Raw genomic sequence first — 271995 nt, 5'->3', positions numbered from 1 at the left:
AAAATGCAGAAATACCAGCTCCTGGGGGGGGCAGGGACAGGGGACTCGTCCCCGCTGGCTCGGTGGCTGCCTGCAGCCATCCTGGGGCAGCTACAGAATAGATGCTGCATCTCTGTGGGGTTGGGGGGGATTCGGGGTGGTGCGTTGGTGGAGCTGGGTCAGCTGCTGGTTGGGCTTTTGGAAATGTCTGGAGAGTGTCTTCTGGCCGGCTGTGGGTTCCCATGAGGGCATGGTGGGCAGGCAGGGGTAACTGTTCCCATCAGGAGTAACTGGTGTCACCCGTGTAAGTAATGAAGCCATAGGCAGCTGCAGCTGCTAATGGGGATGATGGATAGGTGATTTTTGGAGGCACGGCTGCTCTGCTGAGGGCCAGCATGGTGTAGGGTCTGCTTGCCAGCTCTCTGGGGTGGTAACTGGTGAGAGAGGGGACAGGGGAAGGCTGCAGCCACCCTGGGACCGTGAGTGGCCCCATCACTGGGCAGGGAGTTGGACCACTGAGCTGGCCTGGGAGCGGCAGCACCGGGACAGTGAAAACCAGGATGCAGCAACCCCCGACTCAGGTCCTGGGGGGAGCAGCCCTCGCCTCTCCTGCTTGGCATGGAGGACCTCGAAACGGGGCGATAATACCTGCCCGCAGCCCGGCTCACCCGTGGGCGATGGTCCAGCCGGGGAGCGTGACGTTTCCCGACTCACTCGAGGTAAGGACGGAGGCGGCAGAGTCTCCTGTGAGATGCGCTGAGCGTGGGGGGCCAGATGTGGTGATTCAGCACATCTGGGGGAAGAGATGCTGTGGGGCGGGCAGTGCTGGGGATGTGGGGAGATGCCGGGGTCCCCCGGGCACAGCCCATGGCGAGGGGGCAGCTCTCTCCCTGCCGACCAGGGATGCACATTTCGGAGGTGATGCTTGGACTTGGTACAGGAGAGTCTGGGGTTCAAACCTCATCATTCGCCCTGTAATTCTCTCAAACCAGCCTACAACCAGTTACTTACACCTGTATTAAAGCTCAGATTGAACAGTCAGACCCTTCATACTGGTCCATAGCACTGAAAGCTTCTGGTGTGGCAAGTGTGGCAAGCGTCCCTGTGCGCCGGTGCAGTCCCAGCGTGCTCCGAGGGGTTTCCTCTGCTCCCATCAAACCTCAGTTGCCCCTTTTTCCAGGTGACTGACTCTTTGAATGCTGGACTCATACATCAGCCTGCAAGTGTTTTTGACAGGGATGGGGGTGCAATAGTAAAGCAAAGCATCGTTTCTGTGAGCAGCAGCATCGCTCTCAGGCAGTTCAAGATGCTTTCCATATCGCCATGACCTTTGTCACCGACAAAGAAGAAATGAAATTACAGATGAGATGGCCCAGATGTTTGTTAGAGGCAGTCTTAGAAATCATCAGGTTGCTACCACCCCACACCACGGCAGGCACTCATCCAGAGCCAGGAAGGGTCACGGCCAGGGGAAAAACCCTACAGGCAAAGGAGGAAGAAGAGACACAGTTTTCTGGGAAACTACCCAAAGGTGGGGAGCTGAAAAGCCAGGGCACGTTGTCAAAGATATTAGTTTTTTTCTTCTCAGAAGGGGTCATTAGCCATTGGAAGGGGCTGCCCAGGGAGGTGGTGGAGTCACCATCTCTGGAGGGGTTTAAGAAAAGCCTGGACATGGCACTTAGTGCCCTGGTCTAGTTGCCATGGTGGTGTCAGGGCAATGGTTGGACTCGATGATCCCAGAGGGCTCTTCCAACCTTGTTGATTCTGTGATTCTGTGAGAAGCCTCTCTCCCCACACCGCCAACCCCAACAAGGATGAAGATGGGAAGATCTTGCCCATCCAAACCACTCTCCTATTTCATGCTCCCTTCTCCCCCTCCTCTGGATGCTCGTCAGGACCTTCGTGGCAGCCTGGGGTGCCCGGGCCGATGGCCAGCGCTGGCCCCAGACCTGCGAGGAGCTTTCCTCTGCCCCCCAAGCACCACAGAGCACTGGGGCAGCACCGGGAGTTGCTGAGCATGAATAAATCATCACTAGCGGCCGCATCGTGCCTCCCCCATGATGAAATCTGCTCTTTTTACAAGCTGGGAGAAACCCACTTTGTGGTTGCTCGGAGGCTCAGGCACACTCCAGGGCTGCCGAGCGGTTTCTGGGAAGGAGCTTTAGCAGCTGATTTTCTCCAGTTTTGCAGGGGCTGCGGAGGTATCGATCCTGCAAATGACCCCTGCAGAAATCCATCGATCCCTCTGGAGCAGCAGATCGTTAAATCCTTGACTTCCCGATCTTTCAAACGGTGCCAAAGAGCTGACCTGGCAAAATAATTATTTTATAGTGCGCGTAATTGTCCCTGTGACTTAGTATTTCTGTAACTCTGAACTCGCCTTCATGGGAGCCTGTGACCTAAAATGCTCCCTGTAGAATGGTGCTTCACATCTGCCTTTCCTTTTCTTTCACATGGTTTCCCACAAATATGGGAAAACTAATTGGAAAAACATAACGAAGCTGAGATTTCTCTTTTGGGGCAAGATTGAAAGCCTCACGCGCGGTGAGCAGTGTTTTGCAGCAGGAATAATCCCAGGGATTGATGGAGGAAGGCACAGTTTGGGATGATGATCTGGACTGTAGACAGAAATCAGCTCAAGCCTCGCAGCTTCAATGACATTATAACCTCTAGTAGACCCAAACCTTGCAGCAGTTGAGGCTTTTATAGAAACGATGGTGCAAATCGCCGCTGTGTTGGAGGTGTTAAAGAAAATTGGCAGAGTCCGGGTCTCTGGGTTTGCTGATCCTTTATTGAAGCAACTCAGAGTTGGACCACCACCACAGTGAATGGTACCTGACTCAAATCCACTATCAGTTTATATAGAAACTAATAAGTAATTACATCACAAACTTCTCACCAGCTTCTGTTAAAATTCCACTAACTATTTCAATTCCTCTTTCTCCATTTCACCATCCCTGGAGGTGTTTAAGAAAAGACTGGACATGGCACTTAGTGCCGTGGTCTAGTTGCCATGGTGGTGTCAGGGCAACGACTGGACTCGATGATCCCAGAGGGCTCTTCCAGCCTGGTTGATTCTGTGATTCTGTGATTCTGAGACCGAGGGCTGCCTCGGCGAGCTGGGCACTGCAGCGGCGCTTGCACCAGCAGTGGTCACGCTGTCCGCGTGGCCATCCTCACAAGGGTCTGTCAAAATAAAGAACATGCAGCTCTTAATATTTCTGTAAGAACTGCTAAAGAAGCTCTTAGGAAAGCCCATCGGCAGCGAGCCTGGAGCGCTGCTCAGGGAAAGCTCTGCGTTAAGCTTGAGTTAAACACACAAAGCTGAGATCTGTTGCTTCACGTTTTTCCAGCACATCTGTAACTGCAATAAGGATTGAGAAACAAGAAGATGACTCTGCATATGTAAAAAAAAAGAAAAAAGCCATTACCTCACAGCTCAGAAATCTCTGCTGCCAGCAAATATTTGCTGTTAGACCATTAAAACACAGGGAAAGTGAGAGAGAGAGAGGCTGAAACACTCCTGCGTGACTCTGATTCCTTCCCGGGCTAGGTCAGTTCTTCTGTTAACAATTTTGGATGCTCTCCAGAAATGGAATGTACTTTCTTCCAAGAAATAAAAGGTGGAAATTAGCCATTGGAAGGGGCTGCCCAGGGAGGTGGTGGAGTCACCATCTCTGGAGGTGTTTAAGAAAAGACTGGACATGGCACTTAGTGCCCTGGTCTAGTTGCCATGGTGGTGTCAGGGCAATGGTTGGACTTGATGATTCCAGAGGGCTCTTCCAACCTGATTGACTGTGTGATTCTGTGACATAAATGATTCCAGGATTATAACCTTGATCCAACACCATCCTTAAGCACACATTTAATTTGAAGCCCCCCCCGATGGCAGCGAGACCCCAGGAGAGGGGCCGGTGGCTGCCGGCGGGGAGGAGGCTGGGTGCCCGGCGTGCCGCGGGTGGGTGTATTAGCAGCCGAACACATAAACGCTGAAATGTATTAAAATGCAGGAACAAACGAAAGGCATTAAAGGACAATTTGTCGCAGCTGGAAGGATCGCTGCAGTGGTCTGGAATAACCAAAAAACTATTTTTTTAAAAATTTTACTATTTTTTTACAGGGGGCAACATTTTTCCAAGCCGCGGTCCTCGTTAGTCATGCCGTTTCTCAAGAGGCTGCCCTGGCTTTCTGAGATGATTTCATCTCACTGTTATTTACAACTTAGCCCAAAAAGCTCAGCCTCTTCCTATTATTTGTGGTTAAATATAGCAGCGGATTTTTTTTCCCATTCCTTTTTCTCTCGGGGCGGTTTTTCTGCCACCCCCACGAATCGCATGAGTCAGAAGGCACACGAGGGAGCGGTTCCCAGCTGGCCGGGTCCTCGCCGCCTGCCTTCGCGCATCCCCAGCTCACCCCGAGCACCACGAGGTGAAATCACCTCTGCCTGCCCACGATCGGGGCGCAGAAGGGGTGCTCACCCCCTGCCCTGGGGACGCAGGGGATGTTCCTGCTGGATGTTCCCCTGCGGGGTCACCCTGGCCACATCCCAGCTGCTTTTCTGCCACCCCCACGTGGGAATTTCAGGTGGCCCCAGGTTTCGTGCAACCCACCCCAAGGATCAAGGGTCACTAAGAGCGGGGCACCCTCCTGAAACCCCTCTCCCCTTCCCCTCTCGCTCTTCCCTTCTCTCTGAAGACATCAGGAAGCATTTCTTCTCAGCAAGGGTCATTAGCCATTGGAAGGGGCTGCCCAGGGAGGTGGTGGAGTCACCATCTCTGGAGGGGTTTAAGAAAAGACTGGACATGGCACTTAGTGCCATGGTCTAGTTGCCATGGTGGTGTCAGGGCAATGGTTGGACTCGATGAGCCCAGAGGGCTCTGCCAACCTGATTGATTCTGTGAAGACACTTTACTTTTACTAAACTAAACATTTCCCACCCCGGTTTTGTCAGACACCCTGGGCATGGGCAACACGCTGGGGGTAAACCCAACAGCCACCCCAACTGAGGCCAGGCAGGGCATCGCCTGAGCAGCAGGTCAGCAGCTTGTTAAAGAATTAAAAAAGGGAGAATATTTTGCTGGGAGGGGGGTGATGATAGCTGTTCCAGGTGTGTGTTCGGCAGGGAATCATCCTGCCCTCATGAAGCCATGCAGCCCCGTGCGCATCCCTTAGGAAAAGCCTAAGAGGGAGGGATGAGGACGCTGAGGTTGGGGGGAGCAGCGCGGAGGCGGCAGCCTCGGGGGGAGGACAAAGGGGCAGGGGAGGTTGGACTCGGCTATTTTTAACCGTGGCAAATAACCGTGCCGGCCTCGGAGGCGGCGCAGCAAACAGGAAAGGCCCCGGCCTGGCCCCTCTCCTCGGGCCTGGGGGGTCCTGCCGGCCACCACGCAGACGGGCTTCCACGGGCCCCTTGTCGGCAGCCCACGTACTGGTGGGTCTGGGTGTAAAAGGGCAAGTATTCCGTGTCGGGAAACGAGGTGTGTGGGTCCTGTCAAGCCAAAAGAGCAGATTTGCTGCGTCCTCCCCACCGCTGAGCCAGCCCCGGCTGCTGGCGCAGGCTGGATTTATTAGCTTGGTTAGTTCTGAAAGTCAGGTTAAAAATATGGAAATTGTATCACGGGTTTGCCGTTGAGAGAAGAAAACCCCGCCATGCTGTGCCCCGAGGTGGCTGCTGAGAAGCTCAGCCCCAGCAAGGCTGCGGGATGCTGAGCTCAGGCACGGATGTGGAAGGGGGGGAACAGGGGCTGCAGAGCTGGGCTGGGGGTGGGCGATGGCCTCAGGGCCCCCAATTCCACAGAAATCAAGCAAAACAAAAAAAAAAGTGCAAAAAAATAAATCTGAAGTGACCCTTGGTGGAGCCCAGGGCCGTGGGTACCAGCACCGCTGGGAGGAGACACCAAAGGGTACTGGTGAGATTACATGGCTGGCTAATTCTCCCAGGATTGAATGAGTTAAATTGCTTTTCCTTCTTTCATCGCTTCCACAATAATAAATCACAGAATCACAGAATCATTCAGGTTGGAAGAGCCCTCTGGGATCATCGAGTCCAACCATTGCCCTGACACCACCATGGCAACTAGACCATGGCACTAAGTGCCATGTCCAGTCTTTTCTTAAACCCCTCCAGAGATGGTGACTCCACCACCTCCCTGGGCAGCCCCTTCCAATATCTAATGACCCTTTCTGAGAAGAAAAGCACAGCAGATTTATTTTTTCATGAATGGACAGAAATAGATGTGAGGAACAAGATCTTCAGTGAGGAACAGAGTTTAGCATAAAATGTGTTTGCTGGTCTCAACGCAGGCTGGAATCGCTCTCATGGTTTCGGTGTGGAGGAAGGGGGTTTCTGGCCCTGCTTCGTAGGTTTGGGCCTCACTTGGCAAAGCCACTCACTTTGGATTCCTCCTGTGCTGACAGCTTTGCAGCACTGAGACCTGAATTGTCACCTGCTCAGGTGATGGACCATGGAAAGCTCTAAATTCTGGCCACACTGGGTAACTTTCTGAAATGCCTGTGGTTTAAATCGTTTTGGACAATTAAATGGCATTGATTTCATTTTAACAAAACAAGCCACAGGGTGCTTTGGTGGTCAGGGAGAACAGAGTACTCAGGGGTGCTGGGGTATCCTTTGGGATATGGAAATTATCGTACACCACCCCCAAGGAGTATTTTTCTAAGCAGATGGAAAGCTCAAAGCGCACAGTTCATGCACAGCACGAATAGAGTAAATACAGTAAATATCCAATAAATATGGGTGGAATAATTATGAGACACAGGTGTTCCTCAATTTCTGCGTAGCGGGAACTCCAGCAACACAATTCTGGCCTTTTCACCTCGAAGAAGAAGATGGCTGTTTGTAATTACCCCTCTAAGTGACGACACGACATCACCAGTGGTGATATATGTGTGATGCTTTCATTTACAGCTTCCAGACAAAAGCCTGTCTGCGGGGAAGCTGGTGGAAATTAAAACCAGCTAATGCCTCTATATTTTACAAAGGCCTGTACACAATTATGAAATCAGAAATGAAGCAGGACGCAGATGGAGGCATTGGGATCCATCCCCTCGTGATTGCAGTTGTATTTTTTGAGCTAAAATCCAGGGATATGTGTTGTGGCCGTGACGAATCACCTCTCCTGGGGGTCCCTGGACATCATTTTGAGGGGAAACACTGATTTTCTGACCACCACCTCCTCAAACTGCGTGGTGCCCCTTTATGTGTATTTTTCTGACCAGGCTAACGCGTGTCTGAGGCTAAAACTCCATTTTTCCTCTCTTGATTTTCGTGTCCCACGTGTGCTCAGCTGACCTGCCTTTCCGCCGTGCTTCCCGGACGCAGCCAGAGGTTTTGTCTGTCCTTTCCGCCGCATCCAGCCATTCCCTCTGGTTTCCTTCCTCTCCTTTCCTGGCTCAGAGTCCTCCTCTCTCCTTACTTGTTCTTTTACTGCAAGGAGCAGCCAGTCCCTGCCATTTATTTCAGAAAAAAAACCCCAAACCTACACCAAAAGTAGCAAAAAACTCTCTTAGTGCTTCTGGTTTTATTTCCAGCTGAGGTACCAGTTAACATCTGCTGCCCCAGGAGATGGTGTGAAGACCAGAGCCTGCATCAGCAGCACTGGAGTGACACAGCACTGTGGCACTTTTGTAGCCAGGTCACCAGAATTGTGCTTTTTAACTTAAATATTTTTAATTTTAAAAAACATAGAGGTACTCAAGGTCCAGCTGTCAAAAAAGTGAGCGTGGGATTGAGTTGTCAAATGCTAGGGCATGTATGAGGCTGTGTGTGTTTGATGTACACTGTATGAGATCTGACCAGAGAATCTACTGTAACAGGAAAATTCAGTGTTGGGAACTGAACAAGAGCTGTATCTGCAAACCCCACATATCTCTGCTTTACAATATTGTCCAGGGATAAAATTTATAGACTCCCTTTTCTGTTCCATGTTGCTTCAGTGTGTGCCCAGCTGTGGGCTGGTGATCGAGGCCATCAGCAGTTAAACCCAGGGCAGCTGCCCCGGGCTGGCCCAGGTGTGTGCTGTGACATTAACACCAGGATCACTATAAATGGGAAAGCTTGGGGTCAGGGGAGCTTTTTCTTCTCCCCCTCCTCTTCCTCACCTTTTTTCTCCTTCTCTTCTCAACAGTTACTATCCCTGGAGGGACTTACCACCACTCTATGAGCTAAGTATAATTTTGTGTCTTTTCTATTAGCATTGATGTTGTTTTCCTTATTTTATTAAATCTGTTTAAATTTCAGCCCACCAGTCTCCCTCCTTCCCCCCTTGGGGGGTGACTAAACAGCCCCCACCCCAGTTCGGAGCCAGCCGGGCGCTGACTTCCCCGTAACGCCATCGCCCCCCAGCCAAACAGGCCTTTAATGTGGTTTTTTTATTATTATTTTGAGGAAATGAGCCCTTTCTCCCCCTCCACGAGCTGTTATTCTCGCTGAGGAGCTGCGCGGAGCTGCGCGGGGGCGGAGCGGCGGGGCCGGGGCCGGGGAGCGGCCGCCACCTGCGGGCGGGTCCGCGTCGGTGCGGGCACAGGTCGGTACAACGGCAACCGGAGAGATGCTGGGGGGGAAACCCCGGGGAGGGGGTTTGGGGCCGGGGGCGGCAGCCCTGGGGAGCACCCACCTCGCAGCGGCTGCCCGCCAGCCCAGAGCGGCCCCGCTAATTAATCCTGCTACCCTAATGAGCGGGCAAGGCGGGAGCTCCCTCCTCTCCCTCCTCTCCCTCCTCTCCCTCCTCTCCCTCCTCTCCCTCCTCTCCCTCCTCTCCCTCCTCTCCCTCCTCTCCCTCCTCTCCCTCCTCTCCCTCCTCTCCCTCCTCTCCCTCCTCTCCCTCCTCAACTACTTGAAAGAAGGGTGTAGCCAGGAGGGTGCTGATCTCTTCTCCCAGGTAACAAGCAACAGGACGAGAGGAAATAGCCTCAAGTTGCACCAGGGGAGGTTTAGATTGGAGAACAGGGACAATTTCTTCCTCAAAAGGGTTGTCAAGCACTGGCACAGGCTGCCCAGGGCAGTGGTGGAGTCCCCATCCCTGGAGGGATTTAAAAGCCGTGTAGATGTGGTGCTGAGGGACATGGGTTAGTGGTGGCCTTGGCAGTGCTGGGTTAACGGTTGGACTCGATGATCCTAAAGGTCCTTTCCAACCCAAACTGATTCTATGGTCTCTGTCCCTCTGCCACAGCTGCTGGGGGCTGGCCAGCTGCTTCTGCGGTGGAACAAGGTGCCTGTGACCACGGGGCCTGCTCCTGTCTCTGGTGGGCTCCATTCTTCTTCCTTGCCCCTTACCTGCTACTGCTGGCGCCCTACAGGAACCCATGAGCCTGTTGCCTATGGAAAGGCGACTGCGGGTGTCAGAGAAGTAAATGTAACAGCAACAAGCTGTAGGAAAATACGTAGGGGATAATTTCACCTTGAACCGAGGCGTGATGCTTCAGTGTGTAACAGAACCAAGGAGGAAGCTGTAGCAATTGGAAACTTGCAGTACGAAAATTGATCCCTTCCTTTCAAGGGGAGGACTTAATTCTGCTGCTATCAATAAGTAATGGTCCTGCAGCTGCAGGAAGAGCTTGTTTAACCTGAGGATCGAGCAAGAGCTGGAGAGGAAGAACCTAATTTCATAATAATGAATAATTCTCAGGAGAAGCTGGGGTTGGGGTTGCGAGGAGAGCTCTTCATCAGGGGCAGGAGGGACACGTGGGGACAAGGACAAGTGCCAGGCTTTGGATGCTGCCCCTGCAACTTGAACATGGCTAATTCCCCACTTAAGCTAATTGCAGAGGGATCACGTGTTAAATATGTGACTCGTTTGAATGAAAAGATCTCAATTTCCTGACAAAGGATTGAGCTGCACAGTATAACGTACTGTCCTAAGCTCACAGTTACAGCCCACACTGCAGTTTGGCACAGGGTGCTCTCACAAATTCCTGTATGAATATATGAATAGCTATTCTTTGAATATGTTCAAACAAATTCTCTCGTTTTGCATACGTTTTAATAATTCCATACATGGCTGGAACACATGCACTGTTGTACTGGGATGGTGCGTGGCCAACCGAAACCAGCAAGTACAACTGGTCACTGATCGAGCTTTCCTTAAAAAATATGAGTCCACTGAGCACTGAAAATCCTGCAGCCTTGTGACTTAGTGTTGTCATGGCTGGCTTGGGCAGGAAAATCTCTGGGACCACAAAGTGGACTGTTCAGGAGCATTTATATCAGTTCTCTTTGTCTTTTGTTTTCTCTGAGTATTCTGGTAAATACATTACTTGCTCAAATACTACCCAAAAAGCAAATGTGTAGACTGTTCTAAGTAGTAGTAGTAGTAATAATAATAATAATAAAGCACCATTATCAACTTCTGTGCTGAAAACCCTGCTTCTGAAGCCCCTGGTCAAATCTGTTGAGGGAGGAAGAAGAGGTGGCTTTTCCCCTTGTCTCACTCCTTAAGCAAACTGCCACCCTGCAGCTGTTGGTGCTGTGTGTATGTGACTTGTCCCCACCTGTAACATGGCATAGTCTCTCATGGAAGTGGTGTTGCTCATTCCCTGCCTGATAGCTGGGACAGACCTGGGGACTGGGGGATGTATCTGCAACCAGGGGGACTTGGAGGAGGGTGAGAATGCCCTGGATGGCTTTGGGTGGCTGTGTTCACCATGCCCCACATGAATCACTCAAGCAGAGCCTGATTTTTAGGTGGCAGGAGCCTGGCACCCTTGGAAAAATCTGAAGGCATCTCAGACCCCACACCCTGGATCCTCCGTGGAGGCTTGGGCAGCTGCCTGTGACTGTTTCCCCCAGTAGACCTCTGTGATGGGAACTTACGTGCCTCCTCTCCAAGAGGAGGGGCAGGAAAACCCCGTGGTGCTGCCTGCAAGAACTTGTCCTGGGCTGCAACCAACAGCTCAGCTTTCTGTTTCCACGGGCAGGACGAGCTTATCCTGCCACGGGATCATTTATGAATGCTTTGTGTTGGCATAGTTATCAGGATGTTTATTGCATGAATGTATTTTTTCATTTCAGTGTGAGGATGTTTGGAAAAAGTCAGGAAAATAATGGTTCAAGACAGCCACCCTTGGCAAGCCCTGAGCAGGGGTCAAGGGACAGGACTGGGACACACAAAGCCACCAGCCCAAGCCCTCTGTATCACACAGCCAGCTCCCATTTCTCATTTCTCTTCTGCCTTGCTGCTTTTTTTTTTTTTTCTTATTTACTCTCCATTCTGTCCTATTGTGGGCACTTATTTTCACTTATAAACTCTTGTTGTTGTTCTACAAACTTTTTCCACCTCCTTTAGTTTGTTCTGGCACCTGGCCTGGTGCCAGGGTGCTGTTGCGAGGGGATTTCCTCAGCGACTTCACTGCCCTTTCCATCTCTGCCTGAACTGACTCTTTATGTCGCTTTTCCAGCGTCTCACATTAAATATTTGGGGTTTTTTTTATTTGGTCAGGTTTCAATCACAGTGTTACAAACACCCTTTGCAGCCTGAGCACTATAGCTCGTTCCCACGAGCTCTGCGCATGTATTTTCCTGGGGATATGGATTTTTCTGGAAGCATTTGGCAGGATGGGGCTGGCAGGATGCACCAGAGGGGCAGCGCTGGGGGGGGCTCCTGATGCCACATCCTGCTCGTTCATACCCAGCGCGGGAGGACGTGGGAGCTGAGCACTTCAAAGGCACCTGGAACAGCATTTGGAGACTATGTTTACTTATACACTAAAGCTTGTTTATAGAGCTTATCTTTTTTTTCTGGTGTGTGCGTTGGGCAGACACACAAAGGGTGACCCTGTACCCTGCCTGCACCCAGGAGCCGCTTTGGGGTTGGCGCAAGGGGAGGAGGGTGATGCTGAGATCTGGGCTGGGGCCAGATGGACTCTAGGCATAAGAGGAACAGCTTCAAAACAAACATCTGATACCCCCTCTTCCCAAAGGGCTCAGCTCGTCTGGGCACAAACTGAGATGACTTTGGATGTTTCCAGCCTGGGGTGCTCAGCTGGGAGGCAGCGGGGCAGGGGTGGGGAGCGAGGGTGTGCAAAGGTGTGCAAGGATTTCTTTGCCTGGAGCCCGCCTGGAGGCTTGGAAATCTCCCTGCAGCCCTCGAAGAGGCGTTTAATTGCCCTGCAGAGGTGAGCACCATCCGCTGGCACTCCCAGGGCAGAGGCGCTGCTGGCTCTGGGAGGTTTGCTGCAGCTCTAGGGGTACCTTAGGTGCTCCAGGAGCACTTTACTACCAAAATGCTTCTGGTGGAGGAGCTTATGTTCCCTTCTTTTTAAAAAAAAAAATTACTTTTGTGCTCCTGCAGGTGGAATCCCAGTGGCAAAGGAAGGCAGGTGATGCCAGTGTGGCCCTGGGCACTGGCAGTCCTCGCACCCTGCCTGCCCGCGGGGCTAGCAAAGGGGAAATGGCAGCAGCCCAGGCAGCGCTTTCACAGAATAACATAATCAACTAAGTTGGAAGAGACCTCTGGGATCACCGAGTCCAACCTTTCCCACCCTGCGTCCGATGTCTGGGTTCCCATATGGCACCAGCCGGGAAATCGGTGGCGGTGCCAGCCCATGTGCCACCGTGCCTGAGCTGGGGCACAACCTGCCATCCCCTGGCAGCAGGGACCCCCTCCCTGACACCTCGGTGGGTGAGCCGGCAGCCTTCGTGCCCGGGCTGGCAGCTGGGTGTGAGTAACGACATGTACCTATAGGCACGATGTATCTAGTACGTATATGCGACACCTATTGTATTTCTCTCGTATTTCTCTCGTATTTCTCTCGTATTTCTCTCGTATTTCTCTTATTTTCCTTTTCCTTTTCCTTTTCCTTTTCTTTTTCCTTTTCTTTTTCCTTTTCTTTTTCCTTTTCTTTTTCCTTTTCTTTTTCCTTTTCTTTTTCCTTTTCTTTTTTCTTTTCTTTTTTCTTTACTCTTTTTCTTTTTCTTTTTTCTTTTTCTTTTTCTTTTTTCTTTTTGCTGTCTATTTCTTTTTGCTGTCTATTTCTTTTTGCTGTCTATTTCTTTTTCTTTTCTATTTCCATTCTATTTCCATTCTATTTCTTCTCTATTGGTTCCGGGGGGGGCACAGTCAGCAGGGGCGTGCCCGCGGGGGTGGCCGTGGCCTCTCTGGTCCCCGCCCCCCTCCGGGGCGGTGCTTCCCCCGCCGCGCCGCTCCCGCCTCCCGCCGCGATGTCCCGCCGCGGGCAGGAGCCCGACAGGTGAGCGGGGACCGGGGGGGGGGGGGCCCGGCTGCCCCCAGCGATGCGCTGCCCCGCTTCCACGACCCTCCGCAGCACCCCCGGGACCCCCCGCGCCTGCCCGGCATCCCCTGGCCACCTCCGGCCCTATTATCCCCCTCCCTGCATCCTCCCGCTGCCCCCCCCCCCCAGCCCCTCCCGTTTCCCCCCTGCACCTCCAGCCCCTCCCGTTCCTCCCCTGCACCCCCAGCCCCTCCCGATCCCCCCCTTCGCCCCCAGCCCCTCCCGATCCTCCCCAGCATCCTCCCCATCCCCCGCACCAGCTGCATCCCCCAGCATCCTCCTCTCTCCTCCAGCCCCCCCCCCCTTCCACCCCCCCATCGCTTCCCGTCCCCCCATCTCCCCCCCACCTTGCTGGACCGCACCGAAGTGTCCCTGCCCCGCGCTGGCACAGAGCCCAGCGCCTCCTTCCTCCCCCCCCGCCCCAAAACCACACCGGTTTTGGGGCGCAGCGCCCAGCCACGCACCTGCAGCGGGATCCCCCCGCACCCACCCCGCTGCCCAGCCCGGGAGCCGGCCGTGCAGCCGCCCGGCACCCCCCGGGCCCCGCTCCGCATCCCCTGCTCCGGCAGACAAAAGCGCTGGGCGAGCCAGCGGCGTTCCCGCTCCGCCGGCCCCGCTCCGCCCCGGCCCCGCTCCGCCCCGGGCACCCGGCCCCGCTCCGCCCCGGCCCCGCTGCACCGCGGGTGTTACCACAACAGACGGCAGCTGAGGCCGTTGAGGACCGAGCCTGTTTGTCCTCCCCCTCTGAAGCCCCCCGCGGGGTCACCCCGCTTCGACGTGACTCCAGCGGGGGCTGGGAAACAACCCCAGGGGGGCAGCTGGCAGTGCCCTTCTTCCCTGGTGTAATTAGTTGTGGGCAATAATTTCTTACACTAAGTAGGGCTGGTTTGTTTTTTTTTTCCCCATTTTCCTCCTCCGGAGAGTTTTTTTCAGCTGAGGAGGAGGGAAATGCAGCTGTGAAGGGCACAAGCCCGTATTTAGCGAGCCAGCACTTGGTGGAAGGGTTGCACAAACAGGCTTGGCTCAGGCGCTGTCTCTGGGGTATATTCAAGCTTTGTCCAAATCTTACAGATATTATGTCTTTTTTTTTTTTTTAAGATACAGTTTGGAAGCCCAAACCCCGTTGTGTAATTTCCCATTCACGCCCGCAGTGAAACCCTCGCCCAGTTTCTCCAGCACCCTTTTCCCTGCCCCTCACCACCACGCTCTTACAGCTCCAGGCTGCGTGGGAGCACCCCTGCACAGCCGCCCGCCCCACCACGCTTCACCCAGGACCCCCCCTGCTTGCATCCCTTCACCTAGTGCCTCAGCCATACCTTAGGGGATTTATTTTCCTACCATTATCACCTATTTATTTTTTAAATTTTGTGTTTGAGCCACCCCAGCGTGGCTGTGACCCCCGCGATGATGCCCCCCCGACCCCAGCAGCACCCCTCTGCTGCTGGGTGCACCCTGGGGAGCTGGAGTGGATGGGCTGTGGGTGCACCCCGGGATGGTCAAAATCAGCCCTCCTGAGCTGAGCTGCTGAAGACCAACGGCCACGGCTTGGCTTTGCCATTGCCAGCATCCCTCGGCATCGCCGGGGCGGCACTGAAATGCTCCAAAGACCGAGGGGATGTTTGATCTGTCCCTGCCCATGTGGCATTCGGCTGCCGCTGGGTATTTGCTGGTGCCACTGAAGCGATGGAGAGCTGGATGTCACCTCCTGGTTTGGCGATTCCCTTCCTCAGCAGCAGCTTTTGTGGTGGTTATTTGAGGGGGCTGCAGGGAGGATGTTGTGGAGCTTTGTGGAGCTCCACGGAAAGGTTTCCCCATCTGATCTTTATCTGTAAATGATAAAACCAGCATATTTCCCCTTTTCAAGAGGGCTTGTGCGGAGGTGCAGCGAAGGACTGATGGATCTGCTCATGTATTTCTCGTTTTGCCTTCCAGCGGAGCCGAGTCCCTCTCTTCAGATGAAAAAGGTAAGGTAATTTTGTGAAACACAGCGCTTCAAATGGGTTTGTTATGAGAAATGCCCGTCCTTCAGAATGGAAATGACAGTTCTATAACTGCTGGCTTTAAAAAACACAGTGTAATGCCTTAGTTTAATAGAGAAGGGTTTTTACTTTTTTATACTGACTTTTAAAATTCATATTCCTTTCCTATTTAATCTCCTCCTCTGACCTGCATAGTACCAAAACGCCAAGGGAAGAGTTAAATCTCTTTCAAGCTTCGATCCCCCGACTGCTTTTCTCTTGCAGAGGTGGTGGCCAGCGGTGCGGAGGGAGAGGGCTCGGCCGAGGAGCACCTGGCGGGTGAGCACACGCGTGGCATGGTGGGGCTGGCCTTGCATCCCCCATTTCCCCACAACGTGATAAAACCACGGTGTAGAGACTGCTGCAACTCCTCGAGTTGCTTGCTTTGTGATACTAGTTTCACTTCGACTTATATTTGTCAGAATAATGTATTAAAGCCGTGTATGGCACATCCCCATGTCACTGGTGGGACACACCGGCTCCCACTGATGCTTCTCCCACCTCATGTGCGTGTCACAGAAACCATAATTTGGCTGGGACCTGCTACAGGTGAAGCTCCAGAATAGTCCCAGGTTGTGTAAAACATTAAAATTAAGCCTCTTGAACACCACACCTGACCTGGGCGACCCCAAAGCCTCTTCTGATGCTGGGATTCGATGCTCTGATGCTCCCCTCTGCCTAAGTTATATTCTCTAACTCACTGACGAACGTGATGTATTTAATCTTCTAGATGTATCCTTTCCTTTACCTGTGGCACTGCTTTATTTCATCCTGCCTGTGACTAACGGGGTGTAATTTTGTTCAGGAGAGGACAGTTCCGAGAGCAGCTCCAGCAGTGGCTCGGAAGGGGAGTCAGGTGAGCATCGCGTTGTGATTTATCTATCTTCTCCCTTTTGAAAACGTACGTTCGGGTTAAACCAGCGGCTTTTCATGGGAATATCGTGTAAGATTGTTAATTCCGTGATTGCACGCTGAAAAGAAGAATGATTTCGTGAGCAAGTGATTTGAGGGTCTGACCTACGAGGAATGGCTGAGGGAGGTGGGGTTGTTTAGCCTGGAGAAGAGGAGGCTCAGAGGTGACCTTAGTGCAGTCTACAACTACCTGAAGGGAGGTTGTAGTGGAGTGGGAGTCGGCCTCTTCTCCCAGGCAGCTAGCGATAGGACAAGAGGACACAGCCTCAAGCTTGACCAGGGGAGGTTCAGGTTGGCCATTAGGAAGCATTTCTTCTCAGCAAGGGTCATTAGCCATTGGAAGGGGCTGCCCAGGGAGGTGGTGGAGTCACCATCTCTGGAGGTGTTTGAGAAAAGCCTGGACATGGCACTTAGTGCCCTGGTCTAGTTGCCATGGTGGTGTCAGGGCAATGGTTGGACTCGATGATCCCAGAGGGCTCTTCCAACCTGATTGATTCTGTGATTCTGTGATTTAACTGCTCAGTTTGGAGCAATAATAGAGAAGCAGCAGCTAACGTTGCTTTAGTCCTGTAGACACAATACACGCGGCTGCTTTTGCACCACAGTAGTTGTCTGAAGACCAAGAGGCCATAAATCTGCTTAAAAAGTTGGCAGCGAAAGTGGCAAAACAGGATGGACAGGAAAAGAATGAAAGGAAGCGCTTGCTGGTGATGAAAAGCCTGCGGGTTTGCGTGTGACACGGGTTCCACCACCAGCAGCTTGTTCTGGTTTCACGCAAGATTGATAGTGTTCAGTTAAATAATTACGAAGCTTTTTCTCCTCAGATGCGGAGGAGTCGGATGAAGGAGGGTCGGGTGAGTGCGCTGTTGTTGTGGTCCTTGTATGTGCCGGGCAAGGCGGGAGGAAGCCAACACGGGTCAGGGATGCACGGGGGTGAAGATAGGTGATGGCAAGAGAGGGATTTAGAGCTGGCCCAGCCGCCGCCTCGCCGTCTGTCTGTAAAAGGACTTGCTAGAGAGCGTACCTCGGCGCAGGGGGTGCGTAGCAGGGCCGCAGGCAGGGAGCCAGTGCGCTGGCAGGGCCTGCCTGATGCTCTCCAGGCCGTTCTCCAGCCATACGTGTGCTGCCTCTCCCACATCTGCCTGCCCCGCAGGGTGTCGGTGTCCCGGGGTGACTTTGGGACAGCCTGGCCGCGGTCCCGGCCCGCAGGGTGGTGGAACGGGGAGCGAGCGGCACAGCACCCGTGCCCCCGCGCGCCGGCAGCCAGCCCGGCCTTGTCACAACAGCTCCTGCAAAATCCACCCTCCGGGCTGAAAGCTTTCACTGCTCTGCTTGATTTCTGTGGGGTTGGGGGTCCATGAGGGGGGTTCAGGTGCTTAAAAAACCTTTTGGGGACAAACACACTGCAAACAGCGTGGTTACCTGCGCTGCTGCCAGCTTCCCTGGCGGGTGGGTGAGCTTTGTACTGGGCACGACGAGGCTCATCCTGAGGATGGGTCTTTTTTTTTTAACCCCTGTGAAGATTTCCAGGAGTTTGGGCGAGTGAGGAGCGTTTGATAAAAGTTGCATCCTGACATTCAGCTTCATCCCCGCGCCGTGCGAAGCCTGTGCGTGGGGGTGTGCGTGCGAGAGCTTAGTCTTAGGAGTATTCTCCGTAGGTTTTTATGACTGGGAGCAACTTAGGTGGGTTGTCCTTGCTGAGTGTGGGAGCAGAAACCCGCTGGAGGCTGAGGTGTTTGCTGGAAAAGCTCTTTTTTTTTGTAGATGAAGAACAGGAGGAGAAGGAATCGCTGCCGCGCTGCAACGAACCAGGTAGTAACAGATCTCTCGAGGGCTGTTTTTTTTTTTCCCTGTGTGTTTAATTACTTTGCTTTTAATGAGCTGGTCTTCCTGTTTTCTCACCAGGAGCGAGCTGTCCGGCACCCTGCGAGCGTTGCAGAAATGAAAACGTATGTTTAATAAAAACACCCACGTATTTTGCATGAGATAATCTGCAAATTGTCATTCTGCTCTCTCATCACCTTTAAAAATATGTATTTTTTTAAAATCTGTTTATAGGACCAGAAGGAGCAAGTGACCCCTAGGAGACTTTCTGGAGGACAACATGTGTATGTTTTTTTTTAATATAATGTGTATACGTTTATGTTGTTCTCATCAAGCTACTTCTCTCTTCAGTTCAAGTGGGAAAAAGACTAATTTGCTGCACAAATACATTTGGAGTTATAACAGATACCTCAAAAATCCTTAAAAATAAACAATTTAGAGCAGCTGCCCGTGCTGCCTGCAGGGCCTGGTCCAAGAAAGCTCTCGGGACGCCGTCCTGCCCACCTTGTCTTGCAGTAATTAACATCAGGCATATTTTAGTCCGGGCACACACGAGGGCTCTTGCCCTGCCTCACAGGGATGCTCGCCCTGACCTTGTGTTTGCCGTTGGATCCCAGCCTCGTGCTCCCTCTCTCTGGCTTGGGAGTTGTCATCGGTGTGTGATGTTGATGTTGTCAGTGTTGGCTCCGACATCGATGGGAGCTGGGCTGAGCCCTTTGTGTAAAAGCAGCTGCTTCGTTTGCAGGAAATGTTATGCAAATTGTTATTTTTCATGCACTGGCTGGGTCCTCCCGGCCAGTTTTTAACACTCCAGTGACAGTTTGAATACAGAGACCGGTGAAAAAAAATTATTGTGGCTTCTGTGCTATTCAGATAAGTGCTCTGCACTTGTTGGGAAGGGAGTTTCTCCGTTATCCCTTGCAAACCACATTTTTATGATATTTACTAGGCGGTGGGAACTGAACTAACGGGGTCCCTCTTGCCCATGGCAGGGTGCAGCTGGACGCAGAGGGGACGTACCAGTGCAGCCTCACGGGCTTGATTTTTGAGGTAACGGGGGCTGTGAAGATCACGTACACCCTCTTATCCTGGAGCAAATACGCCAGCCTCGTGGAAAAGCCGTGGATCGTGGGCGGCCCCCTCTTCGACGTGCGCTGCGACTCGGCCCCCGCGCTCACCTCCATCCAGTTCCCCCACTCCCTCTGCCTGGGCGGTGAGTGCCGGCCCCCGGCGCGGCGGGCGCGGGAGGCTGCGGGCCCCGCGGAGGCACTCAGCCCCGTGTCCCCACAGGTCATGGCGCGGGCATGGCCTTCAAGGTGCTGCACATCAAAGGCAAGGGCGCGGCCATCGAGCCCTCCGCCGACTACTCGGCCTCGCACGTGAAGTGGCTGGTGAGCTCGCTGTCGCCCGTGGGGCCGCTCCTCCAGAGCCAGGAGCCCGTGCAGTACCACGGCGCCGTCATCCTCTACAAAGTTGTCGACGAGCATCCCTCCTTGTCCTTCAGGGTCTACGTGGCTACCAACAACGACTCCTTTATAAAGGTATGGCTCGTGTCGGGGGCGTAGGGTGGCGTGATGGAAGTGCTGGCAGGGAGGGTTGTGGTGGTGCTATGTTGAGGATGGGGTGTGGCAAAGAGATGCTCTTCTCTCGTCCCAGCGTTTGCATGCAATAATAGTCTATATATTATATATATATTATATATATAAAAATATAAATTTATATTTTTATATATATTTTTATATATAAAATGAGAGTTCCATACTGAAAAGGTCTGCCAAGTTAGGATACGATATTTAAGGAATTACACTGCCCCACATGCTCACTCACAAGCTGCTATAGAAAAGAAATACAGAATCACGGAATCAGTCAGGTTGGAAGAGCCCTCTGGGATCATCGAGTCCAACCATTGCCCTGACACCACCATGGCAACTAGACCAGGGCACTAAGTGCCATGTCCAGTCTTTTCTTAAACACCTCCAGAGATGGTGACTCCACCACCTCCCTGGGCAGCCCCTTCCAATGGCTAATGACCCTTTCTGAGAAGAAATGCTTCCTAATGTCCAACCTGAACCTCCCCTGGCCAAGCTTGAGGCTGTGTCCTCTTGTCCTGTCGCTGGTTGCCTGGGAGAAGAGGCTGACTCCCACTGCACTACAACCTCCCTTCAGGTAGTTGTAGACTGCACTAAGGTCACCTCTGAGCCTCCTCTTCTCCAGGCTAAACACCCCCAGCTCCCTCAGCTGTTCCTCATAGGTCAGACCCTCCAGACCCTTCACCAGCTTGGTTGCCCTCCTCTGGACTCACTCCAACACCTCAACATCTCTCTTGAAGTGCGGGGCCCAGAACTGGACACAGGATTCAAGGTGCGGCCTCACCAGTGCTGAGTACAGAGGGACGATCCCTTCCCCAGACCGGCTGGCTACACTGTTCCTAATAGAGGCCAGGATGCCACTGGACTTCTTGGCCACCTGGGCACACTGCTGGCTCATGTTTAGCCGGCTGTCGATCAGCACCCCCAGGGCTCTTTCTAACCACTCTTCCCCCAGCCTGTAGTGCTGCAGGGGGTTGTTGTGGCCGAAGTGTAAGACCCAGCACTTATTCTTGTTGAACCTCATGCCGTTGGTCTCGGCCCATCTATCTAACCTGTCCAGATCCCTCTGTAGGGCCTTCCTACCCTCCAGCAGATCGACACTCCCACCCAGCTTGGTGTCATCTGCAAATTTACTGAGAGTGCACTCAGAATACATCAGAACCTTGTTTGCCACCAAAATCCGTGGAGCTCAGGATTTACACCTGAAAGGGCTTCTTGTCCTCTCACCCTACTACAATATGTAGGCAAACACTAGGAGAGGACAGCAACGAAAAACCTTCCTTTTATGTGGGTTGCACACCTCTTCTGTCTAATTTCACCCATGTAGCACGACAGCTGGAGATGTTTGTTTGCTGTGTTTTGAGGATGGTGTTTAGTGCACAGCTGTCTGTGAACTTTGCCATGTGGAACAGTTCATGGCCATTTCACAGAGCTGGGGACAAAGAAAAGCCCAAGGAGCCACATTAGCACAGGTTTTAAATATTAATTCCTTTACTGAGGCGAGTAACCTTTAAATCATATTTTTAAATTTTAGGATATCTCGAGAGCTGTAAAATATTCAAATAAGAAATTCATTAAAATTGACAAGCCCCCTGTCTGCCAGAAATTACTGCAGAAAGGAAAGAGGTACAGATTAGTTTGTGAGCCAGAAGCTGAAATAACTCCAGAGGTAAGTCCCTCACACGACCCTCATTTCGCGCATTGCAGCTGGATTAGAAACGTGATACAAAATGGCTTTTCCTGCCCTAGTATTAAGGGCGTTTGCCTCTTACAGCCCTAAAATTTTGGGATGAAATCCTGATGCCAAAGTCAACAGCCAAACTCTGGGGAGCTTGGAGTCGGGCTCAGATCTGGGCCAACAGCCACATACCTCCTCTGTAGTGTACATTTGGGTAAAGGTTTATTTTTAATGTATTTACATTTTATAGGAAATTGAATTTGTTGATGGATCTCTCTTGAAACTAAAAAGCTACATTGAAGTCTATTTGGAGAAACCCGACGACTTCACCTTGTCTTTGGTCGAGCTGGAGTCTGATGAGACTGTGTGGAAAGCAAAACTAAGAGAGAGTGAGTCTTTGGTCCTCCCATGACTGGGCTGTTCCTCCTGGAAAGATGCAGGAGTTGGGGTATAATTCAACCCTTAGATGCACCAATATTCCTGCTGTTAAAATAGCGAGGTTTGGAGCTGGGAGTGATAAAACACAAAGAGAAGAGCTCTGGGAGGTTACGTAGTGGATGTTACAGAATCAGTCAGGTTGGAAGAGCCCGCTGGGATCATCGAGTCCAACCATTGCCCTGACACCACCATGGCAACTAGACCATGGCACTAAGTGCCATGTCCAGTCTTTTCTTACACACCTCCAGAGATGGTGACTCCACCACCTCCCTGGGCAGCCCCTTCCAATGGCTAATGACCCTTGCTGAGAAGAAATGCTTCCTAATGTCCAACCTGAACCTCCCCTGGCCAAGCTTGAGGCTGTGTCCCCTTGTCCTATCGCTAGTTGCCTGGGAGAAGAGGCCGACTCCCACTCTGCTACAACCTCCCTTCAGGTAGCTGTAGACTGCACTAAGGTCACCTCTGAGCCTCCTCTTCTCCAGGCTCTTCTCACCTTTTGTTTTCTCTGAAAACTGTTTGCCAGGTGACTGGATACACTACGATCAGAACAAAAACGAGCAGAAAAGAAGCACAGTCAGTAAGTCACTTTGAAGATAAGTTGGCGTTGCTTATTTTCTGCGTACCTTGCTTGCTGTTGTAGCTCAAGTGGTGGGAAAGAAGTAACGTCACCTCTCACTTGCTTCTTAGGTGTCAAAAAACGGAAACCAACCCTCAGCATTTTGGAAGAAGACGAGCTCTGTAGCAAAAAGCAAAAGACCAGCAATACTGCAGGTAGAGCAATTGTGTATCACAGGGTTGGGGTTTTTTTGTATCCATCCCATGAATTAAACCTGAGCTTGCTTTTTTAAAGACTTCCACGAGTCTGAGCATGAAATATAGGAAGGGAAAGAGCTGCTTTTGTAGGTGCAGAATTTGTACCTACATTTGTATACTTTAGTACACTGCTTGTCAGTCATTGGGTAAGTAAATGGGGAAAAACCGCTAGGAAATTTGCTTTGTAAGGGTCAGCTAAAATGGTATTGTCTTCTAAGACTGGGAAAGAGTGGCTGTTTTTGACAGAAGTTTCCACTGCATGTCTCAAATTTTGCATTTATGATATCTCCTGAGCCATAACAGGCTGGGTTTTTCTGAAAAACGAGCAGCTCCCGTTTATTGTTGACGTGTGATGTCCTGATGGTCAGAAATGCTTGGTGTCTGGGAGCTCCCACTCAGAAACTGCTCCTTTACTAATAGTTACTTGGAAAAAATACAGAAGAAATAATGTTAGTTCAATAAATAATGGAAAAAAAAATCTCAAAATCTCTGGGTAACCCAACGGACCGTTCGTGCAGTTTTTCTACTAGATGAATAGCTGCTTTTAAATGGGAAAAAAATCCTTTATGGCAGCCAGCATGCAATTGGGTGTTGTCACGTTCATGACCTTCAGGTGTTTTTCTCCAGCGCTTGGCTCTGACCTTGCTGGATAATCTGAATAATAAGATCCCCTTCATCATACATCCCCTGGCCACGCACAGAACTGATAGCATCACTCAGTTACAAGTGTAATGGGAAGAGCAATGTTAAATCTGAGTTCTGTTCTGTGTCTTTTCAGATGGAATTGAAACAAAAAACTTAACTGACCAACAGCTGATGGTGATCGCGAAGTTGTTCGGTCGGCAGTGGAGAGAAATTGCCATTGAGTGTCTTGAGATGGAAATGAAGGACATTGAGCAGATTCAGGCAACGGAGGAAGAAGTTAATATGCAAAAATTCCTGCTGTTGAGCAAGTGGAGAGACAGAGAGCAAAGCAACGGGACGGCAGAAGCTTTGTACAGAAGTCTCCATGAGAAAGCATCCTATGAGATACTGCAAGCCCTGCAAGGTACCACCTTCCCATTCCATTTATTTAATTACATCAGTGTGTTTCAGATGTATTTTAAGAATTCGCATCAGAGAGTTTACCAGATACCTAGTACGTGTTTTACTGCGTAGGTCAAAATTGTCTCCCTTCTGGTATTAGTAATGACTTAATTTCTTGTGGCATTTTTATACTTCCCTTCAGAAACTGATATAAAATGAGTAATATTTTTGCACTGACAGTGTTGAGAGTACTCTCAGCATGACCTACACATCACGGCCAAACCAGTCAGTGTCATATACCCAAACCAATTCTTGGCTTTCTCAGGGAGTCCAGAGAAGAGGTGTTTGGGTCTTTTCTGTATTTTAGGAACAGTTAATTAGCACCTTCCCCTGATGGATGAGTTAGCAGTTCGTTCCCACAGACCCATGTGTGTGTATGTATTTCCTTACTGCCCATGGGTGCTCCCACTCATTTCTTGGGTGACTCCTTACATTCAGTTCACCCTGCGCCTACCCAAGTTGTTCAGTGGGCTGAGAACTCGGCCAGCCAAGGGGAACTTTTCTCAAAACTGAAATATCTTTTCTGAAACAGGCAAAGCTTTGCTCTTCCTGAACTCAGCCTGGCTTCCAAGGGTGGGGAGCTGCTCGTGCTCCCTTGCTCCTCTGACCCTCACAAACCTCTCTGTGCCACAGCCTTGCGCTCTCTCGTAGGCTTTTAATTCTTATTCCACTTGAATATTGCAGGAACTTGCAGAGATCAGATAACCTGTGTGTGTTTGTGCGTGTCCCTTTCCCCAGGGTTCTCGGCTCGGTGCTGAGCTGGTGAAGCCGCAGACAGAAGGAGCGTGGGGGGAACTTCCCCAGCCGCTTCCCTGGGATCTCAGTGAGATTCGGGAAGGAAGATGCAAGGCATCATCGCCCAGCAGGAAGTTCAGGCAGGATCTTCGTGAGAAATGTGAACGAAATTTTGTGTGGATATAGGCACACGTGAGACTCTCGGGAGCAATCGGGTGGATCCCGGCGTCACCACTGGGAGCACTGGGCTTGACCTACGGGGAAACCCAACACTGCCAACACACTGTCTCATTTGAGCCAGTCCTAAAAGACATGAACACTGGGGGAAACCACTTAACCTTGTTCAGGTATACGGTCGTTATCTGGAAACATTTTTATTTACATCAGGGAAAGACAGGGAGAAAAGTTATGCAGAAACTTTCATCCCCTTAAAAAAAATATTGAACTGCCAAAATCATGAGGTACATTGTATTTCTTACAGATACCCAGGATCAGGGAAGAATAATCCTAAACTTGCAGATCAATTCCTTTGCGTAATCACTGTATATATACATAATTACTGTATATACTCGTGTACATTCAGTCCTTGTTAAGCTGTGGTTCTGTTTTCTAAAAACCCGGAGACTGGTTTCACGGGAGCACCACTATGAACTCCAGGCAGCTTTGAATTTTCCCTGGGAATTTCTTCTTCACCTTTCTCTGTACAGTCTGTCTCAGTTTTTATGAGATAATTTTTATGTTGTATAATTTTTTTTTTGTATTATAAACTTTTTATACTTTTTTTTTTTACTTGGTTAATTGTAACTTGAATAGAATTAGGTGCTTAAAAAAAAGGGGAGAAGCCAAAATCTCTGCGAAGGCTGTTACTCTGTAGGCAATGCGGGTACTACAGAATTGGAAAAGATTCTTTTGAGCATCTTCCTCTGCGTATGTTTATGAAAGAAAAAGCATACTTTTAAAAAATAAGGATTAAAAAGGAAACATTTACACTATTTCCATATGATTTTTGATTTTTTTTTTTATTTTAGCTATTGGATGAAACGTTGCAAGGCTGTTGTATGTTGTGGGCCATCTTTCCAAGCCTTGATGCTCCACTGCTACGTACATCCTTAGGGGTGGCCGAGGGCAAGGGCTGTGTGGGTGCCCAGGACCTTCTGCCTGTGGGGCATTTAGAGGGGGAAAAAAGCCATGGGAGGCAGGGAGGCTTGTGCTCTTCTCCCTTGGACAAGTGGGGAGAAATTGCCATCAGGGACCTTTAAGATATCCCATAAAAAAACAAAGCTCTAACAGGACCCTCTGGGCAGAGCAGAAATCAGTAGATCTAAGCTGGAAATAAGATGCTTATTTGTAATAATGAGGGTAACTGGGTAGCGTAGCAGATGGTTGAAAGAGGTTATAAGGTCTTCAACCTCCAGGTTCTTTAAATCAAAATCAAGAAGCTTTTATAAAAAAGATATATTGTATTTCTGTGGTCTTCAGTTTGGCTTTGTCCAGCTCTTGCAGGCAGAAGGGATTAAAGCATCACAGTTGCGTCACACCACCAAAGCACGAGGTTGCTCTTACCTTACAACTTGGTGTACGTTGTGGGTGGTCTGTTGGAGTAGGGACCATGGCTCTAGTTCAGGTGGTGGGAGTTCACAAGATCCCATTTTACGGGCCGGTGTGGTGTGGAGGTAACGCCAGCGCTTGGGGAAGTGGGGAGAGGATGGGGACGGCAGCTAGAAGGGCTGGGGGTCCCACCCAAGACCCACTCTTGTCTTTACACAAGAGGTTGTTTTTAGTCTTAAACCTAGTAATTTCACCTAACTTCCAATTACATTTCACAGAATCAATCAGGTTGGAAGAGCCCTCTGGGCTCATCGAGTCCAACCATTGCCCTGACACCACCATGGCAACTAGACCAGGGCACTAAGTGCCATGTCCAGGCTTTTCTTAAACCCCTCCAGAGATGGTGACTCCACCACCTCCCTGGGCAGCCCCTTCCAATGGCTAATGACCCTTGCTGAGAAGAAATGCTTCCTAATGTCCAACCTGACCCTCCCCTGGTGAAGCTTGAGGCTATTTCACCCCAGAAACTGTGTAACTGGCTGGAAACTCACTGTAAATGAGGGTGAAACCACGTGGGTTGCTTTGAGCTCTGAGTCTGAGAGAAAATCCACCAGAAATATGTCTGATGTAAGTAACAAGACAAACAGGATTTTAAAATATGATACCAGTGCTGAATGTTACTGTGGTGTACAGTCACATGCCAGCAATATTCAAAGTATTTAAAAGTATTCATATTATACCTCAAGGAAGAAAAAAAAGTCACCATATTTTTTATGCAAACTTTAATTTTATTAGGCAATAAATAGAATAAATAAGGAGTATAATCATAAATAAATTGATTATTATAAATACGTTTCAATTTCTGAAAATTGCAGCTGAATAAATACAACAGTTAAATGACAGTTGAGAACATTTTGGTACTATGATGTAGCTTATTTTCTAGAAATTTAGAAGTTTAACGTGGTAGCTTAAAAGGCACTGACAACAGCTCGCTAAAACACGATTTATAAGAAACTCTGGGAAATATGATGTGGTCGGTTCCCAAAAAGCCCCCAACCACCTTGCAGGGTATTGACCCTACTAATTTTTTTTCTTCAAAACATCCTTTGGTCAAATTTACCCCCCAAGGGCTGGAGGGCTGGGCGCTCCCAGCGAGCTCTCCGGAGAGGTCAGGTAGTTCATCATCCTGTTGATGGTGACGGTGCGGATTTGGAAGGCGTGAAGGACGCCGCAGAGCCTCATCCTCTCCTTGAAGGAGGTCAGCCCCGCGCCCGCCGGTGCCTGCGGCACGGTCCCGCTCTTCAGGGCCTGCGAAGAGGTAGGGGCATCACAAACTGTCACCAGAAAGGGGCTAAAACTAAAAGCTCTCTAGATGCCCAGGGAGGTGGTGGAGTCACCATCTCTGGAGGGGTTCAAGAAAAGCCTGGACATGGCACTTAGTGCCCTGGTCTAGTTGCCATGGTGGTGTCAGGGCAATGGTTGGACTCGATGAGCCCAGAGGGCTCTTCCAACCTCATTGATTCTGTGATTCTGTGATTTTTTTCATCCTCTGAGTGATAAATGACAAGCCTGAGAAATAAGAATGTATTCTCATAAATGAAAACTTTGAAATATTTAATGATATCATTAATAGGCTTAGGATAAAATTTGAAATATTTAATGATATAATTAATAGACTTAGGATGCGCAGCTGTGCTTTCCTTGAGGCAAAAACATCCATTCATGCAAAAGGCTCTTTCTGCCCAGGAATAAAGACGCTTTTTTAATACTAAGCCTATGTCCGGCTTTGTCTAGTGACCCCTTAGACTGGGCTTGTCTTCCCGTGGCCAGAATCTCCAGGCTATTGGGAGTTGCTGTGTCAATACAAAGGCAATTAACTTTTTTTTTTTTTTAAAATTAGCTTTTGTTAAACAAACAAGCTTTTAACAGCTATTCCCTCTACTCATGAATAATATTTATCAAAGTTCTGTACACCCTATGTCATATTCAGCGTACCAGGTGTATTATATTTCAGTGTTTGTAAGAGAAATAGAGCTATGTCCCTTTTACTCGCATCTTTTACTCTATTTTTGAGTTCTTGGCAGCTCTGTAGGAAATCTACAGGATTTTTCAGGCAGAAAATCCTGTACCCCATGGCCTTGCGAGAGCGGAGCAGTGTGGAAGGAGGAGGATGTATGGCTGAGGAGCTGCACATCTCAGTCCCCACACGTTGACCATATCAGCAAGGCAAAGACATGAAGTGTGACATAAGCATCAAGTCCCTTCTAGGAAAAACGGTAACAGACAATTTTTTAAATTATCAGATTGAAGGAAAGTCACTGTTTGACTGCAGAATGGATCACATTGGATTAAAAACTGTTTTATGACAGAAATACCAGAAAGGAAGGAGACAGCAATACTTACTTTCATCATTTCATCAATAGTTGCCAGCACCTTTTGATCACTGAAGCTCTTCAGCTCTGCCCTGTAGGCGTGCAGATCCTCGTAGATGCCCTGCAGGCATTTACTCTGCCAAAGTCAGAATTATTAGGAAATGTGGGAATCTGTTGTTAAGTGCTTTAAACATACGCCAAGCAAAAGAAATGGGTTCTTCTGGGAAACTGGCGATTTACCGTATCAAGAGTAGATCTTTCCAGTGCTGGACAGTTTCCAGTCTGCAAATTAAAGAAGAAATGAGACACGGTGATTTTGTGGAAGTGTGAATTATACGGAAAATATGATGCTGGAACTTGATAATTTTTTTTTACCCCTGGATCCTCAGCTGTGCAAGCTTTTATGGTGTTGATTTGATTCTTAGTAATATCTTCAAGATCAACCTCTTCAAGGGTACATTCAAATCCCAGGGTGCCGAGCTCCTGGGGTAAAAAGGGAATGAAAAAGGGTTATTGTCTCAGCTGCACAGTACCATGTATACATGGATATATGTAAATACACACATTTGTAAGGGATGTGTCACAGCTGTCTGTGCTGAATCCTAGGAATGAGGTTGTGTGAGGATTGTGGTTAAATACAAAAGACAGCAAATAGAGTAAGAGACTGAAAGGGGCGGTTGTGCTTAATGGGAATAAGCTCAGGCTTTGCACAGATTTTTTTTATATGCTGTTGCAAGTTGCAGCTTCCGTTACTTTAAATTATCCTCTCAGACGTCAAATCTGTTGAGAACTTTGTGTCACTGTAGTTTCAGATGTAAAGTATTTCTTAGAAAGTGAAAAATAACTACTACCATCCGTGTAGACATTGAACAGCGCTCACTGACCCACTGCAAGCGGGGATCAATGCGCCTATTCAGTGGTGGGGGGTTTTTTGCAGTTCTGTGAGATGAAGCTTGCAACACTAGCAGGGAGTTTTAGCAAAAAGCAAAAAAAATAGCCTCAGCAACCCATTGGCCCCTGCCCAGGTACCATCACCGCCTGCCTGGGTACCATCACTGCCCCATCACTGCCTGGCCAGGTACACTCACCAACCCATCACTGCCCACCTGGGCACCATCACTGCCCTCCTAGGTACCCTCACCAACCCATCACCACCCTCTCAGGTACCCTCACTGCCCTCCCGGGTACCCTCACCAACCTGTCACTGCCCACCTGGGTACCCTCATCAATTCATCACCACCCTCCCAGGTACCATCACCGCCTGCCTGGGTACCATTGCTGCACCATCACTGCCCACCTGGTACCTCCACCAACCCATCACCGCCCACCTGGGCACCATCACTGCCTGCCTGGTACCCTCACCAACCCATCACCACCCCCCCCAGGTACCATCACCACCTGCCTGGGTACCATCGCTGCCCCATCACCTCCCTCCTGGGTACCCCCACCACCCCATCACCACCCTCCCAGGTACTGCCCTCCCGCGTACCCTCACTGTCCCACCGCCACCTGCCCACGTCCCCTCACCATCTCCTCGCCCCCCCCGTCCCCTGTCAGACCTTGACCCGCTGCAGGGAGGCGTTGGCGGCCGCCAGCAGCTCCCGGGAGCGGCTCAGCCCGTCGGCGAGGCGGTGGCGGAGGAGCAGCGGCGGCGGCGGCAGCGCCCGGGCGGGGGGCGGCAGGGCCAGCGCCAGGCAGAGCGCGGGCAGCAGCGCCCGGGGCCCTGCCCGCGGCCTGCACCGCCGGGGCCTGGCGCTACGCGGCGCCGCCCGCCCGCCGCTGCCCGCGGAGCCGTCGCGCTGCGCCATGCCACTGCCCCGGGAGCCGTGCCGGGACCGGCGGGGACGCGCCGGCTCTTATAGGGGCGGTGGGAGCGGGGGTTCCCCCTCTCCTCCTCCCCTTCCCTCTCCGGGGGCCGCGGGGCCGGGGCAGCCCCCGCTCCTCATCCCGAGAGCGGCGGGGCCGGGAATCCCGGCACGTCGGGGCGGGCGGCCCCGGGGTCGGTGCCAGCGCCCGAGGGTGCTGCGGGGGCACTGGGGGAGGGTGGAAGTCCCTGGTCCAGGGCCGTTGGCTTTGCCCACAGCGTGCAGCGAGCTCGTGGGGAGATAAGAGTTACTTAAAGTGTGTTGGGGAGTGTTGGTGTGCGGGAGGGCAGGAGGCTGCAGAGGGGTCTGGGCGGGCTGGGTCCGTGGATCAAGGCCACCGTGAGAGGTTCAACAAGGACTGGAGCATCTCTCTTATGAGGAGAGGCTGAGGGAGCTGGAGAAGAGGCTGTTCAGCTTGGAGAAGAGCAGACTGAGAGGGGATCTTATCAACACTTACAAATACCTTAGGGGTGGGTGTCAAGAGGAGGGGACAAGACTCTTCTCAGTGGTGCCCAGTGACAGGACAAGGGGCAACGGGGACAAGCTGAAACATGGGAAGTTCCATCTGAATATGAGGAAAAACTTCTTTACTTTGAAGGTGCCAGAGCCCTGGCACAGGCTGCCCAGGGAGGGTGGGGAGTCTCCTTCTCTGGAGATATTCAAATCCGCCTGGACGCGACCCTGTGCAACGTGCTCTGAGTGACCCTGCTTTGGCAGGGGGTTGGACTAGATGATCTCCAGAGGTGCCTTCCAACCCTTAACCATTCTGTGATTCTGTGAAGGCCAAGTGCCGGGTCCTGCACTTGGGGCACAATAACCCCACGCACCACTACAGGCTGGGGGAAGAGTGGCTGGAAAGTGCCTGGTGGGAAAGGACCTGGGGGTGGTGGTCGATGGTGGCTGTGTGCCCAGGTGGCCAGCAGTGTGCTCAGGTGGCCAAGAAGGCCACCAGCATCCTGGTTTGTATCAGCACTAGTGTGGCCAGCAGGACTAGGGCAGGGACCATCCCCCTGGACTTGGCACTGGTAAGGCTGCACCTCAAATCCTAGGTACAGTTTTGGGCCCCTCACTACCAGAAAGACATTGAGGTGCTGGAGCGAGTTCAGAGAAGGATAACGAAGATGGTGAAGGGTCTGGAGCACAAGTGTGATGGGGAGCGCCTGAGGGAACTGGGGGTGTTTAGCCTGGAGAAAAGGAGGCTGAGGGGGGAGACCTTATTGCTCTCTACAACTACCTGAAAGGAGGGCGTAGCGAGGTGGGGATCAGTCTCTTCTCCCAGGTAACAAGTGACAGGACGAGAGGAAACAGCCTCAAGTTGCGCCAGGGGAGGTTTAGATTGGAGATCAGGGACAATTTCTTCCCCGAAAGGATTGTCAAGCACTGGCACAGGCTGCCCAGGGCAGTGGTGGAGTCCCCATCCCTGGAGGGATTTAAAAGCCGTGTAGATGTGGTGCTGAGGGACATGGGTTAGTGGTGGCCTTGGCAGTGCTGGGTTAACGGTTGGACTCGATGATCTTAAAAGTCCTTTCCAACCAAAAGGATTCTGTGTGCATGGTACATAGATAAGTCTTTTCCATTTCCATTCTTTATTATTAAAAACTATAATAGTGAGATGTCATTAATGAATATTTATGAAAACCTGCCTGGAAACTTGCTTTTTCCTGATGTATTGGGTATAATTGCCAAATATTTCAATGTTAGTTCATATTGCACGTGGACGATCTTAGCCTGGCCAAAAGGCTGGAGAAAACTTTTTTATCCATCAGCTCTGCCATGAAGTCAGTGGGAGTTTTGCTGTTAACTTGGAAGGGAGCAGGATGAATCAAGAGTTTTATATTGCATTTTCAGATTCTTTTTATTTTAATTGACATCTTGTTTCCCATAAGAAGGTTGTGATGTGTCTAGAGACTGACTTTGCTAGAACACCAGCGCTGCATAATTTTCCAATTCCGCTGTGTGTTTTCCATTGCTGCACCAGTCATTAGGCTGTGGCCTGTGGTTTTAATCTTGTGTAGGAGACTTTTTTGTCTTTCTGACACAGAAGTGAAAGAGATCTTCGGGATATGCTTGCGTGCGTGTTCTTGGAAAGGCACCAGTTCAGCTTTCCAGGTTTCTTTGCCCAGTGCTCAGTCACAGCGTTGCCCTCAGCAGCAGGGCATGAGGGCTCTCTTCAGGTGGGGCGCTGACACACGAGTTGGACAAGCAACTTCTTGTTCATGGCATTCCTGTGCTGCACTGAGGCATATCACAGAATCAACCAGGTTGGAAGAGCCCTCTGGGATCATCGAGTCCAACCATTGCCCTGACACCACCATGTCAACTAAACCATGTCACTAAGTGCCATGTCCAGTCTTTTCTTAAACCCCTCCAGAGATGGTGACTCCACCACCTCCCTGGGCAGCCCCTTCCAATGGCTAATGACCCTTGCTGAGAAGAAATGCTTCCTAATGTCCAACCTGAACCTCCCCTGGCGAAGCTTGAGGCTGTGTCCTCTTGTCCTAGCGCTAGTTGCCTGGGAGAAGAGGCCGACTCCCACTGCGCTACAACCTCCCTTCAGGTAGTTGTAGACTGCACTAAGGTCACCTCGGAGCCTCCTCTTCTCCAGGCTAAACACCCCCAGCTCCCTCAGCCGTTCCTCGTAGGTCAGACCCTCCAGACCCTTCACCAGCTTGGTCGCCCTCCTCTGGACTCACTCCAACTAATATCCTGGGATATTAGTTAGAGTTTTGTCTGAAAGAGGGAATATTTAGTTCAAACACCCCCAGAGGTCTCTGATTGCAGCTGCTATTGGATGGGCATTGTGCACAGAACGGTTATCTCCAGTGAAACTGTGCGTGGAGGTGCCTCTTCTCCATAGTCTCACGGGCCAGGAGAGAGGACTTCCCTTCTTGCTGCTGAGTCCCAGCTCCTGGAGGGATTTCGTTGTGACCCGCGGCAGTGAGGTGGGGGAAAATCTGGGGCTAGAGGGTATCTAGTATGTGCTACTGGAAGCTGGCTGGGATGGCAAGGGCATCTTCCCAGGGGACTTCACCTCCAAAGGGCCCCCAGCAGCCTCAGCGGGGGGGGGACTGAAAAATACAGGATACACAAGTAGGACAGCCACGCAAGGAGGGCACTTCTGATTCCCTTTTATGCAAAACCTTGAGCTATATTTTGCTTTCTTCATGCAACTTCTGTCTCTTATAATATATGGCTCACAGCTAATGTGCAAGGAACGTCCTGTTGTTGGATGGGTGTTTCCAAAGCAGAAATGCTTTCTTGGACATCTAATATTAATATTATTTTGGGGAGTCAGACAATAATATTTTCTATGTCAGCAGCATCCAAAAGTGAACAGCGAGTTCTTCTGAATTTGAAAAATCCATGTCCTTTTTATTGCATCTTGTGTCATGATCTCAGGTACCCATCACATCAGGCAAACGAAGGGTCATACAGGTGGAGTATAATCCACGATGTATTTGTTGTTAAAGCAACAAAGATAGGGATATATCATGTATGCATATGGTGCAGTAATTGCTTACCGTAGTCTGTTAAAACTGTTAGAAGATGTATGATTTTACATGAGAAAATGTAATTCCACTGGCTTTATTTCAACCATAAATTGCTCTTGCTGAAATTAACCTCCAGAGAAAAATAAGAACCATCCTGGGTCTAGCTGTAAAACTGTAACATTATTGTAGTCGAAACTGGGTGAAACTCTGTTCTTGGCTACGCTGCACTCAACTGAAACAATACTTTAAAATCCTATTTGAAAAAGAAAGGAAAAACGATAATAATAAAGAAACCCAATTAGAAAAAACCCAAACCCCCTCAGTCCAGTTTAGTTTTGAGGACTGTATGGGCGAGTGATGACAAATAGGATCTTCTCCAGCCACATTGTTCTAAAAAACTGGGAAGTTCCTGGAAATATGTGCTGACACAAGGCGCTGCGGTGCCAACCCTTTGTTTCAGTCTTGACTGCCTTCTCTCCTCTTACCAATAGCAATGTCACTTTGTCTTCATGCTTGCCCTTTGTCCAAACTAAGAGAAGACCACCTTACTTTCAGAGCAAGCTACATCGGAAGAGCCATGACCATCACACGCCATCCCCTCCATCGTCAGCTCTGCGCAGAAATTGGGGGCTGAAATGGGGGTGAGGGATATTTCCTAACCGGGTCTCTGGTGGTGTGGTGCTACTTCTGGTTACTTGTGGTGTTACTTGTGGTGCTGAGGGACATGGATTAGTGGTGGACTTGGCAGTGCTGGGTTAACAGTTGGACTCGATGATCCTAGAGGTCCTTTCCAACCAAAACAATGCTATGATTCTCCTGTAAACTGTCCAATTACATGGAATTACAGAACTGTGTCCAGTTCTGGGCCCCGCACTTCAAGAAAGATGTTGAGGTGTTGGAGCAAGACCAGAGGAGGGCGACCAAGCTGGTGAAGGGTCTGGAGGGTCTGACCTCCGAGGAACGGCTGAGGGAGCTGGGGGTGTTTAGCCTGGAGAAGAGGAGGCTCAGAGGTGACCTTAGTGCAGTCTACAGCTACCTGAAGGGAGGCTGTAGTGAAGTGGGAGTCGGCCTCTTCTCCCAGGCAACCAGCGATAGGACAAGAGGACACAGCCTCAAGCTTTGCCAGGGGAGGTTCAGGTTGGACATTAGGAAGCATTTCTTCTCAGCAGGGGTCATTAGCCATTGGAAGGGGCTGCCCAGGGAGGTGGTGGAGTCACCATCTCTGGAGGGGTTTAAGAAAAGCCTGGACATGGCACTTAGTGCCCTGGTCTAGTTGCCATGGTGGTGTCAGGGCAATGGTTGGACTCGATGATCCCAGAGGGCTCTTCCAACCTCATTGATTCTGTGATTCTGTGATTCTGTGATCTTCTTCATTAGCAGACCAGCTCCCAAACCCTTCGTGAAGGTCACGTAGCAACTTCTAACGTATCTTCAATGGGAGGAGCTGGGTTATTTGTAGGAGAGTCCTAGTCCCCTTAACTACAATTATATATATTTATGCAATAATTTTTATATATATATAATGATGCAATCATTATATATATAAAAAAATTAAAGCTGCAGTATGATCATATCACAGCTAAGCCAATATTTAATTGTAGATAATTACTACATAAAAAGAACTGCAAAATGTTGTGTGGAATAAGATTTCTGGATGGTTCAGTAAACAAAACTAATTTTTATACTATTTACCTCTCTCAGAACATATGGCGGATCGATCAAGGATCATTTTTTTTGCTCCTGGATAATTTTTGTGGAAGATGCAGGGTCAGACAGCTCACCAAAACAGCCTCACTGACAGACGTGTTGCTTCTGATTTACGTTGGGAACTGACGCCTCCATAAAGCAGAGACTCGAAAGAAACTTGCCTGGTGTTTTTTTGGCTGTTGGTGCTTATTCATTGAGGAATCCCCTGAACTACGTAACCCTAAGCATGTGCTTATGCTGCTGTTTCATTGATATATAATTAAATGTTATTTCTGAGGCCAAGCAGCTTTCCTGGGCGGGCAGCCAGGGCACTGCAGCCCATAAAATCCCGTGTCGATCACCTGCATCCCTTGGCTCTTCTCTCTTCCAGCCACCGCCGGAGTGGCTCCAATCCACGTGCCAGGGCACGGCCTTTTCTGGGAAGGGGATGGAGCTGGTGATGACCCCTGGGTCCCTAAAAAGCACTCGGGTATTTCGAATGGTTGGGTTTTGGGCAGGTGACTTACACTGAAATGGGAGGATTGTTTGAAGAGCATCCTAGAACACAGGGAGAAGGGAAGGCTTTTTTTCTGACTTGTGTATACCACGAGTTATGCTTTTTTTTATCCCAAATCTTTTTCATTTGGATCTAGGAGCTGATTTTTTACCCCATCATCAACTGGCTGCATTTACTGCAAGGTTAACTGCAGAGCTTTCTGTTAAAGGACCATCAACACCAAGCTCAGCGCTGTCACTAAGGGATTGCCCTGCTCAGCTTGGGATGCTTCACAGAAAAATGAGAGAGGTGGGTGAGATCCAAGAGCCCTTACCCACAGAAACAGGGTTGGGGATGTCAGTAAAACCCTCCATCAGCCCTGTAGGTTTCGCTTTAAAGTTTTATGACATTAATAGAAATAAAAACCTCCTGCAAGGACCTTCAGAGGGTTGGATGGTGCTGCAGAGCGGAGGGGCGGGTGCCATAGGTAAGGGCACCATGTCGGTCCCCTGGTCCCTCCATCAGAGCATGGAGCAGTGGTGCCTCTCCTGCCCATCACCCTGGGACCCCCCCGAGATCCTCCTTTGTCTCCGTGTCTCCTCTGCCCCCCACAGCCCTGAAAAGCCCCGTGTGAGTGGTGCCAGCGGTGCCTGTGGTTTCGTGTGCGGGGAGGGAGCCCTGCACAGCTCCCACCACTTTCCATGGCCCCTCTTTCGCTTTCGGGTTCCACCCACTGCAGCATTTCTCATCTTCAGGATGGGTTTGTTTTCCTATTCTTTCGTCCATTCCTTTTACAGTCTGTTTGTGGGTGCAAAAGCTCTCGCGGGTCCAGGTGCTGGGCTCTGACCTGACAGCAGGCAGGAGGTCAGCGCTGATGGAGGAAAGGTCTGGCTGCAGCTTTGCTCTTCTTGCTGCGTTTGCATCCACCGTCAGCACTGGAGATCCACACGAAACCACACAATTCCCTTTTTTCATGCAGTTGTAGCTATTTCACTTTTCTTTTGAAGGGCTGTTTCTTCCCCAAACGTGCTGTCGCCAGGAAGCGGAGGGGTGGGTGGGCACAGTGGTGACCAGGCTCTGCTGCCTGGCTTCCATGGCAATTGCTCTGTCCACAGTAGAGGATCCCAGTTTGGCATCAAATACTGAAAGTTATAAACCAGAAGCCGTGATGGCTCAGAGCCTTTTGCACCACCAAGAACTGGGATCATTTTGCATGGATCCTTTTTTTTCCCCCTCCACAGTCAAGAGGCTTGAAAAATTTTAAATAATATTTTACCACTAAGAAGGAGCTGATGGTTGAGGTAAGTGAAGAGGGAAGGTCTAATCCTACCACGTGGGACCCAGGAAAGCTTTAGCACGAGACGTGGTACTCGCTGGCAAAGCTTCGCTGCCGGTGGCCCTGCCTGGTGTGCAGGATGTCCCCGGTCCCCTCCGGGGCAGCGGGGGAGGACGAAGGGTCCCCCACACCCTTCGTAAAGCTTTGCTTTACGATAAGAAGGAAGAGAAACTGCGGGAGCGGGTGGAGGCTTCTGCAGGGAAGCGAGTGTGGCCCGTAACCCCCCCGCAATGGCTTTTCCTTGGGGATGCCCTCTGCAAAGCTGAGCCTCCCTCGGGGTGCACAAGGACGGGTTGGCTTTAAAGAGGCAAAAACCAGCTCCCTGGGAGGAAGCATCTGGCTCTAGAGCATGCCTCTGGTCCCAAGGGCTGCTGTAACGTCAGTGGGATGTTGTCTCAGACATCAGAATGATATTATTCTTCTTTAATGCAACTTTTCGCGCTTTTCAAGCACAGGTGAGTTTAGAATGGAGAGACAGCCTTTAAAAAAAAAATCAGGAAACATTATTTTGAGAAACCAGGTAAGGAAAAGCAAGCAGATTTTTTTTTTTTTTTTCCCCCCTGATGTCAGGGTCTGGCTCAGGGATGGTGTGTCGAAGGGGAGTGCGATAGGGACCGGCCGTGGCATGCATTTGCAGCCATTTACACCAGCTCTGCAGCCTGCCTTCATTTCCCCCCCATGCTGTCAATTATGTACGTGTTTGCTGAGCATCCACTGACCTCCAGAAGCAGCATCACCACAGGCAGCAGCGAACGTGTTGGAGGGAGTCCAGAGGAGGGCGACCAAGCTGGGGAAGGGTCTGGAGGGTCTGACCTATGAGGAACGGCTGAGGGAGCTGGGGGTGTTTAGCCTGGAGAAGAGGAGGCTCAGAGGTGACCTTAGTGCAGTCTACAACTACCTGAAGGGAGGTTGTAGCGCAGTGGGAGTTGGCCTCTTCTCCCAGGCAACCAGCGATAGGACAAGAGGACACAGCCTCAAGCTTGGCCAGGGGAGGTTCAGGTTGGACATTAGGAAGCATTTCTTCTCAGAAGGGGTCGTTAACATTGGAAGGGGCTGCCCAGGGAGGTGGTGGAGTCACCATCTCTGGAGGGGTTTAAGAAAAGACTGGACATGGCACTTAGTGCCCTGGTCTAGTTGCCATGGTGGTGTCAGGGCAATGGTTGGACTCGATGATCCCAGAGGGCTCTTCCAACCTGATTGATTCTGTGATGATTTGTTCAGTCATAGGTCAGGATTATACAAAGGAGCTTTGAGAACAATATTCATGGATTGTGAAATTCAGATAGACTCACCTGTGTTTATTCAGATAGACTTTTATTAATTATTCTATTAATTCTATTTCATCTCTATTGATTCTTATTTGCTTAATTCATGAGACCTTCTACAACAACTACATGAAAATTTCTACAACAGAAGAAAAAAAACATTACCTCACAGCTCAGAAATCTCTGCTGCCAGCAAATATTTGCTGTTAGACCATTAAAACACAGGGAAAGTGAGAGAGAGAGGGCAAAACACTCCTGCATGACTCTTGATTCCATCCCGGGCTAGGTCAGTTCTTCTGTTAACAATTTTGGATGCTCTCCAGAAATGAAATGTACTTTCTTCAATGAAATAAAAAGGTGGAAATTAGACATTGGAATGGGCTGCCCAGGGAGGTGGTGGAGTCACCATCTCTGGAGGGGTTTAAGAAAAGCCTGGACATGGCACTTAGTGCCCTGGTCTAGTTGCCATGGTGGTGTCAGGGCAATGGTTGGACTCGATGATCTCAGAGGGCTCTTCCAACCTGAGTGATTGATTCTGTGATTCTGTGTTAATGATGTCAATGTTTTCTCCAAATGAACACTTTTTCCCCACAGTTATGGGCAAGGGGAACCAGGCACAGGAGCTGCGTCAGGTACCCAATGGCTGGGTGCCTAATCCTTGTCACCGTGATGGAGCAGTGGCCACTGTCATAACAGAAGCTGCTTATTACTGTCCCTGCTGAGCTCATTCCCCCCTCCCCCCCCCCTCAAAGGAGCCTTCTGACTGAGAGCCCTTTCAGTCACCTGCGGGGAATTCGGCTCCAGGGTTACAGTAACTGATACTGGGAGTCCCAAGTGGAACTGTGTAAATGCCTCATTCATGGAAGAAAAGCATTTAAAAAAAAAAAGGAAAAAAAAAAGGAAAAAAAAGGCAAGGCAGAACAAAAACCCCAAATTCTCCCCAAGGATGGGGCTCCCCATGCTGTGAGAAGCAGCTATTCCCTGTGGATATACAGAATTAGGGACAGCCAAGTACAGAGCTTGTGGGGCCCCCAGCCCCATCGCCCCATGCCTACACACGGTGGGAAGGTGTTTTTCCTGCCTGAATCAGGTATTTTTGGTGACTTCTACTCTCGGGAGGTACTTTTCCCATCACACAGAGTGAGCTGTGGGCAGCCTGTGGAAGGAAAACACTGCAGAGTTTGGCACCCTGTGCAAGAAGGTTTATCTTTGGTGGGGATGAGGAGAGGAGGAACCAAAAACCCACCGCTGAGGATCGAAGCGACTCAAAAAGTGGGACCCAGAAATAGGTGGCAAAATACATATTTCCCATGACAGGGTGGCACCAATGGCTCAAAAATAAATCACACAACACCTTTCTCTTTTAAAAATGTCATTTAATCCATTGATCCACAGCATTGCCATTGTACACCCCAGCACGACACCTCGGTACATGGGACACAGAGCCAAGGAGATGCAGGTACCCAGAAACATGTAGTTTTGGTTTGTTTTTTTTCCCCATTAAAAAAAAAAAATCCCAACTCCCTAAGGATGTAAGGGGGAAAAAAAAATCAGTGGTAGATGACCAGAATAACCACGTTGCACTAGTTCTCTTCAGCAAGTTAAAGGCACTTAGCAAGGGAATGAAACTCCAGCCTGATGCCGGGGTGATGCTGGGGATGATGCAGGGGGTGATGCCGGGGATGATGCTGGGGGTGATGCCAGGGATGATGCTGGGGGTGATGCCAGGGATGATGAAGGGGGTGATGCCAGGGATGATGCGGGTGGTGGCTACAGTGGGCGCCGGGTCACCCCAGGAGCACCCAGGGGCTTTCTTGCTTTTTTATTTCTTTTTTTTTTAAAAAGCTGAGAGCACACTTTTCAGATTTGGGGCTTTTTGCTGTTCATGCTTTAAGTCCAGCAGCAGGCACCTCCTCACCGACACCCGACCAGATCCTCCACACGTGCAGCCAACAGCATCAAGCCAACCAAGAGTTACAGAGAAACTAACACCCCCAATATATATATTTTTTCTGCATAGAGTCAAAAAAAAAAGCAAAATAAGAGGAATTTACATCATCCCTGGTCTGCAGGCGAGGGCTCTCCAGCTTAACCCATCCCAGCATCTCAGCTCGCTGCTTGGGGACACTGGCTGGTGGGGACACTGCCTGGCAGGGACACAGGACATGGCCCCCCATGGGGGCTGTGGGACAGGGACTGTCCACTGGAAACCCCATAGAGCAACTCCTGGGAAAGGAAAAACGACCCTAAGTTAACCCAACCCCCAGCCCCACCAAACCCCACCAAGGTCCATAACTGCACTTTCTGCAAGAAGATGGGGGGGGAGAAGTAATTTTATAAAACATTCTTGCAGGGGATGACATTTTAATGCAGCTCCTGCTTTTCTGAAAACACCCTGAATAACTCATTAGCCAGCCCTTGCGCTAAGATGAATTTGTCCCCGAGGACAAAAGGATTAAAATGTGAAGAGCTGACGTGTGGCTGCTGCTGGCTACGGCCGGAGGATGGGGATGGCCGAGCTGGGCCAGCGTTAAATCAAATAAATGAGGGATGGAGACGGACCCTTTCGTGTCCCTCCTCACACATGCAGCACTCAGCTACGAACGGGGAGCCCAGCCCAAAGGCAGAGAGGGGAGTAATTAATTACCATATATAATACAGATGTATTATATATGTTGCTTAGATTTTTAACATAGACTTTTTTTTTATTTCTGACACTGGTGAGTTTAAATATTTAGCCCAGACAATAAAATATTAAAAAAACCAAACCCATCTATGGTGTGTGCCTGCTGATTCAACAGTCCCACTATCAGGGCCCAGTGATGCTATTACAGAATAATCTCTTAAGTCCATGTCATACATAACATTATGAACTTACAAATAAATAACTCTACAAAAATCCTGTTTTCTCTCCATCACTTCATGTGATTGGCAAAAAAAAAGGCTCTTTGTGGTGATGACAAATCAGGAATTTCACACTTTGCTCGAGGAATGCATCACCAAAGCCAAGCACTAGGCAACAAAAAGACGTTGTCATATGAAACAATTTTTTAAATTTTTATTTTACATATTTATACATAAAACTTTCAAGGTAACTCTTCTGAATCCACCCGAATGTTAATAGCACATCTACAAATGACTGTCAGGTAGTCAACATTCACAAAATGTTGAAAACTGATTAAAATGTACATATTACGGAAAGCTACGACGTCACTACGAGGCAGGCATGTATTTTTTTGACTTGTATAGCACCGTCAAGTACAGTCTCTTTTATTTTAAAACTACAGTGAGGAATAAAAAAGTAGTCAATGGTAAAATATCATCCAACTGAAAATCTCTAACCAAACAAAAATAAAGTTAAGCTACCCTCTCTTCTCACCCATGATTTATAATGTTATAAGTACTGTACATTTTTTTTTTTGTAATAATATTATTAAAATGCCTGATATTTAGTGGCACGAGTAAAAAAATTAAAATAAATTAAGCAGCAGAGGCCAATCACCGGACACGAAGCTTCAGACACGGTCAATGACTAACACGGGGTTTCTCGTGCGCCGCCAGCGCGTGGACACACACACACAGAAGCAAATGACGCCTCGCTCGAGCTCCCGGGCTTCACTTCGCCGGCATCTTCTCTGCCATGTGCTTCTGCTGACTCTCGGCGTGTCTGGGGGGAGGAAAGAAGCGGCGTTATTCGCTGAGGGACCCCGAGGCATGGGCAGGACATTTCATTTACTAAACTGCCGTTACTTGTGCCCAGGCAGTGAAGCGTTCCTGAAGCACCGAAGGACAAAGAGATGCGAGGTGGTGCTGGCATCTGCCTGCTTGTGAGAGCGGCTGAGGGACCTGGGGGTGTTTAGTCTGGAGAGAAGGAGGCTGAGGGGAGACCTTCTCACTCTCTACAACTGAAAGGAGGCTGTAGCGAGGAGGGGTTGGTCTCTTCTTCCAGGTAACAAGCGACAGAACAAGAGGAAATGACCTCAAGTTGTGCCGGGGGAGGTTTAGATTGGAGATCAGGAAAGATTTCTTCCCCGAAAGGGTTGTCAAGCACTGGCACAGGCTGCCCAGGGCAGGGGTGGAGTCGCCATCCCTGGAGGGATTTAAAAGCCGTGTAGATGTGGTGCTGAGGGACATGGGTTAGTGGTGGGCTTGGCAGTGCTGGGTTAACGGTTGGACTCGGTGATCCTAAAGGTCCTTTCCAACCAAACCAATTCTGCGGTTCTGTGGTTCTACTGACCCAGCTCCACCCCCACCCCAAATCCCCCCCTTCCATCACTCGCTCTTCATTAAGGGAAGCAGTGATGGTGTCTCACGAGGCTCAGAAATGACAACCCCCCCACTTGTCCCTGGGGTCACCATCGCCCAGGCAGCAGGAGAACGGTTCCCCACATCCCTCATGGCCACCCCAGCTGGCAGAAACTTTTCCCAGGCAGAGCACCATCAGATCACAACCAGCTGCTACGCACCACCACTGTGTTCTAAAATAGAAACAAATTTAGGTCGTATTTTTTGCCATCTTAATGCTTCAGTTCGGAGACCGCAGCCCTTGTGCGCTGCCAATAACCAATATCATCTTTTTCAGCTTTTTTCCCCAAAGCTTTCAATAATTCTTAGTGTTTCTGCAGTGCATCACAAGAGGACACAGCCTCAAGCTTGGCCAGGGGAGGATCAGGTTGGACATTAGGAAGCATTTCTTCTCAGCAAGGGTCATTAGCCATTGGAAGGGGCTGCCCAGGGAGGTGGTGGAGTCACCATCTCTGGGGGGGTTTAAGAAGAGACTGGACATGGCACTTAGTGCCCTGGTCTAGTTGCCATGGTGGTGTCAGGGCAATGGTTGGACTCGATGATCCCAGAGGGCTCTTCCAACCTGACTGATTTTGTGGTATCTCAAAGGAAAATGCCTCTTAAAATGCTGCTAAAAGGAAACCCCTACGCGCTGCTGACGGCGAGCTGGGACCCGCAAGGAGAGAGCAACACCCCGAGGAGCCTCCTTCACCTGGTCAGGTCCTCGATGTCCACCAGCATGGCGTCCTGCTCCGTGTGCAGCTCGTCCCGGATGAGCAGCAGCTGCACCAGCTCCTCATTCAAGCCTGGCACCGGGGAGAAAGGGGGTGAGTTTGTGATGTCCTGGGGAACCCCGGTCTAGGACCCGTACATCTTCCTTCCCCACTGTGTTACACGTAAGCTGCAGCGTGTTTCTGCCCCAGGGTTGTTCTCCGCACCAGCTTATGTGTAACACTCATGCTCCCGTGCTTGGGTGCTTTCTAAAGTGAGGACAAATAATGAGCATTTTTTTTTTGCCCCTGCAGCATAAAATACCAAATCACAACCCAACAGTGCAGCTCTGCATCCTCAGCTGGGCTGCTCCCCAGCAGGGACGCCAGTCCACCGACGTGGGTAGGGAAGGAGCAGCGCAGCAGCCCCCAACCAACCTTCTTTTTGACCTACAGCCACCAGAGAAGCCTACTCCCCAAACTGTTAATTAATGAATTAATTGGAAAATGGAGATGCCTTGGAGGAAACAAACCCCTGCATCTTTTGGAGAGAGCAAAGACAGGTGAGGTGGTGGCAGGGGAGGTTGGAGCTAGATGAGCTTTGAAGTCCCTTCCAACCCAACCCATTCTATGGTGGGGCACTGTCCCTGCAGGCAAACACAAGGACCCATGAAACACCTTGAAGCCACTGCAAGAGCGGATTTACTCCGGGATGTTTGCTGAACTGGACAGTTTTTCCACTGACAGATGGTTTGATGCCATGGCATAGCGTCACAAGGAGACGCAGCCATAAGGCCACGAAGGGCAGGTGCTTCCAGGACAGGCAGACTTCCCAGGGCTATTTTTACCCGACCAGGTTTTGAGTTAGAAGCGGGGCGTTGGGTGCTGGCACAATGCTACAACCCTCCTCTCCCACGGACCCAGCGAGCGCTTGAGGAGAAACTGAACAAAGGGAAGAAAAAGGCTGAAAGAGCCAAATCTGGAGAGAACTCCAGCTCCATCCCATGGTGTGCCTCTTCCATACATTTATTATACATTTATCAACATTTCTATGTGCATCCTGGAGACCTGTCCTTAATTACGGGACACACCAAAGAATAATGAAAGAACCACCACTTACTTTCTATCTGTGAGTGGAGATCATTGACTATCACTTGTAGCTGCCCAATAGTCATGTCTCGTAGATCAGTGGGTTTTAGACTTCTCTTCATCAGGCATTCACTTATATGAGGCATATGTGGCAGCTGAAAAGAAATTTTCAATTTTTTTACTGTTTTCTTTGAACTATTTGCATTTCTGAGCAGCTGCAGTTTACATTGCTTGCATCCCCCTCTCACACTGATGACTCCACTGAAAACATCTACACAATGGTTGACCCAGGTCTTCAAATCTACCAGCATCAGCAATATACTGGTGTAAAGGGAGGTGAGGGCTATGGCGAGCTGCGTTGTACCAAGGCAGGAGTGCTCCAGGATGGGATGGGATGGGATGGGATGGGATGGGATGGGATGGGATGAGCAGACTATGCCTTAGAGGATGAGCAGCACCATGCCAGTCTCAGGGCAGTAACAACCTTCTCAGTCATCATCTCACTCCCTGCATCCATCCAGAGCATTATCCCGCTCCCATAATGCCCTGATGAGATGACCCATGTAGAACCTTCCACTCCTGATGGTCCCTATCTCCACTGCTCCTCTGCATGTCTACAAGCACCGTGAGCAGGCACCGCTGGCCCCTGTGAGTGTTGGACAAGCCAAAGCAGACAGCAGAAGGGCTGGCGTTACCCCCACGTGCCATCCCACAGCCCCCACTTACAAGATCCGCTACCGGCGATTTCTTCCTGTTCTGTTTTTCCACCTCGACCTGCATTTTGGCCATGGGCTTCGCCATAGCCAAGGCCATTTTGGCTTCAGCTTGGAGTTTCTTTTGCCTGGTGAGGAAATCCATGTCGTCGAGGGACTCCGACTCCTCCTCCGTCGTGTCTCTGTCCGAGTAGGACGAGCTCTGCTTGCTCTAGGGAAGCAGACACGCAGCCGTTACAGCCTCGTCACATGCAAAGAAGTTTCCTGCTGGCTTAACATATTTTTGTGCACTTACAAGTGGCACCATTTCTACAGAAAAGGTGAAGAGCACAGAAATTTTTTTTTATTTTAATTTAATCCACAAGATTATCTTTAAAAATCAGAGTAATTCCCAGATAAGCCCGCAGCAACTCGAGCACTTCAAATGGAAAGAGGAGCTGATGAGATCAATAAGTGTTGAAGGGACAAACTGGTTAAGCTGGAGGAAAACATCTGGGGCCTCCGTGTTATATTCACAAAGGAGAAGAGAGGAGAGGAAAGCTGGTGGGAGCTGATACCACGTTGTATCCATTACGGCCCTGAGAATTATCAGAGCCAAAAAGAAAGGGAGGAAGGAAGGAAGAAGGAACACCTTCACGTGAAGGCATCTGCTCTACAGCAGCTCTGTGCTAGCCAGGGGCAATTTGTTATCTGCCCCTCAGCATCTCGCCTTTCTTTTATTGATGGCTGAAGATGCTGCTCTGGGGTTTAGCGTTGCTATTTTAATGGGATCAGCTCTTTATCAGCTTCCATTACTGGTGGCCTCGTGGTTTCATAGCATCATAGAATCACAGACTGGTTTGGGTTGGAAGGGACCTTAAAGACCATCTAGTTCCAACCCCTTGTCACGGGCAGGGACACCTTCCACCAGACCAGGTTGCTCCAAGCCCCACCCAACACCCCAGAGCCTCTGTGGGGTGGGTTCCCAGACCTACCATGGGCGACAACGGCGTGTCCAGGCTGGTTTCTGTCTTGCTGTCGTCGGCGTCGCTGTCCTTGTCGCTGCCGCTGTCGTTCACGAAGCAAATCTGCAGGTTCATCCCGCTCTGTAACCTGCGGGGGGAACGGGAGAGGTGACACCACAGCCCCGTCAGCAGCGAGGCGCTGGCGTTTCCAAAGGATGCTGGTGGTGTATTGACCTCAGGAAAATACAACCATGTTCACTTTTTTCCCCAAGAAGTTGGTCATCCCCCACCAAAAAGCAGAGCCAGGACCACCAGCTCACGGTGGCAGGGCACGGGCAAGCTCCTGCTGCCGTGTCTGAGCAGCAGCTCAGTGTGGGACTGGGAACTCAGTGGCATGGGAAGGACAATGCTTCTACCACCATCTATTGATGAACTTCAGAACTGCCGAGATGTTGCAGAGCTTCTGTCATCATGGGTGGCGATATTATTACATTAAATAAAATATTACATATAGAGTATATAAAATAATATATATTAATATATAAACCATAAAAATAAATGTTATATTAAAATATATAAGTAATGACTGAAATTATTTACAATGAGGGTGGTGAAACCCTGGCCCAGGTTGCCCAGAGAGGTGGTAGATGCCCCATCCCTGGGAACATTCAAGGTCAGGCTGGATGGGGCCTGGAGCAACCTGGTCTGGTGGAAGGTGTCCCTGCCCGTGGCAGGGGGTTGGACTAGATGATCTTTAAGGTCCCTTCCAACCCAAACCAGTCTGTGATTCTGAGATTTCATATGCGAGCAGACTTTTCAACGAGAGCAACGCTCCCGCAGAGGTTCCTGCAGGCCCTATAACACGCAGCAATACTAATGCTTTGCCTGGACTGTAAATATTAACGGAACGCCAAAGCGTTCAGGTACAGCTGGTAACTCCTCGTGGCACAGCTGCCAAACCCTGCTGTGGAGCGCTAATTAGACCCGAGCTATAATTACAAGGTAGCGGCTCCTGGTTTAGCTGTAACTACACAGAGCAAAACTGTTTTCCCTTTCAAATGACTTGCAGTTCAGTTTAATTTCACCTCTCTGCTGTAACACCAGCATTCCTCCTGGCTTTCTGCCTCTCTAAGGCTTTGTTCTTCTCCTACACCATGGCAACAGGTAGATCTTCACAGAATCAATGAGGTTGGAAGAGCCCTCTGGGATCATCGAGTCCAACCATTGCCCTGACACCACCATGGCAACTAGACCAGGGCACTAAGTGCCATGTCCAGGCTTTTCTTAAACCCCTCCAGAGATGGTGACTCCCCCACCTCCCTGGGCAGCCCCTTCCAATGGCTAATGACCCTTGCTGAGAAGAAATGCTTCCTAATGGCCAACCTGAACCTCCCCTGGCCAAGCTTGAGGCTGTGTCCTCTTGTCCTATCGCTGGTTGCCTGGGAGAAGAGGCCGACTCCCACTGCGCTACAACCTCCCTTCAGGTAGTTGTAGACTGCACTAAGGTCACCTCTGAGTTGTTCTAAAGCAAGGAAAATTCAAGAATGTGACTGCAAGGAAAAACTGAGGGGTCCTCTGAAGGGCAGGGTCTCGGGACGTCCCACTGGAGGCATCTCACACTTTTCAGCCTCCGCAGCGGTTCTGGGCCGCGAGGCCGCCTGGCTTACCGGGACGAGAGGCTCGGCTTGCCGCTCCTGCTGCAGCTCGTGTACAGGCCCGGGCCATCGTCGAAGAAACTGCCCAGAGCCAACTTCTGCCTGATGGACTCCCGCTCATTCTTCTGGGCCTGAAAGGGAAGGGCGACAAGGAAGGGTGAAGGTGCCGGCCACGCCAGCATGCAGGAAGGTGTCCCACCAGCTCCACCGCCACGCTCACGGTGCCTGCAAGCGCCCAAGCTCTCCCACGCTTGGGTGGACCACACGGCCCATCCCAACAGGGAGCCCATCTGCATCTCTCTCTCTCCACATATCGATAGATTTATCTCTATATACACACACCTGATGTATACATCTGATATATACCTAATATACGCATTGATACCCATACCTATAGCCATATACAGCCACCAAGACCACACTTGCACCGTTAGCATCTTCCACTTCCCTGAGAGGCCTCCAAAACTACACCATCCTTCTGCCAACGTCCTTAGAGATGGATTTTTAACCATCGCCATCAATTATCCAGTTTTAAAAGTGTATTTTTATACATACTTTTTTTTTTTTGAATAAGGGCAAGCTACAAAGTGATTTGAAATCAATCACCGATCAACAATGACGGAGATGACTGTAATCTATGTGCAATAAATGAAACCCACAGACCTAGATTCAAAATTAGTACCAGTGCCATCCTGGTGTCTGTCACTAATGGATTATGTGCCAACGCTGACAACAAATTCATACCAGGCGGCAAGTTATTGATAGAAGGAACATTCTGAAGCATTTAATTTTAAAATAACACATAATACCCGATCAAGAATACACAACAAAAGAAAACAGAACAGGCAAGCACGGGCTGCGTCCATGGTGGTAATTAATATAACTGTGCTTCCCACATTTTACCTGTCTAACTAAAATTCAAGCACCTTTTTTTTTGATACAAGGAAGTGAGATATAACAAAATGCAAATTATTAACTTAAAATAGCTAATAATTTAATTCCAGCGCTGACTACATATATTACTTTATGACACTGCCCATTATATTGGCAATCCCTTACCAAAACACACGCGTCATTTGGAACCTAACTCCTTTTATTTACAGAATCACAGAATCAATCAGGTTGGAAGAGCCCTCTGGGATCACCGAGTCCAACCATTGCCCTGACACCACCATGTCAACTAGACCAGGGCACTAAGTGCCATGTCCAGGCTTTTCTTAAACCCCTCCAGAGATGGTGACTCCACCACCTCCCTGGGCAGCCCCTTCCAATGGCCTGGCCCGGCAGTGCCACGGCTGTACGATGCCAGGGTTCAAGTGCAGCAAGGCTGGCGGAGGCTGGATGCCGGGGCCATCCACCGGCACCAAGCAGGGTGACAGCCTGTGCCTGGCCCTGCTCAGGCCACTGAGGCTATTTTTGCCAGGGTCTGTCATTACCAGCCACAGACAATTACTATATTTAACGTTCCAGACCCATGGGCAGCGCCTTGTTTTATCTCTGTAAAGCACAAGGGCTATTATTGGATTTACAAATCATAACCGCAGAACATTTGTTTTTATCTCATTTTTCTTCACAGCAGATTTGCTGGTAAATGCAAAACTAAGTCAAACTGGTGTATCTCGAGCAAGTTGCCTTAAAAACCAGAGGTCTCAAGGTAAAAGAATGCGTTTGGCAACACCTCGTTACATTTTCTTTATCATAAAGTGATACGGAAACGCCGAGGGAGGGAGGTTTGCTGCCCCGTGCCGGTGCATTCAACACCACCGAACGCTTCCCCGCTCCGGCACCCGCAACCCAGCGCCCTGGGAGGGTGGTGGGCAGCGTCGGTGGGTCCCCCCCAACGCCAAGAGGACAACTGTTGGCAGACAGAAGGCTCCTTTTTGTCCCTTACCTTTTTATAACTGCCCTCCGCGCCCGGCGCCGCGGCTTTCCTGATGACGTCACCCATGCCATCACCCTCCCCGCTCATCTCCTTCGCTCCCGGGTCCTCACGTGGCCGCCGAAACGCTCCCGCCGGGGCATCTCAGTCCTTCTTCTCCTCTTTGATGGCCACCATGGGATCAAGCGCTCGCGCCCGGAGCCCAGGCCCGCGGCAGCCCACCGTCCCCCTGCCTGGATGCTCCCCCGGCCCCTCTCGCCTCCCGGCCGCGCCGCTGCACCTTGCTTTTCCCTAATAAAGTCAACGGCAGCGCCGGAGCCTCGGCCAGCTGGTGAGAGGGAGGCGAGGGCTGCGCGGGCCAGGGAAGCCGCGTCCTCCCCCAGCCACTGCCAGCGCCGGATAAAAATAGCTCCGAGCCCTCACCGGCTACACAAGGGCAGGAAAAAACCCGGTGTCTGATGTCAAAATCCTCAGCCCAGCGGCGTAGCCAGGGCCAGAGCAGGCAGGAGGAAGGGGCTTTCTCCTGGGTTTTTCACCTGGACGTTATCCTAAGGAAGCCCGGGCAGTCGGAGGAGCTGGTGGCCCTGGGCAGAGCCGGCGCGGTGCTGAGCCCTCGAGGACGGGCGGGCACGGCAGCGTCAACCACAACGTGAAGTTTTCACTCTTTACACAAAAAAACACCCGAAAGGACGCCAGGGAACTATTTCTTGGCTAAATCAGCTTTTTCAGGTGAAAAAAAGTTTCTAGGGATTAACCAACAGAGCTCAAACAGGCACTCAGCCTTAACCCATCACCCGTCTCGCGGGCTCGCAGAGCCCGGGGACCCCCGCGCCGCCCGGTCCCCGCTCAGGGTGGCCGAGCACCCCAGCCCTGGCTCCCAGGGGGGTCCGCAGCCCCCAACCCTGCACCGCTTACAGCTCCAGCTCGTGCCTCCCGCACTGCTGCCCGGAGAACCAGGCTTCACGCCACGGCTGCCGCTCCCCGACCCCGTCCTGTCGCACCCATCACGGCGGGTGGTGTTTGCTAGTGTATTATTTTAACAGCCCTACAAAGTTTACATGGTTAAACGATACATCCAAGCCCTGCCTACATCATTTCACCCCAAATGCACATTCTCGTTAGATTCCCAGCTCTAACAACACCCAACTTACACATCACAGCATTCATCTACTCTGAAGTTTCAGGAAAAAACAATAATAATAAACAGGATTGTTTAATTCCATTCTTGTCCCAGGGCGCTGCTTTGTAACTATAAATCCCAAAGGAAACAACGTCCTTCTCTGGATAGTTCATTATTTTTAGTTCCCCTCCACCGCTGACTCATTGTGTCCTTTCCTGCCGTTGCTAAATTAACTTCCTCTCTCGGCCATGGGGACGGATCCTGACACAATAAACCCAAAAAAAAAAAATAATCCCATAGCTCAAGAGGAAGGATGTGGTGGCCAGGAGCATCAGGCTATCTGCAAACTGACATCAAAGCCACCCCTAAGGGTAGGAAGTGACATAGTTGACCAAAAATATATTTAGCACTTCTCACCCACAGCTTTTAAAACGTTTTATCCCCCATTCCAGGTTTCAGGCCGGCTCACCTCTGCCCTGCCCTCCGAGCCGGGATGCTCCAGGACCAGCCTCATGGAGAGGCATCCCCTGAGTGGATCCCACAGAGCCCATGTTGGTCTCCAGTGAAAATTCCGCTTCCAGGAGAAAACCAAACAGAATCCCAGAATCAATGAGGTTGGAAGAGCCCTCTGGGATCGAGTCCAACCATTGCCCTGACACCACCATGGCAACTAGACCAGGGCACTAAGTGCCATGTCCAGGCTTTTCTTAAACCCCTCCAGAGATGGTGACTCCACCACCTCCCTGGGCAGCCCCTTCCAATGGCTAATGACCCTTGCTGAGAAGAAATGCTTCCTAATGTCCAACCTGAACCTCCCCTGGCCAAGCTTGAGGCTGTGTCCTCTTGTCCTATCGCTAGTTGCCTGGGAGAAGAGGCCGACTCCCACTGCGCTACAACCTCCCTTCAGGTAGTTGTAGACTGCACTAAGGTCACCTCTGAGCCTCCTCTTCTCCAGGCTAAACACCCCCAGCTCCCTCAGCCGTTCCTCGTAGGTCAGACCCTCCAGACCCTTCACCAGCTTGGTCGCCCTCCTCTGGATTCGCTCCAACACCTCAACATCTTTCTTGAGTGCTTTCCACCGCCTTCGCAGAGCTTTTTTGGTGATCTCTTGTCTAAACAAGGCAGCCTCCAGCCTCAGCTCTCCATAATGCAGGATTTGTTTATTTTATTGTAAGCAGTTTGGGATGCAGGGTCAGCGTGCTCGGCCACACGGACCGAGGTTCCTCTGCTGTCACCCAACGTCGCATCCCTCCAGCGTGGCAGCCACAGGCACAGGCCAGGCCAGCAGCTCCCCAGCTCTGCCAGCGCTCTGTGGTGGCTTTCGTGGCATTTGAGGTTTTCTCCAAGGCCCGTCTCTTGGGGTTATATTATGCCATGAGAAGTTGTATTCACTTTAATGAAAAAGATGATGACAGCCTGGTATTTCTACATGCCACAAAAGCCTACGAAACCCTAAAGATATTAAACAAAAGCAACCTAATAAAATATCTTTCTTTTTTTAAATGAGCACTTCATAGTTTAAGCTTGTGACTTTAATGGACCACTTCTATGGTTCAGTGCTTGGTGAGACCCTGGGAGCAGCAGGTGCCAGCCAGCCTTGCCTGGTCCATCCCTGGGCAGCCAGCCTGACCCACAGCGACACCAGTATCTCCCCACCCACAGGGACACCAGCACCTCCCCACCCACAGGGACACCAGCACCTCCCCACCCACAGGGGTCTTTCTCAAGAAACACACACCAACGTGGCATCACCAGAGAGTCAAGCCTGACGCACACACCCAGACCAGGTCCCAAGCGAACCCAGACCCACCTAAGAAATTATTTCTAAGCAAATAAAATCTCATTTTTTCACATCAGATTTTTTTCTTTTTTCATTTTCTTTGCATGTGTAAAGCCCGGTAACGTCTCCAGAGCGACCCTCCCGCCAGCAGATAGCTCAGACCATGACCGATGCCAGCGTACGGAGCCAAAACCGGTTCCCAGGGGCAACTGCCTGTTTGGAGCCTCCCGCCTCAGGCAGGGGCACCGGGGGTTTCTCTACTTTTAAAAACACATTAGAAATCAACCCAAGGAGACGATGTAAATCTAGACATATTGCCCACTCGTACGGCGCTGCCAAAGAAACACAGACAAAGCCCTGAGTCCCGTTTTGCTCCACACAAAGGTGGACCTGTCGGCCAACGCTGAAAATACACATTTACAAAGCAAAGTGAAGCACTGGCAAAGGCTGCGGGCCAGCCCAGCGCTGCCAACACACACGTCAGAGCACAACCTTTATTGGGTGTGAAGGCCTGGATTTGCGCGCTGGCCTCTCATCCCGCTTGAGCTCACAGAATCCCAGAATCAATCAGGTTGGAAGAGCCCTCTGGGATCATCGAGTCCAACCATTGCCCTGACACCACCATGGCAACTAGACCATGACACTAAGTGCCATGTCCAGGCTTTTCTTAAACCCCTCCAGAGATGGTGACTCCACCACCTCCCTGGGCAGCCCCTTCCAATGGCTAATGACCCTTGCTGAGAAGAAAGGCTTCCTAATGTCCAACCTGAACCTCCCCTGGCAAAGCTTGAGGCTGTGTCCTCTTGTCCTAGCGCTAGTTGCCTGGGAGAAGAGGCCGACTCCCACTGCGCTACAACTTCCCTTCAGGTAGTTGTAGACTGCACTAAGGTCACCTCTGAGCCTCCTCTTCTCCAGGCTAAACACCCCAAGCTCCCTCAGCCGTTCCTCGGAGGTCAGACCCTCCACCAGCTTGGTCGCCCTCCTCTGGACTCGCTCCAACACCTCAACATCTTTCTTGAACCTCCTGACCACAGAGGACCTGACCTAAATTCAAAGCGATGAACCTGACTTAGCCACATCTGAAACCCCAGGAGGACCTACTCCGGCCACCTGAATTTCAGAGAGCAGCAGCGCCAGCTCATTTATGATGTGAAACAGGACTTTCGAGGCATACGACAGCAACACCCTCCTCTTCCTCAGCACCCACCTGCGCTGCGCCCCGTCCCCAGCACCCTCCCTGCCACGGAGCTTATGGCCCAGCCATGACGTGACCATGTCAGAGCTTTTCTGCTGAATTTCTCCAAAACAAACACATTTTCAAGTTTTCCTCATGTGTTGCCTTGTTGCTCTTTGTGGTTTATTTTGAGTTTATTTAGTAGCTTCAAAAAAAGGGGTGCGAGGAGGGAGGAGAGCAGAGTTACACGCTGCCACCCTGCTCCCCTCGGGGGACTTTGGGCAGCCACCAAAATCCTATCACTGCTGGCTTCCAGCCTGAGCCAAAACCAGGGACTGTCGGCTGCAAAAGGATTAAAACTTGGGTTAATGGGTTTGGGAGGGGGCTGGGGTTGTTCCTAATCTTTGCAGCGTCGTAGGAAGGTTTTGAAGCAGATTTCATTTGAAAGACTGTTTCTCTGGACTTTTTTCGGCGATTTGCACGCTTTCTGGCTGCTTTCACTCTAATATTTGTTGGGTTGGAGAAGAGGAACCAATTCATAAACAAGCGAGGAGATTAGAGCAGATAAAAGGCAGCAGCAGTGCCATCGCAGTGAGCCCAGCGCATTAACATGCAGGGATGCTGGCCAGGCCTTACTGCAGCGCTCGCCATCGCTCTCGCCATCGCTCGCCCACCGCCACCGACCAGCTTCCACCCGGGGAACAATGCGCAACCCTTAACCCTTGCGTTCCTACGAGCGTGCTGGGAAAACATCCGCTGCAGCAGAAACAATGGCCCCATTTATTAATGCACCAGAGAGCAACAGGCTCCGAGCTGCATAAAAATCGCATCCCCTAAAACAGAGGCTGAAAAAAAACCAGGATTTGTTTTTTTTTGCAAAGGAGCTAAAAATGGAAATTCATTTCCAGAAGCATTTGCTGGATTGAAAACATTCAGTGAAAAATCTTTTCAACTCTTCTCTCTCTCTATATACGCACGCTTTGGTATCGTTTCCCTTTGTGATACAGTTTGCAATATGAGATATTTCGTCTTAAAACACAGATTGAGGTTTGAATGAAACGCTTTGGTGGGGGAAAAGGAGGCTGAGCCGCTGTCCTGGGCCCAGCTCCGCCGGGGATGCCTGCTGGCTGTTGTGCAGAGCCCACTCCACGGCACGTACGCACACGCAGCTCTCAGCATCGCCGGAGCAGATGAACAGGCGTTTGTGTGTTTAATAATCTGCCTGGACTATCGAGCCCTAAACACACCATTTCCCGTGCAGGTGCACCCAGAAGCACCCACCTCTCTTTAGAAGGCAACGAAGCCACCATAACAGCCCACCCCAAGCTCTCACTCACTAAAATAATCCCGACGTTGCTCAGCAAACACCATTATGGTGCTGCCTCCAGGCCCAGGGCCCCCCCCCAAGGCTGGGGGTGGCTGCGATGGATGCTCAGAGATGTAAACGCTCATCCCCAGACCCAGCACCGGTTCTTGCATGGATTATTTAGCAGGACAGCATTAACCACGACAAGAATGCACCTGAAAATAATCATCCTGCGGGTCAGCTCTCACGCTCCGATAAATCTGGGAAGCGCAAATAAATATTCTAGACTAAAATTTACATCGCTCTCCCACGGCACCTCCAGAAGTGCAACACCGCAGCTCGCTCGAGCACACGGAGCAGTTTCATCCAGGCAGGCAGCGGGGTGCGGGGTGCAGGCAGGGGGGTGCGGGCACCAAACCCACCCTCCAGCCGCTGCGCCTGCGAGCATCCCACGGCGAGCACAAAAGCCCCCGCGGGCACACGCCTTCTCCCCACGGCCCCTGCTCTGAACCCGCTGCCCTGCGAGCCCCGGGGTGCCTCGGGGGCAGGAGCCCACCGTTTAAACCCGAGCAGGCGGACCCGGGCTGCTCGCACCCCCCCCCGCCCCGAGCCCCCGGTGGGGCGGGGGGCTGCGGGGATCGGGGGACTCCGGGGATCGGGGGGGCAGATGGGATCGGGGGGCATCTCGGGTTGGGGTGCCAGGCCGAGCTCGCCCCTTACCTGGTAGGGGCAGTTCTCCTGGTGCACCATCTCCGTGCATCATCCGCCGCCGCCGCCCAGTCGGCAGCGCCCGCAGCCGCCCCGCGGGGGTCTCCGGCCCCGGTTGGGGAGAAGGAGGAGGAGGATGGGCAGGAGGAGGCTGGGAGCCCGGGCCAGCCGCCCGCCGGTAAGATGGATGCTGCCGCGCTGCTCCGCCTGCGCAGCGCCGGCCCCGGCGGAGCACGGCGGGGAGAGGGGGGGGAGGCTGGTCCCGCCCCTGGCGGCACAAAGAGCGGGGGGGCTCCGCGGGGAAAACCAAATACCGCCCCCCAGACACTGCGCTACGGCTGGGAGGGCCCCCCCGAGCCCAGCCCCGGGGCCGTGGTGCGGCGGAGCGGCAGCTGCAGGCCCCCCGCCCCGGCCCCGCAGCTGCACCGGCTGCGGAGGGGGATGGACCGCGGCGACTGCGGCGCCTCCTCGAAAGGCTGCGAGACCCCGAGCCGCTCAGAGCTGCAGGATCCCTCTCTCCTACCCTCTGCCGCACAAATGCAGCACAGTCGTTTCCCTGCCCTACATCGCCAGCTCGCTGTACCCCCCCCGCAGCGAGGGGGGCCGCGGGGCCTCCGCCACCGCACCCCTCGGCCGGGTTTGGGGCGCAGGGGCCAGGCGGAGGCACAACGCTCACCCCAACGCCCCTCTCCCACCGCACCGGGCCCTTCTCTGAACAAGTTCTCCAAAGAAAAGGCCTGTGAAGATCACAGAATCACAGACTGGTTTGGGTTGGAAGGGACCTTAAAGACCATCCAGTTCCAACCCCCCTTCCGACTCCCACTCCACTACAACCTCCCTTCAGGTAGTTGTAGACTGCACTAAGGTCACCTCGGAGCCTCCTCTTCTCCAGGCTAAACACCCCCAGCTCCCTCAGCCGTTCCTCGTAGGTCAGACCCTCCAGACCCTTCCCCAGCTTGGTCGCCCTCCTCTGGACTCGCTCCAACACCTCAACATCTCTCTTGAAGTGCGGGGCCCAGAACTGGACACAGGATTCAAGGTGCGGCCTCACCAGTGCCAAGTACAGAGGGACAATTCCTTCCCTAGACCGTCTCAGCTCAAGCTGGCTCAGTTTGCCTTCACCACTCATTTTCCAGGGGGTAACACATACCCCGAGAGCCTCATTTGCAAGTTCGGGGTCAGGCCAGCCCCAGCTGTAGCTGGGTGCGAGGATGCTGCAATTCTCACGTTCAAGCCCTATTTTTGGCTGGACACGGCCCATCCGAGGGGCACCAAAACACCCAGAGAGCAATGGTGGTGCGTGGGCTGGGCTCGTACCACACGCTGGGCACTCTTACCCAGGCAGGCAATAACGTTTTGGCTTGCAACTACAAGAAACTCTGTGCCTGGCCTTCCTTCCTTCATCAAATAGGGCTTTATCCTGCTCCTGGTCACAGCCAGCTGTGGCTACGTTCAGAACCGCACGTGACACTGAAACCCAGACACACGTGCTCACAGGGCATCTCAGATTCGCTTCCCCGCACCAGATGTGCCTCTAGAAAAAAAAAGGCCTTTGTAGGATCATCGCTCTGCCCCAGCTTTCCCAGCCTCTCGCCCACACAAACAGGCTGGAGCAGCCATGGGCGGATGGAGAGTCCCCCGAGTCCCCGCGCAGCTGGAGAGAAACCCCCAGACCCGCCCCAGCTCCGCTATGGGAGAAGGGCTTTAAAAAACTCCAGCTTTCATTTAAAGAAAACATTATATTCTTTTTATATTATTATATTATATTCTGCATAAGTTTTTAAGGGAGGATGAAGTCGTGCCTGTTTTTAACCAGAGCTGCAAACAATCCCATTCAACGAGGCAGCTATTTCCAAACATCAAAATAAACCGAACCACCTTTCCATATACTGCTTTGGAGAAGTACCTGTGGCAAGCTAAAAGCAGCTCCACACGTTGCATAATCTCCAACGCCATTTATGATGTGCATGACAAGGAAAACTCCTGAAATTACCCCTCCGCTTTGCACGTGCGGGTCTATCTCTAACAGTTTTGACTCAGGTGGAAAGGGCCAGGCATGTCCTCAATCTCTGCATTTGCTCCTCTTCTGTATCTGATTGCGATCACCCGTTCAGAAACGAGGCGGGCAGGCAGGTAAAAATTAAAGCAATGAGTGATTAAATGGAGTGAAAGGCTTCTGGCAGTCGTCTAGGTGGGTCAATGGGAAACGATGCTCCTGGATGAAGGCAGTAGGGAAGTAATGCTGCTGTCTGAGGAGGCACAACAGAATCACACAGAATCAATCAGGTTGGAAGAGCCCTTTGGGATCATCGAGTCCAACCATTGCCCTGACACCACCATGGCAACTAGACCAGGGCACTAAGTGCCATGTCCAGGCTTTTCTTAAACCCCTCCAGAGATGGTGACTCCACCACCTCCCTGGGCAGCCCCTTCCAATGGCTAATGACCCTTGCTGAGAAGAAATGCTTCCTAATGTCCAACCTGAACCTCCCCTGGCCAAGCTTGAGGCTGTGTCCTCTTGTCCTAGCGCTAGTTGCCTGGGAGAAGAGGCCGACTCCCACTGCGCTACAACCTCCCTTCAGGTAGTTGTAGACTGGACTAAGGTCACCTCGGAGCCTCCTCTTCTCCAGGCTAAACACCCCCAGCTCCCTCAGCCGTTCCTCATAGGTCAGACCCTCCAGACCCTTCACTAGCTTGGTCGCCCTCCTCTGAACTCACAACTCTGGCCAACCCATTGGGTTGATACCAAAAGCTAGTCTAAATTAATATGCTTTTTCTTCAAATCTCAAAATAAATACATAGCTGGATCACGTACCAGGTAAAAACGAGGTAGGAGACGAATACCACATCACTTGGGCACAGCGGAGGGAGACGCAGGGAGCCCACCCCGAGTCAAACCCACCAGCATAGTAACCTTGCAGGGAACCAGGAATTATATACGGCATCACGGGATTTCAGCTTTATTTGCTGATGATTTACTGGGAGTGATGGATTTAGCTCCTCTTTAAGCCAAGCTAAAGCTTTTCCAGGGTTTAAATCTAGCAAGAAAAAAAGGAAAAAGATTATTTTTTAATCAGTTAATACTAGACATCTGCTTGGAAAGGGGAGTATTTGTTTGGATTACATTCATATATAATTCTTTAGACTATTAGGTTTTCATTTAAGGAGGATGATGCTGAGGTGTTTTCCATCATTTTGGAAATGTTACTCTGCTCTACAAGGGAATAATCCTCTGTGGTTTAAACATCCCAGGGCCCTTTCCTCTTCCAGCCCCCTTTTACTTCCACAGAGGTTCCTGGAGTCCTTTCCTGGGAGCAGCTTTACAAACCCCTCCTGAAGCACGAGGGCACCAACCGATCGATTTTTAGGATAAAAACCTGTGCGCTGAAATGTTGGAATAAAACTCTTCCTGTTTCTCTGAGGACCAAATATGACTTTATCAGGGAAATGCAGGGGAAAAACCCCACTCTATAGAGTGTTACTGTTATTTTGGAACACCGATGTGACCGGGGAATTAAGGAGCACCAGGCAGGGCACCCGTTGTATTTTTGTTTTGATGCACATCTTGCACTTTTCACGGTCTCGTCCTCCATTTTTAGTGGTAAGAGATTCATCCAAAAATGCCAATTTTCTACACATCCCACAAACGGCATCCTTGCCATCACATCATCAAACCATGATTTTCTCTTCCCTCAAAACATGGAGCAGAAGGTTACAGTGATTTCACATTCTGATACCTCTGATGCACAGGATGTCAAACGCTTTACAGGGAATTGGAGTGAATAATTTAAGTCACCCAAGTATTTATAACTTTCTGGTGATATAAAAGTGGCAAAACATATGGTAAACAACCAGACTTTTCCATGAAACCCACCTAGGAAGACTCACAGAATCCCAGAATCAATCAGGTTGGAAGAGCCCTCTGGGATCATCGAGTCCAACCATTGCCCTGACACCACCATGGCAACTAGACCACGGCACTAAGTGCCATGTCCAGTCTTTTCTTAAACCCCTCCAGAGATGGTGACTCCACCACCTCCCTGGGCAGCCCCTTCCAACGGCTAATGACCCTTGCTGAGAAGAAACGCTTCCTAATGTCTGAAGTGGACTCGCTGATCCCACTGCACAGGCTTAATTTTCAGTTGTACAATTTATAAGCTGGATCACACGTGCTTAATAGAGCGTTTACAAGCGGTCTGATGATGAGCAGGTACGACTGATAGCCCACCGAGTAGCTACTGCTAATGGATGGAGAACCATTTCATCCACCGGCTCCTGAGAAGCGTGGGGAGAGAGCAACAGGAAAGCTACAGCTGCCTCCTTGCAGTGTTATTTATAGTCCTAAGAATAAACTGTTCTTTTGGAACTGCAACACTCATGGTATGCAAAATGCTATGGAGAACATGAGATTTTCAGCAGGACAAGGTAAACCTGGAAGCTTTGGTATTAGCATCAATAAATTAAAACATTACAACCCACCTCGCTCCGTAGCGCTGTTTCTGTCGCATTTGGGAGAGGATTTGTGGAAAATTCCATCAGCTACAAACAACTTTCAGATGGCTGAAACACGGGGGGGACCCGCCGACAGCCCTCACCCCCCGACTTGGGCTCAAAAGCCCATTTTCTGCTCGGGGCTGTGCCTGGGTGAGGGGTTGCTGGCACCCAGCAGCTCCTAAAAAACATCTGAGATCTTACATAAAAGATTCCCCAATCTGCAGCTGTATAAATATTGATAGAGAATCACTTCAAATCATTAAAGCTATTTCTTTTGATGCCTCAGCTCTGAGTAACATCTTCCTCAGATCTCTTTGATAACAAATTTGGTGGAAGGTTTTAACAGAGCTCATAACCCAGTTGTATGTTTTCAAATTCCCCTCGCCACGCAGCACACTGAGGCTCGCTGCGTGCAGCTGGCGGGCAGGCTTTCCCGTCCCCTCCTCCCCCATTTATTTTCCTCATTTTCATTTTTCAAATATAAATTTTTTATGTTCAAAAAAATTAAAAGTTGCATTGGGCCCCTGTTACACCGCCAACAGCAGGCAGGGAGAGAAATCAATGTATTTTCCGACAATGAAGAGAGAAGAGGGAAATAAATGGCATGAGCAGAGGGGGAAGAGAGAGATTTTTCCCCGAGAGGATGAAGGACAGGGTGGCCTTCACCTTCCTCAGCCTGGGGACAGCAGGAGTTACACAGAAATGTTGAGCTGGAAGCACGTACAGCAACCCCACGTCCCACGCTCAACCCTTAGCAACCATTAAGCTACTGGTCTGGGGCCAAAAGCAATCTCTGGATGAACTATTAAGCCCTTTTAATTGTGGCAAAGTCCCTGAAACTCCAGCCTGGCCACGCAGGCAGACAGCAGTGTCACCTGCACACGGGCAATTCATTTGCCCTTAGTGTGGCTCATACAAACAGCTCAGAATCACAGAATCAGTCAGGTTGGAAGAGCCCTCTGGGATCATCGAGTCCAACCATTGCCCTGACACCACCATGGCAACTAGACCAGGGCACTAAGTGCCATGTCCAGGCTTTTCTTCAACACCTCCAGAGATGGTGACTCCACCACCCCCCTGGGCAGCCCCTTCCAATGGCTAATGACCCTTGCTGAGAAGAAATGCTTCCTAATGTCCAACCTGAACCTCCCCTGGCCAAGCTTGAGGCTGTGTCCTCTTGTCCTATCGCTGGTTGCCTGGGAGAAGAGGCCGACTCCCACTTCACTACAACCTCCCTTCAGGTAGTTGTAGACTGCAATAAGGTCACCTCTGAGCCTCCTCTTCTCCAGCTCGCACCTATGTCCATCCAATAACAAAAATTAGGCACCGAGTTACCAATTATAAATGAAGCCACTGACCCCAGAGAAGTCAGAGGGCAACATCTGGGATGGGGACGGGGTTACCCTGCCACCGCTCGCCTCGAGCCCATCTATCCCTTCCCATTTCCCTCGTGCTTTCCCACAGGGAACAGCTGAGAGGGCTTATTGATGGGCTGGTTTTATTTTTCAACTCATTTTAATTGCAAAGTGGACGGTAAAAGCGCAGAAAGGGGACTTACAGGCTGGAGAAGTAAACAAGCCATTCTACAAACTCTCCCTGAAATTGAGTTCAACACCAAACACCATAAATATGAACATACTGATACAACCAGGTAACAGCAGCGTCCTTTAAATGCTTCTGCAATAAAAGCGTGAGTTTATGGAGACAAACCCCCCTCTGAGTCATGGCTGGGATAAAAATAGATGGAAGGGGATTCTTCACGCAGCTCTGAAGTCTGCTGGACATAACTGCAAGCTCCTTTCTCGGGGTCTACTTCTACTACACACACAAACCAAGGAGCCTTTGGAGAGGTTCAGACCCCTCCACTGCCCAGACCAGGGTTTTTTGGAAGGATGCGATTACTGTGTGGGAGCAAACCCGGGTCCAAAGCCTGGCTCTCGCTTTAGGCTTGGTTTATGTTTTCAGCCTTTACGAACATGGATGTAAAGATGATTTTCTGAGTTTGACTCCCAACCCCACTGTCACTTGAGAAAGAAAAAAAACAATAATCCTCTGGCGCTGCAGCAGCTGGTAGGTCGGGAAGCTGCTTACACCAAAGGGACACGGCCCATTCTGCAACGGGTATCAGTTACAAGCTCCAAACCCAACACCAGCCGCGATAAGAAACCCCATCCCTGCCACCGCAGCCCTCCACGGCTGCAAAAGCAGTATTTAAACCGAGACGTGAAGTCAGAGCCCTCGGCAGGGCCGGCACACCGGGCGTGAGGCTGGGAACAGCTAAAAATAACAGGCTCAGCAAGGGTGGATCCCGGCTGAGCCTTATTAGTCACGGAGCGAGGGAGCGCGGGGCTGCTGCCTGGTGCCGCAGCAGCTCCATATATGAGCAAGAGAAGGACTCTCCTCAGTCACATTTTTCCCCGCTCCTGTGCTGCCTCAGGCACCCTTCTCCTCCGAGCAGGGCTGCTCTGGCAGCCCCCAGCTCCTCCTAATAACACGGTGTATTGTTTTCTGAGAGTCTTTTACACAGAATAAAGATTGCTGGTAATTCATTGTAGGGTGTCTGCTGGAATTGGATCGATACTGACAGGCAGGCATGTGAGGGGTTTATTACAGGTTGGGTTTTTTTTTTAACTTACACCATCTCTGTGTCAACATCGAACCTCTGAGCTGAGCGATGACGGAGCCACTGAGGGCAGGAGGGCCCGGCAGCAGCAGCGCTCGCTCCCGGAGGATTAACGTGGATGAGCAGAAGGGGGAAGGTGAGAGGTGCAGCGTTGTACCTGGGATGAAGGCACAGGACGACGGAGGGATCAATAACCACACGCAGCGCAGGCTGGCGGGAGCCCCCTCCAAGGCTGCTCCAGCAGCACTTGGCCTTGCCAGCCCCGAGGTGACTCTGCCCCTCTGCTCCGCTCTTGTGAGACCCCCCTGCAGTGCTGCGTCCAGCTCTGGGGCCCCCAACAGAAGAAGGACATAGAATCACAGAATCAATCAATCAGGTTGGAAGAGACCTCTGGGATCACTGAGTCCAATCATTGCCCTGACACCACCATGTCAACTAGACCATGGAGCTGTTGGAACGAGTCCAGAGGAGGCCATGGAGATGCTCAGAGGGCTGGAGCCCCTCTGCTCTGGAGACAGGCTGAAAGAGCTGGGGCTGTTCAGCCTGGAGAAGAGAAGGCTCCGGGGAGACCTTCTAGCACCTTCCAGTGCCTCAAGGGGCTACAGGAAAGCTTGAGATGGACTTTTTACAAGTAGTGACAGGACAAGGGGGAACAGTTTTAAACTGAAAGAGGGGAGATTTAGATTACATATTAGGAAGAAATTCTTTCCTGTGAGGGTGGTGAGACCCTGGCCCAGGCTCCCAGAGAAGCTGTGGCTGCCCCCTCCCTGGCAGTGTTCAAGGCCAGGTTGGATGGGGCTGGGAGCAACCTGGGCTGGTGGAAGGTGTCCCTGCCCGTGGCAGGGGGTTGGAACTAGATGGGCTTTAAGGTCCCTTCCAACCCAAACCATGCTGTGATTCTGTGATTCTATGACACCCTGGCCCAGCAAAGCGACTGCCTGCAGCTTCCAGCCCCTCCAATGCACAAACCCTGGGGTGTGCTCACCCCATCGTGCCCGAGGGACACCGGGAAGTGGCACATCACCCCTGCACGGCCTGGCTGCATTTGCACACAGCGGCTCCTTGTTCCCCCGGCCAAAGCGCAGAGAATGACCATTTGTTCTCATGACAGGGGCTGTCTTCTGAGCTCCTCTGAGCATCACATCCACCCGAAACAGCATTCAGCTCCCCAAGCCCCTTTTCCAGCAGAACTCAGAATCACAGAATCACAGAATCAATCAGGCTGGAAGAGCCCTCTGGGATCATCGAGTCCAACCATTGCCCTGACACCACCATGGCAACTAGACCAGGGCACTAAGTGCCATGTCCAGTCTTCTCTCCATGCGTTCAGGCTCCACACACTAGTCCAATATAATTTTCAAGTTTAAACAAAAAAATGATAATGAAGCAGTGAAATAAGACTTTAGTTCTTCAACACCCATGAAGACAAACGAGAAGTCAAATATAACAAAGAAAAGTGAGCAGTGATGCAAATAAAACCCCTGCCTTGGCCCGACTTCAGCCCTTGCAGCTGGCCAGAGGAATCGGAGTACTCACCCCATGCCGTGCCCTACCACAGCCTATTTAATAGTATATCAGACTCCTGCATTTAATGTCAGGGACATTAACTCCACCATTACACCTCTGCATCGCCAGGGTACACCGAGGTGGCTCCAGGATTAAGTCCTACCTTCTGTGAACAAGCCTGGTGATGTTTTTCCAAAGCTCCAGGAGCTCCCCAGCCATCAGGTATCGGCACGACCTCTCGATATCCCATTAAGCAGAAGCTGTTTCTGGGCCTCAGACTCCCTCTATAGAGAAATGATGGTTTGTATTTTTGGAGTTTACCGAGCTATCAGTGTGAAAGGAACTGGGGTAAAGCTGCTTGCAGAAAGAAAACGCTCAGAGAAGGTGTTTGCTGTCTGCTGCACAGCTTCTCTCTGCATCCCCTCCGATGGGAGCTGCGAGTGCAGAGCACAAGGATAATAAATACATTTTAACATGAAAGCAGAGCAAGAGCCAGGCAGGAGCCCTGGTTTGTAAACCCAGGAATCGTGTTCAGGGATGTAAAATCTCCACCAGACATGTGCTACGTTACATGTTTACGAGTTTTCCTCCAAATACATTACTTTATCAAGCAAAAAAATTTTTAAATAAAGCTACAGTTACTACACCAAGCTAGTGCAGGGAGGGGGACTGGATAAGCCCTGAGCACTTATGTGCAATTTAAATAGTCTTAAGATATGCAAATAATAGGCATTTTGGTCATTTGAGGCTATGTTTTAAAAGACTTCCGAGAGAAGAGGCTGCACAGAGGTGTGGTTTGTAGGCACACGCCCTCATTTTCACCCACTTCACGCCCTTCCCAGAATCAGACAACTGGAAAAGGTCCCGGCGAGGTTTTTTCAAGGCTACAGGATGTTTCCCTGCTGCTCCCAACAGCTCCCAGGTCAGGCCACAGAAGTGACAAGCTGGGAGTCTTCCTCCTCTTTCATCTTTGCAAGGCCCAGCGAGAGGCTGGCTTTAGGATTTTCAACCTGAGAAATAATAGATGAGAAAGCAGAAGAAAGCAGCTGGATTGTGCCAGGATATATGCTAAGCTATTGGATATTATGCATTAATGCAAATGCGCAGCATAGAGAATTCAGTAAGGAAAAACGATTCACAGATTAATTTATTTTTAAACTCCTAAAAATGGTTTATCATCGACCTCCTATCAGGCAAAGGAGACAAGAAGAGGATGGCCACACATGACTCAGGTACAGAATCCTGATAGTTCCCCGAGTCCCTCTTTAATAAATTCAATATAAGAATTACATTAAATAAAAAGTTTAGATTAAATTTTTAATAACTCACTAAAAGCACTTCAAATTCCCCACGGACCCTACGTACTAGCAGCTTTTGTATGCATAAAGAATTAAGCACTTTAATATAGTTCTCTTCTTTTAGCATTGCCATCTAGCAGCTGGGAGAGGATTAAATCTCAGCCCGGCACTTCCCTTTCCTCCGCTGAACTGCAGCTATTTCCTCCGGCCCAGCTGAATGCTCGGATTTCATTTTAACAAAGCTGAAATAAACGGCCTCGGCGTGACTTTCTCATTTAAAGGAGATCTATAGATCACTGAGCGGGGAAACCCAGGCTGGCGATATTTATATAAATAGGATCTACCCCTGCTGCGACGCAAACGACCCCGTAGGCGCGACGGGGAAAGACAAAGCGTCCCAAAACGACACAAGCACTTGGGAAAGCTGGAAGCCCTCGAAGAAAAGGGCAATTTTGTAGCATCTAAGGCAACAACGGGAGATAATTGCAAGAGGGAAACTCGTTTCCCCCCGCAGCCATCAGCGCTGTGCCTACGGCAGCAGGATCGATGGCAGATCCAGGTTAGCGCGAGAGCTGGGAGAAATATTTTTACACACCCTCACAACGGGCTTTCCCCTCAAAAAGCAGCATAAAAGTCAGTTTTTCCCCAAAAATATGACACGGTGCTCCCTGAAACCCTCCTCTGGGCTGCCCCACCGCATCCCAGCCATGCTGTAACTGCACTGGCACAGCTCAGTGTGTGAGCTTGTTGGTTAGAACAGGTACCACAGAGAAGTCTCCTGACACGAGAAAGGACACGTTTTATTTCACATGGGGAAGTCACACAGCATCTCCGCTCCTGAGCAACTCACACTGGTGCTACACAAACAATACTGAGGAGTTATTTAAAGCATGGAGCAGTCCGGATTGGTTTTGCCTGGAGAATCACTCTCTAGATGCTGTTTACCAGGTTATCACAGGAACGTTGCTTGGCTCAAGCACACCTGCCTCTGCAGGACACAGGCACCAGCTTTATGCCACTGACATTAATTTTACTGATTTATTTTTTTTGCTATAAGGAGTAGGAGAAATGACGCCCCGAATGCAGCCAGAACCCAGTTCTTTCTTTCCAACATAAACTTTAAAAAAATAACAAAGTATTGCAGCTGATTTTCCACCCAGCAGCCAGTTAATGCAAAAATCACCTCAAATCCAGGCAGAGAGAAATAAGGAAATAAATCACAGCAATTCTTGCTGTCCATATCACTGCTAAGCCAATTCTGCTGTTAATATAAACACACTTGGTAAGGTTTTGGGAGTATTTGGAACATTATTTAAAGTATTTAAATAGGGGGTTTCAGCAGACATGACTGAGGTCCCTGTGCAACAACGATGACCATTAGCTTTGGAGTCCTGCATCCTACAGATGCAGAATCATAAGAAGAGCAGAGACTTCCCCATGACAGACCCAGGACCTGCTGCTCTGTGCTTAGCAAATCACCACGTGCCATTCCGGCTCCTCCAGCAATCTCCGCCTGGTCAGACTTCAACCCTATCACCTTCTGCTCGCTGTTATTTATTTTATCACCTTTCCTAAGCGCCCGCGGGAGTTTGAGGACCTGCTGAGTTTAATACTTATTCCTGAAAGGCAATCGCTGCTGGCGTGGAGCTAGCCTGGCTTTCGAGTGCTCCTCGGTAGCTCTGCGACGTGGTTTGAGTTGCACTGAATAAACTTTTCATACGGTTTTAAAATACCCTCTAATTTCTCTCTCCATGTATAGCATTATTTCCCACAGTGCCAGGTGTTAGGGACACCCCATCCCACTGCCCTGCCAGGCAGAGTGCAGCCACAGTCACTGCTGCCCTTCGGTAGGAAAAATAACAGGTTTGACACAGCACAGGTCAATCCTGAGAATTAAAAACCCACCACCTTGCATTTATCACACCCAATATGCAAGAAACAGATGCAGCAGTACATAATTATTATCCTGTCAAGCAAGTGCTCCTGCTGCCCACTGCGATTTCCAGCCCAGATCTGCACTTAGGTTTAAGGGGGAATTTGAAAGTATTAGCGACGGCGCAGCAGGGGAGGGGTACAGGACTGCAGAATCCCTCAATTTCCAGATTACACCAACAAAATGATGTTCTGAGGTGATAAAAATTTTTACTTGCATAAAGGCTCACTTCTCTCTTTGGCAATTTGCTACTTATGACACCCAATACCAAAAATACTCCTTTAAAACACACTCATTGGCCTTATATAGCCAGCACCACGAATGGCACTCTTCAGTACGGCACACAAGTACATCAAAGCGAGATTTACTGTTGCTGCCACGCAATTAGCACTAGAACAACCCAACTTGCTTGGCTTTTTTTGGCGATTTCCACATCCCACCGAATCCCAGAATCAATCAGGTTGGAAGAGCCCTCTGGGATCATCGAGTCCAACCATTGCCCTGACACCACCATGGCAACTAGACCAGGGCACTAAGTGCCATGTCCAGGCTTTTCTTCAACCCCTCCAGAGATGGTGACTCCACCACCTCCCTGGGCAGCCCCTTCCAATGGCTAATGACCCTTGCTGAGAAGAAATGCTTCCTAATGTCCAACCTGAACCTCCCCTGGCCAAGCTTGAGGCTGTGTCCTCTTGTCCTATCGCTGGTTGCCTGGGAGAAGAGGCCAACAGTTCACTTACCAATCGACTGGGAAGCACTGCCAGCTCGCTGGGGTCCATCACACAGAGGAAGTAACATAAAACTCGGATAAAGGAGAATCATTCATCACACAGGAATCCGCATGCTGTCACCCCATGTATTTAGCACTTTCTTTAATGAAAGGCTTTGCAGCAGCAATGGAGATAAAGTTTTTGCTGAGGATTATTAATCACGGGCATTTTGCCTGGCCCAGTTTCCGAAGCAGCAAACATACATCTTTCCAATCTATGTAATTACCAACGCTCCTCAAGCAACAAGCACTTGAGAGTACCTATAGATGTTCTCGTAGCTTAATGACGCTGCACACTTTGGCAGGATCATTAATATCTTGCCAGCCTCATCTAACCTTTGAGCTGGGTGGAAAGTGGCCAAAGTACAGGGCTGCTTCGATTCCTCCACGGCAGCGACGCATCGCCGGCTGCAATACCTCCCGCATGTCCCGCACCCAGGGATGCTGGCACACAGCAAACACAAACCCCTGGCTTCACTGAAATGACAGTATTTTCCACAGCTAAAAGGTTTGTTTTTCATGTCAGCTAAGCCTTAAAACAAATGAATTGCCCTCAAGAACCTCGCTCATCCCGACTTTGACTTTCTTCAGTTGCCTGATGAAGAGTTAAATGGTCAAATCGAACAGGTAACAGAGCTGTCAGGTGGAGGGAGAGCATCTTGCTGGGCCTCTACGCTGTAGGGATGACAGAAATGCAATTTCCTGCGAGCCAGAGGTTTGATTTTGAAAACCACTGTGCCAGAAGTTACTGCACCGACGGTTCTTGTCTGGGGAAGACTGCTTTCAGGCATTAAACTCCTGGCTGTTACTTCCTACTCCCAACACTCGCAGCCAAGACAACATCGAACATCATCTAGGGATGAAGAACCTAACACTTTAAGCAAGCTCAATCAAGCAATTACTACGTATTTTAAGTGAGAACAAACTCACTGCCGATCTTCAAGCAAATATTTGCTCCCTAAATGCTAAGGACAATGTGCCAAGGCTCTGTACTTGATCCCGGCCCACGTTCCCGTGCTACACCGATGCTCTTGTAGGGCTTTACCAAGCGCCCGTTGAGTGCAGAAGAATTGTTGCTCGCTCCATTTCTCTACTCCCTTTTGCCAGCCTGGTCTACACATTTCTTGTTCCACAACGGCTGCTCTGACCCAGGTCTCTCGGCAGAGAAGTCCTGGAGGTTGCAGGGATGAGCTTTTATCGCCGCTGCCTGCAATAAGGCTGCTCCGTGGACAGCAAAATCCCTTCGGTAGTGCCATCCATCTACGGACTGTCACCAGCATCCGAGTCTCTTTACGGGGGTAAGTCGGCTGGCTGAGCCATTTCCTCTCCTGCAAGTGTTTTTCTTAATTGACTATGGAATTTGCAGATATTTTCAGACAATATAACCTATTGATTATAATTACCATCCTCGGAGACGCAATGGAAATAATATTAAAACCATTAACGCTGATTTGGATTTTATTAGAGCCATTAGGGAAACGGCAAGCAGAGCGCCGCTGCTTCCCGAGCACCTTGACAGCTCCTAAGCACCATAAATCATTTCACGGCACATTTGTTACCGCTTTGGATACAGCCAGGAGCTGAGTAAAGGGAAAAAAAAAACGGGGGTGCCAGGCTTCCCGCGCCTGGGTGAGGAGATTGGTCCAAGCATCTTTTTGACAAACCTTCTAAGCATCAACAGCCTTCAGAAAAGATGTCATTTCTTCTCTTAGGTAGAGGTCCAGCAGACTCAGGAGCCATCTAACGCAGCCCATCGGGCTTGTGTGTGTCTGAGCAGGCTTGCAGGCAGCTTGTCTGCCCAACTGCAGCTCCAGAAACAGTCATTTCACCCTCATTTTGGGAGAAATAAGGAAACATCTTCCATTTCTAGACATCGTCTTCCCATAGGTACCTGACCCACGTGAACTCTCCCAGAGCCACCAAATCGAGGCGGCATTTGGGATCTGGGTGGCATTACAGCAAGCCCACATCTTGAGAACAACCTGCCCATGGACACGGCATGGCCAGGACGACAGACCTGCAGCCCAGCACCACCCCACCCAGCTGCTCCTGCAGTTCTCTCACCAGCATCATTTAACGGGGCTGCCAAAGCTCAGCAGAAGTTGCCAGCCTCTTCCCGAATGCTCCTGGTAGGAGCTTCTCAGCCACCATTACCCTGTCTGCGACCTGAGGAACCAGCCTTGGCCCTCATAGCTTGTTTGTGCTGTGTAATTGCATCTGGAAGCTAAACAGCAGCCATTCCCATGTAATTAATATTCACTTTCTCCGATGTTCCCAGCGTCTGGGGCAGATCTCTGCACGTACAGGTCCCTCTTCAGCTTAAACATCTTATTTAGCCCAGCTGCAGCCTTGAGTTTCAGCCCAGATCTTCCTTGCCTAGAAAACCTCCTAGAACCTAAAGTTGAGAGCAGACGGAGCTGTGATAGGTCACTCCTGTCCCAGCGAGGTGGCCTCTGCCCTACCTTCTCCTGGAGCACGACAAAAAGCAACTAAATATAGATATTGACACCAGAAAGAACTCTCTATTCCTCCAATTTCATAGGAGTCGCTCAGGATTTTAATTTTCCTTAATAGATCATCTACGCTTGATCCCTGTTAACATAAACCAGCCCAAGAAACACTTCACTCAAAGCTGCTTTCACACCACGTCCCTGGTGACGAGATCACTTTAGATCACACCAGCCAAGGCCTGTAATACCAAAATCTCCCTTTTTCTAATACATTCGGCTAGCAGTTGGAGCAAGCTAGTCCATCTTCACTGTAGTTGCTTCTTGGCTGGTTTCACTTCATGATTTCCGTGTTTACAAACACTTGGGCTTCCAGCAGGGCAAGGCAAGGTTTTGTTATAAATAGCAAGAGACTGAACCGCAGGAAAATGTCAGGGGCAGGAGGAAAAAGAAATAAAAATAAAAAGAGAGATTTTCTCCTCAATCTGGTTTTAGTTAGCCTTGAAGGCATTGAGTCCCTCGCAGCTCATGGGGCACAGGTCTGGGTGCTGCAGACGCAGCCCAAACTGGGCGGGAGGGGATGGCGGTACCATGGGGGCATCACACACCTCCTTGGGAAATGCCTCTTCCCCACGGGGTGTGGGCTGTGCCTTCACCCTGGGTGGGAAATCCCAGAATCAATGAGGTTGGAAGAGCCCTCTGGGATCATCGAGTCCAACCATTGCCCTGACACCACCATGGCAACGAGACCAGGGCACTAAGGGCCATGTCCAGGCTTTTCTTAAACCCCTCCAGAGATGGTGACTCCACCACCTCCCTGGGCAGCCCCTTCCAATGGCTAATGACCCTTGCTGAGAAGAAATGCTTCCTAATGTCCAACCTGAACCTCCCCGGGCCAAGCTTGAGGCTGTGTCCTCTTGTCCTAGCGCTGGTTGTCTGGGAGAAGAGGCTGACTCCCACTCTGCTACAACCTCCCTTCAGGTAGTTGTAGACTGCAATAGTCTCTCCAGGGCCACATACAGTAAAAAACTCACGTCTGCACAGCGGGAATCTCCAGCTGCTTGTAAGCGTAAGAGGGCTGGCAGCTCAGCCCTACCCACCGGAGATGCTCTCAAGGCGCCAGGCTCCTCCATGCCCAAACCTGGGTGCCCATCACGGTTCAGACCAGCTCCACGTGCTGCCGGCACAACCTGCAAACCCCAACTCTCAGCAGGACAAGCCAGGGCGTGAGGCAGCCGTGAATGCCTTCCAGTGCCGTTGTGCTTGTGGGAGGGAACAGAAAGATGGAGGAGGAAGATCCTTACAGAGGTGAAACAGGCAAAATTCCATAGGTGACACCTCACCTGGTTAAGCACATGCCTGGAGGCAAAGAGTTTCCAGCACTGCCAGCAGCTGGGGCAGGAGTTTATCAGATAACTCTGTAGCAATAAGCTCCCAAACCACAAAAATGAGCTTTTTTTTTTTTTTAAAGCTGAGTTTCTGCACAAATGGCTGTAATAAGGATGTTACCTGTCAGTTCCTCAGGCTACAATACTCAGGCTTTGGAAAAAAAAAAAGCATCCTGCACAGCAGCTGTCCCACTCCTCCATCAGCTTCTTTATGCACCCACCCAGATTTCTCACCAATTAGGTGTCACTCAAGGATTTAGGGGGAAATCCCCACCTTCCTGAGGCAGATGACTTCACAGGAAGGAAGGGGATGGAATGCCTTAAAAAAAAATCATAAAAACACCCCAAGCACGCCAGCGGCGAGGCTGTAGGGCGTGGGTGGTGAGGCACACATCTCATCACGTGTGTCATCACCGCCGAGGGCTCCTGCGGCGGCTTCAGGAGATGCTGTTGGATTCCTTTTTAATTCAGGCGTTATGGAGGAGTCTGGGCCGACGCGGTGCCCCAGGCGCGTGTGCGGGGTTTGTTCAGCTAACCAGCGCGTCGCAGAAGTTACACACGATTTCTAAAACACTCTTGTAGATAACGCGACTGTGTAGCAATTTACAGGGTGTTCTACAAAAACGCGTTTGGGGATTTCATATCTTGGCTGACACCCGGTTCTCATCATCCCTTACCAAAGGAGGACATACACCAGCTGCCCCCAGCCTGCCGCTGCCCCTCGCCAGCAGAAAGGACGCTATTCCTGAGCCCCCCGCAAGGGAAAACCATCCCTGGGGACGGCCCAGCGCTGGCGGAGCCACCTCGCTGCCGCCGGGCACCGGCGCCAGCCGCTGCCCCATCCCCGGAGCCGCGGGGCCGGACCAGCAGCGGGGCAGCCCCCCCGGGAGATGCTCCGGGGAAGTTACCTCCTCCGGTCCCCCGCTGCCCCGGAGGCACGGCCGCCGGGGCTGGGGGGCTCTCATCCCCCGCAACCGCCACCCCACGCCGCCCCAGCCCCACCGGCTGCCGGTCCCGGGGGAGGACATCCCCCAGCCCGGTCCCCCCCGCTCCCCGCCAAGCCCGGCTCGCCCCGGCGCAGCCCCCCACGATCGCAGCCGGGCAGCGAGTCACCGCCGCCCGCCCGCCCCTCCGCCCGCCCGGCCCGACTCACCGAGGCGGGGCTGGCCCGCCGGCCGCGCTCCTGCTCCCGGCACTGCAGCCCGGCCAGGTGCCTCTCCAGGGCCGCCCAGTCCATGGCCGGCGGCTGCGGCTCCCGCGGGGGTTGCGCCCCGCCGCCCCTCCGCGCCCGCCGCCCGCCCGGCCCCGCCGCCCCGCCGCGCCGCCGCTCCTGCGGGGGCAGCGGCGGCGGGCGCTGGTGCGGCCGCGGGCGGGGAGCGGCGGGGCGGCGGGGCGCGGCGGCGGCGGCGGGGGAGCCGCTCCGGCGGGCGGGCGCGGCGCGGCAGCGGGCATCGCCGGCGGGGCAGCGCGGCGGGTCCCGGCGAGCCGGCGGGGAGGGCAGGTAGCCCCCGTCCTCCTCCTCTTCCTCCTCCGAGTCCTCCAGCGCCGCCAGGTCCAGGCTGCTGGGGGACGGCGAGGACTTGCCCTCCGAGCACGGCGTGGCTTTGCTGGAGTTGGACTCCGAGCTGGAGCGGCTGCTGCCGGCGTCGCTCCCTAAATCCATCCCATCCTCCCGGGAGTCCTGCCGGAGAGAAGCGAGAGGCGCCGCGTCAGAGAAACCGGCACCGACCGGCCCTGCCCGCCGGGCACGGGAACCGCCGGCCCGGGGCGGGCCGCCCGCCTCGCCGGGGCCGCCCCCGCGCACCGGAGCCGCTGCCGCCGCGGGGCGGCCCCGGAGGGGGGGGGCGGAGGGAGGGAAGGGGGCGGTGCTCCCCGCTGCGCCGCCGGGGGCACCGGGGCCGGGGGAGCCGCCGCGGCGGCGCCGGTCCCCTCCGCCCCGCTGCCTGCAGGCAGGGCCAGCCCCCGGGCAGGGCCGGGCCGGGCCTCCGGCTCCCGGGGGCGGTGGGGAGGGCTGGTTCGCCGTGCGGACGCGGCTCCTCGGGGGCAGCACCGCGGCGTTTTGGCACGTGGAGCCCTTGGGCATCGGTTCTGCCCTCAGCCGGGGGTGCCCGGGTTTGGGGGGGCCCGAGGTGTCGGTCACCAGGCGAGTGGCACCCTCCGGTACACTCGCCCCGAGGGACGCACCGGGCGCACGTCACAAATCACCGCTTCTCCCACTCTCAATTTCTTCCCTTTTTTTGGTACTAATTTAAAGTAACTCGTCAAGCGTAGCCTATAAATAACTCCGCTCAAAAATCGAATCTAGTTTATATATTCTGGGTCACCGAAGCCAAGTTTTAACGTGCCGACGTTCCCGTTCCCAAATTCATTTAAAGACCTTTTAATGTCGCATGGCCAAACTGGGGAGCATTGATCACGCAGAAAAACACCTTCAACGCGGCGCTTGGGTGACACGGCAGCACCCGGCCGGCCTCTGAGCTTCGGGTGGCTGATACCTACAGACCCAACCCAGCAGATACCGCGGGGGAGAAGAGAGGGGATGGTAAACTTCTCACAGCCTTGGGCTCTGGCAGAGGGAGAGCCAGCAACTAGTCTTAATTATAATTAAATTCAAACATTTAATTGGATTGAGAGGGATTTTTTGGGGCAGAAATAGGGAAAGCTCTGTAAGAAACACATCCTTAAGGCTGCGTGGGGTTTAAAACTGTCCTGTTGTGTAGGCTGGAGAGGGTGATGCCAAGCACCCATGCACACCAGGGCATGTACGTGGCACAGATCTGTCCCCGGGGGTCCCCTGCCTGCACGCCCACGTCCAGCCTGGGTTTGTCACCTCTTCCAAAGGGGGTAAAGGGAGGAGGGGAAGGAGGAAGCATCTGCAGCCCGTTAACTCCTGGGACTCCTGACCTCCTCGCTCTGCAGCTGTTCATCCCGAGGAGCTGACAGACCTGCACCGGGGCGGCGGGGGAGGACGTGCCTCCTCTGCCGCCCTCCAAGTCCTGTTCAACATTCATCTCTTTGGCAGCAGTGACCGAGTGCCACGGAGGGTCACGATTTCAGTCCCAGGAATGCATGCCAAGTACTGAAAAACCAACACCATGAGGCAGAGAGAAGAGAGATCTGCATAACATGTCAGGAGACAGGGGCAGACTTGGGCTGAAATGGTTTTGGGGTCATGGAGATAACTGCTTTTCTCCCATCGAAGCGTGTCCCATGGGGTGGCAAACCCTGGCTCCTAGCCACAGCTCAGGAGGGATAACATGGGACTATGGTATATGGCAAACTCAAGAAGATATTAACCTCTCTGGTTAAGTGTCTCCAGCAAGTGCTCTCCAGGTTACCAGCAAGGATTAACCCAAGTTACTCTCACGTTAACCAAGAGCAACCATGGTCAAGGCTGCTTTCCTCCTCCCCGCACCGTCCCTGCTCGTCCCCCAGGCTGCTGGCACTTGTGGTTGGGACTCATAAAATCAGTAAATGCAAAATGCAGTTTTAAAAATAATTCCAGCAGATCACAGGAGGGAGCAAGAGTTAAGCCTCGGTCCTGGAAGTGGATTGTAGAATCATAGAATCACAGAATGTTAGGGGTTGGAAGGGACCTCTGGAGATCATCGAGTCCAACCCCCCTGCCAGAGCAGGACCAATCTAGGGCAGGTTACACAGGAACGCATCCAGACGGGGCTTGGAAGTCTCCAGAGAAGGAGACTCCACAACCTCTCTAGGGAGCCTGTTCCAGTGCTCTGTAACCCTTACAGCAAAGAAGTTCTTCCTCATGTTGAGGTTGAACTTCCTGTGCTCCAGCTTGCATCCATTGCCCCTTGTCCTATCGCAGGGCACAAGTGACAAGAGGTTGCCCCTTTCCTCTTGACACCCAGCCCTCATCTATTCATACACATTGATCAGATCCCCTCTCAGTCTTCTCTTCTCCAGACTCAAAAGCCCCAGGTCTCTCAACCTTTCCTCCTAAGGCAGGTGTTCCAGTCCCTTCATCATCCTCATAGCCCTCCGTTGGACTCTCTCTAGTAGATCTCTGTCCCTACTGCCAGACCTTGCAAGTGCCTGCCTGCCACCCTGCCTTCAAACGACAGCGTTCTCTCAGGAGGTTAACAAGAATACACGTGTTTGATGATTTTCTAAGTTTCTCCTTTTTTTTTTTTTTAACTCTTTTTTCCATCACAGTCAGATACAATCGTTTTTAATCTTGTCGTAAGCCCTCTACATTTCTAATTATATATGGAGACTGTATTTCCACTCGACCCTTCGCAATAAGAAACCAGATATTGTTATTCAAAACACATATGTAATTTCTCTCTTCTACAAGCCTACATCAAATAGGTTGCTTCTCCAACGCAATGAAAAACTTGAAATTCATATGAATTTTAAAGGGTGAGGAGTGTGAACACAAGCCCTTGTAGATGAAAGAACATGCTTTACAGTTGTTTCATTCAGTGCAGAGGAGATTTTAATACAAACAAGGCCTGTTGAGTTTATTCTGAAACACAAATATCTCATAAAAATAAGATACTTATTACTTTAATTGGATGAGTGCAGGGCCGGTTTAAAAGTTTGCTTATTACCACAAGCTGTTACATTTATTTCATTTGACCATTTTGGCACTACTCTAACCCCACTCTAAAATGCGTTTCATGTGCGCTCGCTCTCTCTTGTGCTAATCAATCAATCAATCAACCAGGTTGGAAGAGCCCTCTGGGATCATCGAGTCCAACCATTGCCCTGACACCACCATGGCAACTAGACCAGGGCACTAAGTGCCATGTCCAGTCTCTTCTTAAGCACCTCCAGAGATGGGGACTCCACCACCTCCCTGGGCAGCCCCTTCCAATGGCTAATGACCCTTGCTGAGAAGAAATGCTTCCTAATGTCCAACCTGAACCTCCCCTGGCCAAGCTTGAGGCTGTGTCCTCTTGTCCTAGCGTTAGTTGCCTGGGAGAAGAGGCCGACTCCCACTGCGCTACAACCTCCCTTCAGGTAGTTGTAGACTGCACTAAGGTCACCTCTGAGCCTCCTCTTCTCCAGCCTAAACACCCCCAGCTCCCTCAGCCATTCCTCATAGGCCAGACCCTCCAGACCCTTCACCAGCTTGGTCACCCTCCTCTGGACTCGCTCCAACACCTCAACATCTTTCTTGAAGTGCGGTGCCCAGAAGGACACAGTACTCAAGGTGCAGCCTCACCAGTGCCAAGTCCAGAGGGACAATCACTTTCCCAGACCAGCTGGCTACACTTGGGTCAGGGAAGGAGGAAGGCAGGGAAGTCACAACCAGCCTGAAGCTGCTTCCTTCTGGCCTTCACAGACATCATCCAAATCCATTGCTCTTTAACTGACTTCCACGCAGAGCCGACCACTGTCCGGACTTGCCAGGGAAATGGTGCTGACCTCTCTGCCCCGAGGTGGTACAGGAGAGCACAGTTTCCTCCGAACACAAAGAAGTTTTGCTTCCCACCACCCCTAAAAAAGAAAAGCACCGCACTGGGATCAATGCACGTTTCCTTTTCCTGCTACAACCCCTCTGTAAGTGTTTCTGGGCTTTGTCATCCCACGGGCAGGAGAAAGACTGTCAGCCTCTGCCCAGAGTCTGCGTTAGACCCCAACACACACACAGAAGTCAGCCTGGGCCTCCAAAAATCAGGTGGCCAAAATATTCCCTGGTCCCTAAACTGGCCATTTTTATTCAGGAGCTTTTTTTTTACCCATTCCTCTTCTTGTATAGAAGTTTTCTGCCACACATTTGGCGGGTCTGTCCTTGCTGAACCCGCTGTGGAGGTATTTTAATCTTTCATTACAAATAATGCATCTGCCAGCTTTTGCACAACGCACACGCCAAGTGCAATAGCTGTGGTTTCTTCTTCCTCAGCCTGCAGGAGCCAGGAGGGTCCCTGGCTTCATTCACGTCACCGCCTTCCTTCTGAGGCATCTTGAAAATATCCACCCTGGTAAATATTCCCCATCCCAGGAACCACAGCCAGCCCCAACGTGCCATGGCACCGCTCCGGCACCGTCTGGGGAGGAGGAGGAGGGAGGAGAGCCCACAAGCTGCCTCCAACCGGGGTGTCCCTTGGCAGCACCATCCCACACACACCCCCAGATTGTCCCCACAGCTCAGGATGGGCGTTACACCATTTCCAAGGGAAAAAAACCCTGCTTTTTTTTGGTGTGGAGAAGAGCCTGGTTCTGTCCTGCCTGCAGCACACAGATACCATGGTGACAGACACCTTCCAACATTACGAAAGCAAACAGGAACTCATGAATTTGTGTTTTAAGGCCAAATTATACATAGGAGCAACACACGCTTGACATCTGTCGCTGTTTCCTATTAGTACCCTGCGCTTGATTAATCCCCCGCAGCCAGCCTAGCCCCCAGCTAGCGCTGGGAGGAACCACTCATGCTGTCTGGGCTCTACTGGAGGGATTTAACAAACTCCTGTGCAAGGCAGCCCTGGTCTGCTGCCCGCCCGAGCCGTGCCGAGCCGTGCCAGCCTCCCACGCACGCCTTGCAGCGCGTGGGAGAGAGCAGGACAAGACTCACCAAGGTCCCACCACCAGCTACCGGAGGGGCCAGGGATGACTGGAGCCACAACCTGGGGACGTTGGAGTATTCTCCTCGTCGTGTTCAGCTGCAGTTGGTGTTATTTAGCTGTTTTCCCAGGTGATGCTGAGTCCCAGATACAACCGAGCTGGCAGATTGGTGCCTCTGAAATAATTTCCGCAGCCATCAGAGTAGGCAGGGGAGTGAAAAAAGGTCAAATTTAAGCTCGAATGCTGCTGGGAAAAGGGATGTGTCACTCATACAGAAGTGAGGACTATAATGTGTTTATAAATATACCCACAAGAGGGGTGCTATTCCCTCCATCAGCCGGCCTTGGTGCCGTGGTACCCGCGCCTCTGCCCTCTCCTGCCCACCGGGGCACCCACGCTGTGGTTTATGTTTCACCTGCCCTAACTTTTCTTATACTGACCACAAGGTCTCACCTGTAAGATTTTTCCCACCTCATGGGATTGCTGCTGCTCTGGGAGCAGCCGTGATCACACCTAACCAGGGCTTCTCACATCGTCTTGTCCCAGATGATGGAGAAGAGGCGGCAGCCAGGCACTGGGATGGGATTTGCTCAGCACTTAGGGCTCAAACGCTCCCTGAAACCAGTTTAAGTGCTGCATGACCCTGGGGCCGGCAGCTTACATCCCCACCCAGTAAATAACACCAGAAAAGAAAGAAAATGAGATTGCTTTGGGAGTTCGAAGCACAAGGATGCTCCATTGCTCCACTGAGACTGGGACTCCAGCAACAAATCCCCAGTTCCCCATACTGGGATTCGATTTTTACAGCCAGAAAAGCTGCTGGGACGGCTCGTCCCCCGCCAGGGCTTCCCAAGCTCCCTCGCCGAGGCTCAGGGGAGCCCAGACCTCCCGCAGGTCTGCCCCACACCGGTGGGTCCCAGCACAGGGACCGCCGGTGCTGCTGGCTACGATGGCCGTGTCAATACTGCTGCAAAAACGGCCATTCCTGGTGTCCTACCACACCTGCAGAGACCACTTTGTCTCCTATCCTTCCTACAAAATGGAGAATAAAAAAAGACAGTCCTGCCCAAACTGGTTTTCCTCTAAATAATTTGCTCCAGGATGGAGGATGAATGAACCAAGCGGATGAAAAAGGGCGAGCGTTTTAAATAACCTCCCTTACATACCTGATTTAGCTCTTTTTATATGCACCTCTGACCAAACTCAACAACAAATTCACATTCTGACTTCTGGGGAATACTCAAACAGATAAAGGTGGGGAAGGAAGAAGAAAGGGCGCACCTCTGTTCCTAGAAGCACTCACCACGCCTTTCTGCTTCGCAGTGGATCATGAAAGAAAAAACAAGGAAGGAAAAAATCCCCTTAAATTAAAATTATTTCTTGACCATTTTAATATGGTGGAACAGAAAAGGGCTGAAATCTCTTGAGATCTGTCATTCAGGAGACCAAAGCGGGCAGCCAGGATAACTAATTTGGTTCCCCAACACTGAAATGTGCTGATACACACACCACAGGGTTTATCGCTGCTCCGGCAAGGCGGGGATTACCACCTGAATGTGTTTAAACTGAAATTATGCTGAAATCAGTAGGAAGCGAATACTGCCTCATTGCTTTAGCAAAGATGCATTAAAGGCAATTACCAAAAAAACCCTTCAAGGAGTAAATGGGTTGCAATGAAGTTGTTAGCGGTTCAGTGCTGGCGTTCCCCAAGGACTGCTTGGGCAGTGGTTGTCTCCAGAGGAAGAGCGTGGTTCTGCTTATCCCTTCTCCTCTGACTCCTCCTGGTGTGGATGTCCACCTCCTCCACCTGCCCCGGCTGTACCCATCACCTCCAACACGACACAGTTTAGCCTGGAGAAGAGGAGGCTCAGAGGTGACCTTAGTGCAGTCTACAACTACCTGAAGGGAGGTTGTAGTGGAGTGGGAGTCGGCCTCTTCTCCCAGGCAACTAGTGATAGGACAAGAGGACACAGCCTCAAGCTTGGCCAGGGGAGGGTCAGGTTGGACATTAGGAAGCATTTCTTCTCAGCAAGGGTCATTAGCCATTGGAAGGGGCTGCCCAGGGAGGTGGTGGAGTCACCATCTCTGGAGGGGTTTAAGACAAGACTGGACATGGCACTTAGTGCCCTGGTCTAGTTGCCATGGTGGTCTCAGGGCAATGGTTGGACTCGATGATCCCAGAGGGCTCTTCCAGCCTGATCGATTCTGTGATTCTGTGACACCACCCAACTGTCCTGCTGTCCCTCGGGGGTGACACGTGGCATCTTGACTGGGAAGCTGGGATAGGTGGATGCAGATGTGCTTGGTAACTTAGAAACCTGATCATCATCCCTTCTCCTCTCAACCAAGCCAGAAATATGGTGTTATCCCATATTTTTCCAACAAGGACACATTGCTGGGGCTGATTGACACTCAGTGGGGCTGTGAATTCCTCTTTCCTTCTGTTCTCCATCCTGCCGGGGCTGCTTTCTGGCAGGCACAGGAGGGCCGGTCAAACACTTAGGGTAAACAAAAAGCAAGGTCAATAGGGATCCTCCTTATCTGTCAAAAGGCCTCTGGAATTTGGTGTAATCATCAAAGCTGTGGAAAAAAAAAAAATGCCCTTTTATAAACTGGTTTTGCAGGCACGTGGGTCAGGAATGCAAGTGGGGAAATAGCTGAAATATTTCAAATGCACGAGTCCACGACAGCGCTGCTGCATCTTAATATCGATGTCGGTTAGTCTGAATGCATCAGGTCACAAACTCAACATGTGCAGAGAAGGTTACGCAGTGTTTCTGCCCAGAAACCGCTGCTGAAACACTGCGGAGATGCAGGGCGAGGGCAGCAGGAGCACGGAGAGGAATCAACCCCTTAATTAAAGCTTCATGGAGGAGAGCGATATCTGCCTCGAGGGCCTCTGGTTCTCGGGGTTTGAAGGTAGCTGTTAACAAACCCAGGGAGGACAGTGCTCAGCTCCATCAGCATCACAGCAGACTTCATCCCGGCTGGCTGAGCTGAAGCTGGTTACGTTTAGAGCAAGAACCAGAGTTGGGGAGTTGCTCCCAACTTTTTGCTGCACCCCAGGCAATCCAGCCCACTGCCTGACTTAGGACTGAGAATTTTTTTCTAGGACCATAAATACCTTACAGCGAATCCTTTTGTGCCCAAACCTATTAAAGGAGAGTCACAGAAAATGGTTTGGAAAATAAAGTTGGGATATTCCTTACCTAGTCGTGCAATCTGCCCAAGCGTGATGTTTCCCAAGGAGATTTACCATCCTTTCGCCACTTGCTAAGCTCAGCTCAGCTCATGGGTGGATTCAGGTTACATATAAATAGGCCCAGCCTAAAGCAGCCAGAGCCAGGGATGCAGAGGGAACCTGTGCCCCGGGAGAGGGGAAGGTGCAATTACTGCTGAAAGAGATATTGCTGCAGGTGCCCTTCAACGGGGGGGATCAGGTTCCATCAATCTGCTCAATTACCATTTAATTTTGAGCCTACAACTGTTGCTGATTCCCAGTTTCCAGTCAAGGGCAATTATCTTTTGTTATTTCTTTGTCTCTGCATCTTTACGAGCCCGTACACATTCAGATGCAGTTCAGGTTCACAGGGGTACCTACTGCTGCTTCGCCTTCCCCTAATGATTTATGATATGCTTAATACAGCCGGTCGCAGCGATGCAGCATTAACGTAACAGCCCAATAAACAGACTAAGAATGAACTATTCTTAGTTTGTTGGGGTTTTTTTTCCTTCTAAATCTCAGGGACGAGACTGAACTACCTGCACCCCCTTCTCCTCCACAGCTTTGCCCATTATTTATTGCGCCAGAGGCAGCACGGTGCTGGGCGCTGTGGGGGTGCCCCCCTTTGCTCTCCTGTCTTTGCAAGGGTATCGCTGAGACCACCGACCCGTTTCTTGTGGCCTGGGGCAGAGCCAGCCGCCTCCCCAAGCATCTCCCTGTGGTTATCCCCGAAACCTGGCCCAGGGTGCTGCTCAGTGTCACAGAAACAATCAGTCAGGTTGGAAGAGCCCTCTGGGATAATCAAGTCCAACCATTGCCCTGACACCACCATGGCAACTAGACCAGGGCACTAAGTGCCATGTCCAGTCTTCTCTTAAACACCTCCAGAGATGGTGACTCCACCACCTCCCTGGGCAGCCCCTTCCTAATGACCCTTGCTGAGAAGAAATGCTTCCTAATGTCCAACCTGAACCTCCCCTGGCCAAGCTTGAGGCTGTGTCCTCTTGTCCTATCGCTGGTTGCCTGGGAGAAGAGGCCGACTCCCACTGCGCTACAACCTCCCTTCAGGTAGTTGTAGACTGCACTAAGGTCACCTCTGAGCCTCCTCTTCTCCAGGCTAAACAACCCCAGGTTCCTCAGCCATTCCTGGTAGGTCAGACCCTCCAGACCCTTCACCAGCTTGGTCGCCCTCCTCTGGACTCGCTCCAACACCTCAGTGGGGCAACCCCATAGCAACAGGGGCAACGTGGGAGCCCAGAGCGTCAGAACCCGCAGCCGCACGGTCACAGGTTCCTTTCAAGCACCGAAGGAGAATCGCTTACCAAAATACACGTGTGTGCGTAACAGCCGCCTGGTAGAGGGCAAATTCCAGTTCGAAAGCGTTCCCTCCGTCACCCCTGGGGCTGCAGAAGGCCGAGCAGATCGCAAACACGGGAAGGCCAGGGAAGCCTTGTCTGTTATCCCACCCAGCAGCTCTGCGCTCGCTCGAAGGTTGAGTGCTGGCTTTTTACCCACTTGGTTTTGCAAAACCCACCAAAGAGCCGATGGCCATAGATTTCTGGTGTACCTCGTCAGGAACCTGGTCACCCATCACTGGGAAGTATTTTGGTATTCATCTGTATTCAAAATAAGAAATGTAACTTCAAAAAACCCCCAAACTCCACATGACATGCAAAACCAGGGAAAAAAAATATGTAACTACAACAAACGTAGCTGTGAGGAAACAAGCCCTCCTCCCTGATGATGAATTATACTTCGCTCGCAGCAGATGCAGCTCTTTCTATTTGTTTTCTGCATAAATCTACATATCAGCCTGAAAGCAACTGTACGTGCTTTGTCTTGCCTTGGTGCCATCACTCACTGCTCTTTTCAGCTGATTGAGTGCACAGCTTCGCTCCGGCAAACAGCCCCGTGTTGTGGCTTTTCCAGCCCCCAAAACACGACGAGAGAGGGGGTGGACATTGCCCACACGTAGTGACTTTGCTGCATGGTGGAGCTTGGGACCTTTCTTCTTCCCCTGGCCAGCGGTTCCTGCTGGTGGGGATGGCATCTCCCCAGCCCCGAGCGATGGGCAGAGCCCTGGGGCTTATAGCACCCAGGAGGGACAAGCCGGGGTGGGTGCCGTGGGACCTAGCGCCAGAGACGGGAGCTGCTGCGAGAGCCACAGGTCTTGTTCTGCAATTTGATTTATATCACCAATAATTCATTGCGTGGTGCCAACCGGACAGAATCACAGAATCAATCAGGTTGGAAGAGCCCTCTGGGATCACCGAGTCCAACCATTGCCCTGACACCACCATGGCAACTAGACCATGGCACTAAGTGCCCCATGTCCAGCCTTTTCTTAAACCCCTCCAGAGATGGTGACTCCACCACCTCCCTGGGCAGCCCCTTCCAATGGCTAATGACCCTTGCTGAGAAGAAATGCTTCCTAATGTCCAACCTCATCCTCCCCTAGTGAAGCTTGAGGCTGTGTCCTCTTGTCCTGTCGCTAGTTGTCTGGGAGAAGAGGCCGACTCCCACTCCACTACAACCTTCCCCACAGGCTTCCCCGGAGCTGGGATGGCCGTCGAGGACGGCTGTTGCCAGCAAACCCCCAGCACGCACAGGCAATGGGTTTGCCCCAGGAGCTTTCTTCCCTAAGAAAAGATGGAAGTGGGAGCGTACGTGGGGTGCAGGGGGTGGGAGGAATATTCTGCAATCTCAGCCAGAAAAGGTGAAAAGGAGAAGTACCGAATATAATTATCTTATTAAACGTCGAGCCCATTTTTTCAGCTTTTCTTAATCTTGTTTAATGCTATTGGTGTCAAGCGAAATTATTTTTAATTGTTTTTTGCAAAATGCATCTGATGAATTTATGGTTTTCTCTATAGGATCATAATTCTCGGGGAGAATTTGTTTTCTTCTCCCCTAAGGGGTCTTATTTAATATCTGTGCGCTGGAAATTGATGCGACGAAGCAAGTGAACAATTACTGCAGTGTGTCGTTAATGGGAGCAGCCTTGTCCTACAGCCACGGGGAGCATCCCTACGCTCCCAGGCAAGAGCCTTGCTCCTTTCCAGGGTCCTATCTGCTCTTGCCAGCCTGAGGAGCTCCTGCTGTCCTGGAGTCTGTCCCCTCCCCTTGGGAAGGCTCGCAGATAATCTCCTTTACTGGTGCTGGTGGGAGGGAAGGCGGCTCCATCCCACTGAGGGCTGGGGAAAAAGCCAGGTGAAGTGAGGGATGGCTTTGAGGCTGAATTTCACAACTGGAACAAACCTCTGCCCATTCTACAGGGTGAAAGCGTCTCCTACAAGCAGCTACGGGTCACAGGAAAGCGTGCAGAGAAGTCGCCAGCACTGGCGACAGCAGAGAGGACACGGGTACCAACAGTCCCTGCTCTCTCTTGTCCTGTAAAGCCATTTTTCATCACAGAGGACAGGTACAGAAACTCTTGCCAAAGGGGGTTTAACTAAGGTCAAGGAACCGTAAGCTCTTGCAGGCGGGGCTGAAGGCTGGGGGGTTTTGGAGGGTCCCAGGCACCCGCAGCTGGGTCACCACCTTCCCGACCTCTCCCCTTGTGTGGGGCATTGGGCCAAAGCCATTGCCATGGCAGAAAGGCCTCCACCATTTGCAGGGACAGAGAAACATGCATTTTTTCCCCCTCAATAAAAAACTGAAAATCAAAAAGCTCTGTTTCTGCAATCTCTGATTAGGGAACAGCAGGTCGGAGGGACAGTGCTGAACTCAGCGCACAAATGCCAGGGTAGGACAGCAGAAAATAGAAAGTAAATTGCCATGACCTATTACTCTGGAGAAAAAGATCTATTTCTGATACCTGCGCTATTTAAACAGAGGTATTGCTCGCTAGCCTCGGGCTGTAACCCACTTAGGCAAAGCTTCAGGCGTAACGCAGCTTTAGATGAGATATTAGGAGGAAATTCTTTGCTGTGAGGGTGGTGAGACCCTGGCCCAGGTTGCCCAGAGCAGCTGTGGCTGCCCCCTCCCTGGCAGTGTTCAAGGCCAGGTTGGATGGGGCTGGGAGCAACCTGGGCTGGTGGAAGGTGTCCCTGCCCATGGCAGGGGGTTGGAACTGGATGAGCTTTAAGGTCCCTTCCAACCCAAACCAGTCTGTGATTCTGCACAGGGTACAGTGACAGGCAATACAGTCCTTCACTCCTTCAATTTCACTGAGTCTGTGGGGCAAGAGAAGGTCTCCTGCCTGCAGCCACGGAGAGGATCATCACTGACACAAGCTCTCAGTATTCCCCAGTCCAAGCCCTGTGATGCAGTGAAGAAGAAAAGCTCTCAGTATGATGGAGAGATGTTATTGCTGAAGGCATCTCCCCCTGGACCTGTTCCCAGCAAGTTTCAAGGTGTGGACTGAAAAGCGAGATCCAGGGGCTGGTATTTTGGCTCTGCACTGGGCATCAGGGTTACGCTGTGTCTACCAGGAGACCCAGACCATGTACAGGGTAGGACAGCGCAGCACATCGCTGCCGTGGATGTTTATGTCCCCATGGCTCGTACTGCAGCCCAGGCTTCAGAAACAACCTTCTGCCACCAGTTTTCTCCCCTGGATCTTGAAGTCGGTGAAACAGAAAGTGAATAATCCTCTTAGCGGGGCTGGCGCCGGCTGCCATCGCCCGCACTGCGCTCCAATTAGCACCAGCAGCTGAGCCTTGCCGGAGGTTTTGTTGTTAATTACGGGAAGGAAAGAGAGTTGACCATGCTTAGGGCACGGCTGCTTGGGCTGGGAGAAAGGAGATGTCCTAAAATAACTCAGAGGGAAAAAAATATTGATGCCTTGAAAGTGGCAATGAATCAGCACCGTCCTCGTGATGAAGGACGGACCCCTCTGGCCACCCCAGCATGGTGGGGACCAGTCAATCAGTCAGGTTGGAAGAGCCCTCTGGGATCATCGAGCCCAACCATTGCCCTGACACCACCATGGCAACCAGACCAGGGCACTAAGTGCCATGTCCAGTCTTGTCTTAAACCCCTCCAGAGATGGTGACTCCACCACCTCCCTGGGCAGCCCTTTCCAATGGCTAATGACCCTTGCTGAGAAGAAATGCTTCCTAAAATCACGTCCCTCAAAACAAAAAATGTGTAATTCTTACGTTGCCACACAACTGGAAAGAGATTAGCCTCAGAATGAGATTAGGGGAGCTGTTAATTGAATGGGAATTAATAAGTGTGCAGCTCTCAGATGCTGGGGGCTGGAGAAAATTAACTCTTGTGGGGTTGGGAGGAAAAGCCCCTTCAAAGCTGAGGCAGGACGGACAGACAGACAGCACATGACACCAGGCTCTTCCCATTTCAAGAGTATAAGCTTCTTAGCGTGGTTGTATGCTCGGTGCTCCTCAGGATGCCGTCTCAGGAGGTCAGAGGCAGAGGTGGGCAGCGATAGCTGCCTACACATCCAATTAGGAGTGACTTTCACAACTGGCTCCTTTGCATTTTTGCCGTGGTTATTAATGCCTACGGCCAGACGTGGTCTGCAGGGCTGGGGTGGACGGACCATTTTCCCTGTGAGTGGGATCAGAGCCATGTTTTCCAACCATGACTTTTGCTCAAAATGCTCCAGCTGTTCCCGAGAGCGTGGTGATGTGACCGTGTCTTGTCTGAGTCATTAACAGGAATTAAACATCCCTCCTGTGGCTCTTGGCAGCGTGGCCAGCAGTACCCATACACCGCGTTTTCCCACGGGACCTCAGCTGCTCCGAAGCTGTGGCCCCTCTGAAACATTAAAGACTTGATTTACTTATTTTTATTTTTAAGAGCCCTGAGCATTAATACCCTGACGAAAGGACAAAATTGCACCTTGTCAAAACCCTGTTTAAAGCAGACCCAAAGGAGAGCAGGCGGGGGGGCAAAAGGTCCCAAAAGGCTCCCGTGAGGCGATTAGATGCTTGCAGGGTCTCACTTACACCCATAAACAACCACAGCTTAAAAATGCTCCTGGAATAATTCCCTTTAAAATGCACAAGCTAGCTTAAGGTCACGCCAAGAGACCTGCCAACTGCCCTTATCGACTCTTTAAGAACAGTCCATGTGAAATTCATCAAATAAATCAAGTCCAGGCTAAAACCACTGACATGGGATGAATTAGGATCCCTCTCAAGGACCCAGTAGGTTTGTTGTTAATATAAGGTGCACCCACAAACACTTCAAGCTGCTGAAGGGCAGACTGGGAGCTGCGATACCTTTGATTATGCCAAGCACTCGCCAATACATTTTGCTGCGTAGCCCCGAACGTCTCTGCGAGCTGCCCAAAAGCCACAAGAGATGGGCTCAGGCTGAGCCGGGGCTCTGAAACCAGAAACACCGAGTTCTTTGCTACCCTTTAGCTTTCTCCCCAGTGCCTACAGAAATCCTGAGCTCGGTCACACAAGCTACGGGATTTTTTCCACTGGTACCCTCAGTACATCAAAAGGTCTCAAGTCACGATTTTCCTGCTGAGCGGTGCACTCTCAGGCACTCGGATTGGGCATTACTTAAAGGAACTGTGTTTCTACAGAGGTGGTTAATGAAAAAAAAAAAAGAGACGAGCCAGCGTGAAAGCAGAGCACAGCTTGAAAGCATCCCATGTGCAGCATACTCACATCCATCGTCCACCCCGGGCTCCTCTTTCAGGCCATTCTGTGGGAGATCCCAGCGGCTGTCGGGCCAGGTAGGGCCCCGGCCGGCTGCCTACGGCTCCGCTCCCTCCTTGCCCTGCCCGCCGGGGGCCATTCCTCCAGGACTTGCCAGTCGAGTTGGAAAATAGACTTTTAATTCATTTGGCATCAACGATTCTGGCTTAACTCCTGTCGTGTCCCAGCGAAGGCGCCGCGGTGCCAATCCCTTCCCATATAATCTCCTTTCCGAACGACTGGACGATGCTCGAACCTGTCTTAACCCTCCACATGGACAGAGATCTCTTGGCAATGCCAGGAGAATACGATGCTGCTCTTTCCCAAAGCCTTCCCTTTCACATGCCTCGACCTTGCAAGGGAAATCCTGTCTCATTTGAATTATTCATTATCCTTTCTGTTCTGCCAGCTCCAGCATACATTTTTAATCATTAATACGTCATGACTTTTTATCTTTTGGACTTTTATCTTTTCTCCTACACGACTCATTGCTTTTAAAACGACACAATTGTGGCTTTATTAATTATCATTCATAGAATCACAGCATGGTTTGGGTTGGAAGGGACCTTAAAGCCCATCTAGTTCCAACCCCCTGCCATGGGCAGGGACACCTTCCACTAGACCAGGTTGCTCAAAGCCCCGTCCAACCTGGCCTCATCTCATTTACTAAATAAGAAAAAAGGTCTCCATCCTAACGCACACCCTTCCTGGTGGGAAACACCACTCTAACAGCTCCGGGAACGGGGAGAGCACCGGCTGGTTCTGGCTGAAGCAGCGCAAACCGTGTTTGGAGCTCACGCTTTTGGCAGCGTTTCCCAGCCTACAAGCCCGTCTGGTGACGGAAGGCAGGGTAGGTGTCCAGCATCATCAGAGAAAAACCCCTGAGGAAGGTAAGCGTGCTGTGAACTCTGTAGAAGAGCTTGTTTTCATCCTTTTTAAGCAAAGCTGATGGCAAATAGTGGCGTTCCTGATGCTGGTGGCCGGGCCAGGCTCTGCTCAGAATCACAGAATCAATTAGGTTGGAAGAGCCCTCTGGGATCATCGAGTCCAACCGTTGCCCTGACACCACCATGGCAACTAGACCATGGCACTAAGTGCCATGTCCAGGCTTTTCTTAAACCCCTCCAGAGATGGTGACTCCACCACCTCCCTGGGCAGCCCCTTCCAATGACTAATGACCCCCTTGCTGAGAAGAAATGCTTCCTAATGTCCAACCTGAACCTCCCCTGGCCAAGCTTGAGGCTGTGTCCTCTTGTCCTATCGCTAGTTGCTCGGGAGAAGAGTCTGATTCTCACTCCACTACAACCTCCCTTCAGGTAGTTGTAGACTGCACTAAGGTCACCTCTGAGCCTCCTCTTCTCCAGGCTAAACAACCCCAGCTCCCTCGGCCGTTCCTCATAGGTCAGCTCCTTGTGATGCTGCCTGGTGGGTGCATCCCTCCAGCTCACAGCAGGATCTGTCCCCGGAGCTGTGCCCAGGGGTGCAGTTTGTGGCCATCCCACACCTGCCTTGGACTCTGGAGATGAATGACACTGCCTGGAGGATCCTCAGCCCTTCTGCAAGGAGCCCAGCTGGGACCACGGACAACACCTATTAACTGAAGCAATTAGCTGGTCACTTCCCTTGGCTCTCGCTGCTCGCCTCAAGGCTGGACGAGCTGAAATCTCTGTCCCATTATCTGAAGAGGGAAATGACATTTCAGCAGAGGGGAACCCCTGCCAATAAAGTTGCAGCCTGAACTCATTGCTTTCATTATGCCTGAAATTATCTTCTGCACTTGAGGTGGGCTCATTGCAAAGGCTGGGCTGCTATATGAAAGGAGAAGGGTGAAGAGCACCCGGCTGCTGCCCCGACCCCAGGCAGCCCTGGCATCCCGGGTGTGAGATGCACACACTGCTGCAGCTCCAATCTCCCTGAAATAGGAGCAGAGATAAACCACCAACTTCACCAGGCCAACACCAGCATTTCACATGTCCCTTAAGCTACACAAGCATCAGCTGCCTGCTCCAGCCCATAATTATACACCAAATTACCGCACATTTCCCAGCAGATAAATTATTGTGGGTTTTTTTTTTGCAAAGTGACTATTCAACAAATGCTCACAACAAGTTAGTGACCCACAAGTCAAGTAGTAGCAAGGTCCTTCCCTGGGCTGGCAGCTGCCACCACAGCACAGAGAGGCAGGAGGGGGGCACAAACCAGCGCTGCCTGGGCAACGGGCATGGCCAGCCCCAACGGCAGCGATTCTTTGGGTCGCTTAATCCCCCCTCTCCAATACAGGATTAGGACTTTCTCTAATAGGTTTCTGCTAATTCCTTAAGAGAGTGGAGCACAAACAAATGCATCTCTGCAGCTAAGAAGTTTTTCTTGGCGCTGGTGCTGTCATCCTCTTCCCGTGCCCATCCTTTGAAGGCATCTCAGCAAGGAGAGCTACGAGGATGATAAAGGGACTGGAACACGTGCCTGATGAGGAAAGGTTGAGAGACCTGGGGCTTTTGAGTCTGGAGAAGAGAAGACTGAGAGGGGATCTGATCAATGTGTATAAATATATGAGGGCTGGGTGTCAAGAGGAAAGGGGCAACCTCTTGTCACTTGTGCCCTGCGATAGGACAAGGGGCAATGGATGCAAGCTGGAGCACAGGAAGTTCAACCTCAACATGAGGAAGAACTTCTTTGCTGTAAGGGTTACAGAGCACTGGAACAGGCTCCCCAGAGAGGTTGTGGAGTCTCCTTCTCTGGAGACTTTCAAGCCCCGTCTGGATGCGTTCCTGTGTAACCTGCCCTAGGTTGGTCCTGCTCTGGCAGGGGGGTTGGACTCAATGATCTCCAGAGGTCCCTTCCAACCCCTAACGTTCTATGATTCTATGAAGTACTCACGTTCCCCAAAATAATCGCTCTGAAGCAGCTACGAGCATGTTGCTTTCCTTGCTGCCTGCACACACCACAAAGCCTGTGCTGCCTGCGAGCCCATCGCGGTGCCTAAAGCAGGGAGGGAGCGATGGGCTGGGCGTGGGTCGCGGGCAGCAGAGCTGTAGCTGGGGGAAGAGGCTGTACAAAAGCCCAGCTCTGGTACGCTTCTACCCTCACCACAGAGGATGAGCACCCTGCATCCCTCCCGGGCTGGTGCTGGGTGCAGCACTCCTTGGGTCCAAAATACTGCACCCTCCTCCTCTGGGATGCTGCGGGCTCCTGAGCTAATCTCATAATGCAAATAACACACAACTGGCTTGTGGGAGACCACAAATTATCTTCATAGCCTGAGTCCTGAAGTAGCTATGGAGCATGGCCGGGGAGCTGCCATGCTGGAGAGCAGCGGTAGCAATTCCCCCCTGCAGAGCGGAGAGCTGGTGGGTAGACTGGGGGCTAAGGAGATACTCAAGGTAATGAATAATAATAATAAAATAATCAAGTAATAATCGCATGGATTCAGCAGCGTGAAGACCCCTGGACCCCTCGTTTCCCCCTCGGGTGCCAGGGGAGCTCCCGTGTCTGCCGGGCTCCACGTAGCAGGGCCTGCAAACCCCGACACTGCTGTGCTCAGGGTATAAACCTATTTTGGGCAATAACTACAACCCCAAAAAAGTCTCCCTGCCGCTGGCAGGCGCAGGGCTGCACCGGGACTGGGACGGGGCACACGAGGCCGGCGCGTGAGCCCGGCTCCTTTGTGTACCGCAATTTCACCCTTGTGTTGTTGGATTTGCATCTGAAGCTGCTATTAACCGTCAGGGTAATGAGGAGCCTGTGGAAAATCCAGAATAGCAAAAGAGGATGAAAGTAACCCAAAGAAAGGCTGTGAATGCGCTGATTGCGCCCGCCTGGGAAGCGCCGCGTTCGGAGCTGGTGCCGCTTCCCGGGAGCGAGGCAATGCTGTACCAACACAATCCCCCATCAGCAAAATGTTCAGGTGTGGAGATAATTTCGGGCTGGGAGAGCTGCAACTTGGGCAAGATGCGTTGGGGAAAAGCCAGCAGCATCCTTTGCCTGAGCACCGGCACATGCCTGGGGCTGGAGAGGTGCAGGGACGTGGGGAACGGCGCAAGGGAGAGGTGGGAAGCTCCTCAGAGAGCTAGAGGATGATGTACGGTCACTCCTGCAGTTCTAACACAATCATTTCACCCCAAGGCTCCTGTGTTAAAGCAGCAGGGTGGGTCAGACACCGGAATGCTGCGCCCCATGCACAGCAAGGTGCTGCTTCACCTCCATGTGGTCCCCTCTCCCTGCCGTGGTCCTCACCATCTCACCCAGGATGTTCTCCTCCCTGGGCCCCACACCAGCAGTTCTTCCTATTTCTCTTCCTTCTTTGTGCCAGCTCAAACACAACCCAAAACTCCCCTATCTCCCCTCACCCCGTGGTCCCAGCCCCTGATGCTGTGGTCCTCACTCTCACCCATCCCCAGGCCTTCAGAGAAAGGCAAAGAAAAAAAAAAAGGTCTGGTTGTCATCTAGAAGACACCTGGGCAATACGTTTGGCCTGGCCTCTGCAAGAAGCTGCTTGTCTCTGCAATGTGGTGTTTGGGGTGGTTATGCCTCTTGCACCTCTGTGCTTGCTGCTCTTCACCAAAGAGGAGGTGGATTTCCTGAGGTTAGCTTGGAAGGACATGAAGCCACATGCAGACCACCAGCTCCCCAGAGCCCTTCCATCTCCTGTGCTGTCCATCCCTCACCTTTCATGTGCCAAAAGGGGGGAAAAAAGCCTGGCAGAGGTGCAGGAGGCAGCAGAAAGGAGTGGGCTGCTAAGCCATCACCAGGACCAGGCTCTGCGAATCCAGGGCCACCCACACCTACCACCGCATAAGCACAGGCACCTCTGGCAACATACACCCAAACCCCACGTCATCGTTCAGGGGATGACCACCGAAGGAAACCTGATTAAAGAAATCTGAAATACAGTGCAAAGTGCTGCGCTAAGTCGACCTGGCATAAACTGATAGCTCGGGCGGTGCAAACCTGTCCATAAAGGGTCTGTCACCTGCAAGTAAGTCATGAGTTTTGCTATGAACCATTTGAGCCGCTCTTGTCCCCGTCCGAGTGGGGGGACACTGGCTGTCTTCCCTTCCTGCAGTGCCACCAAGTTAAAGGCAGGTGGGTGAAGCCACAGTATCTCACAGAATCACAGAATCAATCAGGTTGGAAGAGACCTCTGGGATCATTGAGTCCAACCATTGCCCTGACACCACCATGGCAACTAGACCAGGGCACTAAGTGCCATGTCCAGTCTTCTCTTAAACACCTCCAGAGATGGTGACTCCACCACCTCCCTGGGCAGCCCCTTCCAATGGCTAATGACCCTTGCTGAGAAGAAATGCTTCCTCATGTCCAACCTGAACCTCCCCTGGCCAAGCTTGAGGCTGTGTCCTCTTGTCCTATCGCTGGTTGCCTGGGAGAAGAGGCCGACTGTCCGCTACAACCTCCCTTCAGGTAGTTGTAGACTGCACTAAGGTCACCTCGGAGCCTCCTCTTCTCCAGGCTAAACACCCCCAGCTCCCTCAGCCGTTCCTCGTAGGTCAGACCCTCCAGACCCTTCACCAGCTTGGTCGCCCTCCTCTGGGCTTGCTCCAACACCTCAACATCTTTCTTGATCATCTCCAGCAGCATCGTCTGCTCCTGTCCCACTGCCAAGGACCCGGGTCCCAGCAGCCTCCCCTGTCCTGTAAGACAGAGCAGACCCCGCTGTCACCACCTGAAATCGCTGCTCGTGTCTGAGGGAAGGGGGGACAGAAGACAGACAAAAACTCCGCTCTTGCTATCGCTGCTTTCCCAGCCTCTCTCCGTCACACGTGGTGTTGGCAAGAACCAGCAGCTACAGAAAGTTCACAGGTTTCACGCAGTTCCTTCTGCTTTAATTAAATCCCACTGTCATTTTTATTTACTTAAAATTTCGCCTTCTCAGTCTGCTCGCTCAGCTCATGTTGTAACTATATAATTACCAGCAGTTGTTATGCAGCTCCCCAGAGTTTTCAAAGTTGGCAGATTTTTTTTTTCATCCATTTTAGGCTTTTAGAGCCCAGTAATAATAATTTTGTAATTAAAAATATATAATTTGCCCAGAAGGTTTAGTTCAGCACGGCTGTCTCCTTGCCCAGCCATGGGCTCAACCCTGTTAAACCTCCACATTCTTCCCACACCTCCGTCTGCCAGACATTCAAGGGTTAACTCTGCTGTATACTTTTATTGCCATGTTTTATTTCATTATTACAAGTGTATTGTGAAATTTAATTGGCAGGTAGGTGGTAGAGCAGATTAAACTGCATTAACATTTATTGCAAGCTCTGTTTATACGCTCCCATTTATTTCTGGGTGACTGTGGTTCGCAGCAGCACGTTGGTTTTGGCGCGGCAGCCTTTTAAATACGTCACTGTAACGGCACTTTGTTTATTCCCTTGATGTATATTTGAAAGAGAGAATTACTTAAGAGGCCTCATCTGAAATAAAACCCGCTGAATTCAGAGAGATGAGGGTAGCGTTAGGGCCAGATCCTTTATGGACAGGCTTGCAGTGTTAAGATGAGGTTATGCAAACAGGACCAGACACTGGCCGGGTCTAACTGGCCCATTCCTGTAACGCTTCTCTGTTTTGGTAAGATGGTTTTCCCATGGAAATGGACCCTGCTTGAGGTTTCTAGCTTCACAGAATCAACCAGGTTGGAAGAGCCCTCTGGGATCATCGAGTCCAACCATTGCCCTGACACCACCATGGCAACTAGACCAGGGCACTAAGTGCCATGTCCAGGCTTTTCTTAAACCCCTCCAGAGATGGTGACTCCACCACCTCCCTGGGCAGCCCCTTCCAATGGCTAATGACCCTTGCTGAGAAGAAATGCTTCCTAATGTCCAACCTGAACCTCCCCTGGCCAAGCTTGAGGCTGTGTCCTCTTGTCCTAGTGCTGGTCGCCTAGGAGAAGAGGCCGGTATACCACGGCATCCCAAGATGCCTGGAGAAAAGCTCCTTAAAAGACAGATCAATTATTTGCTCAAGTTATTAGCTGGCAATAATGGCTTGTTATGAAAACTAATATTTTTGCCCTGATAGAGTAATGGCTCCTTTACAAATCCTCTTGGTGGTTCATTAACCTGACAGACGGTGCCAGTTGCTACGCACGCAGAATTGTGTGGTGTTTGAAGCGGGCTGCTCAGCCTCTTGTGCTGCCTCCTCCTCCTCCTCCTCCTCCTCCTTGGCTGACCAGCCCTGGGCATGTCCCCCCGGTACCAGTAAGCGCCTTTCAGTGCTTGTCCCATTCCCTGGCCCCAAGTCCATGAAACAGCAGAGACTGGGATAAAGCAATTCCAGAAGAGTTCAGCGTCAGCATAACTACCCAGGCAATATCAGCTCAATCATTCATTTTAATTAAACTCCAGCAGGTTGATAGACAGCAGTCACCTCTGACGGATGGGTATCGCTTCATAACCCCTCTTTCAAATTGCCTTCCCCGAGGTTACACTCAAAGAGATCAGTCTAATTCCTCAAGCATAAAATATTTTAGGAATCTATTCAAACCTTGACATGCCAGGCTGAGATTAATCAGAAATTTGATTTTAAATGTCTTCTCAGAAAGAAATATAATTGTGTGAAACCCCGTTTCTTCTGCCAAGCAAGTGGAAAAGCCAAAGCGATGGTGTGGCAGAGCCCAGACCAGAGCTGCGGGCTGGAGGTGCCCCAAGCCCACCTGTGGGCTGTGGTGGGAGGACACCCTCCAGCCCAGAGCACTGAAAACTCAATATTTTAATTGGTTTATTCAGGAGCTGGTGAGGTTTTTGTGTTTCCCCACCGTGCTATATCAAGTAATCATACCGGAGTAGCTCCAGGTGAAGTGCCAGCCCTGCAGGGACTGGGGTGGAAAGCGTGGCTGGAGTGAATGAAACAGAATCACAGAATCAATGAGGTTGGAAGAGCCCTCTGGGATCATCAAGTCCAACCATTGCCCTGACACCACCATGGCAACTAGGCCACGGCACTAAGTGCCATGTCCAGGCTTTTCTTAAACCCCTCCAGAGATGGTGACTCCACCACCTCCCTGGGCAGCCCCTTCCAATGGCTAATGACCCTTGCTGAGAAGAAATGCTTCCTAATGGCCAACCTGAACCTCCCCTGGCCAAGCTTGAGGCTGTGTCCCCTTGTCCTATCGCTAGTTGCCTGGGAGAAGAGGCCGACTCCCACTGCGCTACAACCTCCCTTCAGGTAGTTGTAGACTGCACTAAGGTCACCTCTGAGCCTCCTCTTCTCCAAACCCACAAGACCCTGTGCGTGGTGTTGATGAATCAGACGCTCTTGAATCAGCTTAATTGCCAGCTTTAAAATTTGTGCCACAGCTTAGCACTACTGATCGGTAAGGCCAAGGAGTGAAGCCATGGATGTGAATACACACATGGAAACACGGCTCAGGCAGCAGTGCCGGTGCTGCAGCAGGGAGCCCAGGCCCTAAATTATACTCATCCCCTTTATTTTCATGTTATCTCCAGTGAGCAGGAGACTACGGCCTGGTGACCACGCCTGACACGCAGGGCCGCAGCATCGCCTGCCCCGAGAGCGGGGTCGCTCCAAGCACACACACTAAATCACTCCTGGTCACTTCGAAAGGTGAAGCCAGGCTCTCTGCTAAAACACTGATAAAGAACAACCCCAAACTCATGTAATCCTCTACCAGCAAAACCCCACCTGCCTGTCTGATGGCGAGCGAAGTGCCAGCAGCACCCAGGGATGCTGAACACCAGCGGCCTGGGGTTAAGTGTTTCCAAGGCCATGGGAGATGTAACTTATAAAGCCATGTTTTATTTCTCTGAGCTATTCTCAAGCTGTTTTCAAAACGCACGTGTCACTTCATTTTCACGTCTTTGTATTGCTTTGGGCTTTGAAATATCTGCTTTGCCAGCTCAAGCTGAGCTTACAGTAAGCCATCAATATCAGCCGTTCAGAATTAATGCCAAGAACTCCCAGCTAATATTTTCTTCATCAAAAGAGGTTGTTGGAGAAAGATCCTAATAATTCTTTGTCCTTTGTAACAGCATTAGGATGTAAAAGTATTAAACAGCAATTACACGTTATCTGGGAAGTAAATGGCTATAATTTGAATTTATGAATAAAATATACTTCTAATACGGCTAAAGCGTGCAGCCCGCTCCATTGTGCGGGTATTACAGAGCGCCGGTTTATCCCAGTCAGTTTAATGTTTGCATTACAGCAGGGACTGCCTTCGTGGGTTACGTTTTCCAGGAGCCCCCAGGGCTCCCGGGGGTGTAGCCAGGGTGGGAAGGGGCTGACGGGGCTGGTGGTCCCTAATAAGACCTCCCCGGGTCGCCCCCTCTCCTCCCACGCTGCTGCCACTAGTTGTGCCCCAGCAGTGCTGGGGTACACGGGCTATAAAACCAGATGGGAAAACTGGTTCTCAGTGGCAAAATTGCCCTTTGAATACGTTGCAGGCAAGATTTGTAAGGAGCTTGCTAGGATCATGGCTTTTTCTTCTTCCACAGCCCGTATGGGGTCTGAATTATTTGTGTTCACACCAAGATACTTCTCTATAATGCTACAATTTGGCCAAGAAAAAAAAAAAGAAAACCTAAACCAAACGAAACCAACAAAAATCCCCAGCTCGACCTCGTTCACTGCTGGTCCCTCCTGTGCCACCTGAATGAGCCCAGGCATGGCCACGGGGAGTGGGGACCCGCCAGCCACGCTGCACCCTCACCCCATGGCACAGGTCACCCCCCACACTATAAATCATCTGAGGGAAAAAATCTCAAATATTTCTAGCAATGAGCAAATTGAAGAAGGTGCAGAAACGGGGATTAATTGAACAGCACCGATACTGGGTGGAGTTTGTACATCAATCTCTCCCCATCTCTACAGGCTCCGTAGACATGGGGGGCAGGAAAGGGTCTCCCCTTTTCCAGGCCAACCCACTACTAAAGCGTTCAAAGATTAATTAGCTTCCAACCCCTAACACGATGCTGCCTGTCACCCTTTTACATTTTGAGTTGTCATGATCTGCTTCTTCCTTAACGAAGCTTGGGAAGCTCACCCCGCATCGGGGGAAACACTTAGATAATGATAAACCTCTTCTGAATGCTAAAATCCTCTCTCTTAATGGACTAAAAGGAAGCTTTAAAGTTTTAAGCGCAGACGTTGGGATCCTCTGCCTCCTTACAGGAAATTCAGGCTGACACGCAGAGATGGGGCATCCCAGGAGAGGTGTCCTCAGCGCCCTGCTTCGAGTCTTTCACGTAGGTATATGCAAAATATGGTGTTAGATGAGCGTCTGAGAACTGTGTACAAACCACTACCTGCAAGTCTCCTTCAGGAAAAAAAATGTTAAATTAAAAGATATTTGCTCTACGTTATCCTTTGGCATTGCAGTTGCTGAGGGATGTGCTAAAGCCTCAGAGGATTCTTTCTCTGGGAAGAGATACAGGGCAAGAAATTCCTTAAAGGTTTTAAAAAAGGTTCAGGGAATGTCATTCAAGAGAGAATTTTTCATTTTCAAGGATCAAATTATACCCTGATCAAACAAAAATAAGCTACACTGAAGAAAAGGAAACAAAACCCAGAATTTGGCATTCTAGGTCCATCTGCTGTTGAAAATATGGAAATATCATGAAAATATACTGGCTGCAAAGTATCTCCAGCATGGCTAACTAGTGGGAAACACCACCGAGCAAAGGATGAGTGAAAACTGTACTGAAAGAGTGGAGTGAGCAGTAAAAAATGGGGTGAAAGGGTCTTAAAAACAGAAAAAAGAAAAAAAAAATAGGGAAAAATCAGTGTAGGGGGGTGGTGGTAGAGAAGAGGAACAGTAGGAGAGAGAAGCCCAAAAAAATAAAGGGAAGAAATTGGACCAAGAGAAAAAAGGAGTGGGAAAGGTCCATGCAGCATCAGAGTGAGCAGAAAACCCACACCAGGAGGGTAAAAAAAAAGTTATTTTACAGCAGAGGGGACACCTGCACCAGGGGCAGGATGAGACCAAGAGCTGCGGGGTGCTGGGCTACCACATCACCCACTCCCCTGTCCCTGAGGCCTCTCTCTAAGCACTGCTTGGAAAAACATATTAAAGAGAAAGGTAGTCCATTAATTATTGAATAGTGAAGGAGAATTAAAAATTGAAAGAAACGTTAGATAATTTAAAAAAATAAAATAGAGCTGTGCTGCAGAGGGGGATGCTGGGCTCTGAAAAAGCAGGAGCAGACGCTTCAGATTGGTAAATAATTAATATTGCATTTAATTTATTCATGTTTCTTTACTTTACTAATGTACCAGAGAGAAAAGAAGGGCTTAAAGGATGGAGCTGCATAACTGCAGTCACAGGGAGAGGGGAGGGAGGGCAGGGAGCCCAGGAGAGCCCAGCAAAGCTCTGGCCACCAGCAGCACGGCTGCTTTTTCTCCCCTGTGCTGCCAGCATTACAAGACACGTACGTTTCACTACAGTTTTCACATTAAAAGCGTATTTTCATCTCCATTTATATCAATGAGGTGTCTAAAAATCAGTCATCGTTAATTAAGCTGCTCCTTGCACGTACGGGGACAGACGAGATGTGCCTGTCACAGTGTCTCCGGCGTGAACAGGAGGTGTTCCCACGCCCCTGCTCCGGGCTCTGGACCATCATGGAGAGAGGTGTGATGAAGAGCTCTGGGCTCTTGCTCTTTCAGAGGGGATACAGGAGCGCAGCGGGTCCCCAGGATGGGGATGGGGCATCCCCAGTGCTGCTGGGTACCGTTACACCGAGGACACCAACCAGATACTTCTCCTTTTTTTCAGTGATTAAGAGGGTGTGAATTAGCCTGGGGTATTGTTTGCCCCTGGTTTCAAGGAGCTCTCACGCCCAGGCCCTGCCACACATGAGGTCTCAGCGAGCTGTTTGTTGGGGTGTGAGCACCAAACCCCCTGCCCTGAGGGTCACAGAATCAACCAGGTTGGAAGAGCCCTCTGGGATCATCGAGTCTAACCATTGCCCTGACACCACCATGGCAACTAGACCAGGGCACTAAGTGCCATGTCCAGGCTTTTCTTAAACCCCTCCAGAGATGGTGACTCCACCACCTCCCTGGGCAGCCCACGGGATGGCACAGGGCCCCCTCCTGCTCCCATGGCTGAGGGGATGCGCCAGCAATCACCCTTCCCCTCCCTGGCTTTATCTTCAGACAAAACCAAGGAAAGACGGCCATCACCAACCACCCATTGTTGATTTTCTCCCTGAACTTTGCCTGACTGTCTAAACGGAGTTTGGGGAGTAAAGGATTTTCCTCAGACACACATAATCGGCACAATCAGCAAAGCCCCGTCTTTCGGCCCCTAATTTGCGGTGTGATATGATGGCACTTTTTGGCCATAACTGAAGTGATCTACAGCCATGAGGAGAGAGTCCCCGGGTAGGGGGGAGATTTATGGCTCTGGCTGTAACAGATATTTCACTCCTCAGCAGCAATAAAGGCATGGCTGAAAGCTGTACAAAATCAAAATAAATGCAGAGAATGAGGAAGTTTGTCAGGTAATAAAGGAAGTTCTTTAAATCAATGGGGAGTTTAAGGGAAAGGTGACTGGAGTTTTGGAGCAAGTGTTGCACAAGCCCAATAATGCTGCGTGATTACTTCCAGCAATGCCAGCTTTTACCCTGTCTGTGGTTAATGCTCTATGTTATAAGAGGTCTAAGGTTAATTAAAATGTTTTTATAGGTTACATCATACAGTTTTGCAGATCTTTTATTTACTCCACGGCAAACAAATACCAACTACTAAGTCATATATGTTGGGTGAGTACCAAAAGCATCCGGAGCAAAGGCTGCTTTTGTAAAAAGAGCCCACAATTGGGTTACAATAAAACAAGGCAGAGAATCACGACTGTAGAAGCCTGGGGTGATGCCTTGGGAGTGGTGTTTCCTATGCTGGTGGTCCATCCACATGGAGCCTCTTCTCACCAGCTTCTGTACAAACTTAGGAGCCCTGGCTTAAGCATTTGAAGGCCTGAGGTGACTTGGCAAGAAAAAGCTACGAAAACTAATGTGTTCATCAAAACGAGAGAAAACAGAGAAATAAAATACAACACTAAACTCCTGAACCAACTTTTATCAGCGAGTAATCACAGAATCAACCACGTTGGAAGAGCCCTCTGGGATCATCGAGTCCAACCATTGCCCTGACACCACCATGTCAACTAGACCAGGGCACTAAGTGGTGTCTGTGCCATGTCCAGTCTTTTCTTAAACCCCTCCAGAGATGGTGACTCCACCACCTCCCTGGGCAGCCCCTTCCAATGGCTAATGACCCTTGCTGAGAAGAAAATAACCCTTTATGAGAAGAAAAAGGTTAATGAAGATGTTCTCACTATTACCCTTAATACAGCCATTAATGACTGGTCTAAGCCAGTCACCTGGGTTCCTTTGGTGGTCAACCACAGGGCAGACAACCTGGTCTCACAGAGCTAAACCTCAGGGGGAGAAAGTCCAACCTCAGGGTCAAACCAGCCATTTCCCATCTGTTAGAGGAAACGGTCCAGAGTAATCTTCTGTAACAGATTTCACTGCAAAGTTTCTAATTTCACATGATAACCTCGAATTGCAGAACAATATGTATTAATATGTCAGAAAGTGATGAAACTCAAACTGTAGTTGTTATAATTTGTCCCTCTGTGTATAAAGTTAAACCCTTTGCTCATTTGTGGAACCTAAATCACAGACAAAATGCAAACTTTTACACTGCCCTCCAGTGATTTCTTAGCATCCACCCCTACAAAAAGCAGGTGCTGGTGTATGAGCTACACCTAAAATACACCATTATTGTATATTAGAATAAATATGATATATTCTTGTGTTCTGGGCAAGTGCAAATTGGCTGTCATTCATGCAGTACCAAATCACTGACATCGAATTCTTTTTCATAATACAGAAAAGGCTGTTTGAACCTCTTATAACGACTTTTTCCACTGGCAGCATGTAAGAAAATGGTATAAATGCGTTGGATTGTGTTCCACAAAGTCCCTGGGTTCAGCAGCCAGCAGCCCCCCGCCCCACTCCCCATCACGCTGGGGTACCGTGGCCAGGTAAGTCACTGCAGGGCAAAAATTGCAGCAAAAATCAGTGTGTATGACTCAGGGCAGCTCACGATCCTCTGTCTTGTCAGTGATACATAAGCTAATTAATCCCTTAAGGGACCGCAACATCAAGGTAATTTTTCCTGTCTGTTAATTTAGCCTCATCTGGTTGCTCGATGCCACCCTAAATAAATGGGTTTGAGCCCTCCTGTCAGCAGAGACTGGCATCAAGCAGAGCTAAGGCTCCCTAGCTCAAGGCCAGGTTGGATGGGGCTGGGAGCAACCTGGTCTGGTGGAAGGTGTCCCTGCCCGTGGCAGGGGGTTGGAACTGGATGATCTTTAAGGTCCCTTCCAACCCAAACCAGTCTGTGATTCTATGAATCCCTGGGATTAACCTTCATTTCCGAATCGCTGCGAGTCCCGCTCAGGATCAGGTGCTCCTCTGTACACTCAGCTAATGAGTTCCTAGGCAGTATTTTATCAAAGAAACATGTCAGGGCCTTTCTGTTATTGCTGCTTGTTTTGCAGTGTTAGTTATTAAAGCAAAGCATGTATATTTTTTCCCCCCCTTGACAGGAACCGTTGAGGGCTGTCAGTAATGGGAACCAGGGTAGGAACAGCTGGCGCAGGTTTAATGATGCATCGTTGCGTTGATAACACAAAGCTGTTACACGCCTTGATAAACACATAACAGGCCTCGCGAAATTAAAAGAAAATTAAAATGCAAATGTTTACACAAGATATATTTCCCCTCCTTTTTTTTTTTTTTAAACACTCATTCACCTGCATCGCAGGTGTGAGTAAGACAGCAGCTCGTGTGATAAACCACAGCTTGCAGGGTCGTGATGGTCGTGCCACCAGCTCACGGCTGGGCACGGTAGATGGGAGATGAAGGGACACCCGTATGGTCCTGCTCCTTCATTAAATCTACACTAATTGCATCAGCTTGAGCCCTTGAGGCAGCAATAAACCTTGGGAAGGGCCCATCCCAGACAGGGAAGCCCAAGGGTCTTGGGGAAAGATGGGGGTAACAATATCTGGGTCCGGGGATGCCTTCAGTCCTACAGCACGTGGCTTGTGGGGACCACCTGACCTGCAGGACTATTTAAGGAACCAACAGCACTCAGTCCGAGTCAAATATGGGACAGGACTCTGGCTCCTGCAGATCTGCCCTGTTACTATAGTTGTTATCTCTGCCTTTGGGAACATTTTTAGGTTTTTTAGGAGCTGTTTCCACCATCTGATGGGCAACCAGAGCCCAGGGAATCAGGAGAAACAGTTTCCACCAGCATTTGTTCAAATGCATAAGCTTCAACTAAGGATTTAATGCCATTTGCATTTAATTGCTGATTTTTGTGGGGTTTTTTTTTAATTTTTGTTTTGATAACACAAAAAGAAGGCAAACAGGTCCACCTGGGTCACACGAGTGAGTCCCAGGACAGAGATTGTTTGGAACCACCTCCCTTTTGGTAAGCAGAAAGCATCTCAAATGGATAATGCAAACACTTTAATTCTCTTATCAGGATAAAATCTGATGTTTTAAACTAATACTGGGAGACTAATTTGTCTAGACCAGAACTATATTACTGACCAGGGCCAGAGGTTGCTCCACTGATACGTTCACACAACAAGACCCCAAGAGCACATGCAGGAAAGCGGCAGACGGTGCCGTACTCTATGTTCCCACGGTAATTCCCGATATAACCAAGTGTGGAGTTGTTAAATGCATCATCGCTCCCTTGTCAGTGCTGCACGTACAGCCCAATAAATTGTGGCTTCCAGAGATGAAACGGCGTCGGTGTGTGGTACAGTAACTCCCAGGTACAGTAACTCCCAGGTACAGTAACTCCCAGGTACAGCTTCCAAACAGGTCTATTTTCTACACTATTGAGCAAGAGCCAATAAAAGGAGCCACTTAACGGGAGGTAGACCAAGCCAAGAGCTGGGAGAAGCTGTGGTCAACACAAACCCACCCACAGCAGCTCTGCCCATACCTGGCTGTGGTCACCCATCTCGGGGATTACACAAATGAAAAAAAATCTTGATCTTTCATTCCCCGCAAAACCTGAGCCTGGCCTGAATTCCTCTTGGTAAAGCCATTGTCCTGTTACACAGAATCCCAGAATCAATGAGGTTGGAAGAGCCCTCTGGGATCATCGAGTCCAACCATTGCCCTGACACCACCATGGCAACTAGACCAGGGCACTAAGTGCCATGTCCAGGCTTTTCTTAAACCCCTCCAGAGATGGTGACTCCACCACCTCCCTGGGCAGCCCCTTCCAATGGCTAATGACCCTTGCTGAGAAGAAATGCTTCCTAATGTCCAACCTGAACCTCCCCTGGCCAAGCTTGAGGCTGTGTCCTCTTGTCCTATCGCTGGTTGCCTGGGAGAAGAGGCCAACTCCCACTCCACTACAACCTCCCTTCAGGTAGTTGTAGACTGCACTAAGGTCACCTCTGAGCCTCCTCTTCTCCAGGCTAAACACCCCCAGCTCCCTCAGCCGTTCCTCATAGGTCAGACCCTCCAGACCCTTCCCCAGCTTGGTTACCCTCCTCTGCACTCGCTCCAACACCTCAACATCTTTCTTGAAGTGCAGGGCCCAGAACTGGACACAGTATTCAAGGTGTGGCCTCACACCCGAGAGCAAACTAATTGCCTCTGGTTTGCTTTCCCTGTTATTTTGGAATAATTATCTGAACAAAATTAAGACGCAAGTGAGAAAATGCCAGCATCAGAGAAGCTGCAGGCAAAGCTAATTGCGTGATCTGCTTATGTAGATCTAATTTAAAACAGGAGTTGAACTTCTGGAACCGCTGCTTATTTCCTCGGAGGCATATCCAGCAGTGTGATGTGAGTCATTTCAACGTGTAGAGACATTTTTACCCTTGTCTGTAGGTAGAATTCTGTTCATGCAGGTGAGCGGGTGCTTCTGGGCATGCAGGAGAGACCGCAGCCTCAATGGTGAAGTAGCAAATAAGTAAAGTTGTAGTATGCCCCCCGCAAATGCTTTGTTGGGATTCAGTTTTTTCAGAGATATTAAAAACCCTGTTGAAACTGTCATGTGTCACCCCAGGGTCCCCTGGAGCTGGGGGTTGTTGCTCCACTACCTTGCTGCTCCCCATAGCAGAGCATCATGTACCACAGCCATAGCTGTTTTTGCAAAGAAAGAGGAAAATAGTTAAAAATGTGCTTTTCAAGAAGATTCCTTAATTACTATGGGTTCTGCAAACCTGATGTGCACACACCTAATCCCTCAGCCTGGGCTTTCTCATCCCAGGCAGCTACACCTGCTCCCAGCCAGGGCCCCAAAGCCTCAGAGGCATGAATCGATCCTGGCACCATCCAGGAGTGAGATGCAGGGAGGTGGCTACCTCCCGTGGCCCACAACTGGCCTCAGTGCACACTGCCTAACACCCATGGAATGAATTATAGCATGTATTCTTTAGAGGACAATCAATAATGACAATTTTACGACACTACCCTTCTGATTGTAGCTACCCTTCTACTCCCTCCCTTCCCACCGCCTTTAAGACCACTTGGATCACAAGGATAAAGCCTCCAAAGCCATTTTCATGTTGGGTTTTCACTGAAATCCCACTGCAAGGTCCACGTGAACGTATGGAAATATCTGTGCAGCGTGATTAAAATAAAAATGTTGCATTTTCACAGTTTAATCAGGCTGTAAAATTAATCAGTGCTATGGCTTATTCTACACTTCTGCTTACAGAGAAGTGAATGCAATTAAAGCGTTGCCCAAATTTGTAATTGTTGAGCTCGTGTAACAAGGGTGTGCAAAAAGGGACCCTTGAGACACACAGCTGAGCCCCAAATTGCTTTTTTTTTTAATTCAAGATGAGCCCTAGCATCCTGGGAGCACAGAACACCAGCAGAGCTATCACAGGCAGGCTAATTACTTTCACAAGACCTGCGCTATTTAAAAATAAATTTAAAAATAAAGCAAAGAAAAGCAGGTGTTAAGATCAGCCCTTGTGGCAATGTTTATCCTTCGACTGGCAGTCCCTCACCAAGAGCTTTGCAGAGGACTGCATGTGTTAGTCCCATGAAATGAGCGGGGACAGGGCTTTGCCCTAATAAAATCCCAGTGCAACTGAGGTGTTAAAAAAAAAAAATAGCTGTGATCGTTATTTTTCCTCTAGAGATATTAATAATAAAGAACAACAAAAATAAGCTAAGTGTGTCATTAATAGGATTGAACAGTTACAGAGAGATTTCAGCTTGAGTGAGCAGTTCTGGGCAGCACGGGCACTCGCTGGCATTTCATACAACCCTTTCTCGTTCATACTTCTCCTGAACACTGAAGGCTCTGAAGAATGACAGTAAAGAGCTTTAATCCATGGGAGATACCCAACATTCCCACATTCTGGGGACACAAAAAGCTAGGTGAGCTAGTATTGAGTACAGGCAGAGTTAAAGAACTGGAGTCCTACAGCCCTCAAAAGAGGCCACGTTTGGTGTCTAGACCCGATACCACAACACACGTGTACAAGGTAGGGATAAGACTGGCCAAAGAAGCCAGGAAAAGCCCCAAAGCACAATTGCTGTGTAGAAAGAGCAGTTGTAGCTCAGCGTGACTAAGGCTACTTTTATTCAATTTCTGCCTTTCCATATCCCTTTATTGCAGGGAAATGTAATACCCAAAGCGTGTTTTTCTGTGAGTACACCCCACAATAAGAGCACGGAGCAGGAAAGGCCAATTTTTCTGGTGCCTTCTGCCAAGTGTATTTTGGCTAGCACTTCGCCCGTTCCTGGTGATGCCAGCCCAGCTCGCAGCACCACGTTTGATGCCAGCAGGTCACCACCACTCTCTGGTTGGAGAGCGCAATATCTTGCTTTGATCATAGTTTTGTTTTTTTGAAGCAACAAAAAGTACTTTGCATTTGGGTTATTGCCTGCGTTTCAGGCCAGTGAGTCAAAGTGCTGAGCTGGTGGAGACCAGGGATGCAGAGCGCACAGAATGGTTAAGGGTTGGAAGGTTTTGAATATCTCCAGAGAAGGAGACTCCCCACCCTCCCTGGGCAGCCTGTGCCAGGGCTCTGCCACCCTCAAAGTAAAGAAGTTCCTCCTCATATTCAGATGGAACTTCCCATGTTTCACTTGTGCCCGTTGCCCCTTGTCCTGTCACTGGGCACCACTGAGAAGAGTCTGGCCCCATCCTCTTGACACCCGCCCCTAAGGTGATGGTGTCAGCTTTGATGCCAGCAGAACCAGACAAACCCACAGCATTAAGAGCTCCAAATTAAACTCACAAGTTCTTAACTGGGGTGACACATTATTTTTACTTGTTTTTTTCCTTCCAAAACTATAGAACTGTTTTGGCTTTCATTTCCATCACATACACATTGCTAACACCTGGGCACGGTCGCAAGCCTCTGCCATATACGCTTTAAACATGCACTAGTCCCATACCTGGACACAGAATAAACAGATGGGTTTGGATAAATGAAAAAATCAATGAGCTGGCAAAGGCTCCTCGTGTTCGATTGATCCGAGCCCCAGGGCAGCAGGCACAGCAGCATGTTAACGTAGCACAAGTATAAATTTCATTCACAGGAAATACAGTAACAAAAACTAACAGCAGCACAAATGCAGTCCAGAGCGTCATTGATCCCAAAACATTAGATGACAGCATCAGATAATTTAATGAACAGTAAAGATCTTTTAAGAGCAGCAGCAGCCTGTTTAGTATTGCTTATTTTATCTCTGTACCATTCGAAACTGCACGGTGCTGTACATCTTGTTCAGCACGTACGTAACAACCATCATTTAAACACTGATCTACATTCACAGAATCACAGAATCACCCAGGTTGGAAGAGCCCTCTGGGATCATCAAGTCCAACCATTGCCCTGACACCACCATGGCAACTAGACCACAGCACTAAGTGCCATGTCCAGGCTTTTCTTAAACCCCTCCAGAGATGGTGACTCCACCACCTCCCTGGGCAGCCCCTTCCAATGGCTAATGACTCTTGCTGAGAAGAAATGCTTCCTAATGTCTAACCTGACAGATAAAATATTAGACATCTACTGTAACACAAAAATAAGGAGATTTCTCCCCAAAATATCTTCTTTTCTAAAGATTGCATCCTTCTGCCTCTGAAACCAATGGTTGATTTTTCATTGACTTCAATAAGAACAACACCCAGCCTAGATACTCCTGCGCATTTGTACTGTAAGGAACTTCCACACCATCACCCAGCGATGTGTCAGAGATGCTGGATTTCAAAATAACATTGATCTGCTCCAGAGATTTACAGTCATCATTAAAATACATCTTTGAGGTATACACAGTAAGAGCACTAACAACTTAACGTGTTAGAAAATTTATAGGAGCGTGTGACAGCCAGCGACAAGGTTTTCAAAAATTATCTGAAGTTTTCATTTGCATCCCTGGGAGAAATTCCTGGTACAGAGGAACGTGAGCTTGAAGTCATGATAAACCTCAGGCAAAAAAAAATCACAGATCAGCTCCTGGCAGTTCTACTCGAGGCCAAATGTTGACAATAGGCTAAAGAAAAACTCCTGCAGTCAGTTTTTCCAAAGTTTGTTAATAGTTCCAGAGGAACCTACTCAAGAGCTGCATGCAGATTGGCTTCTGTGCCCACCAAAGTGCTTAGCCACCAGCTTAGCCACCATGGGGCAACGTCCCATGGCCCTCCAGGGAAGGCACAGGGACGGTGCTCAGGCTGGTGGGACACAGTGCTAGGTCAAATGGGAAAGTCAGACTGCAGATCTCCATCTTTAAGCCCAAAATGCCACGTTTACCTTTCTCTGCCCCATCTTTCCCCATGCATCACCACCCATCTCCACCCACCACACTACGGCGCTTGCCTGTTTAAATCCCAGCACTTGGTCACAGCAGTTCGGAGCACAGCCCACTGTTTGACAGAGGACAGCCTATTTCCCAGTGAAAAATTGCAGTTGTCCGTGGCAGTGAATACACAAACACATTTTCTCTGCAGCTGAACTTTGGGAAATGAAGAATTAATGTTCTCATCTGCATGTCAGGCCCAGACATGTCTACAGGTCTCACTTCTAAAATACAGTGATTTCTATTTCAAAATATTGCTGACTTGCACCCTTCTTTTCCCAAAGGATCCCCTCTCAGGGATCAGGGGTTATACAGATTTTATTTCCTCATCCTAGCTCCTGTGCCTCTTAAAATTGCAATAATTATTTGTAGGCAAAGCCTCATTTCTTTCAAGAAAACATGGGAACAGTGAAGAGATTCACACTGCGCTGATACAACACAATAAGGAGCCAAAAATGGTAAAAAGGGCAAAAACGAACATGCATTTCATTACCATTTTTTGATTAGCAGTTCTGAGCCATAACCTCTAATAGCAGTAATTAAATCACTGAGCTCTGATCGAGGCATTATAAAGCCCCAGTGCACGCCTGAGACCCAACACCCAGGGCAGCCGCATCGCTGCGCAGCTGCGAGTTTTAAGATGTTGTAAAGAATGTCAGGGAACAATAAACATGATTGAAGAGCTTGTGTGCGGGAACCCTTCAAACACTCTCGCCACACTGTGAGCAACAACAAAAAAAAGGAGAAAACAGGCTTAATTGTCTTCATTATGCCTATCAGAAAGACAAGCGACTCGGGAAAGCAACACACAGGCTCGCATCGCCCCAAGACTTCACTAAAACACTAAACCTTGTTTGCTTTCGTTTCTAGTTGCCACTGTGAGAAAAGGCATTTTCAGAGTATAGACAAATGGAATTTGGTCTGTGCCTCTTGGATGCACAAATATAATCCCTATGTTATCAATTAAAATTGCTCCGGTAAAATCTCTTCCCCAAGGACTTAATCTTTCAGGTTAAAGACAGGTTTGCTGCTTGTCACTACTTCTTTTACCCCCAAATTGCATGAAGTCAGGACTTGTGCTGTTACACTTGAAGTTTTAAAGCCTTTTAGAGAGATCCCTCTTTTTCAAAAGAGCAATACAGATATGCTCTGCTGCACCAGAGGGAACTCCAGGATTTCCACAGAAACCTCACGAATTGTTACTACGAGAGTATTTCCTTAACAGCAGCGTTGCACACATGAAAATAGAAAAAGTCACAGAATCAATCGGGTTGGAAGAGCCCTCTGGGATCATCGAGTCCAACCATTGCCCTGACACCACCCTGGCAACTAGACCATTGCACTAAGTGCCACGTCCAGTCTTCTCTTAAACACATCCAGTTATCATTTTTTCCAGTCCCCTCCAGTGCACCAGATCCCCCAAGAGCACACGTGTGCTCACCTGGGGCTGGAGGGCAGTCGTACAGCTTGGCCCCATCACATCCCAGTTACAAGTGCGGATTGGGAAGGCTCTTTCACAGTTCATCTCGCACAAGACACGCAGCCTGCAAAGTTGCAAACTGTCTCAACTAAGTGCTTTAGGCAAGGCTGGACAGGCAGGATCTGCCTACACACAGCTGTGACCCTAAGCAGGGTGGCCTTAGGGGTGCCCTGGCTGAAGGTCACAACCCACCTGCCCTGCCAGGAGCCCAAAGGGGAAAGGGAGTCCCATGACCACCATCACAGACCAGCAAGGTCTTTTCTTTACCGAGGGGGAAGGGTGCAAGCAAGGCAGTATTTCTTTCCAAAGCCTTTTCTGGAGCTCCACAGGGGTTACAGATAGTCATGCCATCCTCCCCCAGACTCCTTCCTTCCCCCTCTGACCAAGGAGGGTGTTTGGTAAGGACAGTGCACGAGCTGGTACACCCACTGCTACCAGCACCTTCTGCACCATCCATTACTTAGGTCCCGTGCCCAGAGGCTGGGGGATTTCCTCAGCTGCTGCACTGCCAGCAGCTCCCACCTCCACTACAGAGGCAGAGACCTTCCTCCCTTTGCCTCCAGTCCTTCTCATCAGAGAGAAAACACAGCCCTGAACAGGAAGGTTAATTTACACACAGGAACACAAAGCCATACCTGAGACTTCCAGAGACTCACTCTTAGTCCCCAGGGTGAAGACTGCAACCTCCCCCAGCCATGCCAGTGTTGGGAGGGAGCCTCTCCCCCTCACCAGGAGCACTTTTAATCAGCTCCAGCACTTTCACCATCCCAGTACCAATCAGCACCTCCATCACCGACACTCCCAACCAGGTGGGGATGTCTCTGCTCCAGCTGAGGAGCAGCTCATTAAACCCCCACCACTACCCTGCCAGAAGACAATTGCCTTTAAATGCCTTATAAATCCAAGAGGTTCCCCTATTAAAGCTGGTGTTCCACTAAATCCTTTCACCACTTAATAGCTCAAGGTTCAATCTGCACTTGACTTCTCTATTTACTATTTTCATGCTTTCTGTTACCCCTGCCAGCCCTGCATCCCAACAATCCAGCCAGTGTCTCCATCTACTGCCTTTACCCCCACTTTTTGTGAGGGTAATGCTCCATCCAAGCAGCTAGAAATATTTGCTGCAAACCTTGAATGAGTTAATCTTTTCCAGGAAAAAAAATATCCCGTTAAATATGTACTTGGAAGGAAGTTTTCTGAAAGCACTGAAATCAGTAAAGTAAAAATCCTGGCAAAACTCAGCTGTCAGCTCCCAGGCAGGGTCTCCAGGTCCTGCAGCTCCATGATGCAGCAGCCTGGAAACCCAGCAGCTGCTTCATTTCATTGGAAATGGGAGAGTTTGGAGGAGTAAGGAAAGGAGCAGCAGTCTTGAAGGGGCTCCGATGGGGAAGGAAAGCTCTGAGAAATACCTCTGAACAGTTAAACCTACCAGCCATCCCACTGAAGTGAAAATATGGTATTGATTTAGTTTTTTTAATGACTAATAGCATAGGAATGGAGCAGTCTATTTTTAATTAATGTAAATTACAGTAAAACAGTCTATAACTTTTTAATTGACCTGCGGGCTAAGTCAAATGTAAAATGGCAGAGTAAATACCGACAGACAGACACGCAGTCTTGTGGACATGGCAGAGAGGAGCAGCAACGTGGAGCGAACACATCAGCCCTTCATCCCACTCCTCCTGCCCCTTCTTCCTCCCAGCCAGGGAGATGCTCGCGAGCGGGTCCTACCTGCCAGCAGGTCCATGCTGCCTCCCCATGCACGGGTGCCTGGAAGCTCAAGATAATAAATATTTCATATTTATCAGGAGCCTTTTTTATTCCAGGCGTGGTATGCAGCTCATTAATGGTGTGTGTATGAGCAGAGTGTGTTGATTTATAGATTATTCCCTTAAGGAGAGTTAATAATTTTGTACCCAAAGTACAAAAGTACAAAGTACATCCAGCTCTTGTTTAGGTTGAGGGGGACATCTCAGGTGAATGAGGTAGGTATTGATAAGCTGTGTCCAGGTATTGATATATCTGAGCATCAGCATGAGCTGACTGCACGGGGAATTCCCTGAAGAAATTCCTGAGTGGCATTTTTATGGCCCACCATTAAAAGTGTTGATTGAAAACATTGTCATAGGCCATGGTAATTTAATAACGTGTGGTAAACATAAAAGTTGTGGCTGGAAAATATTTTTGAATTCTTCTTAAGATCTTCAGTGTAAGTCCTGAAAATAAATAAGTAACACTATTTGCTACGGAAACTACAGAACACTTCATTCATGGATTTTTTTTGAGTTACTTCACAAATATTCAACCAATTTGACTTGGGCTTTGGAGGCGTTTGGTAATATTGCCCAATTTCCACATTCTTTCTACAGTAACTCTGCTGAGCACCGTCCCTCTGCAGGAACAAAGGGGAAATTAAATTTCAGTCATTTCTGTCCCTCCTCTGTCAGAACAGAGGTAGATTTGGAGACCTGATGGTACTGCTGCCTTCTGCCGTTGCAACAGCCACTGCAAACTCGCTTATGGCAAGGATAAGGAAGATTCACCATCCTTCTGATTTGTGATGCTTATGCCTGTGTTCTGTACTCAAAATATGTCTTGCTACACTCGAGCGACTAAAAAGAAGTAATGTGAAGATGGTCCAATGCCTTTAAAAATTTCCCAGGAAGGCTACACTCCATCAAAACCTTCTCTCAGCACCACTTTCCTCACATCAAGTTATTTTTCTCAGTGAAGAACTGCGGCCATAGCCCTCACCTGGGTGTTTTAGTGCAGCTGCAGACGGTCAGCACATCTGTGCTAATAAATACTCCTTTGACAGATACTAGAAATTATTTACATGGCAGAATAGATGAAGTATTAAGAAGAGAAAAAGGAAAGCAATTCACTGATACCGTGTAAAATCAAATTAAATGAACCCCCCACCATCCTTCATCCGTGTTGGACCATGCTGCCAGGACACGTCTGGGCTTAGACTGGTAACTGTGCTGCCTGGAGCTCACGCTTACAGCTGACACGTGTTCCTTGTACTAAAGCATCTAAAAAGATGTCCAAGATTACTGCTAGATCACGTTATGGGGCCCAGAAACACCAGTAACATCTCCAAAATAATCATTTAGGTTGGAAAAGACCTTTAAGATCATCGAGTCCAACTGTTAACCCAGCACTACCAAGTCCACCACTAAACCACGTCCCTAAGCACTACATCTACTCGTCTTTGAACGGTGGTTTCACAGCGGAGCTGTTCTGAGTGCTGTACCCTGTTGTTAAAATAAGGAGAGAAGTCAGCTGGGCGAGCGTGATGCTCTGGTGGCACCTTATTATTTGAGCTTTCGGTAGAGGAAACCGGTTTCAGGTCTGCAACGAACGGCTTCAGGAAAATGCTCAATATCGTTTAAGCGATACTAAAAGGAGATAGCAGAGCATCTGAGGACAGCCCCGAGTGCCACAGCCTTGCCTGGGAAACTTATGTGAAAAGAAACTCAACAAACAATACCATATCTGTTCAGAAAGATAAGTGGTCTTCATGGTAATGACTTCTTTATCACTGGAGGGGAAAAAAAGAACAATTTACTTTGCTGGTTTCCATTTCTCCATCTACCCTCAGACAAAATAGCGGGCAGACACAGAACCTTTTGAAATGAGATTCATGGGAAAGTATTTTTAATATATTTGAGTCCAACACACTCTATATTATTCAGGGTAAGTGTGATTTGCAGCTCTCACAGTGTCAATTTTTTCTATTAATTGTTAATGAAGCAGCCAGATCTCCTGGGGGCAGAGGGAGGTGTTGTTTTCTAATTTTTCAAATCAAGAATATTGTAATAATCCCTCGTTAATTCAATCATCTTTCTGTCAGATAACTGCTGTATAATTTAAGGAGTAAGGTTTTAAATAAAGATCCCGGCAAAACCATGAGGTTGATTTAATACATATCCTCCATCTAAGTGAAACTAATAACCCTTGGAAACAAACCCTTGAAAATCAAAGGTAGATGGCAATGGAAATGTCATCACTCTTCATATATATCTTCTTTTCTCTCTCTTTTTTTTTCCTTTTTTGTTTAGGTTTATTTTTTTTTTTAAATACTGGATTCTGTCAGCAACTGCTTTAATCTGTTTTCATATCTTAATAAGTGGTAATTGGAAATATCAACTGTTTTTCTTTCCTGTTCTCTTTTATCAAAATACGTATTGCAACGATGAGTTCAAACAGACTCCATAGCTATTTCCCAGCTGTCATTTAATAAGCAATCTGGAAGATTTTAGGTCCTCTGGAGAACATGGTGAGTCTCTGGCATCAGTCGTGCTTCAGAGTCCCACAAGTATTATCTGTTGCAATCAGTCTAGCTTTAGACTTTCGTAGAGATATTTTTCAGGTATTAATATTTTTTAGGATCACATAACTTATTGTAAGAGGTTTTTAATATTTCAACTTATATTTAAATTTCTCTTAAATTAAGTCTAAGCAGGACTGAATACTACAAGCATTAAATGTCCTGCCTCTTCCTGCTGGTGAAGGGTCTGGAGGGTCTGACCTACGAGGAACGGCTGAGGGAGCTGGGGGTGTTTAGCCTGGAGAAGAGGAGGCTCAGAGGTGACCTTAGTGCAGTCTACAACTACCTGAAGGGAGGTTGTAGCGAAGTGGGAGTCGGCCTCTTCTCCCAGGCAACCAGCGATAGGACAAGAGGACACAGCCTCAAGCTTCGCCAGGGGAGGTTCAGGTTGGACATCAGGAAGCATTTCTTCTCAGCAAGAGTCATTAGCCATTGGAAGGGGCTGCCCAGGGAGGTGGTGGAGTCACCATCTCTGGAGGGGTTGAAGAAAAGCCTGGACATGGCACTTAGTGCCATGGTCTAGTTGACATGGTGGTGTCAGGGCAATGGTTGGACTCGATGATCCCAGAGGGCTCTTCCAACCTCATTGATTCTGTGATTCCTATTTCATCTCTTGTTACTATCATATACGGACAAAAGCCTTTGCAGGAAAATGTTGTGTACCCCACCTCTATTTTTCAACACTCACAATAGTTACTTGCGTTCTTGTGACTGCTGCTGGCTGGTAGAGAGCAATGAAAGGCAGGTAATCAAGAAGTCTGGATCCATACAGTGCCTGAAGGGCCTGATCAGGTTTACTGCTAACTCATTTATTCAGTAAATCTGTAATAATAGATAATAACATCACATGGCAATAGCAGAAAATAAATGTATGGCCACAAAGGTTAAACTGAAGGCTGCTTCATTTGTATAAAATCATTGTTTTCATAAAACAAGTAGCCAATTAAACTTTGAAATAGCAAAAATAATTCCTTGAAGGGCCTACATTGCTCTCTTAAGACTGATATTTATTGGCAGAGAGGAGAACACGTCCACTCTAATGGAACAATTTAAATGCATAACGGTTAAAATAAACTCCTTAGAGTATGTCTCCACATTCCTTATGTTGACTAGTGAGACATCGCTTTTTCATAAAATACTGTATAACTGAGAGACATTTAAAGCAGAAAAAAAAAATTACGCTGTTTATCTCAGGCTGGTCTATAACCATTTCTACACTTAGAGGCATGATTGATTCTGTGAAAGGTAAAACTAAAACGCACTGCACACAGCTTTGCAGATTTAAGCTGCGTTTCTGGTTTTCCTTATGCATATGGAGCATTCTCTAGGAATATACTGTGGGGAAGGATAAAGCAGCAGGGAATATGACAGAAGAGCAAAAATTAAAAATAAAAAAAAAAACCCAAACAAAAAATCCAATCTCCAAAAAACCCCACCACGGTAAACCAAACCTCAGTACTGTATGTGCTGCCCATCCAAGATCCCCGCCCTGCCCAGCCCAGGCTGGTGAATGGAGGGACAGGACAGTAAGAGCAACTCTTCCCATACCACTCTTTGAGTCCCTGGGGCCCACGGGCTGACCCTGCAGAGCTCGGCAGATGTGTTGGTGTCACCGCCACCCCAACGTGATGTCACCTCGCGGCGGCTCCCGGGGGAGCAGAGCTCGGTGACTTGCACTTTTCCTCCTTAGGGTTATCAGCAAGCTCAGAGTTGATGATTCATGTCAGAATAAATCAATTCTGGGTACTTTTCTTTGGGTTTCGTTTTAAGAAGGTTAAATAAATAAATCTACATTTAAGCATTTATTATCTGGCTAATGTATTGCAATCTTACTCAGACAGAAAGCTAGAGCGATCAAATCAAAGTCACAGATAGCCTGGAAACAAATCAACGGATTAGAATGATCAGATCTTCTTCAGCAGCCATAAAACAGACCTAAGGATGAGTTTGTGATGACAAAGAATTACCTTCTGTCGGGAGAACTGATGGAGGCTTCACCTTTCTTCCAGCATAGGGCCCTGACTTAAATTGAGAAGGTGTCAGGCTGAAAACACCTAAAAATTTTTCTTCAAATACAAGGGAAGAAGACTTCCTGGGGAAGACTGGAGATGAAAGATTTGACCAGTGGAAAAAAGAAGAGCGAGGTTCTTCCCCATCCCTGCAGACAGGAAAGCCAGTACCTGTCTGGGTGGAAGGGGACCAGCTTGCTGCCATGCCTTCCACAAAGGAAGGGACAAGATCTTTCCCCTGCACTGTGTTTTTGGTGCACTGAGACCCCAGTAAGGACACCGGTGCTCCAGTCGCTGTGCACAGACACAGAAAAGCCAACAACAACAGGGGGTTTATTTGCACTCGTGACTTTTCCTTAAAAAGCCAACGACCAGCTCTTGAATTTTCAACAGGAAGTAGAAAATACACATCGAAACCAGCTTGCCTGGTAAGAACCTTATTTTTTTATTAAAAATCAACCCCTCCACCCCATTTCCAGGGACAGCTAGTAAATCCTGAGCGCTCAGCTTCAGACCTTTGTGTGCAATGAGATGCAGCCACTCCTCCCCAAGACGCTTCTCTAAATTTGAGTAACGCCCTGAGCTCAGCCTTTTGTGTTGTGCAATGCCATCGGCTGCCCCATGACATACACCCATTGCCATCATGAATAGCTATCAACTGCTGTGCCACCAGGTGACCCAAACTCTGCTTCTCCCTCCTGCCATGCCCTGGGACCCCGCTGCAGTCCTGCTCTCCCACCCCTTCTGCAGCAACATGAACATCCTTACGTGTTTGCACGCTCTTTCTGGCTTCTTCCAGCTGCGTGGGCTTGGTGTTTGCAGGCAAGGGCTTAGTGTTAGGAGATGGGTCTCCTCCTTGCCCACTCTCACGCTCAGGATCGTGCCCGGGTTAATGCAGCACTGAGCAGTGGTGTCAGAGCCCAGTGAGATCCCAGATAGAACGTTAAATATCAGTTGGAAGAATTAAGAGTAGTTATTGCCAGCAATTACAAGTGATATCAGTCAATTTTATGCATGGCTGGTTAAGACATCGAAGGCTATAAAATCATATGATAATGAAAAGAACAATCCTAACAGCTTTTATTTATTGCCTTTTCTATTGCTGGAGACCACAACACTGCTGCAAATGTGTAAACAATACCAGTGAAGGTTTTAATGCATTTTATCCCTGATTTCCATTGTCTGGAGGCCAATGAGACAAGGCTTTGTGCTCCATGTATTGTGTAATTAAGATCCTTTTAATGAAAAGCAAAGCTAAGATAGTTATCAGCCAGTTTATGTAGGAAATGGGAGGTATCTAGCACAAAAATACACAACATGGAGATAAGACTTCTGTAGATATTAGACACTTAGTTGTATCTATCAGATAGTTAATTGTACCAGGGGCACGTAGGCAGAGCCCACCCCAGGCTGCTGCTCACACTTGTGGTCAGGGGATGGCAAATCCCACTAAAAACCAGCAAAAATAGGTGGGAAATGCACGCAGTCCATGTGGCACAAGTGGAGTCAGCCTCCTCCTTTGCCTCTACCACACAAAAAAATACACAGCAAAGTACACCTGGGTGGTGCCCCATTCCCTTGGGCTATCTTGGAGGGTGCACCCTGGGAACTTGGGTTTGGTTGTGGGGGTTTTTTTAGGTCATTCTGCTCAGATTAGTCAAGCTACAGATAGCATTCTTTCTAAAAAAGTTACGCAAAGAAAACACATTTCACACGTTTTCTCAATGCTGTCAGATGCCTTCAGGCTAAACATTCTTGAGTTAATTCTGTTACATCTTTCCTGGCTGAACTGTAATTATTGCAGCAGTGGGGATGAGTCATCTCAAGTTTATCTGCTGGAATATAGCGTGTACTGTACCTAATACTGGAACTAAATCAGCTACTTACTCCAATATCTCTATTATAAAAAAGAGCCAAGGACAGGATCTAGCTGTCACTCACACGCAATGCGTAGCACAAGCCCTTAATTTGCACCTTTCCTACAAGAATCGTAATAAGAGATTTGATCTTACATTTAACTATCTCTGTGTGCCATGTGTACAAATAAAGAGCAACGATCTCGGGAGAAGAAACTCAGAAGCTGGTGAGAAAAAGGTGGAAATGAAGGAGGAAACCTTGCTCTGGGTATCTGCCCTTTTCCTTTGGATGCCCTCTTGGGCGTGGGGAGGCTCCGGGTGGCCTCACAGCAAGCCATGCCCCTTGGGGTCACCATCCCCACGTCCTTCTGGAGGAAACCTCTGGGAACTGGGTGTTGGTGAGAAAGCACAGCCTCAGCAATAATACGCTTTTTGTACATTCTCAGAAGGAGTTCAAGTTTCCTCATTTCATCTCTAGTTGAAACACCTTAATTTAAGCTTCCCCCACTTTGTTAAATTAGCTTCCACATCCTAATTAACAGCTTGTGCACTTGAGAAACGTAGCCTCCTGTTTTAAGAGTAATGACTCTTTCCTATTCTAGGTTCCCACCTAATTTGTTCTCTGCCAAAGACTTTAGAGATAGCAGCTTTTAATTACACGAAAAGGTAAGCCATCAATTTGTCTGTACCACCCTTGTTAAAGGTTTCCTTCACAGAAGTTATCGTCGTGGCTTATTGCACCAAAGCACTCAGAGATCTGCTGCTGCTCTGAATGGGATAACCAAGGGGCCGTGTCTACTTGTAGCTTTAATTTTCTCATTAAAACCATCTTCAAAATGGATCAAAAATTAATCTTCTCTTCAACAGCAGGACTGCAAAAAAGTCCCTGTTACAAACGAACACGTCACTCCCAAAGAAAACCAGGAATATTTCTACGACCGCATCAGCTCCCCCCAAAATCAAGTGACAGCTAACAAGTCAAACACCGTGATGATGGGCAAACATGCAAAGCTTGAGAGACCACGTGTGCGAGCTTAACACTAGGAAAAGGCATGGATTTCCTCTTCTTAGAGACAAACTCCCTGAGAACAGCCCTTATTTCTCTGCTAGCTTGAAGGACACCCAAAAGCACCAACACCACAAGTGCCCAGGCTCCTTTGAATGCCAGCAGCAACTCCCTGGGGCCAACTCATCAGGTTATAGATACGGTGAAATTTGGCCACCCTCCCCGTGGGGCTTGTGCCGCTGGGAAGATCCAACGAGGTTTATGGGCATGCTACAAAACTGCCTCATTAATGCAGACTTCTGGGTGGTTGGTTGCTCTTCTGCGTGGTCCTGGTGTACTGTATTTTATAGGATCATTTTTTCCTAATCAGATTGTCCAAAAAAATTTGCCTGAGTGGTGTAATGCTCAACTTACATCTGTTGGGTCGATTAAGCAGTTCATGCTTGGAGTCCACAGGGCTCTGTTTTTATTTATTTATGTATTTATTTTTCTCTAGCATCTGTGTTTAGGTAACAATTATTTTAGATATAATCCACTTTCCAGTATTTGGCCACAGTTAGATTTATCTTTCCATGCTCAGATTTTGCTACTATGGTACCTATAAACGTGGGCAGTTAGAAAGCCATGGCTGAAACGACCAGCTTTCTCCTCTAAAATTAAAAAGTAGGCTCTGGCTTTCAGCAGCAGCATGACTTGAGGTAAATTAACTTTCACTTTGGCTTGTGATGGATGTGTAATGAGCTCTGCATTGTTCAGCTGGAAGTCTTGGAGCTATTTTTCATTCCAAATGTCTTCTGAGCAGCACATTTGACAGGTTATTAAGATTTTAGTATCACTGTGGAAACATTTTTCTAGGCTTCTTGGCTGGGATCAGGAGAGGTTCACTGCACCTTCTCTATCTCCACACCAGCCTTCTGATATCCTGAACCAGCTGGTTTTCAAAATTCAGCTTTTTTTAGATTATTATGTGTAGGAAATATTTAATAAGCAATGATAAGCAGTTTGGGTTTCTTTGTCCTAATCACCAAGCTGCACTGAGCAAGGCTTTCACATCATTTAATTTAGTACTTAAGGGTAGGAAGTTTAGCTATTAGTCAGTGGGAAAGGTCAGGTTTCTCTAAAGCATCACCGAATTCCTGAGCCAGGGAGATGCTGCCTGGAGAGCACCTCCGGGAGCTCATTTAGAGACCTGGACCCCGCAGCATCCCTCTGCCAGGGCTGTGCGGGAGCCGGTGGGCAGGAGCAAGGGCAAGTGGTGAGACAGCAGATGGATGCTGGATGCTCCTGACTGCAGCTCTCTGGCCTATAAGGAGAGATTTTTATTATCTGAATTACTCAAACCTCTTCTGCTTGTGCGCTGTTTCCATTAATCTCACTTTTATGAAGATTTTCACCATTTGCAATTTTCCAAGCAATTTACAGAACACATTTCAGCTTTCTACTGAAAGCAGGCAAACGTTTTGCTTTTTTCCATGTACTGACTTTAGTTCTTATGTCCTAAAGACAAAATTTTCAACTTGGAAATTATCAATCACAATAAAAACAGTGAAATATTTTGTGAACAGAAACTAAAGAAAAGGTTAAAATCTTCATATAATCAGCATATTTGAGCAGATTAAAATCCCAGCCTCCCTGAAGTCCATGCAACCATCAATTTCTGCTTCTCCCACGTACTTTAATTTTGATTTCCAAACTGACTTTCAGCTGAGAGTAGGTGAGGGAAGAAATACCTGTGGAGAGGTATAGGACAAGGTGAGCCCCAAGGGAGACAGGCAAGAGAGGGGCAGGTACTGGATGAGACATGGGCTCCAAAGGCAGTTTCCGAGTTTCCAAAGCCTGCACCTGGCAAACGAATTTCTGAGTTCTTCAGAAAGCGCAATCTGATGACACGTAATGCCACTTTCCTGAGTAAAAATGGCAAGACGGATTCCTTTTGCTCCCTCCATTCTCATATAACTATTTCTTGCTGCCTGAGTCATCTCATGAGCCTGCTCAACTGCAGAGAGATGTTATTGGTGTGTAATGTCACTGACTCATGTCCTGTACTTCAGAACTTTATGAAAGAGAGGAAAAAGGGGTCCAATATTTTTATGAAAAAACAGCATTTGGCCAAATTAGAAATTCTTGATTAGCATCAACCACAAAGCTAAAATGAAATTAGTGCTCAGAAATTTCTCAGTGTCTAAGCTCCCGCCCTAACAGCCTTACCTCAATATTAGTCAGTGTTATCATTTCTGAAGTCAGCAGCTTGAATTAAACTGGTATGGTTGGGTGTACTTCTAAGCCCCAGGACAGGGACGAGTAAAAAGCGCCACATATTAAGAAATTTAACTCGCAATTTCTGTCTTGCAAAATCTCCGCTATGAAAGGCCACATGGAACTCTTTATTCCAGGGTTAGATGTATTTATTTTTTTATTAACACTGAAAAAATGCCTTAAAACCAGAAGCGATGAAGTAAGTTGAGTAAGTTTCTCATGAGTGTTTGAATATTTTGGTAGTTTGAAGGTCCAAAGTGACGAATTAGAAAGCGTTTTCAGACAGAGAATATTTCTAAAATCATTCCTGCTCAATTTTTATATTAACTTTTCCCTCCTGAAATGGGAACAAGAAATACTATTCACACAAGAGGAAAAACAGGGAAGGTGTCTGAGATCCGAGGCTCATCTGAATACACATAACTCCACATTCAAACCTTGCCAGCTATGGGGATGAGCATTAAACTATGATAGCTTTGCTTTTAACAACCCTAATTCCCTGCTCTCTCACCAGTAGATCTGTTGTTTGCACCAAGATACTTGAAGGATGAACTGTATTTCCAGAATTTTCTGACATTTTTTCCAAGTGCTATAAATCAGTATTTTACGAACGAATAAATCCCATCTGCCAGCTGTTAAAAATCTGCTTCAAGGCTAGAACATCTAGGTCATTTTATTTCATGACCCTGGTGCCACCACCAATAAATAAAGTTGTTACTGCACAACTAAAGATATTTTAGTCTTTCTCAAAATGAACTGTTAAAATAAGCTGGTAATTGTTTAAAGCACTGACAGCAAGTGGGCAGCCCCCCTTCCCCATCAGCCTTGGCCTGTCTTTTGAGTTGTACATCACTAATTAACACTGCGATGACCACAGCCCAGCAAACTTGGGAAAAGAGCAATTGGCCAACTGAGATAAAGATGAACCATGGCACGTTTGAAAGTGTACTTGTGCTGCTCGAGTCTGGCTGCCTTTACCAAAGCTCAGAGGACAATATTACATGAGCCTTGGCATGACTCAGACCCTCATGGATTGTCAGTCACAAAACACACGTACGTGAAAATTTGGATGAGATGAGATCACTCTTTTACGGCTTGTTGAAGAATAATTTACACGTAAGTGGAAGGTATATTTCTACTGTGTGTAAAAACAGATGCACGCACTTATGTGCTTCCCCTACAACGGATGGGGAGCGTCCTGTGCCAGCCAGAGATGGGCAGCTGGTTGCAAAGCTTCAGACCTAAGAGAACAGATTTTCTGAAAATTGTGCACACCAGAATACACATTTATCTCTCTGCCTAATTTACATGTACAGTTATTATTTGTGCGGGCAGCAGCAGTCACTGTGCATGTGGATGATTAATGAAACATGTAAAAAAACCCACATTTGGTTGCTATAAATGTCACACAATCTTAATTTTGTGCATAATTTGTGTCCAAAGCACATTTCCCCCCCCCCCCCCACGCAGCTACTCCCTTCAAAAGCCAGTCTGAGTACTGGGAATCCATCCCCATCACTTTTAGCCTCGTGCAGTCTTGAGATCAAGATCACAAAACATAAAAGTACAATTTCTTACTAATAATATCCCTAATGCTCTGTTTAGTTTGGGTTCTGGTAAATGGTCACTGATTATATTACGTATTTTGCTAATGAAGCGTAAGATGCTGTTTCCATGCTTATCCTGAGCTGGCACAGTATTACCCCAGAGAAAAGACAGAGATCCTTTCCTGGTGCATATGTCCCTCCAACACTGGAAATTGTTGTCACTAAAATAATTGATGCACAACACTTCTTGACACGTCTGGTTTTAATTAAAGCATATTTCAATTAAAAAGGGAGAACAACTTTAAGGGAATCTTTCTGCCAGATGGTGATCCCTAATTTACCTCAAATGTGTTGGATGCAGCGTGAGTCATTCCTGATTAGCTGAGGTTGATCAGATGTGTAAAACAACACTGTGAAAAATGAGTTGAAATGACTCCACGAAATGACTGTGTGGGTCTTTTCTTCCATTGATATCTGAGCTATTTAAGAATTAATGGGAATTCTGGCTTTGTCCTAAGACTATGATTGTGGAAAAAACCCACTACTGATGCAGCAATCAGGGATGCTGCGAATACTCCACGAGTGCTGTGGCTGCAGGTAGATGTTGAGTCCCTAAATCAGCTCCCTACCCTCTCCTTACCTGCAGACTGGCAGCAAACACACCAATTATCTTCCATAAAAAAGAAAATATTTTCAATAATCATCTTAAATGCAACTTCAGCTTTTTCTACTGTTAAGATTCCTAATAAAAAACAAATACAGAACATATTTTGTAATGGATCATGTTTCTACATTGAAGCAGTTTGTACAAATTCTGCATCTGGCCTGTGGGGTTCACAACTTCACTCCAGCAAAACAATTCTCAAGGCCTAATTGGAAAATCTGTGCTGCAATAGGGGTGAATACGACGTGGCTCCTTTCACTTTTACATACTTTCATTTCTGTCAGCTCTTAATTTGGCGTGCTCATTGATGGTGAATGAATTGACTGCACCACACTGAAACAGCAAATGATGCACACAATGAACATTAATATTTCCAGCGTGTAAAGTACCCCTTAGATATCAGTGAAATACATGTTTTATAAATTAAACCGAGAATGCAACCATGATTTGGCACTGTATTAGCAGATTATGAATTGCAATTTATTGCAGTGGCTGAATGCCAATCCAAAACCCCCCAAGTCTTGGATCACCTTCAGCATCCTTCAGACCTTTACTGCTCTGCTGGGTGCTATGTCTAGATTTCCACTTTTGGGATTATAATGACTTTTTTTTTTAAACACTGGAGATCTAAGCTTATTCTTGTGCCAGAACTGGTGGTGGTGCTGCAGCAAGGGGCCAGGATACCATGAATGCTGGAGAGGCTACAAATCCCTTAGCTGCTCTGGTAAACCTGGACCTGAGAATTGGGCAGGATCAAGGACCATTAGGTTACATGGAAACTCGCTGCAGTCACTGTATAAACTGCTGCTAATTTGAGTTTTTATGTCAGGGTGTAAATAATCCTAAACCAGATCTGACCGCATTAGTATTTTACGAGTGGAGAACGGAGAGACATGGAAACGGGACTGAGCTCTGAGTGGTTAAAGTGTTGTTGCCTTTTAGCTTTCCTGCAGTTATTTCTTTCTATAACTATCAATAAAACTTTACCTTAGCAGTAACTCACAGGAGATGTAACTGGTAGAGTCTCTGATATCTTGATATTTGCCGCCACGATATGATACGAAAGGTTAGCCAGTATCTGAGACCACAATCCCACCCGCTGGGTCGCTGCGAGTAGACCCATGGAGGCAGTTTTATGATCAGGGCATTGCTAACTACCCGACACATTAATTCCATGGTATTTACAACGACCCTCAGAGCCTTAATATTTCACCAGCCCCACTGGAAAGAAATGACTTTTTTCCAAAGCTCAATTCGATGGCACTTGCCCTGCAAAGCAGAAGGTCCCTGCAGGACAGGCGGCATTTTAAGATTTCCAGCTCACATTTGGTGGTGTAAAGATCATCCTCTTACACACTATCCACAGCACTACTTGGGAGCTAACATAGCTAAATACTTCTTTGCATACTACTGTATTTCTTAGAGGGCAAGGTTTTCAGTTTCGAAACCTTTTTTAATTTGCATTTCAAAGTAGCTATAAAATATGAATTCCGGTGCAAAGCATTAGCATAAAGCCATTCAGTATTATATATTCTGTCAAAAGTGCCAGGAAAAATTCCACAACTATTGCATTTCCATCTGGCAACATCTTCCTACCCTGAATATTTGCATAAAATATTTCTGCAATAAAGAAAAATTATGAAACATAAACTCTTTAGATTATTTCCAAATAGATAACTTCTTCACAATTGTATATGCCAAGGAACCCTGCTATTTCAAACTAATTCCCTCTTTTCCAACTATTTCAGAACAGTTTCAGAAAAACTCTCCCTACTCTGTCTTTCACTTCAATGTCTACATAGATTTTTAAATCTATAAGATTTCTGGGCTTTAAACCAGTAAGAAATCACTGAAGAGAGGCCGAACAAGGTGCTCCTGTTCACTGCTGTTTGTGTGCTCAGTTCTACCTCCCTTTGCAACTTTGGCTTGCCAAATTATTGGAGCACAGCATCATTTCCACACACCCCCCCAGTACTTCATCTATTGAATTAGCCCTAAATTTTCATAGGTACATCTTTGCAAGTTAACATTTAACCTGGCATCACCCTATCGCACAGAATTAGACTTTAAATACTGTATTTCCAGGGTTCTTCCAGATCTTGGGCAGCAGAGAAGAAAGTGATCGTGGAGCTGCAGCAAAACATCGAATAAAATAAAGAAGGAAAATAGATGGGACTAAATTAGGGTTAGATCTTTGATCGAGCTGGGAATAAAAGTTGGACACTGAGCTATATTCTGCGTCTGGACTACGGTGAGGCTCACAGGGAGAGTGGGCGAGAAGAGCAGCGTGCATTAGGTGCCCATTTGTCACCATGGCTTTCACATGGATTTGGATACATCTGCGAAACTCTCCTCCACACATGATAAATCAGTTTATAAAGAAGTATTGCTGAAAGGAGAGGGTGCTCCAAGTATTTGAGTATTAAAACTCTTGACACAACATTTCACATGGAGATTGTATAGCTCTGTTTGCCACCATCGTCTATTAAAATCATAAAAGACACCACCATATTATACTCTGTAATAACTCTTTAGCCCAACAGTGGTATGGGTATGATGTTTGCAATAGTGGAGAAGAAACCCACATTAAAACAAGGTAAATAACTTAGGCGTGCCTTTTTTTTTCTTCACTTCACTGCCTGGGAGCATTATTCACACCAGTTCTGTTCAGAGCTTATTTCTGCAAAAAGGTCATGTGTGTTCCAGTCACAGAAACGAGGAATTTTAGTGCAAAGAATACTTTCTTTCTTTAAACATGCACATTTGTCTAATCCTTTCCATGATTATGCATCAATTTTCTAAGAAAGGGAGGAAGAAAATGCAAAAAAATAAAAATATGTTTGTATTTGCACATGTCCATGCAGGTTCTACGGGACAGGCGAACAACTTGCTCACGTAGTTATCAATTACTTCTCAGTTATAAATACTTCTATTAAAATATAGCTAAATTTCCTAATCATTCATATCAAGGTCAATTCTCCAAAGCTCATGTACTTTTCATGCTTTAAATGAAATTCAACAGAAATTAAACTTTGGACATGGCACTTAGTGCCCTGGTCTAGTTGACAGGGTGGTGTCAGGGCAACGGTTGGACTCGATGATCCCAGAGGGCTCTTCCAACCTGGTTGATTCTGTGATTCTGTGTGATTCTGTGATTTAACCAAGTAAATAAACAACACCCCATAACACCCTCCCCAGCTCCCTAATGGGTGCCCTGGCCAACACCAAGGACCTGAGCTCAGGGTAGGGTGGCAGCCTGGGTCTGCCAGGGACACCATATGTTTAAAACATCCAGGAGGAGCAAAAAAAACCCAACACAGGAAGGGTTCACTTTTAGACAGTAATCAATCCAGAATCCCCACCCAACCACACCGCAGCAAAAACACTGGGGGAATTTGAAACACAGCTTGTCCCCACTGATTTTGCTGCTCAGTGACTAGGGGACACGCTGAACTACACCTTACACAGAGTAAAACAACAGCTGTAATATCAAATTTATACTCAAGTTGCTTTTTGGTCCTAATTAAGGGGAAAAAATAATAAAAACATTAGGTTATGACAAAAATTACTTTTAACCCAACCATATATAGAGTCTAGACTTGCACTGAATAATAATTAAAAAAAAAAAATAAAAAATCCCTCTTTGAAAAGCCACAGTTTGAGAATAAACCAAGACGCACAGGCTGAAATAAACCTGCCCAGACGTGATTCAGTCTGACACGTTTTAAGTGAATGCTTTCTGTAACTCTGCCTCTCTTTTAACACAGCTTTATGCTCACGTTGATGTAAGAAAGCATTATTTCGAGTGAGGCTCGTGTGTCCAGAAAGATTCCACAAATTCTCAGGACCTTTTACACGTTGGCATCAACCATTCCATCACACAAGAGTCACACTGTGCGGCGAAGGCTTAAGACAAACGACAGTGATGCTCTAGAACACCCAAATAATGCCCTTCAGTGATGCTGGAAAATATATTCATTGAAAGCCAGAGGCACTGGCATTCTTTTTTTCATAGTGAGAGGGATTCAGTAACAGCCTCTCATTTCTTTGGCATGGTTATACAGAATCTCATGTTGTGCGTGCCCTCTAATGCATGAAATAATGCTTTTCTGTTTGAGTCTGGTCTAAAACAGAGGCATGGCAGAAACATACCCCCAAAGACAAGGGCAGTTGAAAGGCCATCTATACCACATCGAGTGTTCAGGAGCAAAGGTCTGTGCTCATGCTAAAGGCTATAAGGGAAATGAAGTATGAGCATTTAAAATTAAAATCTCCCTTCACTGACAAAATGTGAATATTCTTAATTTTTTGGATCATTAAACCTATTCCTGGAAAGCGAGTCAAGAAACTTCAGGATATTTTTACAGCATCACATTGGGTTTGAGGAAGTCTAACAGTGTAGTGATTCAAGCTCACATTTGGAGATCAAAACCTAAGCTCTTCTGAGCCTCACTGATTCTTGCCATGCAGTCTTAGAGAAGATTTATGTTGTATTTTTTTGCAGAAATTCAGAAAGCTCAAAAATGGGAAGGGGCAGACAGATGTCCAGAGCTGCCCAGCAACAATCAATGTAACTCCACCCCATGAAGTTAATTTAAAAATTATTTCATAAGAAAATCTAGAAAATATCTTACCATCAGGAAGAGAAACATCAAAATGGGCACCAAGTGGGCAAGAAGCCATGCCAGGATTTCCAGTGGTGGTGTCTGCAGCACTTTGCCACTCTTTGGTAGAGAAGAAGCCATGGTCATAATTTTAACTGCTTTGCATACCAACAAATACAGCTCCAGACTAAACCCACCGAATTCTCCATAGCACCTCCATGTTGCATTTCAATTTCCTTTGAGGTAGGAAGTCTGGTTCTGAAATTTGGCTTCGAGATTTCATCTTTGGGTTTTCATTCCAAGTTTGCAAAATTAAGCACAAGAGACAATATAAATCACAAGCACTCTGGGCTGCTCAGGAATGTGTGCAGCAGGTTTTTACAGGCTTGGGTAAACAGCACTGTGGTGTACAGAAATACCATGAAGTCAGTACGTAAAATATTGTGACACGCTAATCTATTTCCATTTCATCATTGCACTTACTTTGCATAAAAGTAAAATTACTGGGAAGGATTTTAATCCTGCATGCAAAACCTGCTCTTCCTTTCCATCCCCAAACTGCTCTTTAGAACAAGCTGCTCCTTTTGCTCCTCACTAAGAGAGTAACATTTTATCCAACAGGCAGTACAATATCTAAGACTTCAGGACACTCTCATAATCAAATACAATAATAATATGATATTCTTCTTAGCTCCTCAGAGTACCAAAGTCATTTTATTATTTTGAAGATGGTTTGAAAACATCTTAACTACATCTTTATTGAAGCAACATAAATGTCTTTAAAGCTATCTTGGTGCAAATATATCAAGAATACTCTTGAAATTCCTTGTTATACCTTGTACCTGAAAATCTATTTGAAACATATTTTACTGTATTGAATTTCTGTCTGAAACAGCTGATTTAGGCAGCTGATAGAGTATGGCAGGTGCCCCATTCATTGCGTTATCATTTTATACAGTCTGCCCATAAAACCCTCAAGAGAAGGATGCACTGTCTGTCCATAAAAAATAATCCACTGTCTATGGCTTACGGGAACAGCAACAGAATTTTAAATACCTTGGAAAGACCAAAGCTTGGCCATTTACATTATTCTAGCAGCATTTTTCTAGCTGAATGGCCATATTCCATCTCATAATGAGAGGAGTAATGCAATTAAACCAGCACCATAATGAGGAGCTGGAAACATGGGGTTTAGTTTGAGAAACAAAAGCTTCTAAATTTTAAAATAATGAAGCAACATGACTGTTGCACACAATGTGAAGAATGCATTATTGGACACAGCAGTAAAATGTCAAATATAATATACCACAGCAGTATTCTACAGTTCATCTATGGCTCTTTTGATACCCTGTACTCATCTATTTCCTGACGTTAACTGCTCAGACCCCCATCATTTTTGCTCCCCCCAACAATTGCCCTGTCCAACAGAAGGAAAAATGTTTTATTAAATGTCCCCTGACAAGGGGCAGTTAGAGAAATCCAGGCATGCCCTAAGTAAGGCTGTCTCACAAGGTGGGCTGAAAGCTGTGATGCAAGTGAAGGGGTAAGATGTCAAAAAGGATAAAACCATCCCAAATATAAATAAAGTCTAGAATTTCAGAAGCCACCACTGAAGAACAGTTTAAACCACAGTCAGGTGGGATAAGGACACGACTGGTGCATTGGCAAAACTCTGGCCACAGCTCAGCTCCTCAGGGAGGAAACCACAGGAGTTTGTGCCATCAGTCTGAATGTGGTAGTAATCATGGAAGCAATTCATAATACAGAATAAAAACCAAAGGTCTCCTGCCATCCTTAGATCTCTTGAAGGCATCTGATAAAGCAGGATGGCCTTGCTAAAAAATACTGTTACCAGAGATGAGGTTTGGAGAAAATATGAGGACCTGAATAAATACAACACATGAATCTCCATCCATTAGAATAAAAGTTAATTAGACATGCTCCAAAAGATGTCAACTACAAGAATAGGTTGTTCTTTATGTCCTGTGTTGTTCTTTTTTATTGAGGTCCTGGAACAGTCACATGAACGCAGCTAATCCAAAGAAGCCCCAACAGATTACCATAATAGTAATGAGTTGTATTCATAAATACAGAATAAAAGTGCTGTCTCTGGATAGTGCAATGTTACTGGCTGCCACCTCACCCATATTTTTAAAGAAATCCTGTGAATTCAAGGCTGTAACATTAATTATGTTAAATCCACCCAAGAATCCATGATTAGTGGCACGCAGAAATAATATATGATAATTTTTGATGGAAAAACTGACAGACAGTCTGGATCAAGCTGATTTTATGAAGTCATTTGTTCTTGGAATTTGACCCAAGTAAAAATCGATAGATAACATTAAGAGGTCAACCAACCAAATAGTAATTTACACTTAACGAATTCAAGTTATGACTAAGATTTGATAATTCCTGTATGGAAAGCTCATGTATCATCTCAACGTTAAAATTAAGACCTTTGCAGAAGTACTCACGGCTTCTAAGCTGCTGTTCATAGAAAGTTAATTTGGGTTTAGTTACGCTGTGCTGGGGACAGCTGATCACATCAGCTTCCTCACGCTGCTGCTCTGTGTGGTGTTTATTCTGTTTGTTGAGGAGGGTGCTGGAGGGATGCTGAGCTGCTGGGCAGCAGGCAGAGCTGCCAAACCTCCCTCTCAAAAAGCAGTGCCCGTGTGGTCTGGGCTCACCTCCGCGACGCGCAGAGCAGATGGGAAATGAATCACTAACGAGGCACTTCTCTGCTGCTCTAAGTTTGGGCTCTTCACTAAAATTATAATGGCTTTTTTTTTTTCCAGTGTGAAATAATTCACTACTTGGAGAGAAATTGCCTAAGAAAATAAAGGCTTTTGCCTTAAACATTTTCCTTTGGCAGAACTGTTCAGCACGTTCTCCCTCCTAAAATGTCATATAGATCTTGCTAATGAACTTTAACTGACCCTAAGAAGTCATTTCATATGCGTAAGCAGTCAGGCTGGCTCAAAAATGTAGTTATTGAAATAGATTTAACGTCACCTGAAGACTAGGACAATGTTTCCTATTTGGTTGTTTAAATTCATAGCAGTGAGAGAAATAGCCAAAACAGTTCAGGTAAAAATACACTTTTTCCAGTATATTTAATCTAAACATTTATTTTATGAGCAGAAATAAATACTTTCCACTTTGGGAGGATATAAACTGAATATATTTGGAAAGATACACTGTTGTGTAACAGACACCATTAAAGTGATGCTGCCACATTTGAGTGTCGATACAGCCACTAACAGAATTTGATGGATCGGCTCTGGCTATTTCAGTAGGGTTTTCCCTATGTACTAATAAGTTTCTATTACATATATTCATATATTTAGTTCCTTCTGGTCCTACTAATCATGACTGTATTGTCTGTTACTTAGATTTTCTACATTTTTTCCCCTTTTTTGGTAACATCCACATATAATTGATTCCAGTGAGCGAAGTTAATTGCCTCAGGGAAAACCTGCGGCTGGAAATCTCCTGGTCTCAAATAACTTAGACTTGGAAACATGCCACCAGGTACTTCTCCCACACAACTGATAGATGGAAAAATTAAACAGCAACAGCAGTTGCTGGAAAGAAAAACAGTTCTGCAATCTTATCTTCTCTGTAGTAATTTGTACCCATCACTGGAGGAATGCCAGAGCAGACCCCATGCACGAGATGAGAAAAGCAGTTGTGGCCAAGGGGATGGTAGGGATAAATGGACGTGTTACCTGCAAGATGCTGCCAGATCAGAGCAAACTGCAGAGAACCTCTGCTCAGCTTTTGGGTTTTCTTCTCTTTTCCATTCAAAAGCCGTTCTCATTTTCTGCACTGCTTGAATATTTGTGAGTTTACCATCTGACCTCTGTCTTCTGCTGCACTGTCCCCACGCATGGCGGGGGATGATGACAACAGATCTCTGTATTTTGGATTTGCCAACGCCTGTTCTGCCCCAACACATCCTAGGAACCAGGATTAGTGTGCTCTACTGGATTCCGTCTTCATCCATGCTCTCAAACTGTCACCAACACCCATGGTAGGAAGCTGGGATTCCAGAGAGCCTCATTAGTAACTCTACATATTTTAGTGCCATGGTCTAGTTGACATGGTGGTGTCAGGGCAAGGGTTGGACTCGATGAGCCCAGAGGTCTCTTCCAACCTGATTGATTCTGATTCTGATTTTAGCTGCACACCATAAAAAGCAGGAAAAGACCCAGTCTTTTCAGGCCTAAAGAAAAAAAACAGGCCATTTTCAAGTGGAGAGGGATCACTCCCTAAAGAAGTTGCAAATACCATCATCAAGACTCACTGGTCACAGAGCATTTGCAGACGGTGTGCTGCCCCAGCTGCCAGCTCCTGCCAGCACATGGGCCTGTTGGCAAATAACCATAGAGCAATGCACCCTCCCACACCCCAGCTCTAGCCCCATTCTACGTGAGAAAAATGGCATTGAGAAATAAAAGAACAGATGTATAGAACATCTTATAAAATGGTGGAATGTGAATTTGGGGGATGTTCCTCAGACACAGGAAATTCTGGATTTTCAGGATGTTACCACAGGGCTGGAGAGAAACCCTCCAAGAACTTTCTGTAATGGTCTGATTCTGCTCTGCACCCACCTGCTTGATTAACCATTAAAAGTCTTCATTATTACTATTTTCCTTTTTGGAGCCTGGCTTTGTAAAAGGCAGGGTGTGGAATTTCCATGGCATGAGAATAAATGAGATATTGTAGATAAAATTGTCTTAGAAAACTTTTATGAAGTATTCAGCCTAATTTTCTGAAGTGAAGCATGTGAAGTTCTAAAATAAATCTACTATTTTTAAAACCCATCATCAGTACCAAAGAGGGTAATCCCGCTGCGAGCCATCACACCAAAGCCAGCCCCTGTCCAGAAGTACCACAGAATTGCTTTCGGTTCTCTGAAGAAGCACGTCCCCACTAAATATTCCCACAGAAGCATAGTTCAGAAATGTCTTGTTAGATATTTTGCCATCAACTGAGATAATTTTTGAATTGATTTTGCTGCTACAAAACTGCAATGTATCAAACTGACTAACCACACAGATACTCAACATTCAATATACACAACACAAAGAAATCTATTGGCGTTCTGCTACCAACAGCAGAAAGAAACTGAGATGGGCCTTTTGTATCCCAGCAGTTAAAAGCCCCGTGGGATAGTACTGGTAAGAGAGTTAAACACTCACATTCATTCCAGATTATTATGTGTACGTACACATGCACACACAAACTCACCCCAAGAACCATTTCTACATCAAATCCCCATTCAAAACATAAATGTCGTATTAGGCCAGAAGGATTCTCTATTCTCTGCTTACATTTAGAGCTGAAATTATCTGAAGCAAATTAAAGGGACTGAAAATAACATGTGTTTCCATGTTCACTTCATTTCAAATGTTATCTTATAGCCCACACCAGCGCTAATGTTTCTCACAAAATCATCAAGTATTTGATTTCTAATTAAGCCCTTCTCATCCCAATGCTGGATTTGTCTTCCTTATCTTTAATTATGTTTCCATCTACGTTATCCAAGAGCAAATGCAAAGATTTGCATTTTTACATTATATAGAAATCACACTGTAAATATTTATCAGATAGCTCCCTCTCTCCTTTGCTGTTCACAGATTCACAGCACCAGCCTTATAGAAAAGAGAAAGCGTCCCCCATACCAACACTTCACTTACTTTTAGGCACAGCTTTGTAAACACAAGAGAGTGCTTGTTAGGATTGCACTGCCTTAAATAATTTGGTATCCCCTTCTTCTCAGCTTCTTCTCCTGAAGGTGCAAAACACACCTGAGGAATGTCACTGACATCGGCATAAGCACAGGTGTCACTTGCAGCTGTGGGGACCTGTAAACAGATCTTGTTCTGCTTTTAGAACCAAATCTTAATACATCACTGGGTAAAACGAACACGGCTTTGGAGGTACCACACAGGGGAGGAAGGACAGGAAAGTAAACTGGCTTTTGGTGGCAGAGGGAGTTCAACACTTGGTCTTCTCCCAAGTTGGACTTTTCCCAACTGGACCTGCCCATCCCACCTTACTACCTTTATATCATGTAAAATCTGCTCTTATTTCATAAACCTCTTAGTTTTGGATTAATTTGGCCACGAGGGCTCTACTAATCCATCCCAGACAATCAGAAATAATAACAATTCTTCACTTGACCTTCCAGAACAAAATTATGAGATTTTCTGGCACAGGCCTCACTATTTTGCTAGAGAGCACTTTGGTTTGCAAATATATAAAATGTTATTATAATTAAGAACATTAATACATTTATCACAATTAATGTCTCTGAGATTCTTTGTCACATTAAGTCACAGATTCAGAAGCAGTGAATCAAGTCATGCTTTCTGTTTAGCACTGGACCTCATCCTGCTCATCATCACAAATTACTTGAGCTGGTGGAAGTTGCACCTAAACAAACCACCACCCTCCTGCTCATACTGCCTTGCTTACTGCCAGAGGTAAAAATCTATTTTACAGTCCCAGCTCATACTGTGTACTACCTTAATCCACGTCTATTTAAAGCTACACAGGATTACTGGTGCATATTTGAACAATTTCTGCTAACAGTTTAATATTTACTCTCGGTAACAAACCAGCCATAGAGAAAACCAAGGGAAATAATATTTAGCTTGAGTGAGGGCAAAGCAACGGGACTTAGTATTACTAATCATTATAAAACCATGCTTACAATTCCTGTTCTACTTTTCAGAACGCTATTTTTCTCAAACTTGTCCCTCCCACCAGAGCTGTCCTGGGCTCAGTCTCAGACAAGGTAGGATTTCTGTTTAGAAAGTTGAAGCTATTTTTGTTTACCCAAATGTGGAACCCTAATTTTGTCAGTGTATTTTTTTAATGCGTTACAGTGTACTCCCTTATTTATTTTAAGCAGGACATAAGGGCAGGATTGCTGTGTAGGGCTGAAGCAGATGGAACCAAGGAACAGAAGAAAAAAGACTCTATGGGGGGAAAAAAAACAGAATTAGGGGGAAAGCATTAGATGAGGGTTGTCATTTCAACCAAGAGGGATAACTAGCAGAGGCAGGACTATTACTGTACCTACGCTGAGCTCAAATTAAGACACATTCCCAGTTTCCCACAGCAGGAGGGTGTGAGCAAGGGATACTGCAGGGATGTAGGAAGCAGAAGGGGAGGTGGAAAATAATAGAAAGGGAGAAAAAATAGGGGTGGGGGAATGCACAAGTGCTGTGGTGAAGTAAAAGAAGTTTCTTTCTGTCAGTGTGGAGAAATGTCCCAAAGACCAGGTCTGATTAACCTGGCCTCCTTCCTAGGTGTACCGACTTCGGTCGGTTATCAGAGCCGAGCTTCAGAGTGTCCAAGGGAAACCAAGCCCAGGAGCAGGCACTGATGTAGTCTAATAAGAACTAAAAATCCCCATGTTTTGTGTCATTATGTCAGAAGTCCTGCGTCAAAGCAGCAATTACAGTTCAGGATGGCACTAAGGTGCAGAAAACCACAGCCACAGTTTTACTGGATACCTTAAGGTGTCAGTGCTAGAGAAGAGAGGAGAGGAAACCCTACCCTTCACCTTGTGCACCATCTGGCACAGAGTTCGGGCAGCAAAACACTCTTGATGGCATCTGGTTTTGCCTTCTACCACTTCCCCTTTTTATACCAATGTTTTAACTTCAGTATGTTGTGAAATCCTTTGAGACAGGATATCACAAGAAATAGAAAACTCTCACAGTTCTAATACATAGAATTTTTTTTAGCCTCCAAAATGAGTAAAATGAACACACACACACACAATCCACACTACAAATGGGAACAATGAGACAATCTGCCTACAAGCCACAGGGTCCAAGCCCCATCAGAACATTTAGGGGGGAGATATCACTATCACAAGTCCCTTCTTTTGAATCTTGAAGGCAGTATTTTGATTGAAGGCAGGTTTCTTTTTGGAAATGTCTTATTTTAAATTGTCAGGCAGGATGATGTATGATTTTCCATCAATATGAGAAAAAAGGATGAATTAATGGACTGAAAGAACCTCTTTAATCTTGTGTGTTAAATTTCACATTTTTTTAAAAAAATGAAGCTTTGATAATAATGCAAAAAAAATCCCAATGCCCAGCCCCCAGATACAGGCCGTGGAGGGGTGGGCTCTGGCTACATCAAGTCAAGAGGAGTTACAAACCTGCCATGATGGAGCCTAGGTTTTATCCTAGACCTTTTGCTTGCTTCTAAATAGCACTGCATTGCAGCACACAAAGCCCAGATCACTTTAGCTGAAGGTGACAAGATTTATAAATAGATGATGTCAGAAAGCATTCAGGACATTTTTTCCTAAGCCATAAGGATGACAACTTCTGGTAGAGCAAATCAAATATGAAAACACATGATATTGTCCAAAAGTCCTTTTTAGAAACCTCCCCGTTTCTCAACTCTCAGGCTACACTGCAGTCCCAGATCACCAAAGGTAACCAGTACTAAAACAAAGGAAGATACTTCATCCAAACAAGACAGTGTTTAAAAATAACATCTATTAAAGGGCTGTGAATAGCTAAAAAGAAATTTAACTGCTATCAAAGAGTTAAACAATTCTCAGTGAGCAGCATGTGGTAACAGCGTGGCTATTTTTTTTCCTTTGTTCCATCTACAGAAGTTTGCAAGTTACGAAGGAAATGTTCTGAACTGTTGATTTTCAGCAGAGATACCCGCCCACACATTATGAGTACTTGCACATTGTAAATGTTATGATTTAATGAAAAATAGTCAGTAAAACTCTGCCCACAGTAAGTAGTTATGGATTTCAGTAGTAAATCTGCATAAAAAGGTTACTATTTCAAATTTGTAGCGTAGAAAATTATATACACACAGGATAAGTGGTGGAAGCCTAGCACAGCTGTATATGCATCACTATTAAAGTATACAAAAAAATTACTTCTATAAAGAAATCAAACACCTTGCATCTTTTTATTTTCCTGCTTTACAAAGGATCCCTCCCTCCCCAACAGCAAACTTAGTAAATTATGTGCTAATTCTTACCAATTAAAAATGCTGGTTTTTTATTGCAGCGCAAATTCCCCACGGTACAAGACAAGAACTCCAGCCAGATAAGAGGTTTAATTATGAGCAGAATGAGCTGCAAATGTTTCTTTGCAGTTGTTTATACTATCTTTGAGCCGATATTATGCTCCGTGTCCAACCATTTCACTCCAATTACTACTTATTACTTTACAGAATCACAGAACGTCTGAGGTTGGAAGGCACCTCTGGAGGTCACGTGGTCCAACACCCCTGCTCAAGCAAGACCACGTCCAGATAACTTTTGAATATGTCCAAGGATGGAGACTCCACAGTCTCTCTGGGCAACGTGTGCCAGTGCTCAGTCACCCTCACAGTAAAAAAAAAAAAAAAAGTATTTCCTGATGTTCAGATGGAACCTCTTGTCTTTCAGTTTGTGCTCACTGCTCTTGTCCTGAACATTAGGACTGTCCTTTAGGACAAGAGGACATAGCCTCAAGCCTGGCCAGGGGAGGTTCAGGTTGGACGTTAGGAAGAATTTCTTCTCAGCAAGGGTCATTAGCCATTGGAAAGGGCTGCCCAGGGAGGTGGTGGAGTCACCATCTCTGGAGGGGTTTAAGAAAAGACTGGACATGGCACTTAGTGCCATGGTCTAGTTGACTTGGTGGTGTCAGGGCAATGGTTGGACTCGATGATCCCAGAGGTCTCTTCCAACCTCATTGATTCTGTGATTCTGTGATTAGGGAATGAATATCAGGTAGTTGACTCTGTAATTAGCTTGAGGTAACATTTCTTTTGTTGTCACTAGTATCCTTATGAGACAAAGTAGGAATCTGGTGTTTAATGTGCGTTTGGTTTACGCTGTATTTGCAGCTAATCCAGCTTGGGGGGAGGAGGGAAGATCTTGGAAACTACTTTCTGTGACATCAACCAGTGGAGAAAGGGTAGAAAAATAACCATATGGTCACATTCGGAAAAGCGTGTTTCACATGTTTATAGCTCTAACAAGAGTATTTCTTAGTAGAAAGCAGCCTCGGACAGGGGTGAAACAGAGGCAGAGCCGCCCCAAGAGGCGGCGAGCACAGCCCGGCTGGCGGAACGTGCGGGGCCGCCGCTGTCCGCGGTGCTGAAGGGCCCGGGGCGGTGCCGCTGTCCGCGGTGCTGAAGGGCCCGGGAGGGAGCGCAGCCTCCGCAGCCCCGGCTGAGAGCAGACCCCAAGGGGCTGCGGCGGGGCTCCGGCAGCGATTTGCCATTCTCTCCTCGGAAGCTGGCTGCTGGGGGAAACACATCCTCCCGGACACGTAATTTCAAATCACGCACAGTGGAAGCCACTTTTGCCCAGAGCAGAACACATTAATTTGGTTTCTATGCCAATGTTTCAGATTAAAGTAAAAAGAGAAAAAATCAAGATCCCACTCCAATTCTATAAGAACTCTGGATGCAGGTATGTCTCGCACCAGCTTTTGCTGGTCTGTTGAGGATTATCAGGTTTTCTGTGGCTTTCACAGATTATGTCTTTGCAACTGAACCATTTAAAGAGACACAATGATGTCATCATGAAAACAGGTCATAACCACAACAACCACACGCTAGTGGGACATATCTGGCATCATATTTTTTTCTTAGTAACTATAGATACAGTTGTTTATTTCTGCTTTTTTTTTTTTTCCCCAGAAATAGTCACGCCACATAGGAAGTTAAGTCTGGACACCTTTCTACACAATAACAAGAAATAAAGTGTTTATAAGGAAGAACATTATTTTCAAATCTATTATTTGTCTTGCTCCTCATTTTTTGATTAAAAATAAACATGCAAAAGGGAAACAAAAGCAATTAAAGACGGTACAGGTACTGCTTGTGTGCTCCTAATATAATAATCTGATAAGTGATTGACAGCAGATCTTTTCCAATAGTTAGGAAACTGCCTGCACTACACACACATGGCTGGGAAAGCCTTTCTTTGCTAACCTACACAAAGCAGTAGCTGAGCAAGAAAAGTCCATTTCCCATCTCATCACTCAAGCTATGTCCTTTCTCTGTCATTCTGCTGTGTTCTACTGGGAGGCAGGCCCAAGGGAACGTTGTATACTATAGCACAAACACTTTGAGATAGCCTCATCACTTTTTTTCCCCCCAATGTCAAGATGATATTTCTGTCTGTAAACAGAAAGCACGACCCATTACGTGATAATTTGATCTACCCGAAAGGTTCTTGGATTAGGAGGGTAGTAAGCACTCTGGCAGGAGCCTAGGGAACTAACAGTGCTTTCACTGAGCACACCTACACATCTTAAGACCTGGACAGAGACAACCTTTGTGAGAGTCCTTCTAGGACTGGCTGGTGTAGTTTATGACAAAGAAGAAAGCCAAATGACAAGAAAAGAGGATTTGTTCTTGTTTCAGGTGGGACATTATTAGTTATGGGTCAGAGTCAAATCCACATAAAAACAGTGCAGCAGAGCAGACAATTTGGCCTGACATTTTGAAAGAAAATCCATTTGTTTAAAACATGAGATGAAATCTCATTGCAAATGTTCACAGACCGTTATCCTCTTAAGTTTACCTTCAAAATACTAAGAAGTTAAATTCTGGACTTCAACAAAATATTATGTATATAATATTTTGGGATTAGTATAGTTTTTTCTGGTTGTGAGCTTCTGATTGCCAAGTGCACTGCTTTATTTCCTCCATCTACATATCTGATAGGGGATTTTTATTGCTTTTTATTGTGCCCAATTTTATTTTATACCTTGTGTTATGTCTCAGAGTCATGGCAGATGAATTCATGCTGTTTTAACAGAAATACATGTTGATCAGATGTGAATCTCGAAGAAGAATACTTTCAGTGACAAATATTCAGAACAAATTGAGCGTACTTTATTAAGCATAGAAGTATGCCTTAAAACCAGAAAACTTTTCCAAGAGATGCATATGTTACTCTCCAAGGAATTTTCCAGAACAGTAATCACTCATCTTGCTATTTCAGTCACTGCATCCCAGACAAGGCTTACCGATCTTTCTGTTTTTCTTAAACTATATTATCTGCAAATATGTTTATTTTAAAAAGTTTAGTAACAGAGCAACTGATTTCCAACTGCCTAGAACTGCTCAAGGTACTTGCGACCAATCGTTATGAGTTTGAATTAAATTATCTATTTTCCTCAGTTGCCATTCTGACCAACCCTTAAGCCAGAAGGAGAAAGACAAAGGTGATGCCAGTCAAAAAAAAAATTAACTGTGGCCTTGTTTACCATCTGGTACCTTTGAGCCAGCTAATGAAAGGACAAGCACAACTGCAATTAAATGCTATTGAGATGAGATGCTCAGGCTTCAAGGACAAGACACATATAAACAAAGCCTGAAGGAAGAGTCTTTTCCCTTTAATACACAAGGATTTGGTGTCCCACATTCCAGAAGACACAGTTCCTCTGCTATAAAATTAAGACAAAATTTCACACAGAAGAGCTGCAGGAAATTATCAAGAGCTGGAGAGAGCAGCAAAAATAAGGAATTATTTCAGTTGTGAGGCTTTTTTCTCCTTAATCTAGTAGTTCCTTTTCTATTTGATGAATTTTTCATCAGTATTTCAAGAGCAACAGTTTTCTGCAGTCATGAAGGCAGCCAGCTGATCCAAAACAAGTTCAAACACTTGATTCAAAGGTATCATAATTAATGATTTACCAAGCTTCTGAGTCTCCGAATCACACAATTAGGTTGTTTCTCTGAACTGAAATACGGTAACCACAGCCAGCAGGGCTAAACTACAGCTCTTTGAAGCCACATACATAAAAGACATACATGATCTTCAGCAAGTCAAGGAGAGCTGACATCACCATGTATCAGTGAACCAGTGATGAACTGATTGATTACGTGGCCGGTGTCTCACACTGGCCAGAGGCAAAGCCTATTTGCCTAGCCACCCCCATCTCATGGGAACCAAAGGGCTTTTAAAAGGTCATATGAAAACTGCTAACTATGAAAGTTGTGGTCTGGCTGACCAGAAAGCATCCCTGCTGCTGCCGAGCAGAGTAAGAACAGTTCCTGGTATCTCCACTTCTCTAAAGCTACTCTAAAATTGTTGATTTGTGTTTCTGTAGTTATTTTCTTGGCTGGAACAACAAGGAAATGTCACATATGATGAATTCATAAAGTTTTAGTGATTACAAATGAGTAAGTGCCTGCACACTGGGAATGCACAGCTACTGCCAAGGCTCAGGCCATCACTGCTAACTCCTCCCAGGGTTAGTGCTCGTGCCCTGCCCTGCCCTCCCACCTTGCACACAAGCTGTGCATGTGCTGACAAAAGGCCCCACACCTTTGATTCTGGGCATTTTTTACTTTGAGTGTACAGGTTTGTAACTGGATTTCAGTTTCCTATGGATTTAATTACTTTTTCTACTTCCTGTTTGCATGTTTTGTCTTATTTTTTAAGAATGCAGAAGTTTCAAGGGCAAGAGAAGAAAAATGCATTTAAAACTCTGACTTCACTCAGTCCAATTAATTCCCCTTTTCCCTTAAAATTGCCTCAGGAGGTTTGTAGTAATAGTGGAAATGAGCTCAGAGATCTTCTCTTTCAACTATAAATGACCAAACATTATTCTTAACTCTCCAGCTACAGACCTGCACATGCTGATGCTCTCTATTGTCCCCAACAGTCTGAATAAACCTTGGGTTTAGGTATTATTCAGCCAATGAAGAGTTTCAAAATTCTACCTCACCACAACCACTGGGTCCCACGTACTGGTATAAAAATACTCAGTGTACATGGTTTAATACCCATCCTGCTGCAGTGGTATGCATTCATTACCCTACAGGCTCTCATTTCTTTTTTGGGCATGAGATCCTTTCTGTCTCTCATTATACAAGTAGCCAACTACTCTTTTGCCCCCAGGAGTGTGTAAGATCCAGCTGAGGATCCAGCAAAGCTGAACACTGGGAGGCTTGTGCCGAGAAAGGAAAGTGAAAACCAAGATTAGATTTTCAGCTGAATTAAGTGGCTGTGTTGTGGCAGTGGTTTCTCAAAATACTCCATAAATTTCTCTCTCCTGTCTGTGTCAGTGCTTACTGCTAAGATATTTTGACATGTTAGTTGCTTTCTACCTCTTTGAAAAAAGAAATGGGAAAACATCCAGAGAGTCCAAATTTCAGTCTGTCTTTCTCCCTCCTCCAAATTTTTCAGGGGAAGATTGCCAGATAGCAAGAGAAATTTGGGAGACTCCATACTGCTCAGCACAGCATATTTTTCCACAAAGACTACACAGAGGCGCATTTCTCAGGGCACCAGCAACACTGTTAATGCAAAAGGAGTGGCATTATAATGAATGTGCCCCATTTTTCAAAGGTCTTTTTCTGACATGTCGGCCAAATTGAGGACTTGGCAAATGGATGTGCTTGACTGCTTGGTTATTCCCATCTCGGATCCCCTGCCTCTAGCTTGGGTCTTAGAAGACTTCGAGAGAGTACAAAATTACAGATGGGCGCAGCAGCAGTTTCTCTGGTCTCTGATGTTTTTTCTCCTACTTTAAGTTTACCTTATCCTAGAGCAGAAAACATGGCTCACAGTCAAAATGGTGCATTTAATTCTGCCTGAGTCTTTATTTGGTTAAGACAGTCAATCACTCTCCCGTTCACATGTCAACAGTTCAAGGTTAATTGTTCCTGTTTTGTTCTGGCCTTGTCCCTGCCCTGCCCCAAACCTGACAGTATCAGTTCCAAACCAAAAATATGTGACATTTGCCATCAGGAAAGCACATGTGTGTCAGACAGAAATATACTCGCTCCTGCATTAGATCAGAGTCCATCCTTAGCATATGTGTCCCAGGACTAGCAAGGATGACCCAGCCCAGCTCCGAGAGGCACACGCACTGCTGGCATTTCTGTGCACACACCTATGACATCCCCCTGCCAGATCTCACACCTTCAAACCACCTCCCTCTTAGGGCATCTGCTGTGCTCCCACACTAAAGGCTTCTCCTCACCTCCTTCATCTGCTCTCTACTTTCAAGATGCCCGCAGCACACTGATGAAGACAGAAAAACACCTTAAATCACTAAGTTTGGTTTTAAATGGTTTGTGAGGACCTTGAGAAGCACAACAGCACTTGCCTGGAGTCACAGTGCCTCATCCCAGAACTGAGGACCATCCTGCACTGACAGCGTGGGTCCCTCACAGCCTCAGGTATTGCAATAATGAAGGACACACTACATAGGGGTTCCTTTGCCCTCAGAAATGTCCCCTGATTTTTCAAAGGTTACTGACAGGCTTGGCACTAGAAAAGTGTAAGAAAATATTCCGATCTTCCTTTGCATTAAACAAGTAGGATGAGAAGTGAGATGCGTGGGTTTTGCATTAATACAAATTACGCAGCAATTCTAGTATCCAAGCTTCATTTTCCCACAAATACATAACTCCCAGACACACTCATTTTACCCTTAAAGACCCGAAAGCTTGAAAATGCATCATTTTCCCATCAGGTTACTGATGGAGAACCTCAGAGAGCATCCAGGAGCCTCTCCCTGCGCAGCGTGCGAGGGACCTCGTGTGGCGGCCGCGGGCTGGCCCAGCGCTCCCGCACAGCAGCCAGGCCACATAAAAACGGGATCCACATTTATATCTCTCATTAGAGGAACTCGTTTAATACGTGAGACATTAGTGTATAACTCAATATTGCAACCTAGGTTATCATCGTGGTCTCTGGCTACAAACACAAGGCATCTAAAAATAAACCAGTGCACTGTCAGTAATATTTTATTAAATGCTGCCAAATCTAACGCAGCCTGCCCAACCACGGTGTCACAAAAACAAGAGCTGCTGGAAACAGCTCACCCAGCTTCAGTTTGAACTTGGTTCAATGGAGGAAAGAGTCCAATTGTCCCTGTAAGTCCAAGAGCAGGCTTCCCAGCTTGGAAAAGCTTTGTTGGCTCTGTGAGACTGCCCTGTGTTTTACATTTCTCCAACCGAGCAGCTGAAGGCAGAGTTGAACGTCTCTTCCTTGCACAGGGGCTCCGTCTACTTTAAGAACCCCACTAACAACAATTTCTAGATTTTCGTAGTGAACTCAGAAGCCACCAAATGCTGTCCTGTGACTGGCAACAAAGCTTCATCCAGCAGACAAACATGCCCTCCTAACAAGGGTCCAACCAACCTCTTCACCCCTATCCTGCACACCTCAGTCGAACAGCGGGACTCATCCTGCTTTTATTCAGCTGGTCCAACACACATCATGGCAATTTCTATCACCTCCTATATTTTTTTTTAAATTATTGAATTATTTCATGCACTCTAGTCTACATTTTCCTCAAAACTGATGTATTCTGTCACAAAGCTGAAAACAATATTTATAGGCACTATATCTGTCTGCTCATTTATTGCCCTAAAAGATCCTGCTCCAAAGACAGTCACAAAGCCACTTGTTTTCAAAAAAATGGGCCCTATATTTGGGTTTCTAGTTTAGAGTCACCTCAAAAAGAGAAGTACCGCCTCCAGCTGTACAGTCACCCAGTCGGCAAGGTGGCGTGAACATTTCTTCAAAAATCAAGTTTAATTTTTAACCCTTAGATCAACTTCTCTAAGTCACTTTTAGGAAAAAAAAAACACAATACCTTACAAACAACATCTATTTGCAGGAAAAACACCACAATTTGGGTTTTTTTGGAGAACACGGAGTGTTAAACACATGTGTTTTCTGCAGAAGAACACAACGCCATTTGGAAACACCTTTTCCCATCACAAGCACTGCTAATCTCTGCTGTGTCCAACACACAATACTGCTGAGATCCACATCTAACACACACAGTCCCACGTTCAACTGCACCTACAAGAGGCACATCTGCTTGCAGGTTCTTTTGAGACACTACTACTCCCTTAGAAGTCCCTGTTTCATGAATAGCCCATAATTCAGCTTTAATTAGAAAGGAACCCAACAAAAAGGGAAAAAAAACATGACAAATAGGAAAATGGGCCCCAGAGCTGTGCTCACCGGTGTGCTGCTGTCGGAAAAGGTGTTCATGCTGATGGATCTGCTCATCTTGTCCGAGGAGAGGGACGGTGGGGAGGGACTGCGCTTGTCCAGCTGCTCGTGGTGCGGCAGGTCCTGGCGCTGCAGGTACTCACGCCATGCTCGCTGGATGCTGAGGCAAACACCAAGGCACAGGGTTGGGAGGGGAATGCAGGAACAAAAAAGATTTCAAATAGATATTCTTGACTGAAGAGGTGGGTTTTGGTGGTTTTCTCTTTTTTTGTGCACTTTGTTTTCAGATTTGAATAATCATCACCTATAACTACCCTCTTTAGGTCTTATATTAGCCACTACTAGTATAACTTGAGGTATCTTAACAGTAGAAGCAATTCTTTATTTCAAATCCCTAAACCTACAGAAGTGATTGAAATCTGAGACTGTACCTAACTCAGCAATTCCCTTACAACTTGCAAACAAAATGAAATTATCTTTTCATTTTAAAATATCCTTTAAAATCTCCTCCGTCCTGGGGACTTAAAACCTCCTCCAAAGCAACGTCAGGGGATTTCAGTAGCAGCTCTGCCTCCAAACTCTACATTCTGACCAAGTTTCTAAAACCTGATGTGAAATTCTGTACAGAAATTCCAGTTTCTGTCCAAGCTGGTGGCTGGGGAGCTGGAGGCCGGGGTGGCTTTCACCAGGTGGCAGTGCCAGACCGCTTGTGCCTTCCCGAAGGTGCCGCGGAGGCCGGTGAGAGCTGCTGGGTAGTGGAAAGATGTTGGGAATTCAAACTGTGTTTACAGTAGTAATGGCATTAACACAAAGTATGTGGGTGTTTGCACACAGGATGATCTGTGAACTCCACAGAAAAGCGGAGCTAAGTTCTGACCAGAGGCTCAGCAGTGTTGCTGCAGTGCAACGAACTAGAAAGAGCTCCTTGTAGGATTTTTAAGCAACTGGGAGTTTATTCATGGGGATATCAAGGCAGTAAAACCTTCAGCGTGCCTGTTAATGAGTTAGAGTACCCTGACTTGTGCTTAAGCTGTTCTCAGTGGTGCAAAGCTCTAGTGCTGCTCTGCCCAGGCAGCTGTGGGGGCAGCGGGTGGGAGTCGGCACCCCTCCGCCCTGCCTGCTCCCGAAGGGCTTGGCACGCTCAGCACCCAGCCCTGCTGCTGGTGTGCTCCCCGGGAGGGGTCCCACACCAATGCTCCTTCCTGAAAGGACCTTACCGTGTGCTTTATGGTTCAAACCAAAGGGTCCAGAGCCTTTGGCATGGATTTACTTTATCCTAGGAATAGTTTTTTTAACCTTGCCTTTTTAACAGTTAAGATGTGAGCGCCAATGGAGGAGCTTTCAGTAAATGCGTTTCACTTTTAAAAACCCCCACATCTTCACACCTCAAGCATTTACACTTTGCATTGTTTCAGTTTCCAGTTTTACTGCATAATATATACAAGTAGTATTTACATATTTATATTTACATGTACTTTCTATTTTAAAGCTTGAGAATAGACTGAGGTTAAGTCCTAACTACCCTTCTAGCAAGCTCTCTGAAAATTTATTCCTTCATCTGGCTTATATTTGCATGACTAAAAGACTCTGGCTGGATTTTAATTTGAAAGTTCATGTCCTTTTAATATTTTAATATAGCATTAATATTTTAATGTCCTGTATAGCGAGTTAGCTGTAGCTTTTCAACTGAGAGGGAAATTCAATATGCAATGCATTTAGCTCTGTGTGAAGCTACACCCCATGCTGGGTGCCACAGATCTTTGCCATGAAGTAGTTGGGGGCTTCACCATAAAGATGTTCCTATTTTTTGATGCAAGTGGAGCCATGTTAAACTTCCATTGTCTACTGGGAAGTCCAGTGGCACCACATTAGTGCAGAGTTGGTGCCAGCTGGATGGAGCTAATGCCTGCACCAGGGCTGGAGGAACAACGCTGGAAGAGGCACAAAGAGGAGCCCTCTGCTCTGATAGAGACGTGGGTAAGTTTTAAGTTATATGCCCAGTATTACCATGTGTATTACACCACAATCAAGCGTTTTAGAATCACTGACTCTGTGGTAAACTACACAACATGAGGGAAATGTATTACAAAGGCTAAAATCATTGCATTTGGAAGTTGGGGAGGTCATTTCCAGAGCACAGTGATGCTTACTTCTTCCTTCCAGGTGGTGCAGCTAGGTGTCATCTATGTGCTTTAGCTGAGTGCTAGCAACTGCTGCGCTTCCCAATAAAATCAGCTTTCTGTATAGCTGTGCTGCACCCCTCAGCCCAGGAAGCCTGGTCCCCTCCACCTGCATCTCCATCCCCATGCAAACCCAAGGACTGCTCCTTGCAGAGGAGTCCCATGAGCTGCCTGAGGAGCTTTAGCCAGGCTTCATGTTAGATGTGAAAAATACCACTGAAGAGATTTCTGCTTGCTCTATACTGTACTTCCCTGCTCGAGGATACTCTCTGTATCTATGAAAAAAGCTAGAGATTCTCAAATATTCTATAGTTCCACAGAGGAAATTACAAAATTAGCACAACATTGAAGTTTAGCATTTGAAACTCAATTCAAAAAGAATGTTCACGTGCTTAAAGGTAGAGAAGAGCTTAGCTACCTGGCACAATTGAGGCTTTTATATACTCAAAGTTACACAGAAATCCAAGATGGATACAGTCTGGGTTCTGTGGTTCAGCAACTGGACAAACTCAGCTGCATTTAAAGGCAGAAATTATATTCTTTGTTACTTACATTTTCACTTTTGATTCCAAGGGCTGTAAGCTGATATGATATTTTTCAATATTATTTTCTTCATCCATGGTAAGCTGATGGCTATGAAAAAGAAAAGAAAATGGGTTTAATGTGTCTCAGCATGATGCTTTTGCAACCACTGTGAATTAATTCTGAAATTTTGACAAGAACATACAAGAGCTGCTCATTATAAGGTGTTGCTGTCTTTGGAGGAAGGCATCTGGGTCCCCATCTCCAGCCCCATTTGACTGTTAACAAAAAGTACCAATCTGGATCCAGTTTCCAGGTTGGAGCCTGCCTGAGTCCTTGCACTAAACCTTCCAGATGCCACAGTTCCAGAGACAGGCACACCCAGCAAAGAAGCCACTGCAAATAAAAAGACACTGGCAAATATAATAGATATTCTTGCTAAATTAACTTTCATCCCTGGGGCTACGTTTGAAAAGCTGGAGAGTAAAATGGAAAGTAACAATGGTAATGCCAGTAGCAAATGAATTACATCAGCAAAAGCCATACAGGAATATAAAGAAAAAATTCTTTGTAATAAAAGATGACCAAGGAATTGGTGCTGCAAACTGATCATTCTGAGAAAGCAGTTTTAAAATGCTAGAAGATAAAAATCAAACATCTCGGGACGCTGCTTTGGATGGGACTAGCAACATGAATGAAAGGTCTTCGCATGAAAACTTTTAAGATTTGACCCCAACCTGTGGAATTATTTTGAGACTTTACTGGACACGTAATTACATCATTCAATCAGCAGCAGTTTTCAGAAATTATCCTCCTGTAACTAAAGATAAGAATCTTTTATGGGAGAGTTGCAAAATCTTGACTATTTAGTATATTGCCAAACGAAGAACGTAGTCTACAACAAAGAGACTGTCCCTCAGAAAGGGCTTGTTGCCTTATAAAAGTCATTTCACTTTACCACATGTGAGACACCGCAGAAATCACACATTTACCTTTGAAGCAAGTCTTTGCCATCATTGACCTGTTCCAAGGTGTGCTGGAGCCTTCTGAGTTCTTCCTACAAGGAGAGAAAAAACATTTCAATGTGCTTATGGGAAGCTCTTGGTTGACACTGGAGATTCCCCCTCAACCTCAAGATGTTGTGAACGGTCCCTAGAGTAATGTCTATGGGGTTGTTTTCAAATTCAGATATCCAAAATAACTACAAAGAAACCAATATATTTATCAATACGTCCAGCACAAGTTTGAAAGAAAATATCAGACCTGCAGAAATAATAGGCAGAGCAAAAGAGGAAAGTATTCTTTCATGTCTTAGGTGTGTGGCTGCTTTGATTCGAGAGGAGATGGTCTTGGTAAGAGGCAAGTGAGCATCGGCTCATACTTTCAGGCCCTTCTCTTTGTTCTGCAATCAAACAGTATTCAGTCTCGTAATTAAGAGTCATAGGCTGAGATTTACAGCCTGACACCTTTACCAGGGCATTTGCATCAGAGCCTGTTTCAACAGCAGCGATGTCACAAATGTAACTGCAGATGCATAGCTGGGGCTCCCTGCATCCATGCTAATATCCTGGAAAAAAACCTACCCATGATGTTCAGCACAGAGATATGGCTTTAAAAACTACATTGTATCTGGCTGGCAGGTTTTGTTGTTCAGAAGGACATGCCCAGTCTCCTTAAAGCTGGGCTGACAAGCAAACACTGAACCCCCAGAGTGCACCCCTGTGAGGCAAGGCAAAGAGCATCACCATCCCGAGACGCAGGGATGTGCCTTCAGGTTTGTGTTTATGCATCAACAGTTTGATAATTAAGCAACACTGGAAAATCAGAAGTCTATGCAAAACACAAAGATGTTAACTCATGACTTCTTTTAGCTCATTAAGTTGGGAATCAAACACAAAAGCTACTCAGAGTAAGGAAGGAGAGTAATTTACTTCACACCTACCTGGCATACAGATACAGGATTCCCAGGAAGGTTAAGAACATTAAAAAGGCAAAGCAAGGATATTTTGATCTTGTATATCCTATCTGACCTGGGGATGAAACAAAGCCTTTTGTTTCCAACAAGACTGTCGCAATCTCCATGAGCAAAACAGATCAGCCACCTCTACCTTCTGCTTTCCCAAACAAAGCTGATTTTGTGAAACAGAGAAATTTTACATGGCGCTTTTTAATCTTGTACAAGATTCTGCCCTGTTCCACATGAAACGAGATCACAGTTTGTAACTGATTTACTGCTAATACAGCTTTCATTCCCTGCCAGCCTTGGAAGGACTATTACTGCAAAATATGTTTTATGCATAAACTAGATTTGTCAAGACGATAAGTTAGATGTTTCCCCCGTCTTTGCCCCAGTCTTTACCCCTCTGGGTCTCTAATTGTAACACCATTTTGTGGGCACGCTGCAGCTGATAAAGCTCTGTGTGTGATTCGGGAGGCCTGGCTGCTGCCTACCGCTCAGCAGCCGCTGGGAATAATCCAGTCGTGAAACTTCTTTTTATTTTTGCCTGCCTTTTTTTTTGGCCTGCTCTGAGGAACATCCTTTTCTGGCATATTGAAAACAAGCAACTTCCAAAATTGTTCTCTTGGAAGCACAGTTCAGTTCAGAAGATAACCTTTTCTTCTCCCATATTATTCTGCTGGTCATTTTCTCAGCGTACCCCAGAGCTATGTACAGCAATTTGGAATGTGAAAACAATTTGCAATTGACTTTATCTATAGCTCTGGGTGACAAAACCTGCATGACTTATATAAATCATTTCTTGTGTTTGACATCATTTTCTATTAACCTCAGGGTGAAGACTGAACAAAAAAAAAGTAAAAACCAAAATTGGTTGTGACATTTTTGACTATTCAGTCTTTCAATTAAACATCACCGGACAGTCTTTATAAAAGCCGTAATATAAGGCAACTACAGAAGGGGCACAGCAATGTTTGCATAATTGGGAAGAGAAGGAGACATAAAATCTATACTAATTTCAGTTTTGCGTCATTAGCCATGAAGTATTGATTATTGCTCCTTGCAACAAAATTTATGAAGCTAGCTATGCTGCTGCGCCCACAGAAAGCGAATCGGATGCTTCGCCCTCCGCCCCCGGCGCGGTAACTGATGGGTCGCAGCGACAGCCGGGATGCTGCTCTGCCAACCCACGGCCTTAGGAGATGCATCTCCCACGTTACACCAGGAGTGACCCAGCTGCAAGCTCGAACTTCAGAAAATTAAATTGGAAGAGATCCATACTTCTGTTGGAATACGTGATGAATTACGCTGCCTCTATAAACCTGGTCATAATGTAAACATATTGTAAAATTTACTGCTGTTTCTGTTTTCCTACATCAGCTGAACACAGACATTAACAGCAATTGGGTACCTACAGACATATATAGACACCTAAGGGAGCAAAAGCAATGAAAGCTTGAAGCCCAAGACCGGTGTTAAGAGCAAACTAAAGTGTCTTTTTCTAGTCTTTAACATGTACATTCTGCTTATGCATTAATCATTCTCCAGCCTGTAGATCTGTACTTTTAGGAAACTCGGCTTAGTTATTGCCAGGAAAACCTGCAAACTTACGGGGCAGAAAAGACCAACGACTTTTAGACACTTGCCTATAGACTTGTCTATAGACTCCTGCCTATAGACTTGTCTATAGGCTCTTGCCAGGGAGAAGCCTGTGTAAAAGAGCCATTGCAAGCTGCACTCCCAGCACAGTCCGTGCGTTATAAAATCACAGAATCACAGAATGTTAGGGATTGGAAGGGACCTCGAAAGATCATCTAGTCCAATCCCCCTGCCGGAGCAGGATTGCCTAGACCATATCACACAGGAACGCGTCCAGGCGGGTTTTGAATGTCTCCAGAGAAGGAGATTCCACACCCTCTCTGGGCAGCCTGTTCCAGTGTTCGGTCACCCTCACCGTAAAGAAGTTTTTTCTCATATTTATGTGGAACCTCCTGTGTTCCAGCTTGCACCCATTGCCCCTTGTCCTGTCAAGGGATGGCACTGAGAAGAGCCTGGCTCCATCCTCTTGACACTTGCCCTTTACATATTTATAAACATTAATGAGGTCACCCCTCAGTCTCCTCTTCTCTAAGCTGAAGAGACCCAGCTCCCTCAGCCTCTCCTCATAAGGGAAACGTTCCACCCCCTTAATCATCTTCGTGGCTCTGCGCTGGACTCTCTCTAGCAGTTCCCTGTCCTTCTTGAACTGAGGGGCCCAGAACTGGACACAATATTCCAGATGCGGCCTCACCAGGGCAGAGTAGAGGGGGAGGAGAACCTCTCTTGACCTGCTGACCACACCCCTTCTGATACACCCCAGGATGCCATTGGCCTTCTTGGCCACAAGGACACACTGCTGGCTCATGGTCATCCTGTTGTCCACTAGGACCCCCAGGTCCCTTTCCCCTACGCTGGTCTCCAACAGGTCTGCCCCCAACTTGTACTGGTATATGGGGTTGTTCTTGCCCAGATGCAGGACTCTACACTTGCCCTTGTTATATTTCATTAAATTTCTCCCCGCCCAACTCTCCAGCCTGTCCAGGTCTCTCTGAATGGCTGCGCAGCCTTCCGGCGCGTCAGCCACTCCTCCCAGTTTTGTGTCATCAGCGAACTTGCTGACAGCGCACTCTATTCCCTCATCCAAGTCATTAATGAATATATTGAATAGTACTGGTCCCAGTACCGACCCTTGAGGGACTCCGCTTTGCTGTCAGTATTCAGTTACAGCAAAAACATTCTGGGTCCCTCTGCCTTTTTCCCTGCGAATCAGCTGTGGTTGGCTCCACGCTGCCCAAGGACAGGCTCCGTGTGTGCATGTCCAGTGAGATGACTTAGCAACCTCACCCAGCTGCCTTCAGCAGTTTTCAGGGTCTTTTTTTAATGGAGGGACCCAGAGATTGCCGTAGACTTTGGTCATCGTTTGGGCTTGCGTAGAAATGTCACCTCTCGTTTGACCACCCGTGGAGATGACGGCAGCCAGCAGATATGGGTCATGGAGGCAGGCTCAGACGCAGAGGAGCAGAAATCTAAAACAATCTAAATGCACTAGTCCCTAAATTCCTTTGAAGCTGCTTGTTTTAAAAAAACAGTTATTAGTACAAATTCTAAGAAAGAAAAGAAATCTGCAGATGTTAAATCATACCTAGATAAATATTTACCTCCAATAGCAATGATTTTTTTTGTCGCTGTACCCAAAAGTATCCATTCAGGTCAGTGGAGCTATTTATACCTGTGGGTTTAGACTAGCACAGAGAAATCAGGGCAGAGACCACATATGAAAAATTAATTTTCAAAACCCTTTTTGGACACGTGTGCTATTGAGTAGCTCTGCCTAAGAGGTCTGTTGCTTGCTGCCAAATAAATATACAACAGTGTTTCCCGAGAGGTCAGAGAGATGGAGACTGGAAGAGAAATCAGAGATTTCAGTAAACCACAGCCCAAAAATAGCAGTAAAAAAAGGTTTTCTTTCCATTTTGTAATTAAGAGTATAGCAGTTATTCAGACAGCTTTGGGTAGTTCTCTATTTCATTGATATTCTTCCAAATTCTAATAGAATTTTTTTTTGAATAGTGATTTTCTATTATGCAGGAAAACTTCCACTTATGTGCATTTCACAGAATCACAGAATCAATCAGGCTGGAAGAGCCCTCTGGGATCATCGAGTCCAACCATTGCCCTCACACCACCATGGCAACTAGACCAGGGCACTAAGTGCCATGTCCAGGCTTTTCTTAAACCCCTCCAGAGATGGTGACTCCACCACCTCCCTGGGCAGCCCCTTCCAGTGTCTAATGACCCTTTCTGAGAAGAAATGCTTCCTAATGTCTAACCTGAACCTTCCTCTCCTTACTTGCAAGTCACTTGATGAAAGACCATGGTGCCCGTTTGAGATCCTCCTGACAGAGAAAGTCCCCAGCGACTGGAGAACCCCCACACTGGAGTGGCACAGTGCTGCTGCGCAGGATCCATCCTCTGATCAAAGCCACCTGATGCCTCTTTCTGTCACCTATTAGGAAGCAATTTAAAGGCTTAAACACCCTGACCTCCTGCTGCTTTCCAATCCTGCGGTCATCAGAGGTGGATACAAGATAATGAAGCTCTCCCTGCTGCTGCTCACCTCTCCCAGTCCATCGCACCAGTCTGGGGATGGTACACGCAGTGCTAAAGCACCGTTCTGAGCTGCTTACACCCATGGCTGCTGTTAGCTGTATTTTTAAGACTTTATTTCCCATTTAACAAAGAATTCCACCCCATGCTCTTTCTGTGTCCAGGAAGCATCTTGGGTTTTATTCATTTTACATTTTTTCATTTTTCTTTTCATTTACATTTTGCCCTGTTTTCCCAGGGAAGACCATGGCCCCTGTATTAAATGCTGTAGAGTCCGTGTTTCAGTCTGACAAGGCTGTCAAGCAGTGTGTTAATTAAGCCTCTTAGCAGGATACAATGAGCCTAAAGAGGATAGAAAGATCAGGATCCTTTGCGGTGAAGGCTTTTACTCGCTACTATTTTGGGCACTCATTCATGCTGACATGGAGGGGCTGCTCCCATGGGCATTACACAAGCAGCCCCCGAAAGCTCCTGTTCCCTCTCAGTACACAACAGAGGGGGGTGTCCCCAAAGCAGCATCTCTGGTGGCACCTGTGTGCCCAGTATGGGGGTACATCAGAGGCACAAGGAGCCCCAGTTTGGGTAGACATGAGACCATCTGCATTAATTCCCATTTCAGGGACGTGTAGAGCGTTCTGCATCCCATTCTGGGGGCTGCAACATGAAAGCTAACACTGTGCCCTGAATCCACTGAGCATTCCATAAAGTTGGTAATTAAATGTCAGATGGTGACAACTGCTTCATATCTCGGAACTAAAAGACATGTCAGATGATAGCGGCTTTTGTATATTGGGGGTGGGAGGGGGAAGGTCCTATTTTGTTTGCTCTGGCAACCCAACAGGGACCTTGAACACTTCAGTGATGAACATTCAAGAGAAGTACATGAACTGCACAAGATTACCAGAGCTACAGGGGCTCAGCGATCCACAGCTGTCAGAGCGATGTCCCAGATGGCTTTACAAAAATTGTGCCATCAATAGAGTTACCTAAACCTACTGAAACAAGTTTCACATTCAGATTTAAAAACAAAACATGAATTATCCTTGCTGAAATGGGTTAGTTACTGCAAGGAGACACAGCATGGACATTCAGGTTGGATCCTGTATCCTACCCTGCCACTGACCTCCAATGGCATCTTAGTCTTTCCACCTGCTTTCTTGCGTGCACCTTGTCCATTTGGGTCACAATACCTTCAAGGAAGTGAAAAGTTCATTTTTCGCTTGTGCATCAGGGCTCTGATCTTGATTAGATAAAATAGAATGTGGTTATTAACCACTAATAAATAGCAAACAGCTTGAGGCTGTTCCATTGCTCTTCCATCAAATACTGCCTGTATTTCCCTTCCATGGCTCGCCTTCACGGCAGGGGACCACAGTCCCTCTGCAACAAACGCTGCTCCTGGTGAGCACAGGGGGAGCATGTGAGGCTCTGTCCACGCACTCGTCTTTCCAAACAAGCCAAAGAAGGTGTCAACCCAAACCTGAGGACTGCTCAAGGAAAGAGTGTGTCACACCAAAGAGAAAACGAGGCCAAGAGTAGGAAACAAAGGGCAGGCATCACTGAAACATTTCAGGCTGGAAAGAGGTTACCACTAATTAGAGCGCCACTGGGATGAGTGTTAAGCATGACGGTCGTTCAGCACAAATGAGCGTGTGCCGGTGCTGCAGCAAGGTTTCTGAGGGTCTAGCTGATAAATGGAGCACAAATAGGAACATTAGGCAATTAACTCTCACAGTTTATTGCTAATGTTTCCATTATTCTGGATACTTAAGAGATACTTACTCAATATGCATTTTCTTAGTTTATTGAAAAATCAAAGTTATGCCTGTAGAGCCCAATCGCTCCAATTTAGGTTATTCTCTGACAAGAAGGACAATGTTGCTTTCCTGTGATTTCCATAACAGGTCAACTCTCAGGGAATTTTTTGAAAAACAAGTTTCCTAGCTAATATCTTTACAGAATATGGTCTAATTTTCCAAAGGTCCCTTTGGGTCCTCCTTAGAATGTGACTCAGTTGACGAGTCTTTTGTTGGTTGACCAGCTTCTTACTTGCTCGGTTTGGTGTGTTTACAAATCTGTTGTACCATTGTTTTTTTCTGTTGTACCATCATTTTTTCCCCCATCCTTCATATATAATGCATATCTGTCACGTCCCCACACATACAGCAGTGGAGCATCACCTACAATGCTAGCATTGAGAAGTCCCTTCTGGCTAAGGGACTTCTCGTCCAAGTACTCTGAAATCTCCGCGCTGATTTGGACTGCTTTCAGATTGACTGCTGAGGCTCTCCACAGGAGTTCAGGATGGAGGTAGAGGGGCAAGTTTGGGATCATTTGAATCAGGCTTTCCTGTAACACTGTCACAGAATCAATCAGGTTGGAAGAGACCTCAGTGATCATCGAGTCCAACCGTTGCCCTGACACCACCCTGTCAACTAGATCATGGCACTAAGTGCCATGTCCAGGCTTTTCTTAAACACCTCCAGAGATGGTGACTCCACCACCTCCCTGGGCAGCCCCTTCCAATGGCTAATAACCCTTTCTGAAAAGAAATTCTTCCTAATGTCCAACCTGAACCTCCCCTGGCCAAGCTTGAGGCTGTGTCCTCTTGTCCTATCACTAGTTGCCCGGGAGAAGAGGCTGGCTCCCACTCCACTACAACCTCCCTTCAGGTAGTTGTAGACTGCACTAAGGTCACCTCTGAGCCTCCTCTTCTCCAGGCTAAACACCCCCAGCTCCCTCAGCTGTTCCTCGTAGGTCAGACCCTCCAGACCCTTCACCAGCTTGGTCGCCCTCCTCTGGACTCGCTCCAACACCTCAACATCTTTCTTGAAGTGCAAAAGAAAGATTCCACAGGGGGAAAAAAAACCCAAACACAACACATTCTCCAGCACTTGATAGTTTCCAGACTGCCTTCTGCCTTCTGCACCCTGTGCTGTTCGGCACACGGTGTGACCCAACACAACAAGTTGAGTCCCCCACCTTGCTCCTGCCTGCTAACCCAGCAGCAGCACAGCCCTACCAGACGCCCGGGGCTGGCTTGGGTTTCAGATGCTGGAACCCAGTGTTGGGTTGTAGGTACATCCCTTGGTCCTTTCACCGAAAACCTAACGAGGCAGAGAAGGAAAAGCATTATTAGAGCAGAGAGTTTGCTGTTCTGCCAAAGATAAACGCCTCGCTGCATCATTTCTCAGAGTTTCGCTCATTACTGTTTAAAACTCCCAGGGGATGCGTTTGCCTCCTTTTTCACAGGACACTTCCATCACTTAATAGATGAATTGGTAATATTTTCATTTTCTTCATGTAAAGCCCTTCCTCCCTTTTTATACCCTGTGGACATAATATCTAATTGTTTCTTTTCCCAATCTCGTGAATCATGACATTGCTCTCTCCTCACTCATCATTAATCAAAATAAGACTCAATACAAAACTTCACCAACTGTAAGCCCAGCACAGGGACCAAAAGCAGAAAGTCTTGGCCTTTATATGTTTGAACTGAGCTCGTGCGTAACCCTTTTGCTAGGATCCTGGCTACATATGGATGCCCAGGACAGTTGATAAATTAATTCCTCTCATAAGTGGGTGTAAACGGCTGGAAGGGAAACGCAGCAATGCTGGTGATATCTCCCAGGGGCCGGGAGCACTCACAGGATGACCTGTTGAGCTCTTCTCCGCTTTCTGTGATATCAATAAATTGTTTTCTTTTCCTTCCTTCAGCTCTGCCCTCAGGAAGAGTAATCTATCGCACCATGGCTACAGAACATTATTTCATAGCTATAGCAGCTCTGGAAACCTTGCACAAGGATGAATACCATTAAAAAGCCAAGTTAGATTTCTTTTAAAAAGCCTCTTCTTTCTGATGCTGTCACTGCGGTCAGGGCTTTCAACAGCACCGCTCCTGCCTCGGAACACACAAGCTTTTAACTTTTGCCAAGGGAACCAGCTAGAGAGAATTCAGCCTCTTGACATCCTGGCTTCTCTTCCACCAAAGTGCTTCTGAAACTACAGCCAGTTTGAACACTGAGGAAAGGTCTGGAACAACACGAGTGCTATAGGAGACTTGGCAAAGGAGGCATTTCACAGGTTTTAGTTCAAGGGGAAAAAAAAAGTATACACACATATATATATATCCACACTGGGATTCAAGTCCATGGCAAGAAAGCCAATTTCTCACTGAAATCTAGAAAGTTTTGGAGTCAGATATGACAGCTACCCTACAAGTGGCAGCAGGCACTAAATGATCCACTTATGGGATAAGGAGATGCTACGACCATAGCTAGGATTTTAATGCCATTTGTATGGGACCTGATGTGGCAGTGCAAAACCTGGTATGAATCACCAGACCTTCACTGAAGCAGAGAATGGGTGTTACATGTTGTCCATTATACGTTGCCTTTACTACAGCGATAGCCTATGCCAGAGCTAGAGCTGGTCAAGACAGCAGCCAGCATGCTGTAGGAAATGCTGATTTTTTTTCTTCAAAAGCAAGTTTCCATTTGGAACAAAACCCAATAATTCTGACATGCCAAATGCCACCACTCACACTGTTAGAGCAACCAGCCTTCCCTGCAAGCCCTGGATATCAAAAGGCAGCCCCAAAATCCCAACGGGGCATGTCCAATGCTGGAGGAGCCACGTAGGTGAGGCCAAAGCCCACCAGGGCTGACCAGCCATGAACACTGTACTGCAGAGAGGGTAGCAAAGCCTAATAACAACACATTTCAGAAGACATGAAGCTTTCCAACCTGGTATTGATTTACGTGGAATAGTACTCTAATCTTCAAGAAATGAAAGGAAATGGCAACCCTAGTGTTGTGTTTTACTTTATGGCACAAAAGCTGCACCTTGGAGAGAACAGCATCAGCCAAATTACGTGGGGAATGGTAGGTGAGTGGTTTTATGAAGAAGACACACGTCCGTCCTTAAGTGTCACCAACAGTCCAAGTTTCTTCATCTTTACCATTACGTTACCCTTCCTCTGAAGGGCTGCAGCATTATGCCTGCTAAAAAGACACCAGTGGTTTAGACTAAGTTATGTTACAAAGAACACAAATCTGCACCCAACTCACTCTACTGGAAGAAACCCACATCTTCCATCTCCCTCTAAGGTTTACAGTTGAGTCCAGGTTAATTTTGAGAGAAATATGACAAGCTTCCAACCAAGCCAGTGTGAATTTCAGCATGCCAGGAAGGGGAAGGCAGGGGGAAAATCTGACATGACAGATCCATCTTCTGAACTCTCAAGTGGAGGTTTTTTTTCCCCCCAGAAAAAGTAAGCAGCTCTTTTTATAGCTCATGAGCCTATTACTTCTAATGACAACAACAGATGACTGTTAAAACTGAAAAGAAATATATTAATCCAATTTTCAGCTTTTCAGCATGTGGTACTGTCTACTAATTTTCACAAAAGAGAAGACTGATGAACTAGTTTAGGAATCAGGTGGTGACTGTAAAAAAATTAAAATCACACATTTATTACAGAAATGCTTTTCTACACTTCTCTCATTTCTGAAAGTCCCATTTAGGCGAAGCAGTACATATTTGGTCCATAACCAGAAGAGTTTCTTTGTGGAAAGCATACACAAATGTTCATTACTTTGCATTGTAGCAGCACTTACAAAATGGTCCCCAAGCCCTCAACCTCACAGCGACTGCCTTTGCTTGGACAATGCAAGGATTTAATGCCAGGAAGCTTTGTCCTCCCACACTGCACGCATGGGAACACTCATCCCTGGGCAGGACAGGCATTCCTGTGCCAGGGTGGTGAGGACAGAGGGGAGTCAGAAGCATTAAGCATCTCCAAGCCATGATGAGCATGGATGGGCATGCATGGAGGAGGCTTCCAAGGAAGACAGTCCCAGCATGGCCTGGCTCATCAAGCCTTCCCATGGCATGTAGCTGCTGTTTACATGGCGGCTTTGTTCTCAGCCGCAGCATCAAGGAGCAATGCTGGCTCCCAGAAGGGGACATCACATCCCAGGCAGCCCAAATGCACAGGCCACTGTGCTTTGCTCCTGTTTTCAGGTGTTTGAGACATCGTCAGTAACACGGTCCCTCTCCTGCAAGGCGCACGAGTGAGAGGTGCCAGCACAGTCGGCAGCCACATGAAATCTCTGGTCAAGGATCTTAGAGAAGAGCAGTCACATCTACAGGTTTTAGGTTCATGGAAGAATATGTACATTCCAGAAACACTATTTTCTCTGTTATGATGAACTACATACTGAGCAGTTTTGATTAGGGTCTTAATCTTTATGTATATTGTCATTTCCACCAAACACCCTTGTGTTTGTCTTCAACATGAGAAATAGCTTTTCCATGCTGATAATAATGAAACTACTCATTCATTCTGATGCTTATAACTATACAAGCACACCAAGAAACCAGCAATCCCCTTATTAATGTGCCAGCTAAGCTATACTTGCTGGAGACAGTAAGCACAAGTTATGTCAGTCTCCATTCCTGCGCTGCCTTCCCTTCCATCCCCACCATCTCTTGATCATACAATGCGATATTTTCTAATGTAAGTGGAAAATATTTTACATTTAGCAGCCAGCAACTACTTCACCGTAAAGATCTTTACAGCTGCAGAAACAGAGAAACAGCCCTCTGAAGCCAGCAGGACAGCACCCTGCATCCAGCCCAGCCGTCATCCCTCATCATCCACTCCAGACATCACATCCCAGCCATTAGGCAGTAACAATCTGTGCAGATCTAACTTCCATAAAGCTCCCTCAGCACTCTCAAGAGGTAAATCTGCATCATACCTATTTTCAGGGTGGCAAAATGATGCTAAGAGGCATGCACAGGCCAATTAAATCAGTAGGGAGATTAGCAAAAGGGCTACCTAGGCTAAAGCAAATTCCATGGCCCTTACTCGGGTCTCAAGCGTTTTAGGGTTGAGCTAAGAGCACCCCGTGTCCATATATCCTAACCACCTGAATTGTAAGCCAGGGAGCCAACAAGGGCTCCTGATCAGCTACTGTTCTTGCAAGAGCCACCAGCTCCAACTAACAATCCCTCACAAAACTCATCAGTTTAATTTAGCAGAATTTTTCCTTTCTTCTTCTCTTCAGTCCCCAGTTTTCTGCATGCAAACTGTGTAGCAAATTTATCAGGGCAGGGACCCCGTGTTGGCAGAATGTCACCACACGTACAAGGTTTCATATACACACGGCACCTTGCTAAGCGACTTTTTTTTAAGCTCCTTCAAAAAGAGATTGTTTATGCCCTGGCATTTCACCCCAACGCAACTGGAAGTGGCCGCAGTGCGCCTTAAGAGGGGGATCACAGCAGAAATTCCTCTCACTTCTGTAGCACTGCTGGGGACCACTATAAAATGGTACTGAGCTAATTAGACAAGTCATAAAGATGTTCCCTTGGCAATCTCACAGGTGAAATAATCTAATCTTCTACACCCTGCCTTCCTAGTTAATCTCTTGATAAGAGTCATTAACACAATTGTTCAGTCTACTGTAGTCCCTTTTAAAGTGCATATAATTTACAATCCCATTAAAAAGATGGCCACAGATTAGTCTCAGAGGCAAATTACAAAACTATTCAGTTGCGGTTTTAGCACATTAGCTATAGCTATATGAATCCTGGAGAAAATATAATCCTGTAACATAGTAGGTTTCAGAGCAAGTACACCCGTCAAAATCCACCTATCTAATTTTCTGCGTAAAAATTAAATATAATTGCAAAGTGTGGCATACTCTGTTTAGCAGCTGAGCAACCGTGCGGACTTTTTTCTTTTGTGAATAGCAAAAAAAAAAAAACAAGTACTAAAAGATTGCAAAAGGTATACAAAGTTCTTTCATTTGAAAAGCTAGGATTTAGTTACTCCACAGCTTATGCTAAATTTCTGCTGCTATTCAGTATTCAAGTTATTTCTGTTATGTAATTTGAGGTGCTGGAGGATGCTAAGCACTGGGTGTTTCAACAGAGCAGAAAGAACGAAGGCACTGAACCTTGTAAAAATATAATGAAACAGATGTTTGCTGCTTTTCTGTATTTATGCTTCTTAGTATCAACTTCTAGAATCCAACATGTAGAAGTTTGCAATACTATCGCCTTCAGGAGGCTCACTTTCATCCAGGAAAGTGGTTAAGAGATTGTTTCAAAATATTCAGAATATTCTGGCTTTGTTCAGGCTTCTCTAAAAGCTACACAGGTCCTAAACAAAATGCTTGAGGTAGGCTCCGAATGCACAAATACCGTGAAACATCTCACACCAGAGAACCATGGTCCTGCCTGGGATCTCAGGACAGAAGCAGCCCAGGTGTGATTTTTCATAAGATACCAGAAAAAGCACTCAGATCCTCTTAGTTTTCAAGAAAATTTCAGTATATGAGCACTTGGAGATTAGAAAACATCAGTTTTGGAGTTTATTATTGAACTTCCCAATGTAAAAGGCCTTTCAGTCAGGTGTTTCCAGTCCCTCCTCATCCTTCAGCAGCACTTTACCTTCCCAAGTGCTCCCCATTTGTTTTCTTATGTTTCAAAAAGAACAAACCAGATGGGGAATTTAGGACATCACAAAATCGGGCAGCAAATATTTCTAATTTGCAAAAGAACCCCCCTCATATTTCTACTCCAGCTGTCAGGAGGCTTGAAAACAGCATGCTAAAAGTGACAGCACTGCCCAATAAACATCTTTTAGGAGGAAACCCAAGGAGTCCGTGCTGTGTAGGAAGCAAAGACTGTTTCCAGGCTTTTACAGGAAGGTGTGCGCCACTGAGTTGGAGCATGAAAACAGCCTATCCATGCTGGAGTCCTTCGGAGCTAGAGGAAGGGACTAGCTACGACCACCATGGACCAGGGCAGATGGAGCAGAGACAGGTAATAGACAGAAGTGGCAAACTCCTTTCAAAGTCTAGGCTTGAATCCAATTTGAAAAGTTCATCTATTCAGAGCTTATTTTCAGCGAGCACTCTTCCAGCACTTAGATCTGAGCTCTGTTTTGAGGCTAAGGTTGAGCCATTTGAATTTCTATGCTTCCCAGGCTAGAAGTCCAAAAATCCTGAGGTCAGAGGTTGGTTCAAGCCTCACTCCCTCTTCAGAGTGATCTGACGTCAGCAAGATGCCTGCAACTCTGAAAATATTTAATGACAAGCACGTGCAGGAGTCACATCGCTAACCTGCAGAGAAATAACACCCCCAAGCTTTATAGTACAGGCAAAGTGACAGCAACCGCTGAGGTAAGGGAGGAGGGATCTATGGCAGTATCTGCTAGGTTCAGAGGTTGCTCTCCTTTGAGCTCCTGAGGAGTTAAATCTAATTTCTCATATACCGCAGATATCTAAGAAGATGTTTTAATTGAAGGCAGTTGCTTAGCAACTGCATCCCGTGTGCTGCAGCGATGCTTTTCACCTGGAGCAGATAAACATCAGGATGGCACTTTACAAATCTGATTAGCGGCAATGAAATAGCTGGCTACCACGAGCTGCAAGTGCTTTTCCAGAAGTTATGCTTCTAGCCTGATACCCATCAGCAGGGAAAACCCAATGAAACTCATTTGCAGGTGAGAAAAGCTCTCTTCTCCTCTTGCCCAGCAAACGTTTTGGTCTGCTTCTCACAACCGGAGCTTATCAAGAGGGAGATAACATTGGCAGGATTTTTCTTACTCGAAAGATTTCACTGCAGTTGTACACATAATGATAAAATACTAGAGCACTTGCAATCATGCACAGATGGTTTTCTGAACAGGCCTACGGTTCTTTGAAAAGCATTGGAAAAAGCACGTTTCCAGACGACAGAGAAAAAGATTTCCTTATAACTTTTGGAACTGGCTGTTAGTGTTTAAAGACTGCTACTATACCAGCCTTTACAAGCTGTTTAAGAGCTGGTTATTGGTGCTACTACTGCGTTTCTAACAAAGAACATTAAGCAGTTGAACAGCTCACCTTCAACATCTTTGCATTAGAATGTTAGTATAAATGTTAACATTTATTCCTTACTCCTATCCTGTTCTTCTATGATATTGTGTCAGGGTCTAACACACAGTGACCAATTAAGCAATTAAGGTTCAGGAAATATCGTATGGATTTTCCCATCCACTGCAAGTCAGCTACATGTCCCAGCCATGACCAGAACACACTCTGCTGGAGTCAAGGCTATTCTTGTTGTCTTAATTGTGTTCCAAAACCCCCTAATACCAAATGCTGACTAACAGGCTACAAGTGCCCAAAGAACTATTTCTTTGAATGCTCAGAGACATCCATGAGACTCACTTCTCAGGTCTCCAGATACCTTCAGAGGGTGGTTCACCAGCACACTCCAGTTTATGGGCAGGGGAACAGCCTGGCTTGGTACCCACAGGGCCAAGAGCTAGCAAGGTGGGCTGGAGGGAGTGCAAGTTGGTAATCCAGGTGGCTGGATTGAGGAGCAGGGAACATTCTTCATCAGCCTTGACACGCCAAATACAAAACCAATTGCAAAAAGATCTCCCAGAAAGGTCAGTCAATCCTGGAAAGATACAGAAGAACTACACCATGGGAAAGCCCCAGAAGAGGGTATGCTGGGAGCATTTTTAAGGCAAGTTTAACCTACCCAGCTTGGTTTTGAACACCTAACCATCACAAAAGTCCCAGTTCAAAAAATCCCCATCTGCTCCAGCTGGCACTTGAGCACCTGCTTCGATTTTTCATGTTAAATAGGACTTGGAAAAACATGTTAATTTGCTGTCTAGGATTAGGATGAACTTCAGCATGTGCTAGAGGCCTTTCTCAGTGTTACACACACCAAGCTTCAGCCTTCGCTATGAGAAGTAAAGCTTGGGCTTTTGACTCTCCCAGGGTGAGTCGCACCAACTTTCAGCTGGTGTTGCAGGAGCAGACTACAAAATGTGCTTTCTCTTGGCAAGCACTCTTGAGACTGCCTTTGATGTAGCATCTCCATGTCACAGTACAACCACGAGGATACACAGCAGGGCCCTGTCACATCTTCTCACTCCGAAGTATGGAGCCAAAGACATCTCTATCACAGCTTGGCTGCAGTTACTGAGCTATTTGCTGAAGTCCAGCTTCTGGAGGGCTGTTACTGTAATGTAGACAAAGTACTAATTAGCTTGGGCCACAGAGATTTTGTCCCAGATGTATTCTTTATCTGCAGGATGAATCATGTTGAATCATTGGTTGTAAATGACATGAATCGATTAAACTGTAAGCCAGAGTTTCCTCTTTTCCATTTAATCTCCTGTAACCTCTTAGGTATATCTTCATTCTTTGTTATTATTCCTTGGTTTAGATCTTCATTCTCATCTCAACAACTGGTAGAGTGAGTAAAGAGTTGAAAGTTGAGAGACAGGACAGTTTTCTTTATGCCTGACACTAGGCAAAGGAAGCACAGAGGAGTAGCTTAAGCTGGTCACCAGTTTTGAATGGTGCTCAACTCATGATATATTCTATATAAGGACACTGCTATTTTATGGTTAAAAGGAAGTTAAAGCAGTCTTTGGAAAATTCTGAGGAGAAAATAAAGATAGCCAAAGGAAATTCTTTCCCTCCTCAAAAATAAGATCCCATAGAGCCACCTTGTTTTTGACCAGAATATTGCTAGCAAGATATTCGGGCACTGACATTTTCAGTCCTATTTAGAAAAACTAGAAGAAAGTCATCCACCTAACATATGGCCCAGAAGCAAAATTTCAAGCCTTATGTAGTCATCCAGCCACACCCAAAATTCGTCCTTCTAATTACAAAGAGAGCAATCAACACCTGTATTTCAGGATCTAAGGAGCTCCGATAAGGCCAAGATGTTCCTTTCCCTCTTTGCCATCTTCAGACTGGATTAGCCACAGGCAGGGGGAAGAAAGTTAAACCACTGCACTTCCCTGTAGCATCATCACAAGTTTCTTGTGGGGAGGTTGAAGACGTGGTGTGACTTCTTGGTGTGACCTATGGCAATGTCTACGTTAACAAGCAGTGGGATGGAACAGGAGCAGATCTGCATGGCAAGACCCACGTTCTGATAAGCAGTTGGGGATATCAACAACCTGGTCCTTGGGCAAACACCCATTAGTGCCTCTCAGCTTAACTCCAGCCACAACACACACAGTTTATGCAATACAAGATGTTCCGAGTCCAAGTACAGTGAGGGAGCAAAATTGGGAAATTTGTTCCAAAGACACTCTCCTGATCCAAACTCAAATGCTAATACAGAGGCACTGGTGTCAATCTAATGCCCTGTCAGTCTTACATAGGTCCGGGGCATTGGGATGCAGAAGATTCTTAAAATCAACACATACATTTGGAGCTAAAATCATAAATACTTTTTCCTCGGTGGTAGCACTCCAAAGCCAAAGCAGAACCATGGCATTATTTCCAAGGTTTATTAGCTCTTCAGTTATTACATTCCCTTGTTTCCTTGGCTCACCCTCCCACCAGCTGCCTTATTTGCTGTGTGAAACCCTCAGTATTAACCACAATACAGGTTCTTAATGTTTAATGTGTGGCTGATGGAATCCTGCAGCATCCAGCAGAGCCTTTGAATAAAGGGCACCCTCTAAAAAGCTTAAATGCAAACCAAAAAGCAGCATGTGAAACCATACGATAGAAGCTGGTTGCATTCAATCTCTGAAAGCAAAGAGCTACAGTTTATATGAATAATTCAAAAACAGCCTCAGACAAATGATCCCGGGTCTATAAGGAAATGGTAAAACCTCTGGAGTCTGCAGCTCTTTTTATTACAGCCTGGTTCATGCTGAATGTTGTTTTCTCTGGGGTTATTTTTTACTCATATATATATATATATAAAAAAACGAACAGCCAGATAGGATGTTCACATAACATGTACAGCAGACCCCAGAGAAATATTTTAATGTTATATTCATTTCTGACTTGTAAATTATTCATTAACAGAGACCATGCAATTTGGTAAAAAGTAAAAATTGGCAAATTAGTTTTCATTTGTTTATGTTAATTATTTAGCGTCCTTCCTTTTTATTAGAAAAAAACATAGAGGGAGATTAGTCTTGTTCTGATGATCTGTGTTTGCTCCCTAGACAACACATAAATTAGCATTGCTATGGCTACTTTTATGCAACATCTACAGAAATATGCCTCCACTGCCCAGATCTGTTGCTCAGACCTTGTGGCATATGCTGGATTTCTAAATTGCAGATATGCCTTTGGATATTTTTCAACAACGCTCTGAAAAATAGGTTGTTGGGTCTTTATTTACAGATGATGATGTCAATGATTGCTTCCATGACCCTTCCATGAATTGAGCTGCGGCTCCCCAGCCCTCGCCAGCACCCGTAACCTCCTCCACCACCCCAAGGAAACTCCAGCCAGTGGGAGTTTTACCTACAAATTAAGACACGGTCATTCTACATTGAAATCTAACATCAAAGATAGGGGGTCATCTCTGTTTTAATATCTGTTGATGGATTTAACTACATAGAGAAAAATCTAAGCACTAAGTGCCACCACAGCACACGTAGCAAGAACCCACTGGATAAACTGCTGTGGGTTTCCTAGGCAATGCACATCAATGGTATTTGTGTATTCAGAAACACTTTTCCATTATGGTTTTTGAAATGTTTGTTAATTTTTCTTTAAGATATCTCTCCTTAGAAAGTGAGGACTGACTACTCTCTACACAAGAGCAGCGGGACCGACATTTTGCAGCTAACTATGGGTCTGGCCATGCATTGGGTTCAAGTTTAAGTATCACTGTGACAAGGGGCTTGGGCTGCTCACCCTCCTCCATCCACATCCCCACACTACTATGGCTTGGGCTGCCAACCAGGTTTATTCCGCTCATTGAGCTGCATTTTGCTGTCAACCCCAGATCCTGGAGGGGAAAGCCAAACATACTCTCCCCAAGAAATTTTTCCACAATATGTTATCTACTCACAATATATTCACCCTGTCCTGGGTGATTTGGCTAGACACCAACTAGAAAAAGCCCGGTTCATCATGTTCAGTCACCACCTCCTCAGTCGCTCAGACACTTCCCACCCAACCCACAGATCTTTCTTCCATCGAACCCATCGGCAGTTGCCAACCAGACCGTTGCGCTCAGCTCAGAGGAAGCACGAAGAGACAACGCATCTGCTTCAAAATGCTTTTGGATACTGAGGAACACATCCTTCACGGTCAGACTTCAGCTTTGCTGTTTGCTACATGGCAAGTCTTTAACACAAAATCAAACATAGAAAATGTTAAAAAACCATTTAGTCTGCCAAGGAAAGTGAGTAACCGTGAAGATGGTACAATTCCAGTAGCTAAAAGGTCACCTTAGGTTAGAGAAGGAATCCAAAACATTCCCACGCACGTTCCTAGTTACTTTGGATGTAAGAAATCAGTGCTGTAGGCTGTATAACTGCTAGAGAGGGCTGCAGATCAATTAGTGATATCAGCAAATTAAAAAGGAAATACAGCAAATGGAAACCCTGACATGTTTATAATGCCAGTCTTTCTCTTCCCAAACATTCATAGCTCTTTACAAGATAGCTTCTCCTAAGGAATTAGGATGAGAACAAAGACAGATGAGAAAACCCCCAAAGCCCAAAACATAACAGAGAAAGATATATCAAAAAGCACTTCTAGCATTTAATTTGAACATGACATATAAGAATATTGATTAAAAACATTTTTCTGAGCCTTTAATTCCATTATTTCTAGGAATTGTCCCTGACATCTGTACAAGCTCCATCTTAATGCAGTTACTGCGGGTGGATCCTCAAGGTAAACAATATTGCTGCTGCTATTCAAAAGAAGAAATACAGCATGTTCCTTCCTCTGGCTGCGTTAGCAAGGTTGGATTTGGAGAAATGAAGAGCAATGAAGACTCCCTAAGTCATTTCAATAGCCTCTGCCACCCGAATGCACAGGTACCTGGGAGGAGACGGCTCGGTGCTGTATCAGCAGAGGAGGTTTCTTGGAGTTGAGATTCACTCCCTCCCCCAAGGTGAAAGAATTGGCCCTCACATTAAGGATACTTATGAGAAAAGAAGACATTCTAATTCTGTCTATTTATCTGAGTTAGTTTTGCTGCATAGCAAGTATTAATATAAATAGCCCTGCAAAAGGCACCGCAATTCTGAATTAAAATTTTCTTTATGGCGAAAAGCAGACGCCCATTTTTATTAAGCGATTCATTAAAAACAAGTTTCCTCCCTTGACCTACACTTTACAAAAACACAGCAGATTTAAATTACGATCAGAAACAACACCAAAGCATGAGTTGAAGCCAATTATTTATGCTTCACTTTACACAGAGAGTCACAGTGATTAAGTTGTGCCTGTCCATGGGACTCCAGGGCCGTCCTCCTCGTGTTAAAAATTAGGGCTGCTCACACGTGCTCTCCCAAGAGGCTGGGAGGGCTCTGCCCAGAAGTCAGTCCTGAATTTTATGTTATGCATTTATAACAAATAGCGAATTCTCCTCTGAACCCTTAATAAAGTGAAAAGAGAAAAGGCCAAAAAAAACCCCACTCATTTTCAAGCACAATTTTGTAGGTAGTGTGTACATATGTAGAAATTCCATGTATTTAAAATTACGTATGAAAAGCAACTGCTGAGCAATCATTCATTTTAGCAGAAACGCTAACACCTCTTCCAGGTCCTTAATCCTGGTGGGTTGAGAAAAGCAGTTGTTGCAGAGGAACTGGGATTTACATCAGCCACACAGTAATGAGCTCCTTCTCCGCAGCACCGTGCTGTCCTCCTGGAGCAAGGAGCTGTGCAGATCCTTGCAAATACTGCAAATCTCCGCATTTCGCCCGCTGTAATTACACCATCAGCACTTCCACCCAAGTGTGCTTGTCGACAGGCTGGAGGCTTTCAAACTTGTCACAAGTCTTGCACCAGCATAATTATCAGCATACAAGCTCTCAGAGGAGCAAAGTTATTTTATTTCAGTGATGTTCCTTAAAAAATCCCATCATCTGTGTTCATGCACCTGCACATCAGTCCACCCCATAGCATCATAGAACGTTAGGGGTTGGAAGGGACCTCTGGAGATGATCGAGTCCAACCCCCCTACCAGAGCAGGACCAATCTAGGGCAGGTTACACAGGAACACATCCAGACGGGGCTTGAAAGTCTCCAGAGAAGGAGACTCCACAACCTCTCTGGGCAGCCTCTTCCAGTGCTCTGTAACCCTTACAGGAAAGAAGTTCTTCCTCACATTGAGGTTGAACTTCCTGGGCTCCAGCTTGCATCCATTGCCCCTTGTCCTATCGCAGGGCACAAGTGACAAGAGGTTGCCCCTTTCCTCTTGACACCCAGCCCTCATATATTTATACACATTAATCAGATCCCCTCTCAGTCTTCTCTTCTCCAGACTCAAAAGCCCCAGGTCTCTCAACCTTTCCTCATCAGGCACGTGTTCCAGTCCCCTAATCATCCTCGTAGCCCTTCATTGGACTCTCTCTAGTAGATCTCTGTCCCTCTTGAACTGGGGAACCCAGAACTGAACGCAATACTCCAGGTGAGGTCTCACCAGGGTAGAGGGGGAGGAGGACCTCCCTCAATCTGCTGGACACACTCTTCCACACACATCCCTACAACTCCTGAACCCCCTGGCCAAACACTAAGTGGCAGACTTGCACATCCAGCAAAGTCAGGGCAATTTGGTCACGAGCCAAAGAGCCCACAAGCACCCTTCCAGCTGGAAACTACCATCACTTTCAGATGCAGCCCATCTCTGTCCTCTTCAAAACTAATCAAGTTCCAAAACACTTTTAATGGAAAAAAGGATATGTCACATACAACAAAAAACAAACCCAAGAACATTTATGGCCAGGACACTGCAAATGCCTTCAGAGCAGATCTGAAAATAATTTTTCCTCCCTCTCTTTTTTTTTTTTTTTTTTTTGCATCCTAATGAGGAAGGTGAACTTCCATCTAACTAGAAATATCTTTACACAAATTAAGTTTTGTGCTAATTTAGATTTCTCCACCAGGAAGCAGATGCATTCAGAAGACAGACGTAATTTATGAACTCTAGCAGCCGTCATTGCAAAGTGAAAAAAATACGGATTTAAATAGTTTCAAGCATCATTTTGGCTGCACATGGCTTGCTTTCACTCTGGACCTGTGTGAATACAATAGCTTAATGAAAATTAATGGGGAAAGACTGTTTTCATGGACAAGAGTCCCAAATGCAGGTAACTTATTAACAGAACTTCACCTTTAGAGAAAATAGTTACCAAGTTCTGTTCTTTTTAATACTACGGAAAAAGGAAGATTCCTCTAAACTTAATTGCTTTGTGGTTCTTGGATCAGATCTTGGCAAATAAAATTTCTATTAATTACAATGGCAGTTTACCCTGCTAGAAGTGACACTTGGGCAGTGCCAGCAGAAACCCTTCACTTCTGTCAGAGGGCATAACTGGTACTTTGTAAGATCAAGCGACAAATAGCTTTAGCATCATCATTCTGTAGAAAATTATTTACATATTTGAGCCCCATACTCAAATTATTATAATCAACACTAATTCCCAAAATGAATTCACAGTTTCTTGTAACTCTAGAAACTGGGTTGTCATGGTGAATATTTATGAGGTTGATAAAACAACCTTATGGGATGTGTTCCCATTCAGACGCATATGATGCACAACAGGAATTTCTGGGTTTTCATACAAACTGGTCTGTTGAAAATAAAGGTTCCCAAAGGTCCAACAGTTCCTGTGCAGGTCCACACCCTCTACGTGCCCACAGTAACAATTCACCATAGTTTCACCTCTTTTTTCTGGCCATTGCTGCCTTTCCCAGAAATCAGCCCAGCTACTCGTCCAGCTTTTTCCTTTAGGCTTTTGCTGGAGGAGTGTCTGCACTTCAGGGGGAATTAAAAAATATTCACAAGTAGCTGCAAGCCTCCCAACAGTCAAATTCACTAATTGGGACGAGCACCATCAGAGGCGACAGTTGCTTGTACCATGGCTGTGAACTTGAAGGACCTTGGCTTCAAGAGTTTGGTTGACTTTCCTTTCCTTAACATACGCCCGAGATGGCATCACTGCAATAAAGGAGGTTTTACTAATGGAGTTTCCCCAGCACACTAGTGTAACTCCAAATATTAGCTCCATGTTTTTAATGGGAATTTTAATAATTTATCATTTGGATTACTAGAGCTGCCTTATCTATGCTTCCCTGTTAATAAGTCTGAATGCTGAGCAAACTGACACTGAACAAGTCATCTAAACAATTTCATTCTTTATATTTACAGTTGTAATTGCCAACAGGAAAAGCTCATTCTTGTTCTTTGAACGCTCTATTGATTTCACTTATTTAAATTAACATTTTCACACATACCCAAAGTGTCTCACTTTTAAAAACCTGAACCTTACTCCCTGCCTAGAGAAAGAGTCATGTTTCAGTTATGGCACTGATTGCCTCTATTTTTTATTAATTTCTGTGAAATTGGCCTTAAAAAAAGTGGTGGGCATGCACACAATACCTTTGGTTGAAAACTATTCTTTATTAATTTGGAGGAAGATTAATGTGCTCACCTTCACATTTTAAACATAATTCTAGCTGCATACATCATGGCTTAATAACTTTATTTTTGACTCTTACTGGTTTCTTTTCCCTAAATGAGATGCCCAAGTAACTGTCCTGCTGGGATGCAGGGGCACCACTGCCTACAGTAACATCAGGATAACATCATGACCTTCTTCTCTGTTATTTTCCTAATAATGACTAGGATTGTATTTCCTTTTCTTACTCCTCCTAAGCATTGAGTTGACATTTTCATCAAGACATCTATTACAGTGCTAATGCCTCATTCCCTTGTGGTAACGATCAGCTCAGAGCCCATTATTTTATATTTGAAGTACAGATTTCTCCTCACACATGCTTCAATTTACATTCTCCATAGTGAACTTCGTCTGCAAATGTAATACTTGCTCACAAGCTCGTTTAGCCACTCTTCACAGCCAACCACCTTCACTAACCCGAATGATGTAGCATCCTCAGGAAACTTTTTCACTGCCCTAGTCACCCCTTTTTTCAGAAAGACATGGAAGGACAAAAATTTCAGATAAAATATGTAGCACATTGACCAGTGATTTGGCAGTAAATAAATCTTCAAATAACAGCAACTTAATTTTCAAAGCTTACTGCCACTGTATCATCCAAAGATAAAACTTCAAAGTGGTAATTAGGTGTATTTAGTGACCTAATCTGGAAATAAAAGTCCATTTCTCAGGACAGACTTACCAAGACATTAGATTCTAGTAAGTCATCTACATTTTTATGAGAGTGGTTCAAAGGAAAGAAGAATATCTAGTTTGTCACCTGATGCCATTTCATACACTGATACTTTCTAACAGCAGGTTTACAACTAGTTAACCATGCTTACTCTAATTCAGGACTCCAAAGGGAGAAAGGATATCTTGCTTCATTATTCATCAATCTGAGCAAAGGTATCTGTTCCACTCAGCATTTAAGAGAAATGTTTTAATATTAACAGAAACGTAGACGTCAAACACCTGATAAAAAGTATTCCTTAATCATCCAGACCTTAAATAGTAAATATATTCCGGTTTTCTATATTCCACTTCAAGCCTTGTAAAAAAAAAAAAAAAAGCAGAAAACCTCCCACAACCTTCCCCAAGAGTGGTGTGAATTGGATTTTGCTTATGAAAACAGATATTCTGTACAGTCAGAAGACGAGAGCTATGTAAAGCAAATGGAAAGGAAAGCTACACACTAGATCCCGGTGTCATAACTCAAGATTCAAGACCAGTTTAAGTGTGATGGGAGAACGCAGCCTGTCATTTATCACCAGATCTGTATCAGTCTGGTTGATCCACTACCACAATAGAATTCCTACTGGTATTATCACATAGTACTGCAGGGTTATTTTTCTCCCCTCAGAGAGGGAAAGGGACCGATAAGAAACATCTTGTAATTGCCTTTTGATTCTTGGATTTTATGTCCAAGCACAACACATATTTATTCTTTATCCGTGCATGTGTGTGTACTATGCATATATCCATACATGCACACACATCTGTACATACAGGCCAAAAAGCTCACCAAAAAATTCTTTGTTCAGGTCTGAATTATCTTTTCTTGTTTTTTTTTTTTTTTCCCCACCTACACATGAATTATTCTTTTTCATGTTGCAATAAACTGTTTGTCACAGTTTAAAGCTGGGCCGGCTGTTAAACCTGTGGCAGACGCTCTCTGTTAACCCTCCCCGCCCCGAAAGGAAAGGGAAAAGGGAGAGAGATTTACGGGTTGGAAAGTTAGAACAGTTTTAGTAAACTATAATAATGAAAAAGAGTATAATAATAATATTGGAATAATCAAATACATACAAATATATACAAAACCAGGATCAAGCTCCCCCGATGTCAGCCATGTCACCACCAGCACTGCAGGGCAGGCTCCGGGAAGGCCCAGGCTGGGCCTAGCGACGGTCGAGAGCTGGATTCAGGGACGCACGGATCGGGATCAGGGGCAGCAGGAAAACAGACAGAGTCCTCCTTGGTCACTGGCTGAAGGCTCAAGCCGCAGAAGCGGCCTGAAGCAGCCCAAGCAGCCCAAGCAGGCTGAGGTCCCCCAAAAGAGCAGGCCGAGGCCCCCCAAAAGAGCAGGCCGAGGCCCTCGTGATCCCCCCGCTTTACACTGAGAATGACGTGTATGGGATGGAATACCTTCGATGGTCAATTTTGGGTCACCTGCCCTGTCCGCTCCTCCCTGCAGCTGCGACCCCCCTTCGGCTCTTCACTCGTAAGCAGTGAGGAATTTAGCAGTGACCTTGGTTTCTCTATGAATAAGTACAGCAAGAGCCTTTCTGCCCAACATCCCTACCGGTGCCTCAGTGATAACTACAAACTTCGAGCATTATCAGTCCCAGAAGCAGAGACTGTCTGCAAAACATGCAGTTAGTTTCAGAAAGTGCAGTTACTTAGAAGAGACTGAGCTGAAAGTAAAAATCACTGAAAGGAAAATTGGCCTGGTTTAGGCCAAACCAGGACACTGTTCTAGAAACTTAAAAGGCTGTCTAAGGATTTAGATTTTTCCTATAGTTCTGTCATTAGGAAACAGATTTGCACCAACAGATTAGCCCTGAAAGGAAGAAAATAAGAATATTTAAAAACAAATTTAGAGCTTAACCTTGCAGCTTGCTTGAGGCAGAAGTTGAAGTGCCCTCAGAAGTTTTTGGTATCTTGCAGTGTGATTCTTCATTTGGTCTTGATCTTTTACCCTGATTTATTAGACCAACAACGATTTTTTGTTTCACATTCTTTCTAATACCCTGCCTTACTATGGTTGTTACCGAGAAAAGTGCAGTAATAATACCATAATATTCTGAATATCCCCAGAGAAATGGAGCCCAACCTCCCCGTGACCACGCGACTGCAGAGGTCTCCGCACGGCTCAGCTGGAGAGGGACTGGCAAGAGGCAGCGCGGGTCTGCAGGAGGCCTGGGGCAGAGGGAGGTACAGAGAGAAAGACCTTGGGCATGGTGGGACAGGATAAGGTCAGCCATGGACTGAAGGCTCAACTGCATGGTCGTGTTGGAGGATAAGTCATGCCCAAAATGGGCTACAGATGTAGTCATCCTTTGGGCTCAGAGAAACAAACTCACAGGCCACGTGGAAACATCCAGACCTCTTTTTTTCCCCTGCACATATCTTCATTTGTGCATTCCTACATGTCACCCTGGACAAGGGTATCAAGGTTTAAACAATCTAAGGCCCTGCATTGCTAAATCAGGGTCATGGTGTGCTAATCATACTTATGCACGTGCCATAACAAATTGCAAGATGTTATAATGGAGCATTTTACTTATTAAAACAATTTACCATTTATTTGTCAACACACACATTTGGAAATAACATCAAGACAGAACAAAGTGGCTCAAGAAAGACTACTATTTGTACTGCAATCATTGTTCTAGTTATATAGGTGCACAGTACCAAGAAAATCCGAGTGTGAAATTTTTAACATATCTTGCATAAATCAGCATGCTTAGCAGATTAACCAGTACAAAGAGTAGGAAAAAAAGATTTGTTTCTTCTGTGATCTTCAAGTAAATCCATACATGCATACCTCATTTGAGGCAAGAGCAACAGGAGGGAGGGGAAAAAACCCTCCGGGAGAAAGCAAGTCTGTAAGCCCCCGTTTAGCAAGTGTAAAGCTTAGCACTCCTGCGGTGCCGAAATGCAGCTTGGGGCCTGAAAAGCACCTACTGAAAAGCTGCAGGTGGTGGAGCTGTGGATATTTACGATTTTAGACAATGTCAATCAGATAAAGCCACAGGGGTTTTGTTGGTTTTGCTTCGCTTGATTAAAAAGAAAAAATAATAAATCACTTGGCTTTCTGTTGCACATTGTGCTAAGACTTTTTTCCATTTCACCTCAGAGCTTCAAGTCTAAAAAAGTAATGAAAATAGACTCACTGATAAAACACAGAATACTTTCTCAGAAGCCCTGAGCCAGCACGGGGCTCCAGCAGCTCCAGACGCCCCCAGCCTTCCCCATCCACCATCCACCCAGGTCTGCTCCAAGGCTTCCTCCCACAGCCTCCCTTCCTTGCAGACTTTTCCACGGATGCTTTTTTTTTATCTAGCTCCACTGAGCTGACCCAGAGCTGGCAGGAAACTTGCTCCATATCTCTTAATTTTTGTTGCTTGTAATTTCTGTTGCTGCTCCATCCTGAAAAGCTTGAAAATCTCTTCCTCCTCAAAGCTTTTCTACCCAAGCAGACACACAAATCCCAGCCTAAACACTTATATTTCTACAATGCTGTATAAGTGAAACCTGCCATGGGGCCACTCTCTCTATATTTTTTTTTTTTTTTTTTGAGATGCCAGTAGAGAACCATGAAAAAACCCACAAACTGACTCTGTGGGAATCCCCAGTCTGACAAGACTATAACTACTTGAAGTTTCTAAACAGGTTACAGCTTTCCCTAAGAGATAAAACTGTACTTTATGCTGCTCGGCCAAGAACCTAATAGCAAATAATCCCAGCTGAGACATACCAGGGAAGTTTGTGCAATCATGGAGCAAAAAGCCTGTCCTTCAACCTGCTGGCTTCCTGCAGCATCCTGTCTTGGTCCACTGAATTTTCTTCCTGTGAAATCTAAAGGTGACTTAATGAACTGCAGTATCTTCAGCTAATTCAGTCAGGTGCGGTCACTCTCTAATGACGGCATTATACAATATTGGCTCAATTTGGTTTGTTAATTCTGCCCTCATTTGAGATTCGCGACTGCATTGTTGCAAATGAAATGTGCAGATGGGACCTTTTCATACTCCCAGTTTCCTGAAAACATATATTCTTAGGAAGCTTTAAAAGACAATCCAACAGGACAGGAAATTAAAGCCTCATCTCCCAAACATCACAAGATCTGATTAAAAAAGAAGGAAAAAAAAAATCATTAAATCACAGTGTTCACAAACAAAAGAACTACACATACTAAGCAGCCCCAGATGATGTCACTCGGGAAAGGTAAGAACAGCCCATTCATTCTAACACTGAGGTTTGTCACCTTTTCAAGGATATGGATCTGGACCTAAGCCATAGGTCCCATTCAGATCCTGAGCAATGGCATGGGAGCTGTTCTAGGAATAAAGCTGCCCTTGATGCACCACTGGAGCTGCTGGTGGACACTGAGATCTCCCTCCCACTTTCCCAAGCCACACCACCACTCCGAGCAATGTTTTTCCCTGAGGGCAAGCAGAAGACAACGGTAGATGTACTCTCTGAGCAATGGCCAGGGCAAAGACAGAAAGCATGCCCCCAGTTTAATATATTCTTGTAAATACTTTCCACCTCTTTCACTACGTGACAAGGATCAGCAGAAAGACACCTGAGGATCATTAGTAAATCAGGCAGGCAGAACACGTAGCCTCCATTTCCACTAATGAGCCTATTAATTTGTGCTCTAAGAGAAGCCTGGCTGGTCAATGAGAAGGGAGACTGAAGCCTTTGATACAGTGTGCAAAGCTGGATAGTCCAGAGGACATTTATGCGGGTTTTCTTTGAGATGCTCTGTGCAGCTGGGACTATCATTTCGTTTGCTGCGCAAGGTGCAATATGGCTGCTGCTTGCACACCATGATAATGGTAATTTGAGTTTTTGAACGGCTTGAAAAGAAAAAAAACAAACCACCCAACACCAAACCAAACCAAACCCACACCACTCTTCACTCACTGAAAACCCCCAGGGGTGGTATCACCAGTGCTGGCTCTTACTTGGCTATATTAGAAAACACTAACATGATCTCATTTTGGAGCTCCATATCTACCCTTTCTCAAAACTAAACAAAAATGCTGCAATAAATATTCTGGGTAAAAGAAAACCCAAATACTTAGTGACAAGAAAATCCCTTTCCTCACTCTCCAGTATCACTGCACAGGTCTCTGCCATGAAGGACACGGTAGCCTTTACTTTGGGTTCCCAAGAGCAAAACTGAGTATGACTGAACTCAGAAGCATGAAATGCCAGAAAGAGCACGGCAAAAACCTTCCTTTTAAATGCCTGCATCTTTCCTCCATCTAACTGGCAGAAAGGACAAAAACTCAATTCAGCAGAAGTTTGAAATTTTCTATCATCAAAAAGCAAGATAGAGCCCTTAGGTTCACACATGAAAGAACCTGCCTGATTATCTCTCTTCTTTTCAAGGTGCTTTTATAGTGTCTTCAATTTTTAAAGTTAGCCCATTACACCAAAGATCTTTCACAGGTGAGCCTACGAGTGAAATATCCCATTTTTGCCAAGTTTAATACTACAAGAACGTAAGAAATACCACTATCATAGCACAGAACCACTGCCAGCCTACAAGAAGGTCACAGAAGAGAACTTTATTGACTGAAAAGCTGAAGAAAAGGTCAAACGGTCACAAAGAGTCACATCCCTACAGATACAGTTTGTGTGTGTGCGTACGGTGGGGTGAGGGTGGAAGCTACAGTGAAATGTTATATAAATGTTAAGTTGAAGATGCTGCCTTAACGCTACGGTTATATCTCTGGAAACTGCAGTATTAACAGGATATATCTGCCAAAAATCTGGAGATTCAGGTTTAAAAAAAGCAAATGTTGGTGCTGAGCGTTCATCTGTTCCATTTATCATGGATTGCTGAAAGCGGTAAAGGTCAAATCGCTACTTCTGCAGAAAACTCTTTACAAGTGGATAAACTTTGGCCATGGGAAGGAAAGGTCAGATCAATAATGCTACGTAATCTCTCAGAGCCAGCCAACGCTCATCATTTGAAAGATTGCAAAGATCATTTCGTTGCTGGGGCAGTTTTGGGCGTACCAACAGCATCTCCTGAGCAGCCAGGAACAAGGGGACTTGTGGTTTCTTAAGAGGGGAATAAAAATCACTGTGCTCCCCTATGAGCACAGCCAAGCTCAGCTCTGCACCAAAAATAGCCAACCACAACTGGGATGAAGTATTTTTCTAATTTTGCTTAGTGATACAATACCAAAACTACCAAAAGGAAGCCTTGCTCTCATCAGTTGAGGTTCCAGTCCAAATTGGTATGGATTCTTCATAATTTATTGCTTTCATAACACAATGCAAGAAGCTATACAAATATTTGAATCTCTATTATAAACAGAAGCTTTTCCTGTCAGACACTTAGAGGAAAACACATGTATTTTTCAAAGAGCTTTTCTTATCTACTCAAGAAACAAGAAACCCAAACCCTCTAACAAAGAGAAAGGTTTTACTCAGATCATTTGTTTCAGACTAATCCCCATACTACAGGATAACACAAACTATTGCTTGTTACAATGCTACTTGATACAGGGAAACCCTTGTGCTTCTGCAGAAGGATTGACCACTGGGAAAGTGCTACCGGGAGAAGGCAGCACATTGTTACAAGCGCAGAGAACTTAATTATCACTAAATTTAGCAGAGGGGCAGTAAAAGCTATTGAGAAAGTAAATGGATTTCTATTTAAATCTTATGTTTTCCCTTTCTAATTTCACCAGACAGAGAAGCAGCACAATACATTTAATCAATACTTATTGTATCTACAGTAGAGTCATTACTTTTCTTGCCATTGCACTTTAGGTTGTTGCACATTTTCAAAACCTGACTATCAGTAGTGTGGGCTTTGTGAGACACCCTGAAGTGACAGCCCCATTCGACAGTGCAGATGGAGGAGCTTTGTTCTAGGCCTGATTCTTCTCGTGGGTAGAACAAGCTTTTCTACTCTTTTCCCATCAGATTCTTCTATTTAAATATTACAAAGTTGGAAAACTTACGTAAAGCACATTTGAGACCATCACCTGGCTAGAACCTAGAGACTAACCCAGCTACAAGAACGGGCTGCTCTTTCTCACACCAAAGCACCAAGATACCCATTCATATCAGTTTCACGTAATGGATTTTTAAGGACATAAAGCAGTTTTAATTGCTTAGTCTCATTTCCTATTTGACACAGCATACAGAATTTCCCCTATCCATTCCATAACCCCTGGCTGAGCAAAGACACCTCTGGTAGAAACCAGTCCCCCAGACCTTATTGGGGGACTTCAAGAAAGAGAGGACCCACCACACTCATAGGCAAGTGGCCCTGGTCACTGATTATCCTTACAGCTGTTGTTATTTTGGCTTCATTTTCTATTTGCATTCACCTCTTTGTGGCAACTGAGATATAAGGGCTGTCTAGGTGAGCCTGACCTGACACCCTGTGGGGAGGCAGTGCAGAAAGCAGAGGGTGGTGAGCTGGGCTCGTGCACCCTGCAAAGGGGATGTGCTGCAGCAATTCCTCCCAGGTGAAGTTTCCTAAAGGACCCTAGTGACATCAGGCACAGGCATAGTCGTCCTTCCCCCAGGACGGCCTGCAAGGACTACAGATTTTTCTCTGTGAAGAAAGTTGAATGGTTTTCTGGTTTATTTTTAAAAACAAAACAAAACCAAAACAAAAAACCACAGACACAAAACCAAACCCCAATACTGGTGGAGGAAACAGTGAACTGAATGCTGCACACAACAGCCCTGGCTGAGAAGAGCAGCTCCAGGACAGGATCCAGTAGGAAACACCACACAGTAAGAGCATGAGCTATGGTGGCAATAACTAGCAGTGCAGCCTACTGCTGCTGGCCTTTTTAAAGGATCAAAGACGATGAACTGGGTAATCTAAGCTTGAATTAGTGCACAGACTATGGACTCCACCGTGATCACTGATTTATCCCTTCAGTCCTTTCCTGCGTGACTCCCACCGACCAGCTACGCTTTGACCAGGCTCTTTGAGAAGGTGGGAGCGACTCGCAGCATGCAACACGGGGGTGGTGTGTCTCCTCACTCATTATCCCTGCCGCAACAGACTTTACTGGTACTCTCTTCAAAGCTTGCCACACTTAGCTTGTCTCAAAAGAAAGAGAGACTTTGCCAGTCCATTAGCTTGGCAATGCACAACCTAATCCTCAAAGAAGTGAGTGTACGCTGTGAAGAGCAAGCCTGACAAAACACCAAGCTGCAGAAGCTCTCCAGAGCTCTGTAATCTTCGATTTAACCAGCATTATTGTGTCAAAAAATGATGCTGCTCCTCCACTGTCCAGCAACCCGCTCGCTGAAGCTATTAATACAGACTTTTCAGTCCAAGGTAAAAGCTCAGTGTCTCACAACATCACTGACCCATTTCATTAAAGAGCAGCTGAATAAACAGTAATGGAAAGAGGCAAGGCTCTCAGAGCTGCTTTCCAAGTTCTGAGAACGGTAAGCAAAAAATAGCACTGTGAAGCGTTTATCCCTTCATCTCACAAATAATTAGGAATACATGAGATCGCGTTACGCTTTTTAAATAGGCTCTAGTAATGGCTTGTGGGAATACAATTCAATGACAATAGTTTATCATGGTAAGTCAGCTCTGTAGGGTTACAGTATGCCAAGTTTAAATGGGAACCATTTGTTTCCCTTCTGCATTGCAGCAGAAGCTGGCGTACTTTTTATGGGAGCATCACTGACAGTCTCCAACTGTTATTTTTTTAAATTAAACGCCGTGCCTACCGAGTTAATAGGCGTGCAGTCAGTACGGTTTCTCTGTAAGTCCCTGTAATAGTGCACACAATACTTTGTAGTAACAGATAATAAAATTTGACAAAGCATTCTGTAATTACTGCTCTGCTTTACAGAATATTACTAATACATGTACTGTGCCGCTCTTGTAATGAATGACACATCACTAGGAGCCTGCTGCTCCCTTACACTGGAGGCACACACAAGTAGCCGAGTTGAAACGTGTAAGTGGGTTTGTTGAAAAGCCAAGAGGCTTTGCTATTTGTGAGCATGTGAAGAACAAAACTCTGCCTTTCTAGGCAGTCCTACAAGTCCTTATCTCCCTGTCAATATTGATTTCTGTAACATGCTCTCCAGAGATCTTATCTTGAGACCTCTTGGGAGCAGAAGGTAAGGCAATACCTGCTCATGAAAGGACACATCACCCAGAAAGCCTATGTCGTTAGGTGATGCAACTCCAAAACGCACAGTCCTCCAGCTCATGGGAGCTCTTGCTTTGGAAGAGAAGAAACCAGACATGTCTGCTCTGACCTTAGAGACACCAGGATGGCTAACATGCTAGAGGCAGTAAATGCTGTAGCCTTTTACCCCTCTAATTCTCATTTACGGCAAGAAATGTTACATGTAGGATGGCTGCAGAACCTACCCTCTGCCCAAGGATTTTCAAGCCAGATCTCATCTCCTCTGCATTTACCCTTACATTGCTGACTGGCCCCTGCACACCTGCAGCTCTGGATACACCAGTTTTCCCTCCTGCTCCTTCTTTGCATCCTAACCAGCATTTATCTGGTCCCGATAACAAGGAAGTCTTCAAACTCCAAAGTAGCTTTAAACAATTGTTTCAGTCTTACTAAATTAAACCGGCTATTACAGAAGAATAGCTTTACCACTGGACTGTAGCAGGTGAATAAATTTTCCTAGAGCAGGTTGGTTTTATTCCATCAACCCTTCTCCCTTCTCAATGATACTCTGTCCCTCGCATTGCCCTGACAGATTTTTGTATGCATAACTTTTTCCAGATGGCAGATTCAGTGCAGACAGTAATTTACATAATTTAAATCTGCTTACTAGCATAAATTATATCACAACACACCGCAGGTTTTTCTTCCAGCTCCCTGTGCTGCTCGCACCGAGGTCTCAGCAGTGCCCGTGCGCGGTGATGGATCGCAGGTGGCCCTGGAGAGCAGCGCTGGGCTGCGGGCTCAGCACAGGGCAGCTCCGCAGGTGGAAGAGCTGAATCAGAAAAAAGATTTCCTCACAGCCATAATTCACATCTGGATGTGCTCCAAACAGCAACATTACTGTATTAAAGTGAACTCCATTAGCAGACTTAGCTGGACGGCTGCTCTGGCGCGAGAAGGTCAAGGAGAGCTTCTGGTTACACGTTTGGATTTTCTCACAAGGAAAAATACAAAATAGGTTGTGTTCCAAGCAGGCTGAAATGAATACAGCACCAGTGATTTTCTTCTTCCTTACCATCCCTACAACAAAGTATGAGTTCAATTCCTTACTATTTAAAGAAAGCAGCTTTAATTTTTAGCTCAATTTGTTAACTTCCAGGAAAATTTCATATACCTCCCTGCAAATATTTTGTCATTGAAACCTACTTATATCAAGTTTTGATTAGTGCATTGGTGTTTGTTTGTCAAGCCATACCACTACAGCTCAAAATAAACACTAAGGAAAATCTCAGGATCTTCAGGAGATCATCACGTGCCCTTTGGTTTGAAGGGGGATCTATATCAAGACCAATGCATTTGTTCAGACTTGTACAATGAACCTGTACGTACACACGTGGGCACAGATATGAAAACACCCACGTGATCATCAAATCAAAGAGATGAGAAAATCCTGGAGTCTTCCCATCCCTCCCCATGCCTTTCTGCCACACAATGCCTTACAGAATGGCTTAAAAGCAAAATAAATCAGAACAGAGCTATGTTTTGTTGAACAATAAAGAAGACCGGCTCCAAGAAAGCCCAGCTGCTGACTCTCCAAGAAATTGTGGACAAAGGCAATACAATTATTCCCAGTGAGCCTAAAATGAGCAGAAAGGAAGCACTAAACACATAATTTAAGTCTTTCAGTAAGAGCAACTTGAGCCACACAAAAATGATACCAAACCAGTGCAGAGCAAAGTGGCTATGCTCTCACATCAGTCTGCTTTCCTTAACCATGGGTAGGTAAGAGTAGAAAACATTTTCCAGCAGCAGAGCCAGGTCACAAGAAAATACAAATATCCAGTTTTCTACTGATTTTACAAGGGAAGACTTCCATGTCATATGGTAGTCCCTACAAAAATTCTTTCTGTATATGGATATGTAAGAATTTCTCATCTTCTTTCCAAATTAAAAGAGAAACTACTAAGAGCACACAGTTGAAAGAGCGAGGATAGGAAGTGACGCTGACCAGCAAAATCAGGTGCAATGCTTTCTTGGCCCAGTGACCTCTGCCAGTGAGGTCCAGAGTAGATCTGGATTAGCAGAGATATCACTCTCTTGCCTGCCTGGATGAGAGAAAAGGTCTTAGACCTTACATGTATAGCACTGAAAATGATGTCACGCTAAATGTCAGTGTTTAAGTTGCCACAATGAAAGTAGCCTAACCCAAACACTCACCCCCCTCATGCATTCCTGGTACTTTTTCTAACTACAAAACTCAACTCTACCCCATCTGCACCCTATTCCATAGGACGGAGTCCATCAAAGTTAAAGCTATTCCACAAAAAGCTGTTTTATTCTATAAATAATATTCTATTTGCCTTCTCCTCTTTGTTTGGTGATGGAACCAACATCTTTGCACATTTCAAACTTCAGTCTGAATCACTACTTTTCTTTCTGTTCTTTCCTATATGCTCATCACAATACCATCAGGGCATTTCATTATCCAGTCTGGGGAAGACATTGAAGCAATTTCCATTTCACAGAGTGAATCAGACATGCAGAGAGACCAAGAGCAAAGCTTTTCCTTTGTTTTGGGTACAGTCTGGAGTGGGGAGGGAGAACTGGAGAATACTTGGATGTACTTATAGATTTCAGCTGTGACTGTGACTGCTCAGACACCAACGTCATTAGCTGAGCATCCAGAAGAGCAACGATCACACCACGATCTCCAAAACATGACCTGAGCGACCCACACACAAATGCTGCCACTGAGACAAGCTCAGAGGACAAGATTCCCCCACAGCATTCAAATCCATTAGCTAGGATAATGCTCTTCTATCTGCAGTCCCTCATCTCGCCCACACGCTTTCCAAAATCCGCAAGAAGTGACACAGGGCTTGGCCAGCTATGACCTCCTGCATGCTTTATCTCCAGATCTTGTTCGTAGTCTGCCTCTCCGGTCACCAGAGGCCAGGCTGAGATCAGGGCAATGGCTTCTTTGTAATTCAAAGCAACACAGTGATCAGAAATGCGTGTCTGCGTGGCCAGTCGGGATGCAATCACTCAAGACAGAAACCTACTGCCAAATATGAAGTCATTCACCTTCTAGAGAGCTCCAGTTTATACCGAACATAAGTTTCTGTCCCAAAATATACCCACTAGCAACTGAAACATGAAAGCACTCAAAACAGAAATGTGCTGGCAAACATGAAATGCAAATGCATTCATCTTCCAGAGAGCCCCACTATGTGCAGAACATAAGTCTGAATCCCAAAATAATACCCAGTACCAACTAAAACACACACATTTCCCCACATCTTGTCTTGCTTCCATCAATTTAGCAGCACAATGAAGCAATTTCCATCGTTAACATATGCACTGTATTAAGGCTAGCCAAGATTTAACATTCTTTTGTTAATTTGGCAGAGGGGAAAGACACAATAGAAGAGAGCCCTACAATTTGCAGCCATCTGTGATACTGAAAACAGTAATAAACTTGAAAAGTGCTGTATTATACATGTTATCACTCCTATCAAGCCAGTGTCTCCAAACATTTATGCCTTTTATGTCTAAATTAATGCCTTTTAATTTCTGTATGAAGAAAGTGTTTTCAGACTTCTCTTCCCATTATACAACCATTAATCTTGTCCCCTGGTTTGAGCTCCCCTGGTACAATACAATTTACAGTGTCAGGGATCACTGGATAACTCATACTCACTTATAAATTTAAGATGCTAAATTACTTAATGCTGTTATTTTTAGGGTTGTGACAGGCACCACCAGTACTCAGTGTCTTAGGCCACTTCATCTTCATGCAGAGAAGAACACCTCCCAGTCTGATGGGGCACATCAATCACCGAACTCATTGCCTTGCTTATGAAGTGAAAATGAAGTTCCCCAACAGACAATTAAACCAATATTTTAAATTAAAATTTGTGTAAGAATATTCATAGGCTTCTCATAGTGACAGGTCTCTATGTAATTGCTTCCCCTACCTCGGCTTGAGTATGTTTGTTGTCCTGATGATGAATCTCCCATCTACCTTCTGCTGGGGAAAAATTACACAGGCTTCTCAGCATGTGAGCGCCGCGGGTCACATCTATCATCCTCGGGCCTCTGTTTTACTTTTAATTACAACACTTCACTCAGGAACGTTACTTCAAATCATAAACCTAAGGAGAAAGTAGCTTTTAATTTGCAGAACAGCCATTAAATTCTCTGCTTCAGTGACATTAATTTGCTGGTGCTCTTTGTACTAAGGAAGAGATGATGTTACCTTGCTTTCAGACTTCATGAAAAGGTAGGTTTGCCCAAAGTCACAATCACTTTAAAATTAGTTGCATTTTGTGTCCACACGCTTCCTGTGATACTGAATCATTTTCAATTAGCAGCAATGTTTTTAAATGGTTAATTTAAGATCAATCATTTTGCCTGGGACATACATTTCTGTTTTAATACTCTGGTTTAATTTTACCCAGTTTGGGTCTTTATTTTTGTGTATAAGCAGATCCCGTTTTTGTGAGACCAGCGGGATGAGGAGTTTGGCACAAATCTAATAGGTTGCTGAAATGCTTCCCAAAAAATGGACCCGAGAGGGCCTTACACTCACACCCAGCCCTTGGCTCTCTGCTGAGCCTAAAACCCACCAGCATTTCTAACCAGCTTTTGCATCTCTTCCTTTATTAGTGGACATTTTCCATCACGATTTTGAAGCGATCACGCTGCTGCCCACGTTTCAGATCAATAGCCACCACAACAGCGTTGCTGTTCGATAGAAAATGCCCCATCAGTCACCGCTGGCTTCATCGGATTGCCTCCTGCGTTTCATATCGAAAGAAGGAAAGAGAGGGGCTAGTAATTCAGGATGTTTTGGGGAGAGGAAAAACAAGGAGGTAGACTATTTAAATATCACTGTAAAATTTAGGCACCTAGATAAGTGGTAACTTAGAAAAACTGAATGCTACGCTCTCTAGGTTCCTAGCAGGATAGGAAATTATAGCCTCAAGGATCTTTTGTTGTGGACTTAAAATAAAACATTTTTAAAAAGAAAAAACCCAAAAAAAGCAATCATTACAGTAGTGCCCAAAAGGCAGCCACCCTTACTGTGTAGTTGAAACAGGGTCTTGAAGACAGCATTTGCCCTGACCGGCAATTTCCATCCAAGGCAAGAGAATAAAAATAAACAAAGTGACGGGAGTAAAGCCACATTGCTCCTTCCCAAGGAAAAATGGTGAACGAGGTGGGGAGACAACAGAAGTAAGGGACACATGATGGGCTGCCCAAAGCCTTCCCCAGCCCAGGCAAGGGCTCTGAAAAGTGTCTGCTGACTCCAGAGGGATGAGCCATTGCTCACCCAGCCAGGTTTTCCTGCCCATCACACCAAGATGCAGAACCACACCATAGCTAGCAATCAAACAAAGCAACACAGAAGATGATTATTTTTAACTACCTATCTGGATTACATTTGAAACATCACCTGTAGAGCTTAAAGGGCAAAATCCCCCTCAGTCTACAAAACCAGTAAGACCAACTTCCATGTTTTGGAGACAAACCTAGCCGTACAAAACCCCTTCTACCTCTTCTGGGTGGTATGAAAACAGGTTGGACATGCCAGAGTGGCCCAATGTTGATATGTGTCTCATAGAAAGCGAGAAGATAACTCAGCTGCTGTGTGATTTATGACAATTTTCATAGTAAGTCTGAAATCTTAAGACCAAAAAAAACAACCTACTTTTTTTGATACTAAGATTTTTCTAAGTATTATTTTAAATATACAGAAGGGAATTCTAGATGCTCTCAGCATTTGCCTCAGCCTGTTCCTGTAAGGTTAACAGAAAAATCAGCATTACTATTAATGAGAACATTACTTTCAACGAGAACAGAAAGAACAAGCCTTTGGGTTTCTGCTGCTCATTTCAGTTTTGAGGATTATTTTTTTCCCTGCTCCCTCTCGCACGGTGAAAAGATGGTGATATTCTACATACCTTGTGATTCACATGCACGTACATCAAATCCAGATGAGCAATGCATGGACCGGACAGCAACGACAACACGTGTTTCCCATGTGAAGCAAACACCTGTGTCAGCTCGAGCAAGTGAAGCATTTAAGTTCAGTACAGATGCACATATCACGGGGCAGGCAACATTAAGGGGTTTGAGCATTTCAGTTTATGCAGTGAGAACCAGCAAGAGTGGCCTCCTTCAGAATGACAAGAGAACGGCAGGGGAGATGCTTCCTAAGGTAGGAAACAGTATTGCTCTGCCACCTTTATTTCCATATAAATCAAAAGTTGCCCATTTACGAGCGCTGCTGGTACCAAATTACCTTTGTGCAACACGCTTTTGCTCAAGGAAAAATAAATTATTTAAGATATGCCTAAAATCCAGTATCCTTTTACCAGAATCAAGACTATTTGCCACAGAGCACAAACGCAGAATCACCTAAAATGACTCTCACCCTGCAACCGTGTATTTCTACAGGAGATGCACGAGCTGCAGAGATAGTCTTAAACAAAAACTTCCTTAAAGAACTGCTCATTTATTCACTTATGTGCATGTAAAATACTCTAAAAACAGGTTAATTGAAGCTGTTTAAGTATTAATAGGAAACTCATCTGAAGCATCTATGTATTTCTGGAAGCAGCTGGTTTATGCTGAGTTTTTTAAAATAAACTTAAATACTGCTCAACTGTTTTTTTAATAAATGTAAATAATATTCTGAAACGGGGACAAAATGGGAGTAGTTGAGGGGTAGCTGAGCTATACATAGCATGTAAATGAATTCCCTGCTTGCATATCAGGACTTGTATGAGCAGCATTCAGGAGTAAAATGAGCAAAACTTTCACAGCTTGAAAAGAGCTCCCTAGTATTACTTGTATTATTGATACAGAAAAACAGATGAGCAGTTGGTGCAAGATTTGCAGACGATATGAGTATTCAGTCAAGCCTAACAAAGACCATAAAGAAAGTTGAAATTTGGTGAACCTGAGGGCAGATTAAACTTACCGTTAACAAGTGAAATGCAACAGACACTGGAGGACATAATTAGATTTACATGCAAACCTACTGGCAACGTTCCTGCAGCTGGGATATTAGACCCAGGTTCCTTCACTGAGAAGCAACAGCCTGTAGACAAGTCACCAGACTGGCCAGGCTATGGAGAAAGCTTCTCATCCCCAGAGAAAGCACTGGAGCTTCTCCCATCAGAAAGGGGATGGAGAGAAGCAGTCCCCATAAATCCTCCGGCACATTACAGGAACTGTAGGCCAGCGACTTTCAGGACTGGATATTGCCATTCATTGGAAAATAAGTAGCAAATTGAAATATGACCAGAGGATACAGTCCCACCCAACGGGTCCTGAGCTTAGGAGCTCCTCGTCAGGAAAGGATAAGGCTCAGCAGTATGCCAAGGGCACAAGAGGTCTAGTGTAACACACATAATAGCTGGTAAATCTAGACCATGAGACAATATAGCAATAGTTAAAAATAAGCCTCCCACCTATTACATTTTATACAGAGGATGAGGAATGCTGTCCTCAGTCACTGCATGAAAGACTTGGAATGGGAAGGAGATGAAAAGTGAGAAAAAAGGCAAAAACAGAGAAAAATTGACATGAAAGGTTTCAATTTTACTTTCTATTTCTTCTTTCCTTAAATAATTTCCATGTAATTTATGAGATGGGAGGAAATCTCTCAAAACAGGATTTATAAACTATACTACTATGTTTTAAAAGAAAGTTTTTCAAATGGCAGTTTATAACGTTTATGATTAACTTACAAAATCTGATCCAGTTTTAGTAATTTGCAAGATACTTCAAAAACAGTATATTATCATTCAAAATCCATAAACCAAAACATCAAATGTCATGAAATTCAATTAAAAAAGAATTACTCTAAACAGCTGTAAACATTGGTGCTTTATTTGCCTTTGGGTTTTTGAGCCTTTGGGCTTTACGTTTGTAAGCTACCCTCTGCAAACACAGAAAGCCAGAAACATATTTTTCATTAAAAATGTGAAGCAAGAATATCTCTGCAAAATGCAGGGCTGGAAAACAAACAGCAAGCTCTTCTTAATACTGATGCATCAACAATATCCAGCCCCTCCAGCAGATCTGATGCAGAAAGCTCTGCGAATCTGCAATGTGCGATTTTAGCCAGTCTTCCCTCTTCAGGTTTTGCTCTTTCAGTACTTTTTCTGATGGCAAAAAGCCACACCAAAACCTGCTTTTGGGATTCACACTAGAGACTCAGAGACAACCTAGCGGCTTGAGAAATAAGAGCTGAGGTCACATTTCTGACTACAACATTTCCAAACTTGTTTTATTTTTATTACTAAAGACTCTTCTAACAGGAAGTGTCACAGGAAAGAAAGGCATAAATTAAGAATTTTGCATCTGGCTTTAAAATATCCTGAAAGTACCCAGAAACAAGACCGAAGCTTTACTGGTTTGTACCACTGATACCAGACGGTTTAGTAAGAGTAGGCCTCAAAGTAGGCCCTAAAAGGCCTACTCTTTGTTACCTTCAGACAGAATCAACTTTCCTGTCAATAATTTTCCTTTCAGCTAAAATAACAGTATGTTCTGAAGTTAACTACACGTTTTGTAGATAGGGTCTGCTTATGGGACTGATAACAGTGTTATAGTCGACAATGATTCTTGCTTGCGCTTAGTCTTAGAGAATCCAAGGTCTCTGTTAAATTCCTTGCTAATTATAAAGAAGGGCCAGAGATAAACAAGACTGTGAACAACAACTTCATAGTGTCTAAATTAACTCGATTCACAAACTCTGGCGCCAGAGGAGAGATAAGTCCAGTAAGAACCAGAACAATATCTTCTCCTTGAAGCCACCTGCATGTGTCAACAAGAAGGCCTCGACCATGCTTGCGCAGAAGCGGGGTCACGACAACTAGAGACCCCCAGAACCACCCAAGACCCCTCCTCAATTTAGTACACATGCGCAAAGACAATTACATAACGTATTAGCATATGCATAAGTTTCTTGGAATAGGTGGACTTTTCTTGGAACTGTATGAATATTCATTTTTCTATAATGTATATATAATGAGTGTGCTATTGTTCTTAGGTGGACATGTTAGGTGGAGCGATCCCCCATGTCCCTTTGCTGAATAAAGTAATGCCTGCTCGTTAATGCTAAAACCCGGCATTAAGGGGTTTTATTCCCAATTTCGGTGACACCACTGCTGTTAACATCCAGGCTTACCGAAGAATTTATCCTGTGTAAGATACAAACTGCTGGGAACATATGAAAGGGGAACGATCTGTTCACCCATCCTCTCACAGGAAATAAAAAAGCAACAAAACAAACCCAGCCCACAAAGCCTAGAAGCTGCTCTGCCTATTACCTCCTCCAGCAGATACCTATAGACCAGGCAATGCCCCCAAACCCCTCTGCTTCCCCACGCCTTCAAACTGCGTCCCAAAGATTTTAATTCCATTGATTTCCGTGAAGCTGACAAATTGAAGGGAGGGTGCCTTGGCCAACAGCTCACATGTGCTAACCCTTCTGCAGCCAAGATGAAATCAAGAGCAGAGAGGAGCTCACCCTCCCAGGGAATGACTGTGGTAACTCTTCGAGAACTGACTGTGTGCTAGCTGCTGTGCAAAGCTTCTCAGTGAAGTACCAGATGCACAAGGACCAGATCTTTTTGAGGAAAGGTCATTCCTGTACAGCCATTTTTCAGCTACACTTAATTGTGCTTTAGGAAGAAGGTTAACTAAATCACATCGCTCAAAAAGCCTTAGAAATGACTTTGCTTTCAAAGCTGTGCACTCCGTGTACCTAGAGAGCCCAGGTATGTAATTTTTCAGAGGAGAAATGCCATTTGGTAATTAGCTTAAACGATGCAATTTTCTTCCAGGGATAACAACACTGACTTGCAGCAGCTGATGTCTGGCGACCTTTGCAGCTGCAGCTTCATCCTGGAGAAGGATGTGAAAACAAAAAAGAAAAGAGAAGTCCTGCAGCTGGTGACAGAGGCATGTCCACTGTGACACACTCCTGTTGGCAGCAGGTACCAACAGGTCAGTGGTGGGAACCAAGGACATCCTCAGTTGCCCTTCTCTGTTTTACAGGTTGTGATGCCCTGCTAATCTCCACAACCCTTGAGCTTGCATTCAAGTTATTTTTTTTTTTTCCCTTGTGCTTTCATAAGAGTAATTTATTTCCTGGTTTAAATATGAAAGTCTGCAATCTCTTACACTACGCAAGATGGGCTGTTGGCAGAGCTGGCCACGGCACGTCACACCAGCAGAGCTGGGTCAGCTGGGGAACTAGCAAAAGCCATCAGTCCTCGAGCTCCTCCTGTGACACCAGCGCTCAAGTATCAACACACAAGTAGCTACTTCCTCAAAACTGGTCTACCAACAGCAAGAAAACAGAATATTAAGAAGGGTTTAAAAGGAAATGCGAGAGCCGTTGGGTTTGCTTCGCACTCATGAATAACCTGTTTCCAAATGGACGTGAATTCAGCTCATTAGGCCATTTGTCGAGGTGTGGCCGTTATTCCTGAGGCTTCCTGGTGAGGGACGTGTTGGCAGGCAGCTGGCATAATCACCAGCCATTTCTGCTGAAAGATTTCCAAACCTAACGTTTCTGGGATTATGCCCAGGATGGCAAAAGAAAGATCAAGCTCAGCTACCTCCGGTGCTGCAGAAATTGCTGCGAGGATATCTGCCAAGAGGCAATCTGAGCAGGACTGCAGTAGGTGTTAACATGCCCTAATTTGTTTCATGCTTATCAAGAATAAGCAAGATGCACTAAATTAGCACACCAGAGTTAGGACTCACTAACATGGATGAACGTACAGTGGGATTTGTGGAAGGGGGGGAAAAAAGTGACTCCAAAAGGATTTTCCTCATTTCTGATCATTCTCAGAGTGATCAGACTTGTTAGTTGTAGGAAACTGCATTTTTTAATGTATTCTAGCATTGTATAAAGATGTTTCTGTTCTGGTAAACAAAACTAGCACAGAAAAGCCTACAAAGCAGGCTATTAGGTTTTCTTAAAAAAAAAAATAATTAAAAAAAAATGGTATTTATCTCCATTTAGCCCACACCCAGGGCTAAACAATAACCAGTTGTTCTCTCACCCAGTGTCCCCTCCCCAGCTGAGAAAGGGAACTGGGAAAAGGAGAGAGACTCGTGAGTTAAAATTTAAACAGATTTAACAAAAGAAGAAAACTAATATCAATGCTAATACAAAAGACACAAAATTATACTTCGCTCATAGAGTGGTGGCAAATCCCTCCAGGGATCACAACTGTTGAGGATAGAGGCAGAGAAGGCAGCGAGAAGAGAGCAGAGCACAGAGCCCCCATCCCTAGCAGCTTCCCCACTTATAGTGCCCCTGAGGTTAATGTCCCAGCACACACCTGGGCCAGCCCAGGGCAGCTGCCCTGGGTTTAACTGCTGATGGCCTCAATCACCAGCCCACAGCTGGGCACACACTGAAACAACATGGAACAGAAAAGGGAGTCTATAAATTTTATCCCTGAAAAACCAGGGCAGGATTTTTCAGTTGCTTACAAATTCACTTACCCTTTCCTTAGGAGCTTCTCAAAACACTCCTGTCAGCCTAGAAACAACTTACATTTTCTATAATCAAAAGCTTCTGACCTGAGCAGTTGCAACCAGACGTGCCTCTGGACAGGAGACACACAGTCCTCGCCACTTACTTTCGAACAGGGGCTCGCAATCAGATTCTACTTGGAAATACATATTTGCTATTGTACAACTTATCCAGCAGGAAAGCTGGAGCGTTGAAGGGACTAATATTCTGTGGAGGGCATCCCTCAAAAGAGTATCTAAACGTTATTAAAAATTATTATCAAGCTTTACAGTGCCACACCATATCACATCTCACTCAAATGTTGCTGTGGAGCAGCTTGCAAACAGTATTTGTTTATCTGCAATTAAATTGGCTGCAGGTAACCCCTGTAACTCCTCCACAAGGCACAGCGTGCCTTTAGTACAGGAAATGAAAAATATTTTGCCCTGAAACTACAGAGGGAACAAAATCACCTGTTTCATCTTCCCAGTTTGTTTGTTTGTTGTGGGAGAGAGCAGGTTTGTGGGCAGAGCCAATATCCTTCAAAACACCAGCTGATGCCACTGGAAACACTAGCCAAGCTCCCGCACTCAGGAGCCCTTCCTCAGCGCTGGGAGAGCAGACAGCGGACAACAACGCGAGGTACAAGATGAGAGACGCTGCTGGCACTCTAGATGTGCAAAGCAGGATGACCATGGCTTGGAGCAGAGTGCTGCTAGGTGGTATAACAAGGACACGAAGGACACCGTGATGCTGCCACCACCCGACTCCCTTGGCAGGAGGGTCAAGCACAGCCAAAACCCACTCATGCATGAGTGCAGCCACCTTCCACCACTGTGAACTTTCCAGGCCCAGGACCGACAGGTCATGATTCATACCCACACCCCACCTCACCCATCCGTAACACTGTGTTCTGTAAAAATATCAGAAGATTTCTGACTTCACCCATGGTCTGGAAACAGCAGTACCATGGATCTTTCACTCAACAGTACCAAACAGGCATCGCAACGTCTCCAGGTACCAAAATGCTACGTAGCTTCTGGACAAAGAGGCAGGAGCTTTCTGCCCCTTCCCTCACTAAACCCCTGGTCCCTTCCAGACCTGATCACAGCCCATCCCTGGTGGGTCTTGCTCACAGAATCAGTCAGGTTGGAAGAGACCTCTGGGATCATCAAGTCCAACCATTGCCCTCACACCACCATGGCAACTAGACCAGGGCACTAAGTGCCATGGCCAGGCTTTTCTTAAACCACTCCAGAGATGGTGACTCCACCACCTCCCTGGGCAGCCCCTTCCAATGGCTAATGACCCTTGCTGAGAAGAAATGCTTCCTAATGTCCAACCTGAACCTCCCCTGGCCAAGCTTGAGGAAGCTCCTTTGGGAAGGACCTGTGGTGGGACCATCCTCAGTCCCATCTATGCGCAGGAGGCCCTGGTAGTGCCCCTTCACGAGGCTGTAGCAGCTGGAGAGCACGAACCAGAGCAGAATCCCAGCATCACCACACACAAACAGAACAGCTTCTGTGCGTTCGGTACAGGTAAGAACAAAGGGCATTCTTTTTTTTTTTCCCAGTTTGTGACCAGGAGAAATGGCTTCCTTTTAAATCTGTTCCCAAAGAAATATTACATTGTGTTCTTCAGGGAGACAAACGTACCATGTGAACAACATTACAAAGTACAGTCCATTCCCTCATATAAAAATTTGATCAAACACAGTCATTAAATTTGGAGGCAGTAACGCACCAGAGGCCAGGTCAGGTACCTCCTACCGACATCTCATCAAACAACACGCACTAGCTATGGGGTCTGTGGAGTAATTCAGCTGTAGGACACAGTCACAAAATCCAGTACAGGGAGTCACAGCAGCTTTGCGTAGATGACATGTTGTAACCTACTTGCTCAGAAAAGCCTTTCCCATTCCCAGCTCACCCCAACCTGGGGAGAAAGCCCGCTTTCCAGGGAGCCCCAGGGTGAAGGCAGCAGCACCCCAGACCCATCTGGGACTCGTGCAGGCAAGGGGTGCCTGAAAAATGCAGCCAGCTCTCTCCAGCACCTGCAGGATATTTCTACATGACACTTACACAGTTTTCCCCTTGATGTGCTTTAAGATTCCTTCTTTTAAAGTGCAAATACGAAAGATAAATAGCCACAGGAGATCCCTCTCCTGCAAACAGGCGCAGCACTCGCATCCCCAGCCCTTCCAAGAAGAGAAGAGAAATAACACTCTCTTACCTGTTTTTCACCACCACCGCTCAAGCACAACAGCAAAACAGGAGGCAAAGGACAGCTCTAACATCCAGCAGTGGAAAGGCAAACCTGCCCTCGCCCTGCTCCAGGAGGCACCGGCTCATACCCAAGGGACCAGGCAGAAGAGGGAGCGGTGCTGGCTCCCACCCCACCAGGGTGGAGACAGTGGCTCCTCAGTAATCAGCTTCCTATCCCCTCAGCCAGCCAGGCTGGGGCTAATTACAGGTATTTCAGGTGCAGCAAATAAGAGTAATTACAACAGAAACCCCTGCAGCAGAAGCCTCTCTCAGTTTTACCTTGATGCACTGAGGATGTTTCATAAAACCTCAGAATCGCTGCAAAAACTAAACCTCCCGGGATGGGAACGTGCTCAGAGACCACCAACACATTTAACAGCGTCTGGCTCCTGTGTTGTTTGCCTGGGTGGAGAAAGTTCAGCAAAACCTCTTGCTGGCAGGAGCGGTGGATCCGTGCCGCTGCGAGTTGTACCAGTACTACATGGTGTAAAACAAGTGCTTTGGGGTAATTCCATAAAGTGACTGGCAACCGTGCTGCCACCCCTCAGCGAGGCAAAGGGCTCGCGAGCACTCCCCTGCAAATGCCTTTGCATTTAAGTAGCTTAGCTGTTTTTAGAGGTGTCAGTTAAAATTGGGCATGGTGGGTTGATTGCACCAATCTCCACATCCAGCTGGCTCGCACAGAGCATCAGATACAATATTCGCAGTCCTGGGCAAAAATTATTGGAGAAGTTTGCCACGTCCTCCTGGTTTTATTGTTCTAATTTCTTGCCAGAAAGGTTGAGCGGCGTCGCTGATGTTGGAATGCACCTCAGCTATGCTTTGCATTTAATACTCCTGTTGAACACCTACATTTTATAGGTATTTTAAACACTTATAATTTAATAGGCCTATTTAAACACCTCATTGAATTCTGAAAATAACTTCAAGTTTTACTACAGATTTCTTTTGCCACAGAACGGTAATAGAGATTTTAACAGAACGAACTCAGTTGCCTGATCCGATATGTGCTGTGTTTGGGCACAACGCTTGTCACAGCTCTTTTTCACTGTTTCAGTAGTAAAATTTCATTTGGCTCCCTGTAGAGGTTATTTTGCATACTATAAAAAGACCCTACAACAGGAAACAAGCATAACTCTGCCTTTATCACTTTATTCATTACATCTCTTCCTACCACAATAAATAATTCCTTGCAACTCCCTTCCTTGAAATCTAGAATTTCAGACTGGTGAGTGGTTTATGTTCCCAATCCTTTCCTATTTAGTCAAATTATCTGTATTTCACTTTTAGCATCTTCCCAGGAACCAGCTCCTCCGAGCCACCGTGGCCGGCAGAAGGACTGACCCCACCTGAGACACATCGTTACAGTCGATGCTCGGGGTCAAATGCCATCTCCAAAGGCAGCTGCCTCTGCTTTGAAGCCTCTTGCTTCAAGGGTTTCTGCATCCATCACGCACACTGCCTGGGAAATGCACCCATCGAACGGGCTGGGAGCTTCTTTCCACTTGCTCTCCCACCAGCTCAGCCTGGATCGGCTAGTCCAATTTAATGGCCCATTTCAGTGTACAAACCGTGTCACATTAGCCTGGTTCTACCAACACCAATTTTTCATTGTTCACAGTTTTCCTACAGGCAATTTTAGTCCACATCTGTCTTCACTTATTTGATGTACTTTTAAATGAAGTATTGTCCAAGTTCAATTGACTCTCATTCTTACAGAGATGTTGAAGAGACCTGATCATTACTCTTGCCTAGCAGTTATTCTCCCAAACACCGTTTTTTTTCCCTCAAAAATGTATTATACACTCCTCAAAGGATCTAACCTTGCTAAATGAAAACATCTCCACATTTAGCTTCTGCCAAACCCAGGGACAGCAGAGCTGACTTCATCTGTCTCATGACCACACTCCAGTTAAACTCCTGATGACATCATTGTTTCATGAGAAATTTTCATGTAACCCCTAGCATCGCTGAGGGTGATTTTGCACACTGTATTTACTCATCCAACCTGTTGTAGAAGAGTGTATTTGAACTTGGCTAACAGCCCCCTTGCTCAGTGCACAGCACAGAGACCTGGGACAACATCTGGAGGCTACACTTCTCCTATCGACCTGAACTGCTGCCTTTCTAATACCCTAGGAAGCTACAATGCAGGGTTTTCAGGTGTAAAAAGGGTTAAATATTGGTTTTACTGTGAAGCTCAGAGAGCTACAAGTCTGTATAATCGTTACAGGTATTCTGAAACAATAAGACTTCACCTTCAAAGAGCATAACAACAAACAATGGCATTTGTTACTGGATTTGCTTTGGCTTCCAGGGAAATTACTGTAAGTACAAACGTTTTCCTCTCCTTGCTGTATTTCAGGTCTATACAAGCTTTTAAACACAAAAGAGATGATCTAGCCCTTGGGTGTATAAATAGTCTCCTCGGTTTTATTACGACCACGAGTTCACAAACTACAAGAGTAAGAACCTACCGGACCCGTAAGTAACATAAAATCAGAGTTTTAAGAGGCCACATACTTAAATCAAGTGAAGGTCTTGGATAGTAGCTGTACTTTGAAACACATAGTGCAAGCAGGTGAGAAAAGTATTTGACACAATGCACGAGACTCTGCAGTGCTGCACTATCAACATTAAGTGAATCCCAGCATCTTACTACTAAGGTAACTTCTTTATGTATTTTTTTTATTTATAAGACTACCTATAGAGCTTATCTAGCCTTTTGGAAAGCTGAAAAACTTGAAGCAGGCAATAAAGGGAATCAAAATATATTCAGCTCTAGGTAAATTAGATATTCCTAATGCATTCTTCTTTTTCCTGTGCAATTTAGCAAATTAGTTTACATTGTCTGACAAGTTGTCCTGGAAAACATAAAAGCTCAGATTAATTTTAGCTTTGTAGAGATGATAATTCAATATTTGCTTATTTACATCCGCCCACACTAGAGCTAAGAGCCATATCTTCTATGCCATGTCAGATACATCAATACCAACATATTAAACCTCCTCCTCCTCCTCCTTTCCCACTGAATTAAGGGAAGCGGCGGCTGCCACACAGTGAGGAATTGCCTGGGCACGATGTACCCTCACCTGCTGCGTCAGAAACCTGACCCTGAAATGCGTGAGCTACCACTCACAATTAGCTTTAACCCCCATGTGTTGGCTCAGAAACGTGTTAATCTGCTCTATCTCTTCCCAATTAATAGCCCCTAGTTTCAGTTATCGCCCCGTGGTGTTCACACACAGTCATGTCCATACGTTGCCTTCTGGTGGACAGCTCGGTAAGGATGTGTACAACACTGAAGCAGTCTGTTTGTAAGCAGAAGAAGATGAAAAACCCTCGTGGGCTATTTGTGCTCTGTACTGAGATGATGGAGTTTTGCATCAGGTGTGAAGATAACACACTGCATAAGCTAATCTTGGGGGAAATATTGCTGAAGGGAGACAGGATTTGCTCTTAAAATTTAGAATTTGCTCTTTGATGCTCAATGCATGCAACGAGCCCCTCCGAACTGAATTTCTGCCTAACTACTATGTTAGGAATGCCAAAAAAAAAAAATCAATCTGAGATTAATTCCTTCATTGCTTTGACCACTCTCAGAGCCAGGATTGGTCCCCGCAGCGTTTCCTGGATGACTTCATACGAATCTAGCAAGCTGCCTGGACTGGACCCGACAAAAGCTGTGAGGCTTTCCATGTTGACAAACAGCTGAACTCTTGGCTCCGGGAGCCCTACATTGATCTGCTCACGATTCAAGGGCTTGTAGTTAGAGGAGCTGAAATGCCTGCTGAATACCGACGCTGAAAAGCCCCGTAGGGTTACCCCAGGAACCGCAGCCACGGGTTTTTTTTTCCCCCCAATAATTACAAAGCAAAAAGAAAAGGGCAGTTAAACCTAGAGAAATCCTGCCACAGCAGCATGGCCACTGCTCAGCAGAATCCTTTTTCAAACACTGTTTTAAATTGTTAGCACACGAAGACGATTCTCTCCTTGCTGAGCCTACAACACAGCCTTAAATTTCGGTTTCCCTAATAAACTTGCTGCAGCTCCGTGCACGTTAGGAACTGCATCTGCTAATCTGTGTTTGTTCAAGCCTCCTTATCTGAAGGAAAAAGTGCTGCTTGATTTAAGATTCCTGGAGGATATCTGCCTGTCCATCTCTGGCTGGCGAGTAAAACAAACAGCATCCACGTCCCAGTAGGCATCCACCACCCCCCGACATCTCGTCATTTAATTAGTTCTAAGCAAGCCGATCTATCCAAAAGCTGACAAAGCTGCACAAGAGAAACGCTTCAGTATTTATTTAGAAAATGAAATACGTTACCAGCCGCATTGTGAAGTTTCCGAGTCACCTGCAGGGAAATAAGGCAGAAATCCGACGTTCACACACTCCTCCTGCCTGCACCGGCGCCCAGGCTGGCTCGTTCAGAATAGCAGGCGAGAGCGGAGCTGCAAACCTTTGAGTTGAGCTCACTCTATAGGCATCAGAAAAACCTCAAAGAGGAGAAAAAAAAAAAAAAAAGAGGCAGAGCGGGAGCGAGCAGCCCACAGACAGCGAGATGAGAAACTTCTGGCAAGTCTCCAGCGCAGGAATGAATTCGCTGTCATTCAGAGACGTATAGCGCTGGAAATGAAGGGAAACTTGAATTTACAGGCGGCTTCGGATCCTGCTCTAATCGTGCTGCAAAGATGTGCAGGTTGCAGCTCAGCTCGGCTCATCTAGGAGCAATACTGGGTCAAAAATTAAATAGCACGGCAGGTATGTACACACACACACATATATATATATGTATGTGTGTATATATATATATATATATATAACAAAATAAAAGCCAAGGTGCCAGCACAAACTTCCAATGGCTCATACCATCAGCTATTATGCTGTGAATTGATAAAATCAATATTATTAATATAATTAATTATATTAGAGTGACAGTGACAACTCAAATCCCTGTTACGTATCAAAGTGGATTCACGGGGTTTTATAATGTTCTTTAAACACATTTGTTTAGGGTTTTTTTTTTTCTAGTATTGCCAGGAAGCTAAAATACATTTTACACAGATAATTCAGATGTTTTCAGGCATGTGGCAGAGTGTCCACACACTGAGACTAAACTTCTCTAAACATTTATGCATTTTTAGCCAATAGAAGGGAAATAAACAACTCCATAGTGAACATAATAAGCAAGAAATATCACTAGTTGCCAGTTTTTCATAGGTCACAGAATCACACAGAATCACAGAATCAATGAGGTTGGAAGAGCCCTCTGGGATCATCGAGTCCAACCATTGCCCTGACACCACCATGGCAACTAGACCATGGCACTAAGTGCCACGTCCAGGCTTTTCTTAAACCCCTCCAGAGATGGAGCCTCTGTAAGGTGTAAACATCCATGATCCCTAAGAAAGTGTTTAAATCTGAATTTGTGGAAAATGCAAACGTTGGTGTTTTTAAATGCTGGTAGTGACTATGGTTAATGTTGGTGTTTCCCACCGAACCCGGGCTCCAGCACATCTCAGGGCTGTGCAGCCTCCTGTGTTTAGATATTTTGCAGTTGTGAACGCAAAGTGAATGTCAACTCATGAAAAATTTGTAAATAAACACTTTCTTGGCATGGAAAGGGGAAAGAGGCTCCACACGGTGTGGGTTAAACTGCGTAACTGAATTCAGCTTCTTTTATTCCCTGCCCTGATAATGCACTCATTTAAAATCTGGTTACAAGTTCAGACAGTGTCTTGGTAAAGATACAGCTCCTAATAATTACAGCTCTCCAAATTAGCAGTAAGGTTCCTGTAGATTTGGATTGCTTTTAATTTAGCTAACAAAGAGGAGTAAGAAGTCAAGCTAAGCTAAATAACCGGAGGGATTCTTTATTGCTTGTTTTCTTCCTATTAATAAATCAGCCCTCTGTGGGAAGAAAATCAAACAGTAACAAACAAACAAGAATTCATTAGTGACACAGAAGGCGACGCCGAGGCAGGCAGAGGAGGTCCATGACAAAGAGCAAAACATTCACCGCCTATTTTTGGGTGTAGAGAAGCAGAAACATCCTTAACGTCAGTGATGCTACAACGCTTGGTACATCTCCAGCTTTCAGGTCCAGCCCTGAGGATGGAGCAGCCAAGAGGCGCCAGCTGTGCCAGTGGCAAGCGCAGCATGGCACCGTATGGCTGCGGGAGCCCGGGCTGTCCCCACCGCCCCAGCGCTGGGAACGTGGTAACCACCGGCCACGTCCATCTGCCATCTGCATAAACACAAAGGTGGTTTTCAAATAATCCCCTTTCTCTTCTCTCGTGCACACCTCCCTTTGCCTCCAAAGACAGTGGCACGCTGCAGCGGGGTGGGAGCTTGGGGCAAAGGCATCCTGGCTGGGGAGGTCCACAGTCCCCTCTGGCCCCACTGCAGGGTGCAGATCCTGGGCGAGCAAGCTGGTGAAGGGTCTGGAGGGTCTGACCTCCGAGGAACGGCTGAGGGAGCTGGGGGTGTTTAGCCTGGAGAAGAGGAGGCTCAGAGGTGACCTTAGTGCAGTCTACAACTACCTGAAGGGAGGTTGTAGCGCAGTGGGAGTCAGCCTCTTCTCCCAGGCAACCAGCCATAGGACAAGAGGACACAGCCTCAAGCTTGGCCAGGGGAGGTTCAGGTTGGACATTAGGAAGCATTTCTTCTCAGCAAGGGTCATTAGCCATTGGAAGGGGCTGCCCAGGGAGGTGGTGGAGTCACCATCTCTGGAGGGGTTTAAGAAAAGCCTGGACATGGCACTTAGTGCCCTGGTCTAGTTGACATGGTGGTGTCAGGGCAATGGTTGGACTCGATGAGCCCAGAGGGCTCTTCCAACCTCATTGATTCTGTGATTCTGTGATATATTTTATGTCACCAGTTCCCTGCCTCTACAGGCACCTCACACTCCTATGGCACAGTTTGTTCTCAAGGACTTTGGTCTAACAAATGTCTGTGGGCTTAATACAGGGGCACCCGGGTGAGGCTTAATGACCTGTGATGAAGAAAAGGTCAGACCAGATGATCAATGGTCCTTTCTAAGGATCAAGATTAAAAAATCTCCTACTAGTTGCAGGATTTAACCTGAGGAGTAGTTGCATCACGGGAAAACGCTCCTGGGTTTTGTGCAAGAGTCCATCAGTTTTAAAGCATCCCCCCAAAAATGACAGCTCCACACCTGGGGAGAGCTGGGGACAAAAGCTGCCCCAGCACAAAAAACTCTGGAATTTACAAAAAAAAAAACACCTCACAAAGTTAGTGCTTTGCACCACAAAACTTTTCCACGTGCAGCCCCTGACATCCGAGGTCCAGCCGCGCAGAGCCAGCGTCGCCTTGTGATGAACACGGGTAAATATTTGGGAAGTATCCTGTCCTCAGCAGCATTCCCTGTCGCTACGTTTGTGCCTTTAGAATACTCATTTCTGTCAAATATTTTGGCACGTGAAAAGAAACACGCACTTTTTTGACTGGGAAGAGGCTGGAGCTGTCGTAACCTGTTAGAGCTCCCGGCCCCGAGGGGGTGGGCAGGGGAAGGAGCGGTGGCAGAGAGCCAGCATGTGAATATTAGCTCGAAAAGGGATTTTCCTGAGCTGCATTCTGTCTAAATTACATATTGCTCTGAAAGTCTGAAATGTATAACACGCTCAGTAGATTTTTTTTTTTAATTTGTCCTCTGTCTCCCTGTGAGTGAAGAGAGATCATTACCAATAGGTAATGAAAGTTGCCGAGCTGCTGAAGCATGTTTTGCTCGGAGCTAATGTCATTTGAGGTTGGGTTGGGGTTTTTTTTTTGCTGGTTTTCTGTTTGCTGTCTGTCAGCCTGCTGTGCACATCGCTTCTCTCAGCCAGCGCGTCCCAACCACCACGCCAGCGCCGCCGTAACTCCCAGCTCCAGCACTTCTTCATTTACTTGACACACCATTGTTTTCCTGACAGCAAAGACAGAACTCAAAACACCTTGGACCGAAACGGCTTTAAGGTCTCTGTTCCACATCCTTTACGTGCACCCCAGGGTTTTTTTTCTCAGAGCATTGGATTTCTGCCTTTAGACACTTCACAAAGCTCCTTCGATTTATAACGGCAGGTGATTGACTGAAAACCTCCGTCTCCCTTCTTTGAGCAGCTTTGCAGAGAGCAATATCATTTATATTAATTTATATAGTATAATTTATATAAATAACAAATGAAAATGAGTCATTCGCACTTCTCCCATGCTGTAAAACCCAGTTCCAGTGGGTCAACTGGTGCCAGGGGCTCAGGGGAGCACGAGACCCCTTTCCCCAGGACACCCCGGGGACGTTGCACACACACCCCGCAGCTTCCTTATGCCAGCAGCAGCGTTTCCAAATCCAGTCTTTGGTTTGCATCTTGATTTCCACGCTCATTTTTTATAACAACACTGAAGTTATGTCCACAAAAAGATGCGTATCTAATCTGGATAATATTGGTTAGAGAAAAAATTAATTTTTCCCTCAAATAACAAGATCACTAGAAAGCTGCTCTTTGAGCCAAGTGCTCTATCAAGATCCCAAATCTCATTTTTATCATTTGCTTATGCAAAAAAAATAGAGGAAACGGGTCTTTGGCAGAGCTGCAGCTGCAGCTACCCGTGCTTACCCCTGTGCCTGCTGCACTATGCTGAGCTCAGTTTTACACAGTCAGAAGGATTTGGGTTTAACCAGGTTTCTGTGGGTTTGTTCATAATCACTTTTTCACCTACTAAAATAAAAACAATTCAGAAGAAGAAAGAAATAGCAAAGTGAACAGCAATCTCGCAACCACCTGCCCGCCACGGATGAGCCATCTCACAGAATCCCAGAATCAACCAGGTTGGAAGAGCCCTCTGGGATCATCGAGTCCAACCATTGCCCTCACACCACCATGGCAACTAGACCAGGGCACTAAGTGCCATGTCCAGTCTTCTCTTAAACCCCCCCAGAGATGGTGACTCCACCACCTCCCTGGGCAGCCCCTTCCAATGGCTAATGACCCTTGCTGAGAAGAAACGCATGTGCAGAGAGGGAAAGGGACTTTCCTCTGGCCTGGCCACGATAAAACTGGGTGGTTCCTCATCGAAGTGAGTTTTTGCTTAGAAATTAGCCTCAAATTTTTTTATGCAGCTGATTGTGCTTGTTACTTCTTCCTCGAACTGGGTGCATTGGCACCTGCCCGAGGCTGGGACCAGCGGAGCTGAGAGGTCCCCCCTGTCCCCAGGGCGGGCTGTGGTGACCCCACTGCAGCCTCCACATCCTCGTGGCAGACCTTGCACATCCCATGGCCGCGGGCTGCTGTCCCCTCCAAGAGAGGGGTCCCACTTCAGGCTTTGCAGCAAAATACAGTTACTCAAGACCTCCAGTGGCAACTTATACCAATCTGTCCTAGACAAGATCATGGAAGAAAAGAAATATGGATTTTCTTCTTAAAGAAAGGAAGCCTTGGGTATCTTACAGTAATTAAGCTGAATTACTCTATCTGTAAAATAATAATGCACCATTAGAAAATGATCCAATTTTTATTATCCAATTTTTATCAGAAATTAAAATTAACTGCGGTTTAATATAATTCAAAGTCAGCTAATTATAGATCAGGCAAGGAGGATCTATTTCCTGTGACAATATCAGCTCCATCGGATGCCAAACGAACGGCCTTCCCTCCCCATGCCCTCCCTCCAGCCCTGCCTGGGGGTCCCAGGGGCCTTTCCCACCCCCTGAGCCCCTCGCAGGTAAGGTGACTACTGTCCATGCAGGACAGTGAGAGTTCTCCTTCCCATCTACAGCAAACCTAGTTTTTAAGACCCTTTTTGATTTCATAATCAACTGTGTGAATTAAGAAATAAATATTCACCTGCAAACGAAGCCTGAGCACTGCTGTTTGACACCCACCACAAAGACGCCGAGTTTTTAACACCCGGTGTGTTTGAAGGAGGAATGAAGAGAATTACTGAGAAACCTGACGGATTTTCTCTGCCCTGCAGTCACCACAGGGGTAAGGCATTGTCCAGCTGCTGCAGATGATGCCTTGCAAGAGTCAAGCCTGCCATAAAAAGAGAAAAATCCATCTCCACTACTACACCCATAAGCCTTTTTCAAGAAAGTTTGCAAGCCACAGCAAGGCACCGTGAAACACTCCCCAGGAGGCTCCACGATTGCCTCCCACCGTGCCACACAAAAGGTACACGTGCGCCTGCTCTCAGCCAGAAACCCTGAATTTTTAAGCACAAAATAAAGCTGGAAAGACTGACAGTTCCCTCACTGGGCAGTACATTCCTCAGTTCACTCCCAAGTCTGATGCCAAGAGGACAAAACCAACCCTCAAAAAAGACTGGACATGGCACTTAGTGCCATGGTCTAGTTGACATGGTGGTGTCAGGGCAATGGTTGGACTCGATGATCCCAGAGGGCTCTTCCAACCTGACTGATTCTGTGATTCTGCATCTTCACCCCTCCAAAACCCAATTCTCCATGAAGTTATTTGGTGTCCTGTGCTTCAGCCCCTCTCCCTTGCCTCTCCACGCAGGAAAACCCTCTCCGCTCCCCCCAGGAGCCGTGGTTGCCCTTCCCCATGCTCCCAAGAGCTGAGGACCCGGCAGCACAACCACGGCAAGAGCCTGATGGACGGCCTTGGGATGGCAGATGGAAAGGAAGGAGAGCTGGTTCCTGCTCAGCGCCTGGTAGAGCGGGAAGGATGCAAACAGCTAGAGCTGTCTGTGCAAGTTGCTCGTATCCAGCCCACTTAATTCCTATTTGCTTCTTTAAATAATGAGAGCTCTCTGCCCAGCTGGCAGGTTTTAAGCCAGCCAGCCAGCCAAACCCAAGAGCTCCTGCACTCCTGTGCCTCACCCAAATCCACCTCTGAACCCTTTTGTAAATAGCCTTAAAAACCAGGAATTAAATCAGCAAAGCTAAAGGAGTACTTTTCTCACCCAGCTAATTAGCCAGATAAGAGATACGCAACGCGGCCTACGGAGTAGCACTAAATATACACCCAGCCATACACGTATAGACGTATAATTTCACTAGGGACAATATGGTTTAACCAGCTCTTTCCAAAGAAGCACTTCCCATCTGCTGACGTTAACTGTAACTGTGTTTTATGAGCCCAGGGAGGTGGTGGAGTCACCATCTCTGGAGCGGTTTAAGAAAAACTGGACATGGCACTTAGTGCCATGGTCTAGTTGCCATGGTGGTGTCAGGGCAAGGGTTGGACTCGATGATCCCAGAGGGCTCTTCCAACCTGGTTGATTCTGGGATTCTGTGTGTCTTCTACGCCATGTCAATGCATCCTCACAAGACTGTAAGGCCACATGCTGAATTGTTTTAGGTTTTTGACCAGCACCGGATCTAACAAGCAGTCTTGGACTGCAACCTGGCTTAAAAGAGCCTTGCAAGGATGACTAAAAAGCGCGTATTGTATACTGAAGACATGGTATCCTATAAATAGCATATTAATCATTTATGGCGATCGGGTATGGCTTGAGATTTTAAACTACACTCCCTGAATGCCAATGGAAAAGACGAGCGAAGCTGGCTCCCTCTGCTCAAATCTCATACCTCTGGGGAGCTAATTAGCGCAGAAACAATTGCTGGAAATTTTCAGCACTCTCTTAGTACTGTATCTGTTTGGGATTTCAACTCTTCGATACTACAGCCAAACAAAAGCCACTGGACAGCTCCAACAGCCTTAAACACATTTCAAGAAACAGACTTTAATATATTTACGAATGCAATTATTGAACTAATTCAAATATTGTACTACGCAGAAGCCGTCTCATCCCACCCGCGCTCGGTCGCTTCCAGACACGTTTATCCAACAGAAAATGGATCCTGGATGCGGCTCGCTGCGGCGTTATCACACAGGGGCATCTGTACAAATCCCGAGCTCCTTTCCAAGCAGCTGGTTTCATTTTCATAGAATCACAGACTGGTTTGGGTTGGAAGGGACCTTAAAACCCATCCAGTTCCAACCCCCTGCAACGGGTAGGGACACCTTCCCCCAGACCAGGTTGTTCCAAGCCCCATCCAACCTGGCCTTGAACACTGCCAGGGAGGGGGCAGCCACAGCTTCTCGGGGCAACCTGGGCCAGGCTCTCACCACCCTCACAGGAAAGAATTTCTTCCTCATATCTCATCTCAGTCTCCCCTCTTTCAGTTTAAAACCGTTCCACCTTGTCTTATCACTACTTGCACTTGTAAAAAGCCCCTCTCCCACTTTCCTGTAGCCCTTTCAGGCACTGGAAGGTGCTAGAAGGTCTCCCCGGAGCCTTCTCTTCTCCAGGCTGAAAAGCCCCAACTCTCTCAGCCTGTCTCCAGAGCAGAAGGGCTCCAGCCCTCTGAGCATCTTCGTGGCCTCCTCTGGACTCGCTCCAACATTTTAAGCCTGGAAAACGCCTTTTCCTGGCATCCACGAAGACGCTGGTGTCATCTCCTGTTTTGCTAGGGGCAGGGGATGGAGGGGGCCAAGTGGTACACACAAACTCCACCTTTTCTGATAGGATGCGATGTGCCCAGGCTGCAGAGCCCCAGTCCCAGCTCCCCCAGGACTCATCGCTTTCAGACCTCACGTTTTGCTTCAGATTTCCTTGGCTGGATGAAAACAGAGAATTCACCTATTTTGTGCACAAGATAGAAGCATTTGTCTATTTGAATAAGATTTTATGACTGAACAACTATTTTAAAATAAAACCACTCCACATAGAAGCACCTAGCAAATACTGGATTTAGCTGTGAAAGCACCTGGAGATGACTTTGCATGCTCCCATCTACAGCAACAGGTAATTCAGTACCTGCATTTTGGTGGTGTGAAATTCCCCCTCCAGTCCTACACCTGGTAGATTACAGAATCACAGAATCAACCAGGTTGGAAGAGCCCTCTGGGATCATCGAGTCCAACCATTGCCCTGACACCACCATGGCAACTAGACCAGGGCACTAAGTGCCATGTCCAGGCTTTTCTTAAACACCTCCAGAGATGGTGACTCCACCACCTCCCTGGGCAGCCCATTCCAATGGCTAATGACCCTTGCTGAGAAGAAATGCTTCCTACTGTCCAACCTGAACCTCCCCTGGCCAAGCTTGAGGCTGTGTCCTCTTGTCCTAGCGCTAGCTGCCCGGGAGAAGAGGCCGGCTCCCACTTCACTACAACCTCCCTTCAGGTAGTTGTAGTTGTTACTAAAACCCAACATTCAAAACCTCCACCGACTGATGTGCACGTAAAGGTTTACAAAACAAAGTCAAGAAGAACTGATTAAAGTGGAATCTACAGCATTGCAGGACCTTAATGAGCTGTTGGAGAAAATTAATTTCCATGTTTAATATATGTGGAGACTATGAGGAAATCTGAGAATTTAATTAATCACAGCATAAAATACTTATTGGATATAATTGTAAGTAAATACTGCTTAATTATTCTTCTAATACCGTGGCTAATTTAGAAGTCATTTTCCCTGATACTGTTCCTGGTTCTGCTATATATTTATCGCTATATATTTATCAATCTGCTATATATTTATCGGGCCAGCTATAGTCTCCTCATTTTTTTTTTAAATAATGGTACATTTTCCACGTCTCTGTTCTAAAACCAACAAATCTGTAGCACAAAACACCCGTAACAACCGAGCTGTATGCAAAGCCTGGCCTGCCTAGGAAAAGCAGCAGGAACAATGCAGATTCACATTAATTTCTCTGTAAACTCGGTGCTGTCATTCCTAGCCCTTTTATTAGCTGTCATTTGTAATTAACTAGCCTGCCCAAGACCCACTTCAGCTATACATCCCCTTTCTGATTTTATTGTGAATCCTGCTCTATTTAAAGCTTCACAGGGCTTTTTTTTTCCATTCAAGAGGCTTCCCAGAACAATGATCAACAGTACTTGGAGAGACTGATATATTTTAGAAACGCATTTATCTCAAAAACATTTATTTTGAATGTCCTTGCACTGTGCAAGACAAGTGGAAGCACTTGGAGAGTGTAATGTTATGTCTTTGCAGTCTACAACTACCTGAAGGGAGGTTGTAGCGCAGTGGGAGTCGGCCTCTTCTCCCAGGCAACCAGCAACAGGACAAGAGGACACAGCCTCAAGCTTGGCCAGGGGAGGGTCAGGTTGGACATGAGGAAGCATTTCTTCTCAGCAAGGGTCATTAGCCATTGGAAGGGGCTGCCCAGGGAGGTGGTGGAGTCACCATCTCTGGAGGGGTTTAAGAAAAGACTGGACATGGCACTTAGTGCCCTGGTCTAGTTGACATGGTGGTGTCAGGGCAATGGTTGGACTCGATGAGCCCAGAGGGCTCTGCCAACCTGACTGATTGATTCTGTGATCCTTTCTGAATTTTGAGCCAAATTCATCTGGAAAAATTAATCATCTTATTTATACACTAAATCTTTATTTTGGAGGCAAACAGTAAAAAAAAAAAGGTCATTACGTTGCCTACGTCAGCCCCCTCCTCAGGCCAGCCCTCGGGGTGCAAGTGTGGGGAGAGATGTTCTTCCAGGGGGCTGGGAGCTGCGTTTCTGCTGCCTTGCAATTTCTCACGGTTTTGCTCCAGTTAATTACGGTTGTTAATTAGTCATTAGTGGTGCCTGGGGAATAAGATAAATGGTCTCTTCTGATTTATAAAATTTAAAAGATTGCATCAGTCTAAACAAAGTAAAACCTTGGATTATCACTAATTGCGCCCGGACCAGACTGATGCGCTGCCGCGGGAGCCTGGAGGGCATCGACGGGAGCCTCCTCCAAAAGGCAAACCACAGCAAGGAGCTCAAGACATATAGGAAACCCCCCGAAATAAGGAGCAGGGGAGATTTATCTGCATTCCCTCGAGCACTTGCCAAGTAGCAAAGCTTGTACGCTGCAAAGTCCCTCTTTGCAGCAGGATGTTCCCGTATTTTCTTTTTTTTTTTAATCAGCATCTGCCAAAGCCAATTTAATGTGGTTCACAAGAACCCTGTGATCAATACCAACACTTAATGTATAGGATGGTTACACTACAAAAAAAACCAATTTGGAATAGGAAAAATAAAACAAATCAATGTTTTCCTTTGAAATATCAAAATGAAACTTTCTGTGTAGAATTTTTCCCAACCAGAAGCATTTAACCAAAATTCACAGGAATTCATAAAATATTTCCCTTGAGCCACTCCTCTCGTGTTAAGTCCTGTGAGGATGCAAAACCTCTTGCAAACAGGATGGCAACTGGAAAAGACTGGACATGGCACTCAGTGCCATGGTCTAGTTGACATGGTGGTGTCAGGGCAATGGTTGGACTCGATGAGCCCAGAGGGCTCTTCCAACCTCATTGATTCTGGGATTCTGTATTTTTTTCTTCACATATAAAAGGCGAATCCCACTGCACGTTTCTATAGACAGCTACAGGCAACGCAGGGCCTGCACCTGAGCAATTAGGACCAAAACATGTTCTTCGTGCTCATCCTAAGAACAGAGATTTAAGAATAATGCAGTGATGGCTGGTTCTTGCAGTGCAGGTGCGTCTGGTTCAGGGACCGACTTTGGGCTCACGCTGTGATTGTTGCACTAAACTCCCAGAAAATATTGCACCCCGCAAAGCCCAGAATCCAGCTTCAGCTGCCGTAGGTAGGAACCCGTTAGAGAAAAGCAAGGTTTTTTTCCTCCCAGCACCAAAGAGCAGCTGCAGACTTCTGCTGGTCAGGCGGGAATAAGAGGAATATTTTAATTGGACTTACAACTTGTGCTACTGAAACAGCACCAGAGCCATGCAGACCCACGTGCCTGCAGAGCAGATGCTCCTCTTACACATGAAAGAGTGCAAAACCCTACAGAGGACTTTGTGGCTTCACGCCTTTTATTCTGGCCAGCTTTTCTACCTACAGCCACCCTGAAGAAAGAGAAAGGACGCATCGACCCACTACGCTCACGTGTTTTTTCATCTTGAGCCAGAAAGGTACTTTCACAGAAGACAAACTGAGGTTGAGGAGGAGACAAACCCTGCCTCATCCCAATATTTTCACCAGCTAAAGTGTTTCACACATCAGCTGGGGGATTTCACAGAACTATGTAATGGGCTGCCAACAGCAAGCCCAAAATTAAAACAATTTAACTTTCAACAGCCTCAGCCTGAAGAAAAACACAACCTTATTTGTATTGAATGAATTTAATTTTTGAAATGAACTTTGTTGAAAGCAGCTTTTTTTACACCACTTCTCTGATAAAGGACACCAACCACTACACAAATACAAATTATCCAATTTAAAAGCCTGTCTTTCAGCTCAAAGAAGCGCCACGACGACTCGGTAATTCCCCAAGGTGAGGCTGGGAATATAATGCACTGGCTGATATATAATAGCTGTCTCGCATGTGAAGAGTAAAGAGCCATTTATGGAATTTTAGCATGCAGGAAGACTAACATGTCTATTAAAAGAAAAATGTGAACTCTGGGTCTCTCATCAGGGACTCATTTAAATGCAATTTTGCTAAATTAGCTGCACTAAGGAGCCAATGGAGGAAGGCCAACTGTAAACCCACATAAAAGAGTACTTCTTTGGTAATAGCAATCCATGTTAAAGGACTCCAGTGGATAATAAGTCATTAATAGGTAAACATTTTTTTAATCCAATATATCCTAAAAATAAGCCCTGAACTCAGCACCTCATACTGTTATCAGGTAAACTGAGGTTTTACATATTTCATTGAAGAATTCCAAGTGTATCATTTATATCTAAGCCATGAAGGGAAAGAGATTGGGACCTGTTAGTCTGACCTCAAACGTATCTGAGACTTCAAAAGAGATTTTAAAAGGCAAGAACGGCTGGAAAATGGGATATAAGGTAACACGGGTTTACCAAACGATACTGGATTAGCACAGTACCTTCCTTTGATAAATTATTGCTTACACAGAAGAAGTGTCTGTCCTGATAAGGGGAAGTGGGATGCTTCAGTGAAACGAAAGTGATATGCCCTAATGCCCACATGAATGTAATTTATTTTAATTGGCTTACACTCAAGAACATTGGCACACTACCCATAATTAATAGCAAGATGATGGACAAACTCCTTGTGGGATGCAAGGGCAGGATGGAAAATCACCAGAGCCAGAGGAGCAAAAGGGGGGATGGAGCTTTCCAGAGGGTGTCCCAGCAAGGAAACGCCATCTCCTCCTGACTGATGGGGACAGGTTGGACTCAGCCTGCGTGAAACCAAAATCCTCTGTACTGACCCAGCAACACCGCCTAGATGGGATGCGTGGGGTGGGCAGGGAGGTTCACGCCTGGGTTGTCCAGCTCCAGGACATGAGTGGGGTTTCACCCCCCCTTGGGCAGGATTTGATACGCACATTTAGGCTATAACCCAAAGGGGTGTTTGAAGCTCACACAGACATAACCCAGACCAAGGAGCGGGAGAAGGGTGGTGGCACGTCCCTCCAGCATCCCTGGCTGTTGCTCCAGCAGAACGGGCAGGCTGGGAATCTCCCAGCTGTCACCTAAAATTCAGAATACCCTGAATTTCCATTCATACGTCACATGTAGATTCATTACTCCCAAGCAAGGCTTCTTCAAGCTGATCTGCTGATGCTCACGTAGCCAGAGCTGCTCAGCAGGCTGGGGGCTTGCTGACAAGAAACAAAACCAAGGTGACAACCGCAGTCCAACTGTATTCTTCCCAAAAATGCTGGTCTGCAGAGTTGGCTTCATTTCTAGCCTGTAGATGCCCACACAACCTTGGACACGCTCTGGGTGAAGAAGGGACACCAAGAGGTGACACACACAGAAGGACACAGGACACCCCCATCTGCCGGAGCACAGGAAGTACCAACCCCAAATCCCACAGTCTCAAAATATTTTTATGGCAAAGGACACACATATTCAAGCCCTCCCGTGTGTTTTCTGAATTAGGGCTCCAAAACCAAGCTTCCGCATTTCCTGACTGCTGTACATTTCACTTATATTTATAATATATTGGATTTTATTCTTAAGAGAACGTTTCCTCTCATGCTATAAAAATGTTCCCCTCATTACTTTCTGAAATTTAAAGATGGCAACACTTGGAGACAAAAAGTTTTTTTCAAAGCACTGGGGAGTTACTAATGATAATCATAAAAGATCAAATTTTCAACATAATTAGCCAGTGACAGACCAATAATATCCCTAGGCCAGATGGCTGCTTAACTGAGTTTTCAAAGAAATTCGGTAATTATAGGAACCACCCTTAGATCTACTCAACTTTTCTTTTTAATGAAATTGCATAATACCAGATTATGAAGAAAGCCCATAATGAGTTTTAGCAAACTGAACAAAGACCTTTTCATCACCAGCTTGTGTCCATCTCTTCACACCCATCACCCCTGCAAGAAACTCTGCCGTTATCTAAGGCTAAAATCAATACATTAATCCATACAGCTCAGGCTGGATTAACGCGAGAGACTGCTTTCACATCACAACACTGATATAGTTTTTCCTAGAGGCAATCTGTTACTACATACTACGTGATGGGCTAAAAAAAATCATCATTTGAGCTGGGTGAAAAGAGAGTATTTTGATATGTATATAAACCCATAAAAACCATAGCACAGAATCACAGAATCAACCAGGTTGGAAGAGCCCTCTGGGATCATCGAGTCCAACCATTGCCCTGACACCACCATGGCAACTAGACCATGGCACTAAGTGCCATGGCCAGTCTTTTCTTAAACCCCTCCAGAGATGGTGACTCCACCACCTCCCTGGGCAGCCCCTTCCAATGGCTAATGACCCTTGCTGAGAAGAAATGCTTCCTAATATCCAACCTGAACCGCTGAGCTTTCTTCAGGCTCATCCTAATCAGGATTTTGGTCATTTTCTTGAACAAATGCTCTACTCAGAAGCAGCTTGAATAAAACATACCCCTAAATCCTAACTGAAGTTAAAGTCACAGATTTCCATGTTTATTCTAAAATCCTAACGTTTGACTTCACACTCCTTTATGACTACCCCCCAAAAGCTGATTTCTGAGCAGATGGGAAGCTCCAGGGCCATCCAGCTCGGCCCTCTGCCCCCGGCCTGGCAGGGACCTGCTCCCAGCCACGGTCCTCAGCATCTCCTTCAACCTCCACCACCCCCTGGGCACTGAGCAGCAACCAGCCGGGAGTGCTGAGTAGTTAAAGCCCTGTTTAAAATTAGCAATTGGCATATTATCCACTATATTCTTGATTTTCTACCAGCTCCAATAATTTCAGTGAAGAATCTGCCCTTTCTCTGTACAACAACTTCTTTATAGAGTCCTTGCTTATTTTTTTATTATTATTATTTTCATTCGGAGGACTGAATTTAGGAAGAATTTCTTCTCAGCAAGGGTCATTAGCCATTGGAAGGGGCTGCCCAGGGAGGTGGTGGAGTCACCATCTCTGGAGGGGTTTAAGAAAAGACTGGACATGGCACTTAGTGCCCTGGTCTAGTTGCCATGGTGGTGTCAGGGCAATGGTTGGACTCGATGATCCCAGAGGGCTCTTCCAACCTCATTGATTCTGTGATTCTGTGACTGTTTTATCATTTCCCCATCAGACTAGCCTGCTGTGCCTGTATTGTTGAACAATCCTTCACAAAATTATGAGATCATCTATTGTAAGGGTTTGGATGAGAGCCACAGACAACGCGACAAAGTCTCGCCAAAGTCAAACACAGAAGACCAACGTCATCCAACAGCTATGGCAATACTTCATTGTTTTCAAAATTTACGACATGATTCAAGCACTACAGACAACAGACTGAAGGTTACGTACCAAATAAGGGGCAATCTGTAGTTACACCAGATAGTTATAGAATTTAAATGGAATACTATCTTTAAAAATAGACACTTCATTCTGTAGAAAGATAGTTGGGGATTGGGTTGCATTAACATGCTTGTGGACGCTTCCGAACAGAAACCACCATGGATGATAATGCACAGAAGCAAAGTTAAATAACAAGTTAATTCGTGTATCAAAGAAAATTGTGATAGCTTCTTTAGTACCTTTACATCTTAACTCATTAAGGAAACGACCTCTCCTGCACTGCAAAGCAAGTGCTGTATTTATTGCTACTGACATTTCATCAATGCCAAGGTGAACTAGATCTCACTTTTGCAAATCCCCACAAGGCTCATTAGCAACGATAAAGATTCATACACAAACCTACAAGTGTCTAGGAAGAAATGAGGTACGTGACGAACCGTGGTTTGAACAATAAATCTCTGGCTGACTGATGACAGTTTGTTGTACGTTAAATAAAGCTTTATAAACAGAAATGCAAAAGACCTGTTACGACAGCACGTTTCACTAATAGATTGAGGTAGAATCAAATTTGTTTAAATTCACATGACTCATAAGCCAGCAGTGAAGATCAAAAGAGACTTATGTTCACACTACTCCATCCTGTCACATCATTTATTAACTTTTTCCTGCGAACAGAGATGAGCTGTCCCCAGTCTCCTTATCCCACTGTTCTTAGTGCCACTTACCATTTCCCAGAAGATGATCTGCTTCCCAGACACGAAGACACAAGGAATGAGAGTAAAACATGCAAACCGTCTCCTGCTGTCGACTGAGGATGCTGTAACTGCAGATGCCAGTCGGGGCTCCCAGGCCAGCTTGAGTCAAGCACAGTGCTGAAACCTTGGGCAGGAAACCCATTTCAACCCCCAAAAAGTGAACTCAATGCCCTGTTCAAAATACATATGCATTTGACAAATTTTTTCTCAATTTTAAATGCTTGTAATGCAGCCCTGGTCTCGCTGCTGTGCAGGAATTAAATCCAAAGGGCTGGATTGAGTGTTCAATGTGTAACAACCAAAAAAGACTTTCAATCTCCCCTTTAATAAGAAACATTTCCTTCTGAAGAGTCTCCTGAGACTAGGAACTCTTCACACACAAATCACGACGTGATCAGAGTCCGCCAGAGTTGCAATGCAACACCAGGTAAGGGAGAAGGAATAGATCTGACACAGGGCAGCAGCTAAATGCACTTATAACATATTTAGCCATATACAATTACCAGAGTCTCTCAAAAATGCTTGTATGTTTTGGCCAATTTCTTGGCAACATCTGAATGAAACACAGCCATTGGGAGAGACTCTGTGTACTTTTGGGGCAGGGGAGAGTTGTACAAGGGCCCTGCTGAGTTTTGGGGAGCAGTCCATGCACTATGGGCTATCCCCCTGGACCACCTCAAAGTAACTTGTAAATGAGGTTGTTAAATGATGCTACTAACGAGAACATCTTTGCATTCTTTCCCCTGAGCTGATCTGAGATATCTGGGACTTGTAACATAAAATAAGACTTCAAAAGTCATAGGCATGCTGAAGGAAGGTGCCTGGGCTAACCTACCTGACACTGACCCGACGTTTTTATTAGCCTTGGTGACGGCGTGTTTTGTGACATGCTGGAAGGGGCTCGCGGGAGCCTCTTGCTAGTTTGGCTCCTGACTTGAAAGGCAAGGACAGCATCATTTCCCACCTCGGTGCACCTCTGGGTGCAACTAAATCATACCTGCACAAGGGAAGTCACACAAATCATCACTCATCTTTGTTTTCCAATTGCCTTGTATGCTTTCTGAAAGTCCTTTACACACAGCCTTTATTTCAGATCAGGTCTGCGTCCCTCTGGTCGTAAGGAAAATCCTCAACTCTTCCTGCCCACCACACACTCTGTACCAGTCTCAGGGCTTTTACACCCTTGGACAGCTGGTGTGGAACTGTTCCTTCGCAAGCTTCTGATCTAACATCCATTTTTCTTATAAGGGAGTCAACGACATCTTTTGCCCAAGTGCAAATGAATGCTTAAACCTCTTTAGAGTTACAAGTAACACTGAAGTCACTGGAAAAGGACAGAAACCCAACACTTTGAGACCACCTGAATGTACATGAACAGCCTTGCTGTTTTCTGATACCTCTCCTCATGTTAAGCAGGATTACTCCTCAAGTGATCCACTGAAACCAGGGATTTTAAGTACCTCAAGGAGTGAAATACCACGAGCATGCATTAGTACCTTAAAATCAACAGGATCAAAGTACTACCTCAACATAAGCAAACACGTCAGACTCTAGCCTTTAACTTAGCATATGCTGCTCCCATGGGGCAGTCCCACAGCTTGAAAATGTCAATGAGAGGTTTTATTCCCCCATATGTCTCTTCCTGAACTTTCCCTCCCCCATCTTTTTTGTAACACTGTTCAACTTTCAAACTACCCAGTTCTACAATTTTGGTCCATTAAGTATTAGGGTATAAATAATAATATAGTAGTTCACATGTAGTTTGATATGGTCTTCCATAAGCTGATGCACCATGAAGCGTGGCTTGCTCCTCTGCCAAAGCGCAAGCAGCCAGAGCGTCCTACACCAAATCGTCATGTAAGACTGGAGGGATGATGAATTACCTTTCTATAGGATAAAAAGTAGGTGGTCTTTGGACCAGATAAATGTCTAAATGTCTTTCTTCAGCTACAAAACAGAAATTTTTCCCATATTAATTACTTTTTCTGAAGCCTCTTCATAATTCCTCCCACTGTTTTAAGTCAAGCATCCGTGTCAAGTTCTTTTGATCTTCCTCCTCAATTACAGTGAGCAATTACCCCCTCCACCAGGCTTCTCAGCCACCTAATCATTCTTATCTCTCCTTTCTCCCCGATTCTAATCCTTTTGGCTTTTTTTGGAAGCTCACTATTAAGACATTACTACATGTTTCCCAGGAATTCAGCAACAATATGTCAACACCAAGGACTCCACAGACATTACCCTTCCCTCTTATTTGCCCTTCAATTCATTTTAGAGATGAGGTGCACCTATCATGACTTGGATCTCTCGCCTCTCAGGGGTCTTAAAGCCTCTGTCATCAAAAATGTGTTTGCTCTGATATCTGTATTTATAACTTTCCCTCCCAGCTGAAGAGCACTCAGTCTTTCCTCCCGAAGCGATTAGCACTGTGCTGCAAAGCCTTCGTTCACAGCACCCCCCGTAGAGCCGAGGCATTTTTAGCTGACTGCTTGACATGCGGCAAAACCATCCCTCCCCTTCCCCATGGCAGCTCAACAGCAGCTGACAAGGTGATGAAGCAGGAGAGCGTGCATTTTTAATGCGTGCTAAAGCTTGCGGAGTCCTAGGGAGCCTCAAAAGGAAAGTTACGTCCTTGGCTAGTGAAGGAGAAAATGCCAGAGAGTGTGTTTGCACAGGGACAGACCTCCTGAAACCGATGCCAAAATACACGCACAGTTCTTCATCAGAGCATCATGTCACCAGCGCTACAGCCCATGACGTTTATGGCTTCATTGCACTGAGACACCTCTTCAACTGTGCCTTTTTTGCTATCGGTGGCAGGCAAACCACGGTCTACTTCTCATCTCAATGAGCACTGGGTTCAGTAAGACATCGTGCAAAGCAGGGACCACGTTAAAAGAGAGGTTTAACAGCAGCGGCTCCTAACTTTAAATAGAGGCCACAGCTGGCTGCACCCCTCTAAAGCAAAGGGCATGAGCTGCCTCACGGTGACAAAAGGCAAGTCTCTCGTGAAGCATTAAAGCCGTGGTGAATATTAAAACCATTACTTCCAAGCTTCTACATTTCACAGAACCACAGAATCAGTCAATCAGGTTGGAAGAGACCTCTGGGATCATCGAGTCCAACCATTTCCATGGTTTCTTCTTTACAGAAAGGACATAAAATGTTTTTTTTTTTAAAAATATAATTAATGACCTAATCTTTGTAACAAGAAGTTTTTCAGGAGGTCAAGAATTAGTGAGGGAAATGGAATAATATTTATTCAAAAATAGTACTGTTCATCCATCATTTCTTGTTTTCAACTGGAAATGAGTAAGTACCTAAAATACAGCATTCTGCCTCATTGCATGCATCAAGTTCATAACTTTCAGTATCCACAAAATTCAGGTTTATTTCTGCTGGAAAAAAATAGTTGCAAGCATATTTATTATTATTGTTATGCAGAAGAACAGTAACTACATGGAACGTATTTAATACACTTGAATTAAGATGACTGGAAAAAATATTACTTAGAAAAAATCTGCAGTATCTAGAAGGATGTTTTTCATTTAAAAATTTAGTGAGTGTGTATAAAGAAAAATTGTATTCCACTGTTTTCTGTTCAACCATTTACTGCTTTTTCTTTTTTTTCCTCTGTTTTATCACTGAACATGAAGAACAGGAGAAAGGCAATGACACAGGATAGACCCCAAGAAGAGATCACTGCAAGGATTATAACCAACAGCTCGGCCAACAGTCACTGCTTCCTATTTGCACTTGCCAATTAGCTCTGACAGGCCAGAATAACCCCAAAGTGTGGTTTTAGTGTCTGACCCTACAACACAACCACACCAAGCATCGCTCTACGGAGCCTTCCACATCAAGGACACTGCCGTTCCTGTAGGCACACAGCTCAGGAGCCAGCAGCTTTGACAAACGTTGTTGATCCCAAATACCCAAGTTCTGGCAATATGATCAGCAAAAAAAATCACTTACGTTCTTCAGCAGAAAATAATTCTTCATTCAAAATCATAATTCATTGAATTAAGTACGGGTGCTGAATCTGGCAGTGTAAGGATTTATAGTCACGGTCAATACATCAGTTAATTTTCTAATTTTAAGAATTTCTGCTAAAAAAAACACGCAAAGACAATAAAATGCGTGTTATTCAAATACAGACTAGTTCACAATCCATTCTGTTTCTATGGCCTGTATCTCATTACATCTCACTCTATGTCCTGTGTTCTGTTTGCTGTACTCATTTGTTAATTGGTAGGGTTCCATCATCCCGCTCCAGCCCAAGCCCCTCTCTCGTGGCTGCAGGCACCCAGCCCTGGGAAGAGGCACAGCCCTGGGAAGGGTTTTCCATGCCTACATGCACCAGCAGTGGGAAAAACTGGATTACAGCAATTCTGCAACTCCTGGGCTGGTTCCCAGGGGTGCGAGGGTGAACAGGAGCCGTGGCAGGAGGCAGCACTGGGGTCCCAGCTGCTGCTTCAGGACCAGCGTGCTCCTTCCTGGTCGCTCACCAAAGGAGGAATTGCTGCAGTGACCTTCAGCATTCAAGCTCTGCACTGAAAATGGGGTTCATGGAATATTATTTCTATAGATTTCCTTTTAAACCCACGAACCGGGCAGTCAGCTGATCCAAGTGTTCCACACTCCAACAAAGATCTGACTTGACACCGCACAGATGTACTCCAGTTGAGTCACTGCCAGATTTTAACGATAATCCCTCTTAAGAGCTATTTAGCAAGGCAGAGGTGAAGCCTCACGCTGCAGCAGAAAGCAAATGAGATGCTGTGTTCACCTTATTTTTCAATTACACAGTTCCAACCTTCACATCTACTTGATGTCGCCTTGCTGAAAGAGGCTGCGACAGTCTGGAGTTAGCCAGAAAGCCACTTACAAACACCTGAGTGACCTCCATCATTTTAAGGAACTACTGAAGAGAGTCCAGCGAAGGTCTACAAAGATGGTCAGAGGGCTGGAGCATCTCTCTTATGAGGAGAGGCTGAGGGAGCTGGGGCTGTTCAGCTGGAGTAGAGCAGACTGAGGGGGGATCTTATCAATGCTTACAAATACCTTAGGGGTGGGTGTCAAGAGGAGGGGGCCAGACTCTTCTCAGTGGTGCCCAGTGACAGGACAAGGGGCAATGGGCACAAGCTGAAACATGGGAAGTTCCATCTGAATATGAGGAAAAACTTCTTTACTTTGAAGGTGGCAGAGCCCTGGCACAGGCTGCCCAGGGAGGGTGGGGAGTCTCCTTCTCTGGAGATATTCAAAACCCTCCTGGACGCAACCCTGTGCAACGTGCTCTGGGTGACCCTGCTTTGGCAGGGGGTTGGACTGGATGATCTCCAGAGGTGCCTTCCAACCCCAACCACTCTGGAATTCTGTGATTTACATCTTAAATACACTAAAATCCTCCTGGGTGCTGCTCCACATCCTAACCATCAGAGGAAAGACAGACCCCGCAGAAGCAGCTAACAAACGAGGCATGTGTGCGTATACACACACACAGACGTATATTCTGCAATGCCCTAAGCATAACCCCTAGATTTTCAGGGAGACCACAGAAGGAAAAATTAACTTTAACTAAAGCCAATCCATTTCTGCTGTAACGCCTCCTCTTGCAATCAGTCAACAGTCCCACCACTGCATCCTGAATTAGGTCCTTTCCTCGAGCTACTCACCTAACTGCAGGAACAAGACTTCTGAGGCAGAGACGAAGTTCAGACAAGGTTGTGTTTACAGGTTTTCTTGGCACGTGAATACCTTCTGTTTCCTAGAACCTCACGCCACGACATTAATTTCATACTTCCAAGCCCTTGCAGGGAAATAACACAGCGAACACAGGAGTTTACAGAAGATGTAAGAGGCAGCTATAATCAGATATCTCGGCAGTAACACCACATAATTTTTATGTCATCTTTCAATCACAGTTCCCTTAATGCATCCTTGAAAAATAAGGACTGCATCAGTCATGGCAGATTTAATAGCCAGGTAGATTTATACTGGAACAAAGCCAGAGGCAACTTCACGTGTAAAATAGCAGTGTTTGGATTATTTTAAATACTATTACCCAGCTCAGTTTTGTTTTTAAACTGTATTAACAGCCACAGGAGATTCTTCAGTATCACAGACCTAGATATAGAAATAAGCATAGGCAAGCGTGAGGCTGGCTCACGTGTGGCCACCTTATGGGCTGTGTCAGCAGGGAGAGGGGCTGAAGAGAGCAGAACGTGCTCAGAAAGAGAGGGCGAGTAAACAAAAACCAGCTTGCAGGTGCTTTCTAGTCTGGAGGGGAGGACTCATGGACTCCACCGTGATCCCTGCTCCAAGGCTTTGGTGGCTTCTTGCAGAATCCACCTTGAATGTTTCATGTCCCCTCCTCGCCTATTCATGACCTACAGGTTTTTCCTTGTACTGCAGTCCTAGAAAGTTCAAACTTGTTGGCATAACTTCTTACCCCCTTTTCAAACCAACAGTGATGAGGAAAATGGGGTGGTGGGTGCAGGAGAAGTGGGTTGGTACCATCTCTCATGCATCTCTGGGCCAAACTGCAAAATGACCTCTCCAGCCAACTGCAGAAAGGACTCAGCAGCTCAGGAAACAGCCTCAGATATTCTGTTTGATGAGCTGCGTGGATGCGGTGCAGGGGGGATCTTCAGGGGAGTAGAGGGGCACACAGGCACATTCAGCTCATTTGTTCCTCAGGAGAACTCAAAAGCAAGCCCCTCACCTGAGCCTGACGCCCCTCGTGCACGCTTGCAGTACGTTGCAATCTGCTTACATGCTTTGGGGGGACACGATGGTGACTGTTAATTCAAGGGCTCATTGTATTTGGATATTCTTTTAACACAGTTGAGAATTAGAATTCAAGTCTCATAAGAAAAAAAAATCAGTTGCAGAGAAATACACGTAGCAGCAGCCAAGGCAAAAATTTTTGCTTACGAGCTCAATTCTCTTACTGTAACTTCCTGGATTGAGATTTTAATACTTTGACATTTGAGATGAGAAGCTTAAATGAACAAAAAAATACAATTAGTCACAACATCTGTTCCCTTTTCCACTACAGTCTTCCTAAAAGCACAGATATGACAAGCTTGCATCAACTTCCAGCCCTTGCGCAGGGGGAACCACACACACCGCGTTGCTGCTGCCAACAGACGTGGCAGAGCCTCTCAATACTGACAAAGTAACGACCCTTCCACTGATGCTTCCTCATTAAAGGCAGGTTAGGCACTAGGGCTGCCCACACCCAGTCCATCAGCCCTACTGCGTGTCAGTACCAGCTTGGAGGACGTGCAGTAGACTACTTCCATCTTCGAACCATCACAGCTGCAATGGGGGGATGCAAGGGGAATCACTATTTTCCACTGCTTTTGTGGTCATAGTAACACACACACTGAATCCTGCTCTCTGAGGAGGGCAGGGGACAAGCAAGTCCTTTATCCCATTGATGGCTGAGCAACAGATTTATCCACAGCCTGCTGAAGATGTGATTATAGGACACTTGCCTTATACATGGGTTCAAGTACCTACTATACCACAAATTTCCTATATAACCCGGAACCAATTAATTAGCTGTGATGTCCCAACTTGTCCTTCACCCCGGGAAGCAGGAAAGTGTTTAATTGTCTTTAATTTATCTTACATTACCATGGTTCCCAGCTTGGGGTTGTATGCAGACCTGGCTGATCTGCTAGAGCAACCAAAAGGAAGGGTTAACTTCAGAGCAGGCTTTTGAAGCATTATCTCCAGCTTTGGGAAGTGTTACTGGAGATGTAGGTTGAGTAGGGTTCAGTGCAACCTCAGCAATAACATCAAAAGCTCACAGTTCTCTTGCAGATCTAAAGATCATTTGGCATGAAAACGTACGAAAAATTTTGTTCACAATATTCATGAGTGGGTAAATGAATTAAATGCTGAGGAAAAAAGAAAAGAAAACAGTCCTTCTTCATGACTGTCCTTCATGGGAATCCATTGAAGGGGACACACATTCGTGGTTCTTGACCTCTGGGGACACACCAGGTTGTCACAAATAACGTAACTCAGGAGCCATGCAGAGGGCAATCCTCTGCCCCTGGCCTTGCAGACCTCCAGCTCCACAGGTAAACCCCTAAGTCCAACGTGCACATTAATGCTGGTTTAGCAAATGGTTTTCAGCCACTCTGCAAATGTCTTTTCAAGTATGAAGTTTCTAAAAGCCTCAAGTACCTTCCTATTGAAATGAAGTATGATGAGGACACTTCACCATTTAACTAGTGATGTTTCCAGATGGAAAATTAAAATTAGCATGTATTCACTGTATGTCACTTGAGCCACTAATATGAGCACAGTTGTATTGAATTTCACCACCCACATTGAAGGAAACCAACTTTTTTATCCTCTCTCATGGTTTGTAAAATTAATTTCTGAATTTTAGCTGTGCTGGGTAGTTTCAGATTCAGTACATGGCTCCTGTGACAGCGTGACAGCTGTCACTTGTGTGTTTGGGGGGGTTTTTAGTTGTGTTTTTTTATTCTTTGGAAGCCACAGATTTCTCTGTCCTCTCCACACACTCTGCTTTGGTGAACACAACAGTTACAGGACCAGTGTGCAAAGACATCCCGGGTCTTTTTACGCACTGTCTCCTTCATTTCACTAACAACAGGTTTATCTTGCTGAGCAAAGCGATCTACAAGTACCTCAGACTCACGAGAGATGGCAGCAACTTATCTCCAGACTAACCAGCCTCCCAGACACCCTTTGGGTTTTGCAGGGTAACGAATGAGATGTGGTCAGGAGCTTGTTCCCACTCGGAGAGAGATCAGTATCACAGAATCACAGAATCAACCAGGTTGGAAGAGCCCTCTGGGATCATCGAGTCCAACCATTGCCCTGACACCACCATGGCAACTAGACTTAAAGCCAATGATGGCTATAAGCTCCTCCACGAAGATCCCACCCAAGTAAAACGCGTGTCACCTGCAGTCTTAAAGTTGACAGCTACTCTATTTAGTGTTCCCTCCTGATTTATATCCTTTTAAATCAACAGCCTGAAATTACAACCCTCCCACAGGCGCGCAGACCCCGTAAATTTCCGACTTTTCACGCTACTTCATTTCAAGACTGACAAACAGCGAGCCTTGTCAGAGAGGGTAATTAAGGAAGTTATGCTTGATGTCAGCAGATGGTGCAGAAAAGTGCTTTCCTGGTGCCTCTGCCCACATCTCCAAGGAAGCCCAGGCTGGATTTGGGGTGTACCCCTATGGCCACGTCAGAGATGAAGCCAAGCTGGACGATAACCCCCTCCCTTCCTACCGCCTGCAGCTGCCCCTGCACGAGACCCCCTCATTTGGGTACCACCCTGCGTACACTGCACACAGACCCATTCTCCCTCCCCATCCTCCTCCTCTTCATACTTAGGTCAGTTGTGGAATTTAATAGTACAATATCAACATAATTTTGAAAAATCAACAGTATCTGTCAACCCGAGGGCTGCACATGCACTGGATTTTTATTATAGAATCACAGAATCAATGAGGTTGGAAGAGCCCTCTGGGCTCATCGAGTCCAACCATTGCCCTGACACCACCATGGCAACTAGACCAGGGCACTAAGTGCCATGTCCAGTCTTGTCTTAAACCCCTCCAGAGATGGTGACTCCACCACCTCCCTGGGCAGCCCCTTCCAATGGCTAATGACCCTTGCTGAGAAGAAATGCTTCCTAATGTCCAACCTGAACCTCCTCTGGTGAAGCAAGACTCTGTATTCAGGTAAGGCACCTTCTCCCTGAATTATTACACTGCAACTTCTCTCCTCGTGAAAGTCCTGACCTCTAGAAGTCAAGCCCTGGGCAGGAGAGCTTTAGCCTTTATTACTGTGCTCCTTGTAGGGGAATGAATTACCTGGTGATACCTGAGGCAAGTAGGCTGTTTTAAGATTTCTCCTTAAATCTGCTTCATTTTCTGCAGCATTTGAATAGATCGTTGTAATTGTTCTATATATATTTTATTCAGGAGTTTCATGCCAGTTGTTGGAGAGATGCTATGAGAAATAACCATGGTCAACTAGACCATGGCACTAAGTGCCCACCCATAACCCCCAGGTGGGATCTCCTGGGGGATTTCCCACTTCTTCCACAGAACAAGCATCAGAGGCCGGACGCCAAGCTTGGCTATCAGCTTGCACTTCACCAAAAGCCACGAAAGCTCAGCTCACACAGCGACTGGGGCTTGCTTTAAATGTCATTTTTAATATTTAATCACCCTGGATGGCCTCAATATTTACAGCATAAGCCATTTCATTGGGAAGTTAAATATATAGCCCAGATATTTAAGGAAACTGATTCAGAGCCACATAAATGTAATTGCACTTAACGTGACCTGGGAATGAAATCGCACACGGTACATTTTTTTTTCCTGCAGGATGTTTAAAGCCCATTTTGAATACATTATGCTAAGGGAATCTCTTTCAGTGTGTTGCCTGGATAGATTTCACTAACGCTGAGTTGTGCAAGCAACCCAAAGCACCCGGACTTAAAAGAGGGACTAATGAAAAGTATGTATACTTCACTATATATACACTTTATTATACTATATATATATATATATATATGCATGTATGTATATAGTGGAGTTTTTGTAAATTGACACCTGTTTGCTGAAGCAGCCTATTAAAAGTGCATTTCCCAAAACAAACCCCACATAAAGAAAGGCAGTAAGAACAGTAAGTGAAAGAAAGGCAATAAGAAGGAGTAATACTATTTTTGTAACAGCAAAGATGCACAAATATCACAGAATCAATCAGGTTGGAAGAGCCCTCTGGGATCATCGAGTCCAACCATTGCCCTGACACCACCATGGCAACTAGACCAGGGCACTAAGTGCCATGTCCAGGCTTTTCTTAAACCCCTCCAGAGATGGTGACTCCACCACCTCCCTGGGCAGCCCCTGCCAATGGCTAATGACCCTTGCTGAGAAGAAATGCTTCCTAATGTCCAACCTGAACCTCCCCTGGCCAAGCTTGAGGCTGTGTCCTCTTGTCCTATTGCTAGTCGCCCGGGAGAAGAGGCCGACTCCCACTGCGCTACAACCTCTCTTCAGACATTAAGCAATTATGTAGTGCTTTTCTATTATTTATCTATATATCAAACTATTTCAACCCAAACTAGAACTCCTCGCACAGATAGTTGCTTTGACAGGGGCTGCACCTCCCCTGCCTCCCCAGCTCACAGCATCCAGCCCCGTCCCACACTTGCCATCTTGACCTTGGTCACACCACCAAGCAAGCTGCTCCAGGAGGAGAAGAGGTTTTGCTTCAAGCAGCAAAACAAGCCTTACCACTCTCTGCAGAACAGTTTCTCTTCATGATGAGCAGGGAACTACATGCATTTGTCTTCGATTAATCAAGAAGCGAAGCAGAACGCCCATCTGTGCCAACGTACAGTCTGCAGATGGTTTTGTTAATGATTTTGGGCCCATGTCTTCCAAGAGCGTTTTTCTGCACAGGACAGGAAAAATGCAAGCCAAAGGTAGCCCAGAGCAGCCCATTTTTTGCCCCTCTCTGAATTTCTACAAGGAATATCCCAGCCAATATCCTAGCCTTCCTCCTCAAAGCTGTGGGTTCCATTTTCTCCCATAAATACCTCAAAAATGGCAAGTGAGCAGCTGGAAGAGGCCGGGTTTCGTCTTCCATTTTGCTGTAAGTGAAACCATAACTTACAGAAGTATTTAGGAGGGGAGCAGAGACCCCAGCATGCAGCCAGCCCTCCCCACGTGCTTCAGGCTTCAACACCGTGATGAATCAAGACAAGAGCAAGGAGAGCAACGGGGGCCCTTTTTCCAGGCATAATAAATGAAAGCAGAGGGGTAATTTTTTTCTTTCCAGTTGACAACCCAACACCACAATCACAAATCATCATGCCAAAGAGGGATTTCTAACCCCTGCCAGAGCTCTGCTCTGTTCGTGGAAGCTGGATGTACGACACCTCTCAGCGTACACCCCAGAGAGTCATTTTTTTTTCAGATCAGAAACAAAAACACCATCATGCTTTTGACCCACAGTCCAAGGAACACATTTAATGCATTCTTCTTCATATCAAAGCAAAATAAGTCAAGTAGAGCAGATTATTTCTATTTGCCAGGGGGGTAGGGAAGGAATTAAGGTTTGTGGAGGAGTCTCCCACCGTGGCTTGGCCACACTGGGCTGGCTGCCCACGCAGCAGGACTTCCCTGGAAAAAATCCCTGCAGGAGGATCCCCCTCGCTTAGGAGCCATACCAGCAGCCATAAGGGCTTCCAAAATCACCCCCAATGCTGCACGGGGCTGGGAAACACACATTATCACCTCTCACATCTCGGAGAGGTGCAGGCTGAGAAACAACGTGCTCTGTACCCAGCCAAGGGAGGTTCCTCTGGGTGATTTACTGTGACTGGGTTTTATTTAACAGGGATGCGGAGAACTGTCAAACGTTTTATCACCCGTGGCAGTTAGGGCATGATACATGCTGATATCAGCCGAAGATTACAAGGCAATAGTATAAAGTCTTATTAGAAAGAGAATGGAAGCTGGAAATCTTGGCTAGCGATCACTCCTACCTTTGTAATGAGTTTCTGGTCCAGTGGGGGTGAAATTGCATGCCAAAAACCACGTGTAATTTATCCCTTGTTCAAACGCATACTGGCAACCTGATTATTATCTTCAGAATCACAGAACTCAACTTATCAATGTATTATTGAACAAGAGCTTTCTCTCGTTTCACATAACCCAGCAGAATGTGCTTTAATGAGCAGGGAAACCCACACCAAAGCCTCACAGCCGGGTACAGGGAAAAGGCACGCAGCGCCTGCGGGCACCAGCCATCGTGGCACCGAGACAGGCCGGCTCATCCCCCACCCTGCTCCTCCCTGGGACAGGGATGCTCTTGGTCACCACGTGCCACACTGGGTGCAAGAGCATGGCTCGTGCTGCTTATGCTTTTGAACCTGAAGATAACAGAGCTCAGCAATCGTTGCCAAAATCACGGTCATATTCCCCTCAAAATGCACAGATCTGCTGGGGAAATTCCTTAGTTTTCTTGAAAGAATAGGGGAAAATAAGTTTACCTTTAAAAACACCCATCAAAACAGACACACGCTTCTTGAACACGGAGATTGATTAATGAGAATGACACAGGACCCAAAGAGCAGAGACCTTCTGCAGGAAACAAACCTCTGGGCACCACTACAACGCACCCCCAACACTCTACACAATACCCTGAAGTAACTTTACAGAATCACAGAATCAATCAGGTTGGAAGAGACCTCTGGGTTCATCGAGTCCAACCATTGCCCTCACACCACCATGGCAACCAGACCAGGGCACTAAGTGCCATGTCCAGGCTTTTCTTAAACACCTCCAGAGATGGTGACTCCACCACCTCCCTGGGCAGCCCCTTCCAATGGCTAATGACCCTTGCTGAGAAAAAATGCTTCCTAATGTCCAACCTGAACCTCCCCTGGCCAAGCTTGAGGCTGTGTCCTCTTGCCCTATCACTAGTTGCCTGGGAGAAGAGGCCGACTCCCACTCCACTACAACCTCCCTTCAGGTAGTTGTAGACTGCACTAAGGTCACCTCTGAGCCTCCTCTTCTCCAGCCTAAACACCCCCAGCTCTCTCAGCCGTTCCTCGTAGGTCAGACCCTCCAGACCCTTCACCAGCTTGGTCGCCCTCCTCTGGACTCGCTCCAACAACTCAACATCTTTCTTGAAGTGCGGGGCCCAGAACTCTACTCAATACCCTGAAGTAACTTTACTCTCAAGTTTCTCAATTGCCTGTGCACAGAACAGCTTCGATTACAAGGTGTTCAAAGCAAGGACTACCTTTTGCCTTGCTTGTAGCTGTCAGCACCAGGGATGAAGAGCAGTGTGGTATAAGGTGCAACTACACAACATGCTCCCACGCTCCACGAGCACCACGGGGTCTCGCACAGACCAGCTGTATCTGGGGAAACTGCAATGAGCTTGAAGCCAAAGGTACAACCTCCTCCGGCCTCCACAAGTGTTAAGAGATGAGAGGTGGACCAAAGTAAGAGAAATATTAGCCAGCCCTGATATTTCAGCATAGGATAAAAATATAAGGCACCCTATTTTCCCCGCAATGTTACTATGGTGATTTCACTAAGGACAAAACAGCGCGATGTTTAGTAGAGCCGTGGTTATGAACCAAAGCTCACAAGCAAGATACTGATCTGCCCATTAAACAATACCAGGGTTGGTGAATAATAATCAAAAGGCAATTACACAACAGATAGACTATGAGAGCTCACCCCGCTGAGCGTGAAGGTCAAACACATCACATTAACTAGGGATCTGCTCGCTGGAAACCTGCAACTTGGTATACAAAATCATTACTGCTAGCGGTATTAATAATGAAAAGGATTAATAATAAAGCACTACTTCATTTACTTAGACCAACATGAAATGCCTGGCATAAATATTGCCCTAAATCACGTGCAAATTGCCTGTATGCAGTAGATCGAACCATACGAAACTACTGCGCTGTAGAAAATACATATATATACTTTAAGTACACTTTCCACACTTTATAAAAATGCAGTGAATTTTGCTAACTGTTTAGAGCTCCACATTACTGAGAATTTATGACCCAAGCGTACACATTTTGCCAGTTAATGCTATATTGCAAATCACTCGTTCAAGCAAAAGGCATTCATTACACGCAGAGACACTGCGACTGCTGTGGTTTTGTAATGGTTTCCCTTTTGGGCTGTTTATGAGTCTTATTTTTGTGCTAGAAAGAAACAAAACTCCCAAAGCTCTGGCAGAGCAAAGGCTCATCCTTGGAGACGAGGGTTCACACCGCCCAGGCTCAGAGCAAGAAGCTTCTTCATCCTGGGGAGACAACACCAAGCTGTGGGATAAATTCTTTCACAGCAAAAATATATGTAATTTCATTACTTGAGTGACAGAAACCTACTCACTGTTTACACCAGGACTGTTATTAAAGCAATTATTTGGGATCAATGCAATACAGCAGCAGGATTTAAATCTTGCCTAGCAGCAAGGCAAAGGAACAGCTCCTCCAGACAGGTCAAACTCATAACGCGTTGCTCCCTCTGCAGCAAAGACTGAATCACAATCTCTTTGAATTTCTTGGTAATGGATCTATACAAAAATGCTTTTAAAAGTCCCCAGCTAGACCATATTGCTGCTACTTAAATTCTTCCTGGTACCACAGCACAGGTTACACGCAGCTTTCAGGATGGTGCCCTGTAGATGCCAGGTTCACCTGCTGCAGATTGTGCTCAGCCGCGTTCTCCTGGGAAACAGCCCCAGAGCTCAGCCCATCGCATCCCTGCACTGTAACAAATGGCCAGTGGTCCCCACGTTAGCATGGAGGACAAGAATTTTTAATTGGACCTGTCAGATTTAAGGTATATCCAGAAAACCCTGGATGAAAATAAGCTACACTATAATTATGTTTAAAATTCACTGTGTTTTGTACACGGTTTGGCCGGGTTGCCTCACGTCCCCAAGCAGTGCAGATGCTGTGACATCCACGCGAGCTGCTGCAACTCAGTCCTCGCTCCAGCACTCCCCATCTTACAAAAACCCTGATGCCATACGTTTAATTAAGGCTTTAAGCTACAACAAAGCATCCTCTAAATACACTTGTAAGCCTATAAGCTTCCAGTCTCACAAACTCCCTTTTTGTGCACTCTCCTCCACTTCTTCCCCTTTTATATTGCTGTCTATCATCAGTGATGGCTTTTGGGAGCACACGGTTCCTGTGGAGCTGCTGCAAGGGTGCAAGAGCTGGCACCATCACTGTCTCCTGTGCCACGGGTGTTTAAAAATCTGCACAAACCATTGCAACCAGAGCAGTGGAAAGGAACCAGCTGGAACCCAGCAACCAGCTGGCAATTCTGCTCCCACGGGTGTTCTGGATTTTAAAGCACACTGGGGTTCGCCAAGGAGATGCCACAGCAATATTAGATATCAATAAACTACCCCAGGGCAAGTGCCTTTCAGGATGCTCTGTAAGCCACTGCCTGCTCCTCTCCTGCATCCCCCGTCCCTCTGCCTCCCAGGGCAGGGCCTGGGAAACCTTCCCTTGGCATGGAGATCTGCAGAGACAGCATCCGCTGGTCTCCATCCAAAGCTCAGTGAACCTTTGCCCGTGCCTGGGCTCTGCAGATGTTAATACTGATTTTTTCCCCCTCCTTCCCCACAAATGCAATAGCTGCTGGTTTAGGAAATGTATTAAATGAAATGGAAAAAAAGTCAGGTTTGGCAAAAACGTGTACCTGTCACTGCTAGAATTTGTCCTGAGGGTGACGAATGGTGAACAACCCTCTCAGCAGAAGGGAAACGAGCCCATAGATCATCTGCTCCTTTTGTCACCTTTTTATGCCGTGCTTTTCCTAAGCAAGCCCATTTGTGTACAAAAGGGTGCTTCCCTAGGCTCCTGGTGAGGGGCAAAATGCACTAACCCAAAGAATCCGTAAATTCAGTAAGGCCTGTCAGGAAATTTAGAAAACATCCATAAGCAGAAATACACAAACCCACCAAATCCATACAAACATGAAAACAATCACTAAATTTTTCAAGTTCTTCAAAATATATATTATTATTTATATTTCTTTGGTATTTAAGGTGTAGGTGAAAGCAAGACAGACATCTGCTAATTGCTGGATTCTGGGGAAATAGGACCTATTTGGATTTGTGGGCTGATGGGTTTTTTAATTAGCTCATAACACCTCTTATGTACAGTAGATCATGAAGACCTACTGTACATAGGTAGGAAAAGCACGAAGATTTCTGTACAGTTCCCAGCCAACACGCTTTTAGCCTGTACAAGAACACACACCCCCCTTGCACACATACGTGGTGTCACTCCATCTCCCTGCGGCACCAGACAGCCACGTAATTTTGGTATCGGACCGAAACAGCAGCATTCTGGACTCCCAGGTCCCAGAAAAATCTGCAGGAGAACCAACCACCACCCCCTGGGTGCTCTTCACCCGCTCCCTCCCCACGCACCCTCCTGGGTACCCTTCACTTGCACACTTCGGTCCATGAGCCGCTGCTCGATACACACCCAAGACAAGGCCCTGGCCTAGCTCAGGAAGACACGAGGGTGTATTTCTCCTTTCCTCCTCCCTTCAATCTCCTTCCCCCTTATCTTTAAGTCCTGAGGATACCAGCAGCCTCCAAACACTTTTAAGTACAGTATCTGTAGATCTCAGGCGTGGTACAATGGCAGCGAATCGCTTCCGTGTTAAAAGATCAAGCTAGCTTTAAAATGGAGGCCAAAGCCCACAGCAGATACCATCGTCAGCTTCTTCTAGGCCACAGTTTATTTTACAATACATCTTAAAACGTCCCTGTCATGTTTTATAGCCGGTGACCTTCATTTAACTCTGCCAGGCTTTATGATTTAAACCAAGACGCAAAACACCACCACTGCGCCCCTGGGAGCACGCTGGTACACAAAGCCAGTTTTACCCAGCAACTTCCCCCAGAATCAATCAGGTTGGAAGGGACCTCTGGGATCATCGAGTCCAACCATTGCCCTGACACCACCATGGCAACTAGACCAGGGCACTAAGTGCCATGTCCAGGCTTTTCTTAAACCCCTCCAGAGATGGGGACTCCACCACCTCCCTGGGCAGCCCCTTCCAATGGCTAATGACCCTTGCTGAGAAGAAATGCTTCCTGATGTCCAACCTGAACCTCCCCTGGCCAAGCTTGAGGCTGTGTCCTCTTGTCCTAGCGCTGGTTGCCTGGGAGAAGAGGCCGACTCCCACTGCACTACAACCTCCCTTCAGGTAGTTGTAGACTGCAACAAGGTCACCTCTGAGCCTCCTCTTCTCCAGGCTAAATACCCCCAGCTCCCTCAGCCGCTCCCCAGGAGCATCACTGCTGCTGTACCAAGCCCCGCGCTGCAGCCAGCATCCCCCACCAGCCCCCCACGTCCACCCCAGTGTGACATGGCATCTCCAAACACCCCAGTTACCCTTCCCAGCTCGCTTTACACGCTGGCACGCAACGTACGTTCACCAAAACCAAGATCCCAATGCTTGCTTGTACAGGCAACGCATATGGGCAAAATGCATCTACATGCACAGAAAAAGGCAGCAGAGGAAATTTCCATTCAGGAGCTCCCAGTGCAGCCCCACTGCTCAGCAAAGCATTTTGCCAAAGACAGACTTGGCCTTGGGAGAGCGGCGATAATGGGGGGGAATGAAGGATATCATCCAAACACAACGGCAGCGCGGCGAGGTGAGAGGATGAAGGATAGAGCTCCCCTACAGCAGATGGTCCAGATGTTCCCTCTCATCCATCTTCCATATGTTCCAACTCAAAACTGAGCAGGTCTGCAGTTCTGCTCCGGGTAAACCCCCCGTCTCTGCACACACAAGGCACAGCTCAACAGGGACCAGCGCATCACGCTGCCACCTGGGACAGCATCTCTCCCTACCCACTACATCACCATGGCCTGAGGGGTCATTTTGCCACGCGAGAAAGCTTTTCTCCAGTACTTCTCCCTGCAGAAGTCGGGAGGTGAGACTCCTGATTCTCAGCTCCAGGAGTTGCATGCAGGTGGGATGGAGGATGCGCCATGGCACGGGGGGATGCGGCTGCCGGCACCACGCCGACGGCCAAGCATCACCTGTGGCTTCCTTCCTTCTCACAGGGACACTAGGAGATCCCTGAGCCAGCCATCCACCCCTGCCAGGAAACAAGGCATACAGAACGGAATATAAACCACGACAGCCCAGACCCCGTTTTAAAGCCTGCTTCTCGTCCCCAGGCAGCAGTGATGGAGTCAAGCAGCACTGCAACCCGACTTTAACTGATGATGAGAATATTCATCTGGGCTCTGTCCAATCTGGTCTACTTAATACCTTGTGCCTTCTCCACACGGATCGATTTCTGCATTGGGTTTATGAGGGGTAATTAATATTCATTCAGAATTAAGCAGAATAAGATTCCCAATGCATGAAGATGTTTATTATTTATTCATATTTAAGGCTTGTTAGATTAATCTATTTTAAATTACCGCATGCTGCCAGGCACAATTATGATAATTTATTAGGATAATTTCAATGTTTTATTTCCCTCTGATGCAACCTTGCAGAAGGTGTGTGCTGCTTCTCAAACGCTCCCGTAAAGCAGCTCGTGCTGCTGCTAACGGAGCTGCAGCCCAGCGACAAGCATCCCCTTCTCCAAAGGGGCCAACCTCCAGATTAGGTTGGCCCTAATTAGTCCACGCTAATTTTTTAAAGCGGATACCCCAAGGTATAGAAAGCCTTGTATCCCATCTGAGGATTGGGTGGGGGGTGCATTCATTTGTGGAAAGACACTGGGGAAGAAAAGCTATGGTGACCTACTCCTGAAGATGCTAGATGGTTCCCATGCTAGATGGTGAATCGCAATAGCTGGCTCAGGCAGTTGAAGGTTAATGTTCCAGATGAACAATGCAAAGTGATGGGCACTGCTTGGTAGGCCCAGGACCTGCCTTTGGCCACCAAAGAAACTCCTGAACATCACAGAATCACAGAATCAACCAGGTTGGAAGAGACCTCTGGGATCATCGAGTCCAACCGTTGCCCTTACACCACCCTGTCAACTAGACCATGGCACTAAGTGCCATGTCCAGGCTTTTCTTAAACCCCTCCAGAGATGGTGACTCCACCACCTCCCTGGGCAGCCCATTCCAATGTCTAATGACCCTTTCTGTAACATCCTCCTGCCTCTGTTTCTTGGGTGTAAAGGCTCCTCCTGAGACTTCACAGGAGTGGTCCTTACAGCGAGGGGAATGTGGAAATAAAGTCTTCAAGCTCCACGCTGTGCAAAAGACTTCACCTCGTTTCTTTAAAAAAAATCTACATATTTGCTTAAAAGCTGCAGTTACCATTATTACATTTAATTGATCCCCCCAGGGGCTCAAAACCAGACAGGCTTTCATGAAATTTAATTATTTTCCACCAGGGCTTGCAAGGTAAAGGTGCAATTACAGCAGCAAGGAGGGCCAGCTCCCTCGACAGCCCCATGCCAGCGCCCAGCTGCTGAGCACAGATCTCTGCTACGCGTCGGGCTTTGCCTTTGCAGTCGCAGCTTGTCTCTGCTCATTTTAGCCTTTAAAAAATAACTTAAAAAAATAAAACAGACCAGCTTGACTCGACAATGGACCAGATCGCTCTGTGCATGAACCTGTCGTAATTACAGCAAGCATGACTTCATGTTAGGTGCTTCCAGCGATGCTGAATGATGCCCCCCCAAAATGACTGTACGGCGCAACCTCTTCTGAACCAAGCTGCTTAATCAGAATCTCCTGAGATTAAACACATCCACAAGGAAAAAAAAACCAACTTTTTAATATAAAAAGAGAAAAGAGCTCCTTTGAGTAAAACAAATGATTTTCTAACAAAGAATGTCCTGGGGACAGGAAGACAATGTCATGCTTTTGATGCTACAACACTGTACTTGAGATTAATGCTTTCAGTTAAGGTTTTACCCCAATTATAAATCTCCCAGAGCAAGTAACAAAATATAATTTAGTCCTCTCTAATGGCAGACCAAACATTAGCTGTTCTTTGACTGCTAGTTTTCACATACAGAGCTTAAGAGCAATCTTACAACATTATTTCAGTATTCCTTTCATCAAAGGTCTATTATTTTAATATTATGCTTTTGATATTTAGGGCATGCCCTACCAGCTATCAGCAAATAATATTAGGGTGTTTACATTTTTTTGCCATTTAGAGTAATCTCCATTTCCTCTACTTTGATGAACAGTGGGGGAAATACGCTGGTGTCAGCAGGGCCAGGCTGCCAGCAGGGAAAAAGCTGACCCTCAAACTTTGATCCAGGCAAGGCTACACTAATGCTGTAGTCTCTCCGTGAGACTCGGGAATGAAAACGTTTAATTTCCATGAACAACTAGGTTATGGTTCCCCTTTGCAGCGTGCCAGGGCAGCAGCCCAAGGGAGAGCCCAAGAGCATCTGCATTTGCTGCACGTTGAGGCCCCGTGTTTATAGTGAAATGACCACAAACCAGAAGCAGCAAAAATTACACCAGCGTAGAGCCAGAGGATGGCAACCCTCGCGCTCCTCAAGTCCTCAGACCTTGCTTGGGAATCAAAATCCCCCCTTTTAACTCATGGTTTTTTTTCCCTCTGGGATGTTTGACCAAGCAAATACAAAACATATCCAATATTTCTGACACCCGGTAAGCTGTTATTTTAACCACAGTTTCAATAAACTACAAAAGTTGATGCTGTTAGAGGCTTGAAAATATACGATCTCATTAAAAAACGCTGGCACTTGGAAAGATCTCTGGTGGCCAATCACAGCTTGGGGAGGGCTGTAATTTATAACTTTGATCCCCACAGCTAAACCATTTAATCTGATAATAAACATCAATCACCGATTTTTATTGCACCATTTTGCAGCCTGAGCAGAAAACCTTGCTCTCGCGGACAAATTAGGCACCCCAAAGTGACTCTTGCAAATAAATACCGACTTTAATATTCAGCAATATAATTCCATGGGATCAATTTTTTATTTAAGCACTACTGGAGCTAGGAAAAAGTTTGTAATTACAAAAATATCTACACAGACAACTCAGTGCAGTGCAACAGCATCTGGTAAGCAGGAGCCTGCCTCTCCAGCAGCTCAGTGACAACACGGACCTTTACATCTGTTACAGTTGTCATCAGAAAGTTATTGTGTCCAGATATTCTGCGTAACAGTCCATAACTCACCATTAAAAATGACGTGAGATCCCATCATGTTCCCACGCAGCCTCTCTCGTTGGCACGAGGTACTAATCCACCATCTACCACTCGATAGCAGGGGAAACAGAACGGTCAGGCGTAATACATCGTGCAAGTGGAGAACTGCCAGAAAAAATAAATCAGATGGAGCCCATTAATACATAATGATGCCAAACTACCATTAACTCCAATACTCTTCCCGAACCAGAGAGCTATTTAAGAAGTAACTGAAATAATGATTTTCCTTTGGACACTTCGAACATCATCACCGCTTAACGCTGGATTTTTGCACGCCGTGGAAGGAGGCAGTTTGTCAGTGTACTTTCTGAAATGTTCTTCTGTAAACTAATATTTTCTAATAAAGATTTATAAATAATTTAAGTTCCAGTCCAAGTAGAGACAGAAGGTTAAGGACACAAAGGCTGCCTCAGTCTTTTCAATGAAGACCCGCAGGAGTCAAGCGGGTAGGCAGCAGCGAGAACATGGTTATGCTCTTTTTACCAGGATTAGCTGAGTTTCTGCTTCAGAGAGGCAAGCTAAATCTAAATTTTGTTGTCCAATAAATCACTTAATAGAATTATGATCTTTAGGGGGAAAAAAGATTGGTTTTGTCTTCACTGACCACTTCTGTATCTCCCCAGAGAGATCAGACAAAGAAAGGAGTGGAGCAAGGAATATTTGCCCTGAGACAAGTGCTAGGAAGGACTGAACTGGGCTTTTACGTCAAGTTTTTAAAACAACTCTCACACGAAAGCCAGAGAAATCTGCATAAATGTAAACTATCCCCCATGGCAACCCAACAGTCTCACGAGATGACTCCAGCAGCAGCTAAGCCAGCCTAGGGACCCAGCCACCAGCCACGCAGTTTAAGGCTTGGCCATCCCAAGAGCGTATCCTCCGGTCAAAACTCAATCAATCAGCATATATTGATCTTCCTTAATTATCTCCCCAGACCATACTCAACTCCAAGGAGCTTTGCTTACATGAAAAATGTATCACTTTTGTTCCATGCAGGCGAAATATAGGAAGGCACTTAAATTCATGCCTTTTGGTCTTGCAACCCCACGAATCGCCAGGGGAGGTTCAGGTTGGACATTAGGAAGCATTTCTTCTCAGAAAGGGTCATTAGCCATTGGAAGGGGCTGCCCAGGGAGGTGGTGGAGTCACCATCTCTGGAGGGGTTTAAGAAAAGCCTGGACATGGCACTTAGTGCCCTGGTCTAGTTGCCATGGTGGTGTCAGGGCAATGGTTGGACTCGATGATCCCAGAGGGCTCTTCCAACCTGGTTGGTTGATTCTGTGATTCTGAATACATTTTAGTTACCGATTACAAGCATTGGAGCTACTCAAAGGGAACTTTGCAGTTGTCTCCGGTAAACTCTCCAGTGTGTATGTAAAATAGCTTCAACAGAGACTCACATCAGCAATTTTGTAAGTGTTGCATTAAATCCAGACGGTGTTTTTCATCTCAAGGCAGAAGAAAAATGCATATTAATCCACCAGCAAAGCAATGCATTGAGAATTTTAAACATTTCTGTCAGTATCGGTAAAACCATCATACGTTCTTCACTAGATGAGACACTGACTCATTTTGGTTCATTTGGAGGCCATTTGCTAACTTTATTAGGCAATATTCAGATGATGGATATCAAAAGGATATTCACTGTAGAAACAGGCTTTGTTTCTGAAGACAGTAATTAGGTTAACCTCATGAATAAACCCTTTATATCAGCAGCCTGTACAAAGGGAAAGTAAAAAAATGCAGGAGAAAATGAGGAAGGAAATAAAAATAATTTCATGCCAAGGGAAAAAAACTGACATCTAGGTACAGCACTCTCCATCTGATGCTTTTAGAACAATTCATATGTGAATAGACAAGTCACAGTTGCTGATGTACCAAAATGCACAGGTATAGCATTGTGGAAGTGACCATAATGCCATTATGGTCATATGCTTTGATGCATATATGCAATTATTAATGCATCACTCAGTGGTTAAGGCAGAACCAGCCCCAGGTGGAAGCATCGCTCCTGAGCATCCCCACTCTCCTGGGCAGCCAGCAGTGCCCCAGCCCCACTGCAAGGGCTTCCTACACAGCCAGGGAGTCACAAGTCCTCATGGCAACTGGCCCTCCCTGCCCGTGGGCTGAAGCCAACCTAAAACCGACGTAGCCATGAGTTGTGGGTGCTGGGATGAAGCTACCTGGCAGTGATTTGCAGAGGTGATCATCAGGTGGACCTTTTACCAGCCGCTCCTGGAGCTGCAGGTGCTCAGCACATCTGCACCTTGAGGCCACCTAAGCCAAGAAACTCAGCATTATTGGTCCAAAGTGGCACACCAACAGCCAGCTCCAAGCAGAAACTGCCTCTTAGCTACAACACACTTTCACGTGTTATACACACTCAGAATAAGTTACTACAAAGATGCTTAAGGGTAAAAAGGGATGAAAGCTTCTAAAATTTGCAAAGGTAGACTTAAGCTAAACTGATAGTTTGGCATAATTTAAGCAGACTAAATGCAAGCTATGAAACAACACACTCAATAAAAGAAAAGCCTTCCATTAACCCAATCTCTCTCTGCCATTACAGTTCATGGGCTACAGCAGAACCAAAAGGTCACGTTGCCTCAATATCCAGAGATCTGACCTGGAAAATTCAGGATGGAAGGTAAAGAGCAGAGGCAGTAAAGAAAAAGGATGAATCTCCTTTGCTGTTCATTCAATTAATAGCTATCCTTTCACCCCAAAGCATCTCATAGTTCCTCCACCCCTAGCAGGGGTAGCTCCAAAACAAGTCAAAAAAATTAAAAGCCTCGAAGCAAAATTCAAATAAGGTTATTTGACATCTTAGCATGGGCTGTGGGCTATAGCACCTTGCCACTGACTTGTTGGTTTAGTTTAACATAGCACAACAAGCGTAGTGCTCGGTACAAAACTGTGATTAGCCTTAAAAACTAACGGCCAACCTGCTGCGTAGCGTGGCTGCAAGTTCAAGATACTTCAAGAACTGAGGGCAAAGGCATGAGCCACGGGGCTGGGTTCTCAGTACGGCCACAGCCTCACCTCCCACACAGCTACGGGACCTGCTTCTCCTATTCATGGTCTGCTATTGCCCTGAAAGTCCCAAAACAATTTCAGGACACTGAGTGCCCCGAGAGAGGTCACCTCTGCTGTTACTCACTCACTTTAAGAGCCGTTACAAAGGGTTTTAAGAAAGACATTATTTGACCGTAGGCTTTCCCCTTCAGCAGACCAAACCACTGTAGTTCAGCACTAACAACGAGATGAGGTATTTTTCCTCGAGTCAGCTTTAAAATAATGTTGACATTATAGTCAATACATTACATATCACTATATTTATGTCAGAACCTATTGGCATAAAAATAAATCAATCTAAACGCACAGCTCTTGTATTTAAATGAAGCCTGGCAACGCTGTATCTTTCCTTCAGTTTGCACTCAGCTTCTCATACACGTATCCATCACTTCTGACAGATCTCATACACTGGGATATCACCTCTAGTTTCACTAAAAACTATTTGAAGTTAATTTTATATACAAAGACTAGAAAAATCTGCTTTGGGGAGCTCTTTTTATAAGCAATAGTTTCCTATAGCCTAAGCGTCACAAGTGAGGTTTTACTCTTAACCTCATGTTCAAGGTAGGTGTGAATTGCAGGACAGTAAATAAGGGCCACCCCGGCTCAGCCTGCTCAGATTAAAGCAATGGCAAAGCCAAACAAGATTGTTTTAAACTCGAGTTAGAAGGTTGATTGACCCAGGAATACTGACTGGAAGAGATCACCCAACAGCCATGCAAAAGCACCCAGCATGGAAGAGGCCAACAGGGAACACCGTGAAGGCGTTTTAAGAGACAATTCCCCAACAGATCTCATCTTGACCAACAGATCTAAGCTGATTTGTTCCCACTGCTACGTCATAAAATAAAACCAAAAATATAAGTATCTAAAAAATATAAAATATAAAAAAAATGTAACCATCACCTGTAAGACATTCACTGGCTCTGTGAATAAAGTAGAATCAGAAAAAGTCCTTAAGTCTTTAGTATTAAGTAGGTTAACCAATTTCCCTTAAGTATTTAAGTGACATCTGAAATTTTTTCATCAATTTGCAACAGCCATAAGTGAGCCATTTCACCCCAGCTGCTGTAAGGCAGTTACTTCACTTACCTTAATTTCAAGTGGCCAGTTATGTTCAATCATCGTTTCAGCTGGCAAGGGAAATGCAGGATGCCAACTCCAGTGTGTCTGAGTTACTGACATTAACAGCTGTTTTATATCTACAGACAGAGCTTTATAAACATGTAAACAAGTCAATTAATTAATTAAGATACTACAGTAACATAGATTTTAATAATTTGAGGAACAGTCTGATGTTTGCAGATCCACAGATGCTATATAAAAATGTCAGAAAGAGTAAAATTTGCTTGTTCAGAGGAAACAGAACAAGAATTCTTTCCTTCCGTTTGCTGGAAGGCCCCACCTTTTGCTTGCAGAAGAAAGATTTCAGCCCTAAATCCCCAGACACCCTAGGACAGACACGTAGGCTTTCCTCCAAAGGTCAGGTCTAGGTACAGGACCCAGCCAAAACCTCTCCAGTGGCACCTTTCCAGTCGCATCAGACAAAGCTGCCCCACAACACGCACCCCAAAACCACTCAGTAACACACTGAATAACTGAGAGAACCGAGGGGTTTGGGGGACATGACTACCTGGTTGGACCAAGACTCCACGCAGCAGAAACTTCTCTATCCTGTTGCAACCCACCAAGACCGTACCAAGAGAATGAGCTCTTGATAGAAGTGAAATTGCGGAAAACAAGAGGGTTTTGGGAAGGGAACACCAAGGCCTGATCATGAAAGGGGTCAGCAGCAGTCCCTGTGCCTGAACACGCACACAGCAATGTAAGAAACCACTGAGCACACGTAACACTTCTCTGTGGAGGATACAATTTAGAATAGAATCATAGAAGTGTTTTGGTTGGAAAGGACCTTTAAGATCATCGAGTCCAACCGTTAACCCAGCACTGCCAAGGCCACCACTAACCCATGTCCCTCAGCACCACATCTACACGGCTTTTAAAGCCCTCCAGGGATGGGGACTCCACCACTGCCCTGGGCAGCCTGTGCCAGTGCTTGACAACCCTTTCAGTGAAGAAATCTTTCCTGATCTCCAATCTAAACCTCCCCTGGTGCAACTTGGGGCCATTTCCTCTCATCCTATCACTTGTTACTTGGGAGAAGAGACCAACCCCCACCTCGCTGCACCCTCCTTTCAGTTGTAGAGAGTGATAAGGTCTCCCCTGAGCCTCCTCTTCTTCACACTAAACCACTCCAGTTCCCTCAGCTGCTTCTCATATGGTCTTAGACTGCAAAATCTGAGGACTTTTTTGACCTCTCCTTCCTTTTCCATCCAATCCAGACAGTTGAATTTTTTTGAGAGAGTTGTTTTAAATAACTTTGCTTCATATATATCACGGATGACAGCAGGGATCACTCCAGCTGGGATGTAAACCTACGTAATTTTATGTAACTTCAGGCTTCAAAGAACACATCCAACTGGGGTCAAAAGGATTTTTGCTGAGGATGCCAACGCTGCCAGTCGACAGCTCGGGTTCGGGGAGGGGGCTGCAGCGCCACATGTCCTGCTGCATGAACCAGGGGCCACACGTCCCTGCACATCCACCAAAGAGACGACACACTGGCCGCAGCCGTCACTGCAATCATGTTAGGTGGGATGGCAGCAGCTTGGGCTAGTTCTGCCCCAGGCTGGATCGGAGTTAACCATCATCTCCAGCAGAGTATCCAACAGAGCTGCAGGGAACAGGTGTTTTTTCCAAAAATTGGACTGAAGGCAATTCTAGCAGAGTATGAGCAGCAAAGCACAGCAGCCCGAGGCAGCTGGCAGGGGACACAAACGGGACAGTTCTTCAGAAAATTAGACATACACATTTATGATTGCTCGAGCAGGACTGGGTGATCTCCAGAGGTCCCTTACAACCTCAACCATTCTGCGATTCAGCTTTAAAAAATGGCAAGTTTGGTCACTTTATTACCTTTCCCTGTTTTATTTGCATGAGAAGAAATAAAAGCGACCTCTTCCTGCTGAAGACTGTTGGTATGAGCATTTGTCTTCGGCAACCAACCTCCAACGTCATGTAAATAAGTGACAGAAATGAATGACAGGACTTGCAGCCTTGAAATAAGACTTTTTGCCCTATTACAGAACACATTTCTCATACAGAAGTGTTGCAGTACTGACCTCTAGTGACAGAGAAGCCAGAAAACAGGAGCAATTGTTGGCATAAACTGCACTTGGCACCTTCTCCCTCCTGATTCCATCCACCAGTCCAGATCCATCTCCCCCACCCTCAGAGGGTGAGCAGCCCCCAGCAACCCTGGGTACTCATTCCCGGATAATACCACAAACATCTTATCCTTATCACACAAAACAGTTTGTTCAAAGGATCAAAATACTGAGAGACACTTGAGTGAAAGTTTGCTGCTCAAGTTACGTAGAGCAGATTATGAAGAAATTGGTACAATAATTCAAAACCCAAGCAGTAAGTTAATGATTTTAAGATATTTAAGTTAAGGAAGTTATTTACATCACTAACTAGCGTGGGCTAAACCCCTTTTCCATACTCAGGGGTTGTTGCGTGCCTGGAGGAGTTTTGCAGTGAGGATGAGGACCAGGCAGAGAGGAGCCAGCCAGGACCCTCCATGGCCAGATTCACTGCAGGACCGTGGCAAGGGAGGGTCTCAGAGCGATGTAATGACCCAGGAGCCTGCAGTTCAGACAGAGATGCTCCAAGGGGGTCATGTTGTTGACTTAAAACAGAAGACAAACCCAAACAGGGCCTGACATGAGAGTGTAAAACGAGCATCCCAGGTAGATAAAATCAGAGGCTCACCAGAAGACGCACGTCATCATCACAGCCAGGAGACAACTCTTCAACAGTTCTGGTTCAGGTGACCACATGCAGAAGTTACCAAGCTTTCCCCTAAAATCAAGAACAAAAAGACATTCAGTCATTTCTTGGTTTGGTTTGATCCTCACCCTCTTTAGAACGGGATGCCTGCTAACGAACCCCTCCAGGGTCCCTTGCTTTTCTGGGAGATTCAGGAGGTATATTGGGTACAAACATCAAAAAAAAAAATTTATACAAATTATATTAACACTAGAAAGCAGAAAAACATCTCTTCCCCACTCCTTTGGGAAAAGGGAAATGACATCCATATTTCCTGGGATGGCAAGGAACACACATTTTGAGCAAACCCCTCTCCAGCCTGTCTGGCTTGGGCCTGCCTCTGCCCCAGAGGCCGCCTGCGCCTATACATGAGCTTTGTTTTCTTGTTGCTGCTGTGGGCAAGCTGTAAATTCTCCTCTTCTCAACCTGTGTGCAATGCCAAACTAGCAGCAGTCCCTGGCATTGCCTCTTGCAGAAACATGTGCTCACTTGAGCCCTTCCCTCAACTGCCCCCCCTAAAGTAACCGAAGCCCAGAGGAATTCCAGCGTATGGCAGAGCCTGCATTTGCAATAAACTTCATTTAACCGCCCTTGCAGTGCAGTGCTGGTGCCCAAGGGCAGTGCTGGTGCCCAAGGGCACACCACCAAGTGTTGGCAGCAGTCACTGCTTCAGTTGAATTCCAGTGGTAACAGTGACACACCGTTTCCATCGCAGTTTCCTCTCTGCAGAGGATCGTGAGTGTTTTAGTCAGGATTTTGCAGGTTTCTTTGAGGTGGCAAGAGGCAAGGGCCAAGAGTGACATCAGAACTCTGGGCAGAAGTGCATTTGCTTTCTCACCTGAGCACAGTTGGTGTAACCACAGTAACACTGGCAAACTCAACCAGGGAATCCACATTAAGCTGCCAAGGCTGCTTCTATTTCCTTCTCTAACATTCAGCAGACGGAGGCTTGGCGACGAGACAGAGCAGCTTGAATTTCCCATCTGTTGATTCAAATTCAGCAGAGGTTGGTACCAACCGAAACCCACTTCTGACAGCTGTTTAGCAGGGCCACGCAAGCTGGTTTCAGCACAGCTCCTCGTGGGTGATGGCAAATACAACCATTCCCACTGCCTTGCTCTGGGGCCACCTCAAAGACAGGCCTGGGAGGTTCAGGATGAAGAAGAGTTCACTACTGTGGCTGTTATAAAACTTCCTGGAGAATAAAAAGCATGTTCCTAAGTACTATATGGCACAAATGCTTTTGTCATGCTGTTCTTAGTGACCACTATGAAAAAAAACTCAAATGTGCAAAAATATTTGCATACTTGGAGAACAACAGAAAATCTGAAGCACCACAGTGTCACTCGGCAGCTACTCCACTACTGAATGTTTGAAAGAGATATTTCATGTTTCATACGCATAGGGAGTTTAAATATTTACAAAGTATTTCTATGTTTTTAAACATTTCCTTTTGAAGAGGTCTGCATGACACAGCACACTGCGTGTACTCAAGTCTAGGGCTTTCTGGCTTCCCTTCACACCAAAGCACATCTGCCCCATCCAACAGAACACAGCAGGAACGCATCAGGAACAGAGATTTTCACGTTACTCAGAGATGCAGCTCATCTGAACAGCTCTGCTTTCCCTCTTTGCTTGACCATCTGCACAACAGGAGAAGCAACAAGAGCACCTACAGTGGTAAAGATACACCATGGAATATTAACCAATTTTTGAAATGAGAATGAGAAAGCACTGAAACATCCAGCAACAGCCCCTGAAGAAAAGACATGTCAAAGGAGAAAGAAAAAAAAAAAACCAAAAAACACACACACCCCCAAAGGAAAGGAGCAGAACCCCCCAAAAGCCACAGCAGCTCTGGGAGTCCCCCGTGCCTGGGGGTACTCCGTGTGAGCAGCAGAAGTAATAGCAGAGATGGGTAACACCATTTATATTCTTCAGAAGTTCCACCTCCCTCTGAAATTTGCCCAGATAATTTTAATAAAGTACTGTGTTGAACTACTGTTTACTACTGTATTTACTAACTCTTCTATAAACATCTCCAGACAAGTGTGCACTTCCACTAGCAGAATTTAGCCAGAACACTACAGCCCAGCAGAGCCCAACCCATAAACTTTGTATTTTAAAAAAAAATAAAAACACATCAGGAAAGCCATGCCAACAGCTTCTCAGGCTGGTGGGGGTCAAAGCCGTTAAGGGAAGCTTTGCAGGGGAACAAAGGCAACCTTATAAAGATAAGCAGCTTTCAGCTCAAGCCCTTCCAAATTCATTGCAAACAGGACTCAGGCAGCTATTGCCAAACACCACTCCAGCAGCACACGCTCCAACAGCCCCTGCCCAGCCAAGGCAGGCAGCCCGCTCGCTGCTGCAGCTGCTGCCCTTATCCCTCCCACAATGAGCACAACCAGATTTTCTCTCTCAAAAAGAAACTGCATTTCAGAATTCAAAAATCCCTTTTCCCATTTTCTTCTTGATGATCAACCTGAATCTCTAAACTACACCTGGAAGCACAAACACAGCAGGGAGACTTTCTAACGCAGGGCTGGAAGCAAAAGAGCTGGCGATAGAAAGAGGAAGGCTCCATCCTACCAGGAATTTATTAGAGGAATGGGGGATAAGGGAACAAAAGCCAGATGGCTCCCACACTCCACATCCACAACTGAAATGAGCAGGCTGAAATCCCTCAGAAAGGAAAGGTCAGGGCGTTTGGAGTTGAGCTGACAAGGGAAGTCACACCATTTACAGGAGTCACCACAGTACTGCAGGGTACAGAGGATTTAGGAACTAAAAATCAAATTTCAACAGGACATTAAGTTCATAGTTACTGTCTGAAATGCCGACCTACGGGTAACAGCAGCAGAGTCATCTACAACCACAACATGTCAGAACTAGAGGGGAAGCAGGGAGCTGAAGGAGATGAAGAGCAGAGGAATCTAATTCTCTCCCTCTCCAAGGAAAAAAAAAAAACGTATAAACCCATCAGTGGGGGGAACCAGAGGAAACTTTGCCTTTGGATCCTCAAAGATACACTTCCCCAGAAACTCTACATATTCCTCAGGGGAAAGCAGAAGTTATGCTTGTTTAAAAAAAAAAACAAAAACAACACATATATATAAGTCTCAACAACCACCAAGGGCAACAACACATCACTAAACAGTCAGGTAAGAAAAATACAGATGCCAGCATCCATTTAAAGCTTTTATTAAAAAAGACCCAGAATTCACAAGTCTACAAGGAAAAATAAACCAACTTGCATCAACCAGTCTCAGAGCTGACAGTGTTTGGTTCTCCAAGGGAGCACAGAAAGCACCAATAGAAGTTATCACAGGTCAGTGTACTACTCCCCTTCAGCAGTAACCTCAGCACAGAGCACAACCTACTACTTGATTTTCTTAGATTGTTCTTCAGAATACAGAACTATTAACCAAAATAGCCCTGGCTTCGTATTTCAGGAAGATGATCTTAGTCGTTCAGGGACACAAAAGAAATCTCCACTGAAAAATATCTTTAAAAAAAACCCTTAAGACCATGAGTTCCACAAGTTCTGCTTAAATTACTGTAAGCAAAAAAATAATTACAGATAGAATGTAACATTTTTATTATAACAAATTACTTGCTCTGCAGTCAAGCAATTCAAAGGCTCTTAAATATTTTGTGGCACACAAGGACTCCCTGAAGTCAGCCAAGGAAAGCTCACTCACCCCTGTGCACCTGACACCTGCATAGCAGCTCTTCAGTGGACCTACTGCTCCAGAAAGCCACGTGCTCTTGCCTTTTGGAGTAAGATTAGCTTAGCTTTAGTTTGTCCAACTATGTAAGTAAGTCTTTATGTAACAAAACCAAAGAAAAATGCACTGTTCAGGAGTTACTAGGAACTAGCTCTTCAGCAACAAGCCTTCCACTGAAATTATGGGAAAGTGTGAAGTTTCGTTATGAAACTGAACATTTTTCCACTGAATGCTAAACTTCAGTTCTTGCATTTAACTTTTTCCATCATTTTTAGTTGCAACCTCTTAAAAATACATCAATTTTCACATTAATCAGGACTTAGACGAGGTCATTGCTAAGCCTGTGACCTGGTATTAAACTCCAGGGCTAGCACTTTCTGAACACTGTAATTGCATAGCTTGGTTTCCTCTGACATATTTGCTCAGACCAAAATAAGGCAGCAGTCTTTCCTCACTTTTTTCTATAAGAAAAAACAAAACAGACCATTTCCAACATGGTAACCAAGTTGTCCAACTTGAGAGGCTAAATAATAACCCATACCTCCATCAAGGCTCATTTCACAGCGATTTGATGAGTGAAACAAAGCTTTCACATTTCAGACATCGTTCAAGAGATCAAGTCTTAGCTATTGACTCGAGCTACTCACTGAGTATTTTAGACAGGAGGGTGTAGTACATAGCTCATGAGTTCAAATAAAACAGGCAGATGGTTCATTGGTATCTGTGTTATTTACGCACAGTGTGGAGGGGGAACTTAAGCCAAGTATTTCAAAATAGGATCTATGCTTGCAGAAAAGCATGGTGCATAACACTGCTTCTGCCGTGGTAGCTGTCAGGACTGGAAACAAAGTTTTGCATACCAGGAACTTCAACGTATTTCTGCTTTTGCAAGCGGGGCAAGATGCTACTTCAACACGCTTCTGTGTGCCATTGTCGATAAATAGGAACAGTAATTATCTGGGAGCTGCAAAAAAATAAAATTAGAAAATCACGCATCATAAGCAGCCTGCTCCTCATTTGGTCCTCCAGCCATTGATTCATTTTCTTCATTAGATTTTTAATTACCATTTCTGAGCACAAGCATACATTTAGCACTTTAATCAGAGGTTGATTTGCTGGCTATTTGAAACAATAAGCCATTTCTTAAAATAAACATCTCATTGTTCTGTTCTTCCTTATTAAACCCCCTACTTTGTTACTAATACCTGAGCGCCTAGTTTGGAGAGGTATTTATTCCTGAAACTAAAGTCATCAGCTTTTGGCCGTAATTTAGCCAAGTCATCTTCATTTTGACGTCTGAGTCTCTCTTGTTCTTCCGCTCTGGAAAAGAAAATTGGTTTAAGATATTTGCACCGAGGAGTGCAAACCCAAGCAACTTTATCTTGTGTGTGCAGATTCACTTTTAATAACTAGAAAAAGCTTTTAATGTTTATAGATGAATACTGGATATCAGCTTAAAAGAGACTAAGAGATGGGTATGGATTACTCAATGTAAAGAAAGAGAGAGGCTGTTTTCTGCAGTTTCCTTTTATTTAGATTGCAAGACTTCAGTAGAAAGATAAACCTTTTGCTTTTCACAGATTACAAGATGCTCAGTGAGCTTTTGTAACAATTTTTACTATCTCTTTATTAAACAAGCTTTCACTCCTTAAAGATTACAATACAAAAATAATAAATTGTCAAAAATGCAAATAAAAGACTGCTCAGCAGTCTTCAGAATTAATAGCAGTCTCCTACAGAAGAGCCAATATTTGACCAGAGCATTGTCACTCTTTTTTCAGGTAAGTCTTGAAGAGAAAGAGAACCAAACAGAGCTCTAAATAGACTTAGCTTAAGCCAGTGGTTTGCATTAAGACAGTGACAAAGGCAGCAACTGACCCGTTTCTCAGCTCTGTAAGGCAAGAAGCCTTACTACAGAACATAAAGTGCCATTAGAAAGCATCTCCACCCCCACCAAGATGGTAATGCTGCACATAAAAGCCACGTTATACTAGTCTTTATCTTAAGATGAAGATGTTTGTCTCAGGTTGCAGAGTACCCTCTCCAACGACAGAGCTTAAACACAGTGTAAAACGCTATAAACCCACTCTGTTCAAATAAAGACATGATTTGGCATTAGTTAAAACCGGTTACAAAGCATGAAATTTAGCCATTTACTGTCAACCCCCCAGCATGTTAGTTTCTTTTCCACAGAACTACTGTGCAGAGGGACCAAACTAAACACCACTACAATTCTTCAAGTTGACATGATGCTGATCAAACGCTCCCCCACTCCTGGATGATATTTGCTATTCAAATTTCTTTTCTGAAAAAAACATTGTAATAAAAATTACTGAAAATACTGCTGTAAGACACTACATCCCGTAGCATACACTAACACAAAGCCATCTTTCACAGCAAATACTGGAAGTGTTACATCCCACACGGGCCAGGCAGACTGAAAAGCAGCTCTGTTTGGACACAGGGTTCCTTTGCTCCCGGGTGCAAGGTTTTATTGCTGTTGCATTTGTATTACAAACTGTCTGTGACCTTTTGGCTTGAGGATGATGCTCATCACAGCTAAGCTAGCAGGCTCACCAGGTCTGGTGAGGTTTTAGTTTCCTTGAGCTTTCCTCCAGATCGAGGTGTAAAAAGCCCACAAATGAGGACGAGAAGCAAAACCATGTTAAACCCCACAAGTCACCTGGCCAGACCTTGTTCACAGGTGCTTTGGGGTTTTTTTTGAGACCCATTTAAGTATCATCATACAGACAGTTACACAGTGCAGTTTTAGAGAAGTCCATAAAGCCCATTTATAAGAGATGTCTTGTTAGCTAAGTATTTATCTGAAATGAACTTATATATAAGCTAAGAGATGTAGAATATCTGCAGGTGAATAGTTACCTATTAAAAAGTAAAGAATTCCAACAACATTACAGGCAAGTGAGCTTCAAGGTCTGAAGAGACTCGTTGAGCTGAATTCGGTCACAACAGAAAGCACTTCAAAAGGAAGATTCTGTGTTCACATACAAGCAGCTTGAATTCTACAGATGTTCCCTTGAAAGCTGTGACTTGCTGCATATTGACTTACTCTCTCACATGACAAAAGTTAAACTAAGACTAGTCATAAAGCACATATACTGTGCCCTCTCCAACAGTTCTCCACCACAAACTCACCAAAACAAATCCAGATCAGAGGAGCAGAACCTCAGATTTCTTAGACTTGCTCTACCCTTAAGCAAATTAAACATTTGCTTTAAATATATTTAAAAAAAAAAAAAAATCAATAATTAACAAAGACTTCATCCCCGTTGACACCACATTCTTCAACACACATATTTTTAATCCTCACAGCACTAATTAGAACTAGGAAAAGGCAACACAATTTTTGGGTGCTGAGACACTACTAGAAGCAGCATCTTCAACAAGGTCATCAGGACAAACTAAGCTGCCCAAACTCAGCCTGATGGACAGACTTTACACTATGTCTACTTAAAAAAAGCAATTTTTCTAGACGGTTAAGTAGATAACAGAGAAGCTGGAGTGGAAGGGTCTTTTGTTTTGCCTTTAAGGTGACACCTCTTAATGGACTTTGCCATCCAATGTTTTTCCTCTCCTCTTCCCCCAACACAAGGTAATTGTTTTGAAAATTAAGAGTAACACAGTGTTTGACTCCCGTGTACAGCATGCCATATCCATTGAGAGCTTTACCCCTCATTTAGCATTCTCAGATAGCAAACAAAAAAGCAAGTAAACTTTATACTGTGCAGAGGGGATGAATCCAAGTGCCCCAGAACTCGGGGCAGGTGTCTGATACCTTCACATTTGCTCCAACAACTCTTAAAAAGCAGGAGTACCCGATTCCAGCTGTTAGGGCTGTGCACAGCAATGGACCCTTAACATGTCACCAATGCTTGGTGAAGACCAAGGAAGAGAATTTTTTAAGTTACTACTCTGAAGAGTGTCACTGTCCTTGTTCCCTGTAGAGAGGAATGCAGGACGTACAAGTCTCCCACAGAATGAAAGTTGTTTAATTGGATGAACTGTCAAAATTTGCATATTTCAACAATTTCTGCCCTACGCCCACCTCAAGTGTTCCATTTCCTTTCCAAGGAAGTGGATTCCACTTTACTGAAACACCCCTGCCCCATTTTCTTTCCAAAAATGGAAACTTTTCACTGTAGTCAATAACATTTATGACACAGATCTGACCACAAACCGAGTTCCACGTTAGCGCTGCAATTTAGACTCAAGCCACGGCTTTCAGAGAGAAGTTGAATTAAGCCTTTGAAATAAGACAGCAAGAGGAGCAAGCTGAAACTGAAGGGGAAGTGACTGGAGCGTAGTTTCTTCTGAAGAGATCAAGCTTTTAATGACACTTAGAAATATTGGTCCATGCATTACCTGACATTAAACCCAGGTAATGTCTGCTGCTGACGGGGTCAGGTACGCACCATATAAACGAAACACATTTTTAAGCAAGCAATACAACATTTTTTAAACACACTTCAGTTCCACTCCGTTGGAAGGCCATTGGAACAAAGCAAAATAGCAAGGAAGAGTGCCAGGAAAGGACACCTGATTAATTGCTACTTCTCTTAATTATTGATTCACAGTAGGAGTGTGAAATCCTACTACTAACTGGTAAGAAAGAAAATAACATCCAGCACAAATGGCAGACCTACAAAAAGAGACTGACTTCAGACAGTAATCTACTTAATTACTTCAGGTTAAACATTTCACAGGACACTGGTCTTTAGTTCTTTATACTTACTCAGCTGCAGCTACTTTTTGCAGTTTTTCCCTCTTCTTTGCAGACCAGTTGAGATCACCACCTGCAAGAAAAGCAATACATGCTTTGAAACTTTTAAAATTGGTCTTTTTGTGTTATATCTTTGATATCATACCTCACTACACAATTCTCAGAGCACTTAACAAAAGATATCAGTGGAGTAATTTTACAAAAGTAGAAACTGAGGTAAAGAGAAAGAGCAACGTGTTCACAATCATCCAAGCCAGCAAAATCAGGACCCAAACTAAGCTCTCAAGCCTGATCTAGTTTTCTGTTGAGTACCAAAGAACTTTCTCTACAACTCACCATAATACCCCATAAAATTAAAGTAAGTGGAAGCAACTTTGAAAGAAACAAATTAATATCCCTTCCAGGCCTTTCAGGAGTTACTGCTTCAAAAAGCAGTTGAGAAAGAACAGTGATATTTGAAGGGAAGTCTACAGAAGCGAGTTTCTATATTTGCAGATACTTGTACAGTCAAGTTTGATACACAGTTTAGAAAAAGCTGCAGAATATCCTGTGCATTTGTTCGAGTCAGCTGAAGGGATAGGTACCACTGCCCTGCTGAGACTGAACATCACAGCAAGGTTCAGGGAATTATACACTACAGCAACTACAAAGATGATGTTACAAGGACAGGCCTCATCAAAAGATGCTCCTGGTACCAAAACCATGAGCTACAGCACCTGACACAGGACCGTACAACACCACTGGGAAACAGTTCAGCTTGGTAACTTCCAAGAATTAGGATAAAAACAAGTATCAACAGAAGCTGAAAACACTTACCTGTGAGGTGATTCACAAAATACAGCATGACTACAGCTATTAGTGACACTAAAAAAAAAGGGGGGGGGGAGGGACACCGTTTTAGCTGACAATAAATTTACAACAAAGAACAGCTTTAACATACAACCAAGCAACAACTAAGATTTTTCATTATATTTGTAACTGAGGGGAGATTTTTGCCAGCAGCATCTCTTAACTGCTTTTGAAAATTCCACTATGCTTATAAGTAGCATGGTAACTCAGGGTCATTTTAGTTTTAATTGTATTAATAACAGTCCTTCTAAACACAGCCTTTAACAGCATTATTCACCTACCATTTTACTTTTAGTTTTTTTCAAAACACAGAAACTAGTTACACTAAATTGATTCAAGAAAACCACAAAACACTTCACTAGGCTTGAGTTACTTTCAACACTGCCCCAGTTGAAACCTCTATCTAACTGTCAGAAAGGAGTTACTACCACTTTACAGGAAATTTAAGAAAAAAAAAGCCTAATAAAGCTTCCTGAATGTACAGAATCCATTTTCAGTGTTTTTAATACTTACAGCAAACACAAGCACTGAAGAAAACTTCAAGAAACAAGTATCCTCTTGTGTCCAGAATCATCCCAGCTGCTATAGCAATAATTGCCAGACCAAGATTCTGGATAGACTGCATACTAACACATAAACAAAGGATTACCACTGTGTAGAAATTTATTTTTAAAGAAAACATCATTAGTGGCACTGAACAATGAGATTAACTTCTCCCCATTTGTTATGACATATGACAAAGTCAAGGATCCACATTTTTGCAGAAGTTTCTGTGCATCCACCACAACGACATGCTCTACCACACATATACATCCTGAAACTACATGAGACTTCCTGCTAGACTGAACTCAAAGGAATTATTAACTATTAACTTGTTAGAACTGCTTGATATTATTAGACATTGGAATGGGCTGCCCAGGGAGGTGGTGGAGTCACCATCTCTGGAGGGGTTTAAGAAAAGCCTGGACATGGCACTTAGTGCTCTGGTCTAGTTGCCAGGGTGGTGTCAGGGCAATGGTTGGACTCGATGATCCCTGAGGTCTCTTCCAACCTGGTTGATTCTGTGATAATCAGTGGTTCAATATCAGTACCAGGGCATGGTCACTGCAGAGCAGCACAGACAGATCTAAGTACTTACAAGCCATAAGCAGTTCCCAGCTGGTGTTCTGGAACAACAAAGGCCACCATGGGCCACAGGGCACAGGCAAGCAATGAGTAGGCCACTCCTAGCAAACACTGGTGAAATAAGAACATGTCAACAGATGTTACGAGATACATTTTTGCTGTAAAGTTCTAATAAATTAACATATTGTTTTTCCCCTTCTATCAAAAGTGAAAAAAAAGAGCTAAAGTAACATTTTCTGCAGTATTGTTCTAAATAAATATGCACATATAGAAGGAGATAGAACTTTTTCCAGGAGTGACTCACAAACCAAACCCTCTCTAATTAGCATTAAGTAAAGAGCCTGACTTGAATACCCAGAGGAAAAGATCAATGCTGGAACTCACTAGGAAAATACCTGAAAAACAAGGACCCTATTTTTAAACCTGATACACTGGTGAGCACTGTATTTAAGCCTGTAAACCTTAGTCCAAAAGCAATTTTTCAGGGAATCTGCCCCAGCAAGGGGAAATCAATAATGAAGATTTTTACTGAGGTTTACCACTATCCAATACAGCACTTTAGAGACAGTTTAAATAATAAGCTTCAGAACTACACCAAAAGGAACAAGTTTTAGGAGAAAAGTGAGCACCTACACAACAGGTTTTGAGGACTACCTAAACAGTCAGAAGACAGTGACAACTTCTGCAGAATAATCATAAACTCCATTTCTTATTTTATCATATTTAGCTATTAAGTCTCAGAGAATTAATTACCATTGCTATCCAGGGGTTCCAGAAGGTAAAAGCCAACATAATATGAGAAGCAAGTGTGGTTACTACAGCACATAAAACCCAGATGATATTCTTTCCAAGCTTATCCACCAGGAGTCCAAAGACTGGGGACATGGGTGCCGATATGATATACACAATGCTACAAAAGAATAAAAATAAGAGAACTGAACACCAGCTTCAGGTGTTACACAATACAAGTGTCTCCAGACAAAACACTATATTCCCTTGTTACCTGTGAGGCCACAAGAAAAAAAACACACAAAAAAATCCCTCAAATAACAGACTCCAGAACTCAAAATTCCCAAAAGGTCTGAGGACATGAAAACATTTAACACCCAAGGAAAGTGACATCCTTGGAGCTCTTGGAATTATACACCAGCAAGTGTTTTTTTGTTGGTGGTGGTTTTTATTTGTGTGGGGGTTTTGCCACATCACAGATTCATCTTCACACTAGGAAAATTCAGTTCATTTAGTGCTGCTACTAAACTGTTTCTATCACTCAGAAGGGAATCACCAAATACCAAAATAATTCCCTTCAGACAGAGCCTTTTCTTTCTGATTCCTCAATGTGATCATCTAAGACATTTTTATTTAAACAAATACCCAGACCTCCCAATTATTCCTTGGGCCAATTTATCTGTCCACTTCAATGCAAGTCACCACCTGCATCAGTAGATCCCAAACTTCCTCCCACATGATGAGAGCCCCAAGATACCTACATCCCCTAGAACACAGGGCGAGCACATTTACTTGTTAAATCAACCACAATATACCTGTTAATTGCACTTGCTTCTTGAGATGAGAATTTGAATTTCTCAATAAAGAAAACCCTAAAGAAAAAAAAACAACACACAGATTTAGGAAAATGCACACCTGTATGAAATGCATACCAAAGTGAGCATAGTAAGAGAACTTCAGTCTGAAGTTGTAACTACATTCAAGCCCCCATCTCGCACTCAAGTCAATAGCTGAGCACGGAAGGAATTCTACATGACAGCTGTCCACACCAAAACTCATGCCATGCTTTAAATCTGTGCCAAGTTTTAATCAGGAAATGGAGCAGGCATTATGCTTTTGAGTTCTGACAACTCAGCCCATGCTACACAATGGTATTTCCCACAAAGTTCAGCAGATAAGGAAGCGGTAAGAGTTGTGTTTATTTGTATCACAAGGATAGCAAACAATGCCACAGAAGAAATGACAAACCACAGCAGAGACTTGCTGGGAGACCAGTGGTTCTGTAGCCATCTGGGATTCTTAAATATTAGCCTGCACCTCTCCCTTTTTAAGTAGCTAGTTAAAATCTTAGCTAAATTCAAGGGGAATAGCTACATAAGTGAGAGACACTTACTTCCCAAGTCCAATGAAAGGAAAAACCGCTGCATAGTAACAGACACAGATTACAAAGATAAGCCACAAGGACAAAGAGAAGTCCTTCACATCAGTTAGCTTAATGACTTCACCTGGAGTGGAGCAAGAGACAATACTGTCAGTATCTGAAATTCATCCACACTGAATAAACATCAAGGTGATCACAAGTCACTACTAAAGTACATACTCCTGCCACTGTCTACTCCCTTGTTTAAAGTTTACACAGTGAGAGCTGGTTAAGCATATGGAAGTGCTAAATCAACAGTGCCAGAGTCAAGAACAAATTGTCTCTCCCACATTAAGCTGGATGTACAAGTTCTCTAAAGCCTCTGAAAGTCTTATGCAGCAGAATTAAATACAAACCAATTTTTTCAAGGAAACGTTTAATCAGCTAGTGAAATCCGTGTCTGAAGCCTCTTACTTGGATCTCAAATTTAGTTTATTTTTAATTGGTCTACACTCTCCCACACAGAAAACTCAAAATACCACACACTGATGGAGAAGAGCTGCATGTTTTTGCACACCTATTAAAGGAAGTAAGACCAATTCCAACAACGCAAAGTATCAGTGGCAATGGCACAGATCAAATTGGTGTGAACTGGGAGGCTCTCCACATGCTTTATAAATAAAGCAGATGACAGTGTATCTGCCTGTAAACTGGTGTTTAATACTGTAAAACTTCCTATGGATATAAAAGTGAACTAAAAATTATTATTAAAGCTGTAACTGTGAAAAAGATGTTAAGCAGCAGCCACCGAATTACATAAAACACAAACCTGTGCAGCGCACAGAGTAACTGGGTCTGTTGCAGAATGAAAGGCTGAAGCCCAGGGCAGGTTTAGCCACACCACCCACACCACTCACCAGTTTTCCCTTGCTCTTTACAAAGCAGCTTCTCTGCTCTCTTGTCCAGATAAGCAAGGATTAACGCACAGCTCAGTGAAAAGAGACACGTTACACCACCTGCAAGAAAGCAATGCAACATGGTTAGTGTTGACTCAAGACATAATTTGGCTTTCAAGCACAACTGGCACAGTGTACCTTCACATACCTAATACAAACTAAGTTTAACATCAGCTTGTCGTACGTACAAGACTCAATAGCTGTGCAACTCAAGGAGTAAGGTGTAAATACCGAAGCCTGCCACATGAGAAACATTTCCTTGAACTGGAGCACAAACATGAAGCAACATTTATTGTATTTAAAACATTACCACCACTCCCCCTCAGCACAGCCAAGCTCCTTATCTGTACCTCATAATAACAGAAATGAAGCCTGGGCCTTGTTACCAACACCAGGGCCTTCATACCCATGGCTCTGAAGGAACACAGATCCAAAGGGAGTAGAAATTTCACTTTTACACAGCAGACAACTACCTGCAAGCTTTGATATCACAGCCTCAAAATATTTCAACTCTGTCCTTTACTCAAAGCATGTCAAACGTTTCACCTCCACAAGATACAAACTTGAATTCAACAACCACAAAAATCACACAGCATTTCAGCAGATGCAGTAATGATACACTCTGCAAAAGAACATGAGCCATTGATACAAACAGTATTTGAATTGCTCTTCCTAGTTTCAAATATATTTGTCCTCCTTTCAAGTTAGTAAGAAATCATTAACATGTAAGCATGCTGTTTAAATTCAGAAGCCTACAACAGCAGGTGACATCAATTCAAAATGTTACTGACCTATCATGAGAGTTAACCCAAGAGTACTGGGACCAGTATACCCCAGAAGGTCTCGAACTCTAGAGTAAATCCATCCCATGATATTCATGTTCACTGTGCTCCCCTAGGCAAAACAGACTCGTGTGAAGAATTATGTATTTCACAATTATATTAATTCAAAAGGAATATTAGGCAGACTGCTTATTGAATGGTGTTTAAAGCTAACAGGTACGATGCTACACAGGGAACAGGAACCACCAGCAACAATAACGTTATTCCCTGCCAGTCTGGTCAGTGTTTGTAACAAATCCATCATCGCAACAATAACACACCATCACAAACTGAAATTTTATGCAACTCTAAGTCTTTCAACAGAGACATTAGAAGTGCCATAAAATCCACATCATACACCGCATTAGCTCCTAAACTGAGTTGAATTTAATACAAATGAAAGCAAACAGGATTCCCACCTGACAGGCATAAGAAGCACTTTTTTGCCCCTTCTGCCTCTAGAGAAGGGACCCATGGCTGCAATCTCACAGCTACCAACAATTAACCACAGTTCAGCTGAGATGAGGCAACTGCTAATTAGCAACAGCCTGAACATCAACCCAGACCCAGCTGTGACCAGCTAACTTTCTTTTATCGAGGTAAATACCTGCAGTGATTTGATACCTGGTGTATTAGTGTAAACCCACCTCTAGCTGCAGTTTAAGTGATTATATGGAACCAAAACAGCTCAGCTGAGATGCAGTCACACAGCCCCTATCAGAACCAGGCACAGGGACAAAACCATCTTACAACAGCAGATAAGGAGTTCTTAAAGCAGCCATCCCAACTCATTCATCAGAGCCTGCACTTAGTCCCCAAGCCACAAGCTACACTAAGTCAAGCCAACATTTTATGATACACCAAGAATCAATTAGTCTAATGAAACGCAGCACTGACTGTCCCACCCAGTAATCCACACCAATACCACCACCAGGCTTCTGCAGAAGTTTGACAGGTTCTAAGAAATCTGATTAACCCATTTCCTTGTGTATCCGTTGTCTATTTACCACAAATTTTTAACATTTTAAATTTAAATTTCACATCTATTTTTAATTAAAACTCCCTAAGGGGCATTAGAAATGCTGTTTTCCATCTGTCTCACTGCCAAGACAAGCCACACACCTTGAAGTCTATAAATTAAACCTATACAGTTTTACACTTACAATTCTGGCCATGCTCAGTTGTAATCCAAACACAAGATTTAACTCCTTGCCTTTAAACCAACTGACTGCATACGTGTTCTGTGCCACCGCTAAGGACTCTCCACCTATTCTAAAAGAGAAGGAAGGCACAAAAGAAAACACATTAATTGCAACATGCAAATCAACAAGGAAGCAGTCTATCAGTTGCTGGCAATATCAAGATAACAGTATTTCAGAGAAACCAGATCTAATGCATATATACAAGGCAACAGAAATTTTAAAGACAATTCAAAAAAGAATTGCAGTGTCTTAAGAATAATTAAGAGTACAAGGTATTTTAAGTCGTCTAGGAGCAATTATAATTGCCCTTGGTCATTTACAAAAATCAAATCAATGGGCAGCAGCTTCTCATTTCTGTTCTGCATTAAAGAACCAAGTGGTGTAGATCCTGACCCAAATGAAACCAAAAACAGGCATCTCACCTGGAATCTGAATTTAATGGAGTTATCTGCCCACCCCCCAATACAGCTGGCACAATTTCTAACATTTTAATGCTGTGGCACATTCACAACTCAGAGGTATTTCTTCTGACATTTGCTCTGGTTTTTTTTTGCCACCACAGGAGCCCTGTTTTATTTGTTGTTGCTAAGAATTCTTTTTACTCGGGAAAGTAAGAATTAAGAGAAAAGAAGGACTAACACAGTTTTATCAGCTTACTGAATGTCTTTATTTGGGTAGTCTCATAATTTCTGAATTCAGTAAGACCTAGAAAGTCCTATTTTTTTTGTTTTCTAACTTTAAGTTAGTCTGGGAATGCAACTGAAGATCTTGCATGCCTCAACATCCAACAATTATCTCTGAGTGTAAACATAGCACCAGTTTTCTAGGGCACAGAAAGATGGTCCTTACCTCAGAGAGCACATACTATACTCTTCTAGACTTACCCAAATATGAATCTGCCCATGTTCATCAGCCAGAAAGTATTAACTAGTGCTCCCAAAGCAAAAATTACCTGCCAAAGAAACATTTAAGGAAAAATTATAATTTTGTATTTGAAGTATGGAACAAACTAGAACCATCTCAAAACAGAAACAAAAATGCTTTTCCCTTCCCAGACCTGCAGAAATACTTCACACCCACTTCCTACTCCCACCTTTTTGCTTTTGCTCCCTCTGCTTTATTTGTCGTCCTGCTGGCTACACAACACCCAGCCTGGCCCACCCTGAAGCAGCACTCAGAACTAACACCTCTAAAGGCTCAAGTCATGCGTCACCTTTACCATCATACCCTACCCAAATACCCCTACATAGTAGTTTCATATCAAACAGATAAAACATTCGATTCCTTCACATTCTTATTTCACTCATATTTCAAGGTCCTCTCTTCCCAGTTACCCCATCTGTTCCCAACTACCCCAATACAACTCAGGGTTCTCCCATTTCAGTTCTCTTCACCTGCCTACTCTCACCTGAAATACACCCTACTACACAACAAGCCATTTGGGCTTTGTTCCCCACCCCCTGTAGAGCAGCTTTGGACACGTATCATCCTTCATCCTCTCGTTTGCACTTACCTGCCCAATACAAACAAAGACACTAAATATTATAGTGCCAAACCTGTAAGAAAAATAAAATCACTTAATGCATATGTAGAATCTTTTTTTCCTATAAGCACTATCTTAGACCTACAGCAAGGGAACAAGAGGATGCTGATAGGCGATGTCAGCCTCTGTAATAAACACTACAGCTTGACAGCTTTCTTAAAAAAAGGTAGTACAGACCAGCACTTTTAAAGCCACTTTATTTAAGCCATAAAAGGAAGGAAGCTCATTTATACCAGTGGAAATTCCTAGATGATGGGGGAAAAAAATTAAAAAAACTTTATATTATAAAGCCTATACTTCACATGCATTTTAAGTCTACCATCCTTTGAACATATGTGACACTAACATCACACTTACCGTATTCCAAACACTCTGTCTATCAGAAAACCTCCAAAGAAGCAAAGAACCACATTGGGCCAGGAATACCAGGCATAGAGTGCCATGAACTGCGCTGTGTTCACCTTCATATCCTACATAAAGAAGGGGGAATTAAAAAAAGGAATTACTCCTAAGGTAATTACAGGGACACAAGCAGAACTGCTTAGAAACAAGTACACTTTCCGGCCTGGCCCCTGCCCAGCCTTCCCTCACCTCTGTAACCCCGCCCCAGGCTGCCACTCACCCGCTGCACCTGCGTCTGGAGAGCCGCCGGGTTGTCGTAGCAGAAGTAGCTGCCTGCAAGGAGACGGGGACGCCTCAGAGCCCGGGGCCGCCTCAGAGCTCAGCCCCCAGCACCCCACACCCAGGCCCAGGCCCAGGCCCAGCACCCCCGCCCGCCGCCGCCGCCCACCGAAGCCCAGGAAGCACATGAGCGCGAGGACGAGGAGGCGGTGCGGCAGGCGCCGCGGGTCGCAGACGGCAGGCAAGGCCCGGGTGGGCCGCGGAGAACCCCCACCGCCGCCGCCATCCTCGCCGCCCGCGGGGCCCAGCAGCGCCCGCTCCTCCTCCGCCATCGCTGCCGCCGTCACGTGAGCGGCCGTCACGTGATCTCCCCGTGCGTCACGTGCGCGGGCCCACAATGCTCCGCGCCCGTTGCTATGGCAGCGGGGTGCCATGGCTGCTGGGCCCAGGGCCCTGCAAGCCTGGCGCGGCTGTGAGAAGTGAGGGGCAGTCACGCCAATGGGGCGTGTAAAACCCCGAGCGTTAGATACTACAACCAATGGGGCTCGCTGGGTTAAAACAGCAACATAACAGCGGCAAAAAACTCCTTAAAATCCCCCTGAACCATACCCCTAAACTGACCTCGTGGCCTGGTGAGGGCATTAGCTGCTTAAAGCGTGCCCGGCGTTGCAGCAACGACAAAACTGTGTCACAGGCACGCAGCTGGCAGAGCATTATTTCACATTGTAGCTCCTATAGCCTCCTTTTCTATTTAGAGAGATTTTAAAAGCAGGCCTGTCATCATCAAGTGGCAAGCAAGCTTCACCGAGGAAGGATGCCTCTCTTGTCTCTGGCTGATTTAAAACATAAAACTCAGGGCATCCTTTTGGTTTGCCTGCAGGCACGTTTGCCCATTCCACGTGCTCCCTGCCTGGCGTGGAGGTGCCAAGGAGCACTCCCAGCCAGCGCTTCGGCCCTGAAGGGTCCCTGCCTCCTCGCATGGGGCTAGGCATCGTTTTTGTATATTAGCATTTTGCTTGAGACATTCAAGAGGAGTAAACCTCTCCTATGCAATAGCAAACTGAGAAAAAGAAAGCTTAAGGGGGTAGTCTGCACTAAGCTCTACAATAAGCACACAGGGAAACGCAAAAGCTTGTAAAATTTCCCCCATTATCCACCTTTCAGCTATTAAAATAATTTTATTTGAGCTGTTCAGTCCAAAAAGGTCTTCCCATATTGACAAACCCTTGAAAAAGCTACTTATTAACTGTAAAAGGGTCCAGCCTTCTGTCAAATCTCATCATCCTACACCAAAGATGACCTGAATCCTGTGTGCACATCATCAAGTGACAGATGGTGCTTTTTGATTAAAATATGTCCTTAATGAGGGCAGAAATACTTATTATTTAAGCCAAAGGATTTATTTACCTTTTCAGGATGATAGAAAGAAAAAAGTTTTACCTGACATGCTGTGAAAAAAGATGTCTGCTTTCCAGTTATTCTGTCATTAATTTGATCAGTAACCATTCAAGAAAGTCAAAATAAGTTTTCAAAACATGTTGGTGTTGTGTGCTGGTAGCGCATCTGCTGCGAACTGCTGTTGGGCATTAAAATGCTAACTTTTCCATCGATACGTGTCTTTTAACACATCTGTCAAAAGCGAACTATGTTATGAAATTATGGGGGGGTCACATTTTTCACTGCCCTAAACTAGCCTAGGTTCCTCGAAATCAGAGCAGCGCTTTCAGTTTATTATAGGTGCTCTTAAAAACATGGACTTAAGCTGCAAGGCCTCGTTGCAAAAGCACCTGTGCAACGAACTTGAGGGCTGCGTTGCCACTTGAGGGAGCTCAAAGGTAACGCACGGCCACGCTGATCGCCCTGAGTTTCATAGGGGGCATAATTAAGAAGAGAGAGTTCATATACATAGATAAAAGGGATAACTTTGGAAAGCAAAATTATAGCTAGCAAAAGCTTGTGTACGGAAGATAAGTGCAGTCTTTTTCCTAGCTAACTAGTCCAATTATTCCAAGAGACTGTTGTCATGCCACCCAGTACTTTTCTAGTCTACAGAAAATGGTTTTTATTCATGCACACGCTCTAGTTTCCCTCCAGGACACAAATATGGCTGTTGCAAAAGGCCAGAGTCCCCAGACTACCCTTCCACTGTCATTCTCCGAAAGCAGATGCTGAGAAACCTCAGGAGACAGCTGGCTCCATCGTTGGTGAGGATGAAGGGAGCCCCAGCCCGCTCTGGTCATGAAGTACAGAGCCAGAGTCAACAGAACTGACGTCTCTATGGCTCCCAGCTGCTTCCCCAAGACACTCCTGCTCCATTTCGAGCATAATCTTAACCGCAGCCATTTCAGAGACGTTATATTGTGGGTCAAGGAAGATAACCCCCACCAACAAGAAATGAAATGCACGGCTTACTCCGTAAAACGATAGGTCCCAATGCCAGGCTGTTGTACCCAGCAAAGTTAAACTTAACAAACTGCAGAGTGCCAGAATATTATCATCAAAAAGATACTTATATCGAAAAGATACTGCACTTTTTCCCTGTAACTGTTCTTAAATGTCAGTTCAGAAGGCACAGGGAAACACAGAGAAGTGGTAGTTAAAGCTGAAAGAGAGGTAACGCGCACACACTCAGAGGTGCCATTTTAATGCTTTATCATTGTCTTAAGCAGTAATATTTTGATTTTATTCTTTAAACGATAATACTCATATCAATTTCAAATCAACCTAACACGTAACTCATACAGACAGTGACATGATGCCAGCACTTTGACAGAAGGATCCCATCAAAACTGTCTCCTGTAACTTTTGATCAATTTTATCAGCGAGGATATTTACAGGAAGATCTAGAAAAAAACAGATTTTATCTCCTAAGTCTCAGAAAGGTTTTCTAGCCCCATAATCAAAGTAATAGCCAAAAGCACATCGTGAGTAAACATATTAAACTGCAATTTCTGATGTAGGGTGATAATATTATGGCCAGATTCAGCCGTGTATGCCAATGGGAAGAATGGAAATGAACAGCTTTCAGAGGCTTTAGGGATATATCCTCACCAAAGCTCTTGTTTGGTTGAGTTCAAGTAATCCACTAACTACCACAAAAAAAAATCGTGCAATCTTTCAAGCTGACTTGTGGATCAGGATTTCGTCCTGGGTACTTTAGTTGCAGTGTTTTGTACACTGAAAACCAAAAAAATGCACTCTGCGAAAGTGTTTTTGAGAGCTTCTGACAACCGTGGCAGAATGTGTCTGCCAAGTCTGATGACAAAGGATTCCTGGAAAAATAAATACTCAGCGAAGTATTTATCCTGACTCTCTGCTAACTTAGCAGTAGGATTTTAAGCCCATCTTCTTCTCCCATTTTAGTTTATGTAAATCTCTGTAGCATTACAGTCCAAGTCTGCCTTACTGTAAGAAACTCAGTGTGCCACTCTTGCATCAATATGTAAGAAATATAAAAAGACATTGTCTCCTTTCTTTTCCTGTAAAAACAGTGAGACAAGGCTAGGTCAGCACATACCACCTCAAAGGTTGAATACTGTTTAATAATCTGTCTCTAATTTTATTATTTATACTACAGAATCTTGGATTTGTCTTTTTTATTTAAGTCATGACCCAAATGAGCTCTGTTACCCTGAGAACCTCAAGTTTATGATATCATGTGTCTTGCTTTTTCTTGTCCTCTCCTCTGCCTGCTCATGGGAGACCAGAGATCCATCTGAGTTCACTTATTCTGTGGTTTCCTAAGAAATGAATGCATTAACGTCCCGCTCTGCCAATGAAGCCTTCTCATTCATTCCTAATAATATCAATTACATTTATTGCCAGTCGTCTCCCACACTCTATTATTATCTTATAAAAATATGCAAAGATGGAAGGATTAAGCTATTTAAAAAGCTACCTAAATCATTTAAAAATTATTACTTTATGTTACTCTTAAGCAGGTTCCACTGAGCATAATTAACTCAACGCCAAAATAGCAGATGTAATGGTGGGAGGATTCTTCATGTGGAGCGCAGCCGTGGCAGGTTCCAGTACAACAAAGGCTTTCTGTGCTTTCATTCATCCTTGAGGGAGTTTTCATACACGTGCAATTTTATTATATTTCTTTTCAAAGACATCAGTGGGTTTTTCATGTTATTTTCACGGCTGTGTGCTTAAATATTTCAGATTAAACAAGACTCGATTTGTACTTGTTCAGTATAACATAGGACTCTTTTAGCAGATTAAGAAATTACAGTCAGGTATCTAGAATATTTAACAGGAGAAAAAGAATATTTTTCCATTTGCTATTTCAAAATATTTGCCATGCCACCCCTTTCTTCCCAGTCACTTCCGTCTTCACCTTGGATATGACCTTGCTGTGCCTGAAGCTTAATGGCTGTAATGTGCACTGTGAGTTAAGTCCAAGATGATTCTCCAATGCATTGCAGGTGAGTGTTTATGTCACAAATAAATACAGTAGATTGCTCTTAAACTCATACTTTGGAATGTTTATTACAGATGCAATTTCTGTCTTAACATAAATCAGAGTACTTAAAGTGCCATATGATACCAAATGCTTAGTTTAACAGCACAAAATTGAGCAAAAACTGTATACGGTACTTTATAGGTGCTATAAAATTCTTGTGCTTGTGGCCTCACCTTTTTGCATTGCCCAGATCAATCAAGTCCGCTGAACACGCTGGGTGGTAAATACCACGTGAAACAACGATTAGCTTGCAGAGTTTAGTTCTTCTAAGTTATTACTGTCTTCAGTGAAGATGCTTCAAAATATGACAGAATTGCAAAGAAGCAGGAACTGCATTTAACAGGATTAAATTTACTTCACCTTCATTAGACTATTGTCCAGTCCCTGAAAGAAAGATCTTGTGCTTTGCCTCCAACGTGCTTTAGCAACCTATTATAAAAGACCTGTCATACATAGGCATGCAAACATTTTTTTCAATCCCTTCATGTGGTAAGGAATGTGCTATTATAAAGCTCTCCTTGTCCTGTGCTCTTCCTGTCACACTCAAATATTATTGGGCTTGTGTACAGTCTCCTTAAGACACGTCTAATTTCTGTAAACAGCTGGAAAAATGCTGAGGGAGCATTTTTGCACCATAGATCTGTCTGAGACCAAAGATCTTGGCCTAAAGAACCTCCTGAGGTTCGAAAGGATACTCTGCCAAAGCAAACACCTCCTCCCCTCTCAGCCGAGTCAGACAACAGACCACAGCACTGAGCGTTGCGGGTTTATTGCTCCTTTTTCTAACTACACTCATCAAGAAAGATTGCTCTTCCTATTTCCCAAAATTACTTAAAGCCCCCAGCTGTTCCCTGAGGCAAGTGGGTACCAGGCTGAATCTCTAACAGCCAAACCTGCTCAGGTAATGTATAAAAAACCCCCTGCACTGAGAGTGTCAGAGCATCATTAACGATGTGTAGCTTCCCAGCCAAACCAGTACTTTCAGGAGGCTTTTTTTTAGTGTTACTGCTTGGGGACTTTGACCTAGCAGGATGTAAAAAAAAAAAAGAGAATCAGAGCTGACTGCTAAAATACTGCTAATTAACTTTATTTAACTTCCTGTGAACAGACTGTTGTTTGAAATAATGCGATGCAGGAGACCTCTGAACCTTCACGTGCCCTTTCCTTTCTGGACAGCGTTGCCCTAACTGTCCACTTTCCAGCCCTGGGGACCCGTTTACTCTTGTTGCTGATGCTGACCCTTCATAAAGAGGTGGGTGCTCGGTGCCTGCGCTTCTGTGGGTGTTAATGTACCAACACAGACCCCAGCGAGGGGCACTGGCCGTGGGGCTGTCCCGCTGCCTGAGCCCCGGGGCAGGCAGAAACAGGCAGATGCTGGTGCCCGGCTTCCAGGGAGGACACACTGGCCAAAGCAGAGTGGTGTAACTCCCAAGCGTGGTGCCCACAGCACACATACATAATGTCTTCTCCCTGTCAAAGACCTCTGGATCTATCACCTTTCCTCAGAAATCACCATTTCTGCGTAGTTTTTCTGCTGTTTTTCACAGGCTCGTCCACACAGGTGTAATTTTGAAGCCGGCCCGTTTCCCAGCTGCTGGGTTTGGTTCTTTATTGTGTTCCTCTGAGAGTTCGCTTCCCTCTTTCTCTGTGCATCCCGGCGGAGGCAGGAGTGAGCAGAGCTGTGTCATTTCAGGCACCCTGCAGGAGGGCACTGCGTGCGTACTCCAGAGCTTAATTCAGCTCTCTCATCTTGTTGCTTTCCTAAGTGTAACCTAGAGAACTTCAAAGCATTTTTCACTTTGGAAACAGCTATTACGTCTAACAAGCTTTCTAAGGGTAAAAAAAATTTATCTGAGGCTGCTTAACACACACGTATGAGCCTAGAGCCAAATAATAAAGTGTGTCAAATGACCTAAGCATTTAGTGGATACTCCAGCAGTGAAAATATGCCTTCTCATAACATTTAAACATTTTTAAAAGCCTACTGTTTCTTTCAGCGGGATGGACATGAAGCATTTTATAACTAAACCCAGCAATCTCAGAAGGAAGCTTTGATTTTGAATAAAGTGCTCAACGGTTGGTGCACCACGCTGGCCCAGCAGCCCTGGGAATGAAGGAAGTTCACACCCTTGACAAGGGCTTTGTTTCCCTCCCTCTGGCTGAAGACCAAGTGAAAGCGGTGCAAAGGCGGCTCTTTGTCACCAGGGCTGGAGTGTTCATTCTTTTGAAATGAAAGCGTATGGAAACGCAGAAACGGGTGGGAGAAAGAAACTGCTTCCCTCTGACTCCATTGCAGGCCTTGTAGTATACCCTTAGTAGCCCTGTAAATACATAATGTGTGTAGTTCACTGCACAGGTATCATTCTGTTCTTAGATTGATGTATATTACTACCACCCTGTAATTCGGCTAGCAGGCTGTCATACATCCTAAATATCCAACAAGAACCTCCTCTTTCTAACTGCAGCCTAAACCCTCCTGCTGTCCCCACCTAGCTCTGTATTTACCTCCCGTAGTTACTCCTATTCCAAAAGCAGATCTGTCAAACTCCTTTTTTTTTCCCCCCAAAGCTGAGTAATTTATGCACATCAAGCAGTTCCTCACCAGGCATTTCCTCCGCCCTCAAGTTATTGAACTTCTGTGGAGAGTTTCCAAGACACGGGTAAGGTGGGTTGTTTTTCTTTCCTTTTCTGTCTGGGCTGCAGCCCAGGGTTGAGCAGAACTTTCCAAGCAAACAGCTTTATTCAGTGGCATCGTTGCTGCCTGAACTTTGTGATTAATTTCTTTGCTGATGCAACCTGATCACTCCTTTCCCTTTCCTTGCCACTGAATCCTCTCACCTTTGTGCAAGTGGCTTCTCACCATCTCTCCTAGGCCACAAATCTGAGGAACTGCTTTCTACTCTGGACCTCTAAGTGTATTTGAGACGTCTCCTCCACTGTGCAACTTTCTGCTTGAGGTCCTGTTTATCTTGGTACAGCCTGCTTCAGAGTACGAGCTCCTTCCTGACAGCACCCTGATAACTATTGCCCCACTTGACACAGCCTTATCCAGCAATTGTTATTCCAGGAGACACCCTGCCATCAATTTTGAGTTTCCTGATTTATGGTCACTTCCCTGTTGCTCCATTGCTCCAGCATTTACATTAATTCTTATTCTAGCTGCAACACCCTTAGCAGGTGGCACAGCATAAGCAGGTACTTCATCCACTGCAGGAATTCTCAAAATTCAGTGATCTTGCATGATTGTCCACAAAGAGCAGCAAATAATCAAGCCAAGCGTGATGTAGTTTTACCTATTAGTTTCTAAAAAAAAAAAAATAATATTCTACACCTGTAGTTGATATGATTATTCTTACATATTCTTACTGGATTGAGACCTTTCAAAATAAAACCAAGAAATGCAAAATCAGTGTCATTCCAATAATTCTGAATTGTCTCCAGATATCCAGCTTGATCTCTGAGAGTGTGAGGCTTTGCTCTGTTTCATGACCCCAAGAAAGTGATACTATGGGGAAAAAAAAAAAAAAA

At 46.3% G+C, this 271995-nt stretch overlaps 4 protein-coding genes across 11 annotated transcripts; 1 reads left to right on the top strand and 3 right to left on the bottom strand.

Moving 5' to 3' along the window:
- Positions 1-18640: 18640 nt before the first annotated feature.
- Positions 18641-25014, top strand: CARD8 (caspase recruitment domain family member 8). The gene is made up of 9 exons (XM_068406449.1): positions 18641-18651; positions 18971-19191; positions 19269-19519; positions 21102-21236; positions 21496-21634; positions 22207-22260; positions 22371-22454; positions 23275-23544; positions 24321-25014. The coding sequence occupies exons 1-9, from the start codon at positions 18641-18643 to the stop codon at positions 24338-24340; spliced, it is 1185 nt and encodes a 394-aa protein (XP_068262550.1). The 3' UTR covers positions 24341-25014.
- Positions 25015-26981: 1967 nt separating this feature from the next.
- Positions 26982-30045, bottom strand: IL12A (interleukin 12A). The gene is made up of 5 exons (XM_068406444.1): positions 29797-30045; positions 28613-28720; positions 28478-28519; positions 28269-28373; positions 26982-27173 (listed from the first exon to the last, which is right to left on the bottom strand). The coding sequence occupies exons 1-5, from the start codon at positions 30043-30045 to the stop codon at positions 26982-26984; spliced, it is 696 nt and encodes a 231-aa protein (XP_068262545.1).
- Positions 30046-41406: 11361 nt separating this feature from the next.
- Positions 41407-239346, bottom strand: SCHIP1 (schwannomin interacting protein 1). Of its 4 annotated transcripts, none has more exons than XM_068407039.1 (11): positions 239329-239346; positions 149856-149920; positions 148894-148974; positions 146171-146321; positions 73350-73877; positions 47784-47902; positions 46147-46264; positions 45186-45383; positions 44491-44614; positions 43373-43466; positions 41407-42043 (listed from the first exon to the last, which is right to left on the bottom strand). In XM_068407039.1, the coding sequence occupies exons 1-11, from the start codon at positions 239329-239331 to the stop codon at positions 41992-41994; spliced, it is 1533 nt and encodes a 510-aa protein (XP_068263140.1). In that variant the 5' UTR covers positions 239332-239346; the 3' UTR covers positions 41407-41991. The 4 variants fall into 4 exon arrangements, with proteins under 4 accessions (XP_068263140.1, XP_068263139.1, XP_068263142.1 ...); XM_068407038.1 differs by lacking the exon at positions 239329-239346 and adding an exon at positions 201450-201473; XM_068407041.1 differs by lacking the exons at positions 73350-73877; positions 146171-146321; positions 148894-148974; positions 149856-149920; positions 239329-239346 and adding an exon at positions 55751-55928.
- Positions 239347-239363: 17 nt separating this feature from the next.
- Positions 239364-264331, bottom strand: MFSD1 (major facilitator superfamily domain containing 1). 5 transcript variants are annotated; one of them, XR_011048700.1, is made up of 20 exons: positions 264169-264331; positions 264001-264053; positions 263736-263848; positions 263349-263391; positions 262720-262787; positions 261797-261905; positions 260604-260706; positions 259774-259872; positions 258890-259001; positions 258312-258368; positions 257521-257677; positions 256781-256878; positions 256156-256268; positions 255610-255657; positions 254806-254866; positions 251252-251372; positions 250913-251016; positions 247163-247307; positions 246268-246357; positions 239364-239463 (listed from the first exon to the last, which is right to left on the bottom strand). XR_011048700.1 is itself a non-coding variant. In XM_068407035.1 (18 exons), exons 1-17 carry the CDS (start codon positions 264329-264331, stop codon positions 250957-250959), a joined length of 1578 nt encoding a protein of 525 aa, XP_068263136.1. In that variant the 3' UTR covers positions 247929-247996; positions 250913-250956. The 5 variants fall into 5 exon arrangements, 4 of the variants coding, with proteins under 4 accessions (XP_068263136.1, XP_068263135.1, XP_068263137.1 ...); XM_068407035.1 differs by lacking the exons at positions 239364-239463; positions 246268-246357; positions 247163-247307 and adding an exon at positions 247929-247996; XM_068407034.1 differs by lacking the exons at positions 239364-239463; positions 246268-246357; positions 247163-247307 and having other exon boundaries at positions 249510-251016.
- Between the last annotated feature and the right edge of the window lie 7664 nt (positions 264332-271995).

Source organism: Nyctibius grandis, chromosome 8, assembly GCF_013368605.1.
Source record: "Nyctibius grandis isolate bNycGra1 chromosome 8, bNycGra1.pri, whole genome shotgun sequence".
Taxonomy (NCBI): Eukaryota; Metazoa; Chordata; class Aves; order Nyctibiiformes; family Nyctibiidae; genus Nyctibius; species Nyctibius grandis.
The sequence above is the reverse complement of the archived record's forward strand: the minus strand, read 5'-3'. Positions and strand labels throughout refer to the sequence as shown.

Coding starts and splice junctions, on each gene's coding strand:
- SCHIP1 (XM_068407038.1), bottom strand. Junction 46,265..47,783: donor AAGCCGAGCCTCTCGTCCCG/GTAAGCCAGGCG, acceptor TTCCCCCCGCAG/GTTACAGAGCGGGATGAACC. Junction 44,615..45,185: donor AATCGCCGGTAGCGGATCTT/GTAAGTGGGGGC, acceptor ATTTCTTTTCAG/CTGCCACATATGCCTCATAT.
- IL12A (XM_068406444.1), bottom strand. CDS start 30,045: ATGGCGCAGCGCGACGGCTCCGCGGGCAGCGGCGGGCGGGCGGCGCCG. Junction 28,721..29,796: donor CCTCCCTGCAGCGGGTCAAG/GTCTGACAGGGG, acceptor TTTTTACCCCAG/GAGCTCGGCACCCTGGGATT. Junction 28,520..28,612: donor GCACAGCTGAGGATCCAGGG/GTAAAAAAAAAT, acceptor TTTAATTTGCAG/ACTGGAAACTGTCCAGCACT.
- MFSD1 (XM_068407035.1), bottom strand. CDS start 264,331: ATGGCGGAGGAGGAGCGGGCGCTGCTGGGCCCCGCGGGCGGCGAGGAT. Junction 264,054..264,168: donor CATGTGCTTCCTGGGCTTCG/GTGGGCGGCGGC, acceptor GTCTCCTTGCAG/GCAGCTACTTCTGCTACGAC. Junction 263,392..263,735: donor GACAGAGTGTTTGGAATACG/GTAAGTGTGATG, acceptor TTTTTCTTACAG/GTTTGGCACTATAATATTTA.
- CARD8 (XM_068406449.1), top strand. Junction 21,635..22,206: donor GAAAGCAAAACTAAGAGAGA/GTGAGTCTTTGG, acceptor ACTGTTTGCCAG/GTGACTGGATACACTACGAT. Junction 22,455..23,274: donor AAAGACCAGCAATACTGCAG/GTAGAGCAATTG, acceptor GTGTCTTTTCAG/ATGGAATTGAAACAAAAAAC.